Source organism: Acinonyx jubatus, chromosome B2, assembly GCF_027475565.1.
Source record: "Acinonyx jubatus isolate Ajub_Pintada_27869175 chromosome B2, VMU_Ajub_asm_v1.0, whole genome shotgun sequence".
Classification (NCBI taxonomy): Eukaryota; Metazoa; Chordata; class Mammalia; order Carnivora; family Felidae; genus Acinonyx; species Acinonyx jubatus.
The window spans coordinates 23531589-23819946 of NC_069385.1; the positions used below are offsets into that span (position 1 = coordinate 23531589).

At 37.5% G+C, this 288358-nt stretch overlaps 2 protein-coding genes, 1 long non-coding RNA gene and 1 pseudogene across 6 annotated transcripts; 2 read left to right on the forward strand and 2 right to left on the reverse strand.

Annotated features, from left to right (window-relative positions):
* Positions 1–2407: 2407 nt before the first annotated feature.
* ADGRG6 (adhesion G protein-coupled receptor G6) lies at positions 2408–142190 on the reverse strand. Of its 4 annotated transcripts, XM_015061854.3 has the most exons (26): positions 141719–142188; positions 133890–133990; positions 75862–76203; positions 71382–72005; positions 63146–63214; positions 60836–60919; positions 55131–55216; positions 52416–52468; positions 51380–51442; positions 48157–48299; positions 44797–44908; positions 43392–43456; positions 42734–42944; positions 41329–41500; positions 39776–39916; positions 37511–37630; positions 35800–35845; positions 34048–34154; positions 30242–30369; positions 29019–29287; positions 27252–27348; positions 24333–24616; positions 11054–11155; positions 10270–10422; positions 7691–7736; positions 5194–5325 (listed from the first exon to the last, which is right to left on the reverse strand). In XM_015061854.3, coding segments are annotated over exons 1-25 (3588 nt in total). In that variant the 5' UTR covers positions 141721–142188; the 3' UTR covers positions 5194–5325; positions 7691–7722. The 4 variants fall into 4 exon arrangements, with proteins under 4 accessions (XP_014917337.3, XP_014917338.3, XP_014917339.3 ...); XM_015061851.3 differs by lacking the exon at positions 7691–7736 and having other exon boundaries at positions 2408–5325; positions 141719–142190; XM_015061852.3 differs by lacking the exons at positions 7691–7736; positions 141719–142188 and adding an exon at positions 141306–141447 and having other exon boundaries at positions 2408–5325.
* A 21590-nt stretch (positions 142191–163780) lies between these two features.
* Positions 163781–165402, forward strand: LOC106965772 (tubulin alpha-1A chain-like; annotated as a pseudogene).
* Positions 165403–214688: 49286 nt separating this feature from the next.
* On the reverse strand, positions 214689–282563 carry VTA1 (vesicle trafficking 1). Its single transcript, XM_015061848.3, has 8 exons — positions 282406–282563; positions 261051–261145; positions 258099–258226; positions 257356–257431; positions 240762–240870; positions 228323–228496; positions 222461–222541; positions 214689–215782 (listed from the first exon to the last, which is right to left on the reverse strand). The coding sequence occupies exons 1-8, from the start codon at positions 282515–282517 to the stop codon at positions 215637–215639; spliced, it is 921 nt and encodes a 306-aa protein (XP_014917334.1). The 5' UTR covers positions 282518–282563; the 3' UTR covers positions 214689–215636.
* Positions 224268–252516, forward strand: LOC128315498 (uncharacterized). Its single transcript, XR_008298301.1, has 4 exons — positions 224268–224767; positions 237552–237636; positions 243328–243380; positions 252338–252516. It is a non-coding gene; the product is annotated as an uncharacterized LOC128315498 (long non-coding RNA).
* Positions 282564–288358: the final 5795 nt, after the last annotated feature.

The following is a 288358-nucleotide window of genomic DNA, read 5'->3' on the forward strand; positions in this document are numbered from 1 at the left end:
GGAGAAAAGAAAACGTTATTAAAATTACAAGGAAGAGAAAACACATTTGCAGTATTTATACAAATAACCCATGTGTATGTGGATCTGTGTTCAAACCCATCTTGTTCAAGGGTCAACTGTACTCCTTCACATAAGACCACCCCTTCTTCTCCCCCCTTCTGCCACATTTCTTGATATAAGCAGCTTTTGTTTCATGGAAGACTTACTTTGTTTCTTAGCTCCTTTAACCCTGTGGCATCTGGAACAACTGGGGACCTCACCCCCTTTTTAAACATGTTTATGTTGGGGAGACTGCAAGTGGAGGGGGGCCAGAGAGAAGGGGACAGAGAATGGGAAGCAGGCTCTGTGCTGACAGCAGCGAGCTGACGTGGGGCTCGAACTCACAAACCAGATCATGACCTGAGCTGAAGTCGGCTGCTCAACCGACTGAGCCACCCATGCACCTCTCACCATCAGTACAGTGGGCTGATGCCTGGTAAAGGTGGGCTTGTGTTGCTTTGGAAGCCTTGTGGAAGGTGTCTTCACTCCCTTAAGACCTGTGAGCCAACACACCATTCCTTGAATTCCCTTGCTCTTCTGACAAGTTCTCCAAAGGCCTCCTCACTGTTCTTCCTGGGTCCAGGCCCTGTGCCTTCTAAATGGCTTTTTACACTCACCATTCTAAAGTCACCTTGCAGTGAGGATTCAGCTCCTTCCCTGCCTAGAGCCTGTAGGTCTCCCTTGTGTCTGCCCCAGACAGACACCCAGTCTTACCTTGTGAGCTGGATTCAGCCTCTTGATGATTCCACACAGCTCCCCACCCCACAGTCAAGCCAACCTCAGCTGTGTTGCACTCACTGCCATGGACTTTCCATGCCTGGAATGACTTTCCTTACTGTCAGGAGAAGCCTACCAGAATCTCTTAGAACTTCAAAGACCAAAACGTCACTGACATATTGCTGGTCCAGAGCTTCTATCTGAAGTTCTGGAAGCTTTCATTGCAATCTCATGACATGCATCCCATCCTTGGAATGCCTTCCTTCATTAAGGTGCAGGTTCTTTGAAGAAGGCCACAAGGCACTCTGATGTAGAATAGTGAACACAAAGTCCAATGGACTTAGGTCTGAACCCACTCTTACCTCCCATGTGGCCACAGCAGGTTACTCACCATCTTTAATCAACAATTTCCCCTAATGGAAGATTAGAACAACAATACTCCCTTATAGAATACTACTGAAAATTAGAAGAGGGAGTAAAGAAGTATTTGGTATCCAAATGTGTTTATAAATTTGATTTTTTTCCTATCAAGTCCAAATTACCCACGTTGGGCTGAAGCTGCTTGGGGTAATAAAGCACATCATGTTTTTTTTTCCCATTTTTTGTTTTGACAGGCTATAGAATATAAATGCAAACAGTTGAATATTTCACATTTATTCTTACTTTTCTCTAGGGAAACAGAAAAAGAAAACTGTTACTTTAAGTATTCTCCCTTAAAATGCAGAGGGAGGGTGGGAAGAAGAAAGGAAGGGAGAGGGAAGAAGGGCAGAGGGAGAAAAGGAGGAAGCTTGTGAGGAGGGAGGGTGAGAGAGTGAAAAGAGAGATCTGAAATGCCTTTATATGAGAAAAGTAGAATTTTATTCAACTGAAAACAGAAATGCTTCCAAAACACTGTGTGTGTAAAGCCCAATTCCTCCACATTTCACAATGTTACAAACACAGGCCAGCCTGTGAATCAAATCAGTGTTTCCCGTCTGCTTGCTGTGGCTACTCCCTGGGCTTTCCGAAGTGGCCTGCTTCTATATTACTGTAGATGAATCTTAAGAAACCACTTGTCAGTTTTCTTACCATGGCTTGGCCAGGAGTTGTGAACATTGGCTCAGAAGACCTGATTTCACGGTGACTGGCCAACACGCCTCACAACTTAGCACTGAGTAGGGCTGTGAGCCAAATTGGCCTTGGCCCTCTGCAGAAAAGAGTTATCCGAAATAACCACAGTAAAGGGATGTGGGGAGGTTCTGTTCCAATCATGCAAGTGAAGCTGGCTAAATTCTGTCATTTTCTAAGATTCCCACAATGAAAACAGCAACTATAAATGTGAAAAAAACACCTCAGGACCTAACTTCACATAATATTACTGACTTGGTTCTCTTTTTCAAGATGCTGAAGACACCCTCAGAAAGGAACCTACATTATTCCTCATGCTCCAAAGCTTGGCTTCACATCAATCGTTTTAAGAAAATTCAAGAACTTCCACATGCATTAGTCCCCAGTGAACTGGATCTTTGTAATATATTCATTCTCAGTGTTTTGGCAAAGTAGCATCATGTCACTGGTTTAATTGGTGGCGGGTTATTTTCCGGCTGTCAAATGATCTTTTCCTATTTAAGAGTCAGAAATCAAAATGCTTACTCATAAAGGAATTGAATAATTTGGAACATGAACAACATAAGTATTTATTTGAAAAACACTTTCCATTTAATTAAAATGGCAAATCAGCTATAGTAGCTTCTTACTACTAATTCTAATTTGCACTCACAGTCATGTTTATTCATCATATTCAAAGATATTGCTCCAGAAAACGATTTCACAAAGTATTCAGAAAAACATATGTATACATACAGTCTCTCCCAAAGAAAGTTAATTATAAAAATAACAAATCCAGGCAATATAAAGCTAAGATACGAAATGAGCTGGCATTTATAAACACAAATAAATAAATATGTACAAAAGAGTCTATGCCAATGATGGACAAAGAAAAGCTTTACGATGCAGGGAACAATGATAAGAATAGACAATGATATCTGAGGACCCTAGATGAACACAATGCAGTTAAAAAAAAAAAGAGGAAAAAGAATTAAAAACAAAAACAGGGGAGCTGAATTGATATTATTCTCAAGGTTAGGCTAACCTAAATTTTGGCTCCACAGCTAAATTCCTGCAATTCTGTTCTGAGGCAACCCAACGAAGGTGCAAAGCCCATGCACGGAACGGAGCGTAGAATTTGGCTCAGTCTTAAATCCACCTGCAAATGTTTTTACTCAGCTGTTTCTTCATCTCTCCTTACCTGATTACTGGAAATTTCTAACTCAGAGTTGACATCGTTGTCAAATATGAAAAAAAAAAAAAAAACATTTTCCCAGATCTGAATGAATATGAGTAGAAATCAAAGCCACTTTGGAAGCTATCTCTCAGTTACTATTAATTAAATAGGAGCTTTGGGATAGAAATATCATAGTAGAAAGCTAATGAAATTCTATCACGAATCTCTAAGGCTTGGGGAAAAGTGTATGAAGATTCAGTGACTATTTATGATTGATTTTCATCTACATGTAACCTCTGCCAGAATAAGCAGCCTGTTAATAATATGCCTATAGAAAAGGATTTGGCTCTACTCTAGTGAATCTTAGTGACCTTACGATTTATTATCCTTTCCTACTATATACACTCCTCCCTTGTGAAAGCCAAGCCAGGGAATGCTCATGTCTCCTAGGGCAATGTTCCATGCTGCTGCAAAATGAAATGGTAATAAAACCCCACACCATATTATCTTACCATCCAGTCAAGTCTGGCAAATAGCTTTATGACTAAAGATCAGCAAAAGGTGAGAGGCCCCTCAGATGCTGTACAGCCTGACAACTCTCCTAGGTCTCAGACTGAGAGCCACCTGTTTTTTGAGCAGAGAGAAAGGCTCTCAAGTGCTCAGTCCTGGCTTCTGCCTTTAAGTAGATTGGTGGTGCCAGAATGTCTTCTCTCCTGGTCACTTAGGCTGATGTCTCCCAGAACCTGATACTTCACAGATAACTCAGAGCAAATATAAAGGTACAATATGTACTGAGACCAATTTCTAAGGACCTAGATACAACTCTATCACTTAAAGACAATTTAAATTATCGTCTCCAACACATTCACTAGCAAGCATATTACTTAGGGTAGTTTGAAAATTAAGAAAACTGCTTAATATACATGCCTTGCATACAGAAACCTAATCCATAAAAAACACACCATCTATCTTGCCAGATCTGCTCTGGCTCTTAGAATCAGAGGACTTATGTACAAATGGTTTTTAGACTAGCAATTGCAGACCCACGTGCTTATAAATTATTTTGATTATGACAAGTTACCCCTATGCCTCAGTTTATATTCTCTGGAACAAAGCACTTGAAAAGGAAGAGGCTTTCTAATTGTGCAAGTGGAAATGTCTTAGTCTCTAGGGCAAGAACAGGACCATAGAGTCTCAATGATTATATTTCCTAAAAGGGAGAGACTATTATACACAATATGCTTAATGGAAATTCTTGTTCCTCCCATAAGTCTGTGGGTTCAAACGACAGTAGGGGAGAAAAACCAGAGGTCTAAGGGATTCATTCTTCAACAAGTAGTGGGAAGTCTACATTAATGGAAAATCAACATTATACTTGATTCAAATGTATGGGATTAAATTCTAATTAATGATGACGCTTAAGCCTTGTGTCTTGCGTAGGATAAGTGAAATAGTAGAAATTTACAGGGTCTCATATTAACTGGGTCAAAATTTTGGAAATTCTTTCTTTCTTAAGCATATTAATGTCCTGAAGGTTAAGCATTGGGTAGAATAAGAAAGAATTTCTTCCCAATCTTTGGATCAGACATGAAATATTCTTTTGTATCTGTGGTTGAAATGTTATTGAAAATGTAGAAATGCTACTGCATTCATAGAAACTAGCACCAGAACTTAATTATGACTAGTTGTACGTTTCTCACTGTTGAGAAAGATGATGTAGCCAATGGCCATATCCAAAACCTAAAAGTGGGGTGTTTATGAGCCATAAACTACACTTTCCTAGCTCTGCCCCTCCCTTGTCTGCTAACTTTAATGTCCCCTGGCTCCCCGAGTTCTGATGAGTCTGATCCAATTATATATTTAAAAAATTCATATCCCCTGTACCTACTGGGTCATGTTACTCTCAGTACTAAAGTTTTAGTGATGGTGGAAATGCCCCCATGGAAGAAATACACTGAAAGACAGATTTTAAAATTTTACAAAAGCCTTCTTAACAAAATACATTCCTCCTATATGAACATGCAGTTACCTAGGTCATAGCACGTTCACAAGTGCCAGTCATAGCTTCCACAGCTTGCAGATTTTCACATTTCTGTAGACAGATTCTTCTTTATTCTACTAAACACATTAAAACTTTGTGCTGTGGCTGAAGGTGTCTGACATGATAATATTTTTATAGAAGTTATCTGAATGAGCATTGCAATAACCCTTGACTTTATCAATGACCTGGTGGACGGGGATGATTGATGTTTGTTCTCCATCGGCATGGGTCAATTTGGACAAGGACTTGTTCATGGAAGCATTGTCTGAAAGAAATGATACAAAGAGTTAGGCTACAAGATGAGTGGGTGACATGCCTAAGGGCCACCAGACTGGGCACTATTTTGCACATTAAAGAAATACATAAAGGAAATGAAGCTCTGTTTCTTTCTTAGGTTAGGTAACAGGCAGCTCCAAAATTGTATGCTTTTCATCTTCAAAGTGCATTCCCATGCATGAATGAATGCTAATTTGCCTTCTAGTAATTTGTGTTGGAATTTGTTTCAAGAAATATTACGGTAAGTGGTATTTTTCAGAGTCAATGAATAGAATAATTAGAAAATTGCTACAAAAATATACTTGGCAAATAACTCAAAAAAAGCAGGGACAGATTATATAACAAATAAAAGATGCCAAAACATCTATGGAAGAAATGTTTGATGTCCAAGATATGATTTCCAAATAATACAGGGAGGGAGAAATGGGAAGGTGACCATGAGTTGATAGGCACAAGGGGATTCATCATACTGTCCTCTCTAGTTTTTATATATGTTTGACACTTTTCATAAAGGAAGTTTTTATAAAATATAATTTAAAGGATTTGGGGGAATAAAGTGAATGAAAATAAACATGAAAGGGTATTTTATTAACTGTGCCATAGTCTCAGGATGATGTTATTGCTGATGGCAATAATATCAAAATAATTGATAGTAATAAAGGACTGCTAAATACATTTCTGCTCTGAATTTCTCAAATTAATTCATTAATTTATGTATACGTTTTTATTTAAATTCCAGTTAATTAACATACCATGTAATAGCGGTTTCAGGTGTACAATTCAGTGATTCAACACTCAATATCATATACAATTTAAATATTATTTCTCTAGACCCAAAACCTTTCTAAAATTGGTTCAGATACTCTCTGAAATTCACATAAGCTCTATTATTTATAAATACATATGGCTGTTTTCATTTACCCTATAAATACCTTCTTGTAAGTATCTACACTCCTCCCCTTCCCAACACATTTTGGAGAAAAATTCTACTCAAAAATTAACCATAGAGATTTCACACCAAATGAAGGAACAAATGTGACCTTTTACAAAGCACTCAGTTCTCTACATTGTATCTTCTCTATTCACTGCAGAAGAAGCTAAAACTCTATGATGAAAAACTACTTCAAGGAATCATGGCTCCAAATCTGGAATGTTCATTGCAGGCATGTTTATGCTTTGAGTAAGGTGCACCCAGTATATGACACAACATTAAAAATCCATCAGTAATTGATAAAAGCCACCATCACTGTATCTGTTGTCTTTGGAAATGACTCAAATTGTTTAACTGTTGTCCTATGTTGAAACAGACACTAAATAAAATGAAGACTAAAAGAGGAAATGTTGTGTTCATCCCATACTAAAGGAAGAAAGAGAGAATAGATGGCTCATGAAGCACGGCAGAATGATCACATACCAGGACTGGTGAGAAAAAGGTTTAGGGAGTCATTGTAGAAGGGCCCCTCCCCATTTAGCTCTCAGCAAGCTGATTGATTCTGTGTTTCTTTCAGTTCATACATTCACTAGCCATTGGTTTTCTGTTGGGGATTTTTCTATTGATTTAGATATCAGTAACAAATAATTTGTGCTTAATGTTTTTAGAAAACCACACATACTCAAAGAAGCTTCAAGGATACACTCATTTTGCTTCAGTGACAACTTTCAGTGGCTTGACACCTTTTAGATATTTTGATTAGGTCCCTTCCAAATATGTGACCCAATTTTCTGGGTCTTCATAGTCAATAAAGTAAAACTCTGAGCAAGGGCTATATTTCAGTATATATGCTATTCCTAATCCTCTGGTTAGATATTACATCAATAACAATAGAGATTTTGATTGTAGCTGCAAGTTTGAAAACCAGGGGCTAGGGAAATGAATTATTATTTGACCTATGCTGAAATGTCAAGCAGACAAAAATCTTCAAAAAGCAGGCTTGGAACTGGCAATTTCTCTATTATGACTTCTATGAATGTACCATGACATATCCAGTAATTCATAAGAGCAATGGAAGAGTAAAGAGTTTCTATAACAAACTTCTATAACAAACTTCTCAAGTACTGCTTTTTTCCCTCCCACTATTCTACCTTATATGTGATCCCTTAACTCCAGAGCATGGTACATTTCCTAGAAGGAGCAGCTTGCAGACACCCCCATGCAGAGAAGAGCCAGCACAGCCACAACCATTTGAAATTTCAGAAATTCCAGCTCAGTGCAGGACTGTCATTGTGCTAGCCGAGAAGTATCGTAAAGAACAAGCAATTTTGCTGGCGCAGCAAGAGTCTTAGTTTAATCCATGCAAACATTCTTTTATTACCTTGCAAAAAATTCATGCATTCAAAAAGTAATAGAAGTTTACCTGAATGATCCACTTTTGCTGAAGGAATGCTCTTAGAAGACATTATCTACACCATAAACATATGAATTTCTAGATCAATTCCAAGAAATAAATTAACTAGATATCCATGATGATATGCAGGGACTTTTTGCATACTCTGAGTGACCCAAGTACACCAGCAGTCCTACTGAGAAATGGCTATGTAGCTAAAGGTCATTCATACATCAGTTGATTGGAAACCATCAATAACTATATCACAGAAGTAATGTCATATAGCTGACTATATCTTTATGCTAGATGACAAGAATTCATTTAACCCCAAGGGTTTTGTTATGGGAAACAGAAAAACACTAATACATTCCTTAAAAAAAACATACATACCATTTTAAAATAGCAAAGTTTTTCTTTGGTACCTCAATTTCTGAATTTCCTTTTATCTTTTAGTCAGTTTTATCCATGATCCTTAAATACTTCTAAATATTTCATTACTACTTCCAAAATGTCCCCTGTTCCAAATGATATATCTGTCATCATCTCTCCCCTGGTGACATTTTTCTAGCTATTCTCACATGTGTTAAGAGGACAACAATTTGATTGGTCAAATCCCTATTCATTCATAACTGATATAGAATACACACTATTTGCCTTTTCGAAGGGTAGGCAAAATGAGTATCTATTTTTTTCTTATAAATGAGATTGTTTTCTTAATTTCTCTGCCACCTTATTATTAGTGTATAGAAAATGCAATAGATTCCTGAATATTAGCTTTGTATCCTATAACTTTACTGAATTCATTTATCACTTACAGTAATCTTGATAGAGTCTTTAGGGTTTTCCATATATAATATCATGTCATCTACAAATAATGAAATGCCTTTTCTTTTTCTTGTCTTATTGCTATGGCTAGGACTTCCAATACTATGTTGAATAAAAGTGGTAAGAGTGGACATCCTTGTCTTGTTCCTGATCTTAGAGGAAAAGCTCTGTTTTCACCACTGAGTATGATGTTAGCTGTGGGACTTTCACATATGGCTTTTATTATGTTGAGGTATGTTCCTCTAAAACCTACTTTGTTTTTATCATGAATTGATTTTGTATTCTGTCAAATTCTTTTTCTGCCTCCATTGAAATGATCATATATGTATCTAATTTTAAGGTTGACTAAATAAAGTAAAAAATTCATTCATTATAAGTAAAATGTATTTTGTGCCAGGAAACTACCAATTAGGTAGAATAACCTATCTCAGACTATATACCTGTCACCAAATTTCTTACAGAGGTATTTAAAGAAGGATACACAGACCTCTTAATTGAGGTAGACTGTTTGCGTACAGGACTCAGAGGCTGTATCTTATTCTGGAAGAGAGTCCACAGCTTTTATTTGATTCTCAGAAATGTCCTTTGCTCTAAGAAACTTTGAAAACTGCTGTCCTAACCTGTTCCAAGTTTTTAGATCTTTAAGAATTTTGGAATTAACAAACTCTCTAAACACTCAAACATTTTTCCATAATGCTATCTTAAATCTCAGGCAGTGGCCATTCCAGTGGCAAGGTACACAGATCGTGGTGCAAGCAGGGACATGTGGAAGGATTCAAATGTATATGCAGGTCATTTGAAATTTAAGTGTTTGCAATGTGAACATTTACATATACACTGCACATCACACTATTTGCAAAATACCAAATATTAATCTCTTCAGTGCCATTTGCCTCTGCTTATGTTTAATAACTAAACAAATTCAGAGTTAAAAAGTTATTTCTATTATCCTTTTAGAAGCATCTTTAATGAGGAAAGTGTTGGGTGCTAAGTGGTGACAGCTGTTTGCTTGAGGTATATTTAGGATTTCAAAGTGGAAATTCTTCTATTTTCCTTAGATATATTAAAAGATTGCAACATTTCACACCATTTGCTGGCTATCAAGTACTGCAAGAGAGTCTATATTTCCACACTGTCTTCAGGATTGGTCATACACATGCTCAGCGTTACAACCTGTGGTCACTGTAAATATCAAGTAGTACCAGGAGATGAACAAAGATGGTGTTTCTCACCATCCTGTATCACTTTTGAAATATTATGTTCTCTATCATATTTATTCAGTGACTTACATAGCATCTTCCAATAACACATCCAATGGTTAAGGAATTGATTCTCAAATGTAACATACATCCTGGATGGTGTTTCCACCTGTTCCTATGTCAACTTGCCAATTAACTTTCATAGTAAGTTATGAAACATGAAATATGCTTTCTTGTGAATAATTACAACTCAATTTCTATATTTTTAAAGTAAAAACATAACTTTTAAACTCAGATACCATATTTTAAAAAGAAAACTAATCTTTGAATCAAATGAAGTAAATAATATTCAGAGGCAATAATATGGCTATGTGGATTCAATTTTGGTTGTAAAGGTTTAAAAAAAGACAAAATATTCACAAAAGTGCTGGATAAGGTCTTCAAATACATTTTGATTTTCATAAATCTAACATAAGCACCCTCATGGGCACTGTGATCTATCAATCTTCATGATATGGCAACTGCAATAAAAATATGATGAGAAATGTACCAGAGAACATCTTTCCCACCGCCAGAATAACTCACCGGTGTGGCTATTCCTTTTGAAGTAGGTGGTAGAGGTGGATTTAGATTTGGATGTAAGGTATGTTGAGTTGGACCCAATGGAGCTTGAGGACAAAGATTTTCCTAGATTATCAGAACTTTTCTTGATGATATTGGTAGCTGTCTTGCTCCAGTCTGAAAGAAATAATATCTCTTCATGAACCTGCTTTAGGGGGAATATGTCCTGTGAAGAATCATCACCACATTAAGAAACTTATCCAAGGCCTCCCATTTTCTTATATGCTAGCAATGGCTCAGAGAAGAGGTTGGCATATGAACAATAATAAACTGAAGTAAGTTTCTTAATTTGACCCGTTGCATGTATTGTTTAAAATCTGACTTTAATTTTATAAGGGTGAGAAGCAATCACTGCCAAAAAAAAAGTAATACTATTCTTCAAGTATTTTTTTTATAATAAGAAAAATCTCTTTGCCTAATAATGTGATTGAGGACCTCAAAAACATGGAAAGGTGCACATGTTATAGTGGAACCCCTGGATGTCGGAGTTGTTAAAGTAGACACAGAGCCCTGGGCAACTCACACCTGGCTGGAATTCATGCTTCTCTGCAGAACAGAAGGGTGAGGCCCAGAGCCCTCAGATCTCCTACAGTCCTAATGTTCTGAGACTCCAACTAAGCATCTTCACATCCTCCACCTTTACAATTTTCTGCCACCGGGACTGGGTTGTTCTGACAATGGAAGACCAAATGAGAAAGGTTTCTGATTGACCTCAGGTATAAATCCGATTGCCAACATGCCCCTTTACCTGAGTTGTCTGCTAACCGAAATCTACCACAGCAGAGATGACGCCTCCACTGTTTCTGGACATTCTCCTTCATAGCACAGTGGAAAATAAATATAAATAAGCCTGCGACAAAAGACAATGCAAACATTTAAGCCAATAGATACATTTTTAAAGATAAATCTTGTAAAACACATAGATTCACTTGAAGTTCTTTTTTGTTTGTTTTTACATCTGAGTCACTAAGAAACAAAGATCCTAAGGAATCTTGAAGTATGTACTAGATGGTTTAATCCTTTAGAACAGAACGAAAAGGTTCAGTTAAAACTAGAATAATTACACAGAGCTGCTTCTGCCTTTGCTGTTCTTTTAAGCAATTATTATGACTTAACCTGAAGATTAAGCTGAAATGCACAGTATTCAGTATAAGAGGCATTTAATATTTCCCTTATACTTGTTTTAAAATTATTTGAAAGTACTTCATAAAACTTAGAGAAAAGAGAAAAGGGAAAATATCCATAAGTTTTTCATCTATTGTAATTTGTGTATTCTCAGCTGTTTTATATATACGTATTATTTTAAGTTTGGGCCACAGAAAAATGGTATTTTTGCATGTAAAAAATGGCCAAAAATCAGCAAGTTTGGGTGGCTCCACTGGCCTGCTTTAATTTCTCAACATTTTAATACAGAAATATTTCTGTATTGTGAAACAGTCTTCATATTTATAGGTATTCCCCGAACCCATCAAAAACGAACCGGATCACTAACCGGCTTTGGAAGCCAACCACTTTCAACTTTCTAAGGAGTTTGCTTCTGCATTTTCACCCCTAATTGATTTCTCCTTCATTTCCTCTATACTTGGTTTTCCCATTGCTTACCAGCATATTCTAGTAACTCTCTGTAAAAATCAAACACAAAATGGTCCTCCTTTAACCCCCAATCTTCTTTCGGCTTCAACTTTTTCATTCCTAGTTCCAAAGCTTCTTAAATGGTTAACTTTTGCTATCTCCACTTCTTCTCAATTCTTCTCTTCTCAACTCACTCCAAACGGGCTACTACCCACAGCTACAAAGCCACTGCTCTTGTAAAGGCCAGCACAACCCCAGCATCACTAACTTATTTTTTGTTCTCATTTGAGTAGACCCCTCAACAGCACTCAGCACGATTGACTATTCTCTCCTTCCTGATACTGTTTTCTCTTAGGTATCTTCCTTATTTGCTTCCTGGTCTCCTTGGCAGATTCCTCAGTTTTACCTGTAAATGTTGGCATGTCCATGACTTAGTTCCTGTTTTCTATCTTTTCTATGGCTGTAGAGTCCCAGTAGGTTCTCATCTCCTCTGGGCATGTTGTATGCGTGCCATATGCTAATTTTTACACCTGCCCCCAATCCCCTCTCTTGTCACCACCACCTCCACCAGGACGCCAACCCATGCTGCTTACAGGACACCTTCACTGGCTGTATCTCTACTTAGCAGCATCTCAAACCACTAATGTTCTACACAGACATCCTCTTCATCACTACCCTCACACCAATATGTCAAGCTCATTCCTACCCAAAACTACTTCACAGGCTCTTCTTTCAAATCTTTCCAGTACTGCTCCCTGCTGCTCAGGTGTCAGATCAATTGCTAACTCCTCAAAGAGGACATCATCAACTGTTTGTTTCCTTTTCCTTTTCCTTTTATGTTTTAACCTCTAGTCACATCCTTGCACATACTTTTCTCATGGCCCTTATCAGTACCTGATATTCTTGTATTCCTCATTTATTTATTCATTTGTTTTCTTGGTTGTCTCCTGTTGGTAGATAATAAGCTCCAAGAGCAGAGGGATAGGTGTCACCTAGTGCTGTAGTGGCCATTCCCAGAAGGATACCAGGGACTAAGCAGGAACTCTATGAATGTTTGTTGAATGAATAGTATGATTAACTGCTCATCTATTTTACATGAGTTGGCTGAATACTTATATGTATATTTGTACGTGTTAAATGTATTTGGCGATGGGGGATGAAACGCAGGAGTAGAACACTAATTAAGGATCCATAGACTATAATGAAAATATGTTTACGGCAAAAGTTTCTAAAAAGTATGCAAGTTAGATGCACAGGTACTGCCTTAGTAATGTACCATATGAAGCAGAACATCTACATAAGGGAGGGTCTTTTAGAGGATGTGGGGCTTGAACTGAACTTGAAGAAAGCTTTGGGTGGGGAGGAGGGGAAGTGTCTAAGAAGGGTGATTCATTCAGTGACCCTTACGCACTGCCAAACAGGAGGAACTGTTTCAGGAGCTGGATATTCACAAGTCAACAAGGTAGACGATTATTGATTTCAGGAAGTGAAATGTTTAGCATGGAAAGGTATAAAAGTAAAAATATGACAGTACATTTAAGGGACATTGACTTATCTGTTCTTTTTTAGTGTTGTATTCATCAAGAATACTGTAAATTACACTGTAGTGTATACAATCAGAAAAGTTGGGAAAAGTACTGAAAGTGCTCTCTTTTGATGTATATAGTGAAAGTTGCAAAATATGTCTAAAGTTAGGCTTGTATGTTTTTATGGTTTAATATCGTAACTCAAAATGGCTCAAAATCTTATTATAGAATATATTACATCATGAACTATTAGAAGAGGAGCCTACTGGATGGGCCCGGACTGCAGTGAAGGACCACGGCTGATTCTCTTCCTCTGGGATTGATTTCTTGTTTGGTCATCAGTGAGTGCCTGACACTTAGGAGGTGCTCTATAACTTCCTACTGAAATTACTGGTCACCGATTTCAAATGGACAAGTAGCCTATTAAAAAACTCCTGGGAAATGCAAATGCATTTATCTATGAGGGGTAAAAACAGATGTACAATGACCTAAATGAAGTAATACTGGGCATCAGTAATATTACCATTTCATTATTTTTTTATGATTATATCTTTTATATATATTTATATAAGTAAAACTATTATTTTTATTACTAATACTTTCTTTCTAAAATGTTTATTTATATATTTTGAGAGAGAGGGAGAGAGAGAATCCCAACCAGCTTCTGCACTGTCAGATGTCATGAAAACTGAGATCGTGATCTGAGCTGAAACCAAGAGTCACACACGTAACCAAATGAGCCACGTAGGTACCCCATTACTACTTTATTCTTAATAAAGTAATCAGTGAAGGAAATATATCCTAGTGACCTAGTTGTTTGTCTGGAATGATATCAGAGAGGGTAGGGAAGTTCTAATTATATATTTTTTTAACTTTTTATAAATTTTTGAGACAGTGCAAGTGTGACTGGGGGAGGGGCAGAGAGAGAGAGGGAGAGAGAAAATCCCAAACAGGCTCCATGCTGTCAGCACAGAGCCCAAGGCAGGGCTCAAACCCCTGAACCATGAGACCATGACCCGAGTTGAAACCAAGAGTCGGACGCTCAACCAGCTGAGCCACCCAGGCGCTCTGGGAAGTTCTAACTTTAAAAGAAACCTCTAATAAATATGAACCAAATTCCAGTCATTCTGACCACAAAGGAACAGGCACCCACACAGCTCCTGAAGGTCCTGTGCTATGGACAGGAGGGTGCCAGTCTGGTTGGGAAGGAGGAGCTAAAAAGAGGAGACCTGCCTGCAGACTGACCTGGCCCAGGCACGACAAATCTCGGAGCAGGGGGAGGATTTTCTTCCACACTTGAAACCCTAAGAGTCGGTACCTGCAGGCAATCCACCTTCCTGGGGGGTAGGGGGTAGACATCACTGGGTTTGGATCTCACCTTCACACTGATGAAATCGGGTGGCTTTTCAAAGCCTTCCTGCACCTACAACTGCAATTCCCTATGCAGTTTGCTGATACACAGAATCCCTTTAAAAAGTAAACATGCCGTTTACTATCACTGGTAGTGTGAATAGTCAAGGCGTATAAATGATACAAACTGGTTAACAGCTCTTTTTAAGTTTCCGAGAGGTGGTGGCAGTTTCTGAGTAAAGGGAGCAAGAGGCATGGATGCCTGAGGAAAGGTGAACACAAGTGACAGATGCAGGAGCCCCTGCCTCGGTTTACTCTATTTTTGTTAACTGGGGCAGAATCTGTAGGTTTCGTATTTTTGACACACAGCTGAAAATACAGGTAACTATGTGTTCTCCATGTGTTCTTAAGCAATTGTTTAGCAAAGTCACATATTAGGGCTGGAAGAGATTATAAACTTCAGTTAGAAACTTTCTTTCCCAAGCATCTCTGGCGACAGGGCCTCCCACTGAGTAAATGATTTTCATTCGTTGAGAGCAGAAGGTGAAAGCTGCCAGATGTTGCTTCCCTTGCGTTACACTCAGCAAATTTTATAAATGTCGTATCTACTGGAGGGAAAAAAAAAAAAAACTTCAGAGGTTATGTCTGGTGTTTCGAGGACACTGGGAGAGAACTAATTCTTGGATTCGCTTTGTCACCCTTACTGGGATGCTAACGTGAATTATTTTGAGGGTCTGATGCTGACCAGAGTCACAGAGGAAGAGGTTAAAGATAAAACTGGCTTAATAAAACAATTTTTTAGATTGTGCAGTGCTGTTCTAAATTATAATTATACGGCATTAGATGACATTGCCTATTTTTAAGCATCTGCATTTGCCAGTAAATATACAGGCATCCAATAAATTCAAGAGACACTGGAATACAAATTAGATTCAAAATCTGAACATCTCCTCTAAACTGCTGTGATAGCAGTCACTGAAATGCTCCGTCCCCCACTATGAATTGTGATGCTACGAGACAAAATTAGATGACAGGCATGAGAAATTAGAATTCTTATGACTTAATATATTTTTAAATGGCAAAGTATTATGCTCATTCTTTAGCCTTGAGATACGTTTCCATTTTAAATCGGAACAGGGTTCTCGTAATAGGTTATTTTGCTCGTCATAGTAACTAGACCTTTTCATGTGAATTTAAATTAGTCTGACAATAAATATTATACCCAAATTCTTACAGGACAAGCCATCCCTTCTACAGTTCAACTGTGGGAAATGTGGTAGGTATGTGCATCTGGAAGAACGCACATACTCAGTATGGAAAGAAATTCTGAACACTTCAGAAAGGAGGAGGAGAAATGTAGCAGGAGAGCCAAGGGAATCTGGAGGCCAAAGTGAGAAAACAGAGGGCTATTCCCTCCTCAATTCTGAGGGCTGGTGTGTTTTGTTTTGTTTTTTTTTTTGATCTATTTATAGATCTTGGTGCCAGAAGCACAACTAAAATCGTAAAACTTTAGACTTCTACACTGACATCCAAGGGAATCTGTTTGATTTCTCTTCCCGGTCTATGCTCTCTTTTCTAGCAAATAGTTTCCCTTTGAGGCTATTCCTATCAACCACACAGCACCTCAAAGAGTATCTCCACACCACCTGGAAAAATATGCTCTTCTAGCTTTCTGGGAAGGGTTTTCAGCTGTGACCAGGGACCAGGATAATTGGCCTTTATTCTTCACACTGACTTACAGCTTTATTTAACTGACCAGGGAGTAGGGAACAATGTCCATAAAAGTTGGAAGCTGAAATGGCTGAAAAGATTTGAATCAGAATTAAAGCCTTTACTTCATCTTGACAGGTTAGTGCTAGTTCCATGAGACCTTCATGTCTCACAAAACAGAGCTCATGATGGTCAGTCCCTCTTTGGGTGTATTTTAGCCTGAAAAACCACTGCTCTAATGAATCCACGCCAAAGTTCCTTAGCAATAGTTTCTTAAGCTTGATAACTGCCTTGATTCTTTAATTTACTCACATGGATTTAGATCCCATGCTGGAACAAGAAGAAAAACAAAAACTTGAACCAATTTTAAATGAAGAGATATCTAACCCATTCTCTACCCACCCATCCCCCCTCACCCTTGTTTTCCTTTTACTATCATCTTTCACTAATTAGAGGTATCTGATCACTAAAAAAAACAAAAAATTAGGGGCTCCTGGGGTGGCTCAGCGGGTTAAGCGTCTGACTTTGGCTCAGGTCACAGCCTCACGGTTCATGGGTTTGTGCCCTGTGTCGGGCTCTGTGCTGACAGCTCTGGGCCTGGAGCCTGCTTTGGACTCTGTGTTTCCTTCTCTCTCTGCTCTTCCCCTCTCTTTCTCTCTCTCTCAAAAATAAATGAATAAACATTTTAAATTTTTTTTTTAAATTTAGACCACTATGCAAATTCAAGATGTCTTACTTCTCAGCAAATTTTGAAATTTTCTTATTTAAAATAAATGACTTTTTCAATCCTGACAGAGGATGGTGTCCCAAGGGTGTGGGAGGGTGGGGCTGCCCTTGGGCATTGTCAAGGAGGAAAAGGTAAGGAACTCCACCTCCTCAGATCCCCCCCAGGGAAGCACACCACAGGCCAAAGCTGGGTCAGCAAATACGGTGCAGTGACACCTCTAAGAACCATCTAAACTTGGAGTGAGAAACATTCTGAAAACTCTCATCAAAAAGTGGATTTGGAGGATGCCTGGGTGGCTCAGTCTGGTGAGCGTCCAGCTCTTGATTTCGGCTCAGGTCACGATCCCAGGGTCATGGGATTGAGCTCCGAGTCAGGTTCTACACTGAGCATGGAGTATGCTTAGGGTTTGTTCTCTCTCTCTCTCTCTCTCTCCCACCCTCCCTCCCTCTCTCTTCCTCTGCTCTCTACCTCCCCCCACCCCCACCCCCACTCATGCTCTTTAGAAAAAAAAAAGTGGATCTGGTTTTTGATATCTAGTCCTTTCATTGACCTGAGAACACCTTCAAGCAGAATGTTGGAAAAAAAAAAATAATAAACTTCCTTCTAAGTACTGGTGCTATATTCGCTGCAGATGTTATGGTCTGTGTTTAACCTTGGTCTTTAAAAAAGCTATTTAACTATGTATTTAGAAAAAAAAATTCTGAGCCTCAATATTTTGGCTAGGAATTTGGCCCCCACATGGGACTCATTCTCTTTGGCTGATTCTGGCAAAGACTGTGGCTTTCTGAGGCAGATGTAAAATGAGTAGCCAAAGGGATGTTCTCAGATCTTTAGCCTGATTATCAAAAGTTGAAAAAAAAATAATTGCCAAGGAACAGTTCCCCTTGGATATAAAAATGAAATCTGTACAGTACAATTCAGGACAGCACATATTGCCATTCTTTTGCGGCTCTAAAAGGTCATTTTCGAGAAGCCGTGGTGGAGGGAAAAAAAAAAAGCAAACCAAAACCAAAACCTCAGGTCCTCTGCTCCTAATGAGTGCTTTATTAGCTAAAAGCAACTGACACTTGGAGCAAGACTGTCATCAACAAATTCCGACAAATGGCCTCAGTTAACTTTTTCTTACTCTGGATAATAAAGATCCAGAGTCACAATTAGGGGGAAGATTGCAGATATAGGTAAGTTCAGGGATGCAGGGTAGACTCAGTGCGGGTAGTAATGAAGAGTGAATGGTATCTTAGGTCCACAGGCACAAGTGGTTCTGGAGTTTTGATGGGAAAAGCAATCAAGAATTAATCAAGCCACATGTGGGCAAAAAAGGATGCATGCTCTAGATAACTGATTTTCGATACGAATGGTCTAGATTACCTCTAAGTCCCCCAGCAAGCCTGAGTCCATGTCTCTGAATAGCTCATATATTCTGTTGTCACCTAGACATAGCCAGCTGGCTGCGGGGCTGGGTTTATGGCTCTCTTTGGGAACCTCCTGAATCCTGCTTTCATACTACCAAGATGCCCTTTAGAAAATTATTTCTCTGTGGCAGAAAATGCCGTGCCAAAAGATGAGTAATTTATTTCCTTGCAGTGTGTAACGTCTCAGCCAACATGATGTCGTCTCAGATGTTAGGGTTTAAAGGTGGTTCCTCTATTTACCTTGGCACTGATTTCCTAATGTCGCACATGTGATTACAGCACAGTTTAACAGTCAGGAGGCTCCTGACCCTTAATTTGATTTAATTTTCTTAGCTTACCAATAAGGTTAAAATAATACTAATAAATATATGTCCCTAAATTGTTTTTTTTTTCTGAATAAGGGTAAGAGTAAATTAGCATTTACTCATTAAACATGTAATTACTAATGGTTTTTCTCAATGGATACAGATACTCACTAGAAACTTTGAAACAAAAAACTGAAAGGGCAGTGATTTGTTTTATTTTTCTTATGCTTTATCCCCTAATATGTAATATGCTATGTTATAAATACTACGTTGTGGATTCCAACTGATCTTAGGGGAGTCATGAACTCTTCTGAGCCTGTTTCTTCATCTATAAAATGGAGACAATACCCTCTTTCTTGGGTACAGACTTTCTACGCTTGTTTTAAGAATTACATCAAATCATGGATGTTGTGTGAGAGTTTTTTTGTAAGCCACAATGCAACTGTGAAAATATAAATTATTTCTGTTGCTCTGGGTATCTTCATATTTTCAAATTAATGGCAAACATTATCTCTGAGTAAACTGATAATAACCTTGTGTGTTCGCAACGGCAGCTTCTATTTTCAGAATTATAAAAGATGGGCTGATTGTGCCCAAGACCAGCAATCAATATTGTTGAATTCACATGCTTGGAAAAGGAAAATTGAAGACCAAGTTCTTGTTATGGGACTAATTACAGATCTTGATAAACTTGCCAGGAGTGTTAAACTTCCCTAATGTGTTGAAAAAACCTAATCTAGTTGATAGTATCAAATATTTTGGTATAGTTAATGAAAAAAAACATACAGTCTGAATATTGTTTATCACTTAAATTTTTTTTTAAATTTTTTGAGAGACAGAGCACAAATAGGGGAGGGGCAGACAGAGAGAAAGAGGACCCCAAGCAGGATCCGCACTGTCAGTGCAGAGCCCAACATGGGACTCAAACTCACAAACTATGAGATGGTGACCTAAGCCTAAATCAGGAATCAGCTTCTTAACTGACTGAGCCACCCAGGCGCCCCATTGTTTATCACTTAAATTTTTTTTTTTATTTTGTTTTTGAGAGAGATGCGCATATGCAACTGGGGGAGGGACAAAGCAGAGGGAGAGGGGTAGAGAGAATCTTAAGCAGACTCCATGCCCAGTGCACAGCCCAATGTGAGGCTTGATCTCAGGACTGTGAGATCATGATCTGAGCTGAAATCAAGAGTTGGATGCTCACCCGACTGAGCCACCCAGGAACCTCTATCGCTTTTATTATAAGCAACTATGTGCACTTATTTAATCACAGACAATAATCTAATCCTACAAGTATGTCAATATGGTTAAGAGGCAGAGGTGCCCAAGGGGACTCTGGCCAAGACCTTCTCAACAATCAGGGAACTGCCTTTTACTTCTTTAAAATGCGTTACATTGTATTTCCTGAAGTGTAGGCTAATGTTCCCAGGCATGTGAATTATGATATGCTTTTGTCAAACATCTGTTCCCTTTTAAATAGCAATTTGTACACCATACCATTTTCTCAAGTTGTATTCTTCAGAAAAAAATTAAAATTTCAAATGCAGTGATCTGCCAGTTTATCTGGTGAAAGCAGCAAAGACAGTAAGAACAGATATGCAACCCCACCGTGGCAAGAGAAGACACAGTTATCTTTTCATCTTAAGAGAAAAAAAAATCAGTGGACTGATTAAAATATAACTTACTCAAGCGAAGAAGAAAAAATAAAAAGAACAAAGCAATGTACTGTGAAAAATTAGAAAATAATAGACTTAGGCTTAAGCTGGATTCAACTCATGATTTCATTTGCCTATTCAAGTAGGTAAAATTTAAGCTATGACACACAGATTATAGTAATTCTCTGATACCACCATTTTTGGCAGTTAAGTTGTATGGCTGTAAATGTACATAAAAAATTAAAAATACATATAATAACAAAAATACATATTAAAACTGACCCTTAAAATAAAATATAAAAATAAAGCATGCATAACCTTTTAATATGTAGGCTATGTAAATTTATGTAAGCACCCATATGATCATACATGTATATGTGTGTTTGGGCACCCTCACATCCATACATGCATTTATTTCCAAGAGTCCTGAAAGATAAAATGGATTTTTAGCATGTTTGAACCAAGTTTTGAAGACATACACAAAAATGGAAAGAAACCTGTTCGCCAAAGCCACTCATGTGACACAGATGCCCCGATCTGACTACAGACCCAGCTTGGACACCTGTCATTCGTGCACACAGCATCTCTAGAACACTAAAAGGTGAGGGGTCTGCTTTTCAGATGTTTCATTACAAGCTACATCTGAGATTAAAATCTGTTTGGCATAAACTTAATTTTCATAATATTGTATTACACTCTACATCTTTGGCCACTGCTGAGTCTAATAATGATAGGCTTCAGTTAGCTAGAATATCGCATTAAGCAAGAAGATCACTCACCCTGACCATTCTAAAAAAATAATTTTTTTTAAGTTTATCTATTTATTTTGAGAGAGACAGAGAGAGAACAAGTGGAGGAGGGGCGAGAGAAAGGGAGAGACAGAGAATCCCAAGCAGGCTCCGTACTGTCGGCGTGGAGGTCAATGTGGGGCTCGAACTCACAAAACCGTGAGATCGTGACCTGAGCCTAAACCAAGAGTCAGACACTTAACTGACTGAGCCACTCAGGCACCCAAGAGTTTACTTTAATGAGCAAACCAGTGATGAGTGTCCTGGGGCAGCATACTTCCAAAATTTCTCTTGACTCCGTTCATGTATTTCCAGCTCCCCCATCCCCACTGCAGTCTAAAATACTTCACTGCCTTGTCTCACCCGGACCATTGGAATAGCCTCTTCTCTGCTTGCCATACAGCCACTGCTGGGCCGTTCTAATCCCTTCTTCATAGGTCCAGCTTCATCTTTATACAATGCACATCTGATCATGTCATTCCATACCTAAAAGATTTCAAAGACTTTCCACTGGTCTTAGATCAAAATACAGGGCCTTATGGTCCAGCCCCAGGCTCCCTTTTGTGCCATGCACATCACTCTGTCACTCTACGGCTCATTCTTGGTTCTCTGGTTATAGGAAATTTCTTTTAATTCCTGGGGCATACACTATAATCACTAACGATAGCAGGTTTTTTGCACACGGAGTGTCCTCCACCCAGAATCATCCCTTCTCCGTTTCTACATCCACCTCCACCTCATTCATCCCTGCCGGTCCTTCAGATTCCAGCTTAGACACCACGGCTTCTGTCATGTGCTCCCAACACCACCAGCTACATTTCATATGGTGACTATCTGATTAATGTCGGTCTTTCCTACTAGAACAGAAACTCCGTGAGACAAGTGGGATCGTGTCAAGGTTTTTGTTTGTTTGTTTTTGGTTTTGTTTTTTTTGCCGGAATAAAAAAAAATATCAGAAAGAATAAAAAAGACAAAGTAGTTTGCCTTAGTACTACCTGAGTTCACTGAATTGTTTCTCTAGACTGCCTAGGTTCTATATGCATCTTTGAATAAAGCATATACTTTCAACAACAGCCAAGCCTCTCTTAGACGGTTCAGAAAGTGACTCAAATAAAAACCATCAAGCGACTTTCTGTAGCGTCCTGACAAGTTTTTGTACAGACCTGGCCAGTAAGCAATTGTTGGTGGGCTTGTGTGCTCTGGACCACTGTGTTTTAATGTAAATTTCCTTTTCAGGAAGTGTTTTTAATGTCACTGGGATGTACAGAAATCTGTTCTGATTTTATGTAATTTTAACATCAGTCTTAAAAGTTAGCGATTCATGCAGAACTGTGACTTGATGATGGTTTAGAACATTTTTCCCTCCTGACAGGAGACCTATCCTGGGAAAAATAAAACATCCCGATTCTCATTAATGGAAACAGAGCTGAACAGACAACTGTAGCTGTTGAAGGTTACTGAAACTGCCAGGAAATTCTAAAAGCAAAAACAAGGTTGGGCTGGCAGATTAATGGGCCCGAAACATAAAACCATGGAATTTCTAATGTTAATGGACATTTCTGTCAATATTTATCTAGGCACTTTAAGTTGTATATTATAGAAGAGATTAACTAGGGGAATGCTCACTTTACAAAGCTAGATCCTAATGAAGATGTGTTCATAATGCTACCTATCCGGTTTCCATCTTTAGGAGGGGTGTTCCAGGCTTATTATTCTATTTACTAAAGATAATGAGCCCACATATTTCCTCTATTATGGGACAGTGAACCTGAATAAAATTTGCTGAACTAATGCCTCTTTATGCCAGAAGAGTCTCAGGTTGGATTTAAGCCATCTCCAAAGCTGCTCCCCGCTTTCTTCATCCAGCAATCCATTTATTCATTTAACAAACAATCACTGAGCACCTGCTTCATGACAGATTTTTGTTTTGTTTTGTTTTTCAGGAGCTCACGAGCTGGTGGGAAAACTAGGAGGCAGAGCAAAGTATCGATACGATACAATAGTACGATACGAAATGGTAAACACTCCCCTGCTGGTAAATACCAGCTTTTCTTAGAACGCACCTGTAGGGGAGAAGCTGCCCAGACATCTCGTTTGGGGAGTTTGATGAGCAAGCCTGCATCCTCCCATGCTGTCCACCCCAGCTCAGATCAGCGCAGCTCTCCTTGGCCCTCCTTCCCCCCACACCTACCAGGGCATGGCCAGGTGCTGCTGGTAAGCCTGTAGTACTGCCCTACTCAAAAATCCCAAGCTTTGCCACCTCCTTCCTTTTGTAGTGTGGGCCTCACCGTGCTTCTAAACATCAGGGAGCCTATCAATGACCCAAGGACATCCAATATCTTAAAGAATGTCACTCAGCTTTCAAAAACCATGACTTATATTTACTTAAGTTTAAACGCTGAAGTCCTCCTCATAGAGTATACTCGGGTATGTGTTATGGAATCAGAAGCATGACAGGAAGCTCCTTGAAGGAAGCCTTTGACTTCTGTACAAAGAAGGCCATTGGCAAATGTTTGCAAAATTGTTGAACTAACTGCTCTATCTCATAAGAAAATGAGCATTTCTGAACTAGACTACTGGTATTTATTTTGAAATCCAAGGAGCCAAGGAATCAAGGTGAATTGCTCTGTCCCTACATAGATTCTACAAGTTCTTCGGGGCCATGTTACATCTACATGGATACTAAGCGAAACTGTGAAGAAGATAACGTTGTCTGTGCCTCCCTTTACACTCCCCACTTAGTCATATAATCATGTAGATTTATTGAGTGCTTACTATCCGTCAGGCACTGTTCCAAGTGGTTGGGATACACATCACCGCAAAAAATTCAAGATCTTTTAATGAGTGCCCTGTACCTGGGACTGTGTTCATCACCTGGAACAATGCAGTGGACACTTAGCACGGCATCAGTCCCACAGAGAAACTGCTTGCAAACACGACAACATTAGAATGCAGATATCACCAAAGTACCATATACCTTACCTTGTAATGAATTGAAGATGGAGAAGAGGTACATAAAAGGGACATTTAAGGGTCCCCAGGCAAAGAAAGCAAAACCCCACGTCATGCCCAGCAGAAACGTCAGGCTGACCACACTGCGCAAGTTCCTTAAAACCTCTTCGCGCAGGGTCCGGTTGCTTCTTTTGCCGTTTCTCCCGCAGATTTGCACCATGACCACGATGAACATGGCAACATTCAGGAAAAACATGACTCCAAAATACCCAGCACAGGTCACATAAAATATGACTGGATCCTGAATCCAACAGCTTGGAGAAGAAGAAGAAAGAAGAAAGAAAAAGATTTATTACCATGTTCTGTTTACCTAAGACTTCTCCTGGCTTAGTTTGGACTTCTGCAGATTTCACAGCTGGGCCTTTCTTGGTGTCTTTAGACAGTCATTTCATTTTCTCAGGCCGCAGTTTCTTTTTTGATGTTTACACGGCTTTTTGTCTGTTTTTTTTTTTGGGGGGGGGGTTGTTTTAGATAGCCATCATCTTAATATCCAGTTATTTAAATCAACAGTTAAAAAAGAAAATGAAGTAGCATCTTGAATTCTGACTTTATGTGAAGACACTCTTGGCTCCCTCAAAACCATGCCTAACCCCCCTTTCTCTTATGTGACTGCATTCCGAGAGTGGGAAATTTAAGTACTCATTTTCTCAATCGCTTTTGCACTTAAGTGGTGGCCATGTGGACATTTGTTCTACAAAATGATATGGAAGCAAAATCTGCTACGGGATTTTTGGGAGAGCTATGCTCAATAAACTGAATTGGCAAGGCCCTCCTTTGTTCTTTCTGCTTCCAACATGAATGCAAGGTCTGGAGCTACAGCTCTCCCTTTACATCTCTGAGGCAAAGGCCAAGATCACTGCAGAATCGCTGGCCCTGACATTTTCAGTCATGAAACCGGTGCTGGCTGTTGCCTACTTCTACATCTCTTGTCATGTGGAAAGAGCCAGTTCCTACTTAAGACACACATGATCATGGATTCCATTACTGCTGCAGAATAATTCCTATTAACATAATTAGCCTAGTTGAGGCAAGACCTTATTGGAAAACTGTGATATTCCTACAGGGACACTTCTCATGAACAGTTAAAAAGTTTACACCAATTACATCTTTATGAGATAAGGAGGAATATACTTGATATTCAGAATGGTGTATATAGATCAGAAAATAGATGAAAGCAATTTATTTTTTATTTACATTTATTTATTTTGAGACAGAGATGTAATGTAAATAAATACATTTATTTTGAGACAGAGATGTAATGTAAATAAATACATTTATTTATTTTGAGCAGTGGAAGGGTGGGGGGAAGGGGAGAGAGAGAGAGAGAATCCCACTAACTGTGCAGAGCCCATTGTGGGGCTTGAAGTCACAAACCATGAGATCATGACCTGAGCTGACATCCAGAGTCAGATGCTTAACCGACTGAGCCATCCCAGGCACACTGAGATGAAAGTAATTTAAAAACTATACCATGTGTGTTAAGTTACTTTCATCTAGGGGCCCTGGGTGGCTCAGTCAGTTAAGTGTCTGATGTCAGCTCAGGTCATGATCTCACGGTTTGTGGGTTCGAGCCCCGCGTCAGGCTCTGTGCTGACAGTTCAGAGTCTGAAGCCTGCTTCAGATTCTGTGTCTCCCTCTCCCTCTCTTCCCCCATTCATGCTCTGTCTCTCTTTCTTAAAAATAAACATTAAGAAAAATTAAAAAAAAAAACATACTTATATAAAGTGCCCTATGAGTAAAGTCAACAAACACCACAATCTGCAGATGCCCCCATTCCTAATTAACACCATCAAAGTTCTTAGGTGCCTCAGAAATTGGATCATTTATTTAAAGCAATTAAATTCAACTTAAAATTCTCAAGTAAATGGCTACCATTCTGGGTTATGTGTCCCACACCAGCACGTTACTGCCACGAAGGCAAAGCCTATCTTGAGCAAGCTTGAATCCCAGAACCTAACGAGATTCTCGGCATAGAATAAATGCTCGATAAATGACAGCCGTTGATGGTACAGCGACTTACTAAATGTGCTTTAAAGTCCTGTGAGACTTGACTAACATACTTGCAAAATTCCCTTGTTTAGGAACTGATGCATTGACTTCTACTTTTAATATATCTTATTATAAAAATCCCTCAAATGATGCTGCTTATCTCTGGAGCTAATATTCCTTCACATACAGAAGTCCCCCCTTAGGATCCTGAAATGCCTGACCTGGATCCTTTATTTTCTGCTAGTTCTTGTGGGCTCTTTTGAGTGCTGCTTTGGAAAGATAAGAGAAAGAAGTCCATGAGGGAACGGGGCACAGATTGGACACTGACTGGATATGAACGAGTTATCCATGCATGAAATGTGCACAGAAATGTGGCCTCACAGGCCTCATCTCAGGAGTAAGCTCTTCGTGCATCAATAATTCATTCAATCAACAGATATTTATTGAGGACCTCTTATTGGCTAGATAAAGTATGAGAGAACTGCCAGACATGAACAATATGCAAATCCTGGCCTCAACGATCCCACAGTGTGAAGGAAATTTTCCAAATACAAACACTGATTTGATTTTCTTGAAGATGTGTGCAAGTTTAAGGAAAGGGAGCCTTACAGAATCTCCTCAAAAAGAATGGGTCTTCTGAGCCTAGCAGAGCATATAACAGACTTCCTTGTCAGTCTCCCAGGTGACAGAGCACAGGTCACCATGGAAAAGCAGCTCACAGGACAGGGCACCCAGCTGAACAGCTGCAAGACAACAGAGACCTCAGCTAAGGCGTGCAAATGCATTCCAACCTTCCAAAATACAAGGCTCACTACTGGCCTGGAAACTTGTACTAAACTTTAGGAAGCAAAGGATATGTACTCACCACAAACAAATTCCCAACAAGTTTTTATTACTTACAATTCATCGCCTTGTTCTCTTCCATAACTTTCTTTTCCATAGACCTCATTTTGGTTTTTGCTTGCGAGAACAATGGACACGATTAAGGCAGGCAGACCTGTTACAGAAAGACCATGACATAAGTGACTTTTCTGAAGCATCTGGAACTGTTTGATGTGACTGATAATGGCAAGGGGGAAAAAAGAAGAGAAAGAAAACCCTCCACATCACAGAAACAAATGTTTTCAAACTGACAACTTGATTCAAAACAACAATAAAATTCCCTCTTTGGTTGTTTCACACCAAACATCCAACTGTAACGGGCAACAATTAAAACCCACTCTTAAATGACAGATATTTAAGTATTCTGTTTGTCTACTGGCACTCAAGAGAGAGCCAAAATCTTGTTTATTCTGAATCCTGAAGAAAATACACATTTTCATGTATATTTCATTGGGGAAGGCCACACCACCCTAATTCCCTGAAAAATGCTTTTAGTGCCTCTGAGAATGGTGGCAGCACTTTGGAAATGTCCTATACTTCTATATCGACAGCTGCCAAAAAAAAAAAAAAAAAAAAAAAAGGCTCTAAATGCTTGCTCTGATAAGAGGCCAGATAAAGAAAGGAATCCATCTAGAAGATTCCAAACAGGCTAATGCTACCATCCATGCCTAGCTGAGGAATCATGTTAAGAAGTTCAAGTCAAGAATTCTGGCTAGTATTCTGGTTGCACACACAAAAATAACCTTCTCTCACTGGTTCCAAAACACGGGCATTTGTTTAGAGGGTGAGGATAGCTAGGATAGTCTGAGCTGGCCTTTATATTTTCAAACATAATGGAAAGGCACCACTGTCTGCCAGTTGCTTCTTCAGACTTGGGTGGGCTGGCGTTGGTCACAGGAAATAAGTTTGTGGTGACTCAGGAGGCTAAAGCTTTTTTCCTTTACTCCTGAATTTAGTAAGGAAGGATGGCTGCACAGTTTTTTAAAATACCATTCTGGCATTAAAAAATATATAAATAAATAAATAAATAAAAAAGAGAGAGACAAGGGGCACCTGGGTGGCTCAGTCGGTTAAACATCTGACTTTGGCTCAGGTCATGATCTCACAGTTCATGAGTTCCAGCCCCACGTCAGGCTCTGTGCTGACAGCTCAGAGCCTGGAGCCTGCTTCAGATTCTGTGTCTTGCCCTCTCTTTATCCCTCCCCTAGTCATGCATGCATGTTCTGTCTCTCTCTCTCTTTCAAAAATAAATAAACATTAAAAAAATTAAAAATAGCCATTTGCAACTACGTGGATGGAACTGGAGGGTATTAGGCTAAGTGAAATTAGTCAGAGAAAGACAAAAATCATATGACTTCACTCATATGAGGACTTTAAGAGACACAACAGATGAACATAAGGGAAGGGAAACAAAAATAATATAAAAACACGGAGGGGGACAAAACAGAAGAGACTCATTAATATGCAGAACAAACTGAGGGTTGCTGGAGGGGTGGTGGGGGAGGGATGGGCTAAATGGGTCAGGGGCACTAAGGAATCTACTCCTGAAATCATTGTTGCACTAGATGCTAACTAATTTGGATATAAAATTTGAAAAATAAAAAATAAAATAAAAAAAAATTAAAAATACCATCCCTGCCTTGGGATGTGTATATCAAATCCTCATCATTCACAATTTTGAAGTTTTTTTTAGCAGCACTAGTCTTTTGAAATAGGATTTTCCTCTGAGAACCTGGCAATTTCCGTGACAGTAAAAACAGAACCAAAACTTTTGAGGCGGCTTACCCCAGCCAATGATGCAGAACTTCAGTATGTATCGGCGAATGTAAGTGTTAAATACTTTAACCAGGGCAATGTACATGTGAATTGCTTCTAGCCCCATCCAGGTAAAGGTTGCAAGAAGGAAGAAATGGAGCAGGACAGCGACAGCCATGCAAAGGCCTTCCACGTGAAACGAGGTGATCCAGCCATCCAAGAGGAAGAGGAGATTCAGGAGCAGCAGGGCTGTGCTCAGGTTCATCAAGATCTTGGAGGGATAGTCCCTTCGCAATTTCCTGCAAAGGGAAACAGGAAGAGGAGAACGAATAATCTTTTAAGCACAGGTGGTAAATTCATATCTTCTGTAAAGCTCTGTAATAGGTTACATAGCATCATTTTGCAATGCAGCCCCACCGGAAGGAAGGGACTTGTGAGTATTTAAAGATATTTATGAGTATTTGGCAAATTATAACTTTTTTTTAATATTAATTTTATTTCAAAGCTGTTTCTAAGAGTTTTCCAAATTTCCAATTAGTTTCAACAGATTGAATTTGTTTTTTAACTCAAGAAAAATTCTAGTTATAACAATGAGATTTTTGTTTAAAAAAAACAATTTCCCTAAAATTTTGGAAGGTTTCTTGATTTTTAATGAAGTAGGGATCCTTTTTTTTTTTTAAAAAAAAAAAACAAAGTTTCTGATTCAGGACTACTTTTATAAGATCTGTGAAGCACAAGTTTTCACCTTTTACCAGGTAAAAAAGCACTTTATACAATTTTTATTTATATGTTGATCAGTTCTTCCAGGTTTGGGGGCCTGGGTGGCTCAGTCTGTTAAGCTTCCAACTTCAGCTCAGGTCATGATCTCATATTTCGTGAGTTCGAGCCCCGTGTTGGGCTCTGTGCTGACAGCTCAGAGCCTGGAGCCTGCTTTGGATTCTGTGTCTCCCTCTCTCTGCCCCTCCCCTGCTCGTGCTCTGTCTCTCAAAAATAAATAAACGTCAAAAAACTTAAAAAAAAATCTCTTCCAGGTTTAAGTGCATTTTTCCATAGAAATACAGTAATTATAAATCAAGGTTCTATAGCTAGAAAATTGTGTTGCATGATATATGTTATGAGAAGCCTGTACATTAAAGTTGAACCACTCCACACGATTCAAAAAGTATGTAAGTGTCTTTAAAAGCAAAGGCAATTTTCTTATTCACATTTTAGGATAGTTAAGCACTGGGTTTTGACAGATAAAAAATACTTACTCAAAAGCAACATATGTCAGCAGAGTTGCTGCTGAAAAAATGGCAGATATCCCACACCCAATATAGGTGATGAAGGTGAGAACTTTGGTGTTTGTTGCATCTATCTGTGAGGCAGTTCCTTGAAGGTCCTATATAAGACACGGGAAGCAGCTGTTAAGAATCTCTTTTCATGAGAATGGTGTTTTACTAGAAAGTTCATTGCTAGCACTTACAATCTTAGCTCAATCTTAGGTGGAAAAACAGTGCAAATCAATATGGAAACTTGTGTTTATTATACTCTTACAGATCATTCTATGAAACCAAAGCATAGCATTACTGAGAGAGTTCCATGTTGCTTTCTATCATTACCTTGTAATCGAAGCTCTTTGCACACCGGGATAGCATGAAGAGCAAAAACACCGGGTTGGTCGCCCACCAGAAATTGGGGAGGAGGTCACTGCTTTGGCTAACAAATGATCAGGCCCCTTCCTCACATTTGCAGGGCTAGCGGCACAAGTACAAATGGAGGCCACCATGGCCAATGTGAGCCCTCAGCACACATTGGGTTCTTTTTGTCCAGTGCGGGGCAGGGGGGAGGGTGTCCAGCCAGTGGACACCCAGAGTCAGGTACCTCTGAGCTTAGTGCTGAGGATCTTAACTATGGTTATTTTAAAGCTTGGTATGTACTGGATTAAGTAGTCTTTATTTTTTTTCATAAATAAGAAGGCATTACAAATTTTTAGGTCTTATTTATTTATTTATTTATTTATTTATTTATTTATTTATTTAAATCTCTGTAGACCTGAAGGGGCACCATTTAAAGTGTTAGGGGCTGTGGAATGGAAAGAATTGAACACTTCCTAGAATATTAACATGAAGTATTAATTTCACTGTGCAGAAGCAGATTTACAAATCTGGGCCTGGTAGGGAAATCTTTATTTTCCTCCTTATATAGGGAAGTGGGTTAGGGATAAATAAGTTAAGACCATCCACTCAATCCTGGTTGGAAGATAAAGACACTTCCAATGTGCAGCATGTTAAAAAATGGAGTCTTCTTGGAGAAGGCCATATTCCAAACAGGATATGAAATTTGGGGTCTTAAATTATGAAAAAGAAAGTTTGTTTTAATAGGCTTTTCAGTCTATGTGTTAATTTTCTTTAATTTTCATCAAAATGTCCATAAAATTTGTTACTCACACACAAAGACTCCAGTAAGTGGTGTCTACATATGAGTATGTATATGTGACATGATGATGTGGGATTGTTTCAGGTTTTACTGACACAGTAAAAAACAGGTAACAGCACTTCAGTGACTCCCAGAAATGCACAATGGCCGAATTCAGCAGACACAGAGGCCCAGGGTCAGAAGGGGCTCACCCAAACCTTCTCTCCAAGGACTCTCTCCAAACACTGGGAGGACCTGGGATTTCCCTGGCACATGGGATGGGGTTCAAGTCGGTGCCAGTGGACTCACCAGATAGGCCACCTGATCGACATTTTGGTTACCACGGGATTTCATGAAACAGAGAGATGGTCTTGAGGAATCTTCAGGTGACTCGTCATCACCTCTTGAAAACCTATGGCCCCCATCTAGGTGAGGCAGTAGACTTGCAAGCCACGATTGAAACCACAATTTAAAGTGTAAGTTAATATACATTTACACACAACTCTCACATTGTTTTGTACTTCTGAGAATGAAGAATATGAGAATATTTTTTCCTCTGAACTAGCCAACACGAAAATATACTAATGTGAAAAATCTTAAATCTTAAACTACGAAGAAATGTAGTAGGGGACAGTAAATCCATCATATGTTAGTATATTAGAAAATAGAATTATGGGGCTGGGGTGCATTTTTTTTTAACTTCTCATACGGTAAATGTGTCATAGGGCAATTTAGACTCTGGGAATATCTTACACAAGTTAATAAAGAGTTTGTAAATCAAGAAAGACTCTTAACAAAGTCCTGGTGGTCTGGAAAAGCTGAAAGGATGTGGGCACACCTCCAGGAAGGATAAATTCTGGAAAGTTTTTCTTCCAGCAGTTTATAATCTTATAAGAGCAGCCAAGGTGGAAAGGATAGTACTAAAAAATGCATATATTCACATATATGTAAAACTAATTATTTAATCAAATGGCAACAGAAAAAGACACAATTACAAATTCACAGTAAAATTCAAACAATAGATGAAGAAACTGACCATTAAAAGAAATGGTAAGCCAAACTTTGGTTACATATAAGTCACCACTGTAAAGTGAATTGTATTACTGTTATCTATTTAACTTATACCTACAACATACACAGTCATGCTCAAACACACATGCTCATACACACACGTACATGCATGTACATGCACACGTACACAGTTCAAATAGTTAAATGAATTAAGCTAAAGCTTATACCTGAATGAGGATGATGCAAAGTAAGTGATTTCTAAGAGAATGTCAACTGTCAGTTTTGGAGAAAGGAGAACATGGCAGTTAAAACTGAGGGTGTTTTTTTGTTTTTATTACTTAGGGAAAACATACCATAGTTTAATTGTTCATTTTCATGCTCTGGCAGTAAAGAAAATATTTGTATTTTGGAAAAGTTAAAAAGTGATTTGCTATGATTGTCACCTTTTTAAAGGCCTTGTTTTTATCCCCCAGGCCATTTATGCAGTGGACGGTCAGGAAAATTACTTGCAGGCTTGCTATATGGCAGTGGCCATGTACATAGGCCAAGTGGGTTCGTGAGCCCAATGCCACACCCCACAGCCCCTCACCGCTCCCACCCAGTCCCGTGGGAAGTGGGGGTGAGACCTAAGGGAGGGGAGAAACATAACCATTGTGATTCCAATTTAAAGAGCTTTACTGACTCAGCACACACTGCTGCCATCACCATTAAAAAATCCTTTGGTAATGATCCTTTGGAACTATACCAGATACCAGAAACAGTGGCTCTGTTACAGTGTGGAGGGAATGTTGTGCACCAGAAAATTATCTCTAAGAGCACAAGTGTATCAGACATAAAGCAGAGGTGTTAAGTCCGTGGATGAAAAATTCAAATAAGTTGTTGCATGTAGGGTGGCTCTCAAAAATTTGGTGGGATGAGAAAAAACATGTTAGTGTGATCTAATTTTGGTTTAAAACTGTTGGACGGGATGGCTAATGATATAAAAACAGGGCCACGGAAGAGAAGGAAGGAAGGAAGCAAAAAGTAGTATGAGGGCCTAGTGGTAAGAGACATGTCATGCCCATCAACTCTCTTGCAGGCCTGAGGTCTCCCTGTTGCCTTAGTCCCTAGTCTGTCCTAACAGGCTGTGCTCTCCAGCAGGGCTTGGGGGGCACATAATTTTGGATGACCACTGGATCACCTAGCCCAGTACCTGCTATAAAGTCACATTCAAAATAATGAGTGATAACGCAAGAACGATATTTTATAAAACTTTTCACAGTTCTTTTCCATGTTAGTAAAACCAACATTTTCTTCTTCTTTAAATTTTCTCTTTCTCCCTTGTTTCCTCTCTTTCCCTCCTCCTTTCCTCTCTCTGTCTCCCCGACTCTGTTTCTCTCTTAATTCAAGGGTCTCATGGTGATTTTCTGTTTCTAGGATTATTTATCATCACTGTTAATACAATAGAAAAAAAAGGTAGGGTTCTTTTCTATAATTACTGTTATGTATTTTAAATATGTGATCTCTGCTAATTATCAAGATTCAAGGCACAGATTACAATTATCAGGAAATAATTCCCCAAACACATCATCTAAAAAGGCTGACTTATGAAAAGAAGTATGCCTTCCCAAATTATATCATTTCAAAATGAGTTTAGAAATTCCTCCCCTACCATCAGAACTCCAAAGTGTGTGAGGTGGTTACATAAGCAGACCGTCTCGCTCTCATCTGAACCTCTGTGTGCCACACATCCTGATGTGTTCCAAAATCCAGAACCTTCTGTAAAAGGAAGTCCACAAACAGTGTGAAAATAATAGCAGGCCAGTTCCTTTTCTATAATAGACATTAGCTTCTTCAGGAAAATATGCCTCAGTCTCTTTTGCCTTAAGTTTAGCAGTAAAACAGATACTACTCTTAATTCTGCCAATACTTAGCATGATTTAGATTCCCGGAATCATGGAAGGTTAGTGCTGGGTTGGCAGGAGAGTTTATCCTAGTCAGTGGTTTGCAACTGCGTTCTACTGAAGTGCCTCTGGGGTCCTGCAAAAGTCTGATTCAAGTTTAGGTTTTAACGTATGTATTACAAAATAAACTTCCATGAAAAGAATATCCCCTTTTGAACATATTACATACAAATGAAGTCTCTGAAGATCAACATTTGTTTCTGTGCGTCCGCCTCTGCTTTTGTAGACACGAGGACAGAGGTCTGCATTCTTGTAACACACTATTGCATACACAGCAACCATGCAGGGTGGCAACTTATTATAAATGCCTTTAACGTACCTTGTCTGACTTTTATGGCAGGATATGGAATATGAGCGACTCATATAATTAAAGAATATCTTAAGACTGCAAGGTGGTATCATTTTTAATTATGTGTCCAGTAAATCAGGACTTTCTCAAAACTGCAAAACTGTGCAACTAGAAACCAAACAACAAAAAACTTCCCAGGTATGATAAGGCATATCAAAAACAGGGGTCTGGACACCTTCAGACTCCATTTCTACCAGGCAGCAGCCTGTACTGGGGCTGGTTTGATGTGGCCACGATAATCCCCCTGCAGATCCCCAAGGGAAGGTGACTCTTATGGGGTAGAGGTGGGAGGTTCATAGCTTGTCCTTCCCATCAAAGAGATCCCCACACCTTATACCTAGTAACTCATCTGTTACTGTTGCCTTTTTCTCTTAATTGTCCAACATCATTTTGGAAGGAGTTCATTTCTTTCAAGTTATGTGTGTGTGTGTGTGTGTGTGTGTGTGTGTGTAATATAACCACTTCTAAATTTATAATCCTTTAGTACGCTTTCTCTGTAATATGAGATCTGGAAGCTGGATTCTAAACTGCATGCCTCATACATATCAAATAGTCTCTTTAGAGATGTCCTTCCAAGAATGAGCTCATATCGACATTCATCAAAACATGGCAATAAGGGACGCCTGGGTGGTTCAGTGAGTTAAGTGTCCGACTCTTGATTTTTGGCTCAGGTCATGATCTCACTTTAGGTGGGGTTGAGCCCCGCACTGGACTCTGCGCTGACAGTGAGGAACCTACTTGGGATTCTCTCTCTCCCCACGTCTCTCTGTCCCTATTCCGCTCATGCTCTTTCTAAAAATAAATAAACTTTAAAAAAAGTTTTTAAAAACAGGCAATAAAAACACATAGTGTATTTTATAAATAATGGAAATCAAAGAGGTTGGTTGGTTAAAAAAAAAAGTCAAGTTTACTTATTTCTTCTTGCAACGAGTAAAAAGTTACAGAAATTAAGGTTCACTTCCCAAGCTACCTACGCTAAGATTTGCAGTCCAGTTGCCATCATACTTACACGGTGACTCACTCTGGTTAGGATGGAACGAAAGGAAATGGGGGTGTTGAACAATGTTTAAAATTCAGTTGTTCTTAAGACAGCCAATATTTTAAAACTCACCATTTTTGTTCAGATCCCAGAAGGCACAGATGGGATGAGGCACTGCCTATATTAACATAAGAATAAACATGTGAAATTGTGTTTAAAATAAGTGAAAAATCTTATGATCTGAATATGGGAAAGGAGTCAAAATGCTACGGTTTTCGCAAAGAAATAGACCAGGTTTAGTCATGCCAATACCACCTAAGAATGGCAGGCGGTCCAGAAGGATCTCCTGTCCCGAGACACTGACTGCAAATCAACCGTAGTCCCATAAGGAAGCACACCTTCCATTTATCTAAAGGTTACTCTATATGTCCTGTCCTAAAAAGCTTTTCTTGGCATTTATCAAAGCTCTTTACGTTGCAATTTCACTTCATCTCCAGAATTTTCCTTTATGTCTAGATTATGTGCCCAGAATTAAAAGTAGGGACTCAAACAGATATTTGCACATCCATGTTCACAGCAACGTTACTCACAATGGCCACAACACGGAGGCAATCAAAGTACCCATGGACGGATGATGCATGGATAAAAAATGTGCGAGATATATATATAGAGAGAGATTTAGGTCTCTCTCTATATAAATATATAATGGAATATTATCCAGCTTTAAAAAGGAAGCAAATTCTGATACATGCTTCCTTAAAAATGTATGAAATGGATGAACCTTGAAAATATTATGTTAAATGAAATAAGCCAGTCACAAAAGGACAAATACTATATGATTACAATTACATGAGCTGCCTCGAGTAGTTAAATTCACAGAGATGGAGAGTAAGATGGTGGGTGTGGGGCCCAGGGGAGGGGAGCAGGGAAGCTGTTACACGAGGGTCTGCCGGTTTCAGCTGGGGACCACAGAGCAGTTCCCGAAGTGGATGGCATCATGAATGTGAAAGCACTTACAAATGGTTAAAACAGTAAATATGATTTACGCATATTTTACCACAATAAAAAAAAAATTCTTCATGGATGAAGGCACTGAAACAAGGGACGCCAAAGGGTAGAACAACGAGGTCTCAGAGGGCCCAGTGACAAAGCAAGGCTAGTTCTTAGATGACTTAACTTCCAAGCCTTAGTCCTTATCAGCCAGCTTCCTGCCTGCCTGCTTCCTGCCTTGCCTAACAAATAGCAGAATCAAGAGAGGGACCCTCTGTAAAAGAGGGGAAAGACTGTGCCTAGCCTCACCTGGGACCAAAAGAAACCCCATATAATTTTATTGAATAAACATGATAGGAAGGGTAATGAAACAACAACAAAAAAGCAACGTTTGCCAAGATTTCAGATAACTGCTAACCTCTCAAAAAAAATGAGTTAACTCTGCCCTCTTTCCCTTCTGCTTTCCCAGTAGCAATAATTTCTGACTTAAAAACAAACAAACAAACAAACAAACAAACAAAAAAAACCCAAACCTTTAATGGCAGGATTGTGCAACTGCATCTGTATCTAATTTCTCGAAGTAATACACTGTTTGTTCCTTAAAAAGAACGGCCCTTTTTTTCACTCCTGTTCTCCCCATGTCTGAATCCTAAAGGGGATGAATCCCTCCATTTGCCACCATTCACTGTGACATTACGGCACCACCTGATTAACCGTTCTCCCCTTTTTTGGAAAACTGCTTCGTTGAGAAAGTACGAGAATAAAATTCTTACCATGTAGAAAAAAACAAAGGCCCCGCACTTCTCTGAAATGGTCTGCCTCTGTTCCACTGTTCTTTGTAGCATTTTCTTACCTGGTTTCTTGTATGTTTGATTTTAATTTGAACAGGATCCTTCAAACCCTGGATAGTAATGTTTCCAATACTGCATGCCATCACATAACTCACTAAGGTACCTTTCTTGGTTTCTACATCCTTTTAAAGAAAACAAAAATGTATTATATCATTCAGTACACTTTTGTTTGATTTTGGTGCCCCCAAACACACAAACTGTCAGCACTTTTTACATTTAAGATCTTCAATTATAGAACATCCTGTTTATAAGATTAAATTGCTGGCTTTCCTGAAAGAGCTTTGCTATTTCCCTTATTATAATAAATACATTGAGGGAACATTATGAGCCAATGCTGTAAGGCAGTGTTCATAAAACCTCACTCTTGATTGCTGTGACTGATGTCAGCCAGTTAACATCTGAAACAATGTGAACCCAGAAATAATATAAACTCATAAAAAGCCACGAAACAATTAGACCATTTCCCTGCCCTAGAAAACTACATGAAGTTGTTTGCTGTTACAGAAGTATAAATGAAATATGGTGTGAAAAATAAAACAACAACAACAAAAATTAACAATTCAGATTTCACATCCATGCCGATAGCCTGATGTGTTTAGTAACTTAGAACTAAATGTAATTCTGGTGGGTGAAGGTCCCATCCAGAACTTCGACCTTCTCTGCTTGTACACTTGCCATCCTCCATAGCTTCCCCTTCAGAGACAAGGTTGTCAGGAAATCAAATCAGTGAATCCGTGCTGCAGAATGACTGGGGTCAACAGCATCTCTCTCTGCAAGATCACCTCTTATTCCTTCTTCCCTTGTGTTATTCTTGTCAAACATCCTGCATTTCTCCATTGCAGCTTATAAATCAGTTGTTTGGGAATAATTACAGGATTTCTTACATGCCAAATAAAATCTCGGCATGCAGGATACTGTATAGCGTGATCACGCTCAATAAAGTCGGCAATGGCTTGTGGATACCTTGTCTTTTATTTAAAAAATACGCATATCTTGTTCACTATGTTAGGGAAGTATCACAGAACCCTTAACATTTTTTGACTCTGCTATAAATTCATATTAAAACCAAGCATCTGTTTCCTAATGATACGTTGATGGGGAGATGCCAAGGGAGAAGAGAAAGGTAGTGTGGAGAAGGCGGACTCAAAATGAAGCAATAACAGATTCTTACAGTTCTAACCCAAATCCTTCCCACTGGGTGCAACCTCTCCTCTGAACAGAGCCCCGCCACCCGTGACTTTTTTGTGACACCTACTGCATTTCTGTTTTGTTTTTTTAAAAATGACGTCGTAAGCCTCAAGTGATTTTAACCAATGCAGTTTTTTATGCGTACATAGCTATTAAATCCTTCAGAGTAATTAGTAATTACATTCTTAATCTACTCAAAAATTTTATACAGTTTGTTTCTAAAACCTTTAAAAAAAAAAAGTCTTAACATTTTAGAATTCTGGGAAATGATTTCATGGTATTCCTTTTTCTTACCCGTAACTTACACCTCCACACCTCTATACATAACAATTAGAAACAATTCTACTGGCCTTGAGACTTAGCTAGTTTCTCTTACATAGATGGCATTGTTTCATATACGTTGGTATCTTTAATTTAATAAATAACTTTGATTTTTTAAAAAGGGCCCAGTAAAACTCTCTGGATCTTGTTGTACTTTCAAAGGCAACCAGAGGTCACCAGTGTTTGCTGGCAGGGAACTTTCTAGTATCTAGAAATGATGCCAATAAAAATGACAATATGTGCTCTGCACAATGCCATTCGACTCTGGGGATGTGTGAAGGCCAAAGGCCACTTGAAATATTAATGGGAAAGCTGATTAAAGCCAAGAATGTTGCTCATTATGTAAACAGTGCTTCCTGCTGAATTAAAAAAAAAAAGGAAACAAAAAGCAAACCTTTCCTTTGGCACACAATTTCTTTAACTCTGAAGGTCTAAATTGCTGGAGAGCATAAAATATTTAACACAAGGAATAATAAATAGCAGCTCCTCCACAAATTCCATTTCTAATTGTGCCATGCAAGTCTCAATCCAATATTTATTTAAGAAAAAAAAAACCCTACATGAACACATCTGTTAAATAAGCATATGATTACCTGAAATAAAATGTTTAAATAATTATAAAATGTTTCATTTTTGAAGATACGATATATTAACTTTTCTAAGCCCCTTGATATATTTTCAAGGTACCCGAACTTTTATTTTGCCTTTGGAGCAAAGAAAATCAATCTGCAATTAAAAAACAATTTAATGAACCTTACCTGGAAAAGTCCAGTTTTATTGAAGAAAGTAAACTGTGCTCTTTTAACTAGTACAGAATCTTCTTGACTTAAATTCTCAAGTAAGTTTGGAGGCAAAATTACAGAAGCCAATGGATCAGTTTGTCCACTCTCAAAATCCATCTGTGACACACAGAGATACACTGATTGACTAATGACAAATCACAGTGATAACTACCCCACATACTGAACAAGGCAGGAGAACAGCACTTGGCCAGGGTCAGGGCTCCCCTTTACCTCCACTGTAGGCACTGCCCTCCTGAATGAATGGCTACAGACAAAGGCCTGGGTCTCATCTGAGTTTTGCAAAGGTGGAAAAATGGAAGATGCACTGATTTTAACTAAGGCAAAATGAGAAGTCTACAAATCAGTTAACATTTTAAAAAATGAGTTAGATTTACACTTAATAGATTTTGAGCTTTTCTCAAAACACATAGTGAAATAACTACAAAAAAAAAAAAAGATTGGAGTTAGTTTGTCTGATTGCTGAGAATAAGTATCTCTGGGTAGAGGAAGCAGCTGAAGTTTGGTGAATACTCTTGGATATCGTTTTCCCTGAACCCACGGGTCAGGCCAAAGAGTATCTTCCGGCAAATGGACGTGGGATGAGACTGAGGCTGACCGAGTTTTCACCCTTAAATGTGAAACAGAATTATCCAAAAGAGCCCATACTCTCAAGAAGAATCTTAAGGAATATTCCTTTTAGCCAGATTTTAAAATATTTTATCTTGGTTTATGTCCGCAGTTGAGTAGTAGTACATGTCCCTAAATGTGTTCTCCTATGTCAAGGATGATGTTGTGACATTTCATTTGCCCACACACACAGTAGGACCCTAACACACACACACACACACACACACACACACACACACACACACACACACAGTAGGAACCTGAAAAATATTTGCTAAAAGGTCACTTCAACAGGTCAGAGTGGCTCTCCACTAATCTGGCCCAGCTTTCCAGCCCAGCCTCATCACTGCCTACCATTCCCAGGCTTCATGAACCAGTTCAGAGTTCGTTCAGAGACCAGCAGAATCACCAATACCTGAGAAATTGTTCAGAGTGCAAACTCTGGAGATCCACCCAGGACCTACTAAATTAGAATCTCTGGGGATGGGACCCTACAATCAGTTTTGACAAGTCCTCCAGGGGATACAATGCAGCTGGACAACCACTGGCAAAGAGAATACATGAAGCTTCTTCCCACCTGGGGCCTTAACACAGCCCTTTCTTCTGATTGAACTGATGCCCTCCCCCCACTCTCAATAGGGCAGTTCCCAGTCGTGGTTTAACACTTCCTTCTATTATCACCTCTGGTAGAACATAAGCTGACCACCCTGTCACCCAGGTTCTGAAAGGACATCTCAGTGTCCAAACAACTGTGGTTACTGCTACCGACAACCTTAGCAAACATTCTGACCCACCTGCCTGCCACCCCACCACCCAAGATCTTGAAGTAGAAACTGGCAAGTGATCAGATCAGTCTTTGTTTGCCTAATTAATTAGAATTAAAGAAACCATTGGCTCATTACCTGGAAATAGGATTCATTATTGCTTGGTAGACCGATGCTAAAATTTGAAATTTCATTTGTCCCTGGGGACAGGGACGATACTCCAAGTGCCAAATTCCGAGTTGTAATATTCACACGTGATGTGCTATTTAGGTCTATCTTGAAGGCCAACTCATCAATTGTTTTTAAAGCTCTAAGGAAATGACAACACCACTCTTAGGTAACATGTTTTACAAACTTGTACACATGTGACTTGTAGGACAAAATAGAAACTAAATAAAATTGTCTTTAAATTTTCTGATCCTAACATGAATACTGACACCCCAAATCATAATAACATCAGTTAAAACACAGAATCATAGTGATGAATGCATCCTCAGGAGAAATATTATGCTTTAAGAAATACCAACAATTAAATCATCCTAAAAAGATATTGTTTTTCAACTCTTAGGCTTTTTTTCTCGTATAAAAATACCTTTTCTACTTTATAACTGAGTGAGAATCAAAGAAAATAATGTGTGAAAGCATTTCTTAAACTCTAAGACACTATAAAAAATGTTTGCTATCTTTACATAGATAAGGTAAGTTCGAAAGCACGTTGTAAAAACATAAAATTTTCATTGAAGAAATTTGTTTGAAAGGAAGGAAACAGAAGAAATATTAACGCATTAAATGAAATAAACGGATGAAAACTAGTTGTGTAAAAACAGGTACAGATCACCCTGCCCTTGGCATTTTCATTCCCAAAGTACAACGATCACACAGCTACAGCAATTCTATGTCAGTCTGTAGGACAGAACTGACAGTCACCAAGTTATGCCAAATAGATGTGAGTGGATTGTTCACTAAGTGTCTCCTTTGCAAAGTGACATCAGCTAATATATATAATAGCTTATCTTGTGAATTAATTCCAGTAAACATTCTTTCAGATGAAAATGAAATATTGATTATGTCTTCCTGCAGCTATTTATATATTTTGGCAGATGGACAATCCTAATCATTTTGTAGATTATATTTATCAAAAAAGAAAATAGAGAACTTTGAAGTTCACTTTGTGAATTATCTTGAGAAATATAAATGGGTTTTATAGACATTTAAATTATGAAAGCTGAGGGGCACCTAGGTGGCTCAGTCAACTAAGCACCCAACTCTTGATTTCAGCTCAGGCTATGATCTCGTGGGTCCGTGGGTTCCAGCCCCACGTTGGGCTCCACGCTATCAGCACAGAGCCTGCTTGGGATTCTCCCTCCCTCTCTCTCTGCCCCTCTGGCAACTCACGTGCACATGTGTTTTCTCTCTCAAAAGCAAATAAACTTAAAAAATAAATAAATTATGAAAGCTGGGTACCAACCATTCAGATAAGTGAGAAATTATATAATATGTATCCAATACATTTTACTCTCCAAAAGAATCAAAGAACACTTACTCAGAAGAAGACTCAAGCAAGTCACTGTCTGGACTGGTTAAGATATTAGAAAATATATTCATTAAAGTTGAACCAAGCATTATATCAATGTTTTCTTCTTTATTCACAATCCTTTTGACCTGCTCTACAATGCTGGTAATATTGGCTGAGCTTAGGGTCTGCCCATCACCAGTTAAATTTAAAATCTGGTTGGCTACTTCATTTGCTTCCCCTAAAAAAAAGGCAGAAAAACAACACACAAAGTTTTGAATATTTCAGGAATCCAAAACCTATTACGATATTTCACTTCATAGTCTCAACTTTGGAGGAACCTATTTTCATATACAGTTCTAAGAGAAATGTCCCCAGAATCACAAAAAATAAGTATATACCTCCTGTTTAAAAATAACACACAACTATAAGACACTGACACAAATATCAGTTTATATTTTATGTCTTCTCTAAAACTGTCTTATTACTTTCAATCTCTGATAGAATAAACAGAACAGAAAGTTAGAATCAGGAAAAAACAGAATTTTCTACCTTAAGTGAAACAATCGTTTGCTTAGCTTTTAATCACAATGGCTAGGACAAAGCAGAAAAATATGTCGGAAGAGGATAAAGAGGATGAAGTCATTTTATTTTGCCTTTAAGAACTGAAGAAAAATTGCTCACTTACTTGAACAATTAGAGATGTCAGGAGGCCCCCAGTAGGCTAAAGATGTGTTGGCAAGGTCACGGTAACTATGGAACAAAAGATCGTTCAACTATTTGGCATAAATGACATTGTAACTGACAAAATTAGTTAATAATAAGTTTTTAAATCTGCCTTGATGAGCTAGGTAAATTTCATTTGAAAATAAAACTGCAATATATTAAAATAAAACTCCTACTAAGAATTCTTACTAGAAAAAAACCAGAAGCCATGCATCCTAGAATCAAAATACTAGCGAGAACCGACATCCTAAGCTAGAATATATCAGGTTACTGAGGTTAAAAGCATATTTGGTAACACAGGTCAGATACCTCTTTGAGAACTTTTCAGATAAAATCTGATTGATTACCCATAACTCTGTATAGCAGATTATAATCCATACTTTATAGGTGAGGAAAAAGACTTAGAGAAACCAAAGAATATTCCAGTCTCACAGCCAAGAAGAGGTACAGCTTTGTTTCAAACTAGGGTCAGTGACTCTCTGAAGACCCTTCTTTCCTCCCTAGCATGTACCAAACACGGCAGAGGGTGCAAGGTCTGGGCACTTTCCATTTCTGAACCCCTCCACCCCTGCGAGAAAATTCTTCGCTGGGGGGTGAGGTAGAGCATGAAGAACTGGGTCCAACTTGCTCTTCACTGAATCCCCTGCCATCGACCCGTCTCTGGGGTTTCTATTAAACACTTAGGGAAAATCTACACCCCGACAGTCTCCATTAGCAGCCTGCCCTCACCTGCATTCTGACTTTATTTCCCTTTATTTTTCTGCCTCCTTCCCCCTCCAAATTGTTTAAAAGTCTTAGAATTTCAGAGGTGCCCGGGTGGCGCAGTGGGTTAAGCGTCCGACTTTGGCTCAGGTCATGATCTCACAGTTCATGGGTTTAAGCCCTGCGTTGGGTTCTGTGCTAACAGTTCAGGGCCTGGAGCCTGCTTCAGAGTCTGTGTTTCCCTCTCTTTTTGCCCCTTCCCCCACTCGCACTCTGTTTCTCTCTCTCTCAAAAAAAAAAAACAACATACATACATAAACATTAAAAAAAGAATTTTTTTTAAAGTCTTGGAATTTCAGCTACATGTTCCAAAGCTGTGAGCAGGAGCTTTATTCATCCATATACAAGGTGATTTGCTCTACAGACCACTCTGGTTTCCAGATCTCCCCATCTTTCTTTGGAAAAGCCTGAATCAGCCTGTTGCTTAGAGTAAAAAGCTTTTTTTGGTAACATCATCTTTGCCCTCCTTGAAGTGAATGATTTAGGTATTCACAGACTTTCCTGCCCTTTCCTATCAATATATGACACATGGTAACAACGGCACAGAACAAATGTGGAGGTGGATAATGTGGAGCTTTACTGGCAGGATTCAATAAAAGCATTACCATGTCCTTGAAGCATAAAAGCCTTGCTTCCCTGGACAAGGGAAGTTGTATACAGAGGGTGGGATGAGTGGCCATTGATAGCCTTTGGGATCCTCATCGGCATAACATAAACCTATGTGAAAATAACAACCAACACAGAAAGGTTAATCTATTCTTTGAAGTGCAGAGGTGCAAGATGAGAGCAAAATGACGACATTGGGAATTAGGTATTTGTTTCACATAATACTGAAATACTAGCTTTTATGTTCAGAATTTGCAAAAATTTAGAAATTAGGAAAAAGAAACACTTAGCACGTTTCAGACACAAAAATTATCCAAATCAAAGTCACACCTGTATGGGAGTAGAATCATGAAACATATATCATTATTCTAATGTAAATTATTAGCAGACAAAATTAGTAAAATAAAGGTTTATTCAAAAAATTAACACTACAAGGGCACCTGTGTGGCTCCATCAGTTGAGCGTCCAACTCTTGATTTTGACTCAGGTCATGATCTCATAGTCCCAGGATCGAGTCCCACATCGGGCTCTGTGCTGAGCAGGGAGTCTACCTGGGATTCTGTCTCTCTCTCCCTCTGCCCCTCTCCCCCACTTGCTCACTCGCACGCTCTCTCTCAAGTTAAAAAATAGGGGCGTCTGGGTGGCTCAGTCGGTTAAGCATCTGACTTTGGCTCAGGTTATCATCTCAGGGCTATGAGTATGAGCCCAGCGTCAGGCTCTGTGCTGACAGCTTAAGCCTGGAACCTGCTTCAGATTCTGTCTCCTTCTCTCTCTGCCCCTTTCCCACTCATGCTCTGTCTCTCTCTCAAAAATAAATAAACATTATTTTCTTTAATAAATCAATAAACATTTAGGGGCACCTGGGTGGCTCAGTTGGTTGAGAGTCTGACTTCTGCTCAGATCATGATCTCACAGTTTGTGAGTTCAAGCCCCATGTCAGGCTCTATGCTGACAGCTCAGAGCCTGGAACCTGCTTTGGATTCTGTGTCTCCCTCTCTCTGCCCCTTCCCCACTCATGCTCTGTCTCTCAAAAATGAATCAATGGTAAAAAAATAATAAAAAATATGAAAAAAATTAGTAAACCCTACATACAGTGATGATCCTGAAAAATTCAAAATGTAATATGATATTTTTCCAAAGGGAAAAGGCTATAAAATACTGTAGTCATTGAGTTGCTCGCATATTTTATGGAAAAATCTCCAGCTGTTCGGAAAGCATCTTCTGCCTGGAAGTTTGCTGAGAGGATAGCAAAAAGAGAGCTGTGAACTGGCACCACATGTCTCTCACACATGCCCTCACCCTCAAATCACCCAACCTGTTGTTTGAAAACTCTCTGGGCAAATGTCATGACATGAATGATTCAGACTTTACAATTTTTAAAACACCAGAATAAGAGCAATAGATCAACAAAATCTTGTTATTTCAGAACTGAAAAACAGCAAGTTATACCAGACAGACTGTTGGGAACTGGTGTTATAGTCACCAACTGAACATTCAAAGAACTCTCCCACCTACATTCTAAGGCTTCAAATTGCCAGGGTTTTGACCTTTATTTTTTTCAATTGGTACAAACTTTTCCTCATAGGCCCACTGGGCAGAAAAACAGTAAAGGGCAGAACTTAAAGTAGTAGAAATTACACATCTAGGGATGCCGACAGTTTTCCGGGTTTCCTCAGCTTTCTAGAACAAAGACGAGGCCAGCTGACACTCACACGGCTTCCTGGTCATATGTAAGCTACTATTCCTCACATTCCTTCCTTGTGGAGACTCATGTGTGAAAGGGTGGCCCATCTGTGAACAAGCAAGCACTCTCCCACAGAGGCTCAGGAACTGTCCATGCTGGGGCGCCTGGTGGCTCAGTCTGGGTAAGCGTCTGACTCTCGGTTTTGGCTCACTCAGGTCATGGTCTCACGCATCTGAACCTTGCATCAGGCTCCGTGCTGACAGTGCTTGGAATCCTCTCTCTCCTGCGTCTTGCTGCCCCTCCCCACTTGTGTTCTCTCCCTCTCTCAGAATACATAAACTTAAAAAGAAGAAGAAGAAGAAGGAGGAGGAGGAGGAGGAGGAGGAGGAGGAGAAGAAGAAACTATTTGTGGTGACAACACGGATGGTTTGCATTCCGCCCTCTTTGAGTTCTCTGTAACTGTGTATGTTGACACATTACATATGGGTAGCTCCTCACAGAAACAGAGATTGTCTGCTTCTTTATCACGCCGGGATTGTGGCCTCGTTACACCAGCTTCTTTGAGACTGAGGGCTGCCCACTGCCCTCGCTTCAGCCTCCTGCACATGTCTAAGGAAAAGTCTCAAAGTTTCCTCTTCTCTCTATGAATACACTTAATCGTAATATAATTCATAGCAACAGAGTAATAGCTTTACTTTTCGTTGTCCATATTTGTGATCACTGATTTTTCTAAAATAGTTCCATCAAAGTTAATTCATTTATTTATTCAAGTATTTAAGTGCTGGGAATGTGCTAGGTTCCAGGGGAGGTGGGGAGTGAGGGTGTGAAAAAAACTAACATGTGTGCTCAAGTGAGAAGAGATTCCTGCTTAAGGAAAGCATCCATAAGAATGCCAGCAAGTCCAGTCAAACACTATGACCTTCTGATTTGTACAGTGCTCGAGGTATCTGGACAGCATGAAGTAGAGGCTCAAATGACCCTATTTACACATGATGATGTCATAAGACACATCACAGAAAAGATGACTTTGGGTTGTCTTTAAAACAATGGTGTGAGAAGCAGGTGGATGGTGGGAGCAGAGCAGAGCAGTGTGAGCCAGACCTAGAAAGGCATAAAAGGGCATGGCATGTCTGGGCAAGGGCAAGTGTTCCCGCGTGTGTGGCTGGAGCTCAGGACGTGAATCGTGTCTAGGTGGGAACTCAATCTAAACCCTGGATGACTCCCAGATTTCTGGCCTATCCCTGTGGAGACAGTGGTATCATTAACGAAGACAGAAAACATAAGATGTTTTCTTATATGGAATTGCCTTTTCCAAGATTTACTTCATTAGATGTACATGTACACACTCTTTATTCCTGCTGCTGAAGCCAATTCTGGTCAAGGCTATCCTGGCACTTTGCTCATATTCTTAGCATTTCCAGAATATGTCCCCCACAAGAGTATAAACTCTCCTCTGCCCCTTTCCTTCCCTTAGATTCATACGTGTTGAGTTGTTCTCTTTTACGTTAACCAGGTCACCCATTTGTTACAACGCCACCAATAGGATGAATTTCATCATCAGAAAAAATAGTTTTAAATAAGCAAACGATGCACAATGGAAGAATATTTCTGTGGCTGTTTCAGTTAAACCTGAATAGTTATATAGAATACTTATTAAAAAATTAAAGGAACTTACCCAGTTGTTTTACACTCACTGCATATAGCCTCAAGCCCTCATCCAAGGACTCATTATTTTTTAAGAGCTTCTGTTGAATGTCTTTTCCTTCTAAATTGGGATTGTTGGTAGCATTGTAAACTAGAAGGGCCCAAATCACCAACCTAGAAAAACATTTCAGATGTAATTGTTGGAATTGTTGGTAGATTTTTTTGGGGGGGCGGGGGGGTGTGGAATAACAGTATATTTGGATATGGTAGTAAGAGGGATGACCATGGAGTGTGGAGACTCAACAGGCCACGACACTCAAAAACTCCTATTACTGGATAAATTAGAATGTTAAAAATATCTAAATATGAATAGATTATATTGATTATTGCATGTATAATTCTATTATATCATATCATATAACCTCATCTCTTTTGAGAAATGTTTTAAGTAATATTTATAGTGTACATGCAAGAAAGGGCCACATTATGACTAATTATACATTGTTTCTTTATAGCCAATAATAAAATTTTTTAGAAAAATTAAATTCCAACAAATATGACTAAAATGATCATTTGACTTTAAGATTATTAAGGGTATTACCATTTACAAATATGTTCCAATTTCTCCCGAACTGTAATAATGATTTTCCATCTTGATGAAGCATTTGCCAAGTATGTTACATGGTGAAAAGTTATAAAATAAATACTTAAAATATACATGATGATTGGCCAGCATCCTGCAGAAGTCTACAGACTGTCTGACCTTGAACGTCTTTAAAAAGAAATTATTTCTAAGAGAAGCAGAGATGCATCCTAAAAGCCCCATAAAAACCTTTGGTTCTACATTTCAAAGTAATGTAATTTTCTGTTCAACTGTAATCATAGCCATAGTCAATAGCAGAAATCAAAACATGCCGAAGTCAAGGTGGTAGCAATGCTTTTGAAATAAGTATTCCCAGGAGAGAGGCATGGCATATCTAAGTTATAAAATTATGTGGGTATCAATAAAAATGAAATAGAGTACTGATATATTTGTGGTGCTAAAAAAAGAAAGATTCCTTGAAATTATGCTATTCAAGGTCAGGTGAAATTAAAGAAGAATTCTATTTTTTCCCCCTAAATATCTGCTCATCTCAAGGGCAAAGTGCTGAACTGTTCTCATAATTCAGTCTGAAAAGCTGTTTATCTCTAAAATGATCTACTGCTTAGTGTTCATATATAAGTCATATTTCAGGATGAGCAAGACAAACAGATATAAATATAATGGTGAACTGTCATCACTTAATAATTTTTTAAATGGCCTATAAAAAAAGTATCCTATGATTAAATTATTGTTGGAAGATAAGCTTTGCCACTCTAGTTACTAACAGCTTAGAGTTGGGAACATGACCTTTTACTTCTGTTGAATATTGAGAACATAATGAACACAATGTATCGGGATGATACTGAATACCCAAATTCAGCAATTCAAGAATGACCATGCATTTTCACAGGCCTTATCTCTGTATTTTCCTCTCTCATCCTGAAAACTGAAACTGTTTCATGGTTCCACAAAGTTCCATCAGTTGTTACCATCAATCACCCTTTATTTGAATAAACCAGTCTCTGCGGCTTTGGTTTCCTGTCTGGGCGATAGAGGAGGATAGCATTATCTGAGGTTATGGTCTGTGTTAAGTGTTACAATCAAATTGAAAGGAAAACTTTGGGGGAAAAAAGTGTGTGTAAAACTAGTAGATTGTGGTTTTGAGAAAACACTATGAGAGACTAAAAATTTATCAATGAACATAAGAGAAGTAGAGAGTAGGAAAAAAAAAGAGGGGAGAATGTAAGAATACATTGTAAATAACTTTAAAATGATTAAAATTTTTTTTTCAAACAATAAGCTTTTAAACAGTTTCAAAAAATTGTGGAACAAAGATTCATACCAAATAAAAACTACACATGTGGACTTTCCCATATATATGGTCTTGGTTCCCTCTCCATATTAATTTTCTGTGAAGCTACCCATTGGTTTGACAGACAACTGAAATTCCATGAATGTCAATGTCTTTCAAGCAAGAGTTTCCGAGGTACTGACGTATGCCAGTGATGGCAGACTTCAGTATTTCTGGGTAGTAGAAGAATCACAGAAGGTACACTAAAAAGGGCAATGCTGACTTCCTACAGAGGATATACCATTGAGGACACCCGCAACTTTGGCTGCCCCAATTGTTAGATAAAGTGTCCAACAAAGGGATCTGTATCATGCATCCATTATTCCAAGCTCAATATGATCTAGCAGCACAGGTTGGAGAAAAAGTTATTTGGCCAAACAGAGAAGTCCAGCCACCATTCAAGAATATAGCATTAACATAATTATTCTGTTCTTTAGATCATAAAGGAAAAGGAACTTTCTTTCCCTAATTGGATGTTTCAAGCCAATCTGTTGAAGATACACAGAAATGAAAAGTCTCAACTATAATTAAAAAAAATTTGCTTTTTTAATATTAAACAGAAAACAAAAAAAAAAGTAAGAAGAAATTCTCTGGTTAACTTTCATATGAAATTCTATTTTTGTCTTCTAGTAAGAATACATCACCTTAAAAGAAGTATATTCCATCATTACTGTTGTAAATCTATAAAATCAGTTCAGTCAATTGAAATGGAGTAAGAATTACATGAACTTTTCCTTTTCAACTACTTTTTTTTTCTTCTTTGGAGATGTAATAGACTACCTGACCACAGCTAAATTTATTTCATTTAGGAGTTAAAGTTGTTTTTAATTATACCACCCTCTGAAGCTGGCCTGTGTATGCGGATTCTGCAAAGTGGACAGATCTGTTAAATTACCTGCCTGGTCTTGATACGAATTTTAAAATGAAAACTTCTGAAAAGTAGCTATTACCCATATTATTAGATGCTACCATACATAAGCTTTAACTATCTTTTTTTCTTTGATGGTCTTTTTGAAATTTCAAATAAGATGTAACGGGTTATCATAAACTAGCTAGAAATACTAAATATAAAAACTCAGACATTTTAAGTGTTCTACTTCTGAATTATTTTTCATCAGATGTACATTTCTACCCACTCTATTATTTGATGGTTTTGACTACAAGAAAAAAAAACCAGTGTGTATTAGTGCTAAAGAAATAAAAGTGCTACTTGATTAAAATGTTTCCCTCCTATTTCATTATTCTCATTTCTCTACCAGACAGTCAAAACAGGTGAGAGAAAGGATGTTACACTTTCTGTTAAGACTTTGTCAGTGTTACCTTGGATCATTTCCAATGCTTCTCTTGACTTTAATCTTGTCCTCTCCAGTGCCCAGGTGAAAACTATAAATACAAATATGTACATTCATTATCAACCTCATCTGCCACATCATCAACAACACAATTTGAGGAGGTGAAAGAAAGAAGCAAAATGAACATTCTAGGCCACTATTTCCAAATATGTGTCCTGAAAGTATAGTTCTTTCACATGTCTGAGAACAAATGGCTCCATGGTCAAGTAAGTTTGGCAGCCGTGTGCCAAGATTTTAAGATTTACAACACATGTTAGTATACTAAAGAATATGAGAAGTTCAGATATCTAGAGATGCACTCAGCTTAAGAATGTACTTCCGGGCTAATTCAACATGTGATCCTTCTTCTGTGTTAACGACATTTGTCGGGTTCACAGAATACGCATCTAGGTTTCATGAAACATACTTTTGAAAACTAAGAATAAAACTATGGAAACAAGGTGCAGAGGAGGATATGTGGATTATACTATTTCCTAGGCAGTTATAGTATTTAAATATAATAGTAAAAGATATTTTTGAAAAGCTAGGTGCAGACTATAGATATCTCATCTAACAGAAAAACAGACTCCAAATTGGGGTGCTACAGATGGTCCACTGGGGTGTGAGATGAAACTAACAGGACTTCTATGTATATGTGATTATCTTCTTTTAAGTGATAGTATATTATAACATATACTGGCTAAGTAATGCACACACACAAATTTATTTAAAATCGCAAACATATTTTGGGAATACATACTAATTTTTTTTAAAGGTTGGGATCCATGATCAAAAAATTAAAACCAATTGCTACAGCCCTAAAGATTTTTGTGCACAGAAATCACAAAATATAGAGTTGTTTTAGAAAGATTATAAATATGGTGCATGTGTGTATGTGTGTACTTGTGCTGTGTGTGTGGGGTATAATCAGAGAGAGAGAGAATAGCGTTAAATGAGACTTTTTATTTACTTAAATAAATAAGTAAATTACTTTTTATTTCTTAAATAATTAATTCTCTCATTACCTGATATTGACCACGTAAACAGTGTAGTTCCAATTTTGGAAGGTTAAATTGAGCTGAAAAATACAATGGGAAAGAGTGAGCTTTGATAATACTTTCTAAAAAAAAAAAAATCTGAATCGAGTTTCTTCCCTCCCAAAAGATAAGCTGTTATTGGAATGATGCCCTGGGACAATCCCAGAGAGCCAGAGTGAAAGAAAGGTGAAGATAACAGTTACCGGATCATTATATGCCAAGAACTTTGCAAAGGTTATTTCTTCGATCTCACAACAACTAATGAGATAGGTATTATCTACTCCTTCACCCTTATTTATGAAGAAACTGAGCTTCATGGAGAGAAATAGCTTGCCCAATGTCCTCAACTAAGAGGTAGCAGATCCCAGACTGAATCCCAAGTCTGTCTGGAAACAGTATACTTTCCTCTCTAGCCTGTATTATAATGGGCTCCACTATAATGGTTCTTCAAATTAGCCCACAGACTGAATGCTACACAGTTGTAAGAGGGTACATAGGAGGATTAGCACAATAAACACCTTCATATTCCTCATTCAACAAACACTGTAGCAGTAACACATCTTTTTCTAGTAACTATCATCTCATAAGGATATTAGTAAGAATAATTACAAATTAACAATACAAACCTTTTAAAAAAACAAAATGAGTTCAATATTATTGGGAACTATGTTTATTATTGTGTGGCTATTTAACAGCCTCATGGGTCTGAGCATCAGACTTTTTAGAGAAGGAACAGATTCTTCTCAGTATAAGTAACAATTACATTGTCCAATACAGTCACAAATGGGATTTCTTTACTGATATGAGATCTTCCTATTTGTGTATCGCTTCCAGAGGGATTTTTAGGAAAGCTGCTCTCCATTTAGAAATGATACATATATCCTAGTGTTTCAATTCATTACTGGCTTTAATATGCCAGTCCAAAAAGTCAACAGCAGCATTTGTCATTATTAGACAATTTCACTCCTCCCCTCAAGTTTGTAACAGAATTTTTAATTACATACTATTGTTTCCTGTGGTCAACTTGTTTTAAAGCATATTCAAAATAAGGCTTTTCTTATGATGGACTCTTCAAAATAAGACTGTTTTGTCATATCAGTTATTCTTTAGATAGATAGACAGATGATAGATAGATGATAGATAGATGATTGACAGATAGACAGACAGATAGATTAGACAGTCACCACTACCTCTCAACGTATTTAGCCTTGTTTTGCTACGAATGGCATATTTGCCAGGCTTCAGCATAAGAAAACCCATTTTTCTTCAAAATGTATACTCGAGTGACTTCAATCACAAAAACTGTGTGAACTGTAGTAGTGCTGTATATAAAGCAGTACAAAGTCCCACTGTATACTATAGATAGAAAATAAAATAGAAAAAATAGAAGCCTATGGAAAACAAAATTTTTGTTTTGGAGATGAAAATTAAAAAACGATAGGTGGTATCTATAAGGAAAATAAAATAAAATGCTGATTTTTTTAAATTGGAAATTACCAAAATTTTCATTAATAGAATACTGATTAAATAAATTAGCATAACCTAAATCTCCCTCAACAGAAGACTTAAGGGGTGCCTGGGTGGCTCAGTCGGTTGAGCCTCTGACTTCAGCTCAGGTCATGGTCTCACGGTTTGTGAGTTCGAGCCCTTCATGGGGCTCTGTGCTGACAGCTCAGGGCCTGGAGCCTGCTTCAGATTCTGTGTCTCCCTCTCTCTATGCTCCTCCCCTGCTCACACTCTGTCTCTCTCTCTCAAAAATAAAGATAGATTAAAAAAAAACAAAAACAAAAACAGAAGACTTAAATGACCAGACAGTCACATAATGGAATACTATGCACCTTTAAAAAAGAATAAAAAGAAAACTTAGATAAGGAAGGTCTCTGTGTACTTTGATGGAAACCTGGCAATTATAAAAATAAGTACAATGATATGTAAGATATGCTCTTAGTGAAAAACAGGAGGAAAAATACAAATCTATAGTCCTTTTAAAAAATGTTTATTTATTTTTAAGAAAGGGGGGGAGGGGCAGAGAGAGAGAGGGGAAACACAGGATCCAAAGCAGGCTCTGCTGTGCTATCAGCACAGAGACTGATACAGGGCTCGAATTCATGAACTATGAGATCATGACCTGAGCCAAAGTCGGACAGTTAACCAACTGAGCCACCCAGATACCCCAAGAATATATAGCCTTGTTTTCTTTTATATGCACAAAGAAATTCAGGGCGGGGGAACAAACAAGAAAAACTAACAATGACTTCTAAGCAGATGGGTTGGTCTCCAGGGAGATGAGCTACAAAGATGGTCAGAATACTTTCACGATATATTTTGTTATACTTTTTGGTTTATGAATCAAACATTCAAACAATTAAATAAAAAATATAGAATCTACTTTTTAAAGCTATGCTGAAAATGTAGGGATATAATAGTAAATAAAGATAACTATCAAAATATATTTCTATTTGTGTGGTACTTTCCTTATTTAGACATTAATCATCTATGAGGCTTGTCCTTGATTCAAATGTCACTCCCTCACTATGCATCAGCATACACCTTACTACTATGTCTATTCATAGTAAGTATAAGGAAGAGTGTCTGCGTTTCAGTATGATCTACGGACTCAATAACCCAGACAGTAGATTCCTTTGCAGGTTTCCAGAGGTTAAAGGCTTCAAATCACAAAAGAAATTATATAAGTTCACTTACCCATTCTGCCACCTTGTTCTGTACTTTAACCTCAGGGTGATGAAGGATGTTTTGAATCACTATGGAAATTCTAAAGATAATTCCATCTGTCCATTGGAAATAGGATTTAGCCGTTAATTATCTTTTATAGTCCTACAATTATCAATTTAAATATACAATCACACAACTTCACACAGTGTAACAGAAATGACTTCTGTTGGAGAAACAGGCTTCTAGTTACGGAATAAGTCACAGTAATAAAAGGTACAGTATAGAAAATACCATCAATAGTATTGTAATAGTGTTGTGTGCTGATAGATGGTAGCTACACTTTCAGTGAGCACAGCATCACACACAGACTTGTGGAATACCTGAAACTAACTAACATTGTGTGTCAACTACACTTCGATTAAGAAAAAACTAAAAAATAAAAAAAAAAAACAACACTTTCTACACAGGTACAGAAAAGTTGAGATATTTTGACTTAATGCTCATTGACCTTTGCAACTGCTTAGCAAGAGTTATCAATTAGTTTATTCTGAGAAATAACCCATTTCTCCTACATTATCACCTACATATGTTTAATTCTATAGATTTTGGATACTTACTCTAATTTTTTCATGACTTTCTCATGTACAATTTGATCTCATGTAATAAGAAATTATCATTTTTTTTTGTACCTTATAAAGAATGACAGGGTTTGGGGGGTGAAAACTTAAGTGGGATGATGGGCAGAAGTTAGCTTGAAAAAGAACAGATACACACATATTTGTTGCCCTCTGCTCCTTATTCTCCACCCCCCCCCACAGCGTTTACTTCTAAGTCATTCACCAGATTTTTCATCAAAATTCCATAAATATAGTCGCTTGTATCAAAATAAAGGGGGTAGGGAAGAAAGAATATTTGCAGATAGAATTTTAACTGGACTAAGTTGCTTTAAAAAGAAAACTTTATGTGAGAAGAAGGTTCTGCTTTTTTCTTTTGGGGATCTTTAAAGTAGTCTGATGTATTTTTTTTTTGTAAATGCAAATCAAAGTCACCACCCAAGGTTTGCTGAATCTCTCTAGATGTGTGTTATAGGATACCTTACTATAAATAGCTAATGAAAAAAATATCATTTTAAAATATGTTAGGTTATATATAGAAACGAATTGATTCTCCATTATTTTGTCAATCATCTTTCTTCATGCTTATATTTTGGTAAGTCTTCAGGAAAGTATGCATAGAAAATGTAGAAAGTATATAATTTAAATACTGTTGGGGAATAGATTTAATGAAAAATTTGGAAAGTCAGTAGAAAATACATAAAACTCTGCCTCTGGAAATCCCCATATCTACCAAAATGCAAATTCCAGTCCCACTACCAAAGGAATGTTTTTCCAGTATGGGGTCAGAATCTCATACTAAAACTTTTGCCGCTCCCAGAGGTAATAGTCTAAATACATGAAATTGGTACAAGTGCAAGGACAAGTGGGTTTGACTTATGCAGATTAGGTTATTTCAGCTTCTAAAACTCTTCAGGTATTTTAATGAAGTTGATTTTATGTTCCTCTAAAAATATTCTGAATTTAAAATACTTAGAGGAATATATTCAAAACAAATGATAATAATTCAGATTAACAAAACCCATTCAGACTGTATGTCTCATCATATAAAATTATGGATATTCTGAAAGAAGAAATTCAAATTGCAGAGGTCCCAGAGTTATTCCAGGATCCTAAGGACAATTCTGGGAATGTTCACTTGTGCCAGCAGAGTAGCTGAAAAGCCACCACTAGATGGAGACGTAAAGCATGTGTTTAAGACCAGTATTCTTTCCCTCTCAGGAAAATATTGCAAAATACTAAAAATCATTATTTTTAATCACTGAGGTTTCTGAAACGTTTTGGAAACATTTAAGATGTTTTTATTTAAATTTTAGATATCTGCTGCCTCATTTTTCAATTTGCTGTTATTTATAAAGGAGAAAGACCTCCAATATCAGAGATAATCTAAATGAATTTATAAATATAGTACTCTCCCTAGAGTTATATTGCTTACAGCAAATAAAATATGTGAACACAGAAAACAACCTAACATCTTGTGTTACAGATTCTCCTGTGTTATAGATCACTTTCAAAGTCATTTCTTTTTAGAAGCCTTGGAATGAAGTATCCATATACTCAAGGGAGTCTACTTGTTAAACTTACTTAAAATTGCTGAATAACACAGTCAACAACTAAACATGAGAAATGCCCAGGAGTGGACTGTCAACACTAGATATAATGTCCACCAAAGAACTGGTAAGAAGGGTTTTGGTTTGCAGCAAAATAATTGGCTTAAGCATTGCCATTGCAGAAAATACACAATTAAGACACACTAAGGCAGGCTTTCCTATGTCATTCTAGAGGTCAAGTGGTCCTCTATAGATGTAACAACTCTCACAGTGTCTCATTAGAAAAGCTTATTACAAATTTTCATATATTCCAGAGACTTCAAAAGCTGTATGTATTATCCTACTAATGGCATCCAAGCCAGAAGAATTCATGATAGACATTTCTTGGGGGGGAAAAAAGTATTTAAGAGTATATCCATTTTCCAATTAGATAACTCTTTCATCCATGCAGGACTTCAAAGCAGAAATCATTGCTTATCATTACAGACGTGGCATCAAAATGGTATTGCTGTCTATAGGTCTTTCTCCAATTAATCATTTTTTTGGTCCTTAACACCCTTTTCAGAGTTTCTTAAAAGATATAGAAACGAGACTACTTTATTCTATATTGAAGGGTGTGAAATATAGGTTTGAAAGGCAGATTTTAAAATATTTATTTGAAAAGACAGATGTTAAAATATAAACCAAATGTTATTTTAGAGTCAAAATGATGTCTTTGGACCAGTGATGAGGCAATTATAACACATAAGTAGCATTTATAAGAAGACTGGAGTCCTGCTCATCCTATACACACGATTTCTTTAGATAACAAGAATGTAAAGCTAGAATGATTGTCTGGTCCATACATACACCCAGAGAGTAAATTTATGTTAAGAAACTGGAAGCAGTGGTACAATGAATACTTGTAAGCTAGGTTTTTTTGAACAATAATAAGGACTAACAGACTTAGCTCCTTGCTTGGGTTACTTGTGTTGACCCCACAAAATTTAATATCCAGGGGCACTGGCGTGATGCTTCAAGCACAGAAAATAAGATTTGGTATGCAAATAATAACCGACTCAAGAGCTTTCCTTAAGAATGTAATGTAAAAGGCACAAAAAAATTATTTGTGGGAATACCTCGGTTATCCGTTACAGACTGAAAAATCTGTTTATGAAAAGTAACTTAAAGATTTTCCTAGTATACAATCTGAGGTATCAGATAAAAGTCCTATTGAAAATAACAAAAGGAAGTTTACATAGGAACATTTCACAAAGTCTAGGAAAACTCATTTCATCGATACACTGAAGAAGTCTGTCTGTCAATCTCGATCCCTGCCCACCCCCTACACCAGCACATCATCATTGGTAGACTCAGCAAAACTCTTCGAAAGTCTGGAGTTTAAAGGATTGGGTACGATAGATAGATGACAAATTTGATAGCTGTACCTATCTTTCTTACAGTCAACAAAATAGGATTCTCTAATATATCAGATCATGATAAGCCTGAGAATGCTTACTGTATCCATTTCCCGAGGAATAAGAGAAGTATATCTGGAGTTGCTGACAGTATGTGAATGATTTAGACATGACCTTAAGTTCCATTTATTCACAAGGTGAACAAGTAATTCTCTTTCCAATTATTTCTAACTTGACCACATCAAAGAAAAAATATTAATTAGATTACAGTCTGCCTCTAACACTTTGTTACTCTCCCTTTTTAAAAAGATAGTGAAGGCGTAGTGAAGGTGTAGAGATACAAGAAAACAATAGGAGATGGAGAGAATTTAATAATATTGTTTTCATTATATTCATTTTCATTTTTCATTTCTATTTTACAACAGTGTTAGGACAGCAATATCAATTTTCCCAAATAAACACAAATGCTTAAGTAAAAATGTGAGTCGATTTAGGAACAAAACCTATTAAATCAATTGTATAGGTGGCTAAATATATGGTAAAAATTGTTCAGATGGTACACAGATTGGAGGACGTGATTTTGAGAATATTTCTACCACATGATGACTTTTGAATATTTTTAAATGCTAGGACTGCATTTTTTATCCAGAATCATCTAAATTAGGTTTTTCCCTCTAATGTAGTCAAGTCAAACCATTTTAACTGATTCTAACATTTGCTCGCTTTGTTGAAACCCCATTGAAGGTTATGACGCAGAGAGAGACGGCTGAACAAGGCTCTCTTCAAGAATGTCAGAAATGACATGACTGAGTGAATACAGCTCCACTCTACCAAAGTCAAGGACTCTGAAGCATCATATAAACGTTCTTGGGCAGTAGAGGACGTGCCAGTCCTGGAGGGAGAATGCCACAGAGGCTCTTTGTATGTTCGTACAAAGAGCGAAATACTTAGTTAGAATTATAATATTCCCATCTACTGGCTGGAGTCCATGTGAAATATGCACTGGAAACTTCAGCTGTTGCTGCTTTTTCCTGGGGGTTGCTGGAATGTCTGCCCCATCATAAATCTCCTTGGTGTAACTACCAGAATAACCATAAACACTTCCCTGAATCGATGTCTTTATAACTGTAGTGAAATTTAGATCTATGTTTCATGTAAAATATTCCATACTTCCAATTTAAATGTCCTTACAGAGGAAGTTGGTATAACCCCCGAAGCCAAAGAAAAAATGAACTATGTGGGTTTCTTTTCTCTGGGTTTTTGTCCTTGGTGATATACTGCAGATGTTTTGGCCTCACAAGTGAAATGATTGGGGTTGAGAAAATTCCTTTGTTTCTAATAGCTCATATTTGAGAATATTACTGTATTCAAGGCAATGCTGTGGTCACCTGATTGGAATTTCTCTTTTCTAGAAGAAACTTAAATTATTTACTCCGAATTACCAAAAGGCTATGTGGTCCATATAGGTAGCAGACTAAATAATAATTCAAGTTACCTGGCATTTTCCCTGCTCATATCTTATGTCCTATTAACTGCCATATTTGCAAATTACAAATAATATATATAGTGAAGTATATATGGAAAAAAGTCAAGAAGTATTGGCACTTAACTGAAATTTTGTCAGCCAAAAATGGACTTAGTTGATACGCAATCACATTCTAACCATTATTCTTCAACAAATAAAAACAGACAGCAACGTATTACCATATAAATTGATCTAAATGTCACCAACGCTTAAACATAAAAGTTGATTTCAGTGAGAAATTACATCACCAGCATTAGTTTTTTTGAAATCATAAAGTTCCTTAAAAAACTGGTTTCGTGAAGGGAATAGTCTGACAAAATACCATGAATATTTTTTCAGATATTTCATATAAAGCAAATTAATTCCTTTTAATTAAGTGCCTTTCTCTTAGAGCTTCCTTTGAAAGCAATGTTAGTGAAAAGTGCATGAGAGTAGTACTGGAAATGTGGTCATTCCATGGGTCACTAGGAAAAGGAACTCAAGGGATTCAAGGGACATCGATTTATTTTACTAACCTTACAAATGTACAAATGTTCCCAATTATTCCACAAACAGAAATTTTGCTTGACGCTTAGGTATCCCCACTCTTAGAATACAATTTGTTATCACATCAGACATACTACAAATATAAAAGGTAGTGATTTCTTACCATTCCTTTGTTTATCGATTCTATTAGTAACAGGCATGTTAGTGGTGACAGTGGGTGGTGTAGTACTAGGAGAGTCTACAGTAGCTGGTAATAAAGATGAGAGAGATGTAATTTTGCAAGGAGCAATGACAGTTAATATGGATGAGCACTCTATAATTAATGCTTGAAAATATATAGAGGAGGAATAGGAACCATTTCTTGCTACTAACTACAACAGACTCTAGGGTTATAATGCGTAAAATGAAGCAATGCTTCCTATGGCACATTAAGAATCACTTCATATGGCCTTTGGTATTAGAATGCACAGGAGTCTGGAGTTGGCACAAAGGAACAGGAGAAACAACGTCGAGGTTCTAGACCCAGGTCTGCCATTAACAGGTTAATGACCACGTAGTGGTTTACTAATTCAATCTTTCTAGAACTCAATTTCCTAAGTTTGTATTAAAAAAAAAAAAGAAAAGAAAAAAAGGTCGCAGAAGGCAGTCTGCACCTCACCTGTCAGCTTTCTAAACTAAGTTACTCTTCCTGATATGCTGAGGCTAGAGAACTAAAGTCTCAGAAGAAAATGTATATCTCCTTGAGAAGATAAATGTAAACAAAACAAAGAGAATGAAATGTATAGACTATATGGAATATAATGTATAGAATCAACCATTTACAGATCTCAGTAACTCTACTAAACATTGACAGATAAAATGAATTTCATAAGGACAAGCCTTACAGGGAGGCCATTTTCAAGGAATTATGTCATAGCTATGCTTTTTATACTATTAAAACTTCCAAGATTAAACCTTTATGTAGTGCTTTAATAGCTTTCTAAGAGACTCAAAGAGTTATATATGTAGTAAAATAATATTAGTTTATCTTAGGAGTATGCTTGTATTAGATGTACATTTGTATGTACAATGACCATTTCTTATATATCTCAATTTACAATTACTTAAATTTAAAAACGTTTAAGTGATTATGACTACCTTCTGAAAGCTAAATTCTTTGACTCAAAATATACATCCTTAACTAAAATAATTTTCCATTTCAAAATGATAAATAATGCTTAAGAATTTATTTTTTAAAATAATGGACAATCAACTATATTTATCGTAGTGCAAAATACATCAATGAATATGAAAATGCTTTTTGGTCACTTAGGACACGAGGGAGAAAATGCTGGGCTTTCCTGCCCAGCATCAGAGACTCAGGAATCAGTTCGATAGACATCTCAGATTAAAAGAAAAAAATTTTAAACCCTTCAGATCTTGAACTAAGCACAATTAATGTTTCTTTCTATTTTATATAACTATTTTAAAACTATGCTGATTGTGGACACCACATAATGACTTTATTTTTATAGGTCGTTCAAATGACTTTATTTTTCTAGGTTATTCATCAGTAATGATATCAAGAAATAATGCATCAGAAAAGAAGCAAAGCTAATACTGAATTACATCTACCCCTACACTAGAACCACAGAAGAGAGCTGAGGTTTTGATCCACTTCGAAGCCCTTCTATAACCCCTTCTATAATCGGAGAATCATTCTCCGATTCTCTTAATAAGAGATCCAGCTTTTTCAAAGGCACTGTCATGATTCTTAATGTGGTACATAGAACATGCTACGTCATAAAGAAATATTTAATAGAACAAATGGATGAAATGGGTCATGAGTAATTAGGAGGAGCAATGATAAAATTAAAGCAAAATATTTATATTATTATCTCAAAACTTATGTGACTTTAATTATATATTATTAGCATGCAACTATCTAATAATAATATATAATTGGAATACTGGCCATAATATAGTCAATGTGAATTATAATAATAAAATTACATTAATATTAGTTTAATATAAGTATTTTCATCTTAATATTTAAGTTATATTATACACCATAAATTGCCTTATAATCTTGTCATAAGCTTAACTGAATATTTAACTTAATTATCCCCTTTGTCGCACATGAATACTTTTTTCAAAATAGTGCGTGACTATATTTATACCGGACCTTTGCAATAATCTTGAAAATAAAAAGAGAAAAAAATGAAATAAATCCCTGTTTAATAGCATATAATCATTCACATTTAAAAAACCTCATTCTTTATGGAAATACGGTCATCTAGTGTGTGAATGCATTCTTTCTCCACAGTGTATGTACTATGCACCCACACAACTAAGACACAGCCAGAAATTCTTCTGTTTTGCTGGGCTTTGGCTTCTCAAGTGAAAATTAAGATAATAATCAAAATAACTTCAAACACATTACCCAAAATAGCAAGTAGGACACAGAGTCCAGAGGACAACGCTGGCTCCCTACCTTGGCAGAGGGTCCCCAGATCTGCACAGTTGGCTAGTTCTGTGGCCGGGAGTGGGATCAGGTAGGAACCTTGATCAATACAAAAGGATGACACAAGTTATCTAAATTTCGGATTTAATGGCATTATCCAAGAAAAAAAAATCCATGAATCTTCTGGTTGGCATAATAGGAGCAGACCTAGAAGTGTCCAGCAATAACACTCCAACATCAAGAAAGTCTCTCAATCTTTGGGTCTTCATTTCCACAAATGTAAAATCAAGTTACCAACATTTCCCTCAAAATCTGTAATTCCATTTATTGACACTTCACAGATGAAAGGAAGAGAAGTGCTCCTGCCCATTAGAGTTTGTGTAAAAAGTCCGGGGCCTTTTCATAGAATAGATTTAGAAATTCATATAAATAAAGTAATGCAAACATCAAAGGTAAGTTTCAAAAGTGAATTTGGATATTATTAATATTCATAAAATGCATATTTCTGGTTCACAGGCACCAGCGTATGCTATTTGCAATCCCAGAAATATGCTTCTGTGACTTCAAATTGGTCTCTGTGTCTTTTCATTTCAAACTTTTTTTTACTGACACATCCTCAGCAAGAAAGAAGTTTAGAGTTGATTTTCTAGTAAAAGTTCTGGGAACCTGGGTGACATGGCATTACTGGAGTAGAGTAGGAATGATCAGATATATAGGTAACAGATACTTGTGGAGGGCCTTATAGAATGCTGGCCCCATGAACGGTGGGGCTCTGTCTTCCATTGGTGAATCCCACACACCTAGTAGATGGGTACTCAAGCTTTACTAACAAATTTCTAGATGCATCATCAATGGTTGGTAACATTTTGAATTCTTTCTTAAAGGAAACTATGAAAGGAAACTAAGTAAGAAAATTAGATTTTAAATTTGAAACTGCCTTTGAGTCTCCATGGACAGGTAAAAGATACAATAATAGTAAATAATATTAATAATTCAGACTTGAGTACAGTGAGGATGGCAAGAAAGTGATGGATACAAGACATCTGAAGATGGAATGTACAACATTTGGTAACTAATTGGAGGAGAAGGCTAGGGGATAGACTAGGGGACATTTTTCTGGTTCCCAGCTTGAGAAATTGGTACATAATGATCTCATAAAAGGAAAGAGGAAATACTAAAAGAAAACTTAGGTGAGGTGGAATGAACAGTAAGTCCAGTAATGAGAAATGAGGTGCCTGTGTGACATCTGGATACGCGGGCAGGTGTACACATTTTTGTTGGGAGGTCTAGCCAAGAAACTATGCCACAGAATCTACAGACGTGTCTGGGATGACTCAAGCTAGAGTGCAGATTTGATGGAATCATAGACATTCCTATATTTAAGTATCATACTATTTAAAAAGTAAAAGAGCTCTAAATTTGAGAAGTAAAACCAGTTCTGGTAGAAGGTGGTTTTACAGAAGTTTCACAGAGGGTGTGGCTGTGTCAAGTATACTAGAAAGGTCAAGAATGATCAAAACCGAGGAGACGTTTAACTTTACATTGGAATTCTGGTAGTAGCTGTACAGGAATTAGTTTCAGTAGCGTGGGAATGAAGAACGAATGACCGCCATTTGAGATGTGAATGCAAAAAGAGGAAGGTTGGCTATGAAAGGAAGCAGAGACAGGGAGGGCGAGTTTGAAAGATCGAAAACTTAGACAAATGGACTATGGAAAAAGGCATCTGAAGAGGCAGAAGTTGAGTCTTGCCTTAGTCAGGATTCAGGTAAGATTTTACCATCAATATTTTCTGTCCACTATTCTTTCTTATCACACTCAACTTCTCCCCCCTTCTTGAAGAGTCTCACTTCTCTGTTAGGCACTTACATTTTAGTGAGGAACTTCTGAAAATTAAAAAATCTTTAAAACTCCAAATGAGAAAATGTCAGCCACTGCAACATAAGAGAGAGAGAGACAGAGAGAGAGAGACCCTTGGATGGAGTTCCTGTGCTGCTCAGATTACGCACAATGCTGGCAGTCAAAGGTTCCTTAGGCCACTTCTGGCACTGATACAGTATCTCTGGAAGACAAAGAAAGATAAGGAGACAGTGCTGTGGGAAAGAAGTTTCTAGGCTAACTACACTTCCACTGCAGTATATTGAAGGACTCAGGGTGGAAATGAGGAAAGAAAATCAGAAGAGTTATGATTTAGAGCAAGATATTTAACAATTTTCTTTAACATTTCCTCAGTTTCACTGTATGATAGCAAGTTCCAATATGTGACATCCTTGTCAGGGAAAAAGTAACATTTCTCAATATTTCAACTGATCAGTTGTCCTTTTTTGGGTACTCACAGTTTAGCAAATTGATACTGTATTATAAAACACTCAATAAACACTGGTTTATGACAATTCACTATGGCAACAGAAATTAAATCTGAAGACTAAATAGTGTAAGTACAAGTGACAAATTTAATCAAAAGGAAATTATACTGATAAATGAAAGCTTCCATTACAAATATACCAAATTACATAAACAAATACCTAAAATATAAAAAGGGCACACAAACTCTTTATTCCCACCTGGTTCCATTTTCAGCACATCTGCATAAAAAAAGTTACTCTCGCAATTAATTTTCCTAGGTGGACATATTTATAGGCCAGATTGTTAAGGAAGAGGAACCAATTCTCATTCCTGGATAATGATATAATTAGTATCAAGGAATTATTTTCAAAATGTGACCTATGTGTGTTCACTGATGTTTATGGATACCAGAAAGGTTTTTAAGGGTATTTACTTAATATTAACTGTAACATTTAGAGCCAAATTTCCCTGGGAGGGGGGGAACGTAATCACTGAAAAGCTGCAAAGCTATTAATCTTTCTTCTCTCTCTGTTGTTCTTCCCAAATCCTGCCGCTTTGAAAGGAGTCACTATTTACACAAGTTGTGGTAAAAAAAACTGATGCACACCTAACAGCTCATCTGACATTCTACACAATGATAATCCAAATAACAGTAGCACTAAATCCTCACAGTGAGTTGCAACATTGAGAAAAAAAAATTGCTTTCAAGTCCTCTTTGCAGGATTACTAAATAGAATTTTATAAATTTTCATAAATATATTTACAACACATTATTTCTGGAAGCTATTTATGCTCATAAAGAGTTTGGACATCTTCAAAGAATAAAGTCCTTTGTAAAGATAAAGAAATTTCATCTTTATTTTATTATTTAAAAAATAATTCAATTATCTAAAAATGCTACACTCAGTAATTTTTTTTTTTAGAGATGAAAGGAAGGAGCCAACAATGAGTCAGAATTTTATGGCTGTGGCAGACAGAACCGTAATAATTGAAAATGGAAGAGTAGGAATCCAAGAGTTGATGAAGCCTTGATAATTAAGCACAAAATGCTGGAAGTGAAAAGAAAAATCAGTACCAATCCAAAAATTTCTAGAAAAGAATAACAACCAAGTTGGGTACTTAAGAATTGTGTCTTATCTCTCCATCCACAAGCAGTTAATAAATGGAAGTGGTTAATAAATGCTTATTAACTAAATGTAGTTTGTTTGAACTTGGACTATTCACGGGGTTATACTGTACCACTCCTCAGGAAAGAGCAGTCATCAGTAAAATAAATAAAACTGGTATAGAAGGCACTGTCTGTTCTTTGTGAAAAGTGATGGACATTAGCCAGTATCTAAACTGAATCATAACACAGGCGAATACTTGCCATTATAATTAAAGAGTCCACTAGGAAAACCGTCTATCCATAGAGGTCATAAAACTGAATATGCTTAATAAAATTGTTCTAAGAAAAAGAATGATGCTATAAAATGAAAAAGAATTACTGCTAAATAAAGCATTTCCTTCTGGAAAAGGCTGACAAGATTAACTATGTTAATAATAAAAAAGACCTCCTGAAAATTTCTTAATTAAGGTATAATTCCCCAACGAGGCTAGTGTAGGAAAACAAAAAAAGTATAATTCTGAACTTGTTGAAACATTAATTAATTATACGTTGATTACATGAAGGCTAGGGTATTTACTATTTGAAACAAATGACGGAATGTTTTAACGTTAGATGGAATCAGTTCTATTTTACCATCGTTTTTCACATTATAATTTACTCGGCAATAGACCTTTGGAAAATCTATTCATTCCTCTACTGCAAGTTGATTCTGGAATTAAAGGTCATATTTAACAGATATTGTCAGTCCAATGGAATGTCAGGCATGAAATTCTATTTTCCCATTGGTTACTGTACCGATCATTAGTTTTTGGAAATTAGTTACCATAAAGAGCAAGCCAAAATGTTCCAGAAAAAAAAAAAAAGAAAGAAAGGTTAAAATGTTAATAGAGCAAACTTTTTTATGTGTTCAAGTTCTGCATAGCTAACAAGCTTAGATATGATCTCTGTGACAGGTATTTCCTGTCAGTTAATAAGTGACTTGGGTTCTTCAACTCCCAAAGCTGATGACTGAGCAGCGGGAAACTCCCTCTCCCGTTATGACTCCTGAAACACAGCCCAGGATATCTGAATCCATGGAATGGGGTGTTTGCATCATCATGGAATGTCAAGAGGACCACCATAAAAATTAAAGGAATTCAAATACACGGATTCTGTAACTTGTGCTCTTTCAATGAAATAATTTTGAAAACTTACAGATGGCTAAGTTACCCAAGCATGTGTTTGATGCATTCCAGTAATCCTAAGCCTTGGGAAAGGAGTTGTAAAGACAGTGTTGAAGAATATCCATAAATGAATCCTGGGGAAGGGAGAGAGGAGATCTACATTTTAGCTCACCAACTGCCTTGGCCACTTTAAAAAAAAAATTCAGTTTCCTGCCTTATATTAAGTGAAGAGACTAGCTTAAGTTGGGATTCCCAAGCAGAAATGCCTACTGGGGCCAGAAGGCCATCTAAAGATGGAAGGGGGTTGGCGTGGAAAAAATACAAAGAATGGTAAGGGTTGAGAAGTCCTCTCCCTCTGTAAGAAGCAGATACCACTTCCCCCCAGCTGTGTTGGCCAGGCACCAATACTAACCTAGGTTTAGTTTCTTGTTTGCCAGAGAATCCAAAAATTTATCTTTATTTCAAGTCTAATTTTTTAATGTTGGTAATAAATCATTGTTTAAAAGCATTATGTGGAACAATTACAAATAAAGGATAACAGGTAAAGGCCACTGCCATCATCAATGTCTGAAAGCTAAATGAGCCCATAAGTGGCTGGTTTAACTACATATGGCCCAGGAGATCTAGCAGATCTTTTCCAGTGTCATCCCAAGTATGTGCTTCAGAAACTTGGACCCTCATGATTCTTTGGACTAGTGTTAAGGATGGGCAAAGTTTCTCTTAAAGGGCCAGACAGAAAAATTTTAGGATGGCGGGCCATGTTTCTGTCTCTCACAATCACCAACTCTGTCACTGTGGCCCAGAGGCAGCCTTAGACAATACAAAACCTCTTAGGCATGGTTGGGTTGCAATAAAACTTTCCTAGTTTGCCAATCTCTGGTCTAGAGGATTTCTTACAGAAGTTTAGGAATCCATGTATATCCTTCACATTTTATCATACTAATGTACCCAAGAAGCAACACAGGAAAGAAATCTTATTAATTTTGCTTAAAACAAATACAATGTTGGGGCGCCTGGGTGGCTCAGTCAGTTAAGTTTCTGACTTCGGCTCAGGTCATGATCTCACTGTTCGTGGGTTCAAGCCCCACACTGGGCTCTGTGCTGACAGCTCAGAGCCTGGAGCCTGCCTCGGATTCTGTGTCTCCCTCTCTCTCTGTCCTTGCCCACTCATACTGTCTCTGCCTCTCAAAAAAAAAAAAAAAATGAATAAATGTCTAAAAAAACCCAATAAACAAATACAGTGTTCATATCCTGGAAAGCTAGTGTTTTCCCACCGATCACACCTGAACCATCATACTCCTCATCCAGGCAAGAAGCAGCTCACCTACTCTAGTGTGGCTCACCTTCTAGTGCTGCATTTTCCAAAAGACGTCTAATTTACACTTATAAGAGAGCACAGCTCTAAAACCTAACTTTTTGAGTTCACTTCCTGTTGTGGCCACTAATTAATGAAGTAACACTGCATAAATTACTTAATTTCTTTGTGCCTCAGATTTCTCGTCTGCAAAATAGGGTTGGTAATAAAACCCACATCATGGGATCTGTGTTGTAGAAAACAGTTAATATGTGTAAAGACCTTAAAACAGTACCTACTACATAATATGTATTGAGTATTCAAATTAAGCGTATAACTTAAGTATAAGCAATTATTAACATATCTACTCAAAAATTTTTTTTGGTTGCCACAGTCCTCAAACATAACCCCATAGAAAGGCAACTATTAAATGGTCTGTATTATGACTTTTTAATGGGCTATGGTGAAAACAGGTCCCTGGAGTAAAGAGAATCACCCTGGATGAAGGAAGAACATCACTGCCCTCTCACCGCTCACCATCTCACACCAAACCCACACACTTGATCTTCTCCATTTCCTCACCGAGTGAAAGACTTCTCAGGAGTCCCTGAACATCCTCTGTAGCTAAGCAGACTGGTGCTGAGGAACACCATTAGCTCCTTTACAAACTTCTTCAGTCTTCTTCTGGAATACGGTTGTGGTTTACCCTCTGTCCAACAACCCACAAGGAGATATCTCTCCAATGACACCACTTAATAGCCTCCCACCATTTGCAGACGCACCATGGACCACACAGAGCAATGAGTGAATTACCCTGAGGGTTAGGGGACAAGAATTCCCCAGAGCAGAAGGATACACACCGGTCGCAAACTGGGGAGGTGGTCCCAGATCTTCAAATGGGTCCCACTTTGTTCAAATTATCGGGAATGTATTTCTGGTAAAATCCCCTCCAAAGTCACATGAGAATTTCTTTTTAATATTAGACCCCTTATTCTCCCCCTCCCTTTAAAAAAATTTTTTTTTTAATGTTTATTTCTGAGAGAGAGTCAGAGAGACAGAGAGACACAGAGCATAAGCGGAGGAGGGGCAGACAGGGAGGTAGACACAGAATCCAAAGCAGGCTCCAGGCTCTGAGCTGTCAGCACAGAGCCCAACGCGGGGCTCGAACTCACGGACCGTGAGATCATGACCTGAGCCGAAGTCGGACGCTCACCCGACTGAGCCACCCAGGCGACCCCCACTTCTTTCCTCTTTTAAGGAAAGTTATCTCTGTGACTAAAAGGTATCTATTATCAACAATTTAGTCATAAGACATTCAAAAGTGATAATGAAACTTCTACTTTTGTATTTTAATCAGTCTTGTAATAAAATAATGATTTCTAAAATTAACTCATGCACATAAAGAATGTTTGATAGTCTATTTTAATATAATGTTGCTATATAGAATTATTTTCCTAAATATTTTGCATTTAGCTACTTCCAGTAATATCACATTTAAGTCTCTCAAAGAGCAACCATAAAGGGCAACAGATGACAAATAGTCATTTTCAAACAGAGAAAAAAAGCTCAAAGAAAAAATTGATAATTCCTGATTATCAAAGATTTTTCCATAAAATGGATATCTTTGGTATTTTATCCTGGCTGAGTAAACAGCATTCTTTTAGGTGGTGGTTGTTTATTTAAATAAGGTACTAGAAATGTCATAAAGATCAACTTTTCACGATATCTTTGTGATTAAAAACAATCACTTATTAATTTCTTTTATTTCAGTCCTGGTGTTAACATTTCTATTTGAGGTGTCATAGTTACCACTCTTGTTACATCAGTGATAAACTGTGTGACATTTTATGACATAAGGAAAACTTTAATATGGTAGGACAAAAAGCTTTGTTTGAATAAACATGGTTTGTAATCAAATGTATGCTGTGTATGGCTGAGCATACAAAATTTTAGAAATTCAAAAGCTCAGGAGCACCTGGGTGGCTCAGTCAGTTAAGCATCCGACTTCAGCTCAGGTCATGATCTCACAGTCCATACATTCGAGCCCCACGCTGGGCTCTGTACTGACAGCTCAGAGCCTGGAGCCTGCTTTGGATTCTGTGTCTTCCTCTCTCTTTGCCTCTCCCTCATTCATACTCTGTCTCTCAAAAATAAACATTAAAAAAAAAATAAAGCTCATTAATGACAACTACCTATATATACATACACATATACATATACATATATATATATATATATGTATATGTATATGTGTATGTATATGTATATGGTGTGTGTGTGTTTATGTATAATTTCTTGTTGACCAACATCCATAGAACAATGCTTTAAAAAACAAAGTGTGAATATGCCCAGACTTACCACAGCTTAGGTTGCTTTCTGCTTTCAGAGCTAGGGTTGGGATATTCCAGAAGTCATTTTGCCAGTCGACCACATTCCCTTTCACATTACAGCTGAGGTTAGAGAGGATTTTGGAATTCATGGTAAAATTCCAAAGTCGGAAGTTATAAATGTCCCCTTTTAGAGAGGCGATCTCATTGTGACTGGAGCCTAACAGCAATTTCCCATTTCCAGGAATCACTTTATTAATGGTAGAATCGCAGGGAACTGCGTCATAGTTTCTTTTGAAATTTACACCAATAAAGCCCAGAGAATTATTCCAAGTGATGCAGAGCTGCTCAAAGCTTTCTGTGAAAATGTCTTCTTTATCCTTTACAGGTAACACACTGTTTAGGAAGCATTTTGAGCCAGAAATAGAAAGAAAGTAACCACTCTTGGCCTTTCCAAAACCGAGTAGCTGTGTGGAAGACGCATTTGAGTAGGAGAAGGCTGTCCATTCATGGTCTTCCTTGCCAATTTTGGTTGCTTCAAAGCAGAGAGTGAAAGCGCTGAGCTCTGGAATAGGGACACTTTTGGCAACAGATACCTGATAACTGTCTAGTGTCTGCGGTAAAATGACCTTCTGGTTCCTTAAGGACACAGCAACTAGGACAAAGCATAATAACACATAAAATGTATTAACGTCAAATACGAACTAATGAGATGCAAAACATCTGATATGCCCTCCCACCCCCACCACTCTGGATCAACTGACTTTTGCCTCACACCTCCTTCATGACTGTCACAAACCCACTACCTTGTATCAGTAAAACTACATGTAATCCCATCCATATGAACTCTAATCGTTAGAGTATGTGGGATCTCACAGCAAAACTTCTGAGTTATAGCCAACCCAGTTGATAAGTATCTTTTTTTAATCCCTGAACTGAAAAAGAAAATCCCAAAAACCCAAATTCAGGAAACTACTGTTTCAGGAAAGCTGTTTATACATTAAAATTTTCAAAAATATATTAGTTTTCAAATAATTTCTAAACGTAATAGCTAATAGTTCTTTTTTTCATTAACAATTGCCTTTTACTCTTCCCAAACCGTCCTCTGCCACCCTCTCCCCTTCAGAGACCCCATATCCTATTCATTTTCCCCATCACCAGGATATTTCAGGAGCAAAGGTAAAGATAATTCTATGAAGGAGAGGCAGTCTAGTAAAAAAGTAAAAATAAAAATGGAATTTTAAGCTATATTTCCTTTACAGCTGGGTATTTGAGTTCCTTTGTGAGGGATGGCAAGGGGCAGAGGTAAAAAGGGCGACACAGCCACCTCCAATCCCAGCTCCTCCACAAAATGCAATGTGACCTTGGACACGTTACTCCACCTCTCTCTACCTTCTTCTCCTCATCCATAAAATGATGGACGGTGACACCTATTGCACACGTGGTCAGTAGGAATCAAATAATACCTGGAAAGCACTAGAACAGTGCCTGCTATAGTCAGTATAGAGCTAGGACTGACTACTAATGTTACTGATTACTAACAACGATTACTATCATCTGCATAATATATTCAAAATAAAATGCGTTAGCCTAGTCCTTCTGTGACACATGTGAAATTATTAAGTAATACAATGGATTTCACCCTATGTTAATATAATAGACACTGTGAAACATATACCGGTTTGAGACAGAAGTAGCTCTCCTCAAAAATTCTCTTTAATGCTGGCTTCAAGGAATGCTAGATTGAATAGATTTTAATATAGGTCTATGGTAAAGACATCATTTTCATGTAAATATTCTAGTAAAAACTGCATGATGGAGTTTAATAGAATTGTGGATTTCAGTCTACTTTTTAAATATAAAGCACTTTATAGGTCTATTTACCCAAAGGGATACTTACGTAATATGAACCCAGTATACTACATGTATTGTTTAAAGGGCTGGAAAGAAATATGTCCATCAATGTTTTATTAGTAGTTATGGCTAGATGACAGATGTATGGATAATTCTAACTTGCTTCTTTTTTTTTCTAATTTCCTGTAGGGTTTTATAATTTTGAAAACATTATTTGAAAAATTAAAGCACATGTTTTCCAATTAACCACACACGTACCTAATGTGAATCACATTTGTGATTGTGACTCACAAACAGTAAATAACTCTACCACCAAAACCCAAGTTTATAATAATGAGGGTCAGTCATTTTCATAATGGTACCTTTCTTTTTTGTTCTTTCTTTCATACATGATATTTACTTAAGAAGCTAGTCTTAAATCCTGAATTTTCCTTAAGTAAAGAGAGGCTTTAGAGAGACCAAGATTATTCAAATGTTATGATATGCCAGAATCTGGGAAATACATTTGATAGAAATATATTTTTTCCTTTCATTAGAAATTTTTAAGGTGTTGGGAATGCAAGATGGTGTAGCCACTCTGGAAAACAGTATGGAGGTTCCTCAAAAAACTAAAAATAAAACTACCCTATGACCCATCAATTGCACTACTAGGCATTTATCCACGGGGTACAGGTGTGCTGTTTCGAAGGGACACATGCACCCCCATGTTCACAGCAGCACTATCAACAATAGCCAAAGTATGGAAAGAGCCCAAATGTCCATCGATGGATGAATGGATAAAGATGTGGTATTTATATACAATGGAGTATTACTTGGCAATCAAAAAGAATGAAATCTCGCCATTTGCAACTACGTAGATGGAACTGGAGGGTATTATGCTAAGTGAAATTAGTAAGAGAAAAACAAAAATCATATGACTTCATTCATATGAGGACTTCAAGAGACAAAACAGATGAACATAAACAAAGGGAAACAAAAATAATATAAAAACAGGGAGAGGGACAAAACAGAAGAGACTCATAAATGTGGAGAACAAACCGAGGGTTGCTGGAGGGGTTGTGGGAGGGGAGATGGGCTAAATGGGTAAGGGGCACTAAGGAATCTACTCCTGAAATCATTGTTGCACTATATGCTAACTAATTTGGATATAAATTTTAAAAAATAAAAAAATAAAACAAGTTAAAAAATAAATAAATAAAAAACAAACATACAAAAAAAAACAAAACAGAAAATAACAAGTGCTGTCAAGGATGTGAAGAAGTTGTAAATTCTGTGCACTGCTGGTGGGAAAGTAAAATGGTGCAGCCACTGCAGTTGGTTCATTAAAAAAAACGGTAAGAGGTTTCCTTAAAAAATTAAGATTACAGTTACCATATAATCTTGAAATTCCATTTCTGGCTATATCCAAAAATACTGAGGAAGAGTCTTGAAGAGATAATTTTTTAATGTTTACTTATTTTTGAGAGAGAGAGAGAGACAGAACGCAAGTAGGGGAGAGGCAGAGAAAGACAGAGAGACAGAGACACAGAATCCGAAGCAGGCTCCAGGCTCTGAGCTGTCGGCACACAGCCCAGTGCGGGGCTCGAACTCACAAGTTGTGAGATCATGACCTGAGCCGAAGTCAGAAGCTTAACCAACTAAGCTTTCCAGGTACCCCTTGAAGAGATATTTGTATACCTATGTTCGTAGCAGCTTTACTCACAATAGCCAACAGGCGGAAGCAATCCAAGCATCCCTTAATGGATAAATGTATAAAGATATTGTGGTATGTACATACAAGGGAATATTATTCAGCCCTAGACTGGACAGAAAACTTGACTTATGGTACAACATAGATGAACTTTGAAGACATTATCCTAAGTGACATAATCCAGTCACAAAAAGACAAATACTATATGATTCCCCTTATAGTCTAGGGAATTCAAACTCTTAAGCAGAAAGTATAGTGTTTGTCAAGGGCTGGGGGTGGGGAAAATGGGATGTTGATGTTCTATGGATAGAGTTTCCATTTTGCAAGACGAAAAAGTTCTGTGGCTTTGTTGCACAACAGTATGAATATGCTTACCACTATGGACTTGTGCACCTAAAACTGTTTTACGATAATAAATTTTATGTTATATGTATTTTACCACAATTTAAAAAAAAATTTAAGCAACTAAAAAAAAAAAAGAAAAAATTTTAAGGTGTTTTCCTCAGGCTATGTTGTTCATTAGCTTAAGTTATAAATAACTAACTTTAATTTATATGCTAATTTTTTATATTTGTTCCGTAGCATAGTTCCTTAAAAGGGCAGCATCTTAAAAGCCTAAAATAAAATGATTTCTGAATAGGAAAATTTAAATGTTCAGTGATGTTAGAAGTACAGCTTTTAATTATTAGCTGTGGAATATCTACAATATCTTCCAAGCAGCCTTTAAATGCTCTGCATATAAACAATATAAAAGAATTCAGCTCTACTGTAACCAGATTTTGGATCTGGTAACTATATATTGCTAATGAGAATGCTGAAGGATATTAACAGATTCTTGCCCTTAAATTCTAATCCTAATCATTCACATTCACATAAAAGAGCATAACTCTTGTCTTCTGGTCCTGGTGTTTATTGTAGAACATGCTAAATGAAAGCAGAAGGTTGGCGTCGTCTTTGGTTTACATACCTCTGATGTAGCTGGCATTGAAGCCTTTCTTCTGGATGCTAAAGTCACTTGAAAAGGACACATGCATCTCATTCGCACTGGAGTTAAACGATAGGCCTTTGGCAGTTGCTCCGCAAAATTTAGTCTGGCTCTCTCCATTATCAAGGGATAATGAGTCATAAATGCAATTGGGAGCTTCTTCAATGTCGAAATCATTAAACGTTATCTGAATGATATAGCCAGTGGGGGCTCGCAGGGTCCACATGCAAGCCTGGCTGTTAGGATAGTCGTTAGGATAGCACGGAGAAGTAAATGTCCCAGAAGGGTTGGATAGGACGACTCTGCAGTTGGCACAGCCCCACACTGTTGGCCAGACAAAAGAGAAACAGAGACAAGGGTGGGGATTAGAGGCATACAATAAACCAAGAATACCACACACTGGGGACAATCAAATAGTAAACATTTTAAAATACCAAAATATAACCATGAAAAATAAAAGGAGAATGAAGCCATCTCAAGGAGAAAAAGCAAGAAAGGAACAAAAAAGTAAAAGAAAAATACAAAGTTTTAGAGCAATGATTCTTAAACTTGGCAGGGAAGGAGGGTCATATACTCTAAGAATCTGATAAAAGTTACAGGAACTCTTTCTAGTAAAACACATGAAAGCCAGTACATTGTTTTAGGGAGTATATGAGGCCTCAAGAGGCAACAATGGATTTCCCAAAGGTGCACTGGCCCAGGTTAAGAATTTCTACTCTAGAGAGTAATTGAACCAGGGTGGAAGGAGTTATAGAAACGCAAAGGTAGAAGTCAATATTATAACCATAGATATAAGGGAAGATAAATACTTAGGAAATACATGTTTAAAGAGAAAGCTACCAATACAAAATAAACAAGCAAACAAGTTATCTTCAGGCAGATTGTATTTTTTTCTAAAATTCAAATAAATAGCATCACCTTGCATGTGTGGAATATTTATAGTTTTGAAAATACTTTCACTTGTTTCATTTGTTCATTACAGTTGTTACGTATGTACTTGTGTGATTATCTCTTATTCATTCAGTGGATAATAATTGAGTGCCTGTTATATGGCACTAAATAGTATAGATTAGTCAATAAGAAAGACAAAGTCTATGCCAGAATGATTCTTACAATTCAGTTTGGGGCCCAAATAAATAATACAATATAATGACAGAAGGTAATATGAGGTAGGAAGAAAAGTAAAGAAATCACTTATTTCTCAACTATTAGCTCTCCAGGCCATAATCACCAGTTGGAACCAGAAACCAAGGTCTCCTGTCTTTCTATCTAGTCATGCTTTTGCAATTAATATTCACGTTTCTTTCTATAGTTGTATAAATGTAGGTGGTAATTTCATGTATTCAACATTCTGGATAAATAAAGTGCCATAAAACTGACATTTACACTTTCAAACAGTAAAATACTTTGGCCATGTTAATGGAAATCACTCTAAATGTATTGTACTCCTCCCCCTTTGCTGGGTTGAATAAAATATGCAATAACTTTTCTTGAACATGGTAGTTACTACAAATACTGCTTATTCTTCCATGATTCAGTGAAAGAAACAAGGACTTATCAGATACGCTACACTGCTCAAGTTAGGTTTTTCTTTTTTCTTTCCCCTGTGGCCACCTTGTGTTATGTGCTGTATCCTTGACAACTCTGTTCCCCATCAATTCTTTCTAACTTGCCCTCCCTCTGCTTTTCCTCCCTGGGTCTCCATTGTCTTGTACAGGGCTGAAGACAGAGGAAAACAATTTATGATCACTAAGTGTTGGCCAAATGCCTTCTCTCTTCCATCCTTGAGCCACCACATTCGTCTCCTTTGTAGCTTTAATCAGAGCAGTGTATTACTTCCACTTGTGACATTATTTGCTTCTTGTCGGCTTCTCTGAGCCCAACAAGCAGAGTATGTACTGTTATACTCACTATCTTACTCCTCAGGACCTCACAGCATCCCTGGTGCATGGAAGACTTTCAATAAAATTTGTTAAATTTATGAACAAATACATGAATAACTTAAATCAATGGAAACATGTCTCAATTAAAGAAGGATGAAGTACGGTATAAGCCAAACAAAGTCTAAGTCAGAAAAAGACAGCGTGCATGAACTCTGGAATATCTCTTTGGATGGGGCTTTAGGGCTCTTTCTTCCAGTTATTTCACTCATAGTATAGGACTGAGAACACTGGGCCTGACACTTTAGCTTCCTGTTACTGTACCTTGGGCTCAAGAGAGAGAAATAATCCTAATAGATTAACAGGAATGTATCCAGTAAAAGGCACTGAAGATTAAAAAAGAAAAAGAGAAAATAAGATGCAATCTCTGTGTCATCTCAACATGCATGAAACAACAGCATTTTTCCAAAATAAAATGCTATCCACTACATCCAAAGCCCAACTACTGTTCATGAATTCCTTTAGCCTGATGTACATATTTTTGGTCAAATTCTTCTCTAAGAGCTGAATGAAAGGTATAGGAAAGTTCAATCTGTCCACATGGATGCTGTAATCTCGAACAATTAATCTCCTCAGTTTCACTATCTTCACACAACAATAAAAGCACCTATCTCCCAAGGTTATTGAGAGGATTAATGCAAGGTCCTTGGAGCCACACAGTTAGCACTATATAAATGTTAACTATTATTAATCATTACTATAACACAGAATCTGTGCATCAATAATTTAAGAGAGGAAAAAAAACCCAGCACTCCACTTTAATAGAATCTCTTTTTCCCTTAGGCCCTCTTTAGGAGAAAAAGAGAAAGGGAAGACGCCCATAATATCTATTAAAAAAAAAAAAAACATTTACAGCATTCTTCCGTATGATTTTCATCTACAGTTGCAAGATAGCATTTAGAGATAGTGCTACTAAATAGAGATTATTTTAGCTGGATGAAAAATCGGTTAAACTAGGTATAGTATCATCATGTTAATCATATTTATAGATAACTTCACGGTAAAGGGCTTTCATATATACTATCTGACATCATAACAACCCTGGGAATTAATACCACCTCTATCTTCAGATGAAACAAATAAGGCTGATACAGATTATGTAGCTTGCTCAGAGTTACACATCTAATTGACAAGAGGACCAAGATTCAAACCAGCTCTTCTGAATGTGAGTCTAGTGTTTTCCTAGGGAAAAAAAAAGTTTCCACAACTAAACAAAAGACAGCAAAGTGGTGGGCTCAAATACTATTTTAAGAGACAATGTTTTCTAATGGGCAATTTCTTAAACATAGTGTAATCACCCTGATATCAATATATTTTAAGAAACTAATTTTGAAATATTTTAGTAAAGAATACTAGGTAGTCTAAAATATGGTGATTTGAATTTGCCCATTTAGAGCAATCATATGTCACAATTAATTGATTCCTATACAATGAACTAGTTCATTAAGAAATTAATTTGTTCTCTCTCAGGATGCCTGGGTGACTCAGTCAGTTAAGCATCTGACTCTTGATTTCAGCACAGATCATGATTCATGGTTCATGGGATCAAACCCAGCAATGGGCTCTGTGCTGACAGTGCTGAGCGGGTGTGGGATTTTGTCTCTCTCCCTTTCTCTGCCCCTCCCCTGCCCATGCTTGCACGCTCTCTCCCTCTCTCTCTCTCTCAAAATAAATAAACATTTTTTTAAAGAAATTAATTCGTTCTCTCTTAAAGGCATAGCTACTTAAGTAAGGGGTGCCTGGGTGGCTCAGTCGGTTAAATGGCCAGCTTCACTCAGGTCATGATCTCACAGGTCATGGGTTCGAGCCCCATGTTAGGCTCTGTGCTCATAGCTCACAGCCTGGAGCCTGCTTCAGATTCTGTGTCTCTCTCTCTCTCTGCCCCTCCCCTGCTTGTGCTCTATCTCTCTATGTCACTCAAAAATAAATAAATGTTAAACAAACAAACAAAAAATTAAAGCACACCTACTTAAAAAGATGGCTCCTAAAGTAGCCACTGAATGAGGTCTTGGTAAAACCAGAGTTAACATATTTTCTAAACAATACTCAACTCAAAATATCTGGCTCAAATGGTTTTCAAAGACGGATACAGTAACATATTCACACCTATAAATTTATACAAGCAAAGTTTTCCAGTAATCTAAACAACAAACCAAATACCACCCCTAGCTCTTGCCTATGCCTGCAAAGGTTTAGCAACAATTTACTTACACTTACTTCCCTTATTTTGCAAAACTTTATTCTTCAAAGAAATTCCAATCTAAGATTGAAAACCTCCCAGTCATGCCAAAGCCTATTTCGATTTATGAAGAGCATTTAGATCCAGATTTAATAATCGTTACCTTTTGTTCTGCTGTTTTTTTTGTTTTTTTTTTTTTTTTAATCTCAGAGATTTGGATTCTTACTCCAACCTGGTTTCAAGTACTTGCCTGTAACTCAAATAGTATGTTCTTTAAAATTTAAGGCAGGAGTATCCGGCTCCAAAAGATAAATCAAAAGAAATCCATTTTAGCTGCTTTCAACACAGATCTGTAGATGGGATAACTGGTTTTCCTATACTGTGTTAAGTGGTGAACAAAATGCATACACTTAAATCTTATTTTTTTTATTTGAACGTGTATAAAACTGTCGCTGATGAATTTGCTGGAAAACCTAGCTGGTGAAAATCATCTCCAGAAAATGATGCTTTAAGTCACCTGTTCAGTTTGCATCCATCTGGAGTCATTGTTTGAATTATCTATGTGAATAAATTACATTCTAATGAATAAAGGTTATTAGTTGCTTAAAAAGGTTTAAAATATTTAGTAGCCGTGGTGGTTTCTGAAGATGACGTGTAAAGGCCAACCACTGAGAATTCCAGGATCGGTTCTAATGCCTAACCCTTCACAAAGCCAGGAAGAGCCACACAGGATTGCTCCAGATCGAGTAAAATGCTGCCAGATGTAATGCTGCTAAAATGTCAAATAGAAATAATACTTTAGATGCTGGCATATATTGATTGACTGATAATATACAAAACTATACATAATACAGAGTCATTACAGTGAAGTGTTTAAATTTAAGTGATTTCAGGCCTCTGTGCATATTTTTTTCAGGACAGCAGAGAATCTGAAGGCAGTCTGGCTGTGACATCTGCGTTTCTGTCAATGTGACACACTTGGCAAGCTCCCCCTCCCCAGCCCGCCCCACCCCACCTCTGCAAACCCTACACTCAAAGACAGCATTTCCATGGACGGGAGGATCCCTCCTAAACCAGGGTTACACTGGTCATTCCAATCTCCTGCTGGAATTTCCTGCAGCCAAGCAAGGATATCAATTCACTCCCAAAGTCCTCCTAAAATACTGTTTTCCCCAGAGCTAACAAGAAAATGGTTTGACTTCCCACTGTGATGTTTCAGCCTCAAAACATTCTTTGGAGGCACCACGAATATGAAGCTATCACAATGACTTGCACATTAGTTCAAAAGGGTACCATTTTACTTGAATCAGTTAAGTCTGATATGGCCAGAAAATTAACAAGAAGTTGAAAGTTCCTTGATGAAGCACCATTAAGCTTGACAACTTTTTTTTGAATCTTCAAACCGATTCATATACACCACACCTTCAGATACATTTCTATCTTCTATAGTATTGTTCATATTTAAGTTCTATCTTCTATAGAATCTATCTTAAGATTGTTCTATCTTCTATAGTATTGTTCAAGTCTTGCCTTTCCATAACCACTGGAGCATTAAGAACATTCCATACGTAACTCTGAAAGGTAATATTTTCTGAACCAATGAGTGAAATGATGGAAATGCTTCCAGATTCACTTTATTATGTAGCTATATCTCCCTTGCAAGAGGATTAAACACACAAGCACATGTGTATGCATATGCACGCACACCCACACACATGTTCATGGGAAACTGTTCTCTCTTAACCAGTGGTTGAATCCTTCTCCAAGCGTTTAAAAAACAAAACAAACAAAAAAACAATCTAAAGGCAATGCATAATTTCAAACAACCTAAAGCTGTAGGGCTGATCACTTAATCTACCTTTTCTGGTTAGTATGTTCAAGTCTCTTATCCCCTTCCATATTCCTGCACTGCAAACCCCAACTCTGTATTAATCCAGCCATGGACCTTCTTCCTCTCTAATACATGGGCTTCTGAACACTGCTGAAAAGAATCCACAACATTGTTCAGATTGTTTATATTATAGCGGCTTCCAATTTTATCTCACTCACCCTTTTCAACACTTGATGTCTCTGAACACTCCCAGATTCCTGAGTAGCCTTTTCACTCATAGTTACTACCTTCTCCTTATTCTCCTCCTGCCCTTCTCTCAGCCCTCTCTCAGCAGGCACCTGCTCTAACTGCCCTCACAATCTTTTCTATTTCAAGTGTGATTCTCAGACCCACAGTTTCAGCATCACCTGGAGCTTGTTAGACACACAGAATCAACCAGACCTACAAAACAAAATCTGTATTTTACAAAAGATATTCTGGTGACTCATAAGTACATCAAAATCTGAGAGGTACTCCCTTAAATCACAACATACTACGGAAGCCAGTCACAATCTCCGTGCATACACCTTCTCCCAAAGGGATTTGCCCCTCCCACATCTCACGCAGTCATATTGGTAACCATCACCCCAGGGAAGGATCCCTGACCTGAAGGGAACCAAATCACAGTCTCAGCTACTCAGTCAGATTCTCTCTCTGAGAAAGTGAAGTTAGGGACACAGATAATTTATTCAGAGAATGATGAAAAATAGAATGCCAAAGTTATACAAACTGAAAAACAGTGGCTACCTTGCCCACTTACAAACAAAGGTCACTGATGGGCAGAGAAAAGAGAAAGAGAACAGATGTAGAAAACAGAGAGGTGAGAGAAAATCAAAACTGTGAGAAACACAGAGACTTTAATTTTAGACATTCCATGTCCAGAAATCAATGGAAGGAGCAGTTCTTTGTGGCTTTTCATTGAATTCTAGGACAAGAATTTATACCTACCATCTCACTTTCTTTATCTGGCTTTAGTAGATTTCTGTTCCTTACAACCAAGTGTGCCTCAAGGCAGTACTTTACAGGGCTCTCCTCTCCCTTCAGTTTTTCTATGTCTACACTCATTCTCTCTGGATGATGTCATCCAAACCCAGGCCTTCATTATGTTCAAATGCTGGTGACACGCATATCCTATTTAGCACCACACCCACACTTGTGAATGTCTACTCAATGTCTCCACTTGAAGGTCTCATAGATCCCTCAATTCAAACACTATTCCTCAAATTATTTGTTTTTATCCACTTTATAGTTGTTAGTAGCATGAGAAACATCCAAACTAGACCTCTGAATATCCTCCTCTGTCTTCTTTCTCCCATGCCTTCTCGAATTTTTTATCCAGGACTATGACATTATCTTATCCATGGTTATTTAATTCATCTCCTTATCCCATTCCCATAGCTACTTAGCTTAAGTTTCACATCTTTTCTCTCTTGGACAAAAGCTCAGTAGCTAGCCTCTTTGTCAATAGTCTTGTCACCTCCAACTCATCCTCCACATCACTACAAGAAAGATCTATGAAAATGCAAATGTAAGGATAAAAATGTTTTCTCTAACTCAAAATCTTCTCTGGGATCCAAAAGGACAAGCCCTCTTTGAATGACACATACAGCACTCTATACTGTCCTGTTCACACTGTCTAACTCATCCCTTACCATCCCCATATCAACTCGCTCAATAAATACTTATTAAGTAAGCATCTCTGCACCTGGCACTGTGCTGGCTGCTAGGAATACCAAGCATATCGTGGACAGGATATAATCCCTGACTTTATGGAACATAGAGATTATTTCAAATACAGATAAATAGATAGCAATAGCACACTGTGCAAATTGCTCTGATAGAGCAGGTAGATGAGTGCAATCACCTAGGTGTAGACTTCGTACAAACAGTGCCATTTCTAACAGATGAGAGAAACTAAGACCTAAATATGCAGCACAGAAGTGGGCCAAGTTAAGAGGGAGGCAGGGGAGAAAAAGAGAAGTGTTCTGGGCAGTAGGTCAACAGGTGCAAAGACCAGCAGGTAAAAGAGCTAGCTGACTGTTCAAGTAACCTGCGAGTTTAGTTTTGTGGAAATGTAGTATCTAAAGTGGGGTGAAATAGGAGATAAAGGGTCAAGGTAGGCAGAATTCTGTAAGCCGCACTAAAAAAAAAAAGAAAAATTATAGTAAAAGCAGAAAATGAAAAGGTTTTAATTATGGGAAAGCAAAACAATCAGATTTGTATTTAACACAGATCTTTTTTTTTTTTTTTTAATCCTTACTCTTGCATACAACAAAGATCCTTGTAAGAATCACTGCAGCCTCATTCAAGGGACTTGACAGAGGACCAGAAGAAAAAGACAGCGAACTACCCTGGCAGCTTATTTGGGGAGAGCAAAGAACAGTCCCAGCAGTAGCAGACTAATTCTACAGGGACTTCCTGCAGCAGAGCCTAACTGCCGATGGGTAAGATATAAAAGCAGCAAAGCGACCAATCCCATGTTCATCGAAGATCTGTCTTACTCTGATCTTCCGTGTTTTATCACCCCTGACGAAAAACTGAGGGAACTATGAAAAACAAGCACCCACCTAACGTTCATTTCACTTGAGAATGTCACAGAAAACTTTTCCATATGGATTATCGAGGCAGTGCTGCAAAGTAAAACTGGTTTGTTTTGGCACTAAACCAGAAAAATAGTGCTAAATAAAACCAACAGAAGTGGAGAATATCTTATCCTAATTACAGCTAATTATAGTTCTAATAGCCATGAAGGCAATGATGTCATTATTGGCTCATCAGCACATTACTAACTTCTTGAGCACATGAATGCAGCTAATGAGATAATCCATATAAAATACTAGGACTGCACTTGGTTGTCAGTAAGATGCCCAAATAACATTAGTTTTTGGTACTGTGATTGTGGTTATTAATAGTGGAGCATGTTAGCAATGTTTCAGATCATTTGTTCATTCATTCAATTTTCTGGGCCCCTACTTTCATTCGTTTCTAGTTCTGTCTTAGATATCTTTACATATGGTTATCGGAGGATGGTCAGGGTTGGAGGTAGGAGTGAAAAGTTATTGCTTCCAATTTATTCCATGTTATGTGGTGCAGGTGAAGAACCTGAAATTAATAGCTAGAACAAGTTTTGGTTTAACCTACCCTCCCAATAAGTTGGGAGAATATATTGGGAAGAAGATGGCAATGGCAGAGTAAATGTACACTGTAGCTCAATTTTTCCAAATGAGTCTTTAATTTCAGGGCATTAAACACACACACACACACACACACACGCACGCACACACATATTCAGGCTTGTACATATAAATGACAGCCATTTAAATAGTGATAGCTTAGAGAAAAGTAAATTATAGATGCAACTGGCATAATTTTGTCCCTTTATGGAATACTTTTTATGTAAACATTTTAGTAATAAGGGCTGATGTAAAAATTCCATAATATAGATTTTTAAAATAAAAATGTTTTTTCAGTAAGAGTTTCCATTTTATACATAAATAGGTTGTTTAAATACGCTGTCTCACTGCCTTAACTTAATCCATTACTGGAATTAATTACTTTTCAAAATATTTATATAATGTCAACTTTGCACACAGATCTCAAGAATAATATATTAGAGGACAGTCTGAAAGAGAGGGAGGAAGAGAAATACATGATCTTAAGTTTGTTCAACACTCTCTGAAATTAAACTTTAAAAAGATATCTTCTACTCCAACTCCTTTCTAGCTAAATCAAAGATCTAATAAAAAATGGTTTGTTATTATTTTTGAAAAACAACACTGTGGCAAGAACAATAGACTCGTGATGCTGAACTAGAAGCTCTCTCAAGATCCCCTCCAGATCTAAAATTGTACCTTCCAAGAAGGTAAAATACTTCTTTAAAATTTCAGTACAAGCCAAACAATCCTTCCATATACACAGAAGCAGAGAATTGATAATTACAAAAACTATAATAACCACTAGAATTTGGTGAGTGATTACTTTGTGCCAGGTGAGAGAAAAGTACATTGGCTTCCTCTTGAAATAATCTGTTTATGTGACTATTTGGTAATACTACAAGTGGATCACAGTAGATTCTGGTCTTGACTCTTCCATTAACCAACCATGGGATCTGGGCTAGTCACTAGCCATGGAGGCCTTGGTATCCACGTGTGAAAAAAAAAAATGTCTCTTCTAGTTCTAAAACCCTAGTTTGGTGATAGATTCAGTTCCTCACACACAGTAGAGCTTCAATTGCTCCCTTTAGCAGGAGGAAGCTTCCGGGAGAGTCATGGAGATATCTGACACTTCTGGAAGGGAAAGAACCAGATTATGAGGCAACAGGGTCTTTTTGAGCATTCACGAGTCCCCGCCTGTTTGAGTTCATTTATCCGCTCTGGAGCTGTAAATCAGGCAACACAGGTTGAATGGAATTAGACCTAATGGTCAGCAAACATCCTGGCTTCTGGGATATATTCCGACTGCTCAAGAAAATTTCCACATCTTGCCAACAGTAGTTATTGTGCTATTTTGAATATTGCTGGCTTAAAATGACACAGCAAGCTGTCTCAGATTGTGAAGATTTAGAGTGTGGTTACATCGGGGTGGGGGCGGAAATCACCTACTTTCTACCTAATGTAGCTGCTTTAGTGTGTTCTTGATGCCTACAAGCTTACTTTACAAAAGAAAAACCAGTTAATTACTTTTATAAAGTTAATACACCTATTGAGAAGTGAAGTTGAATTTTGGTTTGCCACACCACTGACAAAATGTTTATCTAATTTTGAATTTCTCCGGGTTGGGGACGAGGTGGTGTAGGCACCAACTCTGTAGTGCCTCTGGCAGGCGATGCACATCCAGGCGACTCCATCAACTTCTCCACATCTACACTGCTTCACCTCTACCCCGGGGACCCTCCACATCAACCACACAATCTGCAGTAAAAACACACTTGAAAAAGTTCATGAAGGTCACCGAACTTTGTAATCACAAACTTCCAGGATAGTATAAGAATCTACTTGCTTCCTGTCTTTTAGTCAGTTTTGTTTTTAAACTCCAGAAAACTGGGAGAGTGACTTGTGATAGGTGGGTGAATAAGGTTGCACCTGCAGGCAAGCCAGAGAGAAGCCCAAACCACCAAAAGTGGGCGGGCTGGGTGGTCTAGAGAGCAAACAGTGCAGTGTCTTTCCCTTTGGAGGCACAGACCTAAGAACAGAAGTTTGTAGAGGTCTGAACTGGGGCAAACTGACTGTCACTGGAGAGCCTAGGAGTGCTCAAGCTGCAAACATCTGTTTTGCTCAACTATTTGAGGGGCTTAATGATCACTCGAAATTTCTGTCAAATTGCTTCTACGCTCCTGACTATTTGGCTTTGCAGTGTTGTTTGAGAAAAAAGGGAAACATTATTTTTAACATACAGATTCCTTTCATGATCCCATGTAGAATATCAAGTAGGCAACTTTGGGAGGGTGTTCACTAAGGAAGTGACTTTGGAACAATAATAGGTATAACACTATCCCGGATAGTGCAAGTTATAACACAGAGTGTTATAATAACACTGATGAAGAGGCAGACTGAGCCCCAGAGAATTTTGCAATGACACAGGGAAGTCCATTTTACAGAAAAACTGAAAGGGAAATTTCAAATAATGGCAGTTTGGGATTCCAATGTAAATACAAAGCTTTAGATACATATATATCTTTCTAGGGAAGGGTATATATGATGGGAAGATTCTGTCCTTCTGGCATCAAATCTGAACCCCCCAAAAGATGAGAAACTTTCAATCTGGGGATTCTTTAATAATGCATTAAAGTAAATAGGAGATATTTGGATAACATATCTTTCTGAAAGTTACTTACTAAGATAATTTGAGTTGAGTCTCTACTCAAGAAAATCAAAAGGATTTTCTTCTCCCTCCAATATACACAGCTGACTTTCAGAGTTTTTTTTTTTTTAATGTTTATTTACTTACTTTGAGAGTGAGAGAGAGCATGCATGTACTCATATGAGCAGGGGAAGGGGCAGAGACAGAAAGAGAGAGAGAATCTCAAGCAGGCTCCATGCTGTCAGTGCAGAGCCCGGTGCAGGGCTCGATCCCACAAACCTGCAAGATCATGCCTTGAGTCATAATCAAGAGTTGGACACCTAACCTACTGAGCTACCCAGGTGCCCCTTGACTTTCAGTCTTTTAGATGGGCAAGACACTAGGAATTTTTGTGAAGGACCACCCAGCCAGCGTGGCCCTCCCTGTTCTGTGTGGAAAGACTGTTAGCCTCACAATGCAAAATGGGCCAAAAAGCAAAGTTGATATTTTAATAAAAGTTAATATTTGCTTGTAAAGTGGTGGAAATAGCTTACATACATGCGATTTTGCCTGAAAGGAATAGTGTTTTAAATTACCAAAAATACTTTTTTCTCTACATCATTTTTATGGATATTATTTTATGATACTTTACAAATTTATTTTCTATAAAATTAAGCCACGATTCAAAAGAAGACAAGGTGGGTGAAGTTCCTCAGTCGCTATTTGTCTCATAACAAACAGAATTTGTAAGAAACATACGTATCACACAGAACTTAAGATGCAGGCCAGAGGCTCCTGGTTAAAACATAAGAGCAAAGGTTCTAAGTGCCTGGATGGAAGACAACATAGGGCTGACAAATGGAGGATCACATGTGGTCATTAACAACTCAGACACCACAAAGCCCTGCCCACAGAACGAGGGAAAAAAAAAGAAAGTAAAACCTTAAAGGACAGCCTGTCTTGCCATTTGTTTACTATATTTGAACACTTGCTCCCAGGAAAGCTGAAAATTAAACACCTGTAGTTCACAGAAGCTCTTTTGGGCACCAATCTAAATTTCTAGTTGAACTGGCTTTGAAGTTGCTCCTATGCCAACATCTTTACAGCTGCTCTCAGTATGTAAACCCTGCATACACTTGACTAGAAATAGCACATTGACTGGCTGGAACTTTCTGCACAGCGTTTCAGTGAAAGACACTACTGTCCTCTAAAGCACATTATTCAACCATTAGATTTGGGCTGCTGATGCAAAAGACAAAGGCGGCACTATATCCTGTTCCATTCAATCAATTTTCTTCATGATGTCATGCTTAGGTGCAGCCTTTCAATTCACAGTTTGATTTTTTTACGTGGCTTCTAGTGATGTACAAGTCACGTAAAAAGATGTACATCTACCTCCGGGGGTACACTCATTTCAGAAATATGAGGACTTTGGTTAGAAAATCTCCTAAGTTGGAGTAACTGGTCTATTAAAACCATTAATAAGGGCGCCTGGGTGGCTCAGTCGGTTGAGTGTCCAACTTCGGCTCAGGTCGTGATCTCGCAGTCTGTGAGTTTGAGCCCCGCATCAGGCTTTGTGCTGACAGCTCAGAGCCTGGAGCCTGCTTCGGATTCTGTGTCCCCCTCTCTCTCTTTGCCCCTCCCCCACTCATGCTCTGTCTCTCTCTGTCTCAGAAATAAACATTAAAAATTTTTAAAAAATAAAAATAAAACCATTAATAAAGGCAAATGTGAATGCTAATGAAATTTTAATGAAAAAAGTACATCTGATTGTCCCCCACTTGGTACATCATCCAAGTAATATTAATGTGCTTATTCTTTTGCTGTCTTTTGTGGATTAAAAAAATAGAAAAAGAAAAGGCAATGTCAATGCTCAGTTGATGTGATTCAGAGTTTTAGGAAAAGGCCGGGAGGGAACATGTTACACTAAGAGTGTTTGATAGAAGATGGGATTGAATCATTGCAAGGCGAGTGGTATCTCGTTAGCCACAAGTGGAAATGTGTTACAGCAGATTAAACGATTACATTTTCCTGTCATCCTCCTTTGGTAGCTGGTAATAAGAAATACAAAGAAGTAAAATAAAATATATTCTGGACACAGCTTGGGTGGGAGCCTTTGCTGTCTGCTTCCCCTTTGATTCTTTGGGTTCTATCCAATGAAAATGGAAGTTGACAGAAAAAAAAGAAATGGTATCTCTAAGATGACCCCCCTTATCTTGAGTTCAGACTGTGACATTGTGTAATGCCAGTACACAAAGTTACAGACTTCCTTCATCCCACATAGAGAAAGGATTGTTTTTTTTGTTGTTGTTTTGGGTTTTTTTTTCTTTTTTGCTTGTTTTTTGGGTTGTTTTTGGTTGCTGCATCTGGCGGGTGGGGGATCTGAAAATCTTGTGGTACTACCACTGAAATTTAAGACTATTTTTCTTGGCATCCTTCATCGAATTTTAGTCGCTTCTTTCTTTGTCAAATATTTTTTTTCCTGGATTAAATACCATGAATTCATAAGATGAGTCAAGCTAAAAACAAAACAGTAAAGAATAAAAAGGGCAAAGTTCTACATGTATAACATAATGTGTATGCATTCTGGATTTATATATGGTATATATGTAGACAATTTTCATGAGGTCAGACAGCATGTCTCCCTGATTTACTTCTAAATCTCTAGTGCACAATGGCACGTGGCAAGGATTCACCACTCAAACACCCAGAAATTGAGAAAAACCAGACATACATACTGCACACATGTATACTTCAAAGTATACACAACATTAACACATGTGTTTACATATATTTTAAAATATGTGTTACAAGATAATTTTTAATAACCATGAGTCTTACATGATAGAAGAGCATCAAGTCATTTGTTCCTTCCTGCTCATGATAAAAATTGAATTGAATTCTGTTCTAGGCTGAGATTCTATTTGAATTCATAGAATATGTTTGCTACACTCTAGTCAATCTCTACTTACTATGTGTAAGGCACAGACTATAGGTACTAAAGAGGAAAATTATTTCCCTTGGGGATAACAAGAAGCCACAGCAGAGATGCCGTAAACTTGCTGATGTAGGAGGCTGCTTCACTTCAGGACAGTTGTGGATTTCATGCGCTGCTTCTTCAACTTGAACCACTTGGATCTCTATCATTGTAACATTCAGTAGGCTATCACTGCTTCTAGTTCACCCACCTCGTGCCCTTCATTTTACAGATGTGGAAGTTAAAGCCCAGGAGTCTTTCCCACGAGAACACCATGAATGAAAATCAAAGTGGAATTGTTTCTGCTTCCCAACTAGGGTTAATGCAAATATTGTCTAATATCTGTATGCTTCTATTCAATTTAAACATAGTGAATAAATTTGGGGTGCCTACAGTACCTGAGGTCATGCACAATTATCTTTCCATGTGTAAATTAAATACTTATAATAATCTTGCAAATTGCACTATTTTGTGAATGAGAAAACGGACATTTCTGCATATTGTTTGAATGTACTTCTTCACTTCTACAATCTAGCCCATACCTCTCAAAGCCAGGGATCACATCTAACTTGGTTTAGTCAACATTGCATGCTACATCTACTTCTAAGTGGCGGTAGTATGGATGGTCACAGTATTGATAACAATGAATTTAATCCAAACTTTCTTTAGATCCAAAGGATTTCAAGGAATCTTAGAGTTTAGATAACCCACTCCACCATGTTTCTTACCCTAAGAAGCAGCAACATGAAAAGAACATGAGCTTTGGAGTAAGGGGGACTTGCCATTTGTATGTGATCTTGGGCAAGTTACTTAATCTCTAAACCTCTATTTCTTCTTAGAAAAGGAAAGATATCACCTCCTTTTTTTTTTTTGTGGCTACTGAATGGATTAGTGAAATTCTATACAAAGTACCTTATGCAACAGCTGGAATATGACATAGTTATATTCCATCCATATATTCCAACCATTCCATCCATTACACCAGCCAGATGCTGCAAAGCACCTGTAATGGTGTAATGGATGCTGCAAAGAACCAGCCAGGTTCCCCTGAGATCCCCCTTCTCTCAGATGCTAGGACTGTGAGCTACTGAGAGTTCACGGTTGAGTCTTCCTCAGAAGACCGCCATCAGCTGAAGACAGACACCTCACCCATAGTCAGACCCCCATCTGGTGACTGACCAAAGTAGCAATACAAGGCCCGGCCTCCTTGCACCAACTCTGAAGGGCACTCTGGCTCCCGAGCTGCCGATAGTGTCTGCTGAGGCTATGGTTGTGGCCATTTGAAGCCCAGCTTCTCCCTCTGCCCTGTTCTTCTTTCCCTTCCTCACAGGCATTGAATGAAGAGTACACATGCTAATCTCCATCTCAGAGTTTGAGCTGCAAGAACTCAACCTGTAACATCCGATCATCTCATTGTCTTGTGCTCGAATGAAACAACAGGCATTGAGGATGCTCAACAAAGAAATCTCCATTCAAACTGCACTGATGTGACAGAAAAATACTGAAGTGAGAAGTAAAAGATGTATGTAAGCCTGGTGCCAGTCACTACCTGGGTATGTTGGGTTGCTTAAGGTCTCAGTTTTAATGGTTTAAAATGTGATGGATTATAACTCTGACACAAAGTTTAAGTTCCCTCATTTTAGTTCTGTCTTTAGGCCCTAGTGTTTCTACCAGGCCAAGGAAAAAATTACCTGTACTGAAAAAAATCAATACTTTTATTTTTATCAATTCCTAATCAATTTACAGACCCAAGATAATGAATACAGAGATTGTGATATTTTTCTTGGGGTGTCTAGGTGACTCAGTTGGTTAAGCATCTGACTCTTGATTTCAGCTCAGGTCATGATCTCACGGTTCATGAGTTTGAGCCCCACTCTAGGCTCTATGCTGACAGCATGGAGCCTGCTTGGGATTCTCTCCCTCCTCTCTCTCTCTCTCTCTCTCTCTCTCCCCCCAAAAATAAACAAATAAATATTAAAAAATAAAATAAAGATTATGATGTTTTTCTTAACATATTTGGAATGCAGAACCTTCCAGATTAATCTAACCAAGTAGAAATTTGCTAAATAATATATTATGGAACATTAATAAAAACGTATTATTGGTAAGTAAACTTTCCTATATTACCATTAAGATTGAAAGTAAGTTTGAGGAAACTAGTCCTGCTAAGTATTTCAAAAGAAAACTCCATGATTAAATATTTCTGTGCTCATGACTCATGAATTTTTTGAAGCACAGAGAGGAAGTTATTTAGTTACTGAAGCGCACTTTTGTGCACAGTGAAGTAGCAGATGCTTTCAAATGATTCAGGAATGAACAGTGGAAGGATACTTTTAAATAATCTAGGGAATTAGAAAATGACATTTTCCTAATATCCTATTTTTTACCAATCCAAAGGCATACATTTTTTTCTGCTGGAAAAATGACCTATCTCATGCCTGTATCTAAATTTGCCTCTTCCATTTGATCTTTTAACATCTGATGCTGAGTCCAATTATAAGAAGGTTCAGTTGTTCAAAGTTGGATTTTTATATTTCCTTTGATGTATTCTCTAGAGGGTTTAACGAACACCATTTTAAAAATATACTGTACTAGAACATAAAGCTATCACTCATGTTTGTTTTTTTATTGAATTTCTGGTAAGCGGGTGGTGTAATGATTCTCAAAACCTTAACTTCACCACTCCATTACCATGTAGCTAATGGGTTCAGAAAAATCCAACCACAAAAACATAATCACAGTAGTTCTCTGTAAAGAGGTACCTGAAACCTCATTGATCACAACACTTAAAATGTTCCCTGTGAAGGTCAAATTCAAAACGTATTTATGAAAAATAAACCTTTATGTTTAGATTTTAAATCTGTTGGCCAGAAAAAACATGGTAGTTTGGTCCAGAATATAAAAAGAAACTAACACAGGAATCCAGGAGAATATTCAGCAACTTTATTCAAATAAAAACTCTCGTTGGTACTTGGGTGCCATGATGAAGAGCTCCCCAAGAATTTAGAAATCAGATTTTTCTTTACAGTATTCAATTTTAACTCTTTTGTATTGATACTAACAGACATAATCATCTTAGAAAAAAGTCTTCCTAAGACTTGACTATTAGAACGAATGCAGAGAAAAACAAGGAGTATGGTATAAGGGTATGAGTTCATATGGTAAAATACAAACTCAACGGTACGACCTATCTAAGTACTATAATGGGCCAGCAAGAAAATCTTAGAAAATGGCCCAGAGACCGGGTGCCACTAATAAGATCAAGTCTTTCAGGAGATGGATACACAAGGCTCATTTGGACTGAAAAGGTTACAAATGGGAGCCATCACAGTGTTCTAAGTCATGTTCAGACCATCGTCTGGTTTCTTACACAGGTGGACCATCTACTCTTCTGGTTCCTCTGATATTACTCATTACATATCAACAAATTTGTTCATTACAAGTTGGTTTCTCAAGTAGAGAGATCCCCATGACAGCAATATAAACAGGGGCAATATCAAAAATATTTAACAACCCATAACAATTAGACATGGGCCCCAGTCAATCAGAGTAGACACTGGCCAAGAAAGCAGAGCATTAAAAACAGCTGAATATCAGTTCTGACTGTAACTTCTGCATTTACCTTTACTTGTAAGTATACTTCCAGTTACTTGCTTAATATTTTCCCTCCCTCTTATACTGTGAGGTCAGTGAGCACAGGGACTGTTTCATTTAGTACAATATTTCCAAACCCTAGTATAATTCCTGGTCCTGGCATTAGCTCTGAGAATGCATGAATGGATGAACAAACAAACATTAGTCTGGATGAATCTACTGTTAGGAGATAGATATACTTTCACAGTGGGTTTAAACTAAAACTTCTGAGCCTTCTAGACTGCAGGTTAGACCAAGTCACCATGGCAAAGAGTGGCCTTTGGAAAGGTCTCTTGAGAAAGTTTCATCAACCTCCCTACAGATAGCCCACTATTCTGATTCAGCCCTGCAGACACCACGGGATTTCCCCGCACAGAACCTACAGTGAGATTACCAACATAAGAAAACAACTTTACATTTTTTGCCTTCTGAACATAAATCTAAGACATAACAACTAATTTAACGATTAAGATAATAAGCCAATTTTGCTGCAAATGAAAATCTGGCTCGTAGTTCTAAGTCTGCTTATTGAAACAGTCAATTTAATTATGAAATAATAAAACTTTCTTTTTCACTTTGTTACGCTTTACTCCCAGACTATTAGCCATGTTGCCATTGGGAAAAGTGCAGTTGTACTTGAAATCACTTGACCATAAATTTGCATGAAACATAAAATACACCAGCTTAGAGGGCATATTCAGAACATGCCTGCAGGGTGAGGGGCTAATCTTTAGGATTATTGTTTCTTTCTCTATTGCATGTCAGAAACACCCACTAAAAATTCATGCGTTTAGCTGGCATGTAAACCAGAAAGACTTTTTGAATCCAAACACAGTTGATCATGTTGTGAAAAGGATTTCTAACCAAAAAAGCAAGAGGTTGAATACCATGTTTAATTTCATATTTACAAGCCAAACTTTTGTTCCGTATTTTCATTATGTATACAATGTTTATAGAGATCAGCCAACAAGTATGGGCAGAACACACTCTGCCAAGGATACTAAGGGATTTTTTCCTGTGATATACATTTTCCCCTCATCTAGTTCCTAACTGGAAACTGAAGACAGATTAGAGACAACTGCATTTTTACATCAAAAATTCAACACATCACCAAATCTGCAGCACACATTTCTTTTCTCCTTTGCCACTCTGTAGAAAATTTCTCAATCATGCAAAGCTTTCTAAAATGCAAAAGGAATATTCCTTACGTCCCTTTTGGCTTTTGTAATGGACAATATTTTACAATGCAGTTACTGAATGACTCCTAATTCTTATCTTTATTTGGACTGACAGGATTCAGTTTTTCTAATCTGTCTCTTACCTTTCTTCTTCATTCTACCCTTGAGTACCAGGAATTGTTTGAAGAGGGAGTAGAGTCAGTTCATTCCCTCATATCACTGTCATTTCAAGAGATTTGCAAATATCCTGTATTCATCAATCTATTTTATCACAATGACAACTAGAGAACTAATTGAGTATCACAACGTTAGATATGTTAAACAAGGTGTGTGTGGGGGGGTATCTCTTCTGTTTCCTTTCCATTAAATCTTACCTACAAATTACTGCCTAAAATAGAGTGGAAACAGAAATGGAAACAGTTTTTAGTTACCATTTTAAGGCACCTAACTACCTTAACAAAAGTTTTGAAGGAGGCAGTGCCTCTTGTCATAATATCAAAAGTCTAAAGAAAACATTAACTAGCTAATTGTAAATTATTAGACTAGCCTCAGAAGTTTTCTTCTCTTTAAATATTCTTCCACACTGTTTTCTTTAAAATGTTTGTAATTAAATGCCAAGTTAATCTTAAATGCGAAGGATAAACCATATTATGCCTTTCAAGTCATGACCTAGGAGAGCTCTGTATGATATGCTAAAACTCATGTAAAATATTCAGATAGTATGAATAAAGCATTTCACATATTTTAGTACAAGGTTACAGTATAAAGAAAAACATATTTATATGGTTTATCACATTGTTAGATGGTTTCTCTCTCTCTCTCTCTCTCTTTTTTTTTTTTTACCATTTTGACCTCATGCAATATTTTTCTTATCACTAATACTCTGGAAACAAGACAATCAGTGACACCATCTACAGAAGGTTTTTTTTTTCCCTTTCACATTTCACAGAGTATTAAGTCCAGAATAATAAATCATGTATTAGCATGCAAGCTAGATCCTTCTGATTTCTGTCTAAACACCCTTTCAGCCTTTCAACTGAAAAACAACAACAACAACAACAAACCACACACAAAAAAACAAAAAACTCCAGGAGGGCCTGTAACTCTTCTTCAGCAGAGATACCTTTCACATATTTCATTTAGCATTTAGATAAGCTTTAGAAACAGGAATTCAGTGCTGTGAATTTTAAATTAATGAAGTGTACTAAATATATAATATGATGGGGTATCATAAATCTTAATGTTTCAGTTCAGCAGAATATAAATTGAGAACTCCCCTTTTTGAATTTTTTCTTTTGCCAAATAATTCACAAAAAGTCTTAACTTTTTGTACCACGTTAAAACAAGTAAGTGAGGGGTGCCTAGGAGGCTCAATTGGTAAAGTGTCCAACTTTTGGTTTCAGCTCAGGTCATGACCTCATGGTTCCTTAGATCGAGACCCATGTCGGGCTCTGGGCTGGCAGCAGGGAGCCTGCTTGGGATTCTCTCTCTCTCTCTCTCTCTCTCTCTCTCTCTCTCCTCCTCTCCCTCTCCCTCTCCCTCTCCCCCACTCATGATTGTACACACACTCTCTCTTTCCCCCCAGATAAATAAATAAACTTAAAAAATTATTAAATAGAGGCACCTGGGTGGCTCCGTTGGTTGAGTGACTGACTCGTGGTTTCACCTCAGGTCATGATATCACGTTTTCACGAGTTTGAGCCCCGCGTCTGGCTCTGTGCCAGCAGTGTAGAGCCTGCTAGGGATTCTCTCTCTCGCCCTCTCTCTCTGCCCCTCCTCTGCTCATGCTGTCTTTGTCTCTCTCAAAATAAACTTAATTTTTTAAATTATTAAATAAAAGTGTAGGAATAGCAAGCAATATTTTTATATACTTGTCAAAAAATCTCATTTTACAGAAAATGCAGAGAATAGATTTACAGACAAATATTTATATTTTTATCCAGCTTAATACAAAGCACCCATTCATGTGTATCTGGGAGCCACACTGAGGTACATATAAAAGCAATAGTACATGACTAAGTTAGAAGTCGGAATCTCATCTGTATTCTCAGCAAAGAATTTGCTTGTCTAAATATATGTTAAAATAAATAAAATTTGGTCTTTTCCATTACTTTTCTCTTCTAAATATATTTAACATATTTAGTGTAGGGAGATAATTCATGCCAGATGAGTATGAATGAAAATGATTTCATTCATTTTTCTACTATATGGTTGGCTCTAAGAAATTTTGATAATTTTTTTAAAAAATGCTTATAAACTTAGTAAAATGAAAAAGAAAACCCAATGGAAAGAACACTACTGTCAGCTTTGTGGCTTATTATTTTGACTCGGTAAAAGAACAGCTGAAATGGCCAGGTAATTATGAACACTTCTATAGGCTTTATTTAGATGGTAATGTTTCAATAAGAATACTCACGAAATTAAAGGTTTCATAATCAATATTCTCAAGTTAATGACAAGGATCATTTCTCCTAAAATTCTTTTTAACAGAACATATTATGTGCCACGAAAGTATAAAAATCATCCATTTTCCCCCCTTGGTTCTTCAGGATATTATAATTTCTCATTTTGAATAATAATCAACTACAGCATAAATATGGACTGCGAAGGCATTGTAAAAATGGATCTCCTCTGGAATTTGATTTTTGGAATAAATCCCTGAGATAAACTTAGTTTCCTAATGTTTTTCCTTTCAACAATTTTCTCTAGTCTCTGGGGAATGTTTTTTCCACACAGTTACACTTTGCCTCTTTACCACTTGCTCCTCCTTCCAAAACTCCCACTGCCCTGCTTCCCTTTCACTTCATTTTAGTCCTTCTTTGCGCACAGGTCCTTGCAAGGCAGGCTTTTATAACAAGTTGAGTCACCAAACACCAAAAATGTGTTTTCTAGATTAGCCCTAAATGGCACACCTTCTAGGCGCTGGATCTGACACCAGCTTCTACTTCTGACATTCACAAAACAAAAACAGTTTTGGGGACATTTCAAATTTGAGTGATTGAGGTTTTTAAAAAGTTGGTATTCATTGATAAAATACTCATAGAATTACAGAATTCTAACTGGAGTAGAATTAGAGACCAGACAACCCACGATTTCATTTTATAAAATAGAAGAAGGAAGAAAGGGAAGGAGGACAGCGTAACCTGTCCAAGGCCACATAATTACTCACACCGTTACTCACACATTAGTCAGTGGTACAACTATGATTAGAATCTTGCTCTCCAACGACCTCTCCATTCATATTTCCAAGCAAGTAATAAACCAAGATCTCAGTTTTCCATTAAAAAAATGTATTAGACTCTTATAATATGCTAACCAGCTCAATGAGGCAGACACTATTAATAACCCTATTGAGGAGTTAATAAAACCAAAGATTAAAGAAAATTAAGCTTTGTACCCAAGTCACAAAGCTTCTGAGTGGCAGAACCAGGAATCAGACTCAAGAAATCCACTCCAGGACTTCTCTGTCACTCTAGGAGTCCCATTATTAATTACCTTCAAATACAGAAGTCAATTCTAGGCTATCATTCTTCATTCTGAAGACCCCTTCATTCTCAAAATCCACCAGCAAGAAGGAGACTCTCTTATCACGTTCCTTTTAATTTTTAATACATCTTTCCATAATGACTTCCTATACCAATTCCGACCTCTGGATTTTATCAAACTGTTATTTTCTGTAAAGATTAAAAATGTTACAGCCCAAGTCATCCTACAGTGCCTTGCAGTTGAAGATGAACACAGAGAGTAATATAGTAGAGCAATAGTCTATTCATTTAAATCCCTTAATTTACTATGAAAGTATCCTCAGAGACCTTATGATAACAGAAACAAGCATTATCTAAACTTCAAATAGGTACTCCAAGTTTGTAAAAGCTACCCACTTGTAACTCAGCAGCATCACTGATTAAGATAAAGATTTCTCTGATTCTACCTTGAATAGGTGGGGAGACAGGATGCTTCTCTCTCTGGGAAAGTCTATGACTCAAAGAGCCTAAAAAGTCCAGACAGAATGGAAGTCTCTTTATCTCTTTGTTTTGTTCCTAACTAAAGGGTAAGGAGATATCCTTTTGAATTTTTTCTTAGCACATTCAAGTTTTTGTTTTACATGACATACATGGAGCACTTACGATTATATGCTCTGTAATGTCATATACCTAAATCTCTATGAGCACTTCTAAATTCTTGCAAGTGATGCTCCTATCATAAAACCTCCTACAGTGAGTTAAATGTACACACTGGGAATTGAAGAAATTCAGCGTTATTCATGAACAGGGAGACTTGTACCTGGTGGATAAGGCAATAAATATTTCATGATGTACAGATTGCCACAGATGGACATTCGTTCTTGGGAATACATCTGAATTTCACATTGTCTTCCTTGTAAAATAACTTGCAGTGGTTGTTGGTATGTCAGCATCACAACACATATTAATGTAACACCCACTTCCAGTATTCCTCTTTCCACAGAGGTAGAGTTACATACAGGCAAGAGCCCAATCCCACTGTGCATACAAGCTACTGTTAATAGGCAACATTTAGCATTAATAAGACAATGTAAAGAGTTAAATTTATCAAACAGGAGTGGCTTAGCATCACCTAACTCTGCATCTAATGTTTGAAAGCTTTTCTGTCTGCATATCAGGAGCCAGAATTCCCAATGCCAACCACCCCTGCAGCACACATGCCACATAACAGTGCAGCACAGAAGGGAATACTTACCCTATTATGTTGAAGAGCAAGTAATACACGAGAATAAAAGCAGGGGGGTGTGGGGTGCGGAGGGGTGGGTGGAGCACCTGGTTTCTAAAGTTTCAGTGATGTAAGACAATGCAGAAACAATTATCTGGCATTAAATATAGACAGCTGTAATGAAAAGATTATGTAGGGAATTTCATAGTGGTTTTTATTCTGTACTTCTAGTAAGGCACATAATAATTCTTAAAGTCAAAACATCCTAAAAGCATGGATAGTCTTGAAGAAGGCCTGTTCATGACTGCCAAGTGTGAGAGAGTGTTGCACAAACCCACCCCTGGAAATCACAAGAGGATTATGCTTTTTAACATAAGACAATGCCAGTAATAACAAAGAATGAGAAATCGGGGTACTCTAGCAAAGCAGGAGAAGAGAAAAAGAAATGACCAGAAGTTTGTATCAATACTCATTCTTGGCACTGCAGAGGGAAAGAAGGGGTTCTAGTTTTAGTGTGGTTTCTAGAAAGCTCTGAGATCAGTCCTCATACAACCATGCTTGATAGTTCCTAAATCAAATCCTTAGTTGCAGTGCTTCATGTCAGTTTTGATTGCCTGCTGATTTCCGCTTCTTTGGAGGCATTCACATTGTTGTTATATCTCCGATGACAATGGGCGGTTTACAGTATAGAAGGGATTCTCCACCTGGTTGGTCCTTGCATGAGTTCTAAGAGCTCTACTGACCTCCACCAAATGATTGTAAAAGCTTGCGCATATCAAGTGTCAGATTCTCGACAGGGTCTCTGGCTCAAAAATATGAACAACACTATTAATGAATATAAATACTTAAATTAATACCTGAGATTTGTACACTAGCTGGCTAAGGCAGGGTTACAAATTAATAATTGTCCTGGATATGAAGATTTAAGAATAAAACGATAAAATCCTTATGTTAGCTTAGAGTTAATACAATGTAAGTCATATCCAATGGGATGTGGACTGTGTTTGTGTCTGTCAGGGGAGCTGACAAATTTTTGGAATAATTAGCCACTGAGAGAAAAGTTCATTTATATTTGGGTTGCTTCCAAGCTTGTGAGTCGGGGAGCGGGGGGTGGATAGACGAAAGGATGGATAAATGAACGATAGGTATTATTATTTGAATTGGAAAAAATAATTAAAATGGTTTAATTACATACCAGACAAAATTACGAGTTATGCTTAATTTCTTTTAGATTATTTATAGGGCTGAATATATACATCTAATGATGTTAACTATAACTGTCTATGAAATGGCATTACCTTAGTAAAATTTTTGCTGAGAACTTTTTATATGAAAATTATATCAAAGAAAATTAATTTGGATAACTTAAAGTTTTATGGCTAAGATGAATCTTATATATCAGTGTGAAGTTATTAGCCATTATTTAAATACCAAGCATTTGTTCTAAATTTCTAAATTTATGTAATATAATAAATATTTTATTCAGAGCCTTCATTAAGAATTAAATTGTGCTCTAACTGAACTACAACCAAAGATTAGATATTCTCAACATTAAGAAACAACTTTAATATAATTGAAAGCACAGATTTACCTCAATTTCAATATAGTATCAAAGAGACACAAGGCATAAAGAAAGATTTATTATTAGAATATTTGTTCATTTTCAACATGAGAAGTATATTTAAATTCAGTGTTAGACATTTACGTGAACAATCAGATATTAACTACTCACTAACATTCATTTTGCATACATGGATAGGTGTTCCTAGGGATCTGCTACTATGCTATAGGATGCCTCCTACTTCAGGTAGGAAGTCACATCCACATAGGAGGACGGAGTCGAGCTGAGCATGTCATTATACCTTCCACAAATCGCCCATCATTTAAAACCTCCAGTAATAAAACCTGGAGCTCTCTTCACAGGGAGGAGCCATCAGACGAAAAGATATGCTTCTCCCTTACCTACACTATCACTGTTGTCATTTTTCTGGTTTGGTTTCATTGCTTGAGTCATGCAGCAGTCACTAAAAACAGTCCATAGAAAATTAAAACAGAACCACAATTTATTTTGTTTGAATTAAAACTTCCAAAAGACAGAGTGAGAAATTTTTCGTAAACTCTGACACCATTGAAATATTTCTAGGAAGTGGAAATTTTGTTCACTCTAAGAGTTGCAGGTTTTTTGCTTTTTTTTTGTTTTTTGTTTTTTTTTTGGTACCACACATTTGGATCGGAAAACAGACTGTTACAAACTCAGTTTGTTCATCCGTATAATGACAATAATAGCACCTAAGATTATCATAAAAGAAGAAAATATGAAAAGAAGAAAAGAAGAAAAGAAGAAGAAGAAAAGACATAAAAGAAGAAAAAAAGATGCACGTTTGTGTATGTGTGTGTGTGTGTGTGTGTGTGTGTGTATGATAATACATAATGTATACCAAAGTCTCTTAGAGCATGCCTCAGCATGTGGTGGCTGCTATATATGTGTATTAGATTACCAGTCACATATACTACATTTGCTATGATCTGGCAGGTAACTTTTTGAATCAAGTACGTAAGTTTCAACTAGAGCAGTTATTTACTTTTATCATATCAAATAGAAAAGCATAAAAAAAAAAAGAACCCTGTAAATAGTCCTCAATTCCAGTCTTAACCATATGCATAGTGAAACCAGTTGTGAATAAGGATTTTACCTTTCTCAACTATTTAGACCAAAGTCAATCTTCCAACAATGCTATCACCTGTACCTTATTTCAGAGATAACTGGAAGTCCCGCGTTAGTACGCCCCAGCTGCCTACTTCCTCCAAGAAAGAAAAACAAGAGAAACACCATCTCCAATGGAGCTTATCCAAAACTATGAATTAAGTCTGACTTAAAGGTTCATCCCTGATAGAAATGTGAGCGGCAGTGTGGGGCAGAATACCACACATAGAAAGGCACTGCTATCACCCAGAAGGGGGAAAAAAGGACATCATGAAAAGTCACTGCAAGTAGCAAACGAAATTGTAACTAATTTATAACGTGGTGGTTTTTTATTCTCTCACACTTAAAAAATTATACGGGCACCTCAGTTTCCAAGCTCTGGAAGGGTTGCTCAAACCCTCTCTGGAAACTTCCAACTTAGGTTTTTTTCTTCCTTCCCACCTTTATAGTCTCTCAGATGGTCCCTGACTACATTTGCTTGATATTCTCTTCTTTCCTGGCTTCCAAGAAATACTATCTCTCGGTTATTCTCCTTATTCATTATTCTTTTATTACTGCCTTCTCTGATTTTTTCCTTCTCATTCCTCATATTTTGCTGTTCCCCAAAGTTCAGCTTAGAGGTCTCTTTTCCACTGACAGTTTCTCCTTTTGGAATTTCATCAAACATGATTATGAAATCCGATTAGAAATCCGAGATCAGTTCCTGATCTCTGCTCCAATTCCTGACTTCCGTTGCAGTTCCTGACCTCTGTTCTGCATTTGTGGCTGTCAAATGAAGAAGACAACGTGCCTTCACGGATACCCTCCAAACTCTTTCCTCTCCATGGCTTTCCCATTTTAGCAAAAGGCAACTTTGTCTTCCTCGGACCTGAATTCCCACTTCTGTTCTGGCCTTCAACTTACTTCACCCAGACTTTGTATCCCTCCCTTCTGATCCTTCTTTCCTAAACCTTTTTTCCCCATCAATACCAAATTAGTATTTGTAAAACAAACCTCATAGCATGTCTGCTTCCATTTGAAAAATAAAAACCCTTTGATAGAAATCAGGTGTCCAAAGGCCAAACATCTGAACCGAAATACCGACACTATTTCTGACTGCCTTTTTACTAATACTGTCCTCCCATCAGCTATACTAGAGAAAAATATTTGCATGTAGCTCCTAATACAACCTTCCGCCTGCTCTGTGTAAGCTCTTGTCTCTGCCAGAATAAAACCAAATACTAAATGCGATGATAAACTCTTTCCTACATGTGTTTGTGTCCACTGCAAATTGCATTAATCCTACTGAGAGTTATAAACACTCCCATAGGCTTTATACCATATGACTTTCAAAAGAATCCCACATTCTGCTTATTTTCCTGAAACATACATTATTTTGAATTTCATTCGGTTACTTCTTTTTAAAGGACTGTCACAGCTAATCTCGTTGCATAAGCCTAAGTCTCTCTCTGTGCATATCAAAGGATATTTATGAAAAACAGTACAACTTTGAGTATGAAAGAGAAATAAGGTGTAACCAAAACAGTCATAGAATCACAGAATGTTGGCAAGGGACCTTCGAGTTCATCCGATTTAAATTGTGACCCAGTGCTACAACCCCTGATGGTACCCCTGCCAGACAATGTTCTGGCTGCTGTCTGACTCTCCAGTGAGAGGAAGCTCGTTACTTTGGGGAATGGGACATTCCATTGTTGGCAGCTCTTATTGTTAGAAAGTTCTTCCTCACTCTGGGCCAAGACATACTTCCTGGTAACTTTTCCTCATCACTCCCAACTCTAGTGCTACAAACACTTGGGCTTCTGTTATTTCTACAATCTGTTAATGTTTGCAAATCTACTTTATTGTTTTAGAGGGCACTGGCTGATAGAGTCTGGATCTCCTAGCTGCTAACCTATATGGTATTTGTCTAGTATACCTGATAATGAGAATTCGTTTTGTTTTTCCTTTCTTTACCACTTTCTTCCTTTAGCCACTGTTTTGATTCCCTGATTCTTACACGAAATGCTATTCTTTCTAGCTTCCTCATTATTTTTTTCCATCTTTCACCTAGGAATTTTGTGTTTCTTCTAACGTTCATATTCCTAGAATTTCAGATTGAGCTGCCATACCTTGGGGCTCACCTTGGAAATATCCTGAAACTACCACAGAACAGACTGCCACATCCATTCATTGGGAATTTTTGGAAAACCACTTTCCTCCCCAAGTCAATGATCTAAAATCATTAACTGGTGGTAATTTGTATCAGCTCTCCTTCAGCAAACACCATTAGTTTACATACATACAATCCCTTGGAACAGACTGTAGTCACTAAAATCCATTTGAATTAAGAGGCATGATAGGTGGATAGGACACACAGGATTAGAGACAGAAGGTCTGAATTTAAGCTCTACCCAGCCACTAAGTCCTATTGTGTGATGATGGGCAAATCCATGAACTTCTCTGCAACTCAAACTTCCTCATCCCTAAATAATAATAAACTACAATGTCCCACAGCCGTCTGTTATATTGTTTCAACCTCACCATAGTGTAACAAAGGTATTTTTTGATCCTATCCTCAAAAGATCAGAACCTGAAGTACTGTTTCCAAGTTCCCAGAGCCTGAAGCTTAAAGGTGATGAAGGTGAGTTTAAGGGCTCTAGTCCACCTGACCCCAACCCCCACTCTTGAGTATATCATACACTCAAATGAGGAAGAAGAATTCCCTGATATCCAGTGTCTTTTATTTTATGATTCTAATGATGGATGCAAACACTGAAGGAAACAAAATAGTTAAGAAGGAATATAACCCTGAAAAACCAACATTAAATATATTTGGTCATGAATTAAAACAAATGAGTCAACAAACAATGCTCTTTTTCTAACCACCTGGGCCTCCCATCCCGTCCAATGGTGTTCCCTAGGCAGGTGTGATTCCTGAGACACTGATTAATTAACAAACCCAAAAAAGTTAGAAGGGAGAGAGCCAAACCATAAGAGACTCTTAAAAACTGAGAATAAACTGAGGGTTGATGGGGAGTGGGAGGGAGGGGAGGGTGGGTGGTGGGCATTGAGGAGGGCACCTGTTAGGAGAAGCCCTGGGTGTTGTATGGAAACCAATTTGCCAATAAATTTCATATTAAAAATAAAAACAAAACAAAACAAAAAAACAAACGCAAGCAAGAAAATAAACTAATCTGTTTCAGTCAAGTCTCATATATTCTCTTTGCTCTGAAATTTGAGGCAAACTACGGGATCATACTTCTGTAATGTTATCACCATTTGGGTGATGGAAGTCTGTGACCATCTCTCCTCTCTAGCTTTTGGAACAGTTCAAATACCTCTCAGCCAGTAAGGTAAGTGCCAGGCTATTTTTATGCTCAGTCAATTTCCTAGTGTAGCTGAGCTAGGATCCTAACTAGACAGCACACTGGTATTGCCATATGCTTAAATTTCCAGGCTTCTGGACAGAAGCCCTTCCCTGGAAGGTTCAAGAACTCCTATTGGCCTGTTCCTCCTGCCACGATCCTTCAGCCCATATTGTGGTTCTATACTTGCTTCTCGGGAGTGGGAGGAAAAAGGGCTCAAGGGTATTCTCACTAATTTACACAGAATAATTTACAGAGGAAGATCTGGATTAAAGTCCAAAGATAAACCAAACAGATGTATATACAATAAATATAACCTATCTTTATTTCTCTCAAAAAAGCTATCCCATCTTGGTTCAGTAAATAATAATGTTTTATGTCCACACAACATCCAAGCCTCACAGCAAGATTTATAAAGAAAGGAAATCATTTCCTAGAGAAACTGCCTTGGAATGAGGTGGCTCATTATCTAAGCCAGCAGAATGTCAACTGTGCTTAACCCAGACTTCCTTCACAAATGAGGCAAAAAACATCCTAGTTAAAAACATTCTGGTTTAGCGGAGAACACAGAAAGGTCATCAAGCTAATATTTACATAATTTTATTAAAAATAAAAATTTTCCATCTCTGGCATGTCTTCTAATATTTACATATGTTTAAATTTCTTTGTGACTTGAATGCGAAGAGGTTATCACTAATATTCGAGGACATGCTACCTACTCACCACTATGCTAACAAGCACAGCCTTTCTGCTACAACACTTCTGTATCTAAGTCTTTTGAAATGAAGGATGGGAACCTATGTTTTACCGCAGAGATGTACTCATTTTAAAGTAATCAACAAGGGGTAATCTACCGGTATTTCACATCAAATTGTTACATCTACTTTAAGAAGAATCGTATGTCATACCTGAATTTATATATGCTTTCTCTTTTTCTGAAACACCAATGATACAAATTTTAGCTTTGACAGTATTTTATTCCAAAGGTCTAAAGGTTTTTTACTTAACTGCCCCATTGTGAAGCTCTTGCTAACACAAGATATCAATCGAGTCCTGAATCGTAAAACTGCCGTTAACTTGTTTGCTGTAACAATATTTCTTCACATCTCATTAAAAGATGGTCTAACATTCTAGACAAAAACGTTAACATGAAAACATGCCAAATTCCACAAGCTGTGAATTAAGTTGATTAGTTAATGGAGAAGGGATGGGGGAAGCAGTGACACATACTTTCCTACTTAGTCAGAAGTACAAAAAAAAAAAAAGGCAGTTTAAAAAAAAAGAACATAGGGCAAAAGTTTTTATCAACTACTCTGTTCCATTAACCCTGCCTATAGTGATCAATATTCTTGCTTTAAAAAATGGTTTTTTTAATAAACCACTCTAGATCCACAGTCTGTGAATACAGTGCATTTCAGAACTATTTTCATCAATGAAAATAAAGCAAGGTCAAGTTGATGACATTTCTAAAAAGTTTTCTTTTAGCATCCTTTTCAGAGGGTCATGTCATTGTTGGATTCCCACTGCATTTTCGTCATACAGCATGATGATTATACCGGCAAACACAGAACAGAGGAATCTCTTTTCATTTCTGACCCTGCAAGATGGGATCACAGAAAGCCTCACACAAAGCTCATGGGCTGTGGGACATGTTTCACTGGACCTAAAAAGACACAGCCCTTTTTCACTGTGGCTTTTCTTTGAACTACACACTTTAAAGGAGCCATAAGATTCAAGGCGGGGAGGGGGTAGAAGCAGAAGAGAAAGAACAGGCACTGTATCTTCTCAGAAGTGGAGGGAGAGGGGTGGCAAAGGTTAGAACTTAGCGGGGCAACACTAAAAAATCCAGGACAACCGAAAAACGCTAGTCTGATAGTTGTGTGGTTTTTTTTTCCTTTTCTTTTCCTGCTATATGCTCTAGAACATCCATCTCCCTCGCAGGCATTTCTGATCTCAACTCTGAAGGAGACCTGGCCTTCCTGGGTCCCAATGGTGACTTCCGGGCAAAGGCGAGTTTTGAGTTTTGCTTCTGAGCTCCCACAGACAAAACTGTTGATCAGGCCCAGTTACACAAATTTGGCTTGAAAACCCCTTTTTTGAAAACAATTCCGAAATGTTTTTACGTGGGCAAGAATTCTATGCTTTAAAAACACTGGGCTGTAGTTCCTCTGATGCATAATAAATTGAAAATTGATTTTTCAAGAGAGAAAGAGCATGTTTTTTATACTCTGGTAATGAAAATGGAAACAGTACGTTGTAAATTCCTCCTCCTCAAAATCCCAAATTAATGACCATTAGGGGGAAAAGGCACATAAACCGTTTTCAACTTTCAGCCCACTGAATGCATTCAACACTACTAGGTTCTAGTAAATCAAATCTGCCTTCTTCTCAAGCACATGTTATTTCTTTTCCTGGAGGGAAAGGCAAGGTATCAAAATGCTACACTAGCTGTTTCTTGATTCCGAACAGAGTACATAGAAAACTCAGTCCAAAAAGGGATCCAGTGACCTAGTATCTGACACTGAGGGGTAGGGAAGCCCTTTTCTTAATATGGTTTTCATGATTAATGAATGACATTACCATATTTACTCCTACATCTTTCCGGCTTGCATAAGCTCCTCCTGGCTGAGAATACCACCAAGAAAATAATGTTCTCACCACCTAGTTCTTGGGCCCTCCTCTACCCTGTTTTTCTGCTTTTAAAAAAAGCTACAGTGGCAAGTAAAAAAAAAAAATTCTTCCAGCAGAACATTTTTTTAAATTATTATGATTATTTCTTGCCAGAAGCTGTTAAAGACGAAAATGAAGGAAAAACAGCTGCTGGCCGTGGGCAGCCCTGAAGAGGAAGTTGCACTGCGGCACTTGGCTTCTAACCTTTGCGCAGGTGCCTCCCCCTGCCGTAGGCTTCTCTTCGCCCCTCTTCTTACCACAGGTGGCAAACTCCCCACTATCGCAAAAGTACAGGAAGAGCAAGCAATCTTAAGGGGTCAACTCGGAATGCCTTCACTACCTCAATGTTTAAGCACCGATGGTTAAATGAAAAAGAAACCTTCAGGGTAAGCACGCCTTTCCGTCACTTACAGGTCCTTTCCTCCACCCTTTGTGTGGATCACAACAGCCATGACTCAGCGATGGGAACTTTCTACAAGTGACAATTAGTCACTGAAGCAAGGAGAAAACACTCGAAGTTGTAGATTAAATTTACTTCGTTAGAATTTTCCTTTGGTAAAGATCATGAAAACCATGGGTTAACAAAAGTAGATGGTGATGCCCAGCAGTCATGTGCTTATTCTTTGCTTCCCTTCCAAAAGTAAAATATTAGAGGAAAGAAAGTGAGGAATATTACCTTCAAATGATGTGTGGGGGGGGGATAATAATCTCTTTGTGCCTACTTTTACTTATTAATGCATTATTTATTAAGATGAAATCACAAATATTTAGAAAGGAAAAAAAGCTGCTAATGAGACACGCACATTATGTACTACTGCTGTTGGAAAGTCTTCTAAATTGGTCATTTCCTCAAAAGTTCATTTTTAAGATCCGTGGTTGAAACAAAATACTGTTTTCCAAAATAATATTTACTTGGTGCATAATAATTCGCTGTGCAAACCACCGTTCTGAGTTAACGATAAAAATTATAGCTAACATTTCACTGGTGCTTTCCAAGGGATCAGGTTCTGATAAACACGTTGCATGGATTCCCTTATTTAACTGCCACAACTCTAGGAAGTAGAAACTGTCATGACCTCATTTCACAGAAGTAACTTCTCCCCCAAACCACATGATTTGTAAATAATAGAACCAGAACTCTGTCTCATAGTTTGTCTTGAGGGCCCACATTCTGAACCATTACCCTCTACCATTTTAGGTAGCCCAAGTGGGGGGTGCAGACATTAAAAAAATATATTATAAATGCCGCGTGGGTTCCTTACATGTCTCAGAAAAAAAAAAATAATTAACTTGAATTTCAAATGCGGTGAACAAGAGTTTAAAACAGTGGTTCTCAAACTTAAGCTTCCATCAGAATGGCCCAGAGGGCTGGTTAAAACATAGATGGCTGCACCTCACACCCAGGGTTTTTGAATCAGTAGGGCTGGAATGGGGCCTAAAAATCTGCATTTCTACCAAGTTCCCAGGTGATGCTGATAACTGTTAGTCCCAAGACGGGACCCACTTTAAGAACTGCATACCATCATAGCAGGGATACATAAATTGAAACATGGTGGAAGATACTTTGTTAAGTACTATTCATGAATAAAAGTTAGGCATAAAATACATACCCTGAATCATGGTTATGGAGATGAAGTACATTTAATCAGAGAAGAACAGGCATGTGAGCTTGTGTGAACCTTCACAACCTTTGCTTGCTGGGTATTTGTGGGCCCTTTGTGGATTTACCTCCAACAACATGGAAAGAATCAAGACTAGGAGCCAGATGAACTACATAGCTGTGCTTATTCTTGAAGTCAGTTCCCCCTTCAGTGCAACACAGGAATAAATCATTCCTTTCCTCCTCCCCCTCCCCCTTCTTCTTTTTTGGAACACTATAAGCATCTGATGAAATAACTGAATAAAAATGTTTCAAACACCAAGGAACAATACACAAAATAATGTAACATTGTGATTCTGATTACACTTGATTTAATCTCAAAATGTAAGACACTTGTTTTCTTCAGAGAAAATTAAATTTTATACCAATTTATGACTGTTGATCACTGTGAGTCATGATTAGAACATATTTTAACTCAAAAATTTCCTGAAGAGAGGAAACCATGGAAAAGAACTTAGTGGGAAAGATGAAAAAGCGTTTATCCTTTATAAAAATAACTTCTGAGAAATAAAATGAATGGAAACTGATTACACAATTCTCTTGAGGCGAAGGAACAGAAATAAATTTCTCTTGAGAGAAAGGTGATGGGTAAGAAGTCCTCCACATTTACTGCTAGACACAGGTAAAGGAGTTCTGCTGTTATGTAATTATCAAGAAAAGGTAATATATATTTCCTAAAAGTATTTAATAGCTCTTTTTTTCTTTTTTAATGTTTATTCACCTTTGAGAGAGAGAGAGACAGAGTGTGAGTGGGGGAGGGGCAGAGAGAGAGGGAGACACAGAATCTGAAACAGGCTCCAGGCTCTGAGCTGTCCAGCACAGAGCCAGACCCAGACCCAGGGCTCCATCTCGGGACTTGATCTCACAACCGGGAGATGGTGACCTGAGGTGAACTCAAGAGTCGGATGCTTAACCAACTGAGCCACCCAGTCACTCCTCTCTAATAGCTATTTGTAAGTCAAACTGAAGAACGCTGTTGAGCCTCGGAAGTCTATTTGAAGTCAGTGCTAACAAAATTTGATTCTTACCGGCACCGATCTTTATATTGTGTTCAGAAACACTTCCTGGGGCACTTGTCTGGCTCAGTTGGTAGAGTGAGCAACTCTTGATTTTGGGGTTATGAATTCGAGCCCCCACATTGGGTGTGGAAATTACTTAAAAATAACATCCTTTAAAAAAAGAAACAAACATTTCTTAATGTAAAAGGTGGACTTTAGTTGTTAAATTTGAATTAGGGGAGTTTCCAGTTTGCACAGAAAGTTGCTGTTACAGTACTTCCAGTTCCTCCTAGTTGTCAATGATTTATTAAAAGAAAATAAATTTTTAAAAAGCGTAAATTCCTCTTTTTCTCTTCTTCTCTGTCATTATTTTAGTCGAAGCCATGGTTTATTTGCCTCGTCTTTTATTTTATGACGCTTCAAAGATTAAAACGTTTTTAGAAAAATATCCCGTTGATGACTGCATTACATCTGGAAACAATTAATAAAATATAAATACCCAAAGTATTAAAACAAGATGGGACACAAGTGAGGGAAAGCTGACTGTGCCACCCCAAAATGTGCCACTTCAGCATGTGGGTTATTGTGAACAAAAGGAAATCAAGACCCAGCAGACTCAAGACAAATTGTTGCCTCTCCTTTACAACCTAAAAAAAATCTAGACAGGGACCTGCCCTGATGTGGCTGGACAGACATCTGATTACCAGACATCTACTCTTCTTATCAGGCCTATGAATCACCCTCCTCCCCTCTGAAGCCCCAGGCTCCAAGACCATTCCTTAGCTCAGGATGGTATATAAGCCTCAGTTGACGGACTTGCCCTTGAGCATCATATCTTGAGGGATCCAGTAGGTACAAAGTTAAATTTGTTTTTCTCTTTTGAACCCATCTTGTATCAGTTTAATTATCAGCCAGCTAAAGAACCTAGAAGAGAAGAAGGGAACATTTTTTTTGCCCCTCCACTAGTCTTTCATAATCAGATCAAGATGAAACATTATACGTTCATAATGTCCACAATTTGGTACTGAATCATTAAATAATGTACTAAGATTTTTCTGGATGGTGACAGTTTCTGAAAGAATGACTATGTCAATTAATCTGAAAAGGATTCTTAAAGGGAACCGATTTTTAGGGGCACCTGGGTGGCTCAGTCGGTTAAGCGTCTGACTTCAGCTCAAGTCATGATCTCACAGTCTGTGAGTTCAAGCACCATGTCGGGCTCTGTGCTGATAGCTCAGAGCCTGGAGACTGCTTCAGATTCTGTGTCTCCCTCTCTCTCTGCCCCTCCCCTGCTCATGCTCTCTCTCTGTCTCAAAAATAAATAAAAATATTTTTAAAAAATTTAACAAAAAAAGGGAACAGATTTTTAAATAAAAAGCAAATGTATGCAAATACAGATCCTGTAAGTCTACAGAGGGTTCACAGCCAACTCACCACTGATCCCTCCCCTCTGCCCAACACACACACACACACACACACACACACACACACACACACACATACTTTACCCTTATACAACTTGACTGTATGGCCCTTCTCACAGATGCTTCTGTGATCACTTCAGCCATGAGGTCTCTGTCCCCACCTAATAATTAAGTTTTGATAACAGATGATCTCAGGCTCATAGAATGAGTTTGTCCTTGCACCATTAATTTAAAAGAACAGTGAACAGTCAAGGGGTACATAAGAACAAAACAACTCTGTTCTGGAAAAGGAGTCAGCATTCAGCATGACACTTATCTTGAACCACATTCAAGACCAAAAAGGAAAAAAAAAAAGGCAGAGAGTCTGAAAAATTATGATTTAACACTGCATATTATAAATAATTAGGCCTGATGAGATATGCCAATTATCTTTCTAAAATTATGATTTTTAATTCCCATGTATTTTTTATGGAACTTTTGAAAATTCTCAAGTGGAATAGCAATGCAGGGAACAACAAGGATCACTTATTAACAGTCACTTTTCTTGTTAGGAGGGAATACAGAGAAACATCCTAATTCTGAAATCATCCAGATGCATACTGCTTTAAGTCAACCTGCGTTACTGGTCCAGAAGCAATCCATTTAAAATTTAGTAGAATTACTTTGAAGACACATTTTGAAAAAATAAAGCTAATTATTCTTAACTCTCTTTCCCCTATTTTAATATTTGCTTACTACCTCCCAGTAGCATATGCATGCATACTTTGCAAACATGGTATATAATATTAGTGCTGATATTTTATTGTTCCAAACCCTGTATTTCTACATTATAATTGTACTCATTTTGAAATAATTAATAAAATTATTCTATATTAATGGAACTTTAGGTGGACGTTTTTTTCTACCATCGATGGTATTAAATAAGCATCTTTATGTATAAAGCCTTTGTTTCTATTAAATTTACAGGTAAATTTCCCAGTAATTAATCAGAAGGTACAGTATCATCTTCCTGGATGCATCCATCATAGGCTATTTTTAAAAATCAAATATATACATTTAATTTTAGTATAATAAATCCACTAATCATAAGAGATAAATCCTTTTTAAAAAGCTACTCATTCAGGAGTGCTGATGCATAGGGGCACTTGTACCCCAATGTTTATAGCAGCACTTTCAACAACAGCCAAATTATGGAAAGAGCCTAAATGTCCATCAACTGATGAATGGATAAAGAAATTGTGGCTTATATACACAATGGAATACTACGTAGCAATGAGAAAGAATGAAATATGGCTTTTGTAGCAATATGGATGAAACTGGAGAGTGTTATACTAAGTGAAATAAGTCCTACAGAGAAAGACAGGTACCATATGTTTTCACTCTTATGTGGATCCTGAGAAACTTAACAGAAGACCATGAGGGAGGGGAAGGAAAAAAAAAAAAAAGGTTAGAGGGGGAGAGAGCCAAAGCATAAGAGACTCTTAAAACTGAGAACAAACTGAGGGTTGATGGAGGGTGGGAGGGAGGGGAGGGTGGGTGATGGGTATTGAGGAGGGCACCTTTTGGGATGAGCACTGGGTGTTGTATGGAAACCAATTTGACAATAAATTTCATATTTAAAATAATTAAATAAATAAATAAATAAATAAGTAAAATAAAAATCTCATTCAAATAAGAAGCATATTAGATAAACTGATAGTTTAAAGCATTTATTATATCACATTTCTTAATAATTCACAATAAGGACATTTTAACTTGAAGTTTTAAAAATAAGGAAGAGACACAACAGATTTTGACATATTTGGTCTTAAAAAGTCAAAAATACCAAGTCCAAAATGTACTAATTCTTATATTGCAAAAAATAAGTTCCTAGTTGGTTGTTTGGATTTTAAAATTCTTTTTCCCATGGAAATAACATTATAAAATCCCGTTAAAATCCCAGGCCAACTCATAACATAGCTAAAACAAAATTAATAGCAACCCAGAATCCCAAATCCACTTCATACCCTGGAACTTCAGCCCAAGACTCTGCTAAGCTATGAGCCTCATGGGAGATGTAAAGAATAGGAAAAACTCTGGTACCTCTGCTCCTCTCCTGTGGAAAGGGAAGGAACATGGGTGACAGCAGAAGGAAGTTCTTGGAGCACAAACCAGGGATAGTTTGGTCAAAAAAAAAAAGAACAGGAGGAGGCAAGCTTCATGATATTTGTCTTTTAGACACGTTGTTTTGTTAAGTCCACGGTTTTTATGTTACCAACTTCTGAGGAAGTATGATGTCATTTTGTCTATACATCAACAAGGTCAAAATGAATGAAATGCAGAATGGGCCACCTGGGTTCTGCAGCAATCTGATTAGTTCAAGTGAACGTGTTCCAGTACAAGTGAAATGCACGAGTGTGCCTTTCACATCAAACCTGTAGGGTGGGGATGGGTTACCCTAGTCTCAAATGTCTCCTTTTAAATAATGTGGTTTAGGGGCGCCTGGGTGGCGCAGTCGGTTAAGCGTCCGACTTCAGCCAGGTCACGATCTCGCGGTCCGTGAGTTCGAGCCCCGCGTCGGGCTCTGGGCTGATGGCTCAGAGCCTGGAGCCTGTTTCCGATTCTGTCTCCCTCTCTCTCTGCCCCTCCCCCATTCATGCTCTGTCTCTCTCTGTCCCAAAAATAAATAAACGTTGAAAAAAAATTAAAAAAAAAATAATGTGGTTTAGTTCATTCATATTGTCGTACCTACACTCGTTTGGTTTTGTGCCAAATAAAAAAACAAAGAAGGCATGGTCCCTACCTCTTAACTAATAAGGAAAAAATATAAACATGAACAATCATGAAACACAATACACCAACAAAACACAGAATAAGTACAAACTGTTACGGAGTCCCAAAGGAGAGATGGAGAAAAATTGTAGATTTAGAAAATGATTTCTTGCTTCAATTCTACCTTTAAAATGGGATCTGATATGTGGTTACATGGGTATTCACATACACGAAAATTAAGGAAAAGAAACTGCCCATCTTACTAGCCTCGTTTTAAATGCTTCTGACATCAAGAGCATGCATTTGCCATCAGTCTTGAGATGGGGAGGTGCTTAATTAGGTAGCAAAGGGGAATGAGATTTAAGTTGAGGACAAGGTATGAAGAATGACTTGGAGGTAGGGAAATTAGTGGCATGTCAGAGAAAAACAGGTTTTACAATTATTTTTTTTTCTTAGATTAGGAATAAGGAAACTCAAAAATAGCTTAGAAAATACTGGTGGCAGCTACCTGGTGAAGAACCTTGAATGTCAATCCATAAAGGCAGCATTTCATTCAGCAACTGAAAGCTCTCCAAGGTTCCCAAGAAAATTACACTTTTTAAAGGTTTATTTGAAAGTGGTTTGTTACTAGATGACGGAGGAAGACAGGAGACAACAGCCATCAGTTTTTTCTATTATTACAAAAGTTGAGGCAAGAAGCAATTAAGAGTCTGCATTAAATAAAGAGGACTCAAAAAAAAAAGGGGGGGATACAACAGACACAAATTTACCAATGGATAAGATCTCTGAGAAGTGTGGCTAAAAAAGAAACAAAGATACCTCTGAAAGTTTGATTCTGTATGGAAGAAAAATACTGGGATTAGTGAGACACTGAAACCAGGAAAAAGCAGCTTAGATTGAAGAAAGATCCAAGCTGAATGGTGGAAGCGAATAGTCTTGTGAGGTTTGAAGTCAGCTGCTTCTCACTAGTGGAGTTGTGCTTATTATGTTTGTCCTCAGACTATTTTTTAGTAATTGTACTTCCTATTGTAGTTACAAAACGTATTATATTTTACATGAAGCAATATTAATACAAAAGTAAAAGGATATATGAGTCCATGAAAACTTAGCTGAATGGTTAGGAAAGTTTTTTATAAAGGTAAATGGAATAGCCATTCAATTAGTTACGGGGAAGATGGTCTTTAATGACTGACTGGTGGGGAACCTGAAAGATTCTGTTCAGAACACTTCATAAGCAATCTCTCTCCGCTGTAAAGGAAGGAAAATTCAAAATCATGGACATATTATGGGCATGATTTAAGCAAGAGAGCCAACACTGAGCTCTAATTCAGATCTATCCTCAAAGGACTTGGTGCTATATGAAAAGAATAGCAAATAAATTCAAGCTTACATTAAGTTCAAATAAAATGTTAAGGACTCCTGGCTCCAGCCATGATGAAGTAATAAGTATGTGACTTCTCCCAACATAAGAAAAACTAGAAGAGGACAAAATATATGAAACAATTGCTTTGAAACATTGTAAAACTGACAGAAAAGGGCTCTGATCCTTGACAGAAAAGAAACACATTAACACATTAGGTGAGCCCCATATGTCTGTCTGAGAGTACTTTCCAAGCCCCTGCACAGGTAACTGGAACTCAAACAGAGAGCAGTGGCTTCACAAGACAGAAGATCTATAAAATTTCTCTTACTCTACCATGTTATAAGCTTGGTTTCAAGGTGCCCCTGGCACCCTAATAATGTGTGAAGATTTTTAAGAAAGTAAAATGTCCTATTCAATGGCTACACCAATGTTATTATAATTATTAGCACGGGTCCTACATAGCAAAATATCTGCCAAATCAGCTTAAGTTTAAACTTGTAGGAAACTCAGAAGTGAGATCAGAATTTAAGATATAAAAGTTGAGCTTTACCTTCTTGTAATATTTATCAAAGTTTGAAATTATACCACTCTTCCCCCGTTAGATTTACTGAATTATACATAGCACTTCCTCAAACTATCCATCCAATAAGGTTACATTCTTGCATTCAAGAGATGTTTTTGTATAATTGCTGCATCATCTTGGATCTTAATATTAACAGTCGATGATTAGGGTCTCATTACTTTGCTTCAATCAATGGCCACATTCACATTACACCCTTCATGAGCAAATAGCGACCTTCATGCAGGGATACAGTCATAGCAGGTGCTTCTCCAGAAATGAGACCGTCTTGACTGATGCTTTCAACCCACTATTTACCCAGGTAAACCTCTCAAGTCAGTAGCTGGGGCAGAACAAATAACCCCTCAGAAACCACTCGCCAGGTGCTGACTCTACTCTAGGTCGGAATTTTCAAGTGTTTGCTTGAAATTTACTTTCTGATTCATGCTTTATATTTGCTGAGCAATCAGATTTACAAAAAAGATTTGTGAAGTTTTTCACAAGATCCATGAATTTTTGAAATAAATAAACACCTCAGTGAAGACAGGACAAAATAGAAGAAAACATGCTTACAACAGCAATTGGAGTTGGTTTTCCTGGGCCACCTTTTTTATCTTTAATTTTAATTAAAGGTAATAAGCCAAAAATACAATAAGTCTACCATAAGGTTTTAGTTAAAAGGCAAAATCCAATGTAGGTATGAAAAATATAACAGGAAAAAATGATTTGCTAATCATTGCATTCGTTTTATTAGATGGAGGAAAGAAGCTCTGAAGGGAAAATGCAGCCAGGCAAAGGTGTAATAACTTGCACTTGAGAATGTGTGTAGGGGCTAGAGAAGGGTGAAATGCAAGTTTATGCTTGAGCTAGGTGAAGTTCATATCCTTTGTAGAAATTTCTTCTCCCACACACAAAAAAGAATATTCTTAAGTACTAAAAATATCTGGATACTATAACTAATCCATATATAGTAATATTGAATATTCCTTTCCTGCTGGCAAAAAAAAAAAAAAAAATGGGGCGCCTGGGTGGCTCAGTCGGTTAAGCGGCCGACTTCAGCTCAGGTCACAATCTCGCGGTCCGTGAGTTCGAGCCCCGCGTCGGGCTCTGGGCTGATGGCTCAGAGCCTGGAGCCTGCTTCCGATTCTGTGTCTCCCTCTCTCTCTGCCCCTCCCCCGTTCATGCTCTGTCTCTCTCTGTCTCAAAAATAAATAAAACGTTAAAAAAAATTATAAAAAATAAAAAAAAGCACAGCAAATACAGCAAAGAATTTCTGCTTTCAAAAAGCTATTATTTAATTCTTGATATAACTAGTAAAATCCTGATAGCTCTGAGGGCATTGGAATTCTATTTATTGTGCCCTAGAACTATTAACTGGCATTTTTTCCAGTTAGCAGAGATTTCCTTGTTTGGAGGTATAACCAACATGCAATAAAAATGCACTGATTTTAAGTGTCCCGTTCAAGGAGTTTTGATAGATGAATTCCCCTATGTAACTATATCCCAGCCAAACTTTGCAACAATTCCATCCACCCAGTGTATCTTACTGGGTCTCCTTCCAGTCCGTGGCTCCCTGGAGGCAACCACTGTTCTGGTTTTTATCATTAGAGATTACTTTTGCTTGTCCTAGAACTCCATATAAATAAAATCACAGAGAATACACTCTATGTCCCTTCCTTGTTCAACATGTTTTACAGACCCCCATTCATGTTGTTGCACCTGTCAGCAGTTCCATTTCTTTTTTGCCAAGTACTGTTCTGTAGTATGAATGTACCAAAATCTGTTTGTCCATTTACATGTTGATGCACATTTGAATTTTTCCCAGTTTGCGGCTATTGTGAATATTATGTGAATATATGTGAATATTATATTGTGAATATTATGGAATAGTTATGGAGGCTTTGTGGGCAAATGTTTCAATTCCTTTTGGATAAATACCCGATAATAAAATTATTAAATCACAGTGTAGATTTGTGTGTATGTAACTTTTTAAAGAAACTACTGACGGGTTTTCCAAAGCGGACGTACAATTTTACACTTGCTGCAACAATGTATGAAAGCTCCAAATGTTGCACATCTTCACCACCCCTAGTAGGGTCAGTCTTTTTAAATTCTAGCTAACCTAGTGGAGATGAAGTGTACTCCAGTTTTCAGGATGGTATTACCACTATTCAAACCAGTTTTCTTATGCAAAACCATTAACCAGTAGACTTAGATTAGGGAACTTTATGTACATATAACTAATGAGCATAAGTATATATATGCCAATATATATATGCCAATTCAAAATCATGGTGTTTTATAATCATATCCATACATAAAACTATAAAAATGCTGACTATGCATCGATTTCATAATAATATAAAATCAATGCATGTTATTGCTAGAAACATTAAAATATGATGAAAAAAGAAACACCTGAATCTGAAGGGCACGGAGTTTGCAATTATCTGTACTTCTTTCTATTTCTTTTTTAATTCAGACCATTGTTTAAACAAAAAAAATCATACTAGTCATAGTTTGATGCCCTGCCCTTTTCAATTACATTTGAATCTTGATCCCCCCGTTCCACATTTCACTAAATATTTGAAAAAATAAAGTTAGAAACATACTATAATTTATCAAATCACATATTGTGGGATATTTAGGCTATGTTGAATATTTAGTAATTATAACAAAGCCCCAGAACACACTGAAAAGGTATCTCTGACTGCAAATGAGCATCTTTGTAAAACTGAATTTCAGAGCCAGCACTTAACTCATGTTACTGATTGATCAAGTTAGCAGTTCTGCCCACAGAACACCAACTTTTTCATTATCATCATTAGTTTAGATGCATTCTAAAAATAACTTGATGTCCCAGTACATGGAGTTCAAGTTTAAATAAAATCCAACATAGGTCTGAATTTTTAAAGTATGTTTCTCAGAGGCACATTTTTACTGTCAAATAGTACAAGATTCACTAGCATTTTTAACCTGAAATAGCCCATAGCATGTTTTCTGATTTTATTTCTAACTAGGATTACTAACATTAAAACACCCAGAAGGCAGTATGGTCTCACTTTTGAAAAAATGACAAGGCCTCCTTTAATAATACAGAAAACAAAATCACACCGATTCAATTTTATTATTAGATTTCAAATCTAATTTTTTGCTTCCATATGAATAGCAAAATCAGATTTGTTTACATATTCTGCCTTCAGAGCTAAAAGACTTCCAACCTATTTAAACAATGCCTAATGAACTCTATGTTTTTTCTGACCGAAACAATAGTTGTGACTTTTCAGCACTATATTTTTTATAGTTTATATATCTCTGCTTCCCACAAATGGGGGCTTCAAATGTAAATTAACCAAAACCTCCCAGTTTAAAATGCTTTCGAATATAATTACAACAAAAATAAAGGTCTTTGTAAAGTGAAGCCAAGCATACATACTGAACAAACACTAAAGACATGTGTTTTTTTGTTTCACTTGAACCAACCACTTTGAAATAAATATCCTCAGAACTGCCTAATATCCTAATAACAGAAAAATTTAAGATATGATGGGAATATTGAAAAGGAAAGAAACAGGAATGGAAAACAGAAGCAATTAGGTAAATCAGAATATAAATTTGATTTAAATGAGAAAAAAAGGAGAATATAAGCTGATAGGAAGTCAGAGGCATCTAAAGGAACAATTTGAAGAATATGGAAAATGGTATCTTGCAAAAGTTAAATGCAAATAAACTAAATTCCAAATCATTAGTCATTCATTTTGTGACACAATTTCATCCTAAGACAGACTTTCTATGAAGAAAGTGTTTTCTTCTTCCCTTAATAACAAACATCATCATAGCAAATATGTTCCACCTACTTCAAAAATTTCTTAAAAATAAAAAACCTTCAGAAAACAGCAGAAACTCAGGAGACCTTTAGGGCTTTAGAAAAACAACACAATTATTTACACACACACACACACCCCTCAAATCGATACCTGTCAATGCATCTCTAAAACAGAATCATCTATTTTGTAAGGGTGTGGAGGTAATAAATCCAAATGTAGAGTATTCCTTCAAGACATTCTGAAGTGAAGGAAGTAACAAATGAAAACAACAGCCTAAAAGAACAGAAGGGTTGAGGGGAGGTGGAAAATTGTCTTGAAAAGACAAGACTGAATATGTTTGTGAACTAAGCTGGAAGGCATAAAGCAAGATCAAAGTTTAAGCTACAGGTAATAGTGGGGACAGCTGTGGAAAAGACGGACCAAGAGGAAGGAAGAGACTAGCTGAAAGAATCTTAAGACCCGGGCGCCTGAATGTTTCAGTCAGTTGAGCGTCAGACTTGGGCTCGGGTCAGGGTCTCGCACTTTGTGGGTTCAAGCCCCACGTTGGGCTCTGTACTGGGCTCAGAGCCTTCTTTAAAAAAACGGGGGAGGGGCACCTGGGTGGCTCAGTCGGTTGAGTGTCCGACTTCGGCTCAGGTCACGATCTCGTGGTCCGTGAGTTCGAGCCCCGCGTCGGGCTCTGGGCTGCCGTCTCAGAGCCTGGAGCCTGCTTTGGGTTCTGTGTCTCCCTCTCTCTCTGCCCCTTCCCTGCTCATGCTCTCTCTCTGTCTCTCGCAAATGAATAAACGTTAAAAAAAAATTTTTTTTAAGAATTTTAAGACAATAAAATTTTTGCATTTTCAACAAAAGCAGACACTTTTTAAAAAGACTGGTATCTGTTTTTTACAAAAGAGCTAAAACAATGTATTTCCACCAGAAACTCAGTCCTTGAAGCAAGTGAAAATAAACTATTCTGGTTATTGTACACATTTACAGTGACCACCTTCTTCTTTTCGCACACGTAATTCTTGTAAAGTTTTATGAAATTTCCTCTCTCAAATAGCTGGTTTTCCACAAAGATAGGAGGGTTGACTCACTAGTTTTAAACTCAACACAGCATCTATGCCACACACAAACTTCTTCTCTTCAATAACTGAATATCTGTGGCTAAATCCTAATTTTGCTTAGCAAAAGTATACAAATTCTTTACCTTCAGCACTCATTCAACATTTAATTGAGGCTCTACTATTTGGCAGACACTGGATAGGGCATAAGAGGCTAGGGAGCCATGAAATTACCTAAATTAAGGACTGTGCACTGTAGCCTGTAGGGGACAAGAATCTTCAAGGAACTTAAGCAGGGCAGCGGCAAGATTCCGGTCATAGTTTAACACACACACACACACACACACACACACACACACACACACACACACACACACACACGATGCAGGGAGATGACTTAGGAGCCCATTCAACACACCTGGTGGAGATGAGCACCTTGGGGGCAGTAACTCTAAAGGGAAGGCCACATTTCTAATGCAGATTCAGCAACTCTTGGTCACAAATATGGGTTTGACCAAGAAAAACACCAAGGGTGGCTGGAATTCTATAAACTTCTATCTTCAGCTTTTTGATATGTATATCAATGCTGTTCACATCAGTGAGAAAAGTGAGGCTGCCATTTCTGAAGCGAAATGGTATGATAGAGAAAAAGCATAAACTATGGATTCAAAAAAAAACAAAAACAAAAACAAAAACAAAAACCAAAAAACAGTCTGCTCCTGAGTTACCTAACTACAATCCCGGGGAAGCTCTTCACCTCTGTTCCCTTCGCGGGCATTTCTGATGGCACATATCCTCCTGATCTGAGCTTGTGGTGACAAGTCTCTCTCCCCTCCTGGGCTGGCAGTCATCCCTCAGCTTTGTCAGCGCAGACCCCACTGACATCCCTCACAGTCTGGCCTCCCATGACCTAGCTTCACTCCTTACTCTCTTGTGCAGAGACCCTTTATTCTAGTAAAAGAAGTATTTATCCTTCCAGAAAATCATTTTCAATGTATCCATGGGTTTGCCTTGGCCCTTTCTCCCCCCTACACTGCCCATCTCTATTGCCAACCTCATTTTGCATCTTCCTGCTCTCTGTTACCACCAGAGGGGATACCCTATGGGTACAAACCACTCCCATGACTGCCTCAGTTTTTACAGCCAGCCACACAATCTGATTGCAGGGAAATGTCTTCAAATGGTCAGTAGGAAGCCACACCACTTTGTAAATATTTTGTTCATCACCCCTGCTAGAAGACACAGGGTTTTTTTTATTTAAAAATAAAATTTTTTTAACGTTTTATTTATTTTTGAGACAGGGAGAGACAGAGCATGAACAGGGGAGGGTCAGAGAGAGGGAGACACAGAATCTAAAACAGGCTCCAGGCTCTGAGCTGTCAGCACACAGCCCGACGCAGGGCTCGAACTCACGGACTGCAAGATCGTGACCTGAGCCGAAGTCGGCCGCTTAACCGACTGAGCCACCCAGGCGCCCCAGAAGACACAGTTTTAACATTGCTCCCTCCATGAAAACTTTTCTGAGATCTTCTCTGCTATCCCTTGATATCACCTCTGCAACTCTATTAGACCATATATCATAGTACTTCCTATTTGTCTCACGTCAGTCTCCTCATCAACAATGTCAAAAACCCCTTGACATCAAGGACCATGATTTTTCTCTAATATATATCACACACACACACACACACACACACACACACACACACACACACACACCACTCAAATATTACCATAATATATCCCTTAGTTTTTAAAAGCACTTAGGAGAAGCAATATTAACTCTGTGTTCTCTGTCTGGTATTTAAATACTACAATGCTCTCACAAATGTTTAACATATTTTAATAATATTAGCAGGAGGGGAAAGGCTCTGATTAAGAAGGTCTAACTCTTAAATCAGCTAGACTCTCCCTGCTAAGGGAAATCCCATCACAGATGGGCAGCTTGGAAAGCAGTTTGATTCATTCACTACACATTTACTGAAGACTTCTTCTGGGGCCACACAATCATAGCATTATACGTATAAACAGACAGCGCCTTAAATGTAAGAAATGGTTGAAAATTCAGAGAGGACTTTCTTCTGACATCCTGACTAAAAGGTGCAGACCTCTCTAATACGTGTGTGAGAGATATGTAAGCAGGTCAAATGGTGAGTCATGAGAATCCTAACCAAACACCAGCAAAAGCGTCAAGGGGGAACTGGAAGGAAAATGTCTGATGTCAAATTAGCAAAGGCTCCAGGAGAAAAGCCACAAACTGCATTGTTTATTGAGACATCAGTATTGGAATAGAAATGCTGTGGTCATGAGCTCCCTCCAAGTAACAGAATTTTCAGGTTCCCCTTCTAAAAAGAGATGTGATGAGCAGTCCAAGTAAAAAGCTAATATTGACCAGCCAGGAGATGAGTGATTAAGACACAGGGTGATTAAGAGCATTCGGGACGGGTGGGGGCCACAGTCCACAATGCCCTTAGTGAGCATACTTGGAGCTCATTCTCTGTAAAATACCTAACGCCAAGGCAAAATATCTTTAAAAGTCTCACTCTTCCCCCCTATAGCACAATCACTGAGGCCACCAAAATCAGCGGTGGAAACCTGAGAAAACTCTCATCATGTGCCTTACAATTCTGTTTGATAAAGCCAGTAATGCAGCAAAACTGGTAACCTACTCTCAATACAGGCCAGTATTCATTGTATATACCTCAGGCAAGGAGAGAGAGAGAGAGAGAGAGAGAGAGAGAGAGAGAGAGAGAGAGAGAAAGGAAGGAAGGAAGGAGGGAGGGAGGAAGGAAAGAAGGAAAAGAAAGAAAGAAAGAAAGAAAGAAAGAAAGAAAGAAAGAAAGAAGGAAAGAAGGAAGGAAAGAAGGAAGGAAAGAAGGAAAGAAGGAAGGAAGGAAGGAAAGAAGGAAGGAAAGAAGGAAAGAAAGAAAGAAGGAAAGAAAGAAAGAAAGAAGGAAAGAAAGAAAGAAAGAGAAAGAACTGTGAATGTGTTTAAAAGCAGTGATTAATATTACCATTCAGACTGTTTTCTTTTTTCAGATCTGTAATTTCACTCTGACAATACTCTTTCAAGTTTTGACCAGGTAAAGAAATCTTCTAAAAAGATCTCTTTGTTTAGAGATTTGCAAAAAGTATGAAAAGTAGTTGATTCCTGTAGCTTTGCCCAGACTAATAATAGTTACTCGTGTAATTTTATAATTACAGAGAAGAAAAAGAGAACCTGATTTTTAATTGAGCAGACACAATCTATCATCTGAGCTCTAGTGTGAACAGTTCTTTATCTAAACTAGCAGCATAAGCTCAAAGCAGACTGCGTTAGAAACAACTTTTTTGACTCTTACATAAGAGTTGTATTGAAAAGAATTTTGTAAATTTTTTTTAAAAAGTGTATCATTTCTAAACCACAAGTTTAAGAGGAAGCTGATTTAAGAATGACTGCAAACTAATATTTTCACATGAAATGCATCATAATTCACCCTATTTTCCCAAGAAATGAGCTCATCTAAAAAGAGAGATTACTTGGCTATACATAATTTAAAAGATTTTTTTGAAAAAAAAAAAGGTAATTAGTCTTAATCATAGAAATAGGATAGTTATTGTAGCCCCCACTGGACTAATTCACTCCTCTCAGAGAGTTGGGGGTTTTTTTGTTTGTTTTGTTTTTGTTTTTTTAATTTTTTTTTAACGTTTATTTATTTTTGAGACAGAGAGAGACAGAGCATGAACGGGGGAGGGGCAGAGAGAGCGGGAGACACAGAATCGGAAACAGGCTCCAGGCTCCGAGCCATCAGCCCAGAGCCCAACACGGGGCTCGAACTCACGGACCGTGAGATCGTGACCTGAGCCAAAGTCAGACACCCAACCGACTGAGCCACCCAGGCGCCCTGTTTTGTTTTTTAATAGTTAGAAAGGTTTATCTGAACTGGTGATAGCCCTACCTGTGTGCTGGCAAAAGACCTTATTCTCCTTTCAGGTGTTTAACTGTCTTAGTTCAGCGGAAGACAAAGGATGTTTATAATATTGTGACTTCATGCTCATTGTGGAATTAATCTGTTTTCTCATCTAACCTCTATACTTCCCTCCTTTGCTGCCCCACCCTGCAAGATATATTTACTTCTTAAATTTGGAATAAGTTCTCCCCCCCTCTTTGGTTCTTTTCCATTTTGTTCTTTTCCACATTCCTTCCTTATAGAATCCTATGACATTGCAGTCGGAGTGAGAAAGGTGTCAAAGAGCACATGTTTCACTTGCTGAAAATAAAATGAAAACTCCTTAAAGAATTATTAATTTGAAAGTTGAGGAAAATTTTGTACCTGCCAAAGTCTAGAGTTCCCACAGGCTTCTCCTGTCAGAGGGTGTTTCCTGCCTAATCTCCAGTTCCATGTAAAAATTCCCTGCTAAACTGAAAGGAAACATACACAGAGGAAACTTTTGACGTAAAACAATTAAGACTATATGTGCCTCAAAAAACTAGACACACACACACACACACTCTCTCTGTAGTTAAGCGGTAGACCAAGGGGTCCTTCAAGATTTTTAGTATCAATTCTTCTTCAGTATTAAGATTCCTTCTTTGTGTCCTGATTTCCAGAGATGAGGAATGTGAAGGATAGCTGGTTTTAGTTCTTGGCAACCAATCGCTAGGAGAGTCCTTTGGTACTTGGAGGACCAGCTCAACCGTCTTATCTTTGCTGGGAGATAAGTTCAAGTCCGTTATCACTTCCAAAGGACCAGGCTTCAAATATCTGAAGACCACTACCTTACTCTGACTGACTTCAGGATTCCAAAGTAAATGTGACATTTCTCTGATTTCTGTTTTTCCGCAGGAGTTTTACTCTTTAAAACACAAAACAGGGGCGCCTGGGTGGCGCAGTCGGTTAAGCGTCCGACTTCAGCCAGGTCACGATCTCGCGGTCCGTGAGTTCGAGCCCCGCGTCGGGCTCTGGGCTGATGCCTCAGAGCCTGGAGCCTGTTTCCGATTCTGTGTCTCCCTCTCTCTCTGCCCCTCCCCCGTTCGTGCTCTGTCTCTCTCTGTCCCAAAAATAAATAAACGTTGAAAAAAAAAATTTAAGACACAAAACAAATTGTTACACAAAAGCAACAATGTGGTATCCAACAAAGGACTCCAGTCTCCAGGGGCAGCCCACCCCCACACAGGCTTCTCGCGGCACAGGGGAGACAGAGATGAACCGAAACGCTCCTCTGACCGCTCAAGGCTCATCACCAAGCGGCCCTGCCTGCTCTTGCTCCTGCTTACGGATTCTGTCTAAAGGACGGCAACCATGCCCAGAGACGGTGCGACCTGGCCAGGGAGCAGCAGGACTCAGCTGACTACCCTCTTTTCCTGATGCCGTCTAAGTGGGGCCCGTTTCATCGGTGGCCCCATCACGCTGCCCAGTCACGTAAAATTGTCACCGTGGTGACTAGTCATCCTCTTTCCACATCTATGTGATTGGCTTTATGACCCCAAAGTAGGATTTCATAGTTCCCTACATCAAATTCAGATCATCTCCTCAAGGGTACGCATGGGAAATTATCTGGAAGATACGTTGAGGAAACTTCTGTGTACAAACTTGGGGGTTTGTTTACTCGATCACATTGGCTCCTCCAATCTCAAGTGCAGAATAAGAAAACGGCCTTTCAGCTGAAGGCAACCTAGGGACCGTAATTTGGAGCATTTTGACTCTAACTGAAAAACAAACTTTATTACTAGATAGTGTACTTTTCTGTTAGTCACTTGATCATTATTCTGACTTTTTTTTTTTTTCATTTGATGAAACAGTTTGCTGGATCGTAGGGTAGTTCTATTTTTAACTTTTTGAGGAACCTTCATACTGTTTCCAGAGTGGCTGCACCAGTTTGCATTCCCACCAACAGTGCAAGAAGGTTCCTTTTTCCACACATCCTCACCAACGCTTGTTGTTTCTGTGTTTTTGATTTCAGCCATTCTGACAGGTGACAGGTGATACCTCATTGTAGTCTTGATTTGCATTTCCCTGACGATGAGTGATTCACAGCATTATTTACAAAAGCCAAATTATAGAAGCAGCCCAAGTGTCCACTGATAGACGAATGGATAAAGAAGATATGATATGTATATTTGGTATGGTATGATACAAGCTACGTATATCACAAGATGTGGGATGTATATGCATCCAACGGAGTCTTATCCAGCCATCAAAAAGAATGTCATCTCGCTGTTCACAATGATGTGGATGGAGCTAGAATATATTATACTAAGTGAAATAAGTCAGTCAGAGAAAAACAAATCCCTTACGACTTTAGTCATATGTGGAATTTAAGAAACAAAACAAATGAGCAGAGCAAAGGGAAGGAGACAAAGGGAGAGGCAAGCCAAGAAACAGACTCTTAACTACTGAGAACAAACTGATGGTCGCCAGAGGGGAGGTGGGTTGGGAGATGGGTGAAATAGGTGATGGGGAATAAGGAGTGTACTTGTCATGATGAACACTGGGTGATGTATGGGATTGTTGAATCACTACATTGTACGCCTGAAGCTAATAGAACGGTGTATATTAACTATGCTGTAATTTATTTTTTTAATTCTTTTTTAACATTTATTTATTTTTGAGACAGAGAGAGACAGAGCATGAACGGGGGAGGGGCAGAGAGAAAGGGAGACCCAGAATCCGAAACAGGCTCCAGGCTCTGAGCGGTCAGCACAGAGCCCGACACGGGGCTCAAACTCACGGACCGTGAGATCGTGACCTGAGCTGAAGTCGGACGCTTAACCAACTGAGCCACCCAGGCGCCCCAACTATGCTGTAATTTAAAAAAAAGAATGGTTTGCACAATCAGAACCTTATTCTTTATCTTTCAGACACATTAATAATAAAATGGCCAAAAACACATGGCAGATTTATAAAAGGATTATTTTTCTATGCATTTGAAAGCCTCTTTGACCAAATACAAAAATAGTATAAAGTGATATGCCCAACACATAAATACAGACTTCAATGTAATTGATGTTATAGAATAATTGCTTCTTCTTTGATCATGAGAAAAATCAATGAACCGCACAAGATTGCTTTTACCCAATTACCTACCTGCCTTCTAGAACTGCGCTGCGCTCTGGGCTAGAAAGTACACAATTCAGGCCAGATTGCACTTTCAAAAACATTCCCCCTTTTAGCTGTTGATCTATCACTGAGCTTTGAAATAATCTGCTGATATCATCGATTTTTCAGGAGAGAAGGGAGGCCCCTCCCTCAGCGCTCATGACTAAGGCTATCTGTATGGAAACAGGCCCCTGGTTGCTTAGGAATTCATTGGCTCTCAGCTGTTTCTGAAGCGGTAACCTTTAGTCTGCCTGAGATACCATCATTCATCTTCAGAGTCATGGAGTGTCATGCTACATAAAAAGAGGTTATTATTTGAAATACCTTTAAGAGATGCCTATCAAGTAAGGGAAGAGCCAGAGTAATGGTTACATGTCTAACAGAAAATTGTAACATTTGTGTACATCCACAGCCTCTCTGGCCATTTTTAATGTGGCTTTAAAAAAAAAAAATTATCAGATTTTCTTCTGTTTTTTTCCAAGTTATTAAAGTAACGTTCATCGTAACAAGGCAAATAATTCTGAGCTGTATAAAGTTCCATTGCCTTCTCCCTTCTCGCTCCAACCTATGCTCTTGAGGGTGACCCATTGTAAAGCCTGACATGTACATGCGTCTATGTTTTACTATAATTTTTATACAGTCTGATACAAACGTACACATACATAACACATTTCAGTTTTGTAATACAACCTATTACAAACCTGGGATACTGTTTGGCAGTTTGTTTCTTAACATCATCACTGACATCTTTCAAAGCCAATATACACAGTTTGACCACATTGTTTGGAATGACTGCACAGTATTTCATAGTATTAATGTAAAATAATTTACAAAATCATTCCCCTGTTGAAGAACAATGTTTACTATTACAATGTTACAGTTAACATACTGGTATATATTTCTCTACATATTATGTTTGTTTGTTTTTAAAATTTCTGTCAGATAGATACCTACACCCGGGGGGAGTGATATATTAAAGAAAATACAAATTCTTAATTTTTAAACAATGTTGCCTACTTAACTCTCCCAAGGGACAGAGCCAACCATGTTAGCATGTGCCCTCTCCCCAACAAAGGTGATAATACTGGATGTGGATATTATCAACATTTCTAAATACTATAGAGCTAGTGTATTAAAAAATCATGTCTTCTTGTTTTAATTTATGCTTCTGTGGGACTAGTTTCAATATTCAGCTGTAATTTGGTTGTAGTTCCCATTGAAAGTTATATTCATCACTTGTCAAGAGACCTTGCTTTTTTAAATACTGAAGGGCATAAAACTTTATACTACTTGCTTGGTAAATGCCCCATGAAACTACAGACATTAACGTACCTAGCAGAAGACTTCTTCTTGCAATTCTATGATATGAATTGAACTAAGAATGTTATCCAAATTAAACTACGGTATTCTAATTTTTAATCTTCTCACCTAGGTGTCAACCTTAATAATCAAAAGAGGTTTTCTGCCAACCCTTTACTCTAGCTGTCATAGCCAAATTACCAAAACATTAACACTCAAGGGAGCAACCAAAATCTATAAAGATTATCACTGAAGGGTAACATGGTAAGAGAGTGAAAAGGGGCATCTTTGAATTCGGGGACAGGAAGGCTTATCTGAGGTGGTAATGATTAAGATCTGAGTGTCAAAAAAAAAAAAAAAAGAACCAGGTGTGTGCAGTTTAGGAAGAGGAGGGTCCTAGGAAGGCATGGTCAAGAAACAGGTAGGCCAATAGGTCTAGAAAATAGTAAGGTGAAGAGGAGAACAGCAGGATGTAGTGGTATGGATTACACAGCTTGAAAGCGAAGTAGATTTGGGGATAGGAGGTAGGAATCAAGAGTCTTGTTTGCACACGTGAAGTTTGAGACCCATTTTAGATATATATAAGCAACCATAGAGGTGACTCCAGGGTCAGGGAAGGGGCCAGGGCTGACAAACTGGATTTGGCATCAAGATGCCATTAAAAGCCACTGGACTCCAAAAGATCACATAGGGGTCACGCAGAGAAGTGAAAGAGTCAGAGGGTGCATACACTGTGATACAACATCACAGTTAAGCACCACACGGTCTTCAAAAATACACGTTATTCAGAGTTACCCTAGGACTTAAAGACAGGACTCTGAATATTACATACATCTCAAGTTTTGATATGCATTATTTTAGGGAAACTTACATTGAGTTGTAAGGCAAACATTTTATATTAAAATGCCAATAATAATCCCTAACGTATTTTTTGTGGTATCAGATCTTCACGGGTAAAGTGGTGGCATTGTGAGTGAGTCATGGTTCCAGATAAATAGGTAGAAAGTGTTCTGGCTTCATGAGTAAACACAGATATTGTCTGTCACAAAGCCTTACGTGATACACATAAAGTGTGGAGTAATGAAAGGAAGTTTTAAAAAAGATTTGTGTGAGACAGTAACTTAAAAACAAACGTAAGGACTTTGTTTCCCAAGACCCTGATAACGAGTGCCTCCTTCAATTCTGCAACCTAGGTGCTTCCCTTGCCTCATCCAAGCCCCAGTCAGCTGACTCCTTTTAATTAGTCTGAGAACGTGTTTCATTTCATTTATTCCAGTGATTAAAATGATGAATGTGGATATATCAATTAAAACACTGACATGAAAATAAAAGTCTCAATTTAAGGTTTGAAGGAGCCTTGAAAATTGACAAATGCCATGACCTAACACAAATGAAAGTAACTAGACTTCAACTAATTTTAATCTCATAACTTACTTCACATCATGTGATGGGTTCTTGGTGAGTCACTTTTGAGAGCTAAGAAAAAGCTAAACACTGTAACCAAAGAAATCCAATGTATATTTAATTTTCAGTTCTCCTCACAAGTTTTTTTTCCTCTTTTGGCAATGAAAGTAAAACAAAGAAAGAGTGGCTTTATCATGGAATTGAAACAAATACACACACAAAAAAAGAAACTTCAAAGAATCTGTTTTGTTTTGAGGCCATTAAACCACGTGCCAGGAATTTTCCGAGTAGCTGAAACTCTTAAAATACTTGATGGCTTGCAAAGAAATATAAGTTGAATTTCTTATATTAAATATAAGTTGAATTTCTTATATTAAATATAAAAAATTATATTTAATAATATAATTATAATAAGAATTATATTTCTTATATTAAATATAAGTTGAATTTCTTAACCTGTGAATAAACAATTTTAGAGTAATCTATTTTCATGATTCATTAAACGTATTGTTGGGGCGCCTGGGTGGCGCAGTCGGTTAAGCGTCCGACTTCAGCCAGGTCACGATCTCGCGGTCCGTGAGTTCGAGCCCCGCGTCGGGCTCTGGGCTGATGGCTCGGAGCCTGGAGCCTGTTTCCGATTCTGTGTCTCCCTCTCTCTCTGCCCCTCCCCCGTTCATGCTCTGTCTCTCTCTGTCCCAAAAATAAATAAAAACGTTGAAAAAAAAATTTTTTTTAAATAAACGTATTGTTTATAATGTATAGATATATAACATAAATATGGAATGTATAAAACTTTGATTAAGCACATGTAATACATAACACTATATGAGTAACAATTTTCCTCTAAAAACAAGTATGGTAAACTGAATGAATACAGCAATTACAGAAAAAAAGAGTAAAAGAAAATGGACCTAAGAGAAATGCAGTTTGCTCAGGAACAAAACCAGATAATGAAGAAACAGTTAACTTTTAAACATCACTCCCATTCCTCAGGTTCTGATTGGCTCATTCATACAATTAGCTGACGATAGAAAATGTAGCTTGCAACCATAACTAAAAGGACCTTATTTCAAAGTTCAGAAAAAAACTGTAATTACACAGATTTGATATTTTTATTCCAAAAATACTGTAATTAAAATTAACTTTTTCATATCCTTTTAGGCTAGCTAAATAAACCTTATGATCTAAAAACTTAATTTCAAATTCCTATCTCATGCTGCAACATGGTAAGAAAATCGGGATAAATAAAAACAGTAAAGTCTTTACTTTCCATAAATGATTCTATGAAAACTTGAAAAGAGAAAGAATTGAATATTGTATATTTATTCAATGGTAGAAGAAACAGCTAGCACATTTTTAATGTCAGATATGTAGCTATCTCATCATTCAATATGGGCTACACAAATAAATAAAGCTAAAAGAAATGCAGCAAAGATTAAAGAAATACACTCATTAGAAAACAGAACAATGATCAAAGTCATACTATTCGTACAGAAGTCAGAGAGGCCATGGGCAGTAAAAGCCTGTAAGGACCGAAATGGAAACAGAAAAAGATAACAAATAAATGAATAGCACACTGAAACTAAAAGCAATGTGACCACTCTTAAATTCAGGGTTTGAAAGAGAAAGGGTCTTACTCACCTGAAAGAGGAACATACACAAGACACAGAGCTATGAAGAACAGAAGAGAACTTGGCTTCCATTTCCAACGACGGTTCCACATTTGATCTGAGTGAATCATCCTGCAATGGAAGAAAGCAACCATCAGGACATTCAGCATCCAGTAAGACAGTAGGACAATAACAGTCAAAGTGCAGGTTTTCAGCAGAGATTGGAAAAAAGCAATTGTTACAGAATAGGCGGTTTCCCAATGAAGGTGGGGAAATATTCAGATAATTCAAATTCATTAATCAAAAAATAAAGCATTTTCAGCTTCAACCTTCAGCATCACCAGTCACATGCCCATCTTACCCCAGAGGATTTTTATATCAACCTCTCCTATAATCTCCCAAAAATGTAGACTTCATGGAAATGCTTTCATTTTATGACATCTGCTGTGTTACAAATGGAAACAATTTAAAATAAAAATAAGGTGCCCAATTGCCTTCTTTCCCTTAAAATTAAGCAACGAAGGGGGGCCTGAATGGCTTAGTTGCTTAGGTGTCTGACTTTGGCTCAGGTCATGATCTCACGATTCGTGAATTCAAGCCCCACACCGGGCTCTGTGCTGACAGCTCAGAGCCTGGAGCCTGCTAGAGATTCTGTGTCTCCCACTCTCTCTGCCCCTCCCTGGCTGGCGCTCTCTCTCTCTCTCTCTCTCTCTCTCTCTCTCTCAAAAATAAATAAACATTAAAAAAAATTATTTTAAATTAAGCAATGAAGCATTAACATCCAAAAAGAACAACTACTTTGTACATGATAGCTATCAATGTTTTCAAGTGGCTATCAAACACCAAGTATTATAGAAACTACAATTAACTCTACAGTGGTCTCGTCTTTAAACTCAAAATTGCACCTACCAATAACTTAGACAGGAGCATCCATATTATCTTGGCTTAAAACAGTGGTATGAAACCTTTCATTGACTCAGCTCCATCAAAAGAGACAAGTCAGTGAATGGGGCAGCAAGCCACCGTAAGGGCCCACAAAAGGACTGGTTAGCAAGAGAGCCATGAAGCAGGAAAATGGTTACGTAGCAGTAAAACAAAAACAATAACAAAAACAAAAACTCCTGATCTTAAAAGTCTCTAAAGGGAGTTTCCATGGTTCCAGGTGACAGTTGAGAATCTTTTTTTTATTTCTAAAAAGAGAAACAACTAATCAGATACTTTAGGATCACAGTAATACCTTCTTTACCTGAAGGTTGCTTATCTGGAGTAAAACACGTCATACTAATCACAAAACCAGATACGCAGGGAAGGAAATACTCAAAGGAGAAAAAAATAGACATCAAATGATTTCTGCACTTGCCTCAAGCCTCGTTCCCAGTCCATCCTTTACTGTTAGAGACCACCTACATAGCAAGGCGAACAGGCTCTAGAGTGAGCTGGACCAGGGTTTGCTACTTGTAAACTATGCACCCCTTTGGAAATGTACTTGACCTCCCTGCACTTCCAACTTTCCACCTGTAAAACAGAAACTCCAATCCACAGAGCTGCTGGATGATGAAATCAGAGCATGTCTTTTGAGAACAGTGCCTGACACTTGCCTAGCAAGTGCTCAACAAATATTAGCTATTATTGTTACTACTACCCTGGGCATTCTAATGTAAGTATGGTTACTCTGTCCACAGTAAAATCAAAAGAAAAGCCTTAAACAAGAATGGACCATAGGATGTTTTAAACTAACACCAATCAATTGACTTTGTGACTACTTCTGGATCACCTGGGAACAGAAATGAAATGGATTACTCATGCCTGCCATTAATCCAGAAATTCTGAGCGGTACCTGATACTCATGCCATGTTTTTATATTCGCCCAACTAGAATTTCTAGCATCACTTCGTTCCTAATGGAAATTCTAAACCAGGTAAAGCTTAAGATCTGAGGAGTAGTTTTCTGTATGGAGGGTATGTTTTAAAATACATCCATCCAAAATACTTGAAATTTGAAGGCAATGTTACTGCTTATGGGAAGCAATATGCCACAGTACATCATAATAATATAATAAGAACGGATGTGAGCTTTGGAATAGCACAGAGTTACAACCTGGTGCCTCAATTTATTGTGTGACTTTAGAGGTAAGTCCTTAAAATGCTGAGACTATTTTCTCTTCTGTGTATAGGATGTCATCCATCGAAAAGACAGAGTCACTACTGCATGGCACTTAGTAAGTGTTTTAAAAAGGGGAGATGATAAACTTCTATCACATGAAAGGCTCACTCGTTTGGAAGAATGGGTCCATTCAGTTTGGATGAATGAGGTGTTTCCCATTCAGGTCATGGATGAATTAGCATGCTTCTAAAACAAACAAACAAACAAACAAACACAATTATATATTCAAAGAAGTTTAGAGCTGGGAATATCAAAGATGAAGTCTAACCTTCACATCCCACAGAGGAGGAAACTGAGGCCCAGAAACATAAAGGGGCAGAGCAATCAAACCTGGCTACCGGCCCTACCATTTATATTCGAGAATATCAGCTCGAGAGAACTCCCAGCCTCTTAATCGCTACGGCACATGACAATTTTCCTTCGTCAATACTTGGAGAATGGTCTCCTCTCAAATTTATGTGCTCTCTAAAAAATCCTCAAGGAGGGTCTCCTGGGTGGCTCATTCGGTTAAGCATACAACTCTTGATTCCGCCTCTGGTCATGAACTCACAGTTCATGAGTTCAAGCTCCGCGTTGGGCTCTAAACTCACAGTACGAAGCCTGCTTGGAGTTCTCTCTCCCTCTCTTTCTTCCCCTGCCTCTCTCATGCTCTCTCTCTCTCTCTCTCTCTCTCTCTCAAAATAAATATATAAACTTAAAAAAAAATCCTTAAGGAATCATCTTTGTTAGCTTGGCAACATTGAGTATTATTTCGTAACGCAACTTTCTTTTGCTATAACAGGTTCTTATTTAGGGATTCCGTAGTCAATCCTGAAGCTGTATCCTTTCAGGCAATAGCTGCAAATAATGACCAAGGGCTTCATGCATTCTGGTTCCCAAGACTCCATCACTTCATATTGAAAAGGAACCCAGCACAAGGCAAGCACTCGTAACCAAAGTTAAACCTCATGACTGGTCAACTTTCATCCACTTGACTGTTTACTGAAGAACAGAAACAAACAAATTAAGAATAGAACAGAGGAAGGAAAGCACTATGTGTCTTCTCAGGGGATCACTTAGCAAAGACACATCCCTGAGATTTAAATAACTTTCTCACAAGAACGGAAAATCCAGATCAGGGTTACTAAGGTTCTAAATAGGAGCTACAAAAAAATATAATACAATCTTGTATTACTTGAGTCGTAGCCTCAAAGTTCTGTTGAAGAGACCAAGAACATTTTTAAGTAAAGGAGAGTCCTACATAGACTTCTGTCACCTGAAAACCATCTAAGCATGAAATTTAAATCCAAGCAATAAAACCTATCATTTCACAGGCAAGAAAAAAGAAAGTACAATACTAAACAACTTGCCCAAGATCACATAATCAGTGGTGCGAGAGCTAACACATCCCGATGCCACCTGGCTTCCAATTCACCTGTCCCTGAGAACCAAGACACGTCCATTGCAACCTTGCTCCACTTTTCAATCGGCACAGGCCACAACATACAATATGTTTGAGTCCTATTTCAGGAACTTTAGAACCTAACCCTGTTATTGAATTGTTGTTAATGTCAGAATGACCCCTTATGAACGTGACTCAATCCAAACGCATCACTGAAATAATCTGTAGTCTAGAAAACCGAACGTCTTCCACCTTTTCACTCCTTAAAAGTCCAACTTAAGGAGAAATTGATGAAGAAAATTTAAAATCAGTGGAGAAATTGACACGGCACTAATTCTATCATTACTAGCAATAGTCAGAATTACAGATTATTCCTCAGATCCCAACTGTATTTCTATGTCAAATCTTTTCACAAAGGACCGCGAGGAGTGGCAAAGAGAGTACCTTAATTCTTCTAGAATGAAAAGAACAGAATTTGGTTCATTCAAGTCTAAGCAGAATTGTATTTCTCCTTTTGGTTAAAGATCATGTTCCTGATCTCAAGCAATGAACAAAAAGAAAAAGTGCTGTTCTATCACTCAAGTTCTTTTATTAAGTTTGGCTCACCCCCATTTCAAAAAGGTAGAAAGGTTTATTCTTCAAGTCTGCACAAATCTTGACTCTTATGTGAGCAGAAGCATCCACTGCACCATGGCTTGTACCCCGGGTGAAATTAGAAGGCAACCCTGAGAAACACACATACACTCCATGTAAAACTACGACTATCTGAAAAAAGGATAGCGTATCAATCTCCTGGTTGTGATACTATATTACAGTCTTGCAAAACGTTACCACTGGGAGAAACTGGGTAAAAGGTACACAGGATCTCTACCATTTCATCCAGCTGCCTGTAAATCGACAAATATCTCAATAAAATGTTCAATTTAAAAAGTAAACCCTGAAGCCCTGGCATATATAACTTACTTTCAGATGATTCAGGCAAAATATTGTGGTGCATGTACGGAGAGGGGAGGGTGGAGGGAAGAGGAGAGGATGGACAATAAAACAAATGGGATAAACATTTATACTAAGTGATTCCACGTTAAAGAATATACATGCGCTCTTCGTATTATTCTTGCAACTTTTATGAAGGTTTAAAATGCTTTATTTTTTTAAAATGTTGATTTATTTACTTTGAGAGAGAGAGGGAAAGAGGGAGCAAATGCACATGCCTGAGTGGGGGAGGGGCAGAGCGAGAGTGAGACAGAGAGAATCCCAAGCAGGCTCCACGCTGTCAGCAGAGAGCCTGATGCTGGGCTCGAACTCAAGAACCGTGAGACCATGACCTGAGCAGAAATCAAGAGTCGTAAGCTTAACCCACTGAGCCACCCAGGCATCCCAGTTTAAAATCATTTCCAAATAAATGTAAACACACCCACACACATTTACACTGAAGTGTATCCATGTTTATCTCATGACACTCCCATCAGTATGAGTGCCTTAGTCATCGCCAGTTTGGTAGAAGTAGCATCTCATTTGGGTTTCCTTTATTTGGACTGGCATGTTCAAATTGTTTTTGTAGTTGTCAATCACAATAGGAATATTTTTCTTCCTAATTTGTGGTTTCTTTTTACAAATGCTATACTAAATATGCTAAGCTTTTGTCATATTCACTATAAATATTTTAAATACAGTAATCTTGAATGCCCTAGGCATTCCAAATAATTGCATCCTGAGTGATGCTTGTAAAGGAAAGTGAGATGATACTCAGGTAACCAGGCTCAAGTTTTATTGGTGTTTTAGTTACCACTGAAATGTCCTTTACATGCTGTCACCCCAGTCACTAAGTGTGCATCTTAATGCCATCCAATATAGATAACGCAATAATGCTATCCCACCAGAAATGAAATGGAAAGATACAGGTTTTTGCCCAAGCATGCCACACACATTGAACAAAGCCTTATTCTATTTAGTCTAAAGTCTAAATAGTCTCTAGAAACTTTTAATCATCCCATCAGACATATAAACTCTGGAAGAGATGGGCAGTTAGAAAAATGGTCAAGTTTAAGGAAGTAGTTGTCAGTTTATTTTTAATGTATAAACTGATTCTCTTTCAAATCATTATTTCCAGAAATCAGAGTGACGTGTCCAGTTAGGCAGTAAAACTACAAGCTTCTAATATTTCCCATAAGCCAAGAGACAATAGCCTCATTCACCATTCACATTGGAAAAGCACAGTGTCATGTAATTTATATAAGCCATAAATGGAACAGGAGTTTCATGCAGCCTGAGATCAGTTAACACAAGTCTTGCTAAATCTACTAAATTTCTTAGGATATGAAAAATATGTAGTCAGTACAACTCCAAATATATTTATGAAATCTATAACTTCATAACTTGAATGTAAGAATATATTAACATTCTCCCCCCACAGAGTAGGCAGAAAATACCTTAGTTTGTGTGCTTGAACCCATTAAAATAAAAATTTAAAAGATAATATCGTTTGTGTTCCCCATTTTAGCATTTTTCAACAAGACAGTAAGAACGTTTACTTTGGAAAGGTTGGTATTATTTCCATATATTCTAACATACTAATATCTAAAAAGAATCAGATCATCTTAAACCATTCCATATGAATTATAAACAGCAAAATGGAAAAAAGAAACCATTTTGATCTGGCAAGACATGGAAAAACTTTCAGACAGAATAGCTCCATAAAGAAACTCAAATCAGGGTATTAAACTATATTTTATGTGATTAAATGTTCATATTTTGACTCTCTATGACATAAGAGTTTCTAAACATGTGGAATTCAAATGGAGTAAATAACTTAATTTCATGAAGAAATTTTTACAATACCTGTGGATCAGTTTCATGTTATATTTAAAAAATTGGTATTCATACGTTTATTTCATTTCCCATAAGATCTAAATTACCTAGGAAAGCTGAAGGAAGCTAGACAAATACCTGCTATTAAAAGCCTTCCTATATTTTTAGGAAAAACTGAAGTTTAACACAAATTCACATTCATTCAAAATGTGTTGCCTGTATATGAGAACAAGTCTCCTGTGAGCCTGTTGGCTGCATCTCAAAATAAATTATTTCAGGTTGTACCTCGCTGAATCCACTGGCATAAATGAAACCCTAAAATTCACAGGTGTGGATTTACTGCACACGCACTTTTAATAAAAATAAGTAGTTCTTTTCTAATTCTACTGCTAACCACCAGGAACAGAGGGGCAGAGGGCTAGGCTTGTGGGTACTACACTTCCTGTTTTAAAAATGCTGGGTAGAAGTTGTAAGGAAGGGAAAGACAGGGCCTGAGGCGCAAGTCTCTACCCAAGTATTAAGCTGAAAGAGGAAATTATGATGGAAACACATCAGGATCCGGTAGCTGGAGGAGGGAGGATGAATATCAACTTCTAGAAACTCTTGGATGTTAGTGGAAAGGAGTAAAATGTCAGCGTATCTGCCCAAGATTAAATAAAACATCAGAGGGAAAATTACATATTACAAGAAAAGGCAGCTTCTCAGTAAGACACAAAAACAGGGCCTTTTTAGAACTATCTTCCTTTTTTTCCATTCTGGAAGGCCCAGGCTGCGCTCAGCGGCCCTTTCGCGGGGTCGCTTGGAGAAACCTCAGAACTTCGATGGTAATTCCGTAAAATTAAAACCTTTTAGGTTTCTCTGACCCTTCATAACCCTATGTCCCCCGCTTCTAATTCCAGACAAGAAGCCTCCCACATCCCATCCCGTAAAATGACATAGTCCTTCATTACTTTTTAATCTACACAAGACAACCAAGAAACTTTTCTGCGCGTTTTTTTTTTTTAAACCATTCAAATAACCCAAAGATCCAAGAATAACTTCTACAGGCAAGGGTGACAATGTGTAAAGTCAACATTTTCCCGGTATAACCAGTACCTTCCAAGCCCCCAGGTGTTGATCCAGGAGCGCTCTTTCTTGGCAGGGCAAGGCCCCTGGATGGAGGAGCGATGCCGGTTACTCCTTGTTTAATTTGACTCGAAAACACGTTTTCCCCATTCTTGAAGCCCTGCCCTTTTTTATTACGCTTTACACCGCCCAAATGTGAGGTTTACCTCTCGCTGGAAAAAAAAAAAAAAAAAAAGGAAGCCGCACACGCAAGTCACAGCTCCGCCAGGCAATACCTGCTCGCTCCTCGGTGCCTCGGGGGTCAAACTGAAGACAAACCGGTTTATTCTGTCAATGCAGTTGAAGTCCTTGCAAAATCATTTAGTTGAGGTGGGGGGGTGGGGGGGAGGAGGTAGATACAGGTAAAGGTGTGAAGGAATTCTCAGCTGAAAGGTGAGACTTACATGTTGGCATTAAGATCCGCAGGGGTCGCACGGTCATGGTCCACAGTCCTTCCCTGGCTCTGCTGCTGCGAGCTCCCCGATGGAGACCCCGCGCGCCCCCCGCCGAGCCGCGCGCGGCTGCCCGACCCTCCTTCACGCACTTTCTGGAGAGTTCATCGGGGTTTCCCAGCAGCCACTCCACGCCCGCGCCCGGGGCGGCGCAAGGTGGAAGGCCGGCGCTGCGGAGTTCAAGTGCGGATCGCGGCGGCTAGGGGGCGGACAGGGCGGCAGGTTCCTCCTTCCAGACAAGTTTAAGAAAAGTTAGGGCCAGAAGGTGAGGGCAGGCGGGGCTGCCCCTGAGCCGGTGCTGGGTGCGCGGGCTGATCTGGGCCGCGCGCGGGTGGAGGGGTCCGACCCGGCAGGTCCTCGCCCCCGCCCGCGGGAGGCGGCACGTGGTCACCGCGCCGGGGCTCTCGTCCCCCACCCCCCCCCCACCCCCGCCCGCAGGCCCGGGCTGCTCCCCGCGCCAGTCCGCTCGGCCCGAGCTGTGGGGGGCGGGGGGCTCAGGTGCGGCTGCCCAGGCGGCGCGCGGCGTCTGGCCGGGCCCCGCGCGGCCCGGGGGCGGCCCCAGTCTCGACGCTCCGCGGCGGGGGCCGTCCCCAAAGCGCGGCCGCCCCACCCAGGATCGCCTGCCCCGGGGCAGAGAGGGAGAAGTCCGGCTGCGGGGCGGGAGAGGCGCTCCCCCGACGGGCAGCCTGGCGCACGTTGCGGGGGCCGGGCCGGGGTGGGCGATTGGCGCCGGGCCGGGCTCTGCTCCCAGGCGGGGGAGGGGACGGGGCAGACCCGAGGTCAGCAGAAAGCCTCGAGCCCTGAATTCGGGAGACTCTGCGCAAAAAAAAAAAAAAAAAAAAAAAAAGAGAAGCTCGGAATGCCGGCGGCGGCGATGTGGGCATCTGCCCGCCTGCTGGGATTCCGTGTCCCCAGCCCAGCGGGTCCCTGCGCCAAGCTCTGGGGCCGCCAGCTTTCTTCTCTCCCCTTTCCTTGTTCTTCTCTGTCCTTTTCTTCCCTGGTCTCTGCCTTTCCTTTCTTTCACCTCTCTCCTCTAGTCTTTCTTTCTTCGTTCTTCTGGTCTTTTTCTTTCTAATAATCGGAGTGAAGGGGGAGTCCGTCTGTCTTCCGAACGACCTCGGCCGCCCCATACCGGCGCCGCATCCCCTGGTCTCTGCGGGGAAAGGGGATGCTCTCCCACCACACCCTTCTCCAGGGAGGATGAAGACCGGACTTAGGAAGAGGCCGAGAAGGCGGCAGTCGCAATGGCCACCACCGCACCCACGACAAATACACCCACCGCCTTCTGCCCCTGATCTGCTGCCGCCTTCAGTGCCACAAACAGAGATTCATCCTTTGGGCTTAGAATTTAGTCTTCATTAAATGCCTCTCCATAACCCACAGAGTGATAATACTTAAACTCTTTGCCATTGCCCTTAATTTGAACTGTTCACATCCCTTCTGGAAAGAAATATTTGAAAGGGGAGTGGGTACTGTGTGATAGGAGGCAGGAACAGACTCGGGGGGCTGAAAGTGGGTGCATAGAGATCCCGAGAAAGCAAAACTTAGAACAAGTGGCAGACTGGTGCACAGTTTTGGCTGAGACCCACCTACCAGAACTGCTCCTCTGGGACTTAGAGATAGGAAAATTGAAGAGATATTAACAGGGGGGCTGGGAACGTGTTCCCATGACATTTCATTCAGCAGAATTGATTTGCAAAGCAAATCCGGTTGCTCACTGGGGAAAGTCCACTGCCTGGATTCCAGTGCTCCTACAAAGTAGCCGACTGGCAAAAAGATCCGGACACACCTCCTTGGAGATGAGAAGAGGGAAAAAAAAGGACTCACACTTGGAGAGTAGCTCCCTTCCCCTTGTGAACTGCGGGAGTTAATCTGTGAAATGCTGGAGGCAAATTTTCCCAGTGATAGGGCAACATACACATCCAGAGTTCAGCCCGACTTGAATTGTGAGCATGCACACGTATACATGCACAGACCACACCAAGAGGTGCCAAAAAATTTATATAACATTGATTGGCTGGTGATAGAAAACTGTTGGGGTGGAAAAAAAAAAAAAAGAAGAAGAAGAAGCAGAGCAGGACTAAGCACAGACAGCTCCGGGCAGAAAGGAAGCTGGAATGCTGCCACCAAATGCAGAGGCCTGAAAATCCAGGGTGTGTTCTTCTTATGACTTTTATCAATGTTTATTTTGATGAATAAACAGTATAATTAATAGAGATGTTGAATTTAGCACTTAAGGAAAACCAAAGTTCCTCTGTCCAGCGCTCCCTTGTGACAGAAAGGGAAATGAGACCCAGAGATGTGAGGACTGCACAATTCAAATCGGTCTCTATTAACGCCAGAATGTCCCAAGGACATTTACGTTCTACTCATAGAATTTTCTTTTGAGCAATGACATTTACTATTTCACAGTCCCCAGATTTAGGAATCTGAGGGCAGCTTTGCCCACTGCGTCTCCCAAGACTGGCTAAGGTTGTGGTCTCATCTGAAGGCTCGATGAGGCGTGAGCTGCTCCCAAACTCATACATCTGGTTGTTCCACTCAGAATTTTAAAGCTGGAAACACAAGGGCAGACAAGGAAATAGACATAACTATATTAGGGGGATTTAGACAAACAGAACAAACAGGATGTATATACACATATAAAGAGAGGTTTAAAGAATTGGCCCACATGATTATGGAGGTACAAGTCCAAAATCTTCAGGGTAGGCCAGCATACTGGACACTCACGGGAAGAGTTGCCATCCAAGTCCAAAGGCAGTGTGCTGGCAGAGTGCCTTCTTGTTTGCAGGAGGTTAGTCTTTGTTCTGTTGACACCTTCCACTGATTGGATTAGGCCCACCTATATTATGGCAAGGAATGTGCTGTACTCAATGTCTACTGATCTGTTAACCTCATCTAAAAGACATTTTCACAGAAACATCCAGAGTAACGTTTGACCAAATATCCGGATTCTATGGCCCAGTCAAGTGGACATATAAAATTAACCATCATACGGGTGCCTGGGTGGCTTAGTTAAGTAGCCAACTCTTGATTTCAGCTCAGGTCGTGAGCTCATGGTTTGTGAGTTCAAGTGGGATTATATCTCTCTCCCTCTTTCTCTGCCCTTTCCTGGCTCATGCTCTCTCCCTCTCTCTCTCTCTCTCAAAATAAATTAATAAACTTAAAAAAAATTAACCATCATAGTAACTGAAACAAATGTACCTAATGTCTAAAAGCCATGTGTATTTATGTGTGCTGTTATATGTTACAACGTTCATAAATGTATCTTTTGTTATTTCTATATGTTTACATGAATCATAGGTAAAATATTTCTGGAGACAGTGCCTGTCATTAATCAGTACATTAGTAAAATCTGTGTATTTTGGTAATTCTGTCCTCAAACTAAGGATTTGTTCTTTTTTTTTTTTAAAGAGCATGTTAGGGAAATAGAGTGTGAAGAGGAAAGTACATGATCTTTTAATAAAACAACCTGGGTTCAAAACTTGTTCCTGTAATTTATCAGCACTATGAAGTCTGGTAGTTTACTATGTAAACTATAAACCTGATTTGTAATAATACTTACAATGTTTAACTCATGGGGTCATCAGGCAGATTCAGTGAGCTAACAATACAGAGCACCCCGCGTATTTCCTGGAATTTGGTAATATCAGTTGCCTCTGCCTGCCTCATATATCATCCTAAAACTGAAAGTGCCAGGACCACATTCCTTTGCACACAGGAATCCTCTGACAACATTCCAGACAAAATGAATATTGAACATCTGTTTGAATCCTTAGCATTGATGAACACTTCGCTATGAGAAACTTCCTCTTTCTGTTGATTGAATCAAACATTCATGCCATCAGCTTCCATTCAGAACAAGGACATTCTATCTTGCACAAAAAGCCTTTCAAATATCTGAAGACAGCTATCATCTCTCTCCACTCAGCTTTTCCTTATTCAGTTTCCGCAACCATGGCTATTTTAACCATTCAGTGCCTGACTCCTCACTACACATGTGATTCACCCTTTGCTATCAAAACAGGAGCCAGTATCAGCCCTCTTGACAATGTACTCAAAGTGGATTCTACTTGTTGCCCTTGATAACAGTGAGATCCTTACCTTTCCTGAACTGGATAGTACTCTTGTCTAAATAAAAGGTAATGTTGACCACTTGAGCAACCACATGACATAATTATAGTAGGAATAGGAGTACCTATTATTATGTTGATCTACTACATGGCAGGGAGTGTATAAATTTTAGACTACAAATCTAGTTGTTCAAGACATATATCTTAATTTATAAGTAATTCTTCAGTCCAATTTCTGTTTTAATCTCTCATGCTGCCTTAACCAGTTCGATTCCTTCCATTTCAACAGGCTAGTTGATTTCTTCAGCAGGGAGAGTAAAAAAAAATATGGTCCTTGATTTATTTATGTCAGCAGATATCAACCTGCTCGGTGCTTGGTCATCAGTCTGCAAAGGTTATCAATCTTGTCAGTGAGGCCCCTCCAGGTTTGTGGCTTTTTCTTGACTTCCTGATGGGCCTGATGGGCCCTTCCCATTCTGGACCCTTGGCCCCTGTCTGGGATCTCATAGAGATCAGAGAGGAGGCAGGCAGGAAACAAAGGGCTCAGCACTCTAACACGCCCACAATCTCTCTTACTTCCCTTTGTATCCTGAGAAGGGAGATAGCTTGTCTTTCTCTGCTGTGTCTCAACATTTCATTCATCCCTCCAATCCTGTCAGTTCTCTTGGTGTTCTGCTTTAGGGTCTGAAAAACCAGTCCAGGGATCCTAAATGCCGCCTTCTTCTTCTTCTTACTCCTCTTCCTCTTCCTCCTCCTCTTCTTCTTCCTCTTCCTCCTCCTCCTCCTCTTCTTCTTCTTCTTCTTCTTCTTCTTCTTCTTCTTCTTCTTTCTGCCCCATTATTTCCAGAAGTTGTGAACATACAGCAACTAGAAGCTTGTGCAGGAAGAAGCAGAAGGGGAAATAAATAAAGGGAAAAAAGAAAACAAAAAGTTAATCTCACAAAAATACGATGCCTCTACAAATTCAAATGCTTGGCAAATGATTATTATTCCTATTTAAAGATAGGAAATTAAAGTTCAAAGTGGTTGAGCAACTTACCCAGGATCACACAGCAAGCAAGAGAAAGCTGAGGCCACACCAATGTCTGACTGACTTCCGGTGCTGTACTTCCCCCCCATGGCCTCTCCTCACTGTTGGCCCCACGTCTTTTCACATGAGCTGTTCCAGGTCAGACAGCCCATCCTGCCCTAAGGCAATAATCTGAACCCATGTCAGGGGGCACAGCACATGTTGGTTTGTTGCATTCAAACCAGTGTATCAGTTTGTAGAAATCAATTTGAAATTTGATTCCTTTATTAATCTTGTCAGCAGTATTTTCCGAGTTTTGTTACCTGAAAATAATTCTATTTCCTACATTGAAGTTATAAATGACAACACTGGCCCAAGCAAAGCCCTGTGGGATTCCACGAGGGGCCTGCTACTTAGTAGTACTGATTTACTAATAATTAGTGTTGGAAGACACACGTTTTCGACCAGTTATCTGTCTTGCCTTACTCTGATCCTATACATTTTCCTCAACGGGAGCCCGCACGTGATCGCAGGACACTATGTACGTCAGAAAATTCATATGGTTTTTATATTCTCCTAATCTACTTACCAATCAAGACATTCCGGTTTTCAACCCCGAACGTAAGTTTGAGGATAGGACTTGTTCTTGGTGAGCTTTTACTGGCTCTTAGTAATACTTCATTCTGTTCAAGTGTTCAAAAACTATCCTTTGTATAATCCATTCCTATCAACGTCTAAGAGAAACATCAAGTTCATTAGAGTTTACTTCCTGCAAACCCTTGTTTCCTGTGATACAATCAAAACAAATTAGTTATTGTTTTAAAGCTGACATGACATACATTGTGAGTCTGACTCTCCTAGTTCGGTGGTTAATGTAGGCTGCTGTGACTTTCATGTACTGATAGCTCTGTAGTCTTCCACTCATAATAAAAATATGATTGAAAGCAATTACCACCATTGGAGCTGCCTATGCACCTGAAACTCTATTGAGATAATTACATGCAGCACCTCCTTTAGTCTTCATGCCAGCATTATACAGACAGACATTTGGCCTAAAAGCATCTAGGCAACCAGAGCTTAAATGCAATTTTTTCTAAGTCGACACTTACACCCCTGCCCAACCAAACCAAGTGCAGCTATACTTGCCTGGAGCATTTACATAGAGGGTTGAGTGTAGTCTGGTCAGAAGAAACGCAAGGAAAAAAGATATGGATCCAGGACATACAAGCATACAGGTGTTTCGGCTATTGTATTACCCTGCTTTTAAAAACACTCCAGGGGCGCCTGGGTGGCTCAGTCGGTTGGGCGTCCGACTTCGGCTCAGGTCACGATCTCGCGGTCTGTGAGTTCGAGCCCCGCGTCGGGCTCTGGGCTGACAGCTCAGAGCCTGGAGCCTGTTTCGGATTCTGTGTCTCCCTCTCTCTCTGACCCTCCCCTGATCATGCTCTGTCTTTCTCTGTCTCAAAAATAAATAAATGTTAAAAGCACTCCAAAACCAGCCTTCACTAGCATGGTGAGAATTAGTGTTTCTGAGAATCCAGCTGAATATATAAATTTCACAGTTTCAAAAACTGGGAAACAATCCTGAGTTATATAAGAAGACCAAGCATAAATGAATGCAATAATAAGAGCCACATTTATTCATGTAATTATTAATTTCCCTTTCATTCATGTATTCATTCATCAAGAAAAATATTGATTGCCTACTTTATGTCAAGTATTAAGTGCTGTCATTACAGCAATAAACAAAATAAAGTCTCTGCTTTCATTATGCTTAAATTCCACCTGGTATGGAGGAGAGGTAGATGGTAATGTAATGAAAAATAGATTCATGCTATACAGGTGGTGATAAGTTCCATGAAATAAAAGCAAGAAGAGGTTTCAAAACATTGTGATGTTGTTTCAAAACATTGTGATGGGGGACCTAAGTGGCTTAGTCCGTTAAGCATCTGTTTCTTGATTTCAGCTCAGGTCATGATCTCATGTTTGTGAGTTCCAGCCCCACATTGAGCTCCACTCTGATAGCATGGAGCCTGCTTGGGAATTTTCTCTCTCCCTCTCTCCCTCTCCCCCCCTCCCCCACTCTCTCTCTCTCTCTCTCTCTCTCTCTCTCTCTCTGTTTCAAATTAAAAAAAAAAAGAGATTGTGATGATGGGTGCTATTTTCTAAACAGTGGTCAGAGAAAGCCTCTCGAACAAGAGGTCATCGTGGAAGAGACTTGAATTAAGTGGAAAATAGAACCAGGCAGTTATATGAAGGGAGAGTGTTCCAAACAAGAAGGACAAGCAAATACAAATGCTCTGTGGTAGGATGGGCTTGGCCTGCATATGACAGCAAGGAAAACAGAGAGGCAGGACTTGAAGGAAAAAGAGGGAATGAGATCTGAGAGATAACAAAAATCCAATTTTTTTTTTTTTTTTGTCTTACAGGCAATATAACAGGCATTGGATTTTTTTTTTTTTTTTGTAGGATAAATAAATATTGGAGTAATTTTGAATAGACAAAAGTATGGTCTGACATATTGGAAAATAGAATCTAAAGAGTTCAAAAATGGAAGCAGACTATTTAGCAGTCTGCATAATCAAAGAAAGAGACAATAGGGGCGCCTGGGTGGCTCAGTTGGTTAAGCGGCCGACTTCAACTCAGGTCACGATCTCGCGGTCCGTGAGTTCGAGCCCCGCGTCGGGCTCTGGGCTGACGGCTCAGAGCCTGGAGCCTGTTTCCGATTCTGTGTCTCCCTCTCTCTCTGCCCCTCCCCCGTTCATGCTCTGTCTCTCTCTGTCTCAAAAATAAATAAACGTTAAAAAAAATTAAAAAAAAAAGAGACAAGAATGGTTTGAACTAGGGTGACAAATGGAATTGGTGAGAAGTTCTTCAACTTGTGATATTCTGGAGATGATTTGCTGATAACTGGATACAGAGTATGAGGAAAAACAGAGGTGGGGAGTATTCTGGTGTTCTCACCTCTATAGATGAGTGAACGGAATTGCTAATACCTGAAGGAGGAGGCTGAGGGAGAAGCAGGTTTAGGAGGGAAAATCAAGAATTCAGATTTGGACATGGTGAATGTGAGATGTGTGTTAAACAATCTAAGAATGCAACTGTCACACTGCCTGCAATATATTAGGTGCTTGATAAAAGCTAATTATTTAATACAAGCATTGCGTTCTAAGATTTTTCTAAAAATCTCTGTCAAGCTGCCTTGGCAATGGTAGAATAGCCTCTCACAGATGAGTGAGAAGTTCCATTAAGTCTTAAAGAATAGGTTTGATTTTCAGTGCAAGAGGAAAACAGCGAGACTTTGAAGCAGTGAGACTGTTTTTGCCACAATATAGGAAACGGTGATAAATATTGGAGGGCAAGTGAGCAAATGGTCTGGCTGCAGTTACAGATTCTGGAGGCTGATAAGGAGTGAAAAACTAATTGATGGCAGATTGTGGGAGGCTTGGAGGGTCAGACTAAGGAGTTTGACTCATTTTTAACTGTCTTCTGTTTTTGTTCAGCTTGTTGGCAAGGGAGCCACAGGATGAAAGCAGTGTTTATAAATTAATTGGGATGGACTATAGTAGAGAAGATTTATGCCAGGGGAGGACCGCAGTAGCCCTAAGTGAGAAAATAAATATTGTGGGAATGGAAATGGAAAACATGGAACCGGCTCCAGAGACTTCTGAAGTCAAGGAGACATGGTTCTTATCTAGTCCAAACCTACATAACAGACATCTGAGCTCTTTGATGCTTGGCATCATGAAGACAACATAGGATTGACTGTGTTTTTGTTAATTTACATGATTATACATGATCTTTTGCTACTTTCAGATGCCATAGCTGTGGGATGTTTACCAGGGTGGTGCTTCTCTTTCTCAGCACGTGGTAGCAGTGCTCTTTCCTTTCCCTAGGATGTCAGGCCAGGTAATGTGGACTTGCTTTGGGAAATAGGATGTGAGCATAAGTGGCATATATCACTTTGGGGCAGAAGTTTTTAAAAAGCAAAGTGCAATTTGTCACTGTCTGTTCCTGATGCAGCAACTGGCAATATAACAAAAGGGTGGAGATTTCGTCCACTGATTTCATCCGTTCCTGAGTGACGATGTTTGGACCTGTAGCAAACCTTTAGGGAAGAGAGTGGGTAAAATATGCTTTTGTTCCTGTAGGCCACTAAGATTGGGGGCTATTTGTTAAGAGGGTATAATCTAGCCGATCCTGACTGATATAACAACTGTTATCGAAAGAATTGATAAAGTATTATACAATCAAATGTCGAAGATATTTAAATAACTTAAAGGAATGTATTTTATCTGGGCAATCTTATCTTTTCATTTCAAAAGTATTAAGCAATAGAGGCATTCACTTTTGAATGTCCCCTCTCTGTAAAGAGAGCTTTCCTACTATTCTTACTTTCTAAACTTCTACTCTAATAAACTTTTGCCTGCTGCTCAAAAAAAAAAAAAAAGTATTGAGCAATAGTTATAGCATGTGAATTGTAATGATACTCATAACTCAGGCCAAAAAGAGACAAGCAAACAGGAAGGAATAGTTTTTATTATGTATTTGCTTTCCTGAGTTGATTCTATACAAGTTTTCTGTGATTTTTTTTTTAAATCAAAGTAATTTTCCAGGAATTTAAATGGAAAGTGTAAGTGTGTGTGTTCATGTGGGGGTGTGTGCATGAGAGAGGGGAAAATCAGATTCCTCATGGGAGAAAAACAGATAGGGACAGGAAGCAAACACTTTGTGAAACCAATACTAATATCCTTTACTGTTACAGAGCTTAATATCTGAGATAGTTTTCTCCAATGGAGAAAAATGATTAATTAATAAAGCCAATTAATTATGGGGTGCCTGGGTGCCTCAGTCAGTTGAGCATCCGACCAACTCAGGTCATGATCTCAGTTTGTGAGTTTGAGCCCTACATCGGGCTCTGTGCTGACAGCTCGAAGCCTGGAGCTTGCTTCAGATTCTATGTCTCCCTCTCTCTCTCTGCCCCTCCCCCATTCACCCTCTGTCTCTCTCTCAAAAATAAATAAAAACATTAAAAAAAATTTTTTTGAAAAGCCAATTAATTAAAAAAATAAACACACTCTCTAACACAAAAGACATCATGCCATTTCATTTAGATATGAATATATGTGGCCATATATAGTATGTGGCCAAGAATAAATATAGAGGCGAACAAACAACCAATTTTTCAAATTATGCATCCCTGTCATTCCCCAGGTAGTATCTGATCATCCTAACGTCCCTGCACAAGAATCCTGTCAAGTTGGTTTAGTCAGAATCCCCCTTTACCCCTGATGTTTCCTCTTAGTAGGTCTGTGGTCCTAAGTTGCTCCTTATATAGATCCTAAAGCAGGCACCTACCTCGCTTGTGACATCAAAGGAATTGCATGCCTCCCATTTCTGAGCCTTCCTGGATTGAAAACAGTAATGCTTGCTCGCTAGTGGTCTCTATCTCAGCAAGCATTTAGGTTTGACCTCCATCTGAGAAATGACTACTATTTCCTCCATTAGCTTTCCAGGCTCACATACTGATCTTCAGAGGACAGGTATCTCCAACTCTCATTGAAGGTGGAGTTTGTTTGATAATACAATGTTTCATGGTCATGAAAAAAAAATGTAAATGGTGGGTTCAATGGTGGAAATGATTATTTAAGAATTGAAGAATATAAACTTGAGCACATTTATTGAGAATTAATTAAAAGGTTGAATTTTAGTACATCTGTTCTGGTTTTTTTTTCAAAAACCATGCTTAAAAACTCAGTTACAGTGTAAGTTTCAAAATATGTAAACTCCTCACCCTTTTGAGCCAAATGAATTTATACTCCGAGACAAATAATACCTTTTCTATGCCATACCTTTTAATTAAGTGCACGTTCTTAACATTGATGGAGTTAATATCACTTGTTTGGAGGGAGAGAGAAAGAGAGCATGAGCAGGGAAGGGGCAGAGGTGGGGAGAGAGAGAGAGAATCTTCATCAGGTTTCATGCCCAGCGTGCAGCCCAGCTTGTGGCTCAATCTCACGACCATGAGATCATGGCTTCAGCCAAAGTCAAAAGTTGGATGCTTAACCAACTGAGCCACCTAAGCACCCCTTATATTTTTTATTTAGCACATTTTATTTAACATACCTATGTGCTATAATCTTGTCCCCGTGCATAAATAAGTATATGAGTTGTCAAGAACAACGATAGCTACCATTTCCTTTGCTAGTTTCTAAAACATAACAATTCCATCCTACTAAATTTTATTGCAATGCTACTAAATGGTTCTGAAATAACCAGCTCTTGTGCCAAGTTTTAGTCTAGAAGATGTAAAACAAAAATCAAAATCAGCATATTGCTTATACTTCTAGGAACACTAACAAATGCCACGCACACACACACACACACACACACAAAATACATCAAACATGTACACAGTTGACTAAATTCCTGTCTTAGTATTTAAAGAAAAAACTCAGTAGACGTATTAGTCTATATAGAGTCAACTTTGTGGATTTTTAGGAAGGAAAAATTGATCTTAGATTTTTGAATCCACAAATTCCTTAGTAAAATGGTGACTAGTTTAAAATTTCGACTGTTTGAAAAAATAAGCTTTTTTCATTACAGATTTATACAAATTTATACAAATTTTCAGTCCAAGATACCTATTCACATGTTGTAAACTTTTGAATATATTTTCTCTAAAAGTTATGCCTGCCTGAGTTCAAACTAGATCATTGATTATCGATTTTGATATTTAGTATGCTAATTGGTATGGAATATTGCCAGAGTTTGAACTTTTCTTTTTCTTTTCTTTAATGGTACCTTTAATTGTATTTTATATACTGGTCTTGGAGAACCTAATTTTCTTGTTTGAATTGCCTGGTAGGGCCAGAACAATTGGGAATAAAGGAAAGCACAATTCCAGGCCAAGAAATATGACTGAAAATAAGACAGGTCTACTAGACTGTAGATAAGGGTTGTTAAAAAAATGAATGAGCTGTCAAATTTGTTTAAAATGGTGCCCAGAGAATACTCACTGAACTTACCTTTGAAAGTTACCTTACTCTCAAAGAGTAAGAAATCAAGAGGTTCTAGAACCTGGATCCAGCAGAATGAGCATTGAACTTGGGACTCCAGTAGAAAGCACAGCACAGTGGGAAAACACACAGTTGGGAACCCCAGAAGCAGGAATACAAACCCAGGCTCTATCACTCATTCATTAGGTGGCCTTGGGCAAACATCGGTCTCGATCCCAATTCCATATCTATAAATGGGAATAAACGATGCCCACCTTCACTAATTGTTATTATGCTTAGAGACACTATTTGTAAAATGTTTGGCAGAGTCGGAACTTAGAGATGACAGAAGCTATTATTATTAATAATAATTAGAAGTAGAATCAGATCTTTCTATGGAAAAAAAAAATCCCCTCATTGAAGAAGGCAAGATTCACTAACAGAATAAACAGCAAAAATTTGTTGTTAAATCAAACCGAGTTGGATTCTGTGATTCTGTTTAGTGTCCATATGTTCCCATCCTATGTATAGTTTGTAGGAAGCATTCCTTGAATAGCGGTGTAACAGATTTGGCCATCTCAAATGTTCATGTTCTGGCTGACGGCCATGGAGTCAAGACGGAGATCTTGGACTATGGAAGTGTGACAAATCCACTGGAGATTGTTCGATGTTTCTGTATTTACTACAAATGTACAAACCAAGTAAACTGGGTATTCAGCACACTTGAACTGAAACCCTTCCAACACAATAATCTTGTGAGCAATACCTTCACCAGAAACTACCTTTTCTGAGTCCTCTATAAACCAGTCCTGTTTTTGACAAGAAAATTACAAGACTTGCTTTCATGATTCCCTTTAAGTGCCATTTGTATATTTGCCGTTTGTATTACATATAGCTTTTTATAATTTCTTATCTCTTCTGTTGAAACATTCTAAAATTCCTTTTTAAACTAAAGTTAAAAGAATATAGTGAATTATATCAATTTTTTTACTGTACACATAACATAAATTTACCTTTTCAACATTTCCAAGTGTATAGTTCATGGGCATTAAGTCCATTCTCATTGTTGTCAACCATCACTGCTTTCTTTTTTTAATGTTTATTTATTTTTGAGAATGAGAGAGAGAGAACGCAAGAGAGCAAGCGAGGGGCAGAGAGAGAGGGAGTGAGAGAACCCCAAGATTCTGATGCGGAGCTTGAACTCACAAACCACGAGATCATGACCTGAGCCAAAGTTGGATGTTCAACTGACTGAGCCAACCGTCACTACTTTATATCTTCATAACTTTTTCATCTTTCCAAGCTGAAACTTTATACCCATTACACAGTAACTCCTCTTTCTCACCTCTCCCAGACTCTGGCAATGTCTATTCTACTTTCTATCTCTATGAATTTTGTTTATTCCAGGTGCATCATGTATTTTTCCCTTCATGTCTGGCTATTTCACTTAGCATGAAGTCTCCAAGTTTCATCTATGTTGTAGCATGTATCAAAATTTCATTCCTTTTTGGGGTGCCTGGGTGGCTCAATTGTTTGACTCTTGGTTTCAGCTCAGGTCATGATCTCGAAGTTCGTGGGTTGGAACCCTGAGTTGGGCTCCGTGCTGACAGTGCAGAGCCTGCTTGGGATTCTCTCTCTCTCTCTCTCTCTCTCTCTCTCTCTCTCTCTCTCTCTTCCTCTCTCTGGCCCTCCCCTGTTCTCTCTCTCTCTCTCTCTCACTCTCTCTCTCTTTCTCTTCCAAAATAAATAAATAAACTTAAAAAAAAGAATTTCATTCCTTTTAAAGTTATGTTATTTTTTTCACTTCCAAAGGCATAATTTATCAATTAACCTTATTATTTAAAAAAATTAATGTTTATTTTTGAGAGAGAGAGGGAGGGAAATGGCAAACAGGGGAGGGGCAGAGAGAGAGAGAGAGAGGGAGAAATAGAATCCGAAGCAGGTTCCAGGCTCTGAGCCATCAACACAGAGCCTGATGTGGGGCTCAAACTCAGGAACAGTGAGAACATGACCTGAGCCAAAGTTGGATGCTTAACCGACTGAACCACCTAGGCCCCCCAATTAACCTTATTTTTAATAGAACTTTTTTTTAAAGCAAAATTGAGAGGATGATACAGAGATTTCCCATCTATCCCCTGCCCGCACATAGGCGCAGGCTTCCCCATTATCATACTGCCCACCAGAGTGGTGGTACATTTGTTAAAACTATGAAACTGCACTGACACATCATAATCGCCTCCAAGTCCATATTTTATGTTAGAGTTCATTCTTGTTATACATTCTGAGTTTGGACTGATGTATAATGACATACATAATGTCATATACATAATGTCTAATGGATACAACATTATATAATATCACACAGAGTATTTTCATTGTTCTAAAAATCCTCTGTGCTCCATCTATCCATCCCTTCTGTCCCTAATCCCTAGCAACCACTGATCTTTTTACTGTCTACATAGTTCTGCTTTTTCCAGAATGCCATATAGTTGGAATCATACAGTATGTAACATTTTCATGTTAGTTTCTTTCACTTAGTAACATGCATTTAAATTTCTTCCATGTCTTGATAGCTTCTTTCTTTCTAGTGCTGAATAATATTCCATTGTCTGGATATAGTACAGTTTACTCATTCACCAACTGAAGGATATCTTTCTTTTAAATTTTAATTCCAGTATAGTTAATGTACAGTGTTATATTAGTTTCACGTATATGATACAATGATTCATCACTTCCATATATCACCCAGTGCTCATCACAAGTGCACTCTTTAATCCCCATTTCTTATTTCACCCATCCCCCCACCACCTCCCCTGTGGAAACCATCACTTTGTTAGTGTGGGTTTTTTGTTTTTTGTTTTTTTGTTTTTAAAGTAAGCTCTATGCTCAATGTGGGGCTTGGACTTATGACCCTGAGATCAAGAGTCATGTGCTCTATTGGCTGAGCCAGCCAGATGTTCTGCATCAGTTTGTTCTCTATAGTTGTATCTGTTTCTTGATTTCTCTCTCTCTTGTTTACTTGTGCTCATTTTTTTTCCTGTTTCTTCTTGACTTCCCCATATGAGTGAAATCATACAATATTTGTCTTTCCCTGACTGACTTATTTCACTTAGCATTATACCTCTGGTTCCATCCATGTCATTGCAAATGGCAAGATTTCATTCTTTTTTTATGGTTGAATAATATTTTATTATATATATAACATATATATCACATCTTTTTTATTCATCTAATCGTAAATAATACTATCATAGACACACGGATGCATATTTCCTTGAATTACTGTTTTTGTAATTTTGTAATATTTTAGGGGTAAATACCCAATAGTTCAATTATTGGATCATAAGGTAGTTCTATTTTTAACATTTTGAGGGACTTCCATACTGTTTTCCACAGTGACTGCACCAGTTTGCATTCCCATCAGTGCAAGAGAGTTTCTTTTTCTTTGCATCCTTGCCAACACTTGTTGTTTCTTGTGTTTTTGATTTTAGCCATCCTGAATGACATCTTGACTGCTTTTTAAGTCTTGACAATTATGAAAGCATCTGCTATAAATATCCACATACAGGTTTTTGTGCAGATGTGAGTTTACAACTCTTTTGCATAAATATCAAAAAGCATTATTGCTGGATCTTATGGTAGGAATGTATTTGGTTTTGTAAGAAACTGCCAAACTGTCTTCCAAAGTAGCTGCACCATTTGGCATTCCTACGAGCAGTGAATGAGGATTCCTGCTGCTCCATATCCTTGCCAGCATTTGGTTTTATCAGCATTCTGGATTTTCACCATCGTAATAGGTATGTAATGATATTTCATTTTAATTTGCATATCCCCGATTTCATATGATTGAGCATTTTTTTCATATATTAACTTTTCATCTGTATATCTTCTTTGCTAAGGTGTCCGTTAAGGACTTGGCCCATTTTTTAATTGAGTTGTTTTACAATTGGGCTTTAAGTGTTCTTTATATATTTTGGATAATAGTCCTTTATGAAATGTGTCCTTTGCAAATATTTTCTCCCAGTCTGTGGCTTGTCTTCTCATTTTCTTGACATTGTCTTTTGCAGAGCAGAAGTTTTAATTGTAATGAAGTCTTTCCTGGATTGTGCCTTTGGTGTTATAACTAAAGACTCATCCTTCTACCCAAAGCCATCTAATGCTTCCTATGTTATCTTCTAGGAGACTAATGTTTTGTGTTTTACATTTAGGTCTGTGATCTATTTTGAGTTAATTTCTATGAAGGGTGTATGGTGTGTCCAGAATTGATGTTTGTTGTTGTTGTTGTTGTTGTTGTTGTTTTGCATGTGGCAAAAAACCGTTTTGGCACCATTAACTGAAAAGAGTATCTCGTCCCCCTTGTACCTGCTCCTTTGTCAAAGATCAGTTACTATGTTTATGTGGGTCTATTTCTGTACTCTCTCCTCTGTGCCCCTGATCTCTTTGTCAGTTCTTTCACTACTACTACACTCTTAATCACTGTCTCTTTATAGTAAGTCTTGACTGCAGGTCTTGTCAGTTTTGTGACTTTATCTCCTTTAACTTTGTGTTGGCTAGTCTGTGTCTTCTGCCTCTCTACACAAATTTTAGAATGAGTTTATCAACATCCACAAAGTAACTTGCTGAGATTGTGATTGATAGTTACATGTATTTTTAAAAGTTTAATTCTTAAAGTTTAGAGCGTGTCCTGCAGAAATCACACATAACGTTACAAAGTGGCTGGTAAACCCCAGGCTTTTGAGATGGAGTTAAGTGGTGATCATAAACAGGACAGTGCTGGTGGAGACCATGCGGATTACAAGTTTGTGAACCTTCTGCTACCCGGTTCCAGCTCTGATAACAGATCAGAGATCATGGATGTGGAAAAGAATTTCACTATTTCAGAACTTCATTTTTATCATTGAAATGTTGCTACATATTTTTTGGAGAAGCTAGAGGAAAATAGAACAAGTTCAACTCCTCTCTCTCACTTCTTTTCCCTGTCTCCATTAGCCAACATTAAATATTTGAGCAAAAATAAAAAAAATGATTGGAATGATTACAATGCTACCTGGTAAATGAGAGAAAGAGGGAAGTGTACTTCTACAGAGCTAACAGCAAGCAAAATCTTACTTCCAATAAAAACTTTTGCTTTGTAGACCATTTTAATATGCCACAGAATGAATAATTATGTTTTAAAAATGGCAGTAAAGTTAAAGGAGACAAGAAGGAGGTGCTTGCCATGAAAGCCAGAATTAAAAACTTCTTTTGAAGCTGTAAAATATCATTAATCTTTGAGTGAAGTGAACACAATCCTCCCTCTATTCTCACATAGACAGCTGCTAATAGGTAGTTTCAGGAAAAAAAATATTTTGACATGGAAAATGCTAGTGCATTTGGGCATGGGCAACTATGTCTAGAATCCAAACTAATTCAACCAATAAAGTATTTCTTAATGTATTTTATTAAAAATAATTTAAACAGTATATTTAACAGTACGCATAGTGATATTTTCTTAATCGTTTCTGTACATTAATAAATCTATCATCAGTTTCTCCTCACCCATTTAAAAAAATTATGGCTGGCATCAAAGAAATCACCATTCACAACCACAAATTGTTTTTTTTGTTTTACTTTGTCAGCATCCCCATAGACATATGTGAAATTTAACATGGCTACTGTTTAAATGCTAAATACTACTTATGATCTACAGAATTGCTACACTAGCTTACATACATATATATATATATATATATATATATATATATATTTAATCTGGCCATTGATTTAAATGGAAGGAAATCTGTGCCAAAATTAACAAGATTCATGTCTGAGAGCGCCTGATCATTTTTATGTTTTCCCCAAATGACCCTGAATCACAGATCTTGCTTTCCCAACTCAGCTAGACTCAACAAGCTTTTACTCTTATAATCAAGGCATAGGTCATTGCTTTGGGTAGGAACTGATTCCAATGGAGCACAAGAGAACTATTAATCTATTCCTGTTAAGCACTGCTTGGGTTTCATTCAGTCTTTTTCATCACACTAACACAGTAAACATAAAATAAAGTCATATTCTGAAGTGGTTAGATTTAGTCTTCAAACATATTTAGAATGGTCACTGTCTTTTAAGGAACAAATTACCCTTTCAGTGAATCATTATAAAAGTAGATGAGGAAATGTAAAATAATTTGTTGTAATTATTAGTATGCAACCCTCAGAGCAAGAGTCATGAAGCAATTGGGAATTTCTTATGTTTAGTTATTAGCAAATCAACATTTCCTGAGCGTCTCATGTGTGAAAAACTTAATGAGAGATATTATTCAATATTTCACGGAAAGTGGAATGATAGTCCCAGACTGCAAGATTATTTTTATGTGTGTGCTCATATTTAAAGTCACTTTTCAAATTTATTAATCAGATTTTAACAATGTAATAAAGTTTCCTTTTTAGATCTAACGGAAAAAAAAAGCAGTAAATATAAAACACTTATTAATTATGTAGCGGGGGACAGACTAAGGATTCAATAAATTACAATAACTGTTATTGTTAACAAAAGTATTACATTTAGTATTACTTTGTCTTAGAAATACTCTCCAGTCATTAAAATAAAGGATTGACCACAATGTTTTGATAATTTGTTATTTATTCTTTTATGCAACTAAATTTACTCCTAAAAATGTAAACTTCTTTTCTTCAATCAAACTTAACCCCATATTGCTCCCTGACATTATAGACAATTTATTAATAAGTTTATACCATATTTTTTTTCTTTTTGGCCACATTTTACTTTGCATATATTATGAGGCTTATAATTATTTACATTATGTATTTTCCTTAATATTCATATTCAAAATAATGATATGGTAAAATTAATATTTTGGCTTAAATTGATGAACTATATGTTACATAAATGTAAGTGTAAGACTTATGTTTTATAATTATATATAAATTTATCTGATTCAAATTTAATCTAAGTTTAAAACGTAAGGATATTTTTTCAATATTTGTCCTTTAGGTTTAATTGTAAGATTTATAAGACTAATATTTTTGATATAATTACTAGTCCTATGATGTTTAAGTCTCTGGAAACAGTTTAAAATGAAAGAAGCATTAATTTTGGCATGAAAATTAATATGGACCCTTGCCATAGTTTCAAAGAAGCTAAGTTGAATGGAGTATGGCATGGACCATGGGGATATTAAAGCATTGTCTCTTGCATTCTGTGAATCTACATCATAACTATTGAAAAGACTTTGAAGATTTAGCTTAATTTTGGTAACGTTAGAATTATAGCAGCACCTGTTCCACATATTGTGTGGATCACATTAAATAAGAGATGGGGCAATGCCTTGAAAACTACGACGTGTTGGGTGTCTGTTATTATTTGAATATTTTCCAGGTGATTGAAATTGTTTTCAGATTTCTAGTTTAGAATGTCATAAAAAACATCAACAACTTCATCTTTGGTGACAGTATGGCACACTGTTAGAATGTTGAATCATAGTAAATAAAGAAGGGCCTCTAAGTGTGATAAAATCCTGCCATTATAGAAGAGACTACAAACAGAAGACCTTGAACCGAGTTGGCAGAGCTCAGGTGGTTCAGTGTAAGTAGAACACTCATGCCCCAAACCAGTAGCCTGTTGTTTGAAGCAGAGTGGGGTAGACCGGATGGATTCTGCAGCACCCTAGAACCCCCTTGGCACCATCTGGGAGTGGAAGCAAGACTGAATGAGGAAACGGATAAACATGTCAACTTGGAAAGAAAAAGTCCATTGGCATGGCAGTGTAGTGGAGAGACTCTCAGTGCATTATAGTCCTTCAACTGTCAATTTTCATTAAGCAAACTGGAGATAAAATCAAGACAAGTCACTTGTGCACACGCAGGTGTGCTCTCTCTCTCTCGCACACACACACACACACACACACACACACACACGTCTTTTGTCATATGAATTTTTTTCCTGAGCAATAGCGATTTCCAGGATGCCAACTAAAACAAAAACCAAACCAAAAAAAAAAAAAAAAAAAAGACAGCAACTAAAACCCCACAAAATTAGGCAGCAGAAACCTCAGTTACAATACACTACATGAAGACAGGTTTTGTAATTTGAATCCATGCAAGTTACAGGCTACGAAGCAATAAATCTGAAGGTCCTCAGAAAAGCAAAACAGATTCCATAGCTGCCACTGGGTCTAATTTTCAACTAAAATTTATTAGTTATAAAAGAAATGTTATACAGGGGAGCCTGGGTGGCACAGTCAGTTGAGCGTAGGACTTCAGCTCAGGTTATGATCTCGTTGATGAGTTCCACCCCACGTCGGGCCCTGTGCTGCCAGCTCAGAGCCTGGATCCTGCTTCGGATTCTGTGTCTCCCTTTCTCTCTGCCCCTCCCCCGCTCATGCTCTGCCTCCCTCTGTCTCAAAAATAAATAAACATTAAAAAAAAAATTTAAGTGTTATACAGAAAAATCAAGGAACAAAGATATAGATAGACACTAATTTAAAGTGGCCCCAGGGGTTGAATTTAATAGTTATAAACTTCACAATACTACTGTACATATATTCAAATAATTAAAGGAAATCTGTTGAAATAATTTAAAAAAAAATCATATTAATGAGTAAATATGTGGGGATGCCAAAAAAGAAATGGAAACTTTTAGGAAACTGAAAAATCCAAATCAAAGAAGTATAATAACTGAAATTTAAAAACTAGCAATAAACTCAACTGCAGATTTCAGATGATGCAAGAGAAAAAAAACCCATGTATTTGAAAAGTTATCTCGTCTGACAAATAGAAAAGAAGAAAATATTGAAGAAAAGGAAAAAAGCTTGTGACACTATCAATTGATACAGCACACATGTAATCAGAGACCCAGAAGGAAAGGACTAAAAGAAATTGGCTGGAGAAAAAAACACATTTAAAGAAAAAATGTTTTAAACTTCCTTAAATTTGTTGAAAAACATAAATTAACAAGTCCAAGAAGCTCTGTGAAACCTAACTGGAATAAAAAGAGAGAAAGTCATATCCAGCCACATCAAATTCAGACTAACGAAAGTCAAAAATAAATAGAAATTTTGAAGGCAGTAAGAGAAAAATGACATAGTACATAGAGATAACAGTATGATTAATATTCAACCTTTCATCAGAAACAATGGAGGCTAGATATTGGGATGACATATTAAAAGTAGTGAAAGAAAAAATTATTCAGAATTATTCATGGAGAAATTATCCTTCAAAATTAAAGCTATAATTAAGACATTTTCCAATTAAAATAGAGAGAAATTAATGCTAGCAGAACTGCGTTATTTAAAATGGGAAGTTTTCCAGAGCAGAGGAAAATTGCAGCAGATGGTATTTCAGATATACCAGGAGAAATAAAGAGCACTGGAAAGGATAAATACGTGACATGTGAGTTCATATAAATATATGTATTTTTTGCTTTTTTATTGGCTTCTTTAAAAAAATATGTGCATAGTTAAAACCAAATGTATATTACTATATTGTTGAAATTATGGTATATATAGATGAAAACAATGCAAAGAAGGGAGAGGTAGACAGAACCATATTGTTGGAAGTTTCCTATATTCAACTAGAAGTCAGTCATTGTGGAATAGGTAAATTTTGATAAGTTAAAGTAGCATGCTATAGGGGCACCTGGGTGGCTCCATACGTTAAGCGTCCAACTTAGGCTCAGGTCATGATCTCATGGTCCGTGAGTTTGAGCCCCACGTCGGTCTCTGTGCTGACAGCTTGGAGACTGGAGTGTGCTCCGGATTCTAGGTCTCCCTCTCCCTCTGGCCCTCCCTGCCCCTCGCATTCTCTCCCTCTCTCTCAAAAATAAATAAACATTAAAAAAATGGTTTTTAAATAAATAAAAGTAGAGGTTCTCTTACATCCACCGCCTAAGAGTCGCGTTGTAAGAAGCAACAACCTCTCCACCTCCTCTCTGCCATCTTCTCCGCAGCCGCAAAGCAACAACCTTGTGTGAATGCATCTCTATCCACATTGGCCAGGCTGGTGTTCAGATCAGCAACACCTGCTGGGAGCTCTATAGCCTGGAACATGGCATCCAGCCTGATGGCCAGATGCCAAGTGACAACACCATTGGGGGAGGAGATGACTCTTTCAGCACCTTCTTCAGTGAGACGGATGCTGGCAAGCATGTGCCCAGGGCAGTGTTTGTAGACCTGGAACCCACAGTCATTGATGAAGTTCGCACTGGCACCTACTGCCAGCTCTTCCACCCTGAGCAGCTCATCACCGGCAAGGAAGATTCTGCCAATAATTATGCCCAAGGGCACTACACCATCGGCAAGGAGATCATTGACCTTGTCTTGAATCGAATTCGGAAACTGGCCGCCCAGAGCATGGGTCTTCAGGGCTTCTTGGTTTTCCATAGCTTTGGAGGGGGAAGTGGTTCCAGGTTCACCCCCCTGCTGATGTCCCTTTGTCAATTATGGCAAGAAGCCCAAGCTGGAGTTCTCCATTTACCCAGCTCCCCAGGTTTCCACTGCTGTAGTTGAGCCCTACAACTCCATCCTCAGTACCCACACCACCCTGGAGCACTCTGATTATGCCTTCATAGTAGACAAGCATTGATATTGAATGCTCAACCTACACTAACCTCAATAGGTTGATTCATCAAATTATGTCTTCCATCACTGCTTCCCTCATATTTGACGGAGCCCTGAATGTTGATCTGACAGAATTCCAGACCAACCTGTGCCCTATCCCCCATCCACTTCCTTCTGGCCACATATGCCCCTGTCATTTATGCTGAGAAAGCCTACCATGAACTGCTTTCTGTAGCAGAGATCACCAATGAATGCTTTGAGTCAGCCAACCAGATGGTGAAATGTGACCCTCGCCATGGTAGATACATGGCTTCCTGCCTGTTGTACCATGGTGACGTGGTTCCCAAAGATGTCAATGCTGCCATTGCCACCATCAAGACCAAGCGTACCATCCAGTTTGTGGACTGGTGCCCCACTGGCTTCAAAGTTGGTGTTAATTACTAGCCTCCCACTGTGGTACCTATGGAGACCTGGCCAGAGTACAGAGAGCTGTGTGTGTGCTAAGCAACACCACAGCCATTGCTGAGGCCTGGGCTCGCCTGGACCACCAGCTTGACCAGATGTATGCCAAGCGTGCCTTTGTTCACTGGCATGTGGGTGAGGGCATGGAGAAAGGAGAGTTTTCTGAGACCCGTGAGGACATGGGCCCTTGAGAAGGATTATGAGGAGGTTGGTGTGGATTCTGTTGAAGGAGAGGGTGAAGAGGAAGGAGAGGAATACTAAAGTTAAAAATGTCACAAAAGTGCTGCTTTTACAGGGAAGCTTATTCTGTTTTGAATATTGAAAAGTTGTGCTCTGATCAGTTAATTTGTATGTAGCAGTGTATTCTCTAATATACAATTTCTGACCTATGCATTAAAACACAATGCTTCATTATAGATCCAAGCTGTACATTTCTCTCATGGATTTGAATAAAGTATTCCCTGTCTTAAGTGCAAAAAAAATTAAAAAATAAAAGTAGCATTTATAATCCCTAGAGCCACCACTAACAAATTGGCAAGATATATGTTAAAAAGTAAATACAGGATGCAAAATATTTGCTCAACACAGAGAGAAGGAGGGAAAGGAGGAGTAGAGGAACAAAATAGAAATGAAACAAATAAAAATAACAACAAAGTGGCAGACTTAAAGTCCATAATAGACATAATTTTATTAAATGTGAATTGACCGAATACACAAAATAAAAGACAGAGAATGTGAAACTGGATTGAAAAGGCAGGACTCTATGCCATGTGGCCTAAAAGAGGCACCCTTAAATACAAAGATGCAAATAGGCTGAGAGAAAAAAGATAGAAAATAATGTGCATGCAAACAGCAAGCATAAGCAAACTGGAGTTGCTGTATTGATATAAGACAAAATAAACTTCTAGCCAAGGAATGTGACTGCAAAAAAAGTGAAACATTTTATGAAGTTGAAAGAGTCAATTCAACAATTGTAAATGCACATACATCTAATAACAGATCTCCCAAAACTGGCAGAAATAAAAGGAGAAATAGAGGAAATAAATTTAAAACCATAGTAGAACATTTTCATATTCCTCTCTCAGTATTCAATAGATAGGAAAATCAGGAAGAATATAGAAGACTTGAATGACACTATCAACCAACTAGTTGACACACACAGAAGACACCACATAAACTAAGAAGATCTACAATCTTTTTAAACATATATGGAGTATTTGCCAATACAGACCATAGGCCATACAACAACTGCCAATAAATTTAAAAGATTGAAATTGTACAAAGTGTATTATTTAATAACAAAAGGAAACTTGAATTCAAACATAAACATATGTGGAAATTTGTGAAAATGTTATGAAATTAAATAATTTGGAAAGTAAATAAGTTTTTAGAAACCAAATTAACAAATTAGCCAAAAACTAAATCAAAAGGGGAAGTAGAAAATATTTTGAGATGAATGCTAGTGAACACACATAATAGCAAAATTGTAGAATGAAAATAAAGCAGGGCCAAAGGGAAATTTGTAGCAACCCATGCTTACCTTAGAAAAGAAGAAAGATCTAGAATCAATGATATAAAATTTTAACTTAAAAAGCTAATATAAAACCCTATCTAAATAGAATGAATGAAACAAAAAAAAGAGTGGGAATTAATGAAATAGGAGAAAATCAATAGGGAAAATATGTGAAACAAAAAGGTGGCTTTTTAAAAATTTTGATAAAATTGGTAAAACCCTAGCTCACCTGATCAATATAAAAAGACACAAATTATCAATATCAGGAATGAAAGAGATGAAAGAGTTTTCCATAGATATTAAAAGGATCATATATGAAAAACCGTATGCCAATAAATTAATACTTAGATTAAATGGATAACTTCCTCAAAAGAAACTACTAAAATCTGACTCCAAGAAGGAACAGAAAATCTGAATGTCCCAGTGCCAATTAAAATACTGAATTCATAATTAAAACGCTTTTTGCAAAAAAAATTCCAAGCCCAGATGGATTGGCTGATAAATCCTACCAAACATAAAAGAAATAATATTAATCCTACACAAATGCTATCAGAAAATGGAAAAGGGGGATATGTACCAATTTGCATTATTCCTCTGACAGAAAAATCAGAAAGAAAAAAAAATTACAAGACAAAAAACCCTACAAATATTCCTCAGAAGTTCAGCTGCAAAAATCCTTAATGACATCAGCCTATTAAATACAATGCGACACAAAGAGTGTAAGAAGGGGAACAAAATATTTGCATTTGAGATGAAGTATGTAAGTTGGAAAAATTCCAAATGAAAGGAAGAAACACGAAGAGCATCACTTTAAAGTCAGGTAGAGGCAGATTCACATTCTGCCTGCATTATAACTCTGGAAGCTTACTAAAACTCTGTGTACCAACTCTAAAATGGGGAGAAGAAAACTCACGTCATCGGATTGTTGTGAGAAATAAGTAATAGATAATGTATGAACACTACTTACAACAGACCTCAGGCTATGGAAGAAGTTCAATAAGTTTTAGATACAGAAATGAGGCTGAGAAAAGCGTGAGAAGGAGCACAGAATTAGAACAGCACAGACCTGTTTTGGTAAAGACATTCTTCTTCTGGATGACTCAACGTGAAGTAAGGGAATCAACTCTTGAGATGGGGAATAAGAGGCCATATTTTGAAGATTTTGCTAAGTAGAATGTGCATTTTATCCCACATCTATCAATGGGTAGTTGAAGCAGGTTGCAAAATATTCAAAACTTTAAGAACAGTCTGACAAAGTGTAGATAATGGGTGGGAAAGTTAAGATATTAGTGTGTGCATATTTCAGTAGTTTGGGTGAGGAAACAGACCTTAAACAGAAGAGAGGGATCTTGCTTTCTGGGGACAAAGAAAGAGACAAAATGGTTCTGAGCTTGTATCTGGATAAACAGAAAGATGGTCATTATAAAATGAGATAGAGGAAGACGCGTAGGCAAAAGGTTCAATAAGACACTTATGATATTAAAGTGATCCGACTCTCCCTTTCTGGGTATAGTATGCTTTGCAGACATGAGAACTTTCTGCTCTTTAAACAAGTCATTTAACTTGTCTAAGCTTCAGATGACTCATTCTTTATTGAAACAGAAAATGTAAAAATAGAGAGAGGAATTAACAAACCCCAGACATCATCACAGAATTGCTATATTGCAGTGAGGATAAAGACCTATGTCAACATGAATATTACTGTTATTACTCAAATGGCGCATAATCTAGTCATATAGAGCATTTACTTAAGCCAGGCTGTTTTCTGGTGTAGAGCATGCTTTTCTTATAGCCAAAGGCAGACTCTGTGTTGACAGGGTTCTCTAAAGTCATAGTTCAGGGAAGCATCCTTTGTTCTAATGAAAGAGAACACTTTGTTCTCTCTCCTCATCTCTTGACTTCAGAATTAAACACTGTGAAAATGACTTGCTCCAGGTTTAGGCCAACTCTCTTATGAATTAGAAGCAGGGGGTGGAGGGAAAAGAAGGAGAGAGATTTACAAAATACATGTGTTCACGAATCAGGAGATTAAACATTTGCAAAAATGACTGCAGTGCAAGGGAGTATGTGTGAATATCATGACATTGGTTGCTGAATCCTCCTGGATTTGATAGGAGAGAGGCACCATTTTGCTTCTGACTGGATCACATGAGAAAGACTTCAGGGAGAAAGTGGCATTAAATGAGCTCTTAAAAAAAAGTGAACATTCATACTAATCTCCCTTTTATAAAGCCTCCCCTTTTTTCCTTCTTTATCTTATACCATCTCCCCCATGCCTCTGATCCAAGGTACCTCACGGTCTTTCTGTTTCTCTCTCTCCCCTCATCAAAATCCACCGCCAACTAGAAAGTTGAGAGATAAGTAAGTGCTAAAACCAGAAGTGTTACAGCTGCCTTCTTCCCTGGGTACTTATAGTTCAACACATAGGGAACAAAATTGATAAATATCTAATGGTAAAATTTCAAAAATTGATAATATTAGCAAAGGTAATTTTTAGGAGAAGGCTTTTGCCAGCACCTGGGAAATCAGTTCTGTCTACCAATTTTAAGTGGCTCACAACCTGCAGCTACATTCTAGTGTGAGTCAGAAAAATATCACAATGGCAACTGGAATGTGACATTTGGGGGGGAGGGTGGTCATCCTTAAAAAGATCAAAAGAAAACAGCACCTTCTTATTATACAGCATGCCCATGTCCATACAGAACCCGAATAGTTTATAAGAGGATGTGAAAAAAAAAAAAAAAGACAGTAAAGGCTTTCGCTTGGATTGTGTCTGGAGCACTACAAGGTCAAAACAAAACAAAACAAAACAGAAACCATTTACGTACCTCCCAGGTATACAGAAATGCACATCACGGACACTTGCTTTTTGAAGTGTTGACAACCTGAATGTTAACTTGGTAGCTATGCCCCACAGTTGTTCACGACCAAGTCGTTATTAAATTCCTCCTTAAAATATCCCATGGGTTGAGTGAAGGGAATATTTTGATAAGTGCCTAGAATTCCACTAGAAATTTGTATACTGTCTCTGTACTTGAGGCTAATAAAGATATGCCCTCTGGAACTTCCCTAAATGTGGTTTCTATGAGGTTTCCTTTTGTTTCCTTTTATTCTGTTTGCAGGAAACTTTTCTTTAGCCACCTGGATGTCATAGCAGCATGTGTTTCTCTGCATTCCCGTAAATGCGTTTGCCTAATGGCTAATTAATAAATCAAAAGAATACCTAATTTCCCTCCCTCGAGGTAGGAGTTTCTACCAGAAATGTTCGCTGAAACATGTGGTTTTAAAATTTTTTATGCATGAAAAACAAGGATCTGGTGGGTGGTCGGTACAAGTCAGTGGTCACAATGGAAACCAGAGCAAACTGAAAAGCATCTTGTTTCTTGTAGGCAACACGATGTATATACTTAGAGATAAAAGTATGTAAAGACCCAGGTTGGTCAGGGAGCTTCTACAGAAAATGTAAAGGGGTGCGTGGGTGGCTCAGTCGGTTGAGCATCCAACTCTTGGTTTCAGCTCAGGTCATGATCTTATGGTTATGAGTTCGAGCCCCGCATGGGGCTCTATGCTGACAGTGTGGAGCATGCTTGGGATTCTCTCTTTTCCCCTTTTTTCTGCTCCCCGCCTGTTCATGCTCTCTCTTTCTCAAAATAAATAAATAAACATATATATATATATTTCTAAATATCCTATAAAGTAAATTTAATGTTGTCTTAGAACGAAGTTTTTAGTCGTTTGGCTTAAAAGGTAAATGACAACAACAGGTGATAGAAAAAAGCATGAAATGTCATCGAGCTAAATCAGTAAATCAGTGAAAAATAAATTACTGATAAAAGGGGAATAATGAACTTGTTTTTTAAAAAATAAGAATGCTGATATGGGTATAAATCATCATCCCAGGAGAATTCTGCCTGGATACCAAGATGTGAAACCCCTGACGACCTGTTGACTTTTTTGTTTTTCTGTGATTGATTATTTATGTTTACTGCTGAGTTAGAGTAAGGAGCCAGGGCTCTGACTTCTGCTGCCTCAGAAGCTCCTAACTGAGAAAAAAAAAAAGAGAAAGGTATAAATGATCCCAGAGCTACTAAAGAGGCAGCTTCTCAAATTGCCCATAACATACTGAAAAGTTATGTGGGGGGTGGTTCATGGAGGTCCTGAGGTTTCTGAAACAGAACACGAATGACAAGTAATGACCATCTCTGGGACCACTCTGATCTCTGTTCCATGAACATTCTGAGCTAAAACAGTTGGGTACATATTCAAGTTTGATTTGCTTTAGAAAAGAAAAAGCCCAGAACAACATTGAGTTCTCTGACTCCTCAGATATAATTCTTTCCCATTTCTTCCTTTCTGTGGAATTCAATTGTTAGTGACTGACATCCCATGAATGCACTTAGCAGATGGCCAGCTTCTTTGGAAAGCTGAAAAGAAGTGAAAGATGTGATTCATCTGGATGTATGAATGGGATAAATGTGAAAAGGGTCAGGGGGAAGGAAACATACTTCTAGGCAAAGACACTATCATCAAAAAGTATTGCAGTTGATATAAGTAGGAAATATGAGATATAACTGGCTAGAAGGCACATTCTAAGAAGAATAGAGAATGATGAAACCCGCATTTTATGGAACATTTTAAAACAGGGGAAAGATATCATCAGTCTTGCCTGAGAGGTCTTTGACTTCTTCCAGTTCCTTAGAAAGTAAAATACACATTTTTACCTCTCTCCTTTGACCTATCATCGATCGATGCAGTAACAACTACAATATAACTAACATGTTGTAGCTACCAGGAACTGTTCTATGTGTTTTATATTCGTTACACATTAGTCAGGGATTATTTGCACTTTATACTTTAAAAATCAGAGACTCAAAGAAGTCAAATGATTTATCTAAAGTTGTACACTAAGTAGATAATGAAGATTCAAATGTAGATTCTCTGACACCAGCATCAGCTCTTAACATTTCCTTTTCCCTAGATAACCATAATTGTTCTCAGGCGCTTCACAGGATGTGTTAAGGGTTACTGACAGCCAAGAATAAACATGGTATATATTTCTGGAATATCCATTTACCCACCAAAAAAAATCTGAAAAAAAAATCACAGATATATTAAAAATAACGTTAATTTTAAAAATAAATGAAAAAAGTAATCAAACCTCGGTCTTTAAGGTGATGAGACAAAAAGCTCTCTAAAGGCCTGAGGTATAAGGGTGGCCAGTTTAGATTTCTTTCTAAGTCAACATGACTGCACATAAACTTTGTTTAAACCATAAGCCTGATTTATGAGCACCAAGCATACATTGTGCACCTGTTTGTAAATGAGTAGCCTAAAGTAAAACCATATTGGTCTTAAGATATTGATCAATATTCCCACTCCCTGCATGCCTTGCCTTAAATCTTGTGATTCCTGCTCGTATGATAATCTATAATCTTTTGAGCTTTTACAAGATATAAAAAGGTATATACCCTGTAAAAACTGTTCATTCCCCAGAGCACTTTCTTCCTTGTGAAGATTGTGTTTCCTGAGCAGCTATCTTAATTTGGGCTAGAATAAAACTCTCTTCTAAAATCTCTACAAGTTTTATTCATTTTGCATTGGCAAAGGAAAACTTCAAGGGTGATTGGTCATTAAAGAAAAATTCAGGCTTTCTTCAAATTGCTTACTACAGTGGATGGATGTTGGTGTCCACTCCTCAGCACCCATTCACTCTTTTTTTTTCCTTGGATATTTACATCTCCGAAGTTTCCATAGCCTTTCATTGTTTGCAGTCTTGGAGCTATCACAAAACAGTGTGCCCTCCCTGACTTGCCAAAAGGTTAGCAGAAAGCCTTAGCTATGCTAATGAGCTTTTGTCTTCTAAGGATTTTGACTCTTGAGCCTAAAGTCAGAAAAGATTGTTGGAACTTACACCTTCTAGTTTGGGTGGTTCACTGATAAAGGCAATAGGGTTTTTATGGCCACAAGGACCCCTGGGGCTAACTGCTTCTTGAACGTTCTTACCCTGGGTCTTATACTTCTTTAATTCTATGATCTCACTCAGCAACTTACAATAAATTCCCTTTTACTTAAATTGTCCAGAGTCTGTTTACTCTGCTTGCAACTGAAGAACCCTGATGAAGGTACCATTTTCCCCTGTGCAGCTAGAACATTGGTTAATATAAAAATAAAACAAAACAAAACACGATTTAAACACATCTTGCCCATGATGTACAATGTAATGTGATGTGTGTGTGTGTGTGTGTGTGTGTGTGTGTGTGTGAGAGAGAGAGAGAGAGAGAGAGAGAGAGAGAGAGAGAAATATCTCTATATAGATTGAAATAGTAACAGAGGTTCAGATCAGGGAGAAGTTATCAGTCTGGTATGAATGACCTTTTGGCTTTTTTCCAGTTCCTGAGAAAGTAAAAGACATAAAATCAATGAATATATCCAGACACTCTTGTCTTACTTTTCTTGGGCCTCTGTTAGAACATGTAGCCCTCTTTGTTCTATAGCCACAGGTCCACACTGGATGCACATCGAGTTTGCCCAATAGAAAGTAAGCCCTTGTCCATAGGATCTATGACTCATTCATCCCTCAGTCTACCATTCCAGGGGACAGGATGCACAGTGCTTAGAGGTTCCTACATACAGTATTGTTGCCTGGAATTATATAATTTGCACTTGGAATTGTAGAAATAGATTACTGAAAGAGATTTAAAGATTATTTATTCAGGGCTTTATTAGCAAAGAAATCAAAGGCTAGAATACATAAAGTGATTGCCCTAGGTGATCTAGAAAGTTTGAGGCAAACTTGGCCTAAAAGTCCAGATCTCTTGACTTTAAATCCAAGTAACCCTCCCACTTCTGTCTCATGGCCACACTTCATCATCTAGGAGTCTAAATGCATTTGACTTGATATTAAGTCAAAACAAGCCTTGCAAGTTTGTCTTAGGGAAGAGTCATTTCAAGTCTACTCAACTGAAATATAAGCTCCTAAGTCAGGATATATGCCTTCCTCTTCTCTTTGTGAGAAGCCTGCTGGGAGTACAAGGGGAGTCAATAAAATCTCTGTTAGGTATGTGCATTATGGACTTCATCCTGACACCTGAAGAGCTGAGGAAGGACTTGGCCATTAGAATATAGCATACATGAATCAGAAGCTACTTAAAAGGGATTCCTCTGGACTTTTGGAGCAAACTAGTTGCAGGCAGCCCTTTGATCTATTTTCCTCCCACATCAGGCTGACTTTCTTAACATCTGGCAGCCACCTTCTCATTTCCCCAGATTTTTGTAGATCACATGGAAATACTGATGTCTGGGTCTCAGTTCCCACCCAAGAAAGGCATCTTTGGGGATGGACTTTGCAATTTATAATTGAACAATCTCTGAATTAAGTGAAATTCATACAAATCCACTTGAGCTTACCAAAATATTTAGAAAAGAAGGATGTTACCCCAAACACTTTCCTGATGAACAATTGAGCTCTTCCCATGTCTTGGCATTGAAGAGGGAGCCATGTTTTCTTAGACAAGCATGCTTTTTAGAGATGTCTGACACATATTTGATCCACTCACATAGCTAAGAGCTTTTCTGTTTTGGTGGCCTGGCTGAAGAAGAAAAGGAACAACAAACTTCACCATGGAAAATTGAGATGGAGAGTTATCATCACTGTCTGCAAACATGCGTTTTCTGCATGGCTAAGATTAGAATAGCACCAAATCATTACAGGGCTGTTATTTATGAAGAAATTATTTTTTCCAGAAGAAATAGAACCATCTACAGAGAAATTATGACCTTTTAGGCAGAAAAAATGAGTAGGAAGCAGTTTTTAAAAAGAGTCAGAATGAGTGCCCTTGGCAATGAAAGTTAAATAATAACGTCTTGACCTAGGTATGCCTAGTTCTGTTCCAAGGTATGCCTACTGTTCCAAGTAGATTCACTCAGCTGCCTGGATTACTACGGAACACTGTGCTATGATTTTAAGTACATTATTTCATTAATTCTCAGTTACTCCATGAATAGATATTAGCATTATCCCCACTGTGCAGATGAGAAAATTTAGGTTGAAATCACATAGCTAGAAAGTGATGGGACCAGCTTTTGAATCCAAATCTTGTCTGCCTCCAAAGGGCATCTTTTGATCCATATACTTTACTTCCATACCCAAAGAAATAACAGCAGGTCCTGGAAAAGAAGGGATCAAAGAATATTTTCCTCAGGAAACAATCTTCATAGCATCAGAAGAGATAAACACTTAGAATTCCCTCCTCAGAAGGCTGAATGCCTGCTGTGAGTGAAACAAGTCTGGCTACACATGTAAGCCCACAGATCAGAGCTACTTAACCAAGTACACAAAATAGTGACTCATTTGTGGCCCTCACAGCACTTATGCAACTGTAGACACATAAAGCAATTTCACAGAGCTCCTTAAATTAACATGACAATGATACATAGTGCAAAATATATAGTCTCTGGCATTGGATAGATTTAGGGATAGATTCTGTTTTTCCCACTTATTGACCAAGGTGACATGTTACAATTCACTTAACTTTTCTGAGCCTGTTGGTTCATTTGCAAAATAACAGTAATAAAAATAATAATATGTGGCATTATTTTTAGGATTAAATGAGAAAAGTAAAGCTTCAGGCATCTTGCACTTTTGTGACGACTCTGTTCTTTTTCACTGGGTAGTTCTTATTTTACAACAGTCCACAGCCTACAGTCAAATTCTAATCCAAAAGCAGGACAGACACAAAAGGGACATGCTGAGAATTCAAAGAAGAGAAAGATGACGGTTGGGTCCTTCGATGTGTACAGCTTTGCTCTTTCGCCCTCAAACCCCTGGACATGGTGTAGCGGGCGTGGTCTGCTCTGGCTGACATTCATTGTGACCCCCCCCCCCCACCCCGTTGTCTGAATCTTAGGGGCAGGCATTGATCTCATGGGAGGTGTGACGAGAGGCATGTTTAGAGTCTGTCTCTATGGTAACAACAACTGCAACAATAATAATAACAATAAAGTATCTGTGAAATTCTTTAGCCGTATTCTTACTAGTTGAAAATCCTATTTTGGGTTCCAGAGCCTGGTCCAAACTGATAAATTCGTATGGGCATGAGAGTGTTCATTGTCTTTCTCTGGCTGTATTCCCTTTTCTGTCTTGTCCCCAGTAGTTCACTTCTTTCTCTACGTTTGAGCTAAGAATTGGGAATTCCATCTGGTTTTCCCTTTGATGGAGCTGGAAGAGTGAGTACTTTCAGGTCCTGTGTGTATCTGGAAGGGGTGACAGAAACTGATCCTTCCTGAAATACTCTACCTAAAATAGACGTATGTCTTCAGACATATGTCTCCTTGGCCTCTTACAGCTTTTCTGGTACATCACTATGCCAAGACCTCTGGCACTATTGTTCCATTTACTAAAGAGTGATAAGATGGCTTGTTTTGTTTACCCTGACCTGGCGTAGGTCAGGGCCCCTGGAGGAGGGTAGGGAAGCTCCCTGAAATACGATAAGTGGGGGACAGAACGCCTCCTGTCTCCTCTGTATATAATTAAATAGTTTATAAAGTAAATTTGCATAGTGGGATCAATGGGCAATCAGAAAGTAAATTTCCTGAAAACACAGACTTCACATAATTCCTATAAAAATATAGGAAGGAAAATATATATCATGTTATAGAGTGACAATGTAACGTACACTTTGCTTTTATAACATTGCACGAAACCATTTGTGACATTTTATGCATTTTTAAAAATCATCGTATTTCTTGAAATGAAGACAGTTGTATACTATTTTCTGTTTTGCTACATTTGTCAAGATTAGAAATCAAATTGAATGTACATCTTTCCTTCAAGACACACTATTAATAGTGATTTTTCCTAAACATATTATAAGATGATCATTCACTGAGGTTTGGGAGCTACACCAAATGTGCCAGAATGTAAAATGTGAACGGTAGGGGGTTTACCTGGTTTTACCCCCGTTGTATCTCAGCTGCCAGTGCAGCAGGCACTTACAAAGTTTTATGGAATTAACCAACAGTTTATAAAAGGGCACTTCTGTGCCTATGATAACAATCTCTATCTCTGACCACATATTTCTCTCTATTGTAACCAAATCTTTTCCATCTCCAGGCTTTCCCTCAGTCTTTACTTTCCCTCTCCTCCCACCATATTCTTACTTTACTGCCTATCCTCTACCATCCAACACACATACACATCCATCCCCAACCCACCCTCACACACACGCATGCACACTTCTTTACATTATTCCCGAGCTCTGTCTGGAGATCTGAGAAATTTGCTATGTTATTCTCTGTCTGTTGACAGAATTTGGGTGCCCATAAGCTAACAGATTTCAATGTACATGGCAGTGATGATTTTATGGGATGTCTTCTTCAAAAAGTAGAACTTTCTCTATAATTTTTTTATTTCTCTGATTTAGTTGTAGTGAATGGAATGTTAAGGCAAGGCCACAATGAGTTCCCCAATGTGAGGGCCCCAGTTGGGATGGTCATAACCACTTAAGTACAGTTGGTTGACAAAGTGAGAAGTAATCTAGGAAAAACAACTCATATGCCCATAGTTTTTTTTGTTTTCCACCTAAAAACTCTCTTTTTTACCCACATAAGATAAAATCTACAGTAGGGTTGTTTCTCAATTTTTAAAATATCTTCAAACATGTCATTTAAAAATAGCTATTTGAGCCTACATTCCCTTTATGGCACCCACCAGAGAGTGGTGAGGAAAGGATTTAAAAAGAACATTTGCTCTCAAATGTGTTTTACTTAAAGTACATGATGGCAGCTCTTCTCAACCAGCATGAGCTGCTTGTGTACCAGGAGATATTGATTCCTTCAGCACTCTGGGGGGCGAGAGCCCTGGGGATGGTCATTTCTGACCAAGAGCAGATTTGTCTGGATCTTCTCAAATGGTAAGTGGTGACACATTGCTTAGTGGCACTCTTCCCTGTCTCTGCAGGTGACAAGCATCCAGCACTTCCCATCCCTCAGTGATACGACTGGTAAACCAAGATCATCGGGAAGTTGTCATACCACTTGGACAACTCCATTAGCAACCAGCTTCAGAGAACGCCACTGCCCATCATGTTCCTCCCGTGGGGAAGCCGTGGGATGACCCTATGTGCCAGGTGCCCCAGGGACAGGTGACAGACCAAGGTCAGCTGATGTGAGGAAGCTTGGCCAGATCCCCCGGCAGCAGTAGCACCAGGTGGTGGTGACTCCAAGCCTGTGTGCTCACTAATCAGGACACATGGTCATAGTACATTTACCCACAAAAGAAGAAAAAGAGACATTAGTTTCTTTAGTAAAATTTCAACTTTTGTAAGTTTCGGAGTGGGTAAAACAAGAGGTTGTAATACTTCTATCACTGCTTTGTGAACCAAGTATTTCTTCATCAAAGATAAGGAATTCCATGTTGCTATTTTAAACTGACTTTGAAAAGTTACACTCAAAAAAGCAAGTTCAAGTTTCACATGAAATATTTTGGAAATTTTAATTTTGACGTTGTATACTTCTTGTCTTTGTAGATTTGCATGTTGAAGCATATATGTATGCTACATAATTTTAAAACAAAACTTAAATTTAAAAAAGTGTTTCTAAATATCAAAAATTATCTTAAAAAACAAGTAAATCTACTTTGCATTTATTAATGCCACGAGTGTGCCAAGTAGAAATATTTCAAATTACTTTAAAATACAGAAATTCATGTAGTTTTAGTAGGTTATCAAGGGACAGAAGAACTGCTAAAATGCTTAGTTCTTTCAATAATTACATTGTTAGCAGTAATGATGTCATTATTCTGAGAGTGTTCTGTGAATCACATGTATTAAATCAAATGAGTAATTATGTGATATTCAGATTTCAGCATCCCATTATCCTGTAAAACTAGAATTCTTGGTTTGGAGAAAAGAGACAAAAACTTAAGATAGTTGAGGATACCTAAAACCCATACAGTTCTGAAATTGCATTGAAATAATTGTGCCAGAATTAATTTACATTTTTTTGTAGCTCTGTTCACTGAAAAGGCCCAGAAATAGTGAGTAGTAGAAAAGCCTGACCCTGAGTTATGGTCCCTGAGTGCTATTTTTCACTAAAAAAGAATCTTATCTTAAAGAGATATATAATTCCTAGGTCTGGGACAGGAAGTATATAAGATGAGCCTGGAACATGTTATCATAGCAGATGAATGAACCTATGAAAGGCTGGAATTGGGTCAGAAGGACTCAGGTTCTAACCTAAAGCGGTCCCACCAATCAAATGTGGGACATCTATTAGGATGATGACTACAATGGGTGAAAACATATCATATATGCTTATATCCATGAGTTCTAGTAATTCTGGGAACCAAAAACAACCCAATGTTTGTCACTAGAGGATGCTGTGGAACTGATTGGTTATTACAAGGATGGTAAATAAAGGAAAAAAGTTGAATGTGTGCTCTGCCTTTCCTATAAAAGAGATGTCACTGTACAACCAAATCATAGTCAAGAGGAGTTTCTCTTTATAGATGGGTTCCAGGCAGGCAATGGAAGTAAGAATGACATTGTAACCTGTAATGACCTAATGAATCAGGTCCTTGAGTATCACTGGCTGTAAACATCACAAAAAGAAGGAGAAGCACTAATTATGTGCCTCTTTATGGAAGAGCATGACACCAATAAAATGGTCTTCAAAACTATCAACATGAATCTGGCCATGCTGCGTGCTTATTTATAGGAAATACATGTTAAACCGCACCACAGTGTGTTATAATCTGCAAAAATAACCAGGTATCTGCAACAAATAAATTGGACAACAACAACAAAATAAATAGAACTAGAAGGAGAAATCTCAGTATAAAAATATACATAAAAACAATGGTACACGGTAAAACTGACTGGGGAAAAGAAAAGTCACTGATTTGTAGTATTTGCCAATTTTCCTGGTAGAAAAATTCAAAAACTACAAGACCTCTTCAGTATCATGTTGACTTTTCTGAGTCTTTTGCCTTTCCATATGAACTCAGTACCAAAGCACTATTGCAAGTCAGGTTTAGGTAGTAAGCGATGAAACTCAGCCTTGTACAGGCTTCCCAGCTCCTAGAAAACCCAGAGGAATGGGGGAAAAAAAGACAGTGAAGGCAATGACTACCCTAATACTCTTCACACATTATCATTCTTCTCAGGACCCCCTCATTTTGGAGAAAAGGATGTATGCCTTAGGGACTGCCTGCCCTATGGTCTTGCCCTGGCATTATAGGAGACACCAGAATAGTGGTTCTCAACTTTGTACACAAAAATCAGTATACCACTAGTATACCACTAGAGCTTGTGATTTGCCTATGGTCTGGAGTGGGATCAGGGTATTCACTTTTTTTTTTTTTAATCTCTTCAGGTAATTTTAACGTACAGCCAGAGTTGAGAACCACCGTGCAGAGAAAATCCCTCTGCAAAATAACTGATGGGTTAAAGCAGATTCCATACAGTGTGCTTCAAAGGGATTAAGAGAGTTTGAGATACTTATTCCCTCAGTCCTCTGAATTACTTGGGCCCCTGAACCTTTGCCTGGAGCAGCCTCCATTATTTTCCATAATGTGCTGCCAATACATTATCCTTTTCTATGTGTGCCCAAACACACACAAAAAAGCCTGGGAAATGTGAATGTAAATGAGAGCAGAGCCTTGTTTCCAGAGAGCACTAGAAAATGCCCACTTGTTACCAGGGCAAGGAGAGAGACACAAAACGGGCAGATCTCTTCTTTCCCAGTGGGGATCATAAAAACAATCCTGCAGTGGGAAGCCTATTTGACCAAGCTCCAGCTGTTGCTTCCATCACACCCCACATCTCCACCCCCTGGTTCCCTCCCAGCCAATGGCTGAGCACCGCAGGGGCATCAGGGCCAGCCATTCCTACCTGGCGGGGTCTGCTGTGATGGGTAGCTTTGTCCCAAGATCCCTCCATTGGCCTGGCCAAAATCTCAGAACTCTGCTGTAGTCTGACACTCTCTCCCCACCCCAGTCCTCCTGCCCTCACTCTTTCCTTCACAGAGGTCAGATGGAAGGTTCTCACATCCTCCCCTATTCCCTTCCCTTTAACCTTCAGAAGCATGCCCCCCCAAAACTCTCTTGCACTCCTAATTCCATTTTGGCATCTGCTTCTCAGAAGTCTAAAACTAACACACTCCCAATTAGCACATTAGTGAGAATCAGTACATCAGACAGAGTAGCTGTTTCCTTGGAAAATAGAAAAAGTCCAGCTTTGAGAGATCAGATAAGAAAATACATTTCTAGAGAAACTAAAGGAAGTCCTATTCAATTGGTTCAGGAAAGAGATCTTCAGTTATGAATAGGGAGACCAGAGTTTCAGGAGGTGTCCAGCCCTAAATATAAGGAGTGAGTTGGAAACAAAGAATTAGAGCCACAACTCCAGAGGAGAGTATTATAAGTGAGTTACTGGAAAGGATGTGGGCTTATAAAGTGGGGGCCATGCATTCATTTAGTAATTAAGGAACAAACATTTGAATGTCTACTCTATACTAGATACATTGAATATTATTGCTGAAAAGAAAAACAAAAATCATGGTTCCTTCCTGGTGGAGTTGCAGTGTTATCGTGGAAACTAAAGGTTAACTCCCTACTTCTCAGTCTGGCGTGGGGGCAACCCTAAATTTCACTTCTCCGACTGCCCTGCAGTTGGGATGTTTTACTCTCCTCTGCGCTGTTAATGCAAAAGATTTTTCTTCCCTATCTGCTGGTATTTTTCTAACCCAGAGTCAACCTTGAGCTAAGCCTATTGTGTAACAATTTTGTTTGGATATCTGCTTTTGTAAGTATACTTTGAACTTCATGAGGTCTCCAGACTCCAACATAGTACAAGGTACCTAACAGGAATTCGATAAACAAATGCTTACTAAGCAAAAAGCAAGACAGGATATTGAAAGACATAGCTTTTAGGAGCAGCAGTGCTCAATGTATGTTCCTGGAAACACTTACCAAGTAAGAGGGTCTGAACTAAGTGGAGGATCACACAGTCTTGCACAGTAAACCTTTCTCTTGAAGAACAATCAATCAGATTAACAAAATAGAGGCTCTGAGAAGTCCTGTAATGAAGAAAAATTAATTCGTTTAATCTGAATTTTGCTAAGTTTAGTGTATTACTATTTACACAGACCTGTGTAACAGTGATCTCTTTTTAGATACACAATTTTCACATATAAAACCACCCTTACGTTAATATCTTTAGCCTTCTCATAGCAATGCTCTGACTGCTGTATCATATTTTATTGATCATCATTTTTTCTAAATTATAATTTCTCTACATTAACTATTCTCCTTGGTAGATGCACTGCATGGAAGAACAGGACAGTATCTGCAAGATCAAACATTTACGTGAAGAATGTCAAGATGAGGGAGGTTGGGTCTTTTCAGTCAAATGAACAGGAGAGAATATAGCTGTATCATTTAAAGTTATATGAAGAAGGGTTTTCTATCTAGCATGTTATAATCATTCTTTTTTAATATTTTCATTACACTTCTGTTAGCATTTTATTTGTGTTTATTACTATCAGGATTCAGATTAGTAAGAAGGGAAGTTGACCGGGGAACTGCACACACAAAATAGCTTCAGTACAAAATTTTAATAACAAACCAGTATCTTGGAATGTACTCATTCTTCCCGTCTCAGAGCACAGAATTAGATTGAAGTGAGCCCACGCCTGTGCACTTTTATAAAGACTGGGCAAGAACGATCACCACGAAGTGGCCAAGAGCAGCCAAGGCAATTAACCCACCATTAAAAGTTGTGATGTGTCTTCGATGATTTTTTTTCATTTTAATACTTCTCCGTGTTAAGGATAAGGAAAGTAAGAGAGTGTAGCTTAGTATTTCATAGTAAGAATTAGAAACAGATAAACTTGGATTCAAATATTAATTTCACCATTTATTAGTTGTTGCTTAATTAGTCATGTGAACAGTTCGTGGTAAGAGTACAAATTGCTACCTTGTATTTTTGCTAAAACTGTAAAGAGTTTGTCAGTATATTTAAAGATGAACGTGAAGTATAGATATGAGCCATTTTGTTGATATATAGCAATAGTGGTTTCATTTATTATTATTCATGATTCTGTATTTTAAAAGATAAAATTTTGGCTTCCATATTTTCTAGGGCAACGATCAGGGATGTTTATACATAAACCTTTAATTATGGGAAAATTTTGGTAGATCAGTAGAATTTGTAGTACAATGTAGTATAGCACAGAGTAGAGAAGAATGCTCCCTGAAAGTAACATAGAATACTTTCCATGACAAAATAATGTTGAGGGGCGCCTGGGTGGCTCAGTCAGTTGAGCGTCCGACCTCAGCTCAGGTCATGACCTCACAGTTCATGGGTTCCAGCCCCGCGTCAGGCTCTGTGCTGACAGCTGGGAGCCTGGAGCCTGCTTCGGATTCTGTGTCTCCTTCTCTCTCTGCCCCTCTCCCACTTGTGCTCTCTGTCTTTCAAAAAGATTTTGAAAAAAAATTTCTTAAAAACAAAATAATGTTGAATATCTTCAATTACCTATAAAAATATCTAAAGATATCTGACATTTTATAATTTGATTTTGGACTGAAAGAATTTTGCCCACCAACTCTTCCCAGAAGCCTGCCCCAACCTGATGGCAAACCTTTATTTCATTAACAATAAGTAAATTTTCAATTTTGAAAATTTCACAGTTTCCACTTCAAACACAGAGAAGTGCATAGAAGATACTAGAACACATGTGTACCCAATGCTGATAGTAAGCATTCGTAGTTTGCCATATTTGTTTCAGGTCTGTAAACTAAAATTTCCTCCACCCCCTCTCCTTTCCCCAGCTCACTTGCCTGAGGCAACCCTTACCTGAAAGTTGGGAGTTTTCTGTCCGGACGTTTTCATGTGTTTAGCACATTTGTATGTCTCTGCAAACAATACGCACTGTTGTTTTTTTCTACTTTAAAGTGTTGAATAAGTGGTGGCATGCCAAACATACTCCTGCGACTTTATCTGTTTCTCAGCGTTTTATGTTTTACTTTATCTATGCTGATCTATACAGTTGTTTTTTAATTCAATGACAGTGTAAATTATATTGAATGAAGAAAGCACTTGGTTATTTTTCTAGGATTTAAAAAAATATTTGATATGTACTACAGATCTAATTTCATCTTTGTCTCCCACAGTATTTTGCCCTGAAGCCATTTATTAAATACCCTTGTTTCCCTACCGATCTGCCTTCTTGCTCCCTTCCCTGGGTCTTCCAGAACCTTATTCTCTCTACCTTTTCATTCCTCAGCCATTTACAACAGAACCGCACTGACCTATAAAATGGGAGCCGCTAGCTACCTGTAGCTATTTCCATCTAAATTAGTTTAAATTTAACTAAATTAAGGGGCACCTGGGTGGCTCAGGCAATTAAGTGTCCGACTTTGGCTCAGGTCACAATCTCATAGTTCGTGGGTTCAAGCCCTGCATAGGGCTCTGTGCTGACAGCTCAGAGCCTGGAGCCTGCTTCAGATTCTCTCTCTCTCTCTCTCTCTCTCTCTCTGTGTCTCTCTGCTTCTCTCTCTCTATCAAAAATATATAAGCATTGAAAGTGTTCTTTTAAAAAAAATTAAATTAAAAACTTAGTTGCTAAATTAGTCTAGCCCCATTTCAAGTGCTCAATAGCCACGTGTGACTAGCAGGCCACTGAATGGGACTCCACACTACATATAGAACATTTCTATCATCACAGAAAGTTCCATTTCTTCGACAGGGATGTACTAAAGTGTAAGTGACTAATGATATTTTTCCTTCAGGAAAATCTGTGTTTAACTAAATTCACTTACTAAATGAATCCAGCTCTGATATTAGCCTTTGCTATTTATTTTTCATTTTGTTTTTATTATTATTATTATTATTATTATTTGGCCTTTCTTTAAAAGGGAGCTATAAGCATCCATTCTGGGCTGCCCCCAAAGCACACCACTGAGGCCCTTGTTTCCCAGAACTAACTGCACATTAGAATCACCTGAGAAATGTAAATTATAATGTGGGTTGGTGGCATTATTGGTTTTAAAAGCTCTGCGGGTGATTCTCATACTCAGCTGGCCCTGGGAACCACAGACCTAAGTGGTGGCCTGGCATGGCCTGATCTGCGAGCTTGCTGATTTTGCTGCTCTTGCTGTGGCCTCCCTCCTCTGTCATGGTCATCTGCCAGCCCTCTAGTCTCACACACCTGTTTCTGGACTTATGATTTACAGCCATACCCTAGCCCAGCCAGCCTTCCCACAGCAGATTCTGCTGTACCTTGAACTCTGCTTTGGCCCCAGCAACCTGCTTATTTTTCTTTACTTCACAGCAATTGTTAGAGTTTCAGTCTAATTGATATTGATAAAGAAGTTTCAGTGATGCTGTTAATAGGGTTAAAGTGAATTTACACAGTCAGACAGGGAGTCATTGGTTATTTGGTTTCTCCTGTTCATTTCCTATTATTAGCCAAAAGAAAATTAAGGGGAGAGAGAGAATATTTTTCCCAGAGTTGTCAGAGAACCCAGAACCCGGAGCCATAGAAGGACCACTGGAGACATGTAGTCTAAGGTAGCATTAGCATAAAGAGATACAGAGACGTGGAAAACCCACCTGGACACACTGAGAACTCAGCTCTGCTGACGCCCAGGCAGAGCTCTGTCCAACATAGGCTGCCGTCTTCCTTCAAATAAACATTCATTTAAAGCAAAATCAAATAACTTGTAATCCATATAACAAAGCAGTTATTTAACCGTCAGAATGACTTCTTAAAAAGCATGAGCTGGGAAGGGAGAAAAATCTATGTTTTGTGGATTTCCAATATCATATAATTTGTGGGACTCTCATTATGGAGAAGAATGAATCAGGTAGGAAAACAAATACTTATTTAAAAACCAAAAAGAGGGGCGCCTGGGTGGCGCAGTCGGTTAAGCGTCCGACTTCAGCCAGGTCACGATCTCGCGGTCTGTGAGTTCGAGCCCCGCATTGGGCTCTGGGCTGATGGCTCAGAGCCTGGAGCCTGTTTCCGATTCTGTGTCTCCCTCTCTCTCTGCCCCTCGCCCGTTCATGCTCTGTCTCTCTCTGTCCCCAAAAAAATAAATAAAAACGTTGAGAAAAAAAAAACGTTGAGAAAAAAAAATAAAAACCAAAAAGAAATAATAACTAATTTTCAAAAACCGATACCACAAACCTGAAAATACAGAAAAGGTATTTCATTAATTAACTGCTGAGCCACCTTATAATACATTTTTACTATCTATTTTTTGCTGTATATAACAACTGTTATTTTACTCTTTTGACAAGAAAGGGAAGAAAATTCAATCTTTCCAACGTTATGAGAGGCTAAAATGATTAGTCATTAATTAGTTTTTGATATCTTAGAAAGTTTTCAGATTCAAAACCCAATACTGATAATGTTATAAATTTTTAGGATTTTTTTAAAGTATATTTATATATTTTCAGAGACAGAGAGAGACAGGGACAGGCAGAGAGAGGGGGAGAGAAAGAATCCCAAGCAGGCTCCATGCCTTTAGCACAGAGCCTGACATGGGACTTGAACCCAGGAGCCCCGAGATCATGACCTGAGCCGAAACTTAACAGCCAGAAACTTAACTGACTGAACCTCCCAGCTTCCCAATTTTTAGGATTCTTACCAAATCTAGAGAACCTCTCTCAAGTTCCTTTTTACATTTACAAGTTATAGGATTTTTGACATTTAAAGTTTTCTTTTCTATTGACTTATTTTTTGAACGTTTTTTTATTTATTTTTGAGACAGAGAGAGACAGAGCGTGAGCAGGGGAGGGGCAGAGAGAGAGGGAGACACAGAATCAGAACAGGCTCTGAGCTGTCAGTGCAGAGCCCGACGCGGGGCTTGAACTCACAAAACGTGAGATCAAGACCTGAGCCGAAGTTGGATGTTTAACCGACTGAGCCACCCAGGCACCCGTCTATTGGCTTATTTTAAATGCTCATTGAATTGCCAACACTCATTAACCAGTTTGTCGTTGATGAAATTAATAAGGACATGAACAAAAAGCATGGTCCAGGAAAGGAAGGAGTGAAGTTTGAATGGAGTGTGCTGTATAGGGAGAGCGGGAAGGGAACATCAACTAGAAAGGTCTGTTTCAGCCAAGTAGGACATGGAAGGTAGTGTCACATGATGTTTGGTGGCTGAGGAGAGACTACCATGCTTTTAAATGAAGGAAGCAAACACTCGTGTATGGATCACTAAGCACATGAAAAGCAGGGAAGGGTCAGGAGCATTATCAATGGAGCCAGACAAACCTCTAAATCTTACCTCCACTAGACTGTGATGCCTCCCTATAACCCTGCCAGACATAGGAGTGACTGCAAACTATATAAATAGATTTTGCTAAACCTAAACTAAATGTATCGTCGACTCAACTCCCCCTTAGCTGGATTTCAAAAGTGACGTGGTCACTCCAGCTCTAGTCGGCTTGAGAGATCTCAAGTTGGAGTGGAAAGGGAGAGGGAGAGTATTCTTGATCAGTTGGCTAAAATATCTTGTTTTTGTAAATCTTGTAAGAACATATGACCATGTGAAGATACTATGGGGGTTCCACCCAGAGCCTGGGAGTGGTCCATGCAAATGAGAAGTCCCAAAGTTTAAGCTTCATTAACTCATGGTAAATTCTTAGCTTAGAGCCAAATGCCTGGGTTTGAATCCTAGCCTTGTAACCTTTCCTAAGTTACCTATCTGGTGACTCCAGGCCACAGTCTCCTCATTTGTGAAGTAGCAATAATCATATTATCTACCTCGTGGGGTCATTGAGAGAATCAGTTCATAAACATAAATAGCTAATAATGGTGCTTAGCACATAGCAAAAATCTTTTCATTTCAGAAGTAAATTAGTAATCGATTGCATCTGTATGGTATTCTTAACTTTCAAAAACCTTCATTCTAATTCATCTGATCCTTTCAATATACATGTGGTATAGTTATTTTTGTTTCCATTTTTCAGGTGAGAAAATCCAGGTTCCAGAGTTTAAGCAATTGGCCTCCCAATATGTTAGGTGTCTCTCATTGGTTGGGGCTTCTTTGCATACTTTTCTTAATGCACAAATTATATTGTAACTTTCGTATTTGTCCATCTCTTTTATTCAAGTCTAACCATTGAGGAGACAGGCCAAGGTTTTGTCTGACTCCAAATCCCCAGTGCCTCTCAGTGGGCAATCAACACACGTGCTCTTTATATGCCTACATTTCTTAAATGACTAGTACTTATGGCCACCATCAGGCTTCACTTGTAAGCTCTACAGGTGGTTCTTCAAGATATAGAAATATGGGGGCACCTGGGTGGCGCAGTCGGTTAAGCGTCCGACTTCAGCCAGGTCACGATCTCGTGGTCCGGGAGTTCGAGCCCCGCGTCAGGCTCTGGGCTGATGGCTCAGAGCCTGGAGCCTGTTTCCGATTCTGTGTCTCCCTCTCTCTCTGCCCCTCCCCCGTTCATGCTCTGTCTCTCTCTGTCCCAAAAATAAATAAACGTTGAAAAAAAATTAAAAAAAAAAGATATAGAAATATGAACATCTCTGGGCATGGTAATGGTAAGAATCATTTGCAATTCCTATTCTTTAAGAACAAGGCCCCCTTTCTCACATACAGGTCCTTCATCCATTTTGAGTTTATTTTTGTGAATGGTCTAAGAAAGTGGTCTAGTTTCATCCTTCTGCATATTGCTGTCCAGTTCTCCCAGCACCATTTGTTAAAGAGACTGTCTTTTTTCCATTGGATGTTCTTTCCTGCTTTGTGAAAGATTAGTTGGCCATACGTTTGTGGGTCTAGTTCTGGGGTCTCTATTCTATTCCATTGGTCGATGTGTCTATTTTTGTGCCAATACCATGCTGTCTTGATGATTACAGCTTTGTAGTAGAGGCTAAAGTCTGGGATTGTGATGCCTCCCGCTTCGGTAACCATCAAAACCCTAGAGGAGAAAGCAGGAAAAAACCTCTCTGACCTCAGCTGCAGCTATTTCTTACTTGACACATCTCCAAAGGCAAAGGAATTAAAGCAAAAATGAACTACTGGGACCTCATGAAGATAAAAAGCTTCTGCACTCCAAAGGAAACAATCAACAAAACTAAAAGGCAACCGATGGAATGGGAAAAGATATTTGCAAATGGACAAAGGGTTAGTATCCAAACTCTATAAAGAACTCACCAAACTCCACACCTGAAAAACAAATAATCCAGTGAAGAAATGGGCAGAAGACGTGAATAGACACTTCTCTAAAGAAGACACCCAGATGGCCAACAGGCACATGGAAAGATGCTCAACGTTGCTCCTCATCAGGGAAATACAAATCAAAACCACACTCAGATACCACCTCACGCCAGTCAGAGTGACTAAAATGAACAAATCAGGAGACTGTAGATTCTGGAGAGGATGTGGAGAAACGGGAACCCTCTTGCACTGTTGGTGGGAATGCAAACTGGTGCAGCCACTTTGGAAAACAGTGTGGAGTTTCCTCAAAAAATTAAAAATAGATCTACCCTATGACCCAGCAATAGCACTGCTAGGAGTTTACCCAAGGGATACAGGAGTGCTGATGCATAGGGGCACTTGTACCCCAATGTTTATAGCAGCACTCTCAACAATAGCCAAATTATGGAAAGAGCCTAAATGTCCATCAACGGATGAATGGATAAAGAAGTTGTGGTTTATATATACAATGGAATACTACTTGGCAATGAGAAAGAATGAAATCTGGCCCTTTGTAGCAACGTGGATGGAACTGGAGAGTGTGATGCTAAGTGAAATAAGTCATACAGAGAAAGATACCATATGTTCTCACTCTTATGTGGATCCTGAGAAACTTAACAGAAACCCATGGGGGAGGGGAACGAGGAAAAAAAGTTACAGAGAGGGAAGGAGGCAAACCACAAGAGAGTCTTAAAAACAGAATAAACTGAGGGTTGATGGGGGGTGGGAGGGAGGGGGGGTGATGGGCATTGAGGAGGGCACCTGTTGGGATGAGCACTGGGTGTTGTATGGAAACCAATTTGACAATAAATTTCATATAAAAAAAAAAGAACAAGGCTCCCTTTTACATTGTGGGAAAAACATGTAAATCTTCTGACTATATTAAAGCATGGGAACTACTCATAATGGGGAAATAAAAAAAAATCCTTCCTTTTAACTGCAGCCAGTGGAGAGAGACAGAGCCCTGCAGGCTGGAGCCCGGGCCATCCTCACCATTTTTGTTGGCCTTTTTGTAATAATTGGCATTTCCTTTGGAAATCACTTATTGTAGGTAGTTTCCCTCCCCTGGCCCACTATTTTTAGAACACACTTATTGGTTGTAATTTCTTGCCAGCGTGTGAGTTATTTGTAATGTTTTCCACCATCAACCATGCCTGTCGTGGTTTATTTTTAATGGACTTATTGCCTATTCCCAGTAGGAAAGTTTTATGATGGAATTTATAGCTACTCAATTACTTTCTTCACGTGTTTTAGATTTGTGAAGCTCCTGGGAAGCAGTGTAGAGCAGAAATGTGGATCTGGCTCGGTCTGTGATTTTTACTCTGTGCCCCTGCAGGAGTATTCCAGCCTGCACAGTGGCCAGCCTTACCTCCTCCCCTGTCAGGTTGTGGTACAGCCTCATCCATCAGGAAATTGAACAAAAGTAAAACTGGAAAGTTCTCCCTTACACTCAAAATCATTCTCAGTTCATTTCAATTTTGTTTCCATTACAACTTTGAAACACCTCAGCTGTGTGGGAAAAAGGAACTTGAATTGGGGCTATTTTCAGGCCTGAGCAGATTAGAATTGTTTTTTAATTATGGGTTTTCTTTGTCTTTGAAACACATACACACACACACACACACACACACACACACACACACTCTTTCATCCTTTTGAGAAGATTCTTGCAAACTGAGTAATAATTTTAAAAACTATGCAACTACTTTTCAAACTAAGAAGACTTGGTGTGTGAAAGATCTGGGTAACCAGAGCTGTTCTGGGACACAGATGTCCCCAAAATGTGTCTGATAACCCTTCAAGGAGCAGACGCCCTCCCCCTCCCTTTTTAAAAAATGTCTTGGTTTTGTGTCCATCTAAATTCAGGGGGAAAGCATTTTGTTACTTAACTGATATTTAAAAGCGAACATTGATGAAAAATTAAGACTTTTTTGAGCAGAATAAAACCACTGACTGGGAATAAAAAGTTAACGGGTAAAATGGAAGTTAGTGGAGTGATAGCAAAGACAAAATATCAATAGTAACTGCATTTTTTTTTTACATCTTTAGACTTTTTGAATCTTTAACATAATCTTCACTGATCCACATGTAACTTCCCTGAGAGGCCTAGGAATAAAAGATAGGACTCTATCACTCCTTCCCAATAATAGGAAAGAGAGGGGAAAAGGATATTTCATAACAAATGAATTGACCTTTTCTATGTTAGATGTATTCCAAGACTCCAATTTCTAGAAATTTTAAAATAAGGAGCTTTTCTTCATTATTAATGGAAAGTTACATCCACTTAAAGGACTTAAAGTTTTGAATGTATCGTTTGGGAGCACTTTAATGAGTAGGAATGTCTTACTCATTCTTTCATGATCTCAGTATTAATAGCTGTAATTCAAGTGCACCATAAAGGTTCAAAGAACGTTGATCCCCCGGGAGTTAAGGTCCTATTTTTTTTATACATTGAAAAGGTTAATTAAGAGGCTAAAGGACATGGGGTAAAGAAACAGAACAGTATTTCAAGTTTTTATTTTGTTATTAACCCACCAATCCTAGCATTCTTAACCTCTTTCCTTTTCCTTAGTTATCATTAGTATTTCTGAAGCCTCTGCAGAACATCTCATGGTCTTTTAGGAAGGACCCACTAGGAAGCAAGATGGAGTTAATCAAGAGTGGATTTAGAACACCGTCCTTCTTGGGAAGTCTGGTCCATTCTCTGAAGCTCCAGAGAACCTCGGGGGAAGGAGGCAACTGGATCCTTGAGTGTGTTTGAAATCATGATAAGTAAATGCTCTTTATACTGAAGGGCCAGTAAGAGAATAAACAGCCCTATAACACATTCCTTGGTAAGAACGTAAAATTAAACAAGACTTCACTCAACAAGTTCTATAGGCCAGGGATCATATAGCCAATGGAGGATAATACAGAACTCCCCGTAAAGGTTGGGAAGAGTCAGCCCAATTCAAGGGCCAGATTTTATATTTTCCAGTGCTCAGGTATTCAGTTTGGTTCAGTTCAATAAACTCACTGAAGGCCAGGTGTGTGTTAGTGACAGGTGCTGATACAGTACATAAGGCATATGGTTTCTTCCCGCTAAGAGCTTGGCAATCGATCACCCAATGAACTGAATCTTGAATTCTTCCCAAACTGACTATCGGTGCAGCCCTGGGTTCGTGTGGAGTTTTGCTTCCAAAGATAAAACAGATTCAGTTTCTTACCTGCCTCACTATATGTCTTAGTCCTTTATTTGGGTTATTTGTTGGCGGGAGTGGTTATTGAAAAGTTATTCTAGATATATGGGTCTCTTTATTACAATTTCACTTAAGCAAGTTTGCTTTTCATGAGCCTCTTGCCCTTGAGATTTATCCCTGGGTTTTTCCAAGTCATATATTATTAATTTCCTTCTCTCTTTATCCCTGGTCCTGACACATTTCTCTCTCTTTTTGTTAAGAATAAACCAAAGGCAGAAGGCAAAACCTTGCTGCAAAACTAAAATGAAGGCTAAAAAATATTAAAATATTTAACAGGTAACTAGGGACGCCTGGGTGGCTCAGTGTGTTAAACGTCTGATTTCAGCTCAGGTCATGATCTCACAGTTTGTGGGTTCAAGCTCCACACCGGGCTCTGTGCTGACAGCTCAGAGCCTGGAGCCTGCTTTCAATTCTCTCTCTGTCTCTCTCTGCTTCTCCCTTGCTTACTCTCTCTCTCTCCTTCAAAAATAAATAAACTTAAGACACACACACATAAACACACACACACACACCAGTATTTAACAGGTACTACATACAAACTCGATGATGTATTTGGCAAATAGAATGGGAATAAAAGATTATGGTACTTCAACTTCGTGTGTAAGGACTTATCTCGTTAAAAAACTCTGAAGTAACTACTCAGAAAATGTGAGGAGCCTGTTTGCTTCAACAGGCAGATCCATTAGTTTTTGCTGTCCTTTGAACGCTGATTTTAGTTTGTAGAATTCACAGGTGAATGCGTGTGCTCACACCACACACTCATGACTTTACTGTGAGGATAAAGCAAAAACTTCTTGGGTGCCTATGAAATAAAATACAAATTCTTAGTCTTAGAAATTATGGTCATCTGTAACTTTTCTGTCACTTACCTCTCCAATCTTTTTCTCCCTCCCTTCCTTCTGTTTCCATCTTGCTGCCTTCTTACTGCTCTGTGATTTCCTGCCTTCCCACCTGTGTTCATGATCTTTCCCCCCCAGCTGCATGGCCCTGAAGCCTACCTACTCTGCCTTCACTTTCTCTCTCATCATGAACCTCTTAAAACATCTCAGACCTTTGAGAATAATAATAGTAACAATAACATCAACAATAATGTTATTAGAGTCAACCACGTGTGCCTGCTTTGTAGCAGCCAATTACCATGCTAAGCATTCTGCCTGGTTGGAATTGAAGCCAAGCAGAGAAAAACCATGTACTTTGAGATAATATCTTAAATACAACCTGTGGCATTTTTCTCTGAGTAACTGAGGTTAGTCCTTGGCAGCCTTTCTGCCAAGAAGGCTAAGACCTAAGCCTGATTTTATTGCTCAACGGCAGCAGAGGGAAGATCCAGACAAAGAAATTTTTAGACAATAATCATTGTTCCGCTTTGAAGTTCAAAGAGAAAATTTTGAAGTCCGTCACGAGATGACAGTCTGAAAGAAGTCTTTTGATTTGTCAGAGCCTTTCTTTGTGGGAGAGAAAGAGTGTTCTTAGAATTTCCAAAGCTAGGCTTTGAATATTAAGAGTCATAAACAGGACTATAGCATAAAGTCTTAATATTAAATTATGGAACAAAGAAGGATGTGGTTGTGACATGAAGGCAGTTCCTGTTAGGGAGGAAAAGGAAATCAAAATTCTTTCCAAGTCTAGGGGGAGGAGCTGGGGTGTGTGGGGAGAGAGAGGGTAGAAGAGAGAGCTCATGAACGCAGTGAAACACGAAGAGAGGAGCAGATGGACCAACTGGGGATCCAGTCCATGCTCCATTGCTGCCTCACCAAGGTAAAGGAGTAGAGGATCTGGTGCCAGGCCTTGTGGTGGAAAAAAACCCAGTTGGTTTGGGAAAATCCCAAAGAAGAGGACTGTTCCTTCTTTCCTATGGCATGGCCCCTCTGAAAAGGCCTGCATTCAGCATAATCCCAGAGCAGAATGACATGCCAAGAATACAGTCATGAACAAAACAGTAATGTCAGTGACAAAGAAGGGGTTTAGGCGGATGGGCCTTCCGTGTCCCTCCTGGTTCCCAGAGCCTGTGTGTGGATTGCAAGGTATCCAGGACTTTCTGTATGTCTTGGAAAGGAACACGGAAGTGGTATGAGACCCAGCAGAAGCCATGAGGGCAGGACAGGGCGGCAGACTAGGTGATCCTTTCCTCTTCACGCAACAGGGCACAGAGGCTACATGAGACGTTACATCACCTCCGGTCAGACAAGCAGAAAGGGAAGACGCAGAGACAGTTGAGGGAGGAGCATAAAATTTATTCTAGGATTTAAGCAGGAAAGACCTTAATGAATATAAATTGGCAGGCAGAAAAGGCAGAACAGCATGTGGGGTTATCTTCAGACGAGGCAGTTTAGATAATTTACAGAAAAAAAGTTTACAGTTTTCTTGGAGCGCGTGGGTGGCTCAGTCCGTTAAGCATCAATTTTGGCTCAGGTCATGATCTCAAGGAGAGTTTGAGACCCTCTTTGGATCCTTTTTCCCACTTTCTGACCCTCCCCCACTCATGTGCATGCATGCTCTCTCCCCAAAATAAATAAATGCTATAAAAAAAAGATTTTAAAAGAAAAATAAGTTTAAAGTTTTCTGAATCTGAGTTAAAGTGGGTCCATTCTGATTTCTCCACTACAGATGATCTCAAATCAACTTTGTACTTTATGGTGTGGTACCCAGATTTGTGTCATTAACAAATGGAGGCTATCTGGTAGCTTCCTATGTTAACTATTTTTTTCTCAATATGTAGGTGCTAAACTCAGATATTAAATTTCGGAATTAAGAAAACATTGTTTATTAAAAGCCATGTGCCTTATAAATGTGAATAGCTGGGACAAAGTTCTGGTTGTCCCACCACAATTACACTGACGAAAATAGGGAGCATAAAGAAAAAAAAAAGGCTTGGGAGGGAAATTTATGAATTCATTATTTAAAAAATTTTTAACGTTTATTTATTTTTGAGACACAAAGAGAGACAGAGCATGAGCAGGGGAGGGGCAGAGAGAGAGGGAGACACAGAATCTGAAACAGGCTCCAGGCTCTGAGCTGTCAGCACAGAGCCCGACACGGGGCTCGAACTCACGAGCTGCAAGATCATGACCTGAGCTGAAGTCAGACACTCAAATGACTGAGCCACCCAGGAGCCCGTATGAATTCATTATTTTAACAAAATTTTTATTTTAGAATAGTTTCAGATTTACTGAAAATTTGTAAAGATTGCACAGAGGGTTTCCATCTACTCACACTCCGTTTCTCGATTCTTAACCTCTTAGTGTGGTACATTTGTCACAATTCATGATCATATATTTATACATTATTGCTAACTAAAGTCCAGACTTTATTCAGATTTCCTTAGTTTTAATGTCTTTTTTTTTCCTGTTCCAGAATATCTTCCAGATTACTACATTGCATTTAGTTGTTATGTCTCCTTGGGCTCATCTTGTTTGTGATGGTGTCTCAGACTTTTCTTGTTTTTGATGATCTTGTCTGTTTTCAGGAGTACTGGCCAAGTATTTTGTAGAATGTCCCTTGATAGGGATTTGTCTGATTTTTTTTTTTTATGATTACACTAGGATTATGCATTTTGGAAAGAAGACCACAGAGAAAAAGTACCATTTTCATCACATCATGTTAAGGGGATGTACTATCAATACTGTGGTTGATCTTGATTATCTGACTGAGGTGTTTTCCAGACTCCTCCACTGTGAAACAATCCTTTCCCCTCTTTTTCATACTATACTCTTTGTAAGGAAGTCACTGTGCACAGCTCACACTTAAAGGAATGGAGAAATATGCTTCACTCCTTTGAAAGAGAAGTTTGTATAAAAAATGAATTTTTAAAAAAATGCTTTAATCTTTACCTTTGAGAGAGAGACAGCATGTGAGCAGGGAAAGAGCAGAGAGAGAGGAAGATACAGAATCTGAAGCAAGCTCCAGGCTCTGAGCTGTCAGCACAGAGCCCAACGTGGGGCTCGAACTCACAGATTGTGAGATCATGACCTGAGCTGAAGTCGGACGCTTAACCGACTGAGCCACACAGGTGCCCCAAAAATGAATTCAGTTTTGACACACAGAGTTTGGGATGCCATAGAAATAAATAGTGGATACTCTCTCGGTTTTGAAAATGTAAAATTGTAGCTCCATGGAAAAATGATGGTGAGAAAGAGAGAGAAAAAGACATCAGTGTCGTAGAAGGATGATATTCAGCAGATATTCAGAAGATGAGACAGATGGAGGGAGAGAGGGAGAACTAAGATAGAATAATGCACTGGAAGCCAATAGAAAACGGTTTCAAAAGGAGGAAAGATTTTAAACACTGTCAAAAAATACAAGAAGTTCTGGAGGCCTATTAATTAACAGACACTAGAACATGTTCTTTTGAGTTTATATCATTGTCAACTCAGCCATTCCCACAGTTGACATGCCTGCCTCTCCACTGAACTCTGGCCATGTGTTATCTTGGTTTTCCAATGAATTCTTTACTACCATTATTACAAATTGGCATCCCACCAACCAATGGAAGGCAGGGATTCCTGATGTAACAAAGTGTCATATGCTTTTAGATTACAGTTGGGTATTGTCTTATGAAAGACTTTTCTTGAGTGAGCTTCTTTTAAGTTCAGTGGTAATGAAGAAAACTAAGGGATGAGTAGCCAAATAGTGTTCCAAAATGATACACTGGGAAAACATTCCTTGGGAGTTCAGCATACAAATAGCACCCATGCCATCAGTAAGAGATGTAGAGGTGCAGTAGGAGAGGCAGGAAATGGAATGAGGAGAGCTACACAGTATCCTGATCTGCATTTCTCTTCAAGCTGCATGATGTCACAGGGAGACTCCTCCTCTTCTGAGTTGACTTCATCACCTATAAGGTGCACCTGTAAGGTGCAGACTGGGCTTGCTGCACCCTATGTGTCTTTCATTACGTTATGTGATCTGAAGTGTACAAGGTTTGATATTGAATAAACTTGAGATACAAATATTTTATTCTATATATCAGTAAACATCTTCTAAACTAACTACTTTTAGGCAAAGGAGAAGAGCACATTTATACCTCAGTGAGATCCATTTATTTATAAAGTCAATACTATCCAGGGTTGCCTGGGTGGCTGAGTCAGTTAAACATCTGACTCTTGATTTTGGCTCAGGTCGTGATCTCATGATTTGTGGGATGGAGCCCCACATCAGGCTCTGCACTGACAGCATGGAGCCTGCTGGGGAGTCTCTCTCCCCCTCTGCCCCTCCCCTGCTCACGCGCTCTTTCTCTCTCAAAATAAATAAACACTTAAAAAAGTAAAAAAATCAAAATATAAAGTCAATACTCTCCCGACAGCCTCAGGGCTTTGTCAAATATTTCAGTCAGAGCCACATCGGAATTTTTCCCGCTTAAAGCTTACTGTAGAAATGGTCAATTCTAAACCAAATACTTGTGATCCCACATAGATGAAAATCAAAAGGAAATTAAGGCTTTTAGGGCCTTGCTTTTCAAACTCTGCCCTTGAAGTAGTATTTGGTAGATGAAGGGAAGGTTGTTCCTAGAAATCAAAACATTGCTGGGAAGACTAATTCAGGGCTCTAGGATAAAAATTTGTTTAAAAAGACAATTCTGAGGGGGAAAAAAAAGAAGAAAAAGAAGACTATTCTGAGGAATTCTGATAGGGATCATACATGTAAATCACCCAGAACCATCTCTGGTTCATGATAGTAACTCAATATATCTAACTTTTTATAACAAGGCTTAACTTTCATTGTGTACTAATTAACTGCCTTAGCAATGGGTAGCCAAAGTACTTTTCTTTTTCTCCTAATGCAACATTAAGGCGCTAGTGATTTCCTTTTTTTTTTTTTTCTTTCAATTTTTGGCTGTCTCAGGAGAGTTATGTATAAATCTTCTATATTTTGAGCCATTTTAAAAATTTACCAGTGAAGATAATACTTATAGGAAACATGACTTTTGAAAATAAACATTTTATTTTTTAGAAATTGGGCTGTGGAGAAAGATTTCCAGGATCTTGTTGGATTTATGCTAACCAACCCCAACTGTGGAAAGATTACCCTGCCTGTTCTGGATGGAAGCCTGATTTCCATTCCATGTACACCAACTTGAAAAGAATTAAGTCCAGATGAATGCTTATCACACTGTTGTACTTATTTATTTACAGGTCTTTGTCCCTTGAACTAGACCCTGAGCCCTTTGGGAAAACATATTGTGTTTTTGCCTGGCACTTGGTAGAGTACATATGAGGTACTCAGTATATAGTCAAAGGACAGGTGTTATCTTTAGGCTCCAAAAGTAAGGATAAAACCAGTTCTTCAACCCAAATTTCTGAGATGGTGGTAAGGGGTCACTGGGTCTGAGTGGTGGGTAGAGGTTGTGGTTAAACATTCTCCATAGTCTTCACCACCACCAAAGGTACATTATTAAATAAAGTCAGAGTACAGGTCAACCACGCTTCAAAGCAGATCTGTCTGGTTCTCCTTCCAAGTAGATGGCCTCTAGGCCCAGCTACATAGCAATTTTAGAGCTGATGGTGCTAAGTTATATTTGAGTGCTTTCTGCAACTGCAAGTATTCCATTGATGTAAAAATTTTATTCATGAGCTTTGAGAATTTTCCCAGAGCCTAGATTCATTGTGTTTTTCCAAGAACAAATGCACTGGGTTTATTGCATGTTCATCATTTTACACTCCTTCAGAGGTGAGCTCCTTATAAGTTAGGAAGAGCAATTTTTGCTCTCTTTATAATTTGTCCTTCCATTTTACGGGCTTTATGGCTAGTATGATGCTTTTTTGCATAGTCAAAGCTCAATAACTATTTTTTTAGGTGAACCTATATGCAAACCCACCCTAATGGACTTATAACCTCATTGCTTTATAGACAGGTTGTTCACATTGCTCTGGGTTACTCAGTGGCTGATGCCCCCTGTGATCTATGCTTGTACCTGGAGAAGCCTCTGCAAGTAGACATCAATAAAATATCAAGAATAGTATTCATACTACTACTTTTCACTGTGTCTCAGTGACACACTGTTCTACCAAAATGAATAAATGAATTAATAAGCTCCTAAAGTATTACTGTATCTATTACATTAAACATCAACTCCATGTAGTAAGCAATCCAGGCATTTCACACCATTATTTCTGGCTGTCTAAACAACTCTTCATTGTTATTTCCCTTTGCAGGTGAAGAAATTGAGGCTCAGAGAAGTTAAATAACTCTCCTTCACATAACAAATGGCAGGCCCAGGTTTGTAATACATTGACTGCAAAATCCTCATTTTTTTGTATTACATAACCAGCTTCCTCAGATCAAGATTGCCTTGGCTTCCCTTGAATAAAAATCTAACAATTTCCCCAAAGGATTGTTTAAATAGTGACTCTCTACTCTCACTTTTAGCTTTATAGGGTTTGAGAGAAAAATTGTTTTTATCATTATAACTGTTTTGATGCTATTCCAGGTGATAGTTTTTTTTTCCCTAACTAGATTAATTTATTCCTTAAAGAAAATTCCCTCTATATTCCCTCTATATATACCATAGACAAAGCCCTGTTCAAATTGTGCGTCTTACTGGAAAAGTACCAGTGTGCTGGGAAGACCTCAAATGTATAAGATGCACCTTTTCATTGAGATTTGAAGGAAATTTTTAAGCTAACAAATATAAAAAATAAGACATAGAATATAACATTTTTATGCATCATAATTGACACCTCATGATTTCAGAGACATGTCATGTTCTGCTCTGCTCCACAACACTTGGCAGGTGTCCATTCATTCTCCTCTGCCTTCCAGAGAACATTCGAGAAGCATCGACTTATTCTATTTTCAAAAAAGCAATCCCCTGCCCTTTACCAATTATGTCTCCCACTTTATTTAGACATTTTTTTTCATATTTTAACATATTTTTTCTTCAGAGACTAGAGTTTTGGATATGTCAATTCTATAGCTTGAAAGGGAAGAAGTGGATTTTAGGGACAGCTTTTCCACTAATGGTCACTGCTGTGCTCTTACTTCACGCTGAGAACCAGATTCAGAAGATACAATGTTTTTTTCATCATCATGGATTAGGACTCTTTGCATCCTGTGTTGATTTATCACCAACTTGAGTGTCCAGAGATGGGAAAAGTTGATGGGCCCATCTGCATGATTCATCACCAGCATGCCCTAAAACATGTCCATATATATTTTACTCTACACAAGACATCACATAAGTGCTTCAAAAATATTCTATTTTTATTCAAGCAAACCTTATGTGGTAGGTGTTATTGTATCCTCCATTTCATAAATAAGGAAACAGAAGTTTTGTAGTTTTAAGTAACTGGTCCATGGCAACATGGCTAGTAAGTTGCTGAGCTTGAATTTGTTCTGGTTACTGGAACTTGGGGCCTGTATTTTTATATTTGTTTATTTTTTCCCCATGAGGAGATAATTATTGGCATTTATCATACACCCAGAAATACAAAATTAGAGATTAGTTTATGTACATAAGCATGCACTTACTGATTCTACTGAGGTTGAGAGAGTGGAAGACATACTTTTAACAACTGCCTCAAAGAAGTATTGAAATGTTACAGTTATAATTGGAGATAAGAGAAATATTCTCTTGGCTGATCAGAATCCAGTGCTAAGTGATAGAAAAGAAGTTGGTGAAAGCCATTGCCTACCTCTTGTTAACATATCTAAAGGATTTGGTTTTTAGATAAGTTGGACACATGCACAATAAGAAAAATCCTTTTCTTCAATGAAGATGGCTTTTTCCCATCATAAACTAAGACATTCTTAAGAGTAGAGTCTGGTGACTGACTAGTTACTTCTAATAGAAGAGCTCAACATCATAACATTAACTTCTACACACACACACACACACACACACACACACACACATTTTGGTATACATATCTAACATTCAAAAACTACAGTTCTCAGTCACTCTTTAGACAAGTTAACTGATTCTGTTACTTTGGAGACTTTTGAGGGCAACTCTTCCTGTTGGGGCCATCAGAGTAGAGTATAATTTATACTAGATTTTCTGAAGAATTCATGCTTTATGTCTTTCAAGATTACTGGTACTTCCTGGCATTGAACTTTCTAGATTAAAATCTTTGTCATTATATTTTATGACAGGAGTCAGGAAACTTTCTCTAAAGGGCCAAAAAGGAAATAGTTTAGTTTTTCTTTGGCAGGGAGCTATACAGTTTTGGTCATGACTACTCAACTACTTGCATTGCATCATGAAAGTAACCACAGGCAGTACATAAATGAATGAGAATGATCATGTTCCAGTAAAACTTTATTGGTAAAAACTAGTGGTGGGCCAGATTTGTCCCATAGATCATACTTTGCTGTATGATCATCTCTGTTCTATGATATAGAGTCCTGAGGTTTCTTCCTATGGGTAGCATTGTTTAATACCTTGACAGAATAAGTGCTAATTTGCCCTAATGAAGGGTTGTATCTTCTCCAGGCAAATATACTCTTAGTGTTCTTAATTCTTATAATGAAATGTCAACTTTACTTGAATACACAGTGAAGTATGAGAAACACTTAAATTACTAATAAAATATATATTCATTAGTAATTTTTCAAATAACTGTAAAATCTAGAACTTAAGATCTCTTCTTGCAAAAGTGTGTTAAAACACAAATGTTTCCATACGCAATCTATCTGATGTCAAAAATGAATGAGATTGAACGAGATTAAGTACAGAATGAAGTTGAGGGAGAGAGTGTTTCTAGGCATAGCTTCAGTACATTCTGGGACAGGATACAGCAATGACTTTGGGGGACCAAGAAGAAGCCTAGGGTGGCTTAACCCAAACAGCAAGGCAGAGAATGATATGACGCCAACTAGAGAGGCAGGTGTGGATCAGATGACAGAGCACCTGAGAGGAATGGTGAAGGATTCTGGTCTTTATCCAGAGGGCAATGGGATCAGACTGAGGGTATGTAAACAGTGGTACAGAAGTTTAAGATTGTGAAAAGTGACTCAATGGTGGTGAAAAGGAGACTGGGGAGGGAGGGAGAATATTCAGGGAGGATCATTGGGTTCTCCAGGTGAATCTAGGTGAGAGAGACTGGTAGCTTAGTGTCATGGTAGTAGGAGTCAAAGAACATGCTATTCACAGATTGGATATTAGGAGTTCGAAGATACGGTGTTTAATGGATTGCATGTGCGCAATAAGGGAGAATAGGGATCAAATATGACTTTTAGATTATACAGTTGAATAAGCTGAGTAGAAAGTGTGCACATTCCTTAAGACTTTAGGGAGGGGTCAGATGGTGGAGGGTGTAAGAGAATGTTTAGTTTCGGACATGTTTAATTTGTGTGCCTTTAGGGTCATCCCAACAGAAATTTCAAATAAAGTCTGGAATACAGAAGAAAGAATTTAGTCTGAATAATCCAATTAGAAGTCATCAGCAAATACAATGCTAATTGAAGGTTGGCTGGCAGATGAGACGAAGTATGGAGAGAGGTAGAAGAAACCGGAGCAGTGCTCAGAGGGACCCCAATTTCAATGGCTAGGAGAGGAGGATCTATTCAGGGTTCCTGATTTTCCTTCGGACAATCTAAGTAATTCACCAAGTATGTACTGAGTACATACAATGTATTAGGCACCAGTCTAGGGCCTGGGGATACAGCAGTGAAGGAAACATCATCTTTGCCTTCATGGAGTGATAAAGCATCAGACAAGAAATGGTGAACAGAAGTCCTAAGTAACTAGAAAAAGTAGACCTCTCTCCCTCTGCTCAGCAAGTATTGCTTCTTGAGATCACACGAGTGCCCTCCTCTTCCTCCCGGTGGTTTTCCTTCTTGTGTGTCCTGTCAGAGATCCCAATTCCCCACACATCGCAGAAAGTAGTCAGCCATGATGGGGGCGATGGGGGGGGGGGGTGTCATCCTCCAAGCTCCGTGCAGTGGGTGGATGAGGGTGGAAGGTGGCCTCATGGGGAAGAGTTGAAGTAACTGTACAGTGGGGGTTATGGTTTTCATGATTCTTATCTATCCACAGTGTTAGGCCAGAGAGAGTGGAAGACGGACCAACACAGACAAATGGAATTTCACTAAGAAAAGCAGGCCAGCCTAGGGGATTTTGACATGCTTTTTCTACATAGATATAGCTGAAAAAGTACAACAGACATTGGGATTTCTCTTTACACACAGCAGCGAGCTATCAGTATTTCTTGGGGAGGAGAGCTTTTCTTTTTCAAACTCTTCACCACTGGCGAATTAGGTTTGCTAATACTTTGTTAAGGATTTTTCCGTCTGTGTTCATCAGGGATATTGGCCTGTGATTTTCTTTCCTTAGGGCATCCTTGTCTGGTTTTGGTAGTATGCCATTTTCTGTGAGAGAAAATTAATTAAAAAAAATCAGAGCTGCTAGGTGCAAACTGTTTGCATCACCAATATGCATTTTCTGCCTGTTAACAGCATTTACCATACAATGCACAAGCATTTAGGAAGTGTGTAGTTATATGAAAATACCAACAAAATGCTAGTCTCAGTTGAGGGATGCTATTAGAGATGTGAGATGTTTTTCAGGTGTGAAAGTATGCAACTGCTTTAGTGAAAAAAACTTCCTATAAAACACAAGTTAAATATTTATGGATTTTCTAAGCTAGATTTTAGCATCACGTTTTCACATGTTATTCATTTTAATCTTTTTTTTTTAATGTTTACTGATTTGAGAGAGAGAGAGAGCACGCACGTGTGGGGGAGGGGTAGAGAGAGAGGGAGACAAAGAATCCCAAGTAGGCTCTGTGCTGTCACCATAGAGCCAGACACGGGGCTCGATCTCACAAAACCTGAAATCATGACTTGAGCCGACATAAAGAGTTGGACGCTTAACTGACTGTGCCACCCAGGCACCCCATACTTTTTTACATTTTAGAAAACTCTGTATAAGGCATTTAAAAAATCTTCCATGTAAAAATACGCGTCATTTAACACAACTTTATGTCCCTGAGGCCAGAATGACTATGCATCTTTAGTAATGAGAAATATTAGCTTTGAATTCCTGAAAATGCATTGGGGTTCGTGAAGTATGGAAAGCAGATGTATCAACTAAATGAGACCTTGCACAGTGGAAAGCCGGCAACATTCTAGGTTTGGCATTCCATTTTGTCCAAGGTCCAGATATCATACTTTATTATATACTGTATGTACTTGACCTCAGCAGAACTAGCAGCTCTGTCTTTAATCACCCAGAGGAGCCAGTCCTGGGAAAGGAAGGTTAGATTGTTTTATGCATATTTTCCAAAGCACACTGATCAATAATTTAGAATTTTACAATGTTTGCATTGGCAGTTCTAATTTTTTTTTTGTTTTCTGTTTTCTTAAGATCCAAAAGCACACATTTAGCAAGACTGCTGGTAACAAGAGAACGCGGACACGCAGAGGGGTGTGTTGTAAGTTGTGCCTCAGAGCAGACAGATGCCGCTGCTGTTGACAAAGGCATATTCATGTTGCTTCATGATTGTGGTTTTCTATGGAGGAAGAAACATCTCTTTTGGAAATACAAAGAAAGATTTTTTTTTTTCATTCTGATACACACAAAATAATAGATAAGAATGCACTGGTAGAATTCTATCAGGTACTTCCCTAGAACTTTCCAGAACCTAAACATTGTTACCAATTCTAATTAATCAGATACTTCAAAAGGTGCCATTTACTTTTAACAAGTAAGGAAATGAAAACTCTTTTTTAAAATCATTTTTCATTAACATGTTATAACAAATTAGGAATTGATCCCAAGAATTTCAGTAAAGAATCTTCAGAGACTCTATCACCACTGGGAATGGAAAACACATCTCCTTTGGCACAGGTCCTCTTTATTCGGTTTTCATTTCCTTACAACAGTTCCCTCGCATGATATTTTGGAGGCTGCTGGGTTCATTTGGAAGCTCATAAAGTAATAATGTCGATTAAAAGGATTAAAATCACTCCTCCCTTGGCTCTCATTCCCACATGAATGAGCTGCATATATGAATGTAATCCAGATTTGGAAATGTTGGAAGCCAGAAAAAATACGAAGCACTGAGAAAGAAGGTGGGAAGAAAAGTAAAGCTTGAATAAGAACTATAGTTGTGATTTTGCTACAAAAATTTCTACGGGAACATTTGAACCATTGTCAAAAAAATATACAATCTACCTTTGGGGCCCCAATACATACTGACAGGTGTCACTGGGCAACTACCTAAGGTTTTCCTTTGAACTGCAGCAACAGACAGAAGTGGGCAGGAGTTTTCAAGCTATTTTTGTGCATAAATGCCCTTGGAGAAGTTTCGCAGAGTATTATTTTTAAATATATAAAATAAATAGTATACTAGCTTTCTATTGCTGCCAGAACAAATATCCACACAGTTAGCTGGCTTGAACAGCACAAATAAACTATCTTCAAGTTCTGAGGATCAGGAGTCTGACAGAGGTCTCAGTGGGCTAAAATGAAGGTGTTGACAGGGCTGCACTTCTTTCTGGAAGATCTAAGGGAGAATCTGTGTTCCTTGTCTTGTCCAGTTTCTAAAGGCCACCCACATGCCGTGGCTGCTGGCTTCCTTTTTCCACCTTCAAAATCTGCGAAGGTTGATCAAGTCCTTTTCACATTCTCCTCTCTGACCACATTGGGAAAGGTTCTCTACTTTTAAGAATGCTTGTGATTAGGTTGAGCTCACCTGGATAATCCAGGATAAGCTCCCCACCTCAAGGGCCTTCACCTTAATTACATCTGCAAAGTTCCTTTTGCCATGTAAGGTAACATATTTACAGATCCTGGGGGTTAGGGTGTGGGCATCCTTGAAGGCCATTATTTTACCTAATTAGGATTATGGATGAAATAGTTACGCAGAAATAAGTAATAAAGATATATTAAAATCCAAATGTGCAATATAATAATACATGTTTGCCTTTATTAACACACTAATATCTAGAACAGGTCAAATATTGTCTGTGAATTCAAAATAGTGGTAACCATAAATGACTTTTCTTTTTTTTTTAATGTTTATTTATTTTTGAGAGAGACAGAGTACGAGTGGGGGAGGCAGAGGGAGAGGGAGACACAGAATCCGAAGCAGGCTCCAGGCTCTGAGCTGTCAGCACAAAGCCTGATGCAGGACTCGAATCCACTGATGGTGAGATCATGACCTGAGCTGAAATCAGATGCTCAACCGACTGAGCCACCCCAGGTGCCCTGGGGAAAAAAAAAGTATTAAGTTTCAATAGCAATTCATGACTTTTCTCTTTATGGTACTTAAAACTATGCCTCCAGTTATGTTTACTTGTGCACATCTGCCTCCTTACATAGATTTTAAACTCCCGAGCAGCAGAGACTTCTAATAAAACTTCGTGCTCTTAGGTTATAATAATAGAAAATAAGTTATTTCCTAATTGTCTTTGCTTTTTGGTCCACATAATTTTAAAGATTATTTTCAAAAGGATTACTACTATCTGATACATAAACATCAATATATGCATATATGAGATATATATGATATATAATATTTTATAAACACACACAAAATATATACTTAATGGGATTCTCTATGTTATTCTATTTGCAGTACTGGTATTTTTCTCAAAAATGATACAAATAAATAATAAAATTAATCTGAGAGTTTTTGCTATAGTAACCTGGAATACATTTTTTCCCAAGCTGCAGACTTACAGGCAGCTTGGGAAAAAATGTATTCTAAGTCACTATAGCAAAAACTCTCAGACTAATTCATTTTGAAAATACATAGAATATCAGGGATTTTTAAAAAGTTTATTTATTGGGGCGCCTGGGTGGTTCAGTCAGTTGGGTGTCCGACTTTGGCTCGGGTCACGATCTCACCACTTGTGAGTTCGAGCCCCACGTTGGACTCTGTGTTGACAGCTCAGAGCCTGGAGCCTGCTTCCAATTCTGTGTCCCCCTCTCTTTCTCTGTCCCTCCCCCACTCATGTGCATGCTCTCTCTCTCTCTCTCTCTCTCTCAAAAATAAACACTAATAATTTTTTTAATGTTTATTTATTTATTTTGAGGAGAGGGAGTGCACACATGAGCAGGGGTAGGGGAGAGAGAGAGAGAGAGAGAGAGAGAGAGAGAAAGAGAGAGAGAGAGAATTCCAAGCAGGTTGAATTCCAAGCAGGTTCCATGCTGTCAGCATGGAGCCTAACTCGGGGCTTCAACTCATGAACTGTGAGATCATTATCTGAGCCAAAATCAAGAGTCAGATGCCCAACCAACTGAGCCACCCAGCTGCCCCTATCATGGGTTGTTTACAAGCAGCATCACAAGACAGTATTAAGAAAATAATCAATAAGTGTATATACTCAATAAATATATATACTCATTTATAAATAACTGAACACACCCATTTTATTAAAAAATTAAGTTTATTTATTTTGAGAGAGATAGTGAAGTGGGGGAGGGGCAGAGAGAGGGAGACAGAGAATCCCAAGCAGGCTCTGTACTGTCAGCTTGGAGCCTGATGTGGGGCTTGAACTCATGAAACCATGAGATCATGACCTGAGCCGAAACCAAGAGTCGGAGGCTTAACCGACAGAGCCACCCAGGCGCCCCCACTCCCATTTTAATTCATCACCAAAAGAGGCAGACATGTTTGCAATCTTCACACATATAGAAATAAACTCTCCAATCATGAGAAAAACAGGGTCATAAGGACAAATCTAAGGGTCCAGTATACCAGTCATATTTTCCTACTGTTCTATCAATTATTGACATGGGTATTAAAATCTCTGATTATAATTGTGGATTTGTTATTTCTCCTTGCAGTTGTATTAGTTTTTGCCTTATGTATTTTGAACTTCTCTTGGTAGAAACATAAACTTTTAGGATTGTTATGTTCTCTTGACTAATTGACCCCTTTATCATTTTGAAATGACTCTCTTTATCCCTGGGGATATTCTTTGCTCTGAAACCTTCGTTGTCAGATTTTTGCTCACTGGGAATCTTCACATTGGCAGAAGAAAATTCTCTACCCAAAGGAACAGTAATTATTTAGCCGTCCTGATCCTTTGTTTCAATATTTATTCAAAGGGATGTATTGCTGAACTCTTGGCACATTGACCTAAGATATTCAGGGGATATTTATTTATGAAATAGGATGGATGTAAGGATTTAAATTTTGAAAACATAATGTAACAATGAATCTAGTTCAATAAGAGGCGATTCAAGGACCGCAGACCTCAAATTTTGTCTACAGAAATCTAAGAATTATTCAGAAGCATAAAGAATCTTAGATCTTCAGAAGGATGTTAGGTCTCCAGCCCCGCCCCCTCACGCTATCTGTGACAGGATTAATGCTTAGAGGAGGGTCAGGAAAGGCAAAGTCTGTGGTAGAACCGACTATGGCAACAGGGGGACCAGAAACCCAGTTTCCTGTCTCACAAAAGAATACTCTTTACGTTATGTCACCCTATGCCCATGGCTTTATAATTGTCACTCCTTTTTTCAGTTGTTTGTCTTTGGACCAATGGACAGAAGAGAGTATATGTATTGAGGAAAAAAATTCAAATGAGTTCCAACTTCCCCAAAAGTGTTCGGGTTTCAGTGTTCAGTGGCAGTTTCTATCATTTTAAACGTCCGCTTCTTTGTCCATTCACCTGTAAAAATAATTTTTCAGTTACAATTCCCTCAGACACACTAATTATTTTCAATTACAATACAGTCCATGTATTTCCCCCTATTTTTAATACATGCAGGTTTTTCTGTTAAATAATTCGGATGGCTTGAGCATATTAATCTCTCCAAGAGTACGGATAGACCAAGAACACATAAACTATCTGCAGAGAACATGGATGTTGTTATTCGGATGTTATTAGTGTATAAGGATGCCCTGAGGACATCTGATTCACTGTTACCCTTCACGATTTCAACAGATAAAGAACCATGCATTTAAATTAGTGATCAAGACTTTCTGGGCGGCATGGATGAACTCTACCCAATATCCCACTATTCTGATGTTACCGAATGAGGATTTTTTAGATAACAATGATTAATGATTTCAGAGTTTTTCGATGCAATTCTCATTCTAGTTTTATCTCACACTACAATAGCAGGGAACAGAGTTTTCTGAACATAGTGAACCTTAATTTGATGATTTCAGTATAATTTCTTCACTCAATCATCTATTAATTTTACCAGTTAGTGGGGTCCCAGGATGGCTCAGTTGGTTAGGTGGTCGACTTCAGTCAGGTCATGATCTCGCAGTTTGTGGGTTCGAGCCCCGTGTTGGGCTCTGTGCTGACAGCTCGGAGCCTGGAGCCTGCTTCGGATTCTGTGTCTCCCTCTCTCTCTGCCCTCCCCCTGCTCACGTTCTGTCTCTCTGTCTCTCTCAAAAATAAACACTAAGAAAAAAAATTTTTTTTTTAAATTTACAGGTTAGAGATACTTAGTCTGCATCAGGCATCACACAAAGTACTAGGGATTTACAGATTTAAATAGCTCTCACCATTAAGGAGCTTAGCATCTAATGAAAGATTTGTCATAATAAAGCTTAACCTACATGATATACAAAGTGAACAGGTAAATTGCCCAGTTATAGTCAGACGGGTATAGTTAGTTTCATACAGAAAGTATAGAGGTACGGCACAACAGACACATCTAAATGTCCTTCTTCCTTCTGAAGAAACTCTGAATGTCCCCCATACTGCCACACAAATACCATATCTGAGGGGTCAGAGCCAAGAACAATTCTATGGGTTACCCAATAAAGCAAGCAATCAATATGGTCGAGAGCATATTTGAGCAAAGCCTTTATAGAGATTTGTAGATAAAGACCATTTTCAAAACTGCAAATTGGGCCTCAGATTTTAAAGGAAACTGAGAATTGGAAATCATGCTTTCCATCACTTTCGAGATGAAAATATCAATTCTTTGGCAGGACTCTCAGTGCCTTTATCCTTTTGCCCCTGTTTTATTCGGCCTGGGCTGCCATTACTAAATACCACAGACTGGGTGGCTTAAGTGATGAAAATTTATTTTCTCACAGTCTGGAAGCTAGAAGTTCAAGATCAAGGTGTCGTCATGGCTGGTTTCTGGGGAGGTCTCTCTTTTCCAGCTTGTAGATGGCTGCCTTCTTGCTGTGTCCTCACATGGCCTTGTCTCTGTGTGCATGGAGAGAAAGAGGAAAAGAGAGAAAAAGGGAGAGAGAGAGGGCAGAGGAGAGACACGAGAGAGAGATATTTGGTGTCTCTTCCTCTTTTCATAAGGACACCAGTCCTATGGGATTTGGGTCCCGCTCCTCATTTCATCTTAATTATCTCTGGAAAGGCCCTATCTCCAAATATGTCACACTGTGGGGGCGGGGGGCGGGAGGTGAGGGGGCTCTGGGGGGGAGGGCTTTAACATACAGTTTGGCGGGACACAATCTAGTCCTTAACACCTCTTCACCTGTGTAATCTCACACTTACAACTCCTGTTCTTGACAGGCGTTCTGCCATAGCAACACTTATTCAAATTCCCCTAATTTCTTACATTTTTTTTTTCCCTGATGCTGCCGTGCATGCTTTTATTTTTGCTCACTTCTCCCTGCTTCCCTGCCTGACATACCTATAATTCAACCTCTTCTTCGAGACCTTCCCAGATTTTTCCCAGGAAGAATTACTGGGTCTTGTATATAACCTCCAAGGATATAGCATTATCACGTTGAACTTTAATTGACAAAGGATGCTCAATACATATAAATATTTTTGAACATATGGAAGATACTATTTTTACAAGATCTCCTAATATCGTTGAACTACAGAGCTAATTCTCTAGAAAGCTCTGTCGTGGACTATTGTTATACAATAATCTCTGCCCACCCCCCCTCTCCAAACTTCAGGGGGTTTCTGAAGAGACAGGTGCTCCTGCCTCAGACTTTCAGGGAGAAGTTTGAGGAAATAACTAATTATAAAGATTATTGTTAATTTTATATTGACGTTCATATTCCAATTGCATTTCCTGAAGGTAAAGTCTAATGTATTTTTAGAATAAAAATATTTAAAATAGACATTATATATTTGAAATGAAGATAATAATGCTATTTAAAAAATGGGAAACTCGGGTCTCTCTAGCAATGTTGGACATGCTTTTCAAGAGAATATATTAATCCATTTGTATCCTGGGTATTTTCTCCCTGGACTCAGTCCATTTGCTGCCAGGCCATTGGCTCCAGAGTTTGTGTTCACGTTTTTTATTCACTGCCTAGCACCCCCAGTTAATTGGAACACATAGGCTAGATAACAGAAAAGTCTAGCTGAACACCTCTCACTAATAACAGGAATTGTGACCTTGGTTGTGACCCATAACCTTGATAATGTGGGGTTCACTTCGAACTTCTCACTATACTTACAATAATTTAACCGATGATTTACCTAATGGGTGATTTACCTAAATGGGTGATACATATTGTCTGAAACAGGTAACCTGAGCTTAGAAACTTTCAGTATTAGCTGTTCAGCTTCAGCCACATTTACTATCTGGTGGCTCAGTTTTCTCACCTATAAAATGGGGACAGTGAATGATAGGACCCCCTCTCAGGATCGCTGGCAGGATTAAATGTATTAATACATTAACATTAATCATTAGTTAATAATTTTAATTATTAATTTTAATTGATTAATTTTGATTAATTTTAATTAATTAATTTTAATTAATTTTAATCATTTTAATTAATGATTATTCTATTACTATTATAATCAAAAATAATAAAGTCAATACAATATATTTAATATAATTTTACATTAATATAATTTTATATTAATATAAATTTATATTAAATGTTTAATATAATTAAATAATAAAATATTAATGATTATTAACATTAATGATATTAATATTATTAATTAGTATTAATGTTAATATTAATTCTAATACTTAGAATAGTGCCTGGTCCCTAGTAAGCACCTAAATGTGAGCTACTATATTTATTAAGTATTCTTACTTAGAATTACTCCTACTTAAATAAAGTCCAGTGAATGAGGTTTTGGTCTCAGAATTCCATACACACATCAGAGATTATAACCAGGTAAGCATACCTCCACGTGAGGGGTGTCTTAAAATTTTGTGAGCAGTACTGGTGGAGGTTTACTTATGGTCCAAGGTAGATGATCTGCTCCAACTGCTCGGATACATGAAATGAATTTTTTTTTTTTTTTTTAATGGGGATAGCTAAAGAAAGCTGTGCAGATAACCAAAACTCTTCAACCCCTTGTCAGTTACCATTTTTTCAGTTGAAGGTATTTATAACGATGCTGCTAATAGGGTGTAAGTTTCTTTAGAAAGAACAGCATATAACCTTTTAGTGCATACACAGTAACCTCAAATTTCTACACGTCATATAAATAGGGAGATCAATTCTATGAACATCCTAGGCTGTTAATTTTCAGGACCTGTAACCGGGATTTTTTTCTTGGAGTAATCTTGAAGGCTGCCTACTTCCTTGGCCAGGCTAACCATGGGCTCTGTCCTTGGCTTCTAGCTCCAATTCAGCAGTGATTTGGTGAGATGTCTGTGACAATCACTATAGACAGAACTTACCTTTTTTCTTCCCCCTCTGTCTGCATTGGCAAACCAATGTTATCGAATAGCTTTACTTGGGATGGTCACCAGAACTTGGGAACATTGTACTTCAGCCTAAACGTCAGCAGAATTTGGCCACTATCCATATTGCAATTAACAACTACTCTTCTAAGTGTTCAGGTTGCAAATTTGGGAGTCAATCTTCACTCCTTCCATGCTCAGATCTCATATCCAGTTTATCAGAAATTCGATGTCTCTACTTAAAAGGACAGCCAGAAACCAAAGGCATCTTATTACCTCCACTGCTACCCTTGATCTAAGCCATCATATCTCACCTTTATTATTGCAATACTCTTAACTGCTCTCTCGGCTTCCACTCTTACCCACCCTATGGTCTAGTCTCCACACAGTAGCCAGTACGATCCTCTTAAAAGTTAAGTCACCATCAGGCCACTCCTCTGGTCAAAACCTCTCAGCAGCTCGTTTTGTTCAAAGTCTGGTCTCTTATAAAAAGCCTGTATATGTTCCTAAGCCTGTGGCTCCCTTCGCCAGCCTTTGTCGCTTATACCTTCTGACCTCTTCTGTCTACCTCCCTCTGCTAGGAATGCTCTTCCTCTACCTCCCTCAGGCAGTCACCTCAGTGAGGCCCATCCTATCCTACTTAAACATGAGCATGCATGTCTACACCCATCTAAGCATCTCCTATCCCATACTCTAGTTTTCCCCACTGAATTTATCACTACTACATAAACTCAAGTATGATCCCCAGAACTTTCTGGCAAGTTCCCAGGTGATGCTGATAGCTAGGGGTCCAGGAACCACACACTTTGTGAGCTACTGCTTCAGGAGAATCTCTCTTCTCACGTTCTTATTTGTGATTTGGGTAGGACTGAATTACTTAAAACTTTAGGGACCATCAGACTAAAGTGTTTCTTAACCCAGAATGCTGGGCCCCCACCCTTACAACTTTCTGATTGGATAGGACTGGGGCAGAGCCTAAGATTTGCCATTTCTAACAATTACCCTTTGAAAACCACTGGTTGAATATAAACTTTTTATTAAGTTTGTTTCCTTTCCCTAAGAATATAAACTCTAAGAGGCCGGAATTCTTTTCTTGTTCTCTGCTGTTTTCTCATGCAAAGGACAATACTAGGTACACAATAGCTGCTCAATAAATACACATTGAGTGACTAAATGAAAATCGCTTATTCTAGCACTACATCAAACAATTTTAACCTTATTTTGACAGATTTTATATAAAGACATGCAAAGCCAAAAATCTCTACAGTTCAATCCTCTCAGGTAAGAAAGCACTGCCAGAGACAACTGGGATTTCCTGATATTTGGAAAACAAATTATTAATAATTTACATTATCTTAACATGAACATTAACAATAAACATTTATGGTAAGCTACTGGTTCTTGAGCACTTCATGTAAAGTATCTCCTCTAACAAATTCTGAGGAGGCTGGTGATATGCCTTCCATTTTAGAGATAAGGGCTGTTATAACACAGCGCACTTATCAGCGGACTCCAGGGTTTCCACATTATCTTTTCCCCTCAATGTGCTCTCCCAATAGGGAGCTTGAACAAAGTAGGGTGTGAGATGGGAGGTGAGTTTTCTTTCTGGTATCCACACACGTTAAAATCTGAATTAAACTTCACTGAATTTATTTACTTCTTATAACATTAAAAGATCATCCCAGACACTCTTGTACTACAATAAAGTGCTAGAGGAATGTTTCAGAGCACTGGAGCTCTAGATGCAAATATCAAATTCCACAAATGTTATAGGAATTTAGTTGTGAAAGGTATGAAAATGTTTTTCAGGAGGCATGGTTTGTGGGCTTGTTTTTGTAATGATTTACAATAGTTTATTCTGTCTGAATATTCATTCTATCAAATGCTATGCAATAGCATTATACTTACGCAAAGAAAAACTGAAAGACGAATGATTATGAGATAATGATTCATTTTCTTTGGAATAGACTGTTAGAACAGGTTCAGCAAATGTTTTCTTAAAGAGCCAAAGAGTAAATATTTTAGACTTGCAGGCCATGTGATTCTGTAGTCAGGAAAAGCAACCACAGATTAAACATAAATAATGGGCAAGGTTTTAGTTCAATAAAACTTTATTTACATAACTGGTGGTCTGCCCATTGACCATACATAGTTTGTGGACCCCTATGTTAAATGACTCCAATCTCAGTGGGATGAATGAAATGGACCAGATAAATTTCAGGTAAATTTAGCAAATTTACCTCTCTCTTTTTAAAAATTGTTCGCCTTTTACTTTAGAAACATCCATGTTCCTGTAACTAAACATAATGACTTAAAAAAAAAAATGACAACTCTAGCATGCAAATTAAAACAGACATTTGGCTTTGTAATAAACGGAACGAGTTAAAAGAATCCTTGTATTTATTTTTTACACAGCACAAATGTAGGTGACACACAGTAAGTCCGTCACTTCCCACAAAACTTATAAACTGAACAACTGAGAGTCTAAATTCTTGTAGTCTTCTGCAGCGCTCAGAGCTATCCACTTTATGGAATCCATTCCATAGCAGCAGAGGAGAACCTTAACTTAAAGCACCAAGTTTCCAGGCATTACTACAAATGTCTTCTTTTCATTCCCTAATACATGCAAACTGCCTATGAATAAATACCAATTCACTTTAAGCTTCCATGGAGAAGGGAAAGCTGTTGGGAAACCAACATTATTCTTAAGTCTAAAAGTGATTCTACCTCTTTATCTTGGTTTCTTCTGTAACAATTTTCACTTTTAATGTAGTTCTATTAAACATGAACATATTTTAATTTTGAACATAATCCCTCTCAAATTCATCTAACAGTTTAGGATGTTCATATTTGTTTTATAAATCCGGGGGGGGGGGGTGGAAACATGATCTCTAATCTAGAATATTCTGGCAATTTCTATTAAAAGTTAAATTTAGAATTTTATAAAAGTAATATAGCCTGTGTGTCCAAATTATAAGATTTTTAAAAGTCTTTAATTTATGTATATTAACATACACTGCGAATCCCAATACATTTTATAGAAGTGTGATTTCATTCTCTGAAGCAGGGTTCAACGGGCATTTCTGGATCTTGCTAATATGCCCGGAGATTACTGGATCCACTAAATGGACAATGAAAACTGGTTGAGGCTGCTGCTGAATGCTTCAACAGGAATCTGATACACAGACACAGATTTCATTGTTATAGTCAATGCAACTGAAGTCTTCCTTAAAACTGTGCTCCTGATAGGCTGAAGAGAGAGTAATGGACTGTTAGTTCTTTAAGCCAAAAATGTACGGACGTGTGGTACAAAGGCTTCATTCTCTGCCCGTAGTTAGCAACTTGAGGGCCTTCTGTAGATTCTGCACCGCTGTGCTGACATCCTCATACTGCAGAGCACTGCCAGCATACTTGCAGTATTTCTGAGCTCTGGCAAAGTCCTCTGGTGTTAGACGGATATCCGCTGGAAGACAAACAGAATAAGACTATCCGTAAGAATAGAAACGTATTGTTAGGTTAAATGCTTACATTTAAAATTATAAAAAAAATATTTAAGGTTATATAAAAACATGAAGGCTTTTTTCAACCCCAGGGTATTTAAATAAGTTTTTTCCATGCTTTTCAAATTTTTTCTTACTCATATAAACTATACACATGCCACTACACAATAACTTATATGAAAAGGTTTTTTTCCCCCAAGTAATAAACTAGAGGCCTTTGTATTTTGGTAGATTAATTGCAAAAAAAAATTATATTCTGTGTAAAATAAGGACAGTAGTTTAGGTGTTTATGTTAGAATTGCTAAGCCTCTCTTTTCATGGAACAACACACACAGACTAAACCATTGAACCCTCATTTGAACTAGAATATAAATATAATTCTCAATGACAAAAATAAATAACATTTTTAAAAAATTACATAAGCCATTTGACTTTTATTTTAGCATGAGAATATTTTGTGTTTTTGTGCCATCCGTATATAAAACTCTAAGGTTTAACGAACATACTATCATTGAACTACAAAATTCAACACGTGAACAACTTTTACAATTTATGTCCAAAATTTATTCTTGGCAAGTTTTCCAGTTACATATATGGTTAATATGGGTAGTGCTCAACTAAATAATCTGGGTAAGGGGTGCCTGGGTGGCGCAGTCGGTTAAGCGTCCGACTTCAGCCAGGTCACGATCTCGCGGTCCGTGAGTTCGAGCCCCGCGTCGGGCTCTGTGCTGACCGCTCAGAGCCTGGAGCCTGTTTCAGATTCTGTGTCTCCCTCTCTCTCTGCCCCTCCCCCGTTCATGCTCTGTCTCTCTCTGTCCCAAAGATAAACAAACGTTGAAAAAAAAAATAAAAAAAAAATAATCTGGGTAAAAAAGAAAACCAAAATGATAAAAACATTTCATTTAATCTAAAATTTGAATATACCTGAATATATATTTCTAAAGATGAAATTAAAAACTGACGTTATGTCTTGTCTTTTGAAATACCATTTTCTTTAGAATTTTTTATGAGGATTCTAAAAAGAAGTGATAGGAGGCTGAGGCACAGAATATAACGAGCAAATAATATATTTCAAATTCTATTTATAAGTCTGTACTTATAAACAGACTATTTTTGTTTAGTTACCTTTAATTTTGCCAAAGATATATGTGCGTATGTTATACATATCTACACATATAGCAACTGCAGGTATCTGGACACTAAGTTCTGATCCAAATTATTGTTTTCTTTAAAATTTTCAAAAGAGTTCTGAAATAATGGATCATAAAGTTTCTAGGGCAGGATCAGGCACCAGTAAGTGCTGAAGAACTTTAATGAATGAATATGTTTCCACTTCATATTATTTCCTACATTTTAAAATGAATCAAGTTCACACAGAATTACATATTAATTTCTGACTTTAAGAGAATATAAATATACACATATCTACATATGGTAACTAGCCAGTGTGCTACATATAAATTCTTCAAATACTTGTTGAATGCTATTAAAGTTTTAATGGTTAATCTTACTATTGTAAGAAATTACACATTCCAATTTTGACAGAACTTACTTCAATTTTCTTAAGTTCCAGTCTTGGTTAAAAAGCAAAAAATATAAATCAATAAACTAGTAAAATGTAATTATATATTAAAAAAAAAGTTCTCCAGTAGTACTAAAAGTTTTAGTACTACTGAAAGTACTAAATTCTTTTAGTATTTAGTGACTTGGCATTTGTTACCACTTAAACTTAAAAACCAATTATCCTGCAGCTCTATTGACAATTTAGTCAGGACACTTTAGGTTGTATTTTTTTCTTGAAAATACCTACTAGATTTTTCAAAGTTTTTTCTAGATATATTAAGAGGCTCTGGTCATCTAGAGCTAGACATACTATCTAGGTGTGTGAGACATTTTTGAAAACTGAGTTTACCCCACTCATCATTTTGTACTTTAACAGCCTGTCCTCTTATCTCAGGGCAATTTTTAAATATGTAGGGCATCCATGTAGAATTTACTGAACTTGCTGGAAGAAAACCCAATGCACAGAACTAATATTTTTATACCATTAGCCTTAGCACTGTTTTGCTGACATACCACTTACTTATTAATAAGATGTCTGTAGTGGCAAGAACTCTGTGACTATTTTAGTTTTTACAAACTAAACTTATACACCAATGATAAAACTATCTTAAAACACAAATATTCAGAAAATATGAGTGGAAGTATTTTAACAGGAAAATGTCATTACAGATACATATGTATCTTATAAACTTGTATGAAATTATGTAACTAGCAGATAAAAGATCATTAGATAATAACCATCTTATTCAGATACAAAATGTAACTTACAGATTTATATAGAGATGTTAGATTTATTTTCAACAATTAAAAGAACTTAAAAAGCCATGTCAAATAGTTACTTTTGCTATTCTGTAACACTTCAGGCTTTCCTTCATTTAACAAATATCATCTAAGAGTCATCAATAACAAAACATGTCATTAAACTTTCAAATTAAAAAAAATAAAATCTGCTTAATTATGATTCTTTTAAATTAGCAGTTGAAAACTGAAGTGGAAAATACATAAGAGAACAAGTGTTCAATTTCAGTATCTGATATTATATTCCAAATTGTAAAAACTTCTTCGTGCACCCATATAGAAGCTGTTTTTTCAATTACTAAAATTTACTAGAGGCCATAATCAGAGCAGAGAGAGCATATTGTGGACCTAAAAGGTGTTTAAAGGATTAGAGAGGCTGTCTGTCTAACAGAATATCTCTTTTCTGAACTCTATGCTTAATATGTTCCAAATGGCTTTAGGCAAGACAGTCCTCATCACAGGGCTGCTTTTCTCCTTTACAGGGCAGTACGAGAAGGCAGAAGACAGCTAGGGCTATTAGTGAAGTTCCCTATTGCAGCAGAAAGAGCCTGGGTCAGCACTGGATCAAAGATAACATTTTTGGTGTAAAGAGAAAATCTCTGCACACTCAGTTGACAGGATAGAAGAATCCATTTCCAAGGTTGACTTATCTAATGTCATGACAGAGCAAAGAATAGTTCATTGTAAAAATTTCCAAAATGGGTCTTTAAAGACTCTTTTCTATCTAACTTGGTAATTTTAGAAATTCACGTCAGGGACTTTGGATAATCTGACCCTAGTGGACTCTATAATCCTCTGACTTGAATGGAAAGCACAGGCAGGATCATAGGGGAACCATCTGATACCCAGTAAACCTTAAGGGTAGAGACAAACCTCAGTACTAAACCCTTATATGCAGGCACTGCCAAGATACGTCACTTAAAAATGGCAACAGCAGTAATGATTTGAGGCAGAATTTGACTGCATCAGGCACTGTGCTAAATACTTTTCAGATATTCCATTTAATCTTCCAAAAAAACTTACAAGGTACGTTGTTATTCACATTCTAATACTACATAAACAAGTTAAAAAGGGAAATGCTCTGCTTCCTGTATCTACCACCTTTCCAATCCCATTCTCTTCTCCACAGTCAGCCACAGACTCACTACAAAAATATTTAATATATTAACACACATATAATATGGGTATTAAAAGGTGATGAGTACTAAGCACTAAAGAGAAAAATGTAGCAGCAAAGGGGTTTAGGAAGTATTAGAGGTGGTGGTGAAGCTAGTGATGGTTATGAGACGACTAGTTGTAGTCTGTGCATTCTCTAGAATTTTTCTATGTACTTAAACACATATGTACATGCGGGAAGACAGAGTCTTAATTTTTTTCCCTAAACAGGCTCATACTATACAGAATGTTCTACAACTTGCTTTTTTAATTCAGTATGTGGAGGAGATCTTTCATGTCAGAGTTACTATATTCTTTTTTAATATGTGCTCAGTAGTCCATAGGACAAATGGACCATAATTTTCATTACTATTAAATAATACCATAAGATTATCTTCTACTACTATGATGATGTTGAAATAAAATATCCTTGTAAACATGTTTAGTGTTCATGTCTACGTATTTCTTTAAGACAGATTCCTAAAAGTGGAATATAGCCGGGTCAAAAAATTAGTGACATAATACTGCTGCGAAACACTTTACTAACGTATACTGCCCAGCAACAGCATGCCAAGAGTCATTCCCTAGGTCTTCACTGACACTGTAGATTATCAATCCTTTAAAATACATTTTAATTTTTGTAATTAAAAAAAATTACATTCCACGTTAGTTAGCATATAGTGCAACAACGATTTCAGGAGTAGATTCCTTAATGTCCTTAATTCCTTAATTCCTAATTCCTTCATTTAGCCCATCCCCTTCCCACCACCCCTCCAGTAACCCTCTGTTTGTTCTCCATATTTAAGAGCCTCTTATGTTCTGTCCCCCTCCCTGTTTTCATATTATTTTTGCTTCCCTTCCCTTGTGGTTCATCTGTTCTGTGTCTTAAAGTCCTCATATGAGTGAAGTCATGTATTTGTCTTTCTCTAATTCTGCTTAGCATAATACCCTCTAGTTCCATTCACGTTGTTGCAAATGGCAAGATTTCATTCTTTTTGATTGCCGAGTAATACTCCATTGTGTACACACACACACACACACACACACACACACACACCCCACATCTTCTTTATCCATTCATCCATCAATGGACATTTGGGCTCTTTTCATACTTTGGCTATTGTTGATAGTGCTGCTATAAACATGGGGGGTGCATGTGCCCCTTTGAAACAGCATAACCTGTATCCCTTGGATAAATACCTAGTAGTGCAATTGCTGGGTTCTAGGGTAGTTCCATTTTTAATTTTTTGAGGAACCTCCATACTGTTTTCCAGAGTGGCTGCACCAGTTTTTATTCCCACCAGCAGTGCAAAAGAGATCCTCTCTCTCTGTATCCTCGCCAACATCCGTTGTTGCCTGAGTTGTTCATGTTAGCCATTCTGACAGGCGCGAGGTGGTATCTCACTGTGGTTTTGATTTGTGTTTCCCTGGTGATGAGTGATGTTTAGCATTTTTTCATGTGTCGGTTGGCCATCTGGATGTCTTCTTTGATTCATGTCTTTTGCCCATGTCTTCACTGGATTATTTGTTTTTTGGGTGTTGAGTCTGAAAAGTTCTTTATAGATTTTGGATACTCTTTATCTGATGTGTCATCTGCAAATTTCTCCCATTCCGTCGGCTGCCTTTCAGTTTTGCTGTTTCCTTTGCTGTACAGAACCTTTTTATTTTGATGAAGTCCCAATAGTTTATTTTTGCTTTTGTTTCCCTTGCCTCTGGAGACATGTTGAGTAAGAAGTTGCTGAGGCCAAGGTCAAAGAGGTTTTTGCCTGCTTTCTCTTCGAGGATTTGATGGCTTCCTGTCTTATATTTAGGTGTTCCATCTATTTTGAGTTTATTTTTGTGCATGGTCTAAGAAAGTGGTCCAGGTTCATTCTTCTGCATGTTGCTGTCCAGTTTTCCCAGCACCACTTGCTGAAGAGACTGTCTTTATCCCATTGGATAGTCTTTCCTGCTTTGTCAAAGATGAGTTGGCCATATGTTTGTGGGTCCATTTCTGGGTTCTCTGTTCTGTTCCATTGATCTGAATGTCTGTTTTTGTGCCATAAAATATTTTTTTATCTATTGACATAAAAGCAAATTCCTACTAATTCTCAATTTCCCTGATTATTAGTACGGCTGGGCATCCTTTCATGTGTTCACTGCTTATCTGTGTTACCAGCCATATTCTCTGCCTGTTTTTTGTTTTTTTTTTGGTGAACTGAGTTTTAGTTATTCATTTGTAGAAGCTCTTTATATATGCTCTGGACATTAATTCCTTAAGTTTCAATTCCCTCCTGTCTATTAGTTGCATTTTAAGAACGTAATAGGGAAGAGGGAATCTTCCGTGGTATGGAATTTATTATTTTTCATTAGTTAAGCCTGTTAAGATGCAACTAAATCAGATACGAGAACTGGGAGACAGAATCTAATATATATTTTTTCTTGATAACCAACTGTTGTTAACATCACTTCTGAATATATATTCTTGCAACATAGCTCCAAATGCCACCTTTATCATTAATTTCCATACTGTGTGGCCTGGTTTCCAGATTCCCTACTGTGTCATTGATCTATCTTTTTCAGATATTTTCACAGTAGATTTTAGACAGAGCTTTTAAAATTGAGGGGGATTATAGAGGGGAGTCTGGAAACCAAGTTTAACAGAGGAATATGGTATTCATTGGGCAGGTGATATGTTTTCCATTATGTTGTTGGGTAATCTGCCAGTTTATTAAAGGTTCTTTTTTGTTTTTATTTTCAATTACAGTCAGTTCTCTTTTCGGATAATCTAATAATTTAATGTAGTAGATAAGGAAGACCATAATCATAACACATGGTAATTCTGAAGTAAAGTCACCTAGCATAAGCTTTCATGATAGCTTTGGCTATATGTTTGTGCCACTATATCCAGCATTATACAAAAAAAGGAACTGTAAAACTAAAAAAAAAAGGGAATGCCTTCAAAGTTGGGTATTTTGGATAATATGAAATAATCTTGGCTCACTGGAGAATCTAGTGAACACAGCCATTCAAAGAAATGTGTTTCAAATTACCTAGGCATTCAAATATACAACACTCTTAAGGTAAAATTACCAAACAATGCCCAAAGCAGGAGATACGATATACCACAAAAACAGCTGACTTACCCTGGGACACTGTACTGAAAAGTGCAGGATCAATAGCCGGAACAGTCTGGGGAGTAGGCTGGATAGTATTACTTGTTACACCTGCAAATCGGAAAAGCACAAATGGGTATTACAGTTATACCTCTTAATTATACACTAGGAAAGCGTTTAGAGGATCATGAAGGAATTTCATTTCTTAGTATTTTGGAACCTTAATGAATTATAATTTGACACACTTATTTGATGTTGGAAGCTGCAATGGCAAACATGCAGGAAAATATATTTTGAGTGCTTACATACGTATTTAATGCAAATGGTAATATGTCTGCATACTATACTATTTTGTACATTTTTCACTTAATATATTTTCACAATTTACCTTATTAATTTACATGGGTACATAAGTGTTCCATTTCATGTATGAGCCACAATTTATAAAGCAGTCCTTTACTGATGGACATGTAGGTTGCTTTCATTCTTTTGCTACTATAGATAACACTACAGTGAATATTCTTATATACTGTGTACATATACATATGTACAATGTGTATGAATTTATTTATAGGAAAAATTTAAAGAAGTGTAACTGCAAAGTCAGGTTTTAATTTTAAACTGACCAATTTAATGACTATCTTTTGCTTGATTTTGATAATTGCTAACCAAATATATTAAATTATCAACATCTGACATAATTGTTCCCACAAAACTTGTTAACCTTTAAAGGCACATAAAAAATAACATTAACAAAAAAAAGGGGATGCAACCTTTGGGAGGGATCTTCAAGACTACCTAATCAAGTGTAGTGTTTTGATGTATCTAAAGCATAGAGACGTGACTATATATTTTTCATATTTATGCTAAAAAAAAATGAGCAGATCAATCTAGATATCATTGCCATTCCTTGCTAAATAATTTGTGTTTCTATCTAAATTAAGTTCTCCAGACAAATCCGTTTCTCTATGGAGAAGGAATATTTTTATTAATCAGCATCTTGTTATTTAAAAATTTTTAAAAATGTTTATTTATTTTTGAGAGAGAGTGAGCGAGAACGAGTGGGGGAGGGAGAGAGAGAGGGAGACACAGAATCCGAAGCAGGCTCCAGGCTCTGCGCTGTCTGCATAGAGCCCGTTGCGAGGTTCAAACCCACAGACCTCGAGATCATGACCTGAGCCAAACACTTAACCTGGACACTTAACCAACTGAGCCACCCAGATGCCCCAATCAGCATCTTGTTATTAAATTTTAAATGCTTATTTGTACATCTTCACATGACTAAGTAGACAATATTAATTAACAAGAACAAAACAGAATTTGCACAGAAATTTAGTTATGTAGTAAAATTGTATTTAAGCAATACTAAAAAAAATTATGTGGTGTGTATTTTATTAAGAACTTGTGGTCACAGTCGTTCAACCAAGACTTGAACTGACAACACAGGCTGCTCAGCGCCTCACGCACCAGTAAGAAGATGCTGCCTCCGTTTGTCCTGATGCACGAGCCAAGGGGTGTCCTTTGGCAGCCATCATGACATATTCCCAGGGGGACCTAGTGTACAGGCCCAACACAAGCTCATAAATACTTGTTTTGTTTTTTTACATTTTATATATTTTTGATAGAGAGACAGACAGACAGAGCACAAGTGGGGGAGAGGCAGAGAGAGAGGGAGACACAGAATCCAAAGCAGGCTCCAGGCTCTGAGCTGTCGGCACAGAGCCTGACACAGGGCTCAAACTCACAGACCATGAGATCATGACCTGAGCCAAAGTCAGGCACTTAACTGACTGAGCCACCCAGGCGCCCCTCATAAATACTTGTTAAATTTGTAAAAATAGCTTGTGGTTTATGTTACTTTTTTTTTTTTTTTTTCAAGATGCCCAAATCTATTTTTCTTTCTTTCTTTCGGGATTTGGAAAGGTCTCGTTTGTCAATTCATAAATGGATTGCAGTCCCCAAGACTGCAATATGCTGGAGTGATGTGACCATAAAAACATTCCTGGGGAAAGCAGAACTGTGTTGGAAATTTCCTTCCTTCTGTTATTTAACAAAAAGAGGTATTAACAAGTAACTTCTGGTTAATTTTTAAGTAGATGGTTACATAGCTTATTAAATGGCATTAATATACATTCAAGAATTAAACGTTAAAAAATGTCTAATTAAGTACTGAATTGTTCTACTGCCTACATGATGTGGGGATTCTGAAAAGGGAGAAATAATAGGTAGTGGTTAGAAAACTAGAAGATTATCCAAAAAGTATAACCCTAAAGAGTAGCATTTGGAGAGGCAAAGAAAAGAAAGACATGCTATCTACAAGGAACACTGTAAGCAGAGGTAAGAAAATGGGAGGATTGGGTTGAGTAAAACCTCAGTATAATCACGGAAAATAGCATTGATTGAAATGGTTAGGACAAAATATTAACAACTCTGAAAGCTGTATAGGAGAACTCAAATGCAGTGCTGATACTTAAAAGAACAACAATAAAAGCGCTAAGTTTTTGATCTCTGTATGTGCTGAGCTACATTTATCATCAAAAGGCTAGCATTAATTATAAAACAGTTCTAATATTTAATCTATTTAGATTTATTACTGAGCTCTTCTTCCTGAGCACTTACAGGCTGTGTAAAGCGTATGTTTCAAGAGAAAGGAAAAACCATCTACTCCATCACCTACTTCTGATAGTCCACAGTGGTTAAATACAAGAGGCAAACACTCCCCCTGCTTAAACAAACGTTATCGCTGCCCTCCTTGCACCTCGGTGCGTTTTTGTGGAAGAACTAAAAACTGTATATTAGTACATACTATTCTTTTCAGCTATCTTAAGGATTTCCCTTTGATAAAAGTGCATCCTGGATCTTTATATGAGGGAAAGTAAATCAATCTTAAAGTGAGTAAGAGGGGAAACATCTGCTATATTTATAAACTAGAAATGTTATTTCATTTGCTATTAGGCAACTGTGGACTTTTTTTTTTTTTTTTTAACTGTTTTAAATATAATAGAAAAAAAAATCTGCCAGCTAAGAGGAGATTCCAAAATCTTAAACCAGTATTAAGGGGTAAATTACTATATGGGAAAAGTAGATTTTGATTTAACAGGGTTTTAGTTCCTTGGAGGAAGAGACATAGAAAGGAGGTGCCAAAAACAAAATCAGAAAGACACGGGTTCAGTTTCTAGTTCTGTCACTAACAGGTATGCCTGTACATTTGTTTTCATGGGACAACTGCTTAATTTCTTTACAGTATGTAAATAAGAGACAACAATTTCTAATATAGTTGCTGTAAGAATTAACTTATAAAATAGCTATGGCAATTATTTAAATGCTAAGTCTATTTAGAGTGTATATAAAGTAACACAAGAGAACCTCAACCTAAATAAGTTCCAAGGCTTTTGGTTTTATGTGCTTGCTCTGAGGAACAAAAGAGAAAACATAAAATAAAATAAATAAGGTTTATGCCAGTTAACTGGATCAAAATTAACTGCTTATGCCAGAAAACTTCCTAACAGAAAACTACCTCGATATCTATCTTTATGTATGTCATGAATATTCTAAGCAGGAGATACTGTTAGTCTGAATGTATGGAACTACTAATATTTGATCACTTTTGTTGTACCAAACCTAATTCAGCCTTCCTACTAGAAATAAGCTTTCCCTCTTCTATATATGTACTGTAGAACTATATATTAAATATACAAATATATGCCTATACAGAATTCTGCCCAAAGATATTTTGTCTAAACCAACACCCCTCATGCAACTTTTTTTAAGGTCAATATCCTACCCCCAAAGGTGACACTTCCCTTGATTCACAAAATGGTGTTAAGTGTTCATTAGCTTGCTGCTAAATACCCTGTCTTTGGCACAGAAATAGGAAGGAAGCGAAAAAAAAAAGTAAAAGGAAACTAATTTGCTGAACACTGATTTTGTGTTAGGCATAGTAGTAGTGAATTTTCAACCTTTTTGCCCTTTAATAATTAAAATCACTATGAGAGTATGGTTAATTTCATTTTAGAAAGAGGCAAAACCTAGGTCAGGAGAAGCTGTATAACAGTTGAGTCTGTGCTTTAGCAAGGGGTAGGCACTAATAACCAATACAATTTGACTTCAAAATGCATTTTATTTTCTAAAACTGGTGTGTCTGAGGCTCCTGGTTAGTGTTTAAATTCACTAGTATAATTAGAATAGTATTAAGCTAAAGCAAATACATATAAGTAGCTGGTGGTGTTGCTTATATTGTTCTACCTGAAAATACTGAGTATTTCTAAAAGAAAACAAAATATTTATAATTCTGTTCCATGATACTTACAGAACAAACTCAAATTGGTGTGTCTATTAAAGTCATCATACAGACCATAAAACAAAGTCAGGTTAAAATATGCAGAATGGTGACACAAAAGAGGTCAGTGTTAAAATGACCACATTCATCAATATTCTTCAAGACAAAAATAACAGCAATATTTGCAGGTAATATAAAACTAAAAGTTTTAAAGGTTTTCTTTTTGTTTGTTTCTTTTATTTATCTGAGAGAGACAGAGGCTCAGGGAGGGGTGGGGACAGAGGATCTGAAGCAGGAAATCCTGACCTGAGCCAAAGTCGGACACTTAACTGACTGAGCCACCAGGTGCCCCTAAAGCTAAAAAAGTTTTAAAATAGGAGGAAAGAAACTAACAATAACTGGTACTACAATGGTCAAGTAGAACACTTTTAGATAGTGGTCAACTCATGCAAAATAACCTAGAATGGTTTGGGTAAACTGAGGCTGAAAATTTAAAAGTCAATGAAGTAATGATGTGTTATTAATGGGGCTCAAAGGATGACTTTCCTATCGATCAAATATTCTGAAATGTTTGGGGGCGCCTGGGTGGCTCAGTTGGTTAAAGCGTCTGACCCTTGATCTCAGCTCAGGTCATGATCTCACGGTTCATCTGTGGGACTGAGTCCCATGTCAGGCTCTGTGCTGACAGCAGGGATTGTCTCTCTGCCCCTCCCTTGCTCACACGCATGCTGCCAAAAAATAAATACACATTAAAAAATATATTTTGAAATGTTTGTACAGTTTACTACCATAGATTATGCGGAGATAAAAGAAATATTGTAAGAATAATTTTTGGAAAAAAATCAAGATATTAAATTATGGTTTTAAATGCCCTTCTATTTGAAAAGTAAGGGTGATCTTTTGTCAACAATGCAAGTACATGTCTGCAGTTTTTAAAAGTATCTTTCATTTACTGACATTGACATTACTAGAGACTAGTGTTGTCAGATCTCTTCCATGAAAGCACAGACCTATGATACTGATTTATTCAAGGATAGTAGTTATCACTTCCCTTTTTTCTTTTAGTCAACTGTTTGTAATATTAAAAGAAACAACCCAAATCCCCTGTTTTCAGTTGTCTGTGATTCCACTGCTATTGAGATTCTGTGCCTCAGTGCCTGCTCCCTCCATCAATAATGTCTATGTTGAGGGCAGAGGTCAGGTCCTAAGGAAATAAAGCAAGAAAAATGAAATCTTGCTCATCCAGTGGGACGCTGACCAACACTTCCTGTAATAGACCAGCTCACCTCACTGCTAATCCTGAACAGCACTAAAGGGCAAAAAAAGGGAGAGGAAAAAAAGAAAATATGACTCATGAAAAGCACAGAAGTTCTTAGTAATAAAACATATAAAGTTAATAGTAACATATGTAAATGTTTTATCATTTCTCAAAAGAAAAGACAATTACTATTAAAACTTCAACAAAAAGGATTTAACATTTTTTGTGGGTTCAAATAGAATTTAAAGATCTTACCATGTTTTATGACCATCACTAGGAGGCATAAACATGAGGAAAAGTGCGGTTCTTGTTTACGAAAGGAAGAGTTCAAAACTGGTTAACTTGAACTTCCTACCTGCGCTGGAAGGCACTTCCGCTGGCGTGTTGGCTGGAGCGTGCGCACCGGGGGGGATCTGGATTCCCGTGAAGCTGCTGGACGGCACGCTGCCTGGGTCGTAAGCTGAAGATGAAGGCCGGGGTGGCTGAGTAGGCAGGGGTGTGGCCCCAGCATCTTCGTTTTCTTCAACATCTATTATATAATATATATGTAAAGCGGAAATTAGGTATTTTGAAATAAACACGCCAAATATTCTTATCTCGCTATACAGATAAGACAAACAGACCTTCAAAGGCAATTCTATTTAATGCAGTCGATAAGCAGGCTTTATCTCTTAAAATACTAGTTTTAACTGTTTTCTTTTTTTGAAACACTTAATTGTGCCTGACAATATGATTGTCACTTCTTTTAAGTTAAGACTTTTTACAATTATATAAAATCTTTGCGTATAGTATATTTTTCTTAAAAATCAGTTTTTTTTTAAACTCACTCTTTAAACTTATGAAAAACAGGATATTTTTGGCAAAACATGTCACATTTAATGCTATCCATAAGAACTTTATTTTTCTGACAGCAGCCTTTTACTCAGCATTTGTTGTTTACACTAGCTATAAAATGATTACCTGTGTGTTTGTTGTTCAAGTATTAGGTTCATCAACAAAAACAAAGAAAATGAAATTTCACATTGAGCTACCTGCACAGAAAGTAGTGAGAGACTTGTGTTGAGAAGTTTTGAGATACAGACTTAAAATATACTATATTATTAGCTGAATTTGATAACTACCTTGGGAAAGTTAAATATTGACAGTCTATTTAAAAATTACAATTAGTGGGGCGCTTGGATGGCTGAAGTCAGTTAAGCGGCTGACTTTGGCTCAGGTCATGATCTCATGGTTCATGGGTTTGAGCCCCATATCAGGCTCTCTCTGCTGTCAGCACAGAGCCTGCTTCAGATCCTCTGTGTCCCTCTCTTTCTGCCCCTCCCACTGCTCATGCTCTCTCCCAATCTCAAAAATAAACAAACATCAAAAAAAAAAAAAAATGACAATTAGCCACTTTTGGGAATCTTAGTAATTTGAAATGCAAACTAGAGCAACAGATTTCTGAAATCAATTTATTTCCTATCAACTTTTTAAATAACATTTTTGTCTGATCATAGCCACATTATATATCCAATGCAGATAATTTTAAGCAACCAAAAAAATCTACCTACTCTGAAATATAGGTTACTAAGTAACCGTGTACATGTATTTATATTTTATATACACTAAAATAATTTTCTCTTCTATTAGAGAACTGTAACATGAGTTCATCCTAAATGAAAGATAGGAAGGAACCTCTCAGTCCAATGTTTAAAGGCACTAGAAAGTGACTAAAAGTCGGAAGAAACCAGGGTGAAGATGGCCCCCAGGAGAGGAAATCTCACCAGGCAAGGTTTGCTTTCATGTGGCTTTTCACCTGCAGCACTCAACAGTCTGAGCAAAAGAAAGAACTGGAGAGAAGTGAGCCTTGAAATATGTGTATGAACCCCAACTAAATACTGTACGACCCTGAATTATGCACGCACAATCCAGAGAGATTCCTGAGGGTCCTGGTAAAGGCAACAGCCTTAAAGGTGAAAGACGGGACGGTGTTCAAGTTCAGGCAAGTTAACTGCCATTAGAACAGTAAGCAAGAACTTGCAGGGGAAGATAACAAAATGCAAAGGAGCTACAAGAGGTGATCAGCAATAAAAATTAATAGAAACATGGGTGGGAGGGAGGAAGAAAATGTGACCAGAGTCAGGAGAAAAAGAGAGTCTATAGAAATAGACCACAAATGACCCAGATATCAAAATTAGTAAAATAAATAAATAATCACTTTAAAGCAGGTATTATAAATATGTTCAATATCACAGAAAAAAATATAGTCATAATGAAAGAAGAAAAACTCACCAGAGAAAAGAAACTGTAAGAGGAACAAAAACAGGACTAACAGAAAACAAATGGTAAAAATAATAGGCTTAAATCTAGCTATAGAAATAATTACATTAAATGGACCAAATATTATTTTGAAGGCTGATGTTGACCGACACAAAATACAACAACAAAAAAACAAACAAAAAGGGGGCGCCTGGGTGGCTCAGTCAGTTAAGTGCCTGACTTCTTGGGTTCAGCTCAGGTCATGATCTCACGGTTTGTGAGTTCGAGCCCTGAGTCGTGCTCTGCACTATCAGCATGGAGTCCACTCTGGATTCTCTCTCTCCCTCTTTCTCTCCCCCTTCCCTTCTTGCTCTCTCTCTCAAAATAAATAAATTTTTTAAAAAATGAAAAACAAACAAACAAAACCTTATATGCTTTAAGACTCAGATATGTTTATACTAAAATGATGAAAATAGATATACTATGTAAATACCAAGTAAAAGCTGAAATGGCTAAATCCAATAATAGACACAATAGGATTCATTTCAAGGAACATTAGTAGAGATACAAAGAGATGTTTCATAATGATAAAAAGGTGAAGTCATTAAAAAAAAAATCAAACAATTATAAAGGTGTATGTGCCTAATAAAAATGAAACGAAAGCTGACAGAACTAGTAAAATCCTCACAGTTGAAACTTTAATATGCTTCTATGACTCACATTCATGGGACACCACACAAATAAATGCAGAATATTTTCTTTTCAAATGCAAGTAGCATATTCACCAAGACAGATCATATTTTGTACCATGAAATAAATCTTAGTAAACTCTGATATATTGAAATCTTGCAAAGTATGTTCCCTGACCAAAGAGAATTGAATTAGAAATCAAAAAGAAAAGTCCCAAATATTTTTAAATTACACAATATATTTCTAAATAATCCATCTCTCAAAGAACAAAGGAAATAAATATTTTGAATTAAATGATATCAAAATTTGTGAGATGTCATTAAATCAGTCCCCACAGGGAAGATAACTGATGCTTTAAGTGCTTTTTCTAATAAAGAAGAAAAGCTGAAAATAAAAAGTCTACATTTTCTCTTAAAAAGCTACAAAATCAAAACTAAAAGAAAATTGAATCTCAAGTACAAAGAAGGAAAAAATAATATAAAAACAAACATAAAGGAAATAGAAAATAAAGATATTATTAGAACAATTAAAAAAACTGAAAAATAACCAGATTAGAAAAAGGACAGAGAAATGGATAATATAAATATTAGTAATTAAAGAGGCACTATCAATACACATTCTTCAGATATTAAAAGGATAATGAGGAAAGAAAGGAAATATAAAGTCAATGAATTACACAATCTAAGGGAAATGTCATTATCCTTTCAATGTCTGTATGATTATCATCATTATGAAAAATACAGACACAAACTACCAAGACTTACCCAAGAAGAAATGATCTGAATAGTTTGGTATCTATTGAAGAAATTGAACTCACAGCAAAAAAACTTTCTATAAAGAAAATGCCTAGCCTAGATAAAGTGGCAAATTCTATCAAACATTTAAGTAAGAGATAATATCTGTCTTATGCAAACACATTCAGGAAACAGGAATAGGAATCACTGTCAACTTATTTATGAGGCTGGTCTAACTCTGATAGCAAACCTCATAAATGTGAACACATATCCAAAGATCCTTAGTGTGAGGACCAAACCCGGCTATATATTGTAAAGACATTACACATCATGACCAAATGGCGTTTACCAAGGAGTGCAGAATTGATTTATCATTTGAAAATCAATCAATGTCATTCATATTGATAGAATAAAGAAAGAAAAACCATATGATAATTCAATAAATGCATAAAAAGCACTTGATAAAATTTAACCTCCCTTTAAAACAAAAGTTTTCAGTTCCCTGGAAGTGGGGCTTGGGGGGGAGGGGATTCCTTAGATGAGATGGGGCCATAAACGAAACAAAACCACACACATAAATATCATTGCTGGTGCAACAGACAAGAAAAAGAAAGAAAAGACATAAAGATTGGAAAGAAAGAAGCAAAACTGTCTCTCCTTACAGATAACATGATTACCTACACAGAAACTCTCAAGGAATCTACAAAGCAACCACAACTAACAAGTAAATTTAGCAAGGTTGCACGATACAACATCATTATACAAACATCAATTGTATTTCATATTAGAAGTAAACAAGGGAATGAAAAAACACATTTCTTGGAAATTAACAAAAGAGGTTCAAAATCTATATTCTGAAAAATACAAAATACTGTTGATAAAAATTAATGCAGGCTTAATAAATGGAAAGATGTATCATATTCGTACAATTAAAGACTCAGCTTTGTTAAGGTATACATTCACTCTAAATTGATGTATAAATTCAATGTAATATCACTCCTAATTCCAGTAGGTTTTTTTTTTTTTTCTTAACAGAAACTAAAAAAACCTACTTTAAACTTTATGTGGAAACTCAAAGGACACAGAACAGCTAAGAACATGTGGATAAAGAAGATACCAGAACAGGTGGATGACTTCTGCCAGCTGACCTCAAGATTTACTGTAAAAAGATGGAAGGCAGTGTGCTATTAGTATAGACAAAAAAATATACCAATGTAACTGAACAGAGTCCAGAAATAGAATCACACAATTAACTGAATTTCTGACAATGTGTAACAACTGCTGATGAAATAATAGGATACCCTTACGGGGGAAAGAATCCTGAATCCCTACCTCACACCACGTGCACAAAAAAATTTAAGGTCTCTCACAAGCCTAAAAGTAAAAATGCAAGGTACAAATCTTCAAGATTAAATATATATAAAAGAATTTTTGAGGTAGAAAAAAAGACTTGGCAGGACACAAGAAATAGCCATAAATTTTTTAAAATTATAAATTATAATTATCAGGATTAAAGATTCTTGTACTTAAAAGATAATTAAAAGAACAAGGTAAGCAACAGACTGGGAGTCAATATTGGTAAAACATGTATGTGACAAAGGACTTATGTTCATAATTTACAAAAAAAAATCAATACTAGAATGACAGATAATCCATTAAAAACCGGCAAGTATACTAATGTTCATAGCATTATTCACAACAACCAAAATGTGGAAACAATCACAATGTACACCACTAGATGAATAAATACAATGTGTATATGCATACAATGGGATATTATTCAGCCTTTGGAATGAAATTCTAAAACATCCTATAACATGGATGAACCTTGGGGTGCCTGGATGGCTCAGTCAGTTAAGCGTCCAACTTCAGCTCAGGTCATGATCTCACGGTTCATGAGTTCAAGCCCCATGTCGGGCTGTGTGTTGACAAGTGTGGAGCCTGGAGCCTGCTTTGGATTCTGTGTCTCCCTCTCCCTCTGTCCCCCCTGCCCCCTACTCACACTCTTGTCTCTCTCTCTCTCTCTCTCTCAAAATATTAAACGTTAAAAAAAAAAAAATGGATGAACCTGGAATACATTACAATAAATGAAAGAAACCAGTCACAAAAGGTCAGAGACTGTATGATTCCACATGTATGAGGTACCTAGAGTAGTCAAATCCACAGATACAGAAGACAGAATGGTGGTGACCTGGGGCTGGGGATCCACAGTGGAAAGGGGACTTACAGTTTAATGGGTACAGAGTTTCAATTTAAGAAGATGAAAAATGTTTTGGAGATATATGGTGATGATAAACTGAACAAGATGAATGTATTTAATGCCACTGAACCACACAATTAAATAACTAAAATGGTAAATTTTATGTTATGTATATCTTACCACAACAAAAAGAACAGGCAAAAGATTTAAACAGATGCTTCACCAATAAAGATATAGGAAAAGCTGATAAATACATTTAACAGAGTTCAATAACATTGAGTCATTGGGAAAATGCAAGTTAATTCACAGTGAAGAGTCACTTTACATGGGTCAGAATGGCTAAATTTAAAAATGCTAACAATACCAAGTGTTAGCAATGACACAGAATGACAGAAACTCTAATACATGGCTGTTGAAAGTGTAAATGGTACAATGACTTTAAAAATAGTTTGGGAATTCCTTAAAAATTAAACGTATATAACCTAGCAATTCCGCTCCAGCTATTGACCCAGAGCAATGGAACACATGCCATGTGTTCACATATAATGTGAAGTATGTCAAAAACCACATGTATTTGCATTTAAATGTCATGTGTTCAAGTGTCAAGAAGCTTAATTCTTCATAACCTCAAACTAGAAACAGCTAAAATATTCATTAGCAGATGAACTGATAAGTAAATTATTGGTATCCACAAAGTGAACTACTACTCAGCTGTAAAAAAGAATGGATTACTCATACACAAGACATAGATGAATCTCACAGATGTGATGCTGAGAGAAAGAAGCTGGGTGCAAAAGAATATTGTATGACTCCATTTACACAATGCTCCAGGTCAGGTAAAACTAAATTTTGATTAAACAAACAACTAAATCAGTTGCTTCTCAAGGTAGGAATGGACTGGGAAAGAGTATGAGGAATTTTGAGAGGTAATGGAAATATTATTTATTTAGAGGGATGTGTGTCAAAAGTCACCGAGTCACTGAATTACTCTAAGTAAACAGGTAAACTTTAATTTCTATCTTTGCTTTTTTACAGTGGTACAGATTACTAATTCTGACTCTATCATTTGTTTTCCAGACATGAGTAAATGGATGACTAAACTGAAGCTAATGAAAGCTAGAATACTTAGTGTTGAAGAATGAAAATAATGTGTGTGTGTGTGTGTGTGTGTGTGTGTGTGTGTGTGTGTCTCCCTTCCTCTGTGTTCTGAGAAGGCCTAGAAGCAATGATATATCAGCAGCAATGCAGACACCTAGTGCCTATCATGCCCAGGTTCCGAGGTCTTGGCTTCCATTCTCCAGTAAAAAGGACCAAGGGCTCTTTAAAGAAAAAGCTGATTCCAGTGCTGGGTCAAAAAAAGAACTAGATGCACTTGTAGCATTCTGATGTGTCAGAAAGCGAGGAAGTGTATACCACCAAGAACGATAGAAACACACAAAAAGGACACAGGAGCCAGACTGAAAAACTCCCACTGTCTGAATCTGGGACAATTCTGACCATCATAAAAAGAGATGATAGTAATGGATTATAATCACTGAATATAAATTCATGAGCCCATACTGACATAAATAATTAAATGAGTAAATACACAGATGAAGGAGATAGGAACACTCTTACAGTATAATGCCAACTTATTAATATAGAAGGAATAATGGTGTTGGAAAATCATCAGTGGATGCTAACGATGGTGGGGTAATATTCCATTAAAAATAGGGTATTTACATAGCCTCAAAGTATCTTCCACAAACAACTTATTAATAACAAAGGGAAAATTATTTTAAAGTATAATAGCCCAGAGGATACCACATTATCTGAGTGATCAGTTAATATCACCATTATTTCACCAATATGTCACAATATTATACACTTCCAATGTGAGTTAAGGAACACAATCTCATTCTAGAGTATTTCTGCTAAAAATGCATAATAGTAATCTAATTATGAGGGACAGTCTATAAGTAACTAGCCTGTGCTCTTCAAAAACATCAGGCCAAGAAACACCTACAAAGGCTGAAGAACCATTCCAGGTGAAAGGGACTAAGGAGACATGAAAAGTAGATGTAATGGGTTGATCCTAGACTGGATCTTGGACACAAAACTCCACCAAGGAGATTACTGAATCAACTGATCAAACTTAATATTTGAAATATTTAGAAGTAAAAGAGTGTATCTCCAATTTATTTTCAAATTCTTCAAAAAATGTGTATTTGTAAAATTATATCCTTTTGTAGAGCCATAAGCCATTTCTGAGAAGATACTGTTAAAGTTATGACATTAACACTAGATTAGGACACTTTAAGATTACATTTTAGATTCATAATGTATTGACTTATTTTATATCTCTCATATTCTTCAACTACAGGTCTTAATAGGAAATATTTATCGAGGCTAAAAAATGCTGAGGTTAACTGTATCTTATGGTTTGTTGAAAGAGAGTAATTTTAAATCACTAGAAATATGAAATATGTAATTACCTTCTTTAGTTTTTATTGCTGGAGTATAGGTTAATAATGACCAGTCAGAAGTAATACCATTTTGCAGATACTGAATTCAAATGGACGTGAAAACCCAGAGTTTGAATGTTAACAGAATTCCCTTCAGTTGAGCCTTTTCCCTAGAATGCTATTTTTGTACTAAGCATGTGGCTTCGTTATGGGCTTAATTCCATACAGTACTATTTTCAGGAGTAAGTATATTTCTCTTTTTTCTTACTCTAAGTTAACTAAGGTGTGGTATCTACTTTTTTTAAAAATGTTTTTACTAGAAATTAAATTCCAGAGAACTAGACTTTTGTTAAATGTTAATACTTTTTACGTCAGGAGTTAATTTAAGAACACTAGAGAATATAATGGTATATCGAGAAAATCATAGTTTAAAGAAGACTTTTCTCTTACACATTCAGATTTAAGGACATCCTCTGGTAGAGCCATAAACCACTTCTGAGCATATACTGTTAGAGGTTATGACATTGACACTGATTATGCCACCAGGTTACATTTTAAGTTGTTTTGAAAAAGCACAGAGTGAAAAAAACTCTTCATATTTTAAAGGATTTATTACTGGTATTCTGTAACTCACCGTTTTCTACTATCTAGAAGCTCCACAAAAACAGAATAAAAGTAACGAATACAAATTACAAGCTCCACTTAAGCCAACTTTTGGAAAACACAACAAAAATTATATAGATCTCATATTCTAATAAGGTGGTATTATAGAACCTAAAAGAAACCATTTCAGAACAAAAGTGATCATGATAATAATCAAAACGTAATACTTTCAAGGGCAAAAGTTAAAAATGTTAATATTAGAGAAGTCATTGATACTGAAAGAATGTCTAAAAAATAACACTGATTATTTATTAGGCATTTTGATGTACCTAAAATGATACATTTGAAATAGTACTGAAAAAATAAAATGTTTAAAACAAAAAAGATATTTTCATGGTATATTTAAGAATATATGTATACCATATACAAGAAGTAAAGTGTCTCCAACCAAATGTTTGAACGTAATGAGAACTAGAACATGAGTAAATTTACTACAAATAATGTGTAAAAGGCACCTTAAATGTAATCAGATAATAGAAGTGGTTCAGCTTCAGTTTCCAATTTAATGTAATTACTGAATGTGAAGAAAGTTTCCATCTCTGGCCTTAGGTCCTAAGCTATCCATTCTCCATGGGTGATCCAACATTTTACTTTGGTTTCATCTCTTGCTTTCAGGCTGACAACTCCAAAGTTCTACCTTTAGCCCAGAACCTTCTCCTGCAATCTTTGGAAGAAGATCTGCCACTTGTGACTTCTCCAAGTAGTAATCACATGACTATCTCAGTGTCTTCTCTTAATTTTCCCCACCAAACCTGCTCATGTTGTATTAGTCATTTCTTTGAAAGGCTGGAAACTTAGGGATCATCTTCCATTTCCTCTGTCACTGAAGTATTCTACGTTCTATTGATTACACTTCCTTCTGTTTATCCTCATGGCCAATATCTCACCCAGGCTTTTGTTATTTATAATTTAGGTCATTAATAGCCCTTGAATTCATCTCACAATATGCAGAATTATCCTTCAACTCACTCCCCAAAATGCTCCTCCCCGCAAACAATACTTACAGTCCAGCCAGTTCTCAACTGGCCTCCCTGCTGCTTTGGAAGATGCTTTTTTCATCCTTTGTTTTTTGTTTACCTGACTTAATTCAACTTCTCTTTGGAGACTCAATAAGCACAATCTCTTACTATCATGTATTTATTATAACTGCTTATTAAACCTATTGCTCCCCATGAGGACGTAAGCTCTTAAGTAAAGGAGCTAAGCTTCTAAGGAGCTTGTAAGCTCCTAAGTAAAGGACTATGTCTCTTATTTATCTCTGGTACTCCCTGGTATCTATCCCTCGTACTATCCCTGGTACTCAGCATTAGCTGATAAATGACTTTTAAAAAATGACATTAAAACAAATTTAAATGACATTTAAAAAAAATTTCTTCAAAAATGAATGAAAAAAATTACGTTTAAAAAATCTCAGTACAAAGCTATATCCTGGTAAGTGGGAGTTCATTCCAAATTTAGGGCTCTACATCATGTCTAAAGCACAGAAGTGTTCCTCATAATGTTGGTACTATGCTCTCAAGAGAATGTTAAATTAACAGTTATGTTGACTGGCTGACGTAGAAATTTTCTTGTAAAACTCAGTGGGGAAGACAAATATGTATTAAGTCTTGTTATCTAATGTCAAACTGGTTGAAGGAAAAAATGCATCTGCTTAAATGTATAACGAGAGTACAGACTTCAGAATTAGAAAGATTTGGGTTCCAATACTGAGTTTCATTAACTAGTTATTAGAGCTTGAACAGGGATGTGCAGCTACCTTCAGAAACTCTGAGAACTAAATTATATACGTAAAATATTTAGCACAGTGCCTAATACCTAGCAAGTGCCCCCTAAATGATAAAAATTAACATAAATTATGAAGATACTTTATTAAATGCTATATATTTTATAAAGACTTTACAAACATATATAAACAAAATACCTCTGCAGAAATTCAGATGAAGGAGAAAATATCACAGACAGGATTCAGGTAAGTAAAGAAAGATGAGTATTTTAGGAGGGAGAAATGGTAAAGTAGGTTGATGCCACATTGTGGTTACTCTTGCTTTGTAGCCTGAGGATGCTGGCTATTTTCCCATGGACGCTTGTTAACAGTAGGCCTGACATAGAACATTCTGGACTACAGTCGATATTAAAGTAGGAAAGGAAGAATGTAAAAAACACAGGACTCCGAGTAAGTGGGCCACGGCTCAAGTTCTAGTTCTCCTCTGTGAGGTTCTAAGTCCTTAGGCAGGCCCAAACCCCTCAACTTCCTCCTTTGTAAAATAGTAGTAACAATTCCTAAGGGATTTCTGAGGGCTTCAGAAATGTGAAAATAATCTGTAAGCTTTAAGGCACTATATGAATGCAAGGTATTTATTACATAAAATAATTACAAGAAGAATTCTATGTGTAAAAGACTATTTAAAACATTAGATAAGGGGGGCGCCTGGGTGGCTCAGTCGGTTGAGTGTCCGACTTTGGCTCAGGTCATGATCTCACGGTTTGTGGGTTCGAGCCCCACGTCTGGCTCTGTGCTGACAGGTCAGAGCCTGGGGTCTGCTTCAGATTCTGTGTCTCCCTCTCTCTCTGCCCCTCCCCTGCTTGTGCTCTATCTCTCTCTCAAAAATAAATAAACATTAAAAAACACTAAAAACAAAACAAAACAAAACAAAACATTAGATTAAGGGCATATCATGAAGAGTGCTTCAGGGATAGATAGCAAGAAATTAACCTGAAATGAAAGCATGAAATGCATGAAAGCTTGCATCTCTAAGATGTGGACTACAAAATCATTTACACAGAGCATTCATATACAAAACCACAGTGTACCTTTCTCACCAAGTGGCATTATAACACTCTAAACAGTCTCCTGAATACTAAATAAATAGAACACAAAGGTTTTCTTTGTCTCCCCCCAACCCTTTGGTCTTTAAAAGGCAGGTTTAGTGATATATAATTTATATACAGTAAAATTCTTATTTTTTGGGTATACAGTTTTGACGAACTTATATACTGTACAACCACTACATCCCATCATCTCCAAACCTTTCCCATGTTCCTTTGTAGTAAATCCACTCCCTCACTCTAGGTACTCACTTATCTGATTTCTGTCCCTAGAGCACTGCCTTCTCTGGGATGTTATATCAATACAATCATATAGTATTTAGCCTTTTGTGTTTGGCTTCTTTCACTTAGCATAATACTTTTGAAATCAGGTGATATGGGCTCTGCTTCAGATTTTCTGTCTTCCTCTCTGCTCCTCCCCCGCTCTTTCTCTCAAAAATAAATAAAAACCTTAAAAAAAAAAGAGGATATATATTCCTATGTACTTGTAAATTCATAAAAAATCATATGGAAAGGTACACAAAAAACTGAAAATAATGTTTATTTGGGTTTTAGTAGAATCTGGGCAAATGAGGGATGTGGTGGAAATGAGAAACTCATTTCATATATTTTATATCCTCTATAACTTTTGGACCATGTGAATGTACTATCTTCCCCTCTGCCAAAAAAATCTACCTCAAATAGATATGTAAAAAATAACAGTGTCTTTGTGGTTTGGAAATATTTTATAAATTATAAATGGATTACCTGTTCTAGTTGGAATAAAATCTGATTATAGGTAGGAGAGAGGCAGGCCATTTTGTTGACACAGACATTAGAGCAGTTTGGGCCCTAATCTCTCACTGTCCCTAGATTTATGATTTCACACTTAACTTTCACAGATTTTAGAACTAACACGACAAACAAAAGTGTACAGTTTCTTCCAAAAACTTTGAGTAATAATATTTGGAACAATTATGATTCTGCTAAATCATTTTGCTTAGATAAATACATACATACCATTATCTTCTTCAATTCCAACAGGCCCTGCTTGAGGAGTCTCTCCATTCTTTAAACAGTTATGGATATATGTTGCCTTCCACCTTGCATACTTTCTGTGTTTCACATTCTAGAAGGAATATTGTAGTATTAGACTGCAGTAAATAAGTCAAATGAAAATATACATTTGTGATAACCTACATGGTATTTCTCAGATAAAACCCATTTTTCCATGTTGTATCTCTGCAAGAATATGGCAAAGAATCCCCTTTCCCCACTGGATCCTACCAGCTGTCTGGCGCTTGACAGACCATAAAAAGCTATCTTCCTCAAAACACATGCCTAGTTCCCTTTTATGATTTTCTAATTTTAGAAAAGATCTGCAATGAAAATATGGGAGTGTCCTTCCAGCAAAACTTGTAACTCTAATGGACAGGGGAGAACTAAGCTAAATGGAATTCTAAAATTAAATGTAAAAGATAGTAACAACAGATTCAACTATTTCCACCAAAGAAGAAAAAAATTGATCTGTACAAATCTATGAAAACACATTTATGAAAACAAAAAGAAAAATAAGATGATGCAGTTGTTAAAACAGACACTAGACAGACAGCTAGGCAAATCTGACCTTTTAACTTTTTGACCACCTCCGAATCTCAGTCACCTCAATTCCAAAAAGGGGAAAAGTAATACACCTCATGGGGTTGTTATGAGAACTGAAAATATCAATAAAGAACCTACGAGTTGCCTCCTCTTCTTTCCTGCCTTCAAATTGATGCTTACACACTATAAAATTAAGACAAAAATTTATAAATGTGAAAGCTTTTAGAATTTTGGATGGGTTAGTAATTTTTAGTTTATATTCCAACTGACCTTTATGATAATCATGACTGGAGCTTGTTAGAAATGCAGAATCTTTAAGCACCTCCCAGACCTACTGAATTAGAATCCGCACCATAACAAGATCTCCAGGCGACTTGTATGCGGTTTCATTATGTTGGAAACAATTATAATTTGCCTTTTGCATATAATTTGCCTTTTGCAAAGATCCACTGAGTCGCCAATAAATAGAAATACTGCACACAGCACAGATACTTAGTTTTTTATGCAAAATGATCTAGATACTACTACAGGTAAGTATATAGATACCTAAAAAAAAAGTTAACTCCCAGATTACTGAATTCGTACCATATTTAATTTCCCTTTTCTTATCAAACAATCCTCATAAATTCTACTAAAAAGTCTTTTGTACAGGGTTTCCATTTTCTTCCAGGTATGATTATTATTTATTCTACTTCACAAAGAAGCTCTTCAAAAGAAGCATCCACATTTAAAGTTTTCATTTCTTCACAGTTACTCTAGAGAAAAAAGTCTCTATTTCTCTTCTGTTTGGTTCTCATTTTCATCACACAAAAGGTCAGAGTCCCGATAGGACTGGCTCACCTACAGTGTTTTCTCATGCTAGTCTCCCTATCTAAGATGGTTTCCTCTTCTGACAAAGTCTCCTTAGGCTCAGTTCAAATGTTTACTTCCTTATCAGGCTCCCTGAATACCAGCAAGTCAACACATAATTTATCATTTATTCAAGTCAGGCACTATGCTAAGTGCTGGGGATAACGATGAACAAAGTAGGTGTGAACTTTGGAATCCAAAGTGAAAGCTGGGCAATAACTTCCATTACTACACGTGGCACTTGTACTACCCAAAGTCTGTAATCTTTCCTTAGCCTTTCTCTCTTAGGATTCTGCAATCCCATTATTATAAATATGAGGAAATGGCAATACAAAAGTAAATGGTTTACCCAAGATCACACTATTTTGCAGTGAAGCCAACCACTCGATTCAGGGCTGCCTTAATAAGCTATAATTAGCACAGTGCACTTTGCAACTTAGGAATATATGAAATAAGGGAACACTAGCTTTAAAAGGTCAGCTACTTAATGCATGTTATATAGGTTGTACTTTGGTATATATAAAGAGGACCCCTTTGAAAGAAAATGAATAAATTGCTTAAGAAAGTTTAATTTGCCTTCTTCAGCTTTAAGAATAGGACAGATTATTCTTGGCATGAAATAATTTAATGCTAAAAACTGAGTTGGGTTAAGTTGTATTGTGTTAACCTCAGGAGGTTCCTTCATTCCTAATATCATAGTACAAATAGTGTAAATATTTAAACCACATTGGGTTCCTTCATTAGTATGTGAAGTTTAAAAATGTTACGCTAACCTAAGATGGCTTCATTTTAGTATATACATTAAAAAAACATTTCCCCAGAGCAGATAAATCCATACAACAGTTTGTTTTTTATTCTGCACTGTTTTCAAAACACCCCTGCAACCTGGAGCTTATAATATGTAATACAGAAAATTTTGGCAATTGTTAAAACGAATTTGCTTTTTAATTTTATTTTCTTTAAAATAAAGGATGCTAGATATAAAACAATGTTTTAAGAGGAAATTTTCAAGATGTCAATATTTTTGACATCTTTTAACTCTTTTTGGCTAATTAGACATCCTTTCTGGGAAACAGGAATTACAAAAAGAACTTTTACTTTTGTCCTTGGCCTTTAAGTTCCTGTTTTGTTACAGGATTGATGAGAATCACTGACAACTGCAAATTTGGGCCACTACAGTCAACAGTGGTAAGTAGAATTTCCATTTAATTTTTAAATCATTTGTGCTTGTTACACTGAAGAATGGTTAGCAAATACCAAGCACAGGCTACAGCAGGGGTTCTCAAACCTGGTGCATGTAAGAATCCCATGAAGATACAGTAACAAAACTTCTTAGCCTAAACTATGGGAAATCTTATGAAAACATTCTCTATTAGCATACCAAAAAGCCACTTTGAAAAAGAATGCTCCAATTCTTCCTCTTGGATTTTGGTCTTGAGCCCACCCAGTCAAGTTCTTGCTTTTGTCTAGGTTACAGATTACTTCTCTCTTGCAAAATCCAGAGTTTAGAGGTCATCTTACTTGACTCTGTCAGAGTGAAAAGTTGAGCACTTCCTCCTCTTTGCAACCTCCTTTCACTTGGTTTCCGGGTTATCAAGGTCATCTGGTTTTCTTTGCCTGGCAGGGTGCTCCTGATTCTAGCTCCAGGGTGGGGAAGGCCAGAGGCTTCAGTTCTTGCTTGGACTTCTCATCTTCTCTTCTGACACTTTACCTGAAGGATCTCATCTACTCTTATGGCCTGAAGTACCACGTTAGGTGGCCAACTCCCAAATTCGTATCTTCTGCTCAGTTCTGTCTTGTGAAAGTCAGGACTTATATTCACTGCACATTTCACTTGTATGGCAGATAGTTGAAAACATTCAAAGTTCAACACCAACTTCTGATCTTTTCCTACTAAATTTGTTCCTCCATATGCCAGTAAATGGCAACTCCATTCCTGCAGTTGTTCAAGCCCAAACCACTGGAGTCATTTTTAGTCCTCTATTTCTCTTACAATCTACCAACAAATCTTTTAGAGTCTGTTAGCTCTCTGTTCAAAATATATCCTGAGTCCAGCCACTTCTCAGCATCTACTACTGCAAATTCTGGTCTGAGCCAGTACTACTTCTGGTTTTGATTATTTAGTAATGAACTAATGGGTCTCCCTACTTCCACACTTGACCATTAGAGTGAAAGAAATACTTTAAAAATAGCACTTAAATCCTATCAATTCTCACTGAACTCCTCCTCCCCCAGCCTCACCTCCTATTAATCTCTCTCACTCCAGATTCAGCCAGTCTTCACTGCTACTACCTGAACTTGAACAGACCTCCTTTACTATTTCAAAAGGTTTGTACTTTCTCTTGCCTCTTTCTGAACATCTTTCTGAACAAAGGGTATTTCATTCCCTTTATCTTTCAAGGCATTGTTAAACGTTGCTAAATGTGAGGCCATCGCCAACCACCTGTTTTAAATAGACCTTCCTATCTCTACCTTGAGTTTCTCCATGGCACTTGCCATCTGACATACTATGTATTTTATTTATTCATTTTTTCATTGTCTGTCTCCACCAGAGAAATATGATTCCCACGAGGACAGGGATTTTATTCACTGCTGCATTACTTGTGCCTAGAACCATGTTTGATATATAGTAGAGCTTAATAAATATTTGATGAATGATAGGATACTAGATTCTGAAATACATGTTTTTTTAAAATCAAATACCTCAAATGATTCTGAAGGTGGCTGTCTTGGAACTATACTACGAAAAACACTAAACTGGAATGAAACATTTTTCACTAAGGAATAAATGTGAATATTACATTCGAGTATGCAGTTTGACTTGGGCTTGCAAAGAAGGGTCAGTGGTTAGGGTAGAGGGTGTCTGTGAAACTCGCAGAATTATATGCAAAAATGTGATGCACAAATGCATGGGAGAGAATCCATAGCTTTCATAACATTTCAAAGCACTTAATGATACAAAGGAGAGGAATAATCTCTAACTCTGTGGCAATACCACAGATAATATATTTATACTTAGCCCCTCGATGCTCCCAAATATAGTATAGAAACAAGGGCTCTATTAAATTCCCAGGAACACTGGACAAAATACAATGAGAAATGCTTGAAAAACACACATTCAACAAATTTATTACCACAGTGACTCAAACACTGAAGTATTTATAATCACAAATTACATGTACAAATATTACATGTATTATTAAGATATATTTAACATTTTTATACTTTTATATTTTTCTTTTTTTTTAATGTGTATTTATTTGTGAAGCAGAGAGAGACAGAGCACAAGTGGGGGAGGGGTAGAGAGAGAGGGAGACACAGATCTGAAGCAGGCTCCAGGCTCTGAGCTGTCAGCACAGAGCCCCATGAGGGGCTTGCACTCACAAGCCATACGACCATGACCTGAGCCGAAATTCTGGAGGCTCAACTAACTGAGCCACCCAGGCGCCCCTACTTTTATATTTTTCAAAACAACTAGAATTTTATAAAACTGTACCAAAAAATCATACCCATAATACATAAACATTTAAATTTACATGTACCTACATAAATAAATATATAAAACTATAATACACAAATACTTAAATTTAACTATCCTAGTTTTATAATATTTGGAATGTACATTCAAATTAGCCAAAAGATTTTCAAAGAAGGTATGATTATTAACTGCTTAATACTTAATCCACTGGGGTAAGAAAAAACCAAAATTATCTTAAAATACATATATATAGAGAGAGACACACACACACACACACACCACACACACAGCTTTGTGAAATAATTTTTTATACAACTTCATGAAGCTTAGAAGAAAGTTTTACAAGACACTCTCTCATATACCTTTCATTTAGATGCCCCAATTGTTTACATTTTATCAATCCATTAATATACATATTTATGCATATATCAATATGCAAATTGCTTATTTATATATATGCATTTTTTTTCTGTACCATTTAGGAGTAAGTCAGAAGTCACTGTGCCCCTTACCCTTCCATTGTGCATTTTCTAAGATCAAGGACAATTTTATACACAATGGTTATTAAAATCAGGACATTTAACACTTATATAAGAATATTCTCTGATCCACAGTTCCAACAAATTCTGTCAATTTTATTAATGTCCCCAGTAGTTATTCCTCTTCTGGGTTTATATCATTTAAGAAGTTTGCATTGTTTAGTTGTCATGTGTTTTTAGTCTTTAATCTGGAACCGCCAGCCTTTGTTAGTGTTTGCTTCTCAACCTCAACATTAAAAAACAAAACAAAACAAAACAAAACAGCCTAAGTTGTAAAGCATGTATTTATTAGGATTTGTCTGATATCTCCTTATGATTAGGTTCAGGTTATGCATTTTTAGCAGGATTAGCACTGAAGTGATGTTTGTCTTTTTCACTTCATCTTATTAGAAGGCATATGGTATTGGTTGGTTCCAATACTGGTTGTGTTAGATTTGAGAACTTGGTTAAAGTGGTGTCACACAGGTTTCTCCATTGAGACTATTTTCTGCTTTAAAATTAGTACGCAGTTTGAGAGGAGACATTTAGAAACTAACAGAAATACCTCACTTTTCATCAAACTTCCCACCCATTCATTTTAAACCCGATTATTTCTACCTTTATCATTTTTCTACATTTATTAGAATTCTACTGTAAAAGGCCTTCTCTGTTTTTCCATCATTCATTCATTCATTCATTCATTCATTCATGTATTTCATTGTATGTTTCAGTACAGACCCATTGATTCTTATTTTATTCATTGAGTTATCACTAATATCATTCTCATTTTGATTCTCAAATTGTCCCCAGCATGGACAGTGGAAACCCTTTCCAGTTGGTTTCTGGATCCTTTTGACATGTTCCCAAGATCATATAAACATTTTATTTTCTAGCACAAGACAAAGGACCAGCTTCATCTAGTGTCTTCCCTGACCCAGTCCTAGATTCAGCCTTTCTATAAGAGTCCTGGTTCCTTTTATAGATGAACAGTATTTAGAACCCCAAATCAGACACTGGGGTACTCTCATTGCTATTGGTGCATCATTGCTTCTAGGTCCCTTATAAGAACTATATTTTATGTGCATGCATACACACATCTATGTATGTATGATATGTGTATATACACAAATACATATATTATACATACATTTATAGTATATATACTACCTATACTACTACACAATTACTATACTACATGTATCCATTTTGCTCTATTTATCTAATATATTTAATAAGCACAAATAATATGGACATCTCCAATTCCAACCCAACAGCATAACACAATCTGGTCTTCTCCCATCCTATTGTAACTTCTTTCCCCAGAAGTGAGAAAACTGGCTCTCTCAATGTATTTCTACTCCTATGCTCCATCCTAGATTACAGAATAAGCAATTTTGGAATTGCCAACCTAATACCATTAAGAAAAACCAAACCTATAAATAATAGTTCAATATTTAACTTTTTTTTGCAGTAATAGTGATACACCTTGAGATGCATAAATCTTGTATATGAGTTTTGACAAATAGATATACCTATATAAAACATACTGCTATCAAAATAGAATACTTCTAGTTCCCCAGAAGTTTCCTTTATATCTCTTTCCAGATCAATTTGCCCTTGCACACACATACACAGACACAAACCCTAACTTTTTCACTAGAATAAATTTGTATATTGTACTACTTTATATGAAAGGAATCACAGTTTGCATTCTTTTGAGTCTTCTTTTGCTCAGCATAATCTTTTTAAGATCCATCCGTGTTGCAGGGTATATTGGCAGTACCTTTTTACATCTCAGTAACAGCTGAGATCAATTCATAGGTTGGTAGGCATCTGGGATCTTTCCAGCTTTGGGCTATTATGAATAAAGTTCCTATGAGCTCTCTTGAACAAGTCTTTTTCTGGACATAAGTTTTCATTTCTCTTGGATAAATACCAAGGAGGAATTGCTGGGTAAAAGGGTAGGTGTATATTTAACTTCATAAAAACATGCCAAATCTTTTCCCAAAGTGGTTATAACATTTATCATTTTCACCAAGCAATGTATGAAAGCTCTTATTTTTTCTACATTCTAACCAATATTTGGCCAGTCTTTATTAATTATTAAACTACTCATTCTAATGATAACTGGGGGTGTTAATATCTGAAACTGTGATTATGAATTTTTCTATATTTTTATTTCTATTAATGTTTGTTTTATGTAGATTACAACTTAGTATGTACACATCTATAACTATAATACCTTGTTGATGAACTGAACCCTTTATTGTTATAAAACGTCCCATTTTACCTCTACTAACACATCTTCTTAAAGTTTGCTTTGTCTAATATTAATATTTCACCAGGAATTTTGTTTATTTAGTATTGGTATTCAGTATTTTTTCTGTCCTTTCATTTTCAAAATATGTTTCTGTACTTAAAAAGTGTCTCTTGTAAACAGTATAAAATTATAGCTTGGTTTTTTATATAGTTTGGCAGTCTCTACTTTTAGAGTGTTAGTCCATTTACATTTACAGTATGTATTGATATAGCCATATTTAGGCCTAAAATTTGCTAAATTGTTTTATATTACTCCCACCTGTTTTTACTTTCCTCTCTTCCCTTTATCTGCCTTCTTTTGGGTTTACCAAATATGTATATATAGTTATAATAATTTTTTACTTAAATAGGCATAGATCTTTTAAAGAAATGAAGGAAGAGAAAAAATATATAGTCTTTTAAATATATTTATTTACGTATTATGTCCAGTGTACTTCATTCCTTCCTGGAAATCCAAGCTGCCATCTGGTATCATTTTCCTTCAGGCCAAAGAAACTTTCTTTCTGCTGTTCTTTAGTCCTTTAGAGCAGATTTGCTAGCAGTGAGTTAACCTGCCTGAAAATGTCCTTTATTTTACCTTCATTTTTTGAAGGATAGCTTTGCTCTATACAGAATTCTACACTGACAGGGTTTTTTTCCTTGCTTTTTCTTCCTTTTTCCTTTCAGTACTTTAAATATGTGAATTTCATTATCTTTTTGCCACTACTTTTTCAAAAAATGAGAAGTCAACTATCCTTCAAAGCACTGTTACCTTCAAAGCACATTATCCCTTGTACAATGTATTATTTCCCAAGATCACTCTCTCAAGATTTTCCCTTCCATCACTGAACTTCACTGGTTTGACCAAAATGTTCTCAGGTATGGTTTTCTTTGTATTTATTTTACTTAGGGTTCACTGACTTTGTTGGATTCATTTTAGAAAATCTATGGTCATTTATTTCTATAAATATTTTTTCTTCTATATTTTCTTTCTACTCTCTTTCTTGGGACTCCAACTGCACATGATGGGTCTCCAAACATAGTGGTAATGATATATAATGCCTACTTATTTCTGTATAATAAGTATTTCTGTATAATAAGGCATAAATTCATCTTAAGTAAATACATAAGATTGAGCAATTTAGGATAGTTTGCATTAAAACTGCCATGTATTTGCTGATGCCCTTTATAAATACAGTACATTATCCATCAAGGAGTGAAAGCAAAAACTAATGTTTTTTAAGCATCTACTATATGCTAGGCACTTTGCTAAAGGCTTTACATGCAGTTTTTCATTTGAAGTCTAGAAAAACTTGAAAGAATAACTATTATAATTTTCTTCACCTTACAAACATAGGAACAGGCTTATATAAATCAAATAACTTACCAAAGTAACACAGTGATGAAGTGCGTATGGAATTCTGAAGCCAATGCCTGTAGCATTCTTAGTCACATTGTACTAACACTACATGCAGACATACTCCATTCATTCACAATTAAATGAATATGAGGTGCACACACTTCTTGGCAATTATTACACAGAAACAAATACAAAATATATGGAATTCCTACTCTAGAAAGAGATACTACCCTCATATTTTTGTTTGTTATTATAATTGCTGGGACCTTCAGTGTACATACAGTAAAAGTATAAAAACCTAAGGTATGGTGTATGTACTGAACACATGCTTTTGTAATTAGATAAATTACTCCTGATCCACCATGGTTTCTAGGTTAGCAATAAGATGTTGCTTAATTTAGAACCTTCTAGTGCAAATGGATACTTTAGACAGATTATCTCCTTCCCAGCCTGCTATTCATACATATAATCACTGCGGTAAGGTTGCAAAGCTCTGTTTTCTGAGCAGGGAGAGTCAGATCAGGATATAAACAGGATTCTCTGGGGGCTTCAAGAGAAGCCAATGATCAGTGCCAATCAAAAGACACCCAGTACAGGTGTGCAAACTGTTTACCAGTTTGTGACAAGATAGTACAGAAATTCGGAGTATTTAGGAAACTTATAACAAATTAGGCTTGTACTTTATATGTCTTTTTAAAAATTTTTTTGTTTTTAATTTTTATTTTAGAGAGAGAGAGAGCTTGTGACTGGGGGAGAAGGGCAGAAGGAGAGAAAAAGAGAATCTCAAGCAGGCACCGTGCTCTGCTCAGCGTGGAGCCCAATGTGGGGCTCAAGCCCAGGATCCTGGGATCATGACCCGAGTCAAAATCAAGAGCCCGATGCTCAACTGACTGAGCCATTCAGGTGCCCCTTACACATCTTTTTTAAATTTCACCTTTCTAGTAATTCAATTATTACTTGTATTTTACGAAACTATCAGTCTGCAACATAATGGAAAGTACAAAGTAAAAAAAAAAAAAAAAAAAAAAGGCTGGATGTTCATCAGAGTTTGAGAATACTGTTCCGGGCCACAGCATCTGGGGACAAAGTACTTATATTTTTCTGACTGGTGTTCTTACTGTAATTCAGAGCCGTAAAAGGTGGAATAAGGTTAATCTAAATTGTGTAAGCACAGTGCCAGGCAAGTGGCGGGAGTGGAATCTCTTCCCTGTACTTTATCATTACTACACCATATATCCTCATAATTAGTTAGTTTGCTTCTCTTTTCAAATTAGAACACAAGCTCCGTGAGGGCAAGAAAACATGCCATATTCATTTGAGTCCCCCCCAAATTAGCAGAAACTCAATAGATAAGTATAATATTTTTACCTTTTACCTGCGATTTTTATTTTCTTCCTAAACAGCAGTATTAAACCTAAACCAAAGACCATGAAGGAAAAAGGGCAAAATGCTGTCTGCTCCTCAACACTGCAAGAAGTGAAACAAATCTAAAATACAATAGAAGTCTATCAACAATACTGGTCATGAACAGACTGCACAAGATACCATAGAAGGAAAATAAAGTATTTATGTTTTAAACATCCCTTGCTTTAAAACATAAAATTAAAAATTTTAATATATATTCTGGTGATTCTATTGCTAAAACTGGGACACTGATTTCCATGTAGCTACAGAAATGCCAGAAGTTTATTTTAACAACAAATTTAAATACGGAGATGGAATTATAGAAGGCACAGTTAAAAGAGTTAACCAGGTACAACTAAAACAGAGATAGCAGAGTTAAGATACAGAATGGTGGCAGATAAAATATTTAAAAAAAAAAAAAAAAGTCAAAAACTAAAGAAGATACACACTTTACTTTTGTGTAACTATGACCTGAATTTAAAATGAAAATTCTCAGGGAACAGACCAAGAAAAATGCTGTGAGTAAATGAAATCTATTACATTTTAGAAGAGTTAGGAAAGAAGTTCTGTGTAAACAAGTCTGAACCTTATCTCCATCTATAGACAGAAAAATGAAAAGCTAAACTATAGCAACATCTGAAGTACCAACTAATCACTGTTATGTTAATGGTACAAAAAAGCCTCTGTTTTTTACTCTGAGATTTTCCTCAGGGTGGAAATTTACACTTAATGCCAAAGAAGATGTAAGAGTAGAATGAGACAAAGTCCCCCCTGCAAGGCAATACATTATAGAAGACTCAAAATTTTCACATACAAATGTCATACAGAAGGCCCCAGGTGGTGTTCAGCTTGCCCACTCTCTGTGTTACAACACTCGGATAATGGTCCCTTTCCTCTCCCTTCCTCTTACTAGAAATTTGTACTTTGTGATATTTTCAGTGGGTCTACTTCCCACTTTCATTTATGTAACGATGTAAGTTAGCTTTTCACCCCTCCTTTTGTAGCTTCTAACCTAAAACTATTTTTGCTTTGCTTTTCTCCTGATTTTGTCTGCTTTTTCATCTGTTTTTCATTCTCCTTTTCCCAGCACCTCTCCCACACATGGCACATATACTCATAGACTGGTGGAGCTGGCCTCCCAGTTTACAGAAGAAAAACCAAGTCCAAAGAGGTAAAATGACTTCTTGGTTTGGAGTTGAGTGGGGCTTGAGTTTGACAACCACTATCTCTTTACTTTTAAAGTAAATTTTCAGGGCTGATAGCAAAAAAAAAACAAAAAAACAAAAAAACAAAAAAAAACCAAAACAACATTTTAAGAACTTTAAAAAACATTAATTTAAAAACCACCATTCCCTTGTTTGTAAAGATGATAAAGTTGAAAGATAATTTAAAAATACAAAATAAAAAGTATGAGACAATTATAATGCTTTTCTCCTCACCACTGTGTTGTTACAGATTTTAGCATTTCTTAAAACAGCATTCTTTGAGAAGCAAGGAAAACAAGTATTTCTGAGGAAAGCTGCAGATTTGTTAAAAAGCTTTGGCATATATCTAGTTAAATGCAGCACTGCATTCACCTTATACATGAACAAATAAGTTATAGAATCCTGAACTATACCTACAGGAGTATATATTAAAAAAAAAAAAAAAATCTGCGTACCTGAAATCCTTAAACTCATTATTTTCCCACTTGTTTCCTGCTAGTGTTTTTCAAGTGGATGAAACTAAGTGGAAGTGGAAAGGAGGGAATGAGTTAAAACTGCTAAATGCTTCAAGTAGCCAGTTGATACCCATAGCTTTTGAAACAGTTTTGTTTTTTTTTAATTTTTTAAATGTCTTATTCAGTTTTTGAGAGGGACAGAGACAGGGCGTGAGTGGGGGAGGGGCAGACAGAGAGGGAGATACAGAATCTGAAGCTTGCTCCAGGTTCTGAGCTGTCAGCACAGAGTCCGATGCGGGGCTCGAACTCACAGCCTGCGAGATCATGACCTGAGCTGAAATCGTGATGCTTAACTGACTGAACCACTCAGGCACTCCTAAAACAGCTCATCTTTTTAACAGTTATTTTGAAATAAGAAATGTTATAGGAGTCAGTGTCTTGTTTTAGGCATACTGGGCTTACATCACAAGTAAATAAGTACAAGCCTCAGATTTTCTTAGGACACCCACGAAGACGTAGGGGAGAGGGTTGATGCCAATCACCATCCTGCTCATCTGTACTGGTGACAGCTGGTAAAGTCACAGCCAGAGTGGATTGCTCCCTATTCCACTCAGTGGAGCTTTACCTACAATTATCTGACATTTCAAACCATTATTTGGAAAAACCTAAATCTCAGTAATAATGATGAAGATGCCATTAGCAGACATGGAACATGATGAAACAAAAATCCAACATTAAAAGTAAGAGAAAAGAGAATCTGCAAGTATGCCGATAAACTGGTAGGCCTAGGCATTATGTTAATGGCAGATGGACAGTCAGTCTCACCCTTATTTTACTTTCCTTGTTGGCCAACTCTCTGTATTTAGTTCATGGTCAAAAATCAGTTCACAAGTCATATAAGAGCACTGTATGATAATGAATATGAGAAATGTCAGCACTGTGTGTCAAGCAATTTGATTTTGATATGCACAACTTTCAAAGGATGTACAAACTTGGCATGTTATAACATATGTAAGTCAGTGAAAATATAATTACACATAAATTGTGTGTACACACATTTCCCAATTTAAATGTGCACAACTGGGCACCTGGGTGGCTCAGTCAGCTAAGCATCCGACTTGACTTTGGATCAGGTCATGATCTCATAGTATGTGGGTTCGAGACCCACATCGGGCCCTGCACTGACAGTGTGGAGCCTGTTTGGGATTCTCTCTCTCTGTCCCTCTCCCACTGGCACCTTCTCTCTGTCTCTCTAAATAAATAAACTTAAAAAACAAGATTGCTTTTAATCAATCAATCAATATGCATAATTTACATGGTGAAGGTGAAAGAATAAACCTGACCCCAATCAAATAACTAACAACACTTTCTTTTCAGGCTGGCCTTAGAATGCCTAACTTCTTTTCTCTGTACCATCTTGGACCCCTCCAGCTACCTGGGTCCTTTAACCACCAACACAGATGCTATTTGAGTCTAGTACCAATGCAAGGCAGAAGAACTTAGGTAGCAGGTTGGGTGGTGAGGAAGGGAAAGAAAAGAGCGTCAACATTTTGGGAAAGTGTCTCTTTACTCTGTTGCTACACATATTCTTCAGTATCTTCAGTCTCTAAACAATCTCCCCTAACTCCTTTTGAAGCCCTCCCATTTACCCAAATATTCAGAGTCCCTGCCCTAGTTACTATATTCAAATAACTAAGGAAGCTGTTCTCTGTTAGGGATACCTAAATGTAAACCTAGATTTTTCTTCTGAAATGCAGATGAACCTCATGCTAATTATATGTGCAAGTATCCATGTATCTTTTAAGTTAAAAAAAAAAAAAACCTGCATTACTCACTTAGGACTTCTGGACATTTTGTTCTTTTCCCCTGTATTATTACTTTATCTACTATTGGGGATCCTCACAGTTGGCATTTAAAAGTCCAAAGGACTGTGGTCTTTCTTCTGAAATGGCAACAAAAGCAGCTTCCCTACGTAAGTAGAAGAGGGAGAAGCAAGGCCAGTCCTTTTGGAAGTCTTGGGCAAATTCGATCTGCTTTTCTGCCTTATCATGATCTTCTCTCATATCTTGACTTTCTTCACTTCTGTATTTCTTAATTCACATCTTCCTCTTGCATTTTCAATAGGTGTTTACTAGGATGTTTACTTGACCATCTACTCTTTCAAACTATCTTCTTCCCCTAGTGTTTGTATAATCTAACTTGAACTGTCACCTCTATTTTTGCAGATTTCTTGTCTTTATTCCTTTTTTTTTTTTTTTAACGCTTTATTTTTTGAGAAACAGAGAGAGACAGAGCACGAGCAGGGGAGGGGCAGAGAGAGGGAGACACAGAATCTGAAGCAGGCTCCAGGCTCTGAGCTGTCAGCACAGAGCCCAATGCGGGGCTTGAACTCACCACCTGCAAGATCAAGACCTGGGCCGAAGTTGGATGCTCAACCAACTGAACCACCCAGGCGCTCCATCTTGTCTTTATTTCTAAGAGTCTTGTGTTGATTTATTTGTGGATGTCATACCTGCATCTCAGATTTTATAATCTGTCTGAACATATCGTTTTTCCTCAAATAAGAAACCTACGTTGTACAAACTTCCACAATAATTATTAACAGTTCTTTCATCAAATGACTTGCAGTTCTTCCTCCTGCTAGTCCATTCTACAGATTCCCAGCATACAAAGCACACCCGAGTGTAGTTCTTTATTCAAAAAACCCACTAACTGAAGATTCCAAGCCTTCTATCTTCCTTCTGATCTGTCTTATGACTTACTTGTCTAATCTGAAGCCTCATTCTCCTTCACCCACCTGGTACTCTCCAAAACCATACTGAACTATCTAAAGCTTTAAACATGACTATTCCACCATCATGTTTAAACCACTTCTGTATCTTCGAGTATCTAGTATGGTGCTGCACACCGGAAAAACAGAACGAACATCAGATCAGCAATAAAAGATGGGAAAGGGAGCTAAAACAGAGTGGATCTATAGGGACCTCAGAATACAAAGAAGGGATACCCACTGAGAAGCATTTCAGGTTTCACACTCCAAGTCTGTTTTCTCTTATACTACTTTGTCTCAAGGAAACTCAAAAACACTGACTTACGATGGGCATTGCCCCATACCCTAGGCATTGTTTTGGAAATATCTGGGGGTGGCTTCTGGTTATCTGAATGATTGGGAAATGCTATGTGGGCAAGGCCAGGGATGCTTGATGTTTTGAAATAAAAGAGACAGTACAGTTCCACATAATAAAAAACTGTTCCTTACTGGGCAGAACCTTGAAACATCCTGTACATCTCTGCCAATGCAAAAACCTAGCTTACAATCATCAAGCCCAGAGCTTAACTTAATTTTACATATAAACATAAATAATGGTGGGGCGCCTGGGTGGCTCAGTCAGTTGAGCCTCCGATTCGGCTCAGGTCATGATCTCACGGTCAGTGAGTCAGAGCCTGCATCCAGCTGCGTGCTGACACCTCAGAGCCTGGAGTGTTCTTTGGATCCTGTGTCTCCTTCTCTCTCTGTCCCTCCCCTGCTCACACTCTGTTTCTCTCTCTCAAAAATAAACACACATTAAAAAAATTTTTTAAACATAAATAATGTTTTACACAGTTTTTCTATTCTGTTTTATGAAAGTGCAAACATCTCATAAATAATATTTCATTTTGTTTTGAACTTTATACTATGAGCTGCTTATCATTTGGAAAAAACTCACATCACAGAAAGCAATGTTCTTCATAAATTCCAAATCACTAATATAACATGGCTTTATCAGTCTCATTTGTAGCTGTTTTTTTTTCTCTGTCTCTAGATTAATATCTCCCCTCTCAAAAAGCACAATTTCCACGCCAATGGTAAAGTCTGCTACAGTGAAAACAACACTGAACTCACAGCAATAACTTCATCACTTAGCCTCAATTTGCTCATGTATAAAATGAATATATGCTCTACTTACCTTAGAGGTTATGAGAAACAACATAATAAAATGGATATGAAGCATCTCAGAAAATATCAAGTTCTATGGGTACTTTACAATGAGACAAATCATAATATTTCTGACTAGAAATGAAATAGGAAGAAGGTCCTAAAAGTCTCTGCCCCCAGTATATTGATGAAATAACAGTGTAGAAATTTACTAGTATATAGGACTAATAATATTTAAACACTTAATAAAATCAAACCCTAAACCTGTGATACCCAATACAGTAGCTATGCTTTTGCCAAATTGTAAAATACACACTAGATATAAAGAACATATACTATTAAAAATAAAATATATTATTAAGAAATGTTTCATCTTCTTACTTTTACAAATGTAGCTAGTGGAACATTTTTTGCTTACACTGCATTTCTGATAGGCATGCTGCTGTAACTAAGCAAGGCAATAACAAAACCAAAAAAGCGTGACAATACCGATCTTTAGCTAATAAAACAATAAAGAATGCATACTCACTTCATCAGTGAGTTCTCCAAACACTGTTATGACATCTATTAAAAGACTTGCAGTATAGAAAGACTTGATCATGTTTCTAAACAAGAAGAGAGAGCTGGTTGAGTTAAATGAAAACCATTAAGCTGCAGAATTAGTCAGGTAACTATAAGAAAAAAATTCTAGTGTTTTATAAAAGCAGTCAAAAATTAATGTTTTAAATAAAATCAGATTTCAAGACCACAACAAAGCTCCTTTTATAATCTGTATTGGGGGAAAGTAACAACACTCATAAGTAAATATACTACAGCAAAGTTTTATAGTCTACTTTTCATTAAAAAATGCAATTATAGTATTATCCAAATCTGTATCAAGCTACGTTCATTTCTTTGCGTTATTATTAAAATAATGACAAATCATTTCACTTGGCAGGTTGTGGTAATTAAAAAAAATCAGTTTCACTGAAACAGGCTCTTGTTGGCTAAAATCAACTCTTAGATTTTACCAAATGTTAAATAATGGCTATTTGCAGAGTATTCACTGAAAAAATAAATCTGCCGTTGGTATTCTTCTTTCAGCAATTTTCTCTAAAAAGGCAGGATTGCTCTTGTAACTCAAAATCATTCTGAGATTCTGCAAGTAATTAAAAAAAAAAAATCTAAATCATTAATCAAGAGGTCTGAAAGCATTCAGTGGAAGACTGGATAATTCCAGTTACACAGTAATTTCAATTTTTAAGTTTAATTTAATTTTTCTGCCTTACTTACTTGTGAAATCGTCCAGCACGATCTTCATTATCTGCATACAAAAACATTTTCAAAGCATAATTCTCCAAGTGGGCAGAACCAACTATTTCTTGAGTAATAGCTTCATTATCACCCAACTGTTTCTTAAGCTAAAATTAAATCAGGTACAAAGCTTAAGATTTGGACTCACAAGAAGTCTACTTAAGTACAAATAATCCTATAATCCTAATAATCATTTTATATTTTAAAAATTACACCCATTTCAGTAGATCTATCAATGAAATCTCATAAAAACTGCTCTCCCTCAGCCCAAGATTTTTAGAAAATCCAATGTTTACAAAATTTTGAAGAAACATATTTATAATAACCTGAAAGGATAATTTAGCTCTAAAAATCAAAATAAGCAAGAATAAAAAGATAACACATCCAACTATCTATGTAAAGCATCAGACAATATTTCAAGATAAAAGTCAATATACTATCAGGTATCCTAAAAACAGAATTGGGAAATTCTTATGATTAGGAATTCCTAATCACAATTTAAAATTTTAATTTATTCCCATTTCAATTTCTTCTATCAAATATAAAAAATGAGATTAGGGAAATCATTATATCCTAAAACAGTATCACTCAGAGGATACTGTGAAAAAAAAAAAAAGATCTATTTCTACAGTATAAGATCACAAACTGAGACTAGGATTACAGAAGTTTTTAAAATTTAGCCTAATACCTCAAAGTTAAAACACAATTCGCAACTGTAAATTTTCAGTCAGTACACATCCCTTTCCCACACATACAATAATTTAAAATGTCTTAAAATTTATTTATTTATTTTGAAAGAGAGAGAGAGAGAGAGAGAGAGAGAGAGAGAGAGAGAGAAAGGGGGAGAAAGTGAGCGGGGGAGGGGCAGAGAGAGGGGGAGAGAATCCCAAGCAGCCTCTGCACTGTCAGTGTAGAGTTGATCTTACAATGGTGAGATCGTGACCTGAGCTGAAATCAAGATTCAGATGCTTAACCGACTGAGCCACTCAGGTGTCCCAATAATTTAAAATATTTCAAACACAACAAATTAAGTTCCTACATCTTACCCAGACTGTTCTACTGGAATGAAATGACTTTCTGAAATATTAGATCTGAGTACCACACTACTGTTTAAAAATGGTTTTTCTCAAAGACACCATGAAGTAAAAAATCAAATTTAAAAAAGGCTTCAGGATTTTTCACAAAATCAGGAAAATAAGTATCCTTAAAATTACAACAGAATAATTTAAGTTCCAGAAGAGATATAATGTTGGAATTTAAGAATGTTTTCCCTATGCTTATCTTGATCAAAAACAGAAAAAGCCCACATCTAACACTAGTTTACTGTATCCATACTATGATATGCTTCAATTCTAGATTTAGTTCTAGAAAAATTTAGCGGGAGTATGTCATTTCATCTCATCTTCAACGTGAAATATCGGCAGCAAAAGCATCATACATTCAGTTTACTAACTGCAATCTAAACATTACAGCTCAGTGGTCATTTCGGCAGCACATACACTAAACATTACAGCACAGGCCAATGGGCTCTCACCATGCAATATGCTTATTCTACCTGCTGTGCAATTTAGATAATAATACACTCCTGCCGACTCCCTTTATAAATGTGATTTTACACTTCACTTACTATAAAGAACTATTCTGAGTTCTGTCTTATCCGTAAGCTATTATTTTAGTTATTATTTTTATACTGTGAAACTAATAAAGAGATATATGCTATATAGTTTATTAGTGACAGGATTTTAAAAATATATTGTTATGTGTGGAACATATTTCTCCTCTCCTAACCCCACCTTCCAAAAAAAGAGTACTCAAATTTTTCCTGTACTTACAGAACCCATGTTAGAAGTAGGACAGACAGCCTTCAAGGGCAGCTGGGTTTCCATCAGTGGTGCCACTAGGTTCACCATCAGTGGTTAAAAGTTGCAATGACAGGGATTCCGGGTCAGAAGGCCAGATACCCATATCAAGTTATAACCCTACTGCCCATGGCTGTTTAATCTAATAAGGATTTGAGCTGTATAACTTCCAACATTTATAAAAGCTCTGGGCTGACTATTATAAATGTTTTGATTTTTAATATATCTAAATTTTGTGTCTTTAAATAAATAATGCAACTAGTCAAATAAATATTCAGATTTATAATTCTCCTAAGCAGGAGCACATAATTAAATAAGTAAATAAAAAGTTGCAGCTATTAATATAACAGCCTCTGAAGAGATGAATTAATGACGAGTAGACCCTGACATTGTTAAAAGAGAAACCAGGACGGCTGGGAGAGGAGGCACAGGGTGGAGTCCTGATTACTAAGAGGGATTACTATGGCTGCCCCTGCCTTCCTGTACTTCAAACCCATTCAATTTTCCCTGGATCGATGCCTCTATATAACCTGTGAAATTATATCATGGTTCAAGAAGGTGACTCATACATTAGTCACCTACCACATTTCTGCTAGCAGGGAAGAATGCCTGGACCAGAAAAGTATCTTGTGTCCTGGTACCGAAAGTAAGACAAAGAGACTACAGGCAACTGATACCATTTTCTTCAATGTCCCTTTCACTAAATAAATAGCCCGTTTCATTATTATAAGAGCTATCTAAGAATTCTCAAATCAATCATCCATGTGACTGCATGAAGTAAGGTTAGAAAGGGTCTGTCACCTGTGAAAAATGACTCAAAGGCCATCTATAATAACAGGATATAGTGGTAAATGCAAAGACACTGAAAACTACTTTATGCTTACAACTAACTCCCTTAGCAGTAAGATGTAAACAAACAAAAAAAAATTGTGTCTAATTTTTTCTCAGCTGTAAAAACTTTGTGGATTGCTGTCAAGGGGAAGAACGAAAATGGCAAAATACACATACGCAAATGCAATAAAATGCCACTGAAAACATTAATCAGAAAATCAACGATCAGTGTTTAACTTACAGCTTCTAACTGATCCATTAGCTTTGATAAAAATTTACGACATTCTGGAGTTTTACTATCAATCTTCATTCCAGTTTGCATTGCATATAAACGACCTACAAAGAAAAATAAGATGGTTTGAACAATCTCATTTTTTAATGTTCCTTTCTATTACTAAATGTTTAAATATTTTAAATGTTTTTATTTGTTTTTGAGAGACACAAGAGAGACAGAGCACGAGTGGGGGAGGGACAGAGAGAGAGGGAGACAGAGAATCCGAAGCAGGCTCCAGGCTCCCAGCTGTCAGCCCAGAGCCCGACGTGGCGGGACTAGAACTCACGAACTGCAACCGCGAGATCATGACCTGAACTGAAGTCGGACGTTTACCTGGCTGAACCACCCAGGCGCCCCTCTATTACTGAATGTTTAAAATATGTGTTCTAATAAATAATTTAAAATTTAAGTGAATTTAGAAATAAAACTTTGATTTACTATAGATCTTATTTACAAAAATAAAGAACACACAAATGTTATGCAAAGAATGCAAGAAATTCATAATGATAATAGCAGTATTTTTCACCAAGACCTTCTTTTTTGACATTATGATTAAAAAAAAAAAAAAAAAAGACCAGGTCCTAAGCTGACAAAAGGCCTGCAATTTAATTGGCAAGTTAAGGCACTCAGAAAAACAACCACTTACACAAGAGCACTCACCCAAGTGCCAGTTAAGTGATACTGATAAAATATAGAATATGGGATAGAATACTGGGAAATGTATCTTGAGCTCAGGCTAACAGGGAGAACTGTTTTAGTCATTTTTATATATACAAGAAAAAAAATACACACCCTTTCTTTTTAAAAAGTTAATAAAATTAGAGAAAGGCTAAAGCTAAAAACCTTTGTGACACCATGACCCTAATACCTTTCCCACTGATGGGAGCTATGAACAGTTCTGTGGTAGTTGCTGTTACCATTGGTGTATACATATACCACCTGTGATTTACTCTTATAGTCTATAAATATGTTCTGGAAATCTGTGATAGTGCTACAGTGCTCCACCCTGTGGACAGACACAACATTCACATTCAGGTAGTTCTTGGATCTTGAGGACTACAAATCATATTGTGCTACTACACCTTCTTGTGATACATTCAAGAGTTCCTGGAGGCAAATACCAAGAAATGGAATTCCTGGGTCACAGCATATGTATTTTTTTCACTTCTGAGAGCTACTCTCAAGCTGTCCTCCAAAACAGATTACCAATATGCAGTTATATCACAACATATACAAGCATTCATTTCCCCGAACCCATGAAAATTTGATATTATTAAACTTCCTATCAGTCTCAGGATTTTAAGTGATTTTTCATTTTCATTCCTAAAAAAGTACTGCATATTTACTGCATAGCTCTATATTCCCCTTTATCAATTAGGAGTAGTTATCAATAAAAGAAAGAAAATCTGTCAAATTTTGTTGTTTGCTTTTTAACAAATTGTCTTGTGGCAGTTCTTTACACAGTATAAAGGAGGAACAGAATGTTTTCCCCTCAAATGGCACCTTGTGAACACCATCCCTCTTCCCTGCTTTACTTTTCTCCTCAGCACGTAATCATATTCTATTTATTTATCCACTATCTCTACTCCAACTCAAATTTAAACTCTGTGATGATGGCGATTTTCGTCTACTCGGTTTGCTGATGTACCCTTGGCTTGGCATGCAGGATAATGCTTGGCCTTCGATAAACATTTTCTGAATAGATAAGTACATGGACGAAAGAATGGCTCATTCTGCCCCACTGACTGAAATGCCACTTTTAACATTCATTATCATATATTAAGCTTCCGTGGGATAAAAGGGCCCAATTCTGTATACTGTCTGTCCTGTTTCATTTGTCTCCTGGCCTATCACTGCTTTATTTACTAGAGCTTTATAACATGGCTTGGTATCTGTTACTCTCAGGATTTCCAATTCAATTATGTCTACTCGATCATATCTTTTAAAAATATATTAAGATATATATACATATATAATATGCAGTTATTTACTCTCTCTTTTTAATTTTAACAGCTTAATCTGAAGAAACGACTTTTTAATGCTTAGGCTTTTAGTTTATTCCATGTTACATACAGAGTCTGATGTTTATTAATGTATTTATTTTCATATATCAAATTTAAGGGTCTGATCCATCTAGGTTTTTATGCAAGAAAAAAATGGAGTTCCAAAAGTACTGTACAGATTTATACTGCTACACAGTTTAAAAAGCATGGTGTTTTCATTTTCCCTGCACACCAGCCAGCACTGGGTATCACTTTGACCCCAAACCAGGTTCTAATTTGAAAAGCAAAAAACCCGATCATTTTAAACATCCAATGGTCACAAATGTGACCAAATTTTCTTCTTCTTCTCTTTCTTTTAACCAGTCATATTTCTTTAGCATGTTGTCTGTTAGGTTTCAGTCATCTCTCCCTTCCCCCCACACCTTTTAAAACATGGTTGAACACCCTTTCCTTTTAAACCAGTCACATCTCTTTTGAGCTGATCAAGATCTGTGCCTGCCTTAAACTCCTTTTCTTCTTATGACTGTGACTGAACTCCCCAAGACTTCCTCTTTGTGAGCTGTTCAGGTTTTTTGTTCCAGCATTTTTGCTGCATTTTTTCTTCTAAAGTACATCACATGAGCTCTTTGGAAAACAAACATATTGGCTGCAAATATCATGCCGTCTTTCAAATTTTGAATGCTGATTTGAAACACAGAGGCTTGAAATATTTATGTACTCAAAGCTATTATTTGTGATTTTCTTTTTTTTCTTGTCAATTCTGTGCTTGGAAAAGTTCTTTTATCTCCAAGGGACTTGATACTCATTTACATGATTTTTCTAGTTTTTCCTACATTTTAATTTTTCAAATTTAACTCTTTTACTTGCATTTCCTCTCCTCCCAAGTTACTGGCACCAATCTCAAATAAACTTAATAAATGATCCTTCCTTTCTCCAATGATCTGTGGTTCCCTCTTTAATATATTTTTATTTTTTAGATTTCCTGGCTATTTGATTTGTTGAAATCACAGATCAAATGCCATCTTTACAAATGACAATATCTGTAACTGGTAATATGCTTTTTCTTCCTCCAAATTTAATCTTGCCATGTTTTACGGTATTGCCAAAATTCTACCAAGAATTTTAAGTATTCTTGCTCTTATTTTTAAGAGGAAGGCTTCTGCTTGGCAGTAGGGATCAATTTCGTGCCAGGTTGTTTATAGTCACACTAATAGAGTCCCTGCCCTATGCTATATTGAAACTGCAGCCTCTGGGACCTACATGATCCCAAGGATTGGCAAGAAAATGAGCTCAAGTGTGGGAAAGAAAATATTAGCATTTCTACTGATAATTTGTATATCATTCTTTATGTTTCTATGTTTCTGTATCTTTAAAAATACATATAGTGTTTTTATAATACATTAGTACATCAATATGCAAATATAATTTATAATTTACACAATATAATTAAAGATTAATTTTTTTTAAAAAACTCATGGATAGGTTAAGAATCACTACTCACAGCATCCTTACTCCTCTCAACTATAAACTATATTTTCTTACCCCAACCTACCACTTACGTCTTCCACAGGGTCCCATTCCTTCTACCATATCCCTTGGAGCTACTGCTTTATAATCGGAAAAATCCCTTACATGTCCTCAGATTCCTTCTCCCTGTCTTCACTAAACCTTGATGTCACCTCAAGAAATTCTCTTATATTCTTCGTATCTCGGGACTGGCAAGTATAATGGTTTTTTTTCTGTGCATTCCATTGCTACTTACAGTTTTTTCTCCATGTTTTCTAAAAACACTGGTCTAGGGCTCAAGCCCCTCTCTTCCATCTGATCTTGTTAATGCCTGTAACTGCCCAAGGACCTCAAGGTCCTTCTGTGTCCATCATTGAAAATTTTCCTGTTCATGTGGATAATTAATAATTGTGGCAGAGACTGCTAACTGCCTACCCACATTCTTTCTTCCTACCTCCTTCGCTAACGAGCCCCCTTTATTATTAAGGGCATTGTAATGTACCTAGCCAAAAGTACATTTCCCAGTATTCCTCAAAGCACGATACGACCAAGTAACTAAAACTGGTACCATATTATCAGAAGTTGTTGGAAGAGAATTCTGGAAGTCACCTTAAAAGGGGGAATGACAGCTGGGGAAAGGTTTCATTGACCCTTTCCCTCTTCTACTTCTGCTGCCTAAAATAGAAATGGTATGACTAAAACTCTAGTAGATACCTTAGATCACAACGCAACCCTGCAAATGGTAATAATCATGTGCTGGCTTGTAGAGCTGAAATTGGAAAGCACCTTGGTCCCTGCAGACTTCGTGGATTTGGCACACACTGGGTACTACCAACATCAGACTTTGTTTTAAATGAGGAAGTCAAGTCCTTCTTTTACTTAGCCATTGTTATTCTGGATTTTCAGCAATAAGAAAGCAAATCTAATCTTAAAAATACATAGAACCATCTTCTCAATTCTTATTGACCTGGTCTCCAAAATTTGTACGCACTCTCCCTTATATGCCAGTCACTCCATAATTAAATTACCACCTCAAACTGTTGTACTTCCAAAATCAGTATATTAAGTACCAAGTCTAAATACAATTTCCCTTTTTTCCAACTTAAAGTTATGCCTATTAAAACAGGTGTCCAGTTCACGGGTGTCTATTTCTTCATTTACAATCAAGTCTTTTCTCCTTTAACTTCTCTCGGCAACCAGCTTTTATTTTACAATGTATTTTTCTAGAATTTCATTGCCCTATGTCCTTCTATCCCATAATCTTTTTACTATATTCCTCTGGCAAAAGTACACTCATATATAAACTCAACAATCCTCATTCTCTATGCCTATGTTTGAGAAATACCACTAGCAGATTAGCACCATTATAATTATTCAAATTATCAACCTCAAATGAGCTTAACACATGCCTTCCCAACCTCCCAAATAACTATTTCAAACATACGTCAATCTATTTTTTTTTATGTTTATTTATTTTTGAGAGGGAGAGAGACAGAGTGTGAGCAGGGGAGGAGCAGAGAGAGGGAGAGACACAGAATCTGAAGCAGGATCCAGGCTCTGAGCTGTCAACACAGAGCCCGATGTGGGGCTTGAACTCATGAACCACGAGATCATGACCTGAGCCGAAGTTGGACATTTCACCGACTGAGCCACCCAGGCACCCTTTGGTCAATCTCTTTAAAACAACAACCTCAAAAACATGCACTGAAAATGTAATATACATTAGTTAATTATTCACTACCTATATACACTACTGGCTAACATGATGTCATGAAAATGTGAGGAAATACAATACAGACAGTTTGGTTTTCCTAGGAGGTCTCTCTCCTTACCTTCTTAACATGGTAGTGAACACTATATGAATCCTACAATCCATGGAGTGTAATTAGCTATTTGGTGAACCAACTTTGGGGATAAATGGCTATCCAGCATAGACAGGTTGAAAAGATGAGATGGATTCTTAGGTTTCCAATGGCTTAAGTGGCAGCCATCTAGGACTTAACCATTAAGGAAACATGCAGAAATTAATTGAGCAGTTTTCTTTTTACCACGAGAAAATGATTTAAGTGATTTATTCATAGGCAAAAAGTACAATTCTCAGGGGGCACTTGGGTGGCTCAGTCAGTTAAGCATCCCACTCTTGATTTCAGCTCAGGTCATGATCTCAGTTTGTGAGACAGAGCACTGAGTCAGGCTCTGTGCAGACAGCGTGGAGACTGCTAGGGATTCTCTCTATCTCTGCCCCTCCCTGGCTCTCTCTCTATCTCAAAATAGATAAATAAACCTTAAAAAAAATTTTTTTAAAAGTACAATTCTCAGTTTCTAATTTGTTATTTTTAACAACCACTGTTATTTACAATAAAAATGGAGAGTATCTAAATCTTATTTCTTCGGAAGCAAAAAATCAAATTATTCTCAATTCACTATCACCACAACTATTATTATACTTCCTCACAACACAGTATCAGCTCCTGTCCTTTACAAGTTAACCTTAACACAGATGTTTGATACTTGCTATAAAATGTAATGACAATACAGTTCATTGGTTTTGCCTTCATACATTTTCTTTCTTGGTTTATGTGCATAATTTAGTCTTTGCAAATACAAGTAACACCTTTAATTGAAGAACTGGAAAGAATCATCACAGAATTGGAAACAGGATAAAATTGGCCTGGCTTTAACATTTTTTAATATCTCACATGTTTGATTTCTTAAATACAGAAAATTATCTTCTGATACATTTTTTAATATTAATAAAAGTGAGAAGACCTTAAATCTACTTGTGAAAATTAATATGTACACAAAAAGATCTTTTTGCCAGAAGGGATGGAAAAGGAATCACTTTCATGTACAGCTCGAGACAAGTAATTCATTGTAGCAGCAGCAGGATGATGAAAAATTAATGTCTAACATGGAAAATTACCTACTAAAACAGAAAAAATATGTAGCTAAAGTCATGTATAAGAAAATATATTTGATTTATTTCATCAAGGAAATGTGTTTATTTTTATGAATAAATATTATTTGAAGATGAGTAATGAGGCACATTTGCAAAAGGATTAACTACTTTCCAACCTAACTTTAATTTAATGTGAAGCATTTAGGAGATAAACATTTACAAATCCTGAAGGTATGTGTAATTCAAAGTTCCATAAAATCTAAACATTAACATTCTAACACATCCTTGCTTAAACATGAGAAATATAAAACTATGAAATGCATGATATAAATATACAAAAAAAAGATATATAAAAGCAGTTGTGAAGAGTGATGCTTTGATAGGTGAAATAAACATGGCACTCAAATAGGAATCATTATGATTTACACTGATGTTTAAAAGAAGATTTTTTTCCAATAAATAGAGCTGAATATATTACTCTATTTGTAAGTATATTGTAAATATTTGCTATATGGTTAGTATTAGCTTTTGTGAAGGGACTTCTGAGCCAAAGATTAAAAAGAAAGTATGAATGAGTGTCTACTAATAAAGGGTGTTTACTTTGCTCATTCCTTCATTCAACAATATTTTTGGAGCTCCTGTCATAATATAGTAGCTTTAAGAAAAAGTGAACTACTCTTGAATTCTTACTAGAAGATTATGCTGGTATAGAGCAAATACTAAGTGACGATTTGATTACTAAAACGAGACCAGATTCAAATTTTGGCCATGATGGAGTAATGAGACTTGCCATTCACCATAAACATCAAAAAACTAGACAAAATATATGAACCACATTTTCACAAATGGAAACAGATGGGAAGACCATGACACCCGGAGAAAGGAAACAAATGAGACGACCACACCAATGATCAGCCCAGCATTCTTCCTGGAGGCACATTTTTCTTTTTAATACAGAGCGCGAGTGGGGGAGGGGCAGAGTGAGAGGGAGACACAGAATTTGCGGAAGCAGGCTCCAGGCTCTGAGCTGTCAGCACAGGGCTGGATGTGGGGCTTGAGCTCAGGAACCATGAGATCATGACTTGGGCTGAGGTCGGAAGCCTAAGCTATTGAGCCACCCAGGTGCCCCTTTGGAGGCACATTATAAACTAAGGAGTAGGGGGGAGACCCAAGCAGAGCATAGTCTAGTAGAGTTGAGAAAACAGACTATAGAGTTCAGGTCTCCGGAAGCAGCTATAAATGGAGGCGCAGAGTTCGGAAGAGTGGAATCCATGCAGAAAAGAACCCCAGAAATCTGACCAAGGATAAACTTGAGGCTAAGCTGAATACTACCAGGTGTAGGTGTACAGGGAAACTCCACAAAGTCAAAGAGTGAGCAGAAGCTGTGAGTGGAACCATCGCCAAAGCACATCCCCAAAACTGGGATGCTTTCAAGTTCCAGCCAGGGTGCAGAGCCCTTAATGCTTATCCAAAATATTCAGTAGAGACCCTAAATTTGGGATATGCTTTAGTAGAGGATTACCGTGTCCTCAGAGCTACTTTAGACCGGCTGCCAAAACTAATAACAAACAAAATAAGGCACAAACATATCACACTGAACTGCAACTAACTTAACTGTAGGCCAGATCAAATCTGTTCAAAACTATAAACTCTAGATGTTCAAGAACTTAAAATTCACTGTCCTACAACGAATCAAAAATTACTAAGGTGGCAATAAGCAGGAGAATGTGAACAGCCCAATAAGATCAAACACTGACAAAATAACAGAAAGTGACATTAAAAATAGCAGTGACATTAAATTACTGGGAAATCATAATGAAGTATTTAATGGAAAACATGAATGAGGAGAGAAACAGAACATATATAACACAAATGGAACTTCTGGAGATGAAATGTACCTGAAATAAAAAAATGTATTGGATAGGGATTAACAGAAGTTTAGACACCATGAGAGAAAGATTAGTGTACTTCAGAACACAGCAATAAAAACTACTCTACGCAGGGAAAAAGGGATTGAAAAGAAAAAGAAAAAGAAAACCAGAGTCTCAGTGAGTTATGAAAAAAAAAATGTTCTAATGTATGTGTAACTGGATTCTCCAAAGAGGGTGGGGAGGTGTGGTTTAAAAAAAAAAAAAAAAAGAAAGAAAGAATTGAGTGCTGATGAAAAATATAAACAAATTAAAATTCTTTATCCAGCAAAAATATCTCAAAAATAGATATGAAATTAAAGTCTGTTTCACACAATAGAAGCTGAAAGAATTTGCCAGCAGCAAGCCTGTGTAAGAAATGATAAAGCTCTTCCACAGGAAAGAAAATGATACCAGATTTAAAAGTGGGATCTAACGGGAGGAGTAACAAGTGCTGAAAATGGTAATTATGTGTGAAAATATTTCAACATCTTATTTCATTTTATAAATTTCTTGTAAAAAATGACAGTTAAAGAAATTGAAATGTATGCTAGGGTTTATGACATATCTACAAGTAAAATGTATGGAAACAAAGGATAGGAGAAGGGAAAAGAAAAGTTCTTACTTGGAATCTGAGGCAGTATGTTATATGATAGTAGACTATGATAAGTTAACATAAACGCTAGAGCAACCACTAAAAAAATAAAACGAGGAGGAATATCTAAGAAGCCCATAGTTGAGGCACAAGGGAATCCAAAGTGCGTCCAAAGAGAAGCAGTAACTGAGGTTAAAAAACATCTAAAAACCAAAAAACCCTGACAAGCCACAGAAAAATAAACGATGAAGTGAACGAAAGCAGGAACTTCACAAGCATTGAAACCTCTTTCATGTAATAACATGCTGCTCAAAAATAAGTTTTCACCTCGAACGTCAAACATAATTGTCATAAAAAAAGACACTTTAAACCTGCATGGGTGCCAAAGCAAACGATGACAGTAAAGGACGAATTACCTGACACCACCCCCCTGGGCCTTCAACCTTAGGGACAGACTGAGAATCTAAAATGAAATGATTTACTTCACTCAAAACTAGGAGGAACTATTAAAATGATCATTTTTAAAAAAATAAAACTCATGTTTGCAACACAATTCCAAAAACAAACAAAAGGTAAATAAATGGGGAATGTTAATGGATAAATCATCTGTCCAACTGTGCTTTATTATTAACCTGTGATTGCTACAATCATGTAGCCTGAGTCAGCCTGTAATAAAAAATGATAAGTACTCTGACAACAGGACTACAGACTTCCATTAATCACAGAGATTCACAAATCAGTAAGAAAGGGGGAAATCTTTACTGGTCTAGTTAAGTTTGTCTCACTGGCTTCAAAAGATCTAATTTCTGTGTGATTAACAACAGAAAGAAAATAATAGGCAACTGGTTATTAATCCTCAAACCCGTCTGATTTAACATATCAGTTAAAAACTCCCTTATTATTTAGCCTTTATTTAAACTAAATTACAATTTTACACCCCATGTTCTGTTACAGCTCAGAACTGAAATGGCCATACCTGTTTACAACTTCCTGAACAACTGTTTTTAATTTTCCTATGATCATAAACAAATAACTCTCAAAGAACATCTACGCTTTCATTAAGTCTGTTAATTGTACACTGTCACCCTCTAGAGGAAACTTTAAAAAACCGAACTTGAAACTATGTTTAGTTACTTAAGCTAATACCAAGGGAAGGACTCTTTATGGGGTTTAGCTGTATCTACAACACCAAATCTGACAGAATCAAAACATTTACCATAAAGAGTCCACATTTAGAGACTCAAATATCTTCTGGCTTCATTAAAGGCAAAAAAAAAAAAGAGAGAGAGAGAGAGAGAGAGAGAGACACACACACACGTTGCTCAAAATTATGTTAATAACATCAAGCCTGTCCTCCATTTCTACCCTTCAGTTATTACAATCTCCCAGATTACACTGCATTGGCTTTTTGCCCCCCTTTCATTTTTCACCAATTAGGATAGTCCCTTTACCCTCACTCACTCTGCAACTGGTTTTCTAATTACCACCTACTATCAAAGATTTTTCATACAACTATTTCTCAACTAGCATCTGCCATTCAGATCCTGGTTCCATCACTTACTAACAGAAGAATCAGGATGATTGTAGGGCTCAAATCAGATATCCTGAAAGAAAGCATTGTTACAAATGCCAAGAGCTACATGAATGTTATTTGTCTGCTTCTTTATCCAGTGACAATTCTATGGCCATAGTTCCCTCTAGGGACCACAGGTTGCCTTACAATCCAAGTCAATTTAACAGACATTTTTGAGCCCTTTTTCTTTACTGTGTCAGTATCTCTAGTGGCCTAGCACTAAGTGACACTGTAAATAGATAAAAAGCACCCAGAAGGGTGCTTAAGTTTAAAGCCTAGAAGACACAATAGGCCTTAAGTTTAAAGCCTGGAAGAGACAACAGAAAATGAAAAGCAGTTAAGGTAAAGCCATACAAAGCACAATGAGGACAAAGAAAAGAAGCACCTTAGGAAGTTTAGGAGAAGGCCTCCCAGAAAAAGTGACATTCAAGTAGTACATAAGGATAAAGTAGAGTAAGGGTGGTGAAGAAGTAAAGAGTTGTCAGGACAGAGCGAACAAAATGTTGGAAGACTGGAAGACAAGAGACAAATGAGAAAGGCTCGGGAAACAATGAAATTCAGCTTGATTAGAACTGCTAAAGATGATTTCAGAGTTCACATAACTAAGGGCACTTACATACGGAGCTACTATAGGTGGCTTTTATTTAAAAAAAAAAATTTTTTACGTTTATTTATTTTTGAGACAGAGAGAGATAGAGCACGAACGGGGGAGGGGCAGAGAGAGAGGGAGACACAGAATCGGAAGCAGGCTCCAGGCTCTGAGCCATCAGCCCAGAGCCCGACGCGGGGCTCGAACTCACGGACCGCGAGATCGTGACCTGGCTGAAGTCGGACGCTTAACCCTATAGGTGGCTTTTAAAAAACAATTTGGTTTTAATATAGCTTTTGCTTTGAAATTTTTTATGGTATGGAATATGTTCACTTACAGAACAGAAAACAAACAACAAAAAATTCAAAAGAAACACTATATGAAACTAAAAGCCACAAACTTTTTCTCCAAGTATATACACATTAAAAAGTTCAAATTATGTGTGTGTGTGTGTGTGTGTGTGTGTATACACAATTTTATATCCTGCATTTTCATACAAACTTCCTCCCATGTTACAAAAGATGCTTTGTAATTCTTAAATGATTACATTACTTTCCACCCAGTAGATATGCCATAACTTAATTAACCATCTCCACAGTGATCTGTATTTTGGTTATTTCGCATTTTCCACAAATGTATAAATAATCATCCACAGAACTCCACATAAAGCCCTCAATATATTTGTGATTATTTCCTAAGCACCAGCTTTCCAAAACTAGAATTACTGAATTACAGATATTTTTGTGATTCAATCCATTTTGCCAAAATGCTTTCCAAAACTTTTGTACCAATTCGCACTGCCTTGTCAATGGAGATTTCACTGTAAATTCATCTGCACTGTTACAATTTTACAGCCAAAAAAAGTAAGTGATTTTTTGTTTTTAAAATTTTTTAAGTTTATTTATTTTGAGAGAGAGAGAGCAAGAGAGAGAGAGGAGGGGAGCTTGAGTAGGGCAGGGGCAGAGACGGGGGTGGGGGGAGAGAGAATCTCAAGCAGGCTCCACACCATCAGACTCAGGGCTTAAACCCACCATCCAGGAGATCATGACCCGAGCCGAAATCAAGTGTCAGACACTTAACCTACTGAGTTAGTTGCAAAACGTAAGTGATTTTAATTTACATTACTAGTTATGCTGAATTTTAATGATTCCCATTCCTTCCTTTAGCAGTTGTATATACACGTTCTTTTTCCATTTCTCTATGGGTATCTTAGGTTTTATAAAATGATTTTATATGAGTGTTTTATATATCACGGATATTGGCCCTTTGTCTCATCTACTGGAAATATTTTTCCTATGCAACGTTTTTAAAATTGTAGTGTGTGTCATACAGAATTTCTAAGTGTTTATAGTTAACTCTATCATTTATTTGTTTATTTATTTAAACTAAGCATTTAAAACAGACTACCTGTACTAATCTAGTGGCTCAAGGGATGACCTGTTTGAAGTAGAAACTTGGAACCTCTGTCAGTAGCTTAGGTGTAAGATAAGGGTATGGTATATACCAAAAGAAAATGAGGAGGTAAGTAAAATTTTTAAAATTTAACGACTGATTGATTGTGAAAGATATGAGGGAAGGGAAAAAAGGTTAAGCTTGTAATTTCTAGTTAATAAATTTGCAAATCTGACAGAAATGGAAGATATTCTAGAAAACTTTAATATATCAACACAGGTTCAAGCCAAAAATGTGTATTTTTTAAGTTTACTTATTTATTTTGGGAGAGAGAGAGAGTGCGAGTGAGGGAGGGACGGAGAGAGAGAGGGAGAGAGAATCCCAAGCAGGCTCCTCACTGTAAGTGCAGAGCCCGATGTGGGGCCTGAACTCACGAACCATGAGATCATGGCTTCAGTCCAAGTTGGATGCTTAACTGACTGACCCACCCAGGTACCCCCAAGCCAAAAATATTTTAAATGGAAGAAATTGGTAAATATATAAAATAATTTCCCCCCAAAGAACAAAGGTCTGTTCTACAAGGACTTCTTTAATCAAAAGAGAGAGATAGATCTACTGAGTTTTAATCCAAGTCAGATAGGAGAAGAACCTTTTCAACAAATATTTAGGAAACCAGCATGACATTGTTACTAAAAATCTGACAATGATAACACTCAAAAAAAAAAAAAAAGAGCTAAATCAATATTATTTAGGAACTCTTCTTGGGGGAGAAAAACAGAAAAAACAGACTAGGACACTAAGAAAAATACACAATAAAGCATACAGATTTGATACCAACAGCATATAAAAAAGGAAAAACTGAAAAACTGGGTAGTAGCAAATTTAAAACTTTGTGACTCCGTTATGAAGACAAAAGAGAAGCTACAGACTGGGAAAAATATTTGCAAAACACATATCTAAGAACTTACAGTAACTACAATATATAAAGAACTCTCAAAACTGTAAAGATAAAGGGGGGAGGGGCAAAAACACATTTTGTTGAAAGGTGATATACAGATAGTAAATAAGCACAAGATGTTAATTTCAGTAGCATGGGGAAGTAAAAATTACAGCCATGATGTTAACATAACTACCACAATGACTAAAATAAAAATAGTGACACAGGCTCAGCTGGTTGAGCATCTGACTCTTGATTTCATCAGACGCTCTGTGGTGAGCATGGAAGTCTGAGATTCTCTCTCTCTCCCTCTGCCTCTTTCCCCTGCTCACACACACACTCTCTGTAAAAATTAAAAAAATAAAATAAAAAAAGAGTGACATACCAAATGCCAGCAATAACATAGAGAAACTCACGTTGCTGATTGGAATGTACAATGGTACAGCCAATCTGGAAAAGTTTTGCTAGTTTCTTATAAAACTAAATACCAAGAAGGGGTAGGGAGCTCTGTGGGATCTCTTTCATAACAGATCTCTTTCATGAGGGCTCCATTCTTATGACCTAATCGTCCCCCAAACACCTCATCTACTAATACCATTACTTTTGGGGGGGTTAGGATTTCAACATGAATTGGGGAGGAGGGAGGCAAACATTCAGATCATAGCACAACCCAAATGTCCTTCAATGGCTGAACTGTTACACTCTGGTACGTTCATACCATGGAATATTACTGAGCATTAAAAAGAAACAAAATATTGATACATGTAACAACTTAGAGGAGATTCCGGGCAATTATTACTTGCTGAGTGAAAAAAAGTCAAGTCTAAAAGGGTATATAATGATTGCATTTATATAATATTTTTTAAATGATAAAATTTTAGAAATGAAGAATAGGTTAGTGGTTGCTAGGATACTAGGGTAAGGTTGACAAGAGACAGATGTGGATTTAGAAAAGTAACATGAGGGATCCTTCGTAGGGAACTGTTTTCCTGACTATGGTGATACAGGAACCTGTATCTGATAAACTGCTTGGAACTAAATACACACACACACACACACACACACACACACAGGAATATACATAAAACTGGGGAAGTCTGAATAAGATTGGTGGATTTTATCAATGTCAATATTCTGGTCATAGTATTATCGTTTTTGTTTTTTGTTTTTTGTTTTTTTTGCAAGACATTACCACTGGAAGACATGGAGTAAAGGGTACAGGATCTTTCTGTATTATTTTTGGGACATGCATGCGGATCTACAATTATCTAAAAAAAAAAAAAAAAAAGGTTAATTAAAAAAAAAAACTAATGGGATTCTTTCCAGGAATGGAAGGATGTTTTAAATGAGAACATTTACTATTTTGTTATAACTTACTAAATTAACAAGTTCAAAGAAGTAAGCACAAGCACATTACCACTTGCACAAATAGTACAAAAAGGTAATTTGATACATAGCATTCAATATACATTCCTGATTTAAAAAGAAAACAAAAGACCAAACAACATAAAAATATAGAAATATTAAGGTCATAATTTAAAAAATGATAAAACACTAGGGTATTCACATTAAGCCCATAGATAAATCATTTCTGGAAATCATATAATACCAAAATGGAGGAGGCACAATAACTATACCTTACGCTAGATACTATACCTATGACTTCATCTAAAACTCATTATAAACATAGTAAGGTAATGGGCGCCCAGTGGCTCAGTTGATTAAGCATCTGACTTCAGCTCAGGTCATGATCTTGCAGTTCATGAATTCAAATCCCGAATCGGGCACTGTGCTGTCAGCTCAGAGCCTGGAACCTGCTTCAGATTCTGTGTTTTCCTCTCTCTGCCCCTCCCCCACTCTTTCTCTCTCTTGTGTGTGCTCTTTCTCTCTCTTAACGAAGGAATAAACATTAAAACATTTTTTAAACATAGTAAGGTAAATTATAAAACAGAGCATTGGAATTCTTTCCATTACATTTCCTTACTGTAGCTAGAGCATGTCAAAAAGCTATAAATTACTCTATAGTCACTATATAGTTCATTTATTCAATCAACAGACAAAATTTACACATATCCACCATGTCTTAGGTACTATATTAGGAGTCAGATTCCAAGATCATCAAATAAGACATACTTCTTGCTCTCATAGAGCTTATGCTCTAGTGAAATGTTAGTAACATTTAGAGAGATGGCATTCATTAAATATTTATGAATGTCAGTTATGTGCCAGGTGGTGAGAGAAAACAAGATACTTATTCCCTGTCCTTCAGGAGAATCTAGAAGATTAAAAGGTAAAAAGGTGTTTATAACACTATGTAATTAAGATGAGGGGCACACTGGAACAATTTCTAGACTATCCTTTGGAGGTAATGAAAAACAGCCTATAAAATGTAGAATTTGTATTGAATCAGTACTAGTAAGTTAGCCAGGTGAAGAGGAAGTCAGAGGGATTCCAGGCAAAGCCTCAGAAGTAAAAGACAACAGGGAGCTTTACTGGTCAGCAAGTACTTCAGCACAATAATCTTCATTTTTTTTCCTCACCAAAAATTCTTTGCTCTAGGAAATTTAGAAAATTGTTTGCACGAAGATTATAGAAATGTATCCCTTCACACACTTTTAAGTTGACATCTATCACTTTTCATCAGATATTTAAGCAAGTATAAAAGATGTAACTTCTGTACATCAAATTCAGACATCTAAAATTATATCATTCTTTCAGCTGTTAAGTATCATTAACAATTTGGTATCATAATCTATTTTAAAACGGAAAAAGCTCTTTCTTCAAGAGTCAGAAATGATACATTTTGTTATTTCTCTTAACCTACATTTCCATTTACTTATCCTACTGAATTTTATTATAAAAGAATATATTTGTATGCTCAAAAGTCCTAACCTGATTAGCATACTTCTCTGCAAAAAAAAAAAGTATCAAAATTGGGGGCATCTGGGTGGTTCTGTTAAGCATCTCTTGATTTCAGCTCAGGTCACAGTTCATGGAATTGAGCCCCACAACCAGCTAAGCGCTGTTAGTGCTGAGCCTGCTTGGGATTCTTTCTCTCCATCTGCCCCTCCCCTGCTTTCTCTCTCTCTCTCAAAATAAACATTTAAAACAATTTTAAAAATGTATAAAAACGGAAATTTAAATTTATCAAAACTTCCTGTGAAATAAGGTGCTAAGCATTAAAGTTTTTCCTCTGGATTTGAAGTTTTTGTGATTATTGTAATGAATAATTGATCAAAACAACATCAATATGTTATACATTTCAATAATAATTAAAAATAAAAAGTAAAATTTACTGTTAATGTGTCTCATAATGAGCTAAACTGTGTATCTAGGAATCAGTATGATTTACTGTCATAATGAACCAGGGTAATGTATTGGTTCTATTCCCACTTTTACGATTTAACATAGGAGAAAGTTCAGAGAAACTTTCTCTTTCAGAGAAAGTTCATTCACATAAAGCAGTAGATGAGAATGGAAGTTTTGTCACAGCAGAATCAGAATTCTTTTCATTCCTTCTGGGTTACAGGCTAAAAAGCATATAATCATCTATCGTCAAATACTATTTTTAATAATCTCTCTTAGCTTATATTTCATATAGGTCAGCCTCAAAATTTGTTTTAAAACGAGAAAAGGACTTGTCACCGCATCATTAGAGTTATTCATTTTCTCAATTCTGTGAAGCATACCAAAAAATCTTACGAGGATTCATCATGTCCTTTCATTCAGAGGCTTGTTTATTCTAAGACACTGAAACAAGATTGGGAAAACTGAAATGCTGTTCATTTCAACATGCTCTGGCAAAGAAAACAAAAACATTAGAAAAACTCAAAACCAATTCAAAAGTATTTATGTTATTACTTGCTTATATGTATTTCTGAAAAAACAAAATACCTCAGAGCCGAAAATTGGGCTCATTTAGTTAGAGCATGTCTATCATGTAACATAAATGGCAAAACTTGCTTCTAATGCCAAACCAGCCTGCCAATGGTGGCTTACTTTTCAGAAAAATACGATTTAATTTTCCAATCAAATAAGTGTTAACCCATGTCCCCATTCACCGCATCTCATCTGACTTCTAATTCCAAAATTTCAGTCAGCCACAAATCCTTATGTCACTTGGATGAAACAAGGCACTACCCCTTCCAGCATTTCTCCTTTGCTTTTTGGGGTTTGCTCTTCTATCAGGAATGATATTCTTTCATAATGAATAGAAAATGAAAAGGTGAGGTCATTTCAGGAAAAGTCTTACATTCTGGGAATTCGGAACACTGCAACTCAGGCCAGGTTTTAATGCGAGGCTTTGCCCTTAAACAGATATATTTATAAACATACGAGACCTCTGAAAGACAGACTTTTCCACTGTGGTCCTTGCATGTCTTTGTCCTCACAGCTAAACCTCTTCACACTCTCTCACACATGACTCTGATCCCAAAATGTCCCTCACCACCCCTCTGGATTAAATCCCAAATGATCAAACAATGGCTACTAAATATCTAAGGACAATCCTTTCTCTTCCCCCTCATAAAATGTTCTGCACTCATTCCCCAAATTAGAATGTTGCTTTTGACATCTTTTCTCATGCCCAGCGTTTTCAAATAAAGGCTTATTCTTTGCTCTGATTTTCTTCCATATAAAAAAGGGAAGGGCAGGAAGCTCTCCTTAATACCTTAATTAACAGAAACTTCACTATACCAGTAATTTGAATTGTCCCTTTTTTCCAGACACCCTGGAAGGTTTTCCACCTTCTCCCCCAGGGCAACACACCATAAAAATACTCACGAGGCATGGGAGTATGCCTTTCTTCTTTAAAGTAGGAGAAGGGCAATTGTGAACAGGATGTGGGAAAAGAGAAGCAGCATACTACTTTGCTACCCTGATCAAAGGAGCTTTGTTAGAAAAGAAACACAGAAGTTGAGAACTGGGGATATGATTCTTGTAGAATTACTTGCACCCCAAGGTTTGAAGAACACTGGTTTGATATGTGTAAAGCACAAATCACAAGTAAAGGGGTCACCACGAGCAGTCTTCTGTTACACAACAGAATCAGACTCACACGTACAGCAGCTATAGGAATGATCAGAACACAAATACAAATATTTATAAACCTTTTAAAGAAATAAGTGTTTAGAAATATAGTAACAAAAGACTATCAGAAACGGCTGGGCCAATTTAAAAACAACAAAAAGAGAACACCCAGAAATAAAAAATGAAAACAGAAATTCAACAAATGGGTTATACAATAGGATATATGGAGGTGAACACAGACCTGCAGAAATTATACACAATGTAGCACAGAGACACAAAGGGATGAAAACATTAAGAGACAAAGGAGAAAAGTGAAGCACGTGTCTCATCAAAATTTCAGTAGAGAACAGAGAATACTTGAACAGATAATAGAGAATTTTCCAGAATTTATGGAAGACACCCATCTGCAAATCCAGTATGCCAAAGTCCCAAACAAGGTAGATGAAAAGAAATCAAGTCTTGGAAAATTAGAATATAAATCAGGAGAGTGATAAATTGGCTATATTTTAAAATTAAGAACTTTTGAACATCAAAGGACTTCACAGTAAAAAAAGCAAACTATGAACTTGGAGAAGACATCTGCAATGCACATATAACAAATGATTAGTATATTATTAAGAAAAGATAAACACTGAAATTAAAAAAAATAGAAGCAATAAATAGGTATTTCAAAAGGGAATCACAAATGGTAATTAACATATGAAAAGACACTCAACCTCATTAAGACTCAGTGAATTGCAAATTCAGCTTGAATTTCATGCTCACCAGATTGGACAAAATTTAAAAGTCTAATAACTTCAAGTATGGTGGGTACCTCAGTGTTCATTTTATTATTCGTTAAACCATACACACGTTATATGTATTCTTTAATATGCATATGTTTCATAACAAAAATATTCTTTAGCTACCACTTGGATTTAGCAATGCAAATGTTTGTTCATGGCCCTGCTGAGAGCAGTTTTGGTGAAATAAAAGGCATGAAAAGCAGACTGCAATGAGCTGAAAAGGCTCTGGGAGAAAGGGAGGTAAAGACAATACCCACGACTATTTCAAGCTTACCTTTGAAGTTAGGCAGACAGGACTATAACTTTACAAGAATGTCATAGTGGCAGCTCTTCTTTTTTCTTTTTAAATTAAAAAAAAAAAAAAACTGGGGCAAGTTTAGAAAGAAATAGCGAAAGGGGGGAGATGACGACACAGAAAATAAAAGTCCCTAGGTATTCACAAAGGTATGTAATACAGAACTCATGAGCGGGAATTTGTTTTAGACAGGAACAAGGGTTCCTACTTACTTCATTGTTATAAGAAATTACCTCTTTGACCTTATCGCATCATTTTTCTCCTTGCTATAGCCACTCCAGTTACAATGGGCTCCTTGATCCTCCTTCAAACAAGCCCCTGCCTCATGACCTTTGCATATATTATTCCCTCTATATTTTCCAGATGATGCAAAGCCTGTCTTTCTCTTCGTTCAAGTCTTTGCTCAGATGTGAACTCAGTGACACATTCCATAACTACCTTGAAAGTGAAATCCCCTCCTTGCTCCCTACCACCCTACTCCTAGTACTCCCTTCTCTTTTCCTTGCTTTGTCTGTCTTCAAAACCTTCTACTAGTCCATATAATATGCTCATTTTATTGTTTAATCTCCTCTCTTCCTCACTTGTATATATGCTGCATGAATGCAGGAACTGCAGCCACAGTGCCTAGTAATGCCTGATACAGTTAGAAGTTCAATAAGTACAAGGTGATTAAATGATTAATAGTCCTTCCTTACTTGTGGAACCTGAAAAACAAATATAATGGAAATAACACTGTATGATTTGAACAAAATGGGAGACAGCCTAGAGAATAATCAACTTACTGCCTACAGAAGAGGTGACATTTGGGTTAGATCTTGTATCATGAGGAGTTTGCCAAGTGGGAAAAAAAACAGGTAGACATTCCAAGAAACTGAAGAACGGAGAGGTGTGAAAGGGCCTTGAATACTTGAGAAATGGAGGTACTGGAGTTTGACAGGGATGAAAGTAGACCAGAGTTTAGTGAACGTTTCAATGTTCACAAAAGAGGACACATTATATTGAGCTTTTCAATGCTAAAAGTCCTTCACAGAAGATTACAATTGCTTGGTAACTTGTTTTATTTGCCGTCAAGTTTAAAGTTTACATAAAAAAACTACTAGACATACTACGAAGGAAAAAATTTGAACAACCTAATTTGTTCTCTATCAACTGTAGATTACAGGTCTCATAATCAACCAAAGTGATAGTATTGCTACCAAATGTCTTGGCCCCAGGTATTATTCAAAGAAGACAAAAAATTCCCACTGGTGGGAAGATGGTCAAATTCAAGTGCTAGTTTCCTAGCAACTCATCTCCATCTCATCATTTATGAGTTTCTGAATGGGCTTTCATGTTGTCATAATTAACCTGCACTCATTACTATGTTTTCAATTAGTCTACCTTCTTCCTTTTGTCCACATCACTACCGTCTTCGGGACACTCACCTTTGTTTTAGCCCCAACACAATTAACTTAACTGTCGAGGTGATTTTGGAGACAGGAGACTTGCTGAGTATACACAGAAAACCTTAAGACAGTGTGTCACTGAGTTCATGAGCCCATGCAGCCAGTCTGGCAATATTTAAGCCCAAGACTGGAGAGGCGACGAAAACCAGGGGTGCTTTTAAGTTTTGTCTCTCTGGGCCTGCGAGGGGGAAAAAGGGGGGAAGGTGGGGAAATCCCAGAGAAGGGCGGGGCCGCACTGTGTTCCCAGGGCAGGCCAGAGGTCAAAGCTCAGGTCCAAAGCTGAAGGGGCGGGGCCTGCCTTAATAACCAAGGGGTGGTGTGTGGGCCCCGGAGGGTAAGGAGAGGCACGGCGGCTCGGAAAGACTCACAGTAATAAGCGACCACAGGGTCCCGCTTGTCATGCTCCTGAGCCGTCCTCAGATGATGCTGTATGCTCTTAAACTGGGGGGGGAGTGGGGGCAGCTGAGCAAGCGCGGCCATCTCTATTCCAGGAATCACCACTTCCTACTCGCGCGCCACCGACACTTCCGCTTCCGTCCGGCAGGTCGCGCGCACGAACGCGCAAAAATCCCGCCCACTTTCCGTTGCTCAGCGACAGCAAGTCAACTACGGGCTCCCAGCAGGGACATCCTCAGTGTACCCGGCTCCGGAGGGGTTAGATACCAGTGTAGGCTAAGCGGCACCGCCGTGGTGCCGCTTGTGGCACCAGCGCTCTCTGCTGGCTGCGGATGGGAGGGAAAAGAGTTTTTGTTTTCTTTTACTTTCTTGCGTCCCCCAGGCCTTTTTTTTCTTTCCTTTTTTTCCTTCTTTTTCTTTTTTTTCTTTTCTCTTTAGCGAGACGGAAAGTAGAAAGGGGAAAACAGGAAGAGAATAAAGTTTGCTGATTGGGAGAAAGGGTAAAGTGAATTGTCGTTGACATCATTCAGGAATTATCACTTCCAGTTCCTCAGATTATTTTAATAGCGTCCGTAGAAACCTTTCTGATTGTAGAAACAGTAAATTCAATTATTGCCCGAGATGAGAGATGATGTGTTTAAAGTTTTATATTGAATTCTTTTATATTGATACATTGGATAAAATAACCAGACTTTTTTTCAGCTTAAACACTTAAGCACATAAGCTTAAAGAAAATTGAATTTTCCTTCTGAACTGGGTCGGTATCCGCTAGCGAATGAATAATCTGAAGGTCATTTATTTCTGGGTAATGATGAACAATTTGTCAAGTATTTTAACTCATACCATTGTGGACATCAACTTTTCCTTCTACAACCAATGACTTCAATTCTTTTTCTCTCTCCTCATTCTGTCATCTTCTGGGACTTTACACTTCATTTGCCTCCTCCAGTAACCTTTATCTTTATTGCTTTATTTCCTCAGTTCCCAGTTTTGAAGGTTCATCTTAAAACTAGTTTTCATTGAAATCATACTATCTGCAAAGAAAAAGATCTCAAGCTCTGAAATTTGCCCTGCATGCTGTTTGCTAATCACCAAATCATCCTCCCCTCTCCCTCAACCCCTGCAGAAACTGCCCTGTGTCCTGTGTCCGTATTTTTATCCCTACTTCCCCTCCTTTGTCCCTCTCTGTTGGCAGAGTACATTGCTCTAGGTCTGCCTGTTTTTACCTGACAGAAACTGAGTTATGTATTCTCCCCAATCTCAGTAACCCATTCACTATCACTTGAGAATGTAGGTGCTACAGACTGAATATGTTAAAATTCGTTTGTTGAAACCTAATACACAGTGTGATGGTATTAGGAGATGGAGTCCTTGAGAGGTGATTAGGTGATGAAGGCAGAGCTTTTATAAATAGGATTAATGCCTTCATAAAAGAGACCCCAGAGAGCTATCTGGCCCTTCCCACTATGTGAGGATACAATAAGAGGGCAACAGTCTGCAACTTAGAAGAGTGGTCTCACCAAAACCTGACCATGCTGGAACCCAGATCTTAGACATCCAGCCTTCAGAGCTGTGAGAAATAAATTTCTATTGTTTGTAAACCACACAGTCTGTGGTATTTTGTTATAGCAGCCTGAATGGACAAAGACTGTATGGTTTCTCTCTCCTCTTATTCTCACTATTCTAACTTCCAGTCATAAGTTGCTGGATTGGTAGAAACTAAAGCAGAGTGGGATAACCATAAATGTCATCATTCTGTCCTTATGACTTCTCATTTATTATTTTCCTATTCTTCATTCTCAACTGTGCTTATCCTTAAAGTTCACCTAAGAAGTTTGTTCTGTTTTTGTTGTTGTTTTGTTTTGTTTTGTTTGTTTTAAAGACATATCTACATATCACCCTCAGGCAGTCAGATGTAATTGCTCTTGGTTGGAGCCTAAATATCAGTATTTTTAAAAGGTCTTGGGGAATTTTAATGACACATCTAGAGGTGAGGACTAGTGCCATAAAGAATCTTCAACACATAGCTGATGTTTCAAGTCTTCTCTGCTGTCTTTAAGCTAGACCCTCTGCCCTGATTGCCTTGATGGGACACTAAAGTTCCTGCTGTTGAGATTAAGGTCACCAGATAGGAATTGTTTGACCTCGCCTTTGCCACGACAAAGTAATAACAACTAGCTAACACTTGCTGAGCATCTATCATGAATCATGTATGTTTCTAGGGATTTAACGTCAACTCATTTCATCTTTACTACAACCCTATGAGTAAGGTATTATTGTTTTCACTATCTTACAGAAGAGAAAAATGAGACACTTAGAAGTTATGTAACTTGCACCAGATGACAGCCAGTAAATATGAATGTTTGTTATTAAAAATCCATGTGCTTTGGTTTCAGAGCCTGTAAATCTAGTCACTACTACTTGACTTTAATATCTCTAGACCAATATGTTATTGTATTTTATGTTTTTCCTATTGAATGATCCTGTGTCTGAAAATCATGTGTTCCTATTCCTAATGAAGTCTATACCTTCCTGTTATTCTCCTTTTTATTATTAATATCAATATTTAATGTTAATATTTTAAATATTTATTTTTTAATATATTTAATATTAATACTTTAATATTTAAGTTTTAAATATTTATTTAGTTTTGAGAGACAGAGACAGACAGAGCATCAGCAGGGGAGGGGCAGACAGAGAAGGAGACAGAACCCGAACCAGGCTCCAGGCTCTGAGCTGTCAGCACAGAGCCCGACTGGGGCTCGGGCCCACCAACCGTGAGATCATAACCTGAGCTGAAGTCAGATGCTTAAATGACTGAACCACCCAGCACCCCTTCCTGTTATTCTCCTGATCTCTCCTTTCAGGACTGGAGGTTGCTCAGGTCTCTTTCTCATTGGCATATGTTCTAGGAAGAAAGGGTATGTAAGCAAGTAAGTGAAGTGGTTAAAATTGGATTTTACTCCATCTGCCAACACACGCTCTCTTCTTTCTAAGTAATGAACTCCCATTAGGAGAGGATAATTGATATGAGGGAGAAAAGTAACAGAGACTGTTAGCTTAACAGCACATTGAAATTATGCTTTGAAACAAAATAAATCTTAACATGAGGTTGTTTTTTCTTGTTGATGTTTTATAATGAAGTAGTTACTATGAAGACAGTCAAACTCTCCTCCATCCAGCTCTGAACAGTTGCTCAAGGATCTTACATCATCCTCCAGATTGGGGCTTGAATCTATGCAAGGTAGAGGAGGGCATGGATGGAATTCACCAGCGAAGCTGCCTGGGCCTGGCATTTTCTTTGTGGGAAGGCTTTTGATTTTTAATGTAATTTCTTTAATAAGTATAAAGATATTCATGTTTTCTGCTTAATTAAGTTTTTAATAATATATGCTTTTCAAGGAATTTGTTCATTTTATATAAGTAGCAAACTTATTGGCATAACATTGTTCATGATGTTTCCTTAAAATCATTTAAATATTCTGTTGAGATGCCCCTTTTTTTTTAATTTATGATCTGAGTAATTTTCATTTTCTCTTTTATTATCTCAGTCTGTCTATGGAGGAATGTATCAGTCTTACTAATCTTTTCAAGAACCACTTTTTGTTCCACTGATTTTTTTCTATTGTCTTTCAGTTTTCTATTTCAAAGTTTTGTGCTTTTTAAACAAATTTCCCTCCTATTTAATTTGTATTTAAACTGTTCTTTTTATAATTTCTTAAGGTGAGAGGCTTAAATCACTTTATAACTCAATTTTTTTCCTACCAGAACATTTAGAATTTTTAATGTTCTGTTAACTAGTCTTCTAGCTGTTTTCCATAATTTTTCAGAAATCATGTTTTTATTAGCATTTGTTTATAATAGTTTTCAATTTTCCACGTAATTTCATCTTTAATCTATGGGTTAATAAAATTGTATTGTTAGTTTCTCAAATACTTGGGCATATTAATTCCTAGTTTAATTCCATTGTGATCAACTTATATACTCTGTGATTTAATTCCTTCAGACTTTCTCATGGCCCAGCAAATAGTCTCCCTTGGTGAATGTTCCATATATGCATGAAAAATATATATATATAATCTGCTGTGGTTAGGTGATTTCTAAATATCAATTAGTTCAAGTCATCTACTAGTAACGTTTAAGACTCCCATATCCTTTCTGATGTTCTTTCTATCTTCTTGATTAGTGAGAGATGGGTGTTGAAATTTTTAATTATAATTGAATTTATTTCTTTTTTGAATTTTATCAAGTTTTGCTTCGTGTAGTTTGCTACTCTGTAACTGGTGACATTACAGAACTGTTATGATTCCTGGTGATATTACACTTTAATCATTATTAAAGGTCTCTTTTATCCCTGTCATTATCCCTTGCCCTGAAATCTACTTGAGTTTTCTTATATTATAGCCACTTCAGCTCTCTAACGCTTTTGCATGATATATCTTTTTCCATTTTTTAAAATCTATTTGTAAAAATATTTGAATGGCCTAAGTACTAAATCTTTAAGTATTCAGAAATATTTAAAGTGGGGTTCTTGTTAATTGTTTGGTCTGGCTTTTAAAAGAGTGCATTCGTTTAATCTTTGTTTTTGTTTAGGGTGGTAAGAGCTTTTATACACATTGCTACTATTGATATTTTTAGTTTAGGTCAACCGTCTCATCTTGCTTTCAATTTGTCCCATGATTTTTTGTTTCCCTTTTCTCTTTCTGCGACCTTCTGCACTAATTGCATGTTTTAAGATTCCATTTAATATACTTTGTTGGCTTTTCAGCCCAAATTTTCTTGTTTTGTTTTATCAGCTTATATGTCATAGTATATATCTAAAGATATATTACCACAATATACTTTAACTGATAATATACAACTTTATATATTGTAAGGGTCTGATAATAGTATACTATCACGCTTAATTTGATCCACCAGATTTATCTATTTTATTACTGTTTTCTAGTACCATTTTATATTTGTATTTTATATGTTTTATATGTTTGTTTTCTAATTTATTACTGTACTTTCTGACTTTATCCTTATTAAATTATTTTAACATTTTTCAAAAAAAAGTTTATTTGTTTATTTTGAGAGAGAGATCGGGCAGAGAGAGAAGGAGAGACAGAGAATCCCAAGCAGGCTCCACACTGTCAGGGTGGAGCCCAACACAGGGCTCGAACTCACTAACTGTAAGATCATGACTTGAACTGAAATCAAGAGTCACGAGGCTTAACCAACTGAGCCAACCAGGGGCCCTGAATTATTCTTGTATTTTTTAGTTCTATTTTGGAGTTCTTATTTTTACTTTTTAAATTACATTTATTATTTCTTTTTAATAAGAAATATATTTTCAGCTGTCAATTTTCTGTGTACTACAGATTTGGTCCCATCTCATGGCTTTTAATATATAGCATTTGACCGTTCATTTATAAATACAGAAAAAAAATTCATTTTAAATTACCTTACTTGATCCAAGAGCTTTTTATGAAATAATTTTAAATGTATTTTCAAATGGTTAAGTATTTGTTTAGCTTTTACATTCTTACTAATTTTTTACTACATTTGCATTTTGGTTAGAAAGTACGTTTTTTTATAAATATTTGATATTTACTTTATAAATGCCATATTTATATATATCATTTATTATTCAGGAGTATATAGCTGTATGCTAAAATCCTGATATAATTACCAATGAAATGAAATCATAAAAAAGTAGAATAGTAAGGAATTAAAGATTGTCCAAATCAACTCTCTCACTGAATCTGCATCTTCAAACATAATAACAGGTACTGCTTGCTAAAAGGAAACAGAGGTAAGCAGGGTTTTTATGGTGGCTTAGAAATGCCATTACCTGTCCAGTGAGGATAGAGAGTATGGGGAGGGGGGCAGGGGTGGGCAAGCTACCTTAGAGGAGAGAACTGTGAAGCAAGAGAGCTCCAT

What these genes read in the sequence shown, in the direction of transcription:
- ADGRG6 (XM_015061851.3), bottom strand. An exon ending in CAATGCCAGCTACATCAGAG is followed by an intron (nt 72,006 to 75,861) that starts GTATGTAAACCA and finishes GCTTTGTCCTAG; the next exon opens with TTGCTGTGTCCTTAAGGAAC. An exon ending in TCTGGGGACCCTCTGCCAAG is followed by an intron (nt 60,920 to 63,145) that starts GTAGGGAGCCAG and finishes CTTTATTACCAG; the next exon opens with CTACTGTAGACTCTCCTAGT.
- VTA1 (XM_015061848.3), bottom strand. Translation starts at nt 282,517, where the DNA reads ATGGCCGCGCTTGCTCAGCTGCCCCCACTCCCCCCCCAGTTTAAGAGC. An exon ending in TAATGGATCAGTTAGAAGCT is followed by an intron (nt 258,227 to 261,050) that starts GTAAGTTAAACA and finishes ATTTAATTTTAG; the next exon opens with CTTAAGAAACAGTTGGGTGA. An exon ending in GGAAGTGCCTTCCAGCGCAG is followed by an intron (nt 222,542 to 228,322) that starts GTAGGAAGTTCA and finishes TCCGATTTGCAG; the next exon opens with GTGTAACAAGTAATACTATC.